Source organism: Gopherus evgoodei, chromosome 1, assembly GCF_007399415.2.
Source record: "Gopherus evgoodei ecotype Sinaloan lineage chromosome 1, rGopEvg1_v1.p, whole genome shotgun sequence".
NCBI lineage: Eukaryota > Metazoa > Chordata > Testudines > Testudinidae > Gopherus > Gopherus evgoodei.
The window spans coordinates 167623570-167864053 of record NC_044322.1 but is presented as its reverse complement, the minus strand read 5'-3'; the positions used below and the strand labels follow the sequence as shown (position 1 = coordinate 167864053).

At 40.8% G+C, this 240484-nt stretch overlaps 4 protein-coding genes across 22 annotated transcripts; all 4 read right to left on the bottom strand.

Moving 5' to 3' along the window:
* Positions 1-14066: 14066 nt before the first annotated feature.
* LOC115659233 (cilia- and flagella-associated protein 298-like) lies at positions 14067-27472 on the bottom strand. Of its 5 annotated transcripts, none has more exons than XM_030579172.1 (8): positions 27299-27472; positions 26729-26912; positions 25304-25471; positions 23879-23946; positions 18828-18986; positions 18112-18243; positions 14837-14932; positions 14067-14723 (listed from the first exon to the last, which is right to left on the bottom strand). In XM_030579172.1, exons 2-8 carry the CDS (start codon positions 26865-26867, stop codon positions 14613-14615), a joined length of 873 nt encoding a protein of 290 aa, XP_030435032.1. In that variant the 5' UTR covers positions 26868-26912; positions 27299-27472; the 3' UTR covers positions 14067-14612. The 5 variants fall into 5 exon arrangements, with proteins under 5 accessions (XP_030435032.1, XP_030435050.1, XP_030435015.1 ...); XM_030579190.1 differs by having other exon boundaries at positions 27311-27472; XM_030579155.1 differs by having other exon boundaries at positions 27354-27472.
* Positions 27473-30994: 3522 nt separating this feature from the next.
* SYNJ1 (synaptojanin 1) lies at positions 30995-149997 on the bottom strand. Of its 13 annotated transcripts, none has more exons than XM_030579098.1 (34): positions 149922-149994; positions 148231-148376; positions 119293-119379; positions 117602-117869; positions 115396-115621; positions 114039-114122; positions 113249-113310; positions 112663-112759; positions 109473-109642; positions 107606-107687; positions 104009-104161; positions 100575-100740; positions 99305-99328; positions 92270-92461; positions 92057-92141; positions 87363-87503; positions 86790-86982; positions 85389-85547; positions 83039-83195; positions 82527-82644; positions 81863-82078; positions 76765-76843; positions 74976-75135; positions 64049-64261; positions 62914-62952; positions 62653-62790; positions 62011-62049; positions 53799-53846; positions 52033-52071; positions 51864-51934; positions 46879-46987; positions 44519-44742; positions 36542-36565; positions 34048-34132 (listed from the first exon to the last, which is right to left on the bottom strand). In XM_030579098.1, the coding sequence occupies exons 2-33, from the start codon at positions 148352-148354 to the stop codon at positions 36545-36547; spliced, it is 3984 nt and encodes a 1327-aa protein (XP_030434958.1). In that variant the 5' UTR covers positions 148355-148376; positions 149922-149994; the 3' UTR covers positions 34048-34132; positions 36542-36544. The 13 variants fall into 13 exon arrangements, with proteins under 13 accessions (XP_030434886.1, XP_030434948.1, XP_030434895.1 ...); XM_030579105.1 differs by having other exon boundaries at positions 36542-36562; XM_030579026.1 differs by lacking the exon at positions 36542-36565 and having other exon boundaries at positions 30995-34132.
* A 9445-nt stretch (positions 149998-159442) lies between these two features.
* PAXBP1 (PAX3 and PAX7 binding protein 1) lies at positions 159443-196390 on the bottom strand. Of its 2 annotated transcripts, XM_030579138.1 has the most exons (18): positions 195942-196388; positions 194973-195101; positions 192340-192516; positions 190221-190442; positions 189474-189577; positions 187870-188090; positions 186732-186921; positions 177361-177484; positions 174208-174307; positions 172015-172130; positions 169620-169819; positions 168074-168218; positions 167799-167920; positions 166921-166997; positions 166534-166600; positions 163163-163309; positions 162551-162705; positions 159443-160908 (listed from the first exon to the last, which is right to left on the bottom strand). In XM_030579138.1, exons 1-18 carry the CDS (start codon positions 196330-196332, stop codon positions 160791-160793), a joined length of 2805 nt encoding a protein of 934 aa, XP_030434998.1. In that variant the 5' UTR covers positions 196333-196388; the 3' UTR covers positions 159443-160790. The 2 variants fall into 2 exon arrangements, with proteins under 2 accessions (XP_030434998.1, XP_030435007.1); XM_030579147.1 differs by lacking the exons at positions 159443-160908; positions 162551-162705; positions 166534-166600 and having other exon boundaries at positions 163221-163309; positions 195942-196390.
* A 13211-nt stretch (positions 196391-209601) lies between these two features.
* Positions 209602-239196, bottom strand: C1H21orf62 (chromosome 1 C21orf62 homolog). 2 transcript variants are annotated; one of them, XM_030579016.1, is made up of 3 exons: positions 239029-239196; positions 218753-218897; positions 209602-211564 (listed from the first exon to the last, which is right to left on the bottom strand). In XM_030579016.1, exon 3 carries the CDS (start codon positions 211520-211522, stop codon positions 210848-210850), a length of 675 nt encoding a protein of 224 aa, XP_030434876.1. In that variant the 5' UTR covers positions 211523-211564; positions 218753-218897; positions 239029-239196; the 3' UTR covers positions 209602-210847. The 2 variants fall into 2 exon arrangements, with proteins under 2 accessions (XP_030434876.1, XP_030434869.1); XM_030579009.1 differs by lacking the exon at positions 218753-218897.
* Positions 239197-240484: the final 1288 nt, after the last annotated feature.

The window sequence follows — 240484 nt, the reverse complement described above, 5'->3', positions numbered from 1 at the left end:
CATGCTTGACAAGGTAACATCCAAGGTGGCAGCAGACAAGGGGAAGCCAATGTGTTACCTGACAAAGCCCATGTGAGTCCAGCAGTGGTCATTTTGAAGTTCCAGGTTGGTTAAGCAAGATCTTAGCTTCATCATCATTGTGCTTAGTTAACCTCTTACCGGAATCAAAATTCAGAGGTGCTTTATTTCTTCCAGGCTGCCAATTCTCTGCTCTGCTAGGGTGAAAATCATCTCTATCAAAATGAAGGTTAGTAATTTCTTCTTCATTCTCCTGAGTACTTGCTCCTAATGGATTTAGCAGACCTATTTCCTCCAGAATTTCTGATAAGGAGGTTGAGTTTTCAATTCACACGTTCTTCCCAAGGAGGAATGTGAGAGTTTGGGCCCTTTCAGGTGTTACTCTCAATGTAGTTAATGGTATCAATTACTGCTCAAAAGTTTAGCCAAAACCAATCAATGTATATTGCAAGTTGCCGGGTAAGGTAAGCTACCTGTGTGACATGGACAAGTTCTTTCTCTTTGTGCCCCAGGTTACCATCAACAAAATGAGGATAATAGCACTTCCCACTCTCAGAGGGAGGTTGTGAGGTGGCTTAGCTCTGACGGTGGCAGGGGCCATATCAGATTTTTAGATCAGCTGTAAATATTTAAATTATGATAATATCCAAAAGCCCCAACTGGGTAAAAGCACTTCTATGGATCGGAAAATGGCAGCTGTTTCACAATCCACCGCTGTCTCTGTAGAGCCGCACCCTGAAAAGGTTCTTACATATAAGTATTTAAGTGTGAGTATTTAAATAAAACATTAGAGGGATACATTTGTATTGAGTCAGTGTGACAAGTGGTGATGAGAGAAGGAAAAAATCAGGCTTGCCTGGTGTAGAAGGGGAGGGGTTTTTTTTGCATAAGATTGGAAACCATGACTCACTCCTGCTTGAGGAAAGTTTCCTTTTCTTCTTTATAATTTGAGTTCAACTTGCTATTTCATTTTTATTTAAAATCTAAAGCTTCACAGCCAGTAGATTGGGTGAAGTTTCAGTGAGTCTCTCATTTGCTTCCCGGTACTGTACTGGTTGTTGTTTTGCATCACAACAGGAGAAAATTAATCAGCTTTGAGTTCATTGCTTTTTCCTGAGCACTTTTGGTAGAACTAAGATGCAGTGGGCAGATCCTTTCAGTTTCATTGATGTTATAGCTCATCCTGAAAACAAAATTTGGTGTAAGAAACTGAAAATAAATGAGGAACAAGTGTAAGAGATGCTATAACAAATTACTTACAATTTTTATAGCGAATACCAGTGTAGGATAATTAAACATAAAACGGTCTGTACTGAGAGAGCCACTTTCAGTACCATTCCTATTCTGTTCTACCACTGCAGGAGCAATGTGAAAAAGCAACCGACTTGTTAGCTTGCAGAGGGATACACAAGCTGAAACAATAAGTAGAAATATAGCCAAGATCTACTTTGTTTGCGGGCTAAAGGCAGAGACACAATTCATGTGTGTGGCATAGTCACCAGCATCACCACAGGAGGGATCGTCCAGAGTTAAAAACAAGATGAAGTCTCAGCTGTACACTCCATGCTGCTACTCAGTGGAGCTGCATAAGAAGAAAATATTACAAAGGAGAGCTTGCAAGTTAGTTGGCTGACTGTGTGTGTCTTGAAGGCATTACATATTAGGTTTATATTACATGCCTGTCTATGTGAATGACATTTGCATTTGAAAACATTCCATTCAATTACAACAAACATGAAGTATTAAGTTAGCTGGAAGGTTTTGTTCAAAGTTTGCATGGATCTGTTTTAAATTAATAATTTGCTCCTTTGAAATAACTAGGCCACCCAAAGTTAATGATCAGAAATCCCTGTGCCAGGCTTGAAAGAGGTTGAAAATGAATCCTTTTGAAACCCAGGCCTTTCATCAAAATCCACTCAGCTGGTGCATGTACAACAGTTGTCTGACACTGAAGCCTAAAGCACGAAGGCTGCGCTACAGAGGTTTTGCAAGACTCTATTGTGATCAGCCAAGCCGTGCACTGCCGCTCGAAAGGTGTCATGAAGAAGACAATACAGAAGGTGTGGTGCAGCATTAAAATAGTTTAGAGTTTTTCCTTATTCTCAAGTGAGTACCTGAAACACTTGAGAAAGCATAAAAATGTATGTGCCTGGGAAGTAGGGAATGAAAACAGGTTTAGAAACCATTCAGCTGACCTGACTTCAGTATAAACATTGTGAAGTTTAAAAATCAAACATGTAGAAACCTTGTGTAACCTCTCTCATAGCCACATGGCTGAGCACAGACAAGCGTGGAAGTGATCAGTTCAACCACACAATGAAAACAATTTTGCAACATTTGTGAAGCAGAGGTCTTGTAGCAGGGACTTTCTAGAGCTCTCACAGGCCCTCCTCCAAAGCTCACTGATGTCAGTGGGAATCAGCCCGCTGCCTATAGTGATTTTGGATTGAGCTCTAAGGTTCTTTGTAAACAGTCACATGTCTGCTGGTTTTCCACATCAAACACTGTGGGCTTCAATAGCGCAACTGCCATAACGTTGAAATTCTAACCCAGGAGCAAAGAATTTTTTTTTTTGAGGCTATGCAAATATTAGCAGCCTAAAGTTAAACCATTAAAACTCCACATAACCCTTACAAGAGCTGGAGTCAGTGTTCTTTGCCATGCACAGAACCCTAGGAGACAAGGTCTGCTACTGTCCCAGTATCCATGACCCTGTTTACAGTGACCTGTTTTGCCCTATGAGAGGGATACCCTTTATTTTAATTAGGTTTTTGGGGTATTAACTAACTATGCCAGCAACCACTGCTGACTATATTTGATTATACTGCACACACCTACCACAGGTGTGTATATCATAATGGCTGCACCTTCTGATGCACATACCTGTGGCTACAAGAAATGAATGCACATACGTTCAGTTTAACAACCACAGCTGTATGTGAATGATTGCACCTTCTGCTCTGCACACCTCTGGCTATTTGATCTTAATACCTGTACACTCATGAATATCTGAAATATTCTAGCACATGCAAAATGGTTCATTCACACTAGCTTGATTTCGCTTAAGTATGGCAGCTCATATAGTTTTGTTTTGTTTTTTTAAAGGTGTACACAACCCACCAAGAATGTGCTGATTCTGTTCTGCTCTGTTTGACTTTGTGCACTCCACCCCAGTGCTAGTTTCCCGGCATGGGCGGAAAGGGTCGGGACGGACAGTGCGTGTGAGCCAGCTTGTACAGAAGCAAATTCAGAGGAACGAAGGCTTCATAGTGGAGGAGAAAATGTGGGTTGGGGTTCATTCTAAGCAAGTCCTGATCTGGGCCAGACTCTTGGTATCAGCCACCCTCCAACCCCCCAGCATACAGCTCCTGGCAACTCCTCCTTAATCCTTAGGAAAGAAGGAATTCCCCTAAGGATAAAAAAATTGAGATAAGCGCAGAGAGAATGGCAGAATATTCAACTCCTTATAGACTACGAGCCAAATTCTGACTTGAGTTATGGCCCATGCAATCCCCGTGACTCCAGTAGGCTTGTACAGATTATGAAATAGGGTAGAAACAGATCCTAAGAATTCAAGCAGACATTCACACTACCCCACAAAGCTATGGTTTAAGATCAAATGCAATAGCAAATATCTGTAAACAATTCCTATTACAGAACAAAGGTTATACAGAATTTTTTAAAATCCCAGAGAGTAGGGAGAAACTGACAGTGTTTGTTAGTCACCACCAAAGACTTCTGTTATGTATTTTTTTTTGTCCTTGACAGTAAGTGATGGCCCCTCAAAGCTATGATACACTAATGATGAAGATAAACCTAAATCATTCACTCTCCAAGATGAAGAGATTTTAGTTAATCACCACTGCTTGAAAGCTTTAAGTTCTATCCGTTTCACTCATGTTTCTTTTTTTTCCTTTTTCTTTTTTGCAGTTACTACTGTGAGACAAGCAGAGCATTCTGGAGAAGAAAATAAAGAAAATAAACATGCCTCAGGTCAGCCGAGGTCTATAAGGAGTTCCCCTTACCCTGTGTTTTTTCCTGCCCTAACAAAATCAGCACTAACTGTATTCAGAACTGATAAATGAAGAGGTAGCAGTTCTTCTCTGAATGGAAGGCAAAGTGGTACTGAGGGAAAGACAGGAAAGCCGAGGGTTATCAAAAGCAAAAGTGATCACTTCAGTATGGAAAAACTGTTGGATTAATTCTTAAATGGTATGGGTTATGTTTCCATACCAATCCAGCATGACACACTGAGGTACCAAACCACTTATCAGAAGAGACAATGCCCTACAAAGACTCAAAACTAGTAACGAGTAGCATTTTTGTGTTGATTGAAGAAAACTCATAAACCCCACAAAAATGTTGCAACTAGAAATTTTTAAATGCATAATTATACTTGGTTTTTATTATTCACCTTCTATTGAAAATCTCTCTCACGATCCTTGGAATATATATTATATATATATATATATAAAAATAACTGCTACTGTTTTTTAAGGAAGTGCCAAATTTCCTATTTTTGCTATATACTTCCTCTAAGCCCAAAACATTTTAACTGTTGCACAGTATGTACTTATTTCACTACAACACGAGAACAAGTCAAGTCCTTGAAAGAAACAGTTAGTTTCTGGTAAAAACACAGGAACCCTCCCCACACACTAATTTTGTTTAACTTTACTGAGGAAAGGGTTTTTTTATTATGTTTTAGCCCATTTATGATGTCCTGCAGTATCCTGATGGGGACAGGAAGTGGGAGCTTTAGGAATACAAATCTTCATTTCTACTCTTGGCGATCCTAGAGAGAGACATATTTCTATTTACAGCTTCTGAAAATATTTCCCGGAGGTGCACGCTCAGAGACTGTGTGCCCAATTCTCTTCTCACTTACACTTACGTCAGAAATAGTTTCACTGAAGTCAATGGAGTTACATCACTATAAACTAGTATGAGATGAGACTCAGGCCCTTTGTTTTCCCCCACTTTCTGACTGAACTAATGGCAATTATCTGTCAGTCAATAGAGTGGCAAGTTAAACTGATCCTGAAATCCTGTGTGTAAAACAAAGCAGATAAAACTCCTGCGTTTTGATTCTTCTCGAGTCCCTCATGTCCTTGTAAGGATCCTGATGATCTGCTCATTTCTTACCAACCTTCATGGCCTAACATCATTTCCACAATCTTCTGGGCAAGTAGAACTTGTCAAAGCTCCCTTGAGAGCTTGTCAACCCCACTCAGTAAGTAGAGCCATTGCTCACTAGAAGCCATCTCCTTAGGGGCTGAATTCATCATCTTTGCATGCTTCCAGTTCCTGCTGGCTCAGGGAGCAAGAGACTGGAAATAATCAAATCCAGGTCTCCCAAATGGCAGTGCAGAATATAGTTCCGTTAAGTCACTAAGCAAACCCACAATTAAACTCAACTATTTGAGAGGGACAGTGGTTAGAGAAAGCAGCTAAACCAAAAAAATAAACCTAATTTATTTTAATGCACAATTTGGATTAGATTTATTTTTACCAAGACTGACTGCGGTGTAGCCTTCCATTGTGCCAACTGTCCATTTCCCCTGTTGTTTCTGTGGGTTTTGCACACAGCAACAGGGAAAGGTCAGACACACTAACACAACAAAAGAGAAAATGTGCTTGTAAAAGCATAAAAATGAGCAAGGGGATGCAAAGGCAAGTATATGGCCTGAAATCACTTAACTCATTTTAAAAACATCATTAGAGTGCAAGTTGACAGTAACCCTATAGCCCCACCCCCAAATCATTCACACTTTTATTCCATAAGTTCAATGACTTGGCTTTTTCTTAAAAAAAAAAAACATCATATATTGTAAACAACAGAATCAATGGAATCATTTTGAGCACTCCTAGCCTGCAATGATAATTAAATGGTCTCTGTCGGGGTTCCACTGAAGTGACAACTCTCAAGAAGACATGGAACCATAGCAGTTTCTTCGACTTCTTCGCTAAGTTTGCCAAGAGTACTGAGGAGTGTTCTTGGAAAAAAGGAACCTTACAATGCTCATGAAAAACTGCCATCATAAGCAGCCAAAGTAGTTGTACAATCTTCTCGAGTTTAAATGCAGAAATGTGTAGCGGGCAGACACCATTTTACTATACAGTTATTCACATTTTGATTTTTCTGTGATGTTGCCTCTTCCTCTGATATACTTTCATAGTATCACAGAAATTAGTGAAATGGCTATATGCCAACAATGACTTCAGTTATTTATAGGCCTGGAAACTAACAGCACAAACTATTCAAAAGAACGTTAATCTAAGATGAAAGTCCTATTTGTAAAGAATGGAGGCATTTGGCTATTTTCAGGCATCCATTAAGACTGATCCAAAACATTTGTGAAACATCTCGCCAGGGACACTGATCTCAATGCAGTTTTAACAATAAAACTAAAAAAAAGTTCCTTTTAAACTATGAAGCACAGCCAATCCCTTTGAGGAATTATTTTCGAGTAGAGCCGTACTCCCTGGCATTGCCTTTGGGTTATAACATTCTTTGGGATACATGGTACATTGTGCTTAAAACTTTATAGAACTCTCCAATTACAAAATACTTTAAAAACAGCAGCTGTAATGGGACTGCAATTCATGTGTTTTCTGACTCAAAAACAGAAACAAAGTTCATTTCAATCCCACCCCCAGTACTTTGCATATATCTAAAATATTGTTAGAAAAATAGATCTATTTGCAATGATGGTGAATTATTCATTTACAAATTCAATTATCTGAATGTTTAGAAAACGTACTTCAGGTTAAAACTAACAAAACAAGGAAAACGACAATCTCATGGAATAACTGATGCTATGGAACATGAATATTCCCAAACCATTGTGGTTTGTGATCCTATTGGCACTAAGGAATCAAATATGGCTACAACTTTTGAACTTCTGGCTTTCCCGGACTATACCCTTGCAAGTAACACCAAGTATGTATTTTATGTTTATAGTATAAAGACTTTTTATGATCTATGTGAATGAGTTATCAAAGATCACAGATGTTCACCTGAAGAAATGAGATTAGCAACTCTTTTATAACTGACTGCATTAGTAGAATAATTCCAAAATTAGTTTTTCTTAAGCAATTAAAAGACAATATATTTTTAATTCTGAGACTTAAAGCCCATAGGGTATATATAGTGTCTCTTTGAGACAAACAACTTCCATCAATTGAACTTTATATGTGAGTCTGAAGAACTACTTTTAAAAATACAACTATTGATTGATGGTCAAAGTAGAAAGATCATTAACAATCTATTAAGTAGCACAAGCACTATGTTGTGTTCCAGCTACATGAGCTCAATCAGCATTTTGATGTAGCCTGATAATTATATATTATCATTGGGGAAAACACTTAAACTCCTTCGTTTTCAGCTTAAACTGTTTCTTACCGAAAAATTCCTGAGTTTTATAAAAAGTATTATTCAGTTTTTTCCAATTTTCACCCTGCTTTTGTATAATTCAAATATATGAAAAATAACTTATTTCATTAGGAAAATACAATACATTGCTGAAGGTGCAATCCATCCCATCATCCAGATCTTTAATGAAGATGTTGAACAAAACCGGCCCCAGGACTGACCCCTGGGGCACTCCGCTTGATACTGACTACCAACTAGACATAGAGCCATTGATCACTACTCATTGAGCCTGACCATCTAGCCAGCTTTCTAGCCACCCTATACTCCAATTAATCCAATCCATACTTTTTTAACTTGTTGGCAAGAAAACTGTCGGAGACCGTATCAAAAGGTTTGTTAAAGTCAAGATACATCACGTCCACCACTTTCCCCATGTTCACAGAGCCAATTATCTCATCATAGAAGGTAATCAGGTTGGTCTGGCATGACTTGCCCTTGGTGAATCCATGTTGATTGTTCCTGATCACCTTTCTCTCTTCCAAGTGCTTCAAAATGGATTCCTTGAGGACCTGCTCCATGATTTTTCCAGGGACTGAGGTGAAGCTGACTGGTCTGTAGTTCCCCGGATTCTCCTTCCCTTTTTTAAAGAGGGACACTATATTTGCCGTTTTCCAATCATCCAGGACCTCCCCTGATCACGAGTTTTCAAAGATAATGGCCAATGGCTCTGCAATCACATCAGCCAACTCCCTCAGATGCATTAGATCCGGACCCATGGATTTGTGCATGTCCAGCTTTTCTAAATAGTCCTTAACCTGTTCTTTCACCACTGACAGCTGCTCACCTCCTCCCCATACTGCGCTGCCCACGGCAGCAGTCTGGGAGCTGACCTTGTCTGTGAAGACTGAGGCAAAAAAAGCATTGAGTACTTCAGCTTTTCCCACATTATCTCCCCCCTTCACTAACCGTCTCACACTTTCCTTGACCTTCTTCTTGTTGCTAACATACCTGTAGAAGCCCTTCTTGTTACCCTTCACATCCCTTGCTAGCTGCAACTCCAACTGTACTTTGGCCTTCCTGATTACACCCCTGCATGCTCAGCAATATTTTTATACTCCTCCCGTGTCATCTGTCCAAGTTTCCACTTGTAAGCTTCCTTTTTGTGTTTAAGCTCACCGAAGATTTCTCTGTTAAGCCAAGCTGGTCGGCTGCCATATTTGCTATTCTTTCTGCACATTGGGATGATTTGTTCCTGACCCCTCAATAAGGCTTCTTTAAAATACAGCCAACTCTCCTGGACTCCTCTCCCGCTCATAGTAGCCTCCCAGGGGATCCTGCCCTTCAGTTCCAGGGTCCATATTCTGGTGCTCTCCTTTCCACTTCTGTTTCCCCTACCAATTCTTCCTTGTCTGTAAGCAGCAGGTTAAGAGGAGCACAGCCTATCAGGGTTCCCTCCCTACTCTGAATTCTGAAGTACAGATGTGGGGACTCGCATGAAAGACTCTCTCAGCTTATTTCTACCAGCTTAGGTTAAAAACTTCCCCAAGACACAAATCCTTCCTTGTCCTTGGACGGTATCGCTGCCACCACCGAGTTAGACAAAGATTCAGGAAAAGGACCACTTGGAATTCCTGTTTCCCTAAAATATTCCCCCAAGTCCCTTCATCCCCTTTCCTGGGGAGGCTTGAGAATAATATACCAACCAAATAGGTTAACAAGGTGAGCACATACCAGACCCTTGGCTTTTTAGGACACTAAAACTCAGAGTCTTAAAAACATAACTTTATAATAAAGAAAAAAAAGAAAAGAAGAACCTCTGTAAAATCAGGATGGAAGGTAATTTTACAGGGTAATAAGATTTAAAACACAGAGATTCTCCTCTAGGCAAAACTTCAAAGTTACAAAAAACAGGAATAAACCTCCCTCTTAGCATAGGGAAAATTTGGAAACTAAAACAAAATATAAGCTAACATTTCCTTGCTATTACTTACAATTTTTATAATCTTGGATGCTTATTTCAGGCAGGGTTTTAGGAGATGGGTTTACCTGCCCTTGTCCTTCTCTGTCACGGAGAGAACAATGAGAGCACAAACAAAACCTCCCCCCACAGATTTGAAAATATCTTCTTCCCTTATTGGTCCTTTTGATCAGGTGCCAACCAGGTTATTTGAGCTTCTTAACACCTGACAGGTAAAGGAGGGATTTTATGCTACCCTTAAGCTGTATGTTTATGACACAGCCCCTAGTTGGTTCCTCCAGCACCTGCACCAGGAAGTTGTCCCCAACACTCTTCAAAAACTTCCTGGATTGTCTGTGCACTGCTGTATTGCTTTCCCAGCAGATGTCAAGGTGATTGAAGTCCCCCATGAGAACCAGGGCCTGTGATCTGGAAACTTCTGTTTGTTGTCTGAAGAAAACCTTCATCCTCCTGGTCTGGTGGTCTACTGCAGACAGACAGCCACCATGATATTGTCCTTGTTGCTCTCACCTCTAAATTTAACCCAAAGACTCTCAAAAGGCTTTTCTCCAGTTTCATACTGGAGCTCTGAGAAATCATACTGCTCTTACATGCAGTGCAATTCCTCCACCTTTTCTCCTCTGCCTGTCCTTCCTGAACAATTTATACCCATCCATGACAGTGCTCCAGTCATGTGAGTTACTCCACCAAGTCTCTGTTATTTCAATCACATCATAGTTCCTTGACTGTGCCAGGACTTCCAATTCTTCCTGTTTATTTCCCAGGCTTCTTGTGTTCATGCCCAGATACCTAAGGTAACTAGCTGATTGCCTACTTTCTTGGTATGAATCCCTCCTCCTTGTGTTTCTGCCCAGTATCCCACTTCCCCACTCATCTCAGGGCTTAGGTCACCATTTCCCAGTTAACCTAGTGATGAGGGCTTATAAGTAGGTTTGCAAGCCTGCTGAGAAGATGCTCTTCCTTCTCTTCGTTAGGTGGATCCCATCTCTTCCTGGAACAACATCCCATGGTTGAAGAATCCAAAGCCCTCTCTCTGACACCACCTGTGTAACCATGCATTTACCTCCACAATTTGATGATCCCAACTTGGGCCTTTTCCTTCAGCAGGGAGGATGGATGAGAACTCAAACTCCTTTATCCTTCTTCCCAGAGCCATGTAGTCTGCAGTGACCCACTCAAGGTCATTCTTAGCAGTATCACTGGTGCCCACGTGGAGAAGTAGGAAGGGGTAGCAGTCTAAGAGCTTGATCAGCCTTGGCAGACACTCCGCCACATCCTGATTCTAGCTCCAGGCAAGCAGCATGCTTCTCGAGTTTCCCAGTCTGGACGGCAGGATGACTCCTTCCCCCTTAGGAGGGAGTCCCCAACCACCACTACCCATCTCTTCCTCTTGGGAGTGGTGGTCATGGAACTCCCATCCCTAGTACAATGCATCCCATGCCTTCCAGTCGATGGGGTCTCCCTCTGATCCCAGATAACTCTTCCAAACTATTCTCTGCCGTAGAACCTGTGCAGAGAGCCTGAAAATGGTTTCTTACCTCTATCTGCACTGGGGTTACATGGGTTCTCCTCTTTCTTCTTCTTCTGGAGGTCACATGCTGCCAATTTTCTTCCCTGTTCTGCACTGCCCTCTCTGATTCTTCAGCATGCTGTGCCTGCAGTACCAAACACTGACTTCTATCCAGAAAATCTTCCTTTCCTCTGATGCAATGCAGGATTCTTAGCTCTCTGGTCCTTTAACCTTCTCTTCCAGTATGGAGACCAGCTTGCACTTCACACAGATGAAGTTGTTTCTATCCTCTGGGAGAAAGGCAAACATGGCATAGCCTGTGCAGGTCACAACAGCTGGTCGCTCCCTATCCATAATGTCTTCCTTCTGTGAGCAGTAAATACAACATTCCAAGAGGCTCTTAGAAGCCTGAAAGGCAAAACAACTCTGTGGGAATTCCCCGCAGGCAAACTCCCCGTTTGCCTGTCTGTTCGTTGCTCCATGTCCATGTTCCTAAACCAGTGACATGCACATCATATCATCTGGGGGAGGAGGGAATGTAGAATTTGACAGTGGTAACATATGTTGACTGTGGCCCAATACATCAAACCTGGGAACACAGACACCTAAATAAAATTGGCCTGATTTTCAAAAGTTGCTGATCAACATTGGCTCCACTTTAAGTCAATACTGTATACACACCAGGCTTAAAAGTGGTAACAGCTTAAAAGTGCGATTTTATACCAATTAATTAAAAACTAGTACAACTGTGTGTGTGGACACTCCTGTCTTTTTCAACCGGGTTTGCAGCAGTTTAGCATGCCTGAGTGAATGTACAGATGCAAGCTAAACTGATATAAGGGCCCATGCACAAGAAGCACAGTGTAACTAACCTCATTTTACTTAATTTGGTGCAACTTTTGTGTGAAGACTCTCCCTTAGGAGGTGCACAAGAGTGGGGGCTCCCTTTCTGGGGACTTTGATGTCTGCAAAATGGCATGCATTGTCCTGCTTTCCTATGGATATATTGACATGCATGAGGGGAAACCTACTCCTTGAGACCTTAGGTTGTGCATACTGAAACAGAGCTCCACCCAAGTAAGTTCAGCAGCCATTTGACAAGTGAGTAGTCTTTTCTGTCTTTGTAATCTGTAAGTTATTAACTAGAAGATGCATGACTCCACAACCTCGCAGATTTGGGGATAATTCTTGGAGGGACGCAGCCCCCAACTACTGCAAGTCTTAGGAAACCAGTTAGCCTCTAACAAGCTAAAATGGACACATGAGCATATGCAATCTTGTCAGTCTTCCAGTGCCCCTGTTTAGGCTTGTAAGGGGATTTCTGGGCCTAATAAAGCTCCCAAGCATGTTGAGTGATGAAGAGGAATTTAATTTCCTCAAGTCTGAAATAGGCTGAACAACATAAAGATCAGCACATGCTGCAAAGTTCATCCTTTTTCCCAGGCATTTGAAATGAATGGAAAATGGTAAGTATGGGGAATTGATAGAGTTGGGAGGGTAAGCTTTTGTGTTGGTTTGCTGGTACTGGATTATATTTAATTGTACTGCTGCAGTTTAGTTACACCTGAATAATAATTTTGTTGTATTTCTTAAAATATGTCAAGGGCACCTATAGTATATGGAGAGGCCCATTTTTAGTATGCATAAGTCTAAATAAATATTAAAACTTGTGGTTTGTATGGGGAGAAGGAAATAGGATCTGATGGGGTTGTAAGGATCGTGAAGATGGGGGAACCTCCTGAAGTTTGCAAGAATGATGGAATGTCCCCTATTCTTCTGCCCCCATGTCCCTTTTTATATTCCCTCTGCTCTGCTGGAATCCTTTGTGCCTCCAAGCCCTTCCCAGCTGCTCTCCTCCTCTACACACCTCATACAAAACCATTCAGAGCCAGGGGAAATGAACATTTTAGGAAGCTGTGCAACAGAAGAATACTAAGGCTAGCAGGGAACTGGAGAGGGGGAAGACACCATAAAAGGGAGTCATACTTTACCAATTTCCCATTGAGTGGAGTAATCCAATTAACCTGATTTTGTGTGTCATTTTGTTCTAAAGCTAGAAAGTTATGCAATTTTTATTCTGATAGAGTGTGCCTACCAGTAACATGGACTCCATCACTCAAGAATTAAACATTCTAGTTTCATCGCTATATTATTTTGTTTTACAAAAAAAGAACAAGGAATTGAGAATCTATGATAGGATTTTTATTACTCCTGTAAAGGAGTACTCTATTCTTTTTGCTGACATATTTAAATACATACATAAGATTTCTCAATAAAAATTGGTTACTGTGGAGACTACTTTCCTTTAAAGTGGGTTAATTTACAAACAGGTTGTCTTAACTTCAGTCTTGGTGAAAAAAATTCTCCTCCCATTGGTAACCCTCCCTAAATGACTAGAGTTATATACTGAAAGTTAAGAAGGGCTATACTTCCTTTTAAATTTTAGTTAACAAATGAAAGAACAGCTCTCCAGCCATCATTTGACATCCTAAATTTGTCAGAGCCAATGACCCACAGCAATTTTCCTACTGAAAATTTATTACATTTTCAAATGTGACTGTAATCAAATAATCTTTGGCACTGTGCATTGGATTTCAGCTAGCAGAATCCAATAACTGGGTTTTATCTTCCTTTTCTTCTACCACTTGACAACAAGTAAACTCTCGTGAACATCCCTATTTGAAGGGTGCCGTAATTCAGAAGCCCCATGTCCAGTTCACTTTAAATCTGATAAAAAACAACTACAACCGTGTATCTTGACCCAGACTTACTGCTATGAACTTTGAGAGTGATATAACTACTTTTGGGGATTTCAGAGAGGGGCTAAAATCAAGCTTATAGTGGAAACTCAATTATAACTGGCCACTTTTATAATAAATGTTAAAATAAAAAAGTATCTGTTTGAAAGAAAATGTGATATTGATAACCACTGTAACTTTTTCCAAAGCAGAGCTTACTTACAATTCTAAATATTTCACCTTCACATAGACACAACTATTGCATTGTCTCATTCCTATTCAGAGTGATGCTTACCATTTACTATTGGATTTCCTTCAGTCTATACATGAAAATGATGATATATGAAAACAAGATAATATTAACTGGGCTCAGTTCCTTGTTCGCCATTTTAAAAGAAAAATAAGTATCAGTGAAAAAAGAGGAAAATGTGGACTGAAACTGAAGCATACAAAAAAGTTTCATTTTATCAGTGTTCAAACAAAACTACTTTGTTTAAAGAATTGCTAACAAAAATCCATTCATTTAAAAACTGACAGCTTAAAATTAACCTTGTTAAGATACAAATAAATAATTACCACCACTGAATTTGCATTGATTCAAGATGGTATACATGAAAACTGATGTTCAAAATAAAGAAGAAAACTTTAAGGCTACCAGCACAACCATCTAGTTATTTTTTATTAGCTATGAATGCTATCTGCAAAATAATTTAAGAATTATTCCAGTTACAAACATTTGTAAAAATAGAATTATGAAAATTTATAATGTGTAATCTACATAACTACAGAAGAGTCCTGCTATAGACAGTAAATAGAAATGTGAAGTTTTCATTAAAAAACTCAAGCTTAAAATGAACCTCTACTATGAAACTAGAAATTTCAACATTTGTCACAAATACTAACTGAGGCCTACTAATATGCTTGTCATATACATAATAAGGGTGGGTCAATTTTTTATTTATTTCTAAAGGGGCAAAGTCTGTTTGGAGAGCTTCATCTCGGTCCCCACTTAATATCTTTTACACCATGAAACTGTCTTTTCAAAGCATGACTGTCTGCCCATTCTGAATTTAAATAGGAGTCGTCGTCATTTTCTTCTAATTTCTGCAAATAAAATTAACAAAGAAGCTTTTATGAAATAATTGAAAAAAAAGACTTAGTAATATTTGCTGCACTCTATTTGTTGCGTCATGTAACACGGTAGAATCATTTGTTACCTTGAGTTCCTCCTGCTTCCTGTGATAATACAGCATCATCTGTTTTTGCTCTTCATTACTTATCACAGGTTCACGTGATGGGGCACCTTGTCCTTTCTGGAAGTAAATTGATAAAATTTATTCATGATGGTATCTTCAGTACAAAAAAAAAGTACACAAGAGTCTTAAGGCGCTAAACAAATATTTCCTCAAAACAGTAAGTCTTCTCAAGTTTCATGGTTTTATATAAGGCAGAAGAATCAATGTTAAGGTTTAATTTAACTGAGAAATATTCCTCTACTTCTGGGCCCAGTCAGTTACATTAAACTCAAGGGAGTTGTGAGCTTGATGATTAGGTCTGTTTATTTTATTTATAAACTGAAAAATATTGAAATTTCTATAATAGTAATTAACAAAATATTTCAGAAAGCTTTGGCCTATACTCACTGACATCAATGGCAAAGTTGTCATTAGATTTAATAGTGTAGGATGAGGGTGGCAATTCTTAAGGTTACAAACCAAACTCAATAATAAAACATTTTTTTAAATGTCTTGTTTCAATTCTATTTTTCCACAATTTAAAATTCTTAAAGATGTCTCACTATTGTCCTCATACGCATAAGAATCTTAGTATCTAAACTTGTGAAGCACATGATGTGCTTTCCCCCAATATGTTGAATTTTAAATTCAAAGGCTAGTTTTATCCATGTTCAACCAGTTTGTCTATGCACACTGTACTCATGACACTGAAATAGTTTAATCCATGAGAAGCAATTAAAATTTACATTTTAATGTAAGTATACTTAGATTTCATCTTTAATCATAGATACAAAGGATGGTACAAATGCTAGTGTAACATTTATGTATGAAATTAAATAGTATTGATAAATATCTCTGCATATCCCAGAAACAGGCCTACATAACAAATGATAAAATAGGCTATTTCAATGACAGCAGATGACTACTCAGCACAAAAGGCAGGTTGCTTACTAAAGTGCCTAAATATGGTTTTATGTGCCTAAATTTAGGTACTCATTTTTGAAAATCTTGGCCCAGGATGTTAATGTGTAGAATACTTAAGGTATAATATCCACACATATGACCAGGAATCTGGGTTTGTTCCTCATTGGAATGAAACCAAATTGCCAACATTTCTTGGTGAATCAAAAATTTCATTTAGGAAACCAAAACATGGTGTTTCCAAAACCAAATATATGAAATTGACATTCTAGTCAGTTTCATTGTGCTGCAGCTCTGGGGCAGGCAGCTCCACTATGCAGACTGTCCCAGGGCCAGGAACGTGACTGCTGTATGCACACTGAACAGATCATAGTCTTCAAAAGGGAGATTCTTTATCTTCATTTGGACCTCTATTGGTAGTCCTGAAGACTGGAGCCATGAAGTCTTGGCAATGGACGCAACTACTGAGAGTGCAGCCAGATCCTAAGCACTTAATGCAACCTATACTGATGTTCAAGCTACGAACAGTCCTTATGACAATAAATTTCAGTTCCTCCCTATGTTCTTGAGGGAGTTTCTCTATAAATCATGTTAACTTGTCCAAATTAAGGTAATCAGATTTTGACAGAAGCTCCAGGTAATTTGAGATACACATCTACAGACTTGATAATGAATGCATCTTTTTGCCAAATAAATCCAGCTTTTTGGGGTCTTTGTTTTGCAGTATCATCTTTGTGAGCCTCTGCTGTCTGCTGACGTCACTAACAGTGACCAGGATCTGGGTATATGTAAAAAATCATTTAGATCTCTCAGAGGGGACTTGAGCTACCGTATCTGGTGATCTTGAGTTCCCCCCACCACTGGAGCTGAAGAGCTGACTAGTACTGTAGCAGTACTACTAAACAATGAAGCAAAACATGTTCTATTGGCTGAGAAGAGCAATGGTGATTCATGTTCTGTAGTCACTGCAAGATCACTTGGTACTGAGAAGAATGTCAGTATCAAGGAAGCTGGTGCCAGAAGCGTATGCACTACAGGGGTCAGATCCTCAGTCATGGTACCAGGACCCCATGTGCTAACAGTAATACAGTTTAGTACTGAGAAGTTGGTACCAAGTGAACTGTGGACTGCTATATCAGAGGGTACCATGTGTACTTGGTGACCAGATTTTGCTAAAATAGCTGAGGACCCAGTCTGGGCTGTAAACTGCCTTTTCGGTGAGTGACCTGAAAAGATCTTTGCCTCATTTTACTAGGCCGAGAAAGGTGACCTAGGCCTCTGCTCACTGTGGGAACAATGTTCCTGCCTGTGACTGGGTGGTGGTGGAGGACTTAGCTGACAGTCTTGGGCACTGAAGGGTTTGATCTCTTTGAAGCGAGGTTGGAGTTGAGCCACAGCTCATAAGAGCATTATCTGAGGAAGAATGTTCAAGCCCCTTTTTGTCTGTTTCCAAGGACGCTCTCACTGAGTACTCTGGAAGAGTTTAAGACAGACCTCTCTCACCTTGTGTGTCCTCTTGGTGAAGGAGCAACACACTGAGCATCTATTAGGGATGATGTGCCCCTCGCCAAGACAAAAAAGGCCGCTTGAGTGACTGTCATTGAACAGAAAAGCCTCATCAAAGACGAGGTAAGTTTTGAACCCTCTGGGCTTTGTTTCAGCCATAATCCTAGATACATCCTGGTACTGGGGAAGTCCCTAGCACAAATAAAGTGGGGTTGGTTTTTTTTTGTCTGTTTTGTTTTTAAAGTGAGAGGGCCAATGGGTATAAAAAGAGGAAAAATTACCTATCTTCTCTCACACACACACACACCCACCCACCCACCCACCAGGGGTTCTGTCTAGCAGCCAGTCAGTAAGAAGGAATGGAGGGATGGTTGGGCACACTCAGTCCTTTATGACTTCAGGTGTGAGGGGATGCGGCGAGAGCATCCAAGGTGCAGATGCAACCCTAATGGACACTGGTGGCCAAAATAATCTGATATTGCACATGGGATGCACATGTATCAGAAAGAGAATCCAGGAGGACAATCTCAACTTCCATCAAATGACATTTTTATTTCATTTTTAGTCTAATGCAAACCTTAATATCTGCAATTTTTGGTTGTTCTTTCAAAAGTGTATTCTGTGGTATGGGCAGGATTTCACTGCTCACTAAAGGAATTAATAAAAACAGAAGACATATGGTATTTGAAGCCTTTAAGTCAGTTTTGGTTTTATAACCTTAAGAGACCCAAGCTGAAATTAACCAGATCCATTTTCTAAATCTATTAGAAATTCTCTTTTGTAAAAAAGTCAGTGCTGAATCATAAGTAGAGACTGACAGTAATACTCACTTTCTGTATCTTGACAATGATTTTAGTTTTTTCATTTTTGCCCACAAAGTCTGAAAGTCTGTTTGTTCTTTTTAACTCCTTTGCTGCCCACCACAATTGTGCTTCAGACTCTTCAATAACCTCAAGTCCAGCCTGTGACAATTATAATTTGAAAGAAAAAATGACACTAGTAATTTTTGCATAAACAGAGACTCTTGCAGCAACCTTCCAGAGTCAGTTTATAAAATGATCCCTCTGGGATTAACAACAAAAAGTTCAGTTAATATTTAAAATTCTCTTGGTTTTACACTCTATCATTATTAAAAAAAAAGGTTACTGCTGTATCTTTCTTCCTCTGATCTCAATCTGTAGTGTCTTGGTCCCTCCAATACAGTACTGTCCTCCTCAAGTCTGACTCCAGTTTTATCACTCAAAATGTTTAATTCTCACAGGTGGTGTTATAAAGATACCAGCTATTTAAAATGGACAACCAAACAAAACCACACGAACTCACGTTAGTATGGGGAGTTTTAACTGAATATATGTTCATCTTATTTTTAATTAATTTATTGACATTTCATGTACTTTTAAAAACCATTAGAGACAAAAATATTTAGAAACCAACAAGAAATCAAATAATCACTGTCACATAAAAATGAAAAATTTCTCTCTCTTTTCTTTGGAGAGCATAAATTAAACCCAGACACTGTATATAACCCAAAAATGTTACTACATACATGAGTTCCCGACAAGTCTTCTTTATCTTCAAACTCCATTCTAATTGGATCATGTGGAGGCAATCCCATCGGATAAACAATCATTACAGCTCCTCGGAGCTGGTCCAGTGCATCTTTCACCATCTCCATATTAACACATATGTTAGCTTGAACTTGTTTCTGAGATACAGACAGGAGCCATTGTTAAAATGTAAACAAACTAATTAAGCTAGGAGGAAAGCATCTGTTTTGCAGTCAGTTCATAATGATAAACAGTGTGATATTTAAATGAAGCCAACTGGCTAAACAGAAACTTATGTCAGAGCAAATCACTCTTCGTTCTCTTTATCCTGAGTCATAAAACAATTGCACATAGCAGTAAACTTTTGTCTTGTTATTCTATTTGCTTTAATTGGCAAATAAATGAAATCTCAAATATCCATTAAATGCCTGCTATGCAACTTAATAACAAAGTTTCTGCTGTAGGTAGGTGTCTATTGAACAGAGGCATTCCAATAAGCGTGCCAATGACTGTAGAAACTGGAGGGGGAAATCTCTTATTTTGACTATTTGTGATTCAAAAGATAAAAAGTAGTAAAAGTCAAGTGAGGACTAGAAAGGGAGTCCTACAGACCTGATACTTCAGGTAAAAGAGCACCTGCAAATGAAAGACACGAATGAGCAAAACACAAATGGGATCTGCTCTCAAGGCAATGCTTAGCACTCTGTGCAGCTCATACAGATATTTGTAGCAGCATAGACACTTAATTGCCATATGATTGGAAGAGAGACAAGGTAGATGAGGTAGTATCTTTTATTGGACCAACTTCTGTTGGTGACCTGAAGAAGAGCTCTGTGTAAGCGTGTCTCTCTCATCAACAAAAGTTGGTTCAGTAAAAGATATTACTTCACTCACCTTGTCTGTCTAATATCCTGGGACTGACGCAGCTCCAACACTGCACACAACATATGATTGGAATAATCATTGCACAGATGAGAAGAAACAGGAAGCAGCTGAAAGAAACTTTTATAGTTCACTAATGAATTTTGCCTCACCAAAGTTTTCCAATACAGAGAGTTATAAAAAGGAGACTAAAAGAATGATGCCTCCTTGTGGATGTTACCAGCGTCATTTGCTGGTAAGTACAATATATTGCTCCCCAATCTGTAAGACCAAACTTGGCAAGAAAAGTACTGTATGTGTTCATTTTCATCATTATGGACTGATAATTTGAAAACAAATTAATCTCCAAACCCAAGTAAATTGACCATATTTTTAGGCACTTAGCTATAAATAATGTATATGCAAATAAAAAAAACATGTTTTCACCTTTCATCCAAAAGCAACCCAAAACACTTCACAAAAATACAATATATAAACCATTTCAACCCAGTACTTACATGCAGATCCAGGGTGAAACACAGCAATGCTATGTAATAGTTATGGTCAGGAAATGAAAATACAGTATCTAGCTGCAAATTTCATGCAGGCTTTCCTCTAGAGCAGAGACCAAATTTGCAGGATTCAATTTAGCAAGGGACACAAAATTGCATCTCAGCACTATTCTAATAATCTACCTCATATTTAGAAATGATATTGCCAAGAGGCCTCATATATATGAGCTGCTGAGATGTCCAGCGTGACCAGAATGGCCAAATGGCAGTACTCTAAAACCAGACCATCATTCAAGGCTCTCGTAAGCAAGGTCACTACAAGGGGATTGCTGAACCCAAACTGGAATGCATGTAAGATGTCACTAGTGCCTAAACCTTAAATGGAATGGTCACTGTTTTTCAAATCACATCACAGAAAATAGGGAGGTAGGAGACTGGACAACAATTGAAAACAATCTATAATCAAGTAGCAACTTCTTGAGGACAAGCACTGCATGTTTACAAAATGGTCAACATCCTTGCTAAGTGGAACACTGATAAATCCCTATCAGCGATGATATTATAGATACAGCACCTGTTTTAAACAACCAAGATGGATCAGAGTCAAGTGATGCAGGCGGGAAACCCAAAACACCAGACACATCAAAATAAGAAACCAAACTGAACGTGACAGGAATTTAGGAACTCCTGACACTCTTAGTCATAGACTCAGAGACCAATTCTGAGTTCTAGTTTAATACTACTAATTAAAAAAAAAAAATCACATCAACTAGCTGAAGGAACAAACATGGAGAGGGATGGGTGAAGAGTCAATCATGATTAATCAAATGGCTCACTATCAAATATTTCAGCTGGAAGGTTCTTTGCAATGTCCATGGACAAGGACAAGTTATATCTCCACCTCAGTCAGTGCAATAGCGTGCCTTCATAAAATCATTGCACAGAAGACAATCAGGTTACAGACGGCTCTCCAGCCATCTTCTCTCCAATCTGTGCCCCAAATCCTATAGGTTCCTGAGAAATCATTATGACATCTGGGAACACGATGCAAAGAGTATACAGTAAGGAAGAAGCAAGCATTCCCCAGCAGTGGTAACTAAACAGTTGATCCTAGAGGCTTTCCTGGTCGATCGCGGTCTCTGATGGCATAGCGTGGCTACCGCTAAGGTAGGGTCCCTGCCTACCCGGCCCCACGCCGCTCCTGGAAGCCACCAGTGATCTTCCTCTGTGTGCTGCTCCTGCCTGCAAGCACTGCCCCCACAGCTCTCATTGGCCTGGAGAGCTCGGCAAGCACTGCCCCCACAGCTCTCATTGGCCTGGAGAGCTGTGGGGGCAGTGCTTGCAGAGAAGGGCAGCGTGCACAGCCATGTGCCCCCGAACCGGGAGCTGCCAGAGTGAAGGTAAGTGCTGCCCAATGGGAGGCCGCACTCCAACCTCCAGCCCTGAGCTCCCTCCCGGAGCCTGCACCCCATACCTCCTCCTGCACCCTGAACGCTAGCCCTGACCCCCCTCCCAGAGACAGCACCCCTGTACGCCCTCCTGTTTCCCAACACTCTGCTGCAGCCCAGAGCCTCGTCTTGCACTTAAACTCCCTCCCAGAGCTTGCAGCCCTCACCCCCTCCTGCACCCTAACCCCCTGTCCCAGGCTCAGCCCAGAGCCCCCTCCCACACTGCGAACCCCTTGGCCCCAGGCCAGGGCCGCCCGGGGGGGGGCAAGAGGGGCAATTTGCCCCAGGCCCCGGGCTCCCCAGGGGCCCCCACAAGAGTTTTTCGGGGCCCCTGGAGCGGGGTCCTTCACTTGCTCCAGGGGGCCCGGAAAACTCTTGCGGGGCCAGGCCCCAGAGCTGCTTTTGCTCCCGGTCTTTGCTGGCGGGGGGGACCTTCCGCTCCGGGGGGAAGGACCCCCCGCCAGCGAATTACCACCGAAGCGGGACCTGCCGCTGAAGTGCAACCCGGTCTTTGGCGGTAATTCAGCGGTGGGGGGCCCTTCCGTTCCGGGACCCGCCACCAAAGTGCCCCAAAGACCTGCAGCAGGGGTCCCCTGCCACCGAATTACTGCCGAAGAGCGGGCTGCACTTCGGCGGCGGGTCCCGCTTCGCAGATAATTCGCCGGCGGAGGTCCCCCGCCATGGGTCTTCGGGGCACTTCGGCGGCGGGTCCCAGAACGGATAGGCCTCCCACCGCCGAACAGGGCCAGCTCTAGAATTTCGCCGCACGGAGGGCGCCCTGCCGCTTGCCGGTCCCACGGCTCCGGTGGACCTCCCACAGGCATGCCTGCGGATGTTCCACCGGAGCCACGGGACCTGCAGACCCTCCGCAGGCACGACTGCAGGAGGTCCACCGGAGCCGCCTGCCGCCGATGGCCCCAGGCCCCCGGAATCCTCTGGGCGGCCCTGCCCCACCCCAGAGCCTGCACCCCCTCCTGAACCCCAATTCTCTACCCCAGGCCGGTGGAAGTGAGTGAGGGTTGGGGAGAGCGAGCGACGGAGAGGGGGGGGGGATGGAGTGAGCAGGGCATGGCTTTGGGGAAGGGGCTTTGGGTTGCCCTTAGATTCAAACAGTGATCTTGGGCATAAAAAGGTTGGAGACCACTGCTCTAGCAGCAGTTGGTAAGCTGATCAATACCTTTGGCTACCAAGGGGCTGCTATCAGATACAACTTTGCACCAGAGACAAAAAAATCCACAGGATTCATTGACACTTAGGTCTGAAGAAATAATGCAGCACTAATGCCACTGTAGATGTAAAATAGCCCCCAACCTAAAAAAGTATCAATTGGCATGTTCATTTTAAACCTAAGGGGACTAAAAACCAGTAATATAGATCCCCATTGTTTGCAACATTTCTGTCAGCTTACGTATTTTAGAAGAATTTCAAAGAGCCATGGTTTACAAGGAAAAGTACATGAATAAAAAGTCATTATTGCATTTGTGCTTCTATGTCACAAACAAGTAGTGTGTCAACATAAAACATACAGCTATTCTTAAAGTGGAATTGAATAATTTAGGCTTCAATCCTGCAAAGACATAGGCGCACGCCTAGTTCCATTGAACTCAATGTGACTACACGATTAAATTTAAGCATGTGGATAAGCTTTGGAAGGATTGGAGTTTAACTCTTCTATAGTATGAAAAAGTGATAACATAGGACTGGAAGGAACCCCTAGGTTGTCGAGTCCAATCCCCTGTTATTGCAGACCACCTCATTTCAATTACTTTAATATTTACTCAATTATATGTAAAACTGCAGCACACTACATTAAAATATATTGTTGCTCATTTAATCTACAAATTTCTGAATGTAGTTAATTTTTCACTAGAAAACCTGACAAGCATTCACTCAGAGAACGGATCAACAACAAATAAAAAATGAAGAGCATGTGGGTGGAATGAAATGTGGTTTAATCATTTAATGCAAAATTTGTGATGCCAGCATTCACTCAGAGTTTAATATCTGATCCTGTAACTCACTGAAAAAATCTTGCCACAAGTCATTAAGAAAATGATTAATAGGAGTTCCACAGTTTTTATCAGACTATTCAAATTATTTCACATTGCAACTGGAAATTACTGTCCTTTGCACTCAAATGAAAAATCAATCAGTTATTTTTGAAAAATAGAAGAGCTATGTAGCATCCGTAACATTTTTGAAAGATTCAGTGTCACTTTAAAATCTTACCTTAGATATTTGTGCTTTAGCTTCCTCTACTGTCTTTTTTAAAACTTCTTTCATTTTTTCATTTGGAGCTTAAAAACAATAGATGCTTCTTTAATACAATACATGAACATTTCTTGCTATAAAAATCTAAATATGCCATATATATCTACTGTAAGCAAGTTAATTTAAAAAACTACTAAATCACAAACCCAGAAGGCATCCTACTGAGTTTCACTCTACAAATTCATAATCAAGTTTCTTGACTGTACTCTAAACAAGGAACAAAAACATTATTTTACAACGGAGGGTAAGATTTATGACCAGAAGGTCACTTTGATAGGGCTTTGCCTTTTAAATGGTCTTGTTATACTGAAACATTATGTAAAGCTTGACTCTCCTGTATCAGCTCTGGCTCATATTGTATGTATTATTTTCTGTCATTCTATACTACGTAAAATTCTGAGCTACACTTTTATGGGAACTAGAGCTTTGAATTTCTTGACTTTTAATGTTAAATGTAGTTACATGAATGTAACTTTAAAAAAAAATAGAAAAAGAAACAAATAAAAATAAAAACAAAAGGGCCATTGCTCCTTCCTTCTGTTAAAGGCCATTATGGTATTGGGCACAGAAACTGAGAACAAGGAAACTGTCTCTTCTGTGATCTGAATGATTACACTGCTGGCACATTGGCAGTGAGAACAAGGAGGAAGCTGCCTGATTTTAATTAAAGTAGATGTGGGAAAAGGAGAGAAAAGAAAGGGAGGGGAAATCTTCATTAAATAAGGCCTAAGGCCATCGAATGAATGAGGAGAAAAAGAAATCTTAAATAACTATCCATTCACTAAATGAGGCTGGGGTCCTGTGGAAAAAATAGTATGCGATCATGTTATTAATAACTGTATCTAGGGGCTGAATAATGGCTCCACAGGTGACCTTAATTCTGAAATTTCCTAATTTTTGAGTACTTGACTTTGCAATCTTATTGTTCTTTTAACAATTTTTTTGTGGATGTTATCTAAAATATATGTTGAGGAAAAGCAGTATAGTGTTATTTATCCTTGATTAATATCAGCATTAAGTCAAGTCTAAATCTAAGACTTGATGTGGCAAGTCCCATTTCTTGTGAGATTTCAGCCAAACAAGTAATTTCTATGGGTTTAATTGCTGTCCAATACTACTTGAACTGCCTTTATAAATAAACTTTATAATTATGTACTTTACAGGAAATGGACTGGCTGACAGATATTCCAATTGGTATAATTTTAACTATACACTAACATCTACTTGTTTTTCTCCCATTTAAGAGTTTTGAGATTAAATTAGAGGTTCACTGTTATGAAATTCAACAGTATGTAGTCAAAATATCAAATAATTTTAAGTTCCTCATGAAACTATGTCTTAGTTATGCTCATATAGAGATATGCATGTTTAAGATGAATTTACCATGTCCATTCCTTCGTCCAATTTCATCCTTTTTAAAGACACTTCCACCACTTGGTAAACATTTATCTGCCCATTCATCCTTTAATTTCAAATCTTCAATCTGTTCATCCGTCAGTCCTTGCATATTAGGAGGCAAGAAGACACCATGTTCTGCCAGTTCCTCCATTTCTTAAAAAACAAGGTCAGAATTTAGAAGAAAACAATGTTACAAAGGCACTTATTTGAACGAAAGGCTGAGTTTCAGCTTTTAAAGAGCTGCAAAGAGGAACTTTTGTAAGCACATATACAGTAGTGCCACCTGCTGTTTTGCTGCCACCACCTTTTTCTAATTACAATTCCTAAATCTCCTTTGCTTAATTTCACATTTTTTTGAGTAGCTGAAGGAACGAATTTGAAAAATGGCACAACTATACTTTATTATGATATACAATTTAATAATATTTTTTTAAAATCTGATGTGGAAAGAGAACCTAAAACACCAAAGTATTGAAATTTGGTTTTGACAACTTTTAGACTTTATGGTTCTAGAAAATGTAGTTGCATTATGATAGCCTGATTTTTATACTGAAATGCTGTCTCTATGTTAAGTAAGGCCTGAGAAATGTTGAGAACTCTTCTCTTGACTGTAAAGTAATGAGGCATTAAAATAGTATACATTGAAATAAAGAAATATCAAAAAGCAACACAGAACCTATGACTGACAAGAGAATTACGTCAGCTAAGAGAAACGCATACAAATGGGTACAAGCACTGATCCAGAAGCTAGAAGTGAGGACAGCACATGGCTGCTGTTCCCTACTCATTCAGGAGCATGGATAGCAAAGATAAAAGAGAGCTGCTTGTTCCTCTGGCCTGGCCAAAGTATGATCATCAGCAACTACCATGAGTGTCCCTTTCTGTGGTTAATTAAAAAAACAAAACAAAAACTGCTCTGAATCAGGATGAAACATCAAAAATACAAAAAAATGTCCAGGATGGGTTGACAAAAATTTCATTTCAGGAGAGCCAAGGGGTTCAGGCCTCCCCATATGCTCTGGAGTCAAAGAAGTTGCTTCTCCAGCTCCCAAAGCTGGGGAGGGGGAAGAGAAACAGAGCCTCTCATTTTGATTTTCAGCAAAACCAACATTTTTCTGCCAAAAATTTCAGTTTTACAAAAGCATATTTTTTTGTTTGAAAATCATTCCAATGAAAATTTTTGATCAGCTCTACTCTGTTCCCAGTTCTGCCACTGGCTTCCTGTATGACCTTTGCCAGCTTAGTTATTCTCTCTGTGCCTCAGTTCCCCAACTGTGACATGAGGATAGCAGTACTTGCCTACTGCACATTAATAGCTATGAGGCTTTTAGATACTGTGGTAATGGGACCACATAAGTACAAGAGATAGAATTAGTGGTTTCTTGTGTGATGTATGAATTTGGCTAGTACCTGAGCAAATACGCTGCACTTTGAGCCTGCTATTGTAGATCCTGGTGACTTGTTGCGTTAAGTCTTCCATGGAGATGCTGCATGTTGTTTCCAGCAGGAATTGGCTCTCGTCACCACGCTTCACATGGAGCTGAACCATTTCTGCAGGGACAGGAAGGAGAAAGGAGTTCTTGGCTCCAATTTCCTGTCAGATCAAACAGAGAGAGAGAGAGATTAGGGCAAAAGCACTGAGAACCAGGCAATGGTGTGCTACCAATATTTTAACAAGGGACAAGCAACTTCCCTGTCAGCTACAGCCAGGAGCGGGAACCACAGAATACCAGGGTTGGAAGAGACTTCAGGAGGTCATCTAGTCCAACCCCCTGCTCAAAGCAGGACCAGTCCCAGACAGATTTTTGCCCCAGATCCCTAAATGGCCCCCTCAAGGACCGAACTCACAACCTGGGTTTAGCAGCTCAAGCAGCGCTATATGCGCGCGAGGAGGGGCACTGTGTGTGTAGTATTTGGGGCTCTGGGGGGCCCGTGCGAGCAGCCGGGGGCCCATAGGGGGCGGGGGGGAGGGGTGCGCACTTCACGGCCCACCAGAGGCGGGTTGCCCCGGCCTGGCTCCTCCCCCGCCTCTCACCCGACCCGGGGCCCGGGATTCGCTCCGCAGCGGCACGAGCCGACCGCGTGTGCGACCCGCCGCTCCCCGGAAGGGCCGGAGCCTCCTCCCAGCAGCAGCAACCGCCGCGTCCCTAGAAACCACCCGCCGGGAAGGAGGAGGGGGCGGGGCGGGGCGGTGCTTTGACCCGGGGGTGGGAGGCGGCGCAGCTCGGGAGCCTCCGCGAATGGTCAGGCCAGGCCGGCTCCGCACCTCAGCGCATGCGCCAGGGGAGCGCGCCCGCCCGCCCCGGAATCACTGGGTCAAGAGGCGGGGCCGCGTCGCGAGACCGAGCAGAGTCGGTTCTTAAAGGGCCAGTGCCGGCCTGGCAGAAGTCGGCCGCAGCTGGAACCAGCCCCGCCCGCCGGGGCGAAGCGGAGGCCCGGCCTAGGACAGGCCCTTCGGGCCCCCGAAATACTCCGGGCCAGATCCCCCAGGCCTGGCACAGCGACCCCACGCGGGGGGATCTGCTCCCCGCTGTGCCCTGCAGCCCCTCCTGCCCTGGGGGCTCCCCAAGCTCCGCTACCCTCGCTGCAGGGGACTAGCCCCGCGCAGCCGGGGACGCTGCCCTAAAGGCGCCGCCCGCCGAGCCCGGCTCTCCGCTGTACCCCAAAGGGAGCAGGCCGCCTCCGGCAACTGCGCTGCCTTTATTGCAGCACTGAACTGCGCCGCGCCCGCCCGCCCGCCGCTGCCTTGCCTTGCGTGCAGCAGCCGAGCTCTTGCCCCAGGCCCTGGGGGAAGTGGGTCTCATCCTTTCTAGCCGGCTGCACTGTGCCCCTTTCAGAGTGATTGCTGTTGCCTACCCCCAAGTTTCACCTCACTTAACTACTGGCTTACAAAAATCAGACAAACATACAAAAGTCACAGCTCCCTTACTGAAAAACTGCTCACTTCTTCATTTTTAACCATATAAATTATAAAATACATTAACTGGAATAAAAATATGGTACTTCCATTTCAGTGTGATACTTGAGCTTGTTTTTCACTTGTGAGCCTGGTCGTTCTGGGAGGCAGTGAAGCAAGAGCAACAAAGTTTTTCTCCACATTGAGTCTATTCCTGTAGCCCAGCAGTTCTCAGACGGGAGTCATGAGCTGTCAGTCTCAGCCCCCAAGCCCCAATTCACCTCTAACATTTATAATAGTGTTAAATATTAAAGTGTTTTTAATTTAGAAAGGGGGTTGTACTCACAGGCTTGCTGTGTGAAAGGGGTCACCAACACAAAAGTTTGAGAACCACTGCATTTAGCCTGTTGTAAAACAAGGCAAATACTGTATCTAAATCAGTTTCTGTATCCCCGGCAGACCTCTGCATACCCCCAGGTTACACACCCCGGTTCAGAACCACTGCCCTGTGGCACCTGTGCAGATTTGCCTAAGAGGTAGCCAAGCCATGGTGATTGTCAGTGGGGCTTGGGGTGCTGCATTCATGGCCACTGCTCAAGCCACAGCCTGGGCAGGTATTACAGGGGCAGTAGAGGAGGCACCACCCTACTGCTAAATACCACCCAAAAGCAGCACAGCAAATCCCCATGGAGCTACTGTGTTCACGATTGGTATTTAGTGTGTGTAGATATATATGTATGTTCTTGCATACTTTGAGGGGTGTGATGCCCCAAACACCCCAACCACAAACTGCCCCAACAGGACAGGGGTCCCAGCAGCCCAAGCTAGAACAGACACATTGTCCGGAAGTTGCCTCTGTTGGTAACCTTGGCTGCATTACCAACTCTCAGGATTTTATCATGGGTCTTGGGATAGCTGGTGTTTAGCTTAAAGGCTCAGGGACCACAGCAAAGGTTGAAGCAGCAATGGAGTTGACGAGACTTTGGCTGCACCTACTACCCTGGGAATTGTCAGCATTTTGGCCGCTGCTAGTTTAATAAAAGCAGCAAAGAATCCTATGGCACCCTATAGACTAACAGACGTTTTGGAGCATGAGCTTTCGTGGGTGAATGCATCTGACGAAGTGGGTATTCATCCACGAAAGCTCATGCTCCAAAACATCTGTTAGTCTATAAGGTGCCACAGGATTCTTTGCTGCTTTTACAGATCCAGACTCACACGGCTACCCCTCTGATACTTGCTAGTTTAATAGCACCACTACCAATAGTGGAATGACTGATGTAGACCAGATCACTGACATTTTATTTTTCCGTGCAGCATGTGATGGCATGGTGGTGAAGAAACACTAGAGTCTTGGCTACAGTAGCACTTTTACTAGTATAAGACAAGTGTGAATATAAAGCCTTGTGATATTTTTTCTTGACTTTTAATAAAAGTTGTCAATACATTTTTAAATGGCAGAAGGAAGCCCAGACAACATGGTACTGGTAATAGTCAAGAGCCTAATTTCAGGGGTTTCTCTTTTTCCAGGCATGTATTATAAGGTGAGTTACCCTGCCTATAATAGGTGGGCAGGGATGGGGAGTTGCCTCAAAACATAGAAAGGAATATAACTCTAAAGAAATAGCACATCTCCTAGTGCCCTCAACATATCAGTCATGGCTGCAGCCATCCAAAGTGATTGCACGGCAGCTAGTCTCAGTCCAGCTACGACAGGGATCAATGCCCATTCAGTGTGAATAGACAGCGGATCCTGGTGGGAAAAATATCTACTTCTAATACACTCCACACTAAAATAGCTGCACCTCTAACATAATTTACAAAACCTGAGAGAGGGGTGCCTATCTGATCCAAAATCATTGCAAATTTGGGTACTTATTTTATACTTCCAGATCTGTTAATATGCGTAATGTCAAGCAGTTCCACCACGTTACTGTGAAAATTAATAATCCATGGGTAAAAAGTCTTGTGACTAAGATTCTCAGAAAGTTACTATATGTTTTAAAAGGACCCTACTAGTTCAGAAAAGTAGATTTTAAAGTTATATATTCAAGCTGAATAGAAAATGTAAGAGAATGGAAGAATGATTTGATGGTGAAGGGGTCATTTAGTGAGGGCAGTGGCAGTTCCTCCTCATTCAGAAGTAGAGGCAACAGCAGTAATGGAAGCTGCTTTTCCTCTGGCCCAGCTAAAAAGCAGCAGCAGGATGGATTGCTGTGTGGGTCTCTATTTGTGGTCGACATTATCCTTTAATTTAGGAGAGGAAGGACAGTCCTGCGGTTAGGGTTTTAACCCGGGACTTTGGAGACTGGTCTTAATGTACAGCACTACCGCAGTACAGCTGCGCCACAATAGTGCTTTAGTGAAGATGCTACTATGCCAATGGGAGAGCTTCTCCCACTGGGGTAGTTAATCCACCTTCCTGAGAGATGGTAGTTATGTCGACAGGAGAAGGTGTCTTGTCAACATACTGCTGTCTACACAGAGGGTTAGGTTGAGATAACGACGATGCTCGGGGTGTGAAGTGTTCGCACCTTTGAGAACTGTAGTTATAAGTCAGTGTAGACCTGGTCTGAAATCCAACTCTCTCCTTTGCCTGTGATCTTGGTTCAGTCACTTACTCTCTGTGCCTCTGTTCTCCAGTTGTGAAATGGAGATAATGGTCCTTTCCTACCTCACAGGACTATTGTGAGAATAAATGCATTACAGATCATGAGGCACTCACATATCATGATAATAGGGGCCATGTAAGTACCTAAAATAAAAGAATAAAGAAACTTCTTAAAGACAAGTGTATTTACTTCAATAATACATCACTGCATTTCACAAGATAGATACGGAATGTTGTATGCCACTGAGTTTTAATACTGCAGTTTTGTAAAGTATACAGTCATAAATATTGTGTGCCACAAGCAGTAAAATTGTTACACATTAACAGAGCAATTTACTAAAGGGAACACAATTCATGAAAATACATTTAACATTTCTAATTTTACTTCTCAGTATTTTAGTCCTTTTGGTAGTAATTATTTCCATTAATACACATTATAGTGGTTAGCTATTTGTACTATATACTTTAGCATCTTTTTGTGCAGTATTTTGTCAAACTCCTTAATCCCATACAAGTGTTGTGGTGCTGCATATTAAGTACATTCTAGACAGCAGTTTGTAAGCATTGTAATTAAATATTCATCAAGGAACATATTCATCACAAAACTGCAATTTGCACAAGCAAAGTTTCCAAAATAAAATTGTTTCGCTAATGTAAGCCTGTATACCAAAACCACCAATCACATAGATGTTAATAGCCACAGTTAATTCACATATTGAAGCACAAAGTTTATCACAGGTACTGCGTTTAAAATTTACAAGAACTTTTTAATGACTGAACAGAAGAAAAGCACAATATAAAACTCACAACTGTAACTTCTATCCAACAGCATCTCCTAATTTTACTGTTAAAGGAAGAGTGGATTATTTCTGAATGGAATTTTGATTGTATTGGAGAATTTAGAAGTAGTATTGTCATATTCTTTTGCTGCTATAAATGTAATGCTAGTAAACTATGATTCACTAACAAATGTTGCAAAAAATAGCATGATTTGTTTGCTAATAAGCCAGTAAGTGCAGGTGTGTATCGTGGCTCACCCCTTGATACATCTCAATCAAATTTTGATGCATTCCATTTTTGATTAATGTACACAACCTTTGTATATAAAAGTCATGTTATAAAAGATACTGTGAATGGTAAGGAACATTACCATTTCTTTAGCATACATAAGTGTTGCTAAAGAAATCTGTTATTTTAAATTTCTTCAAGATACCAAAATACCCACATTTTATGTAAATACTGTGAACTTCAGACAACCATAGAAACAGGACCAGTTGCATGTTTACAGTATCCTATGCAAAAAGATGTAGCCTCCACTGACTTCAAAGCAGCACAACAAATGTAGTGTTTACAACCTCTGGGGGAGGGAAGAATGCTGATTTAGCACACGCAGAAGGCAGATAGCACAGTTCCCTTCAGCTCAGAGGGTTGCTGCTCTTCTGCTTTCTCTGTTGAAGGCAAGGTATTGAAAATATAGCAGTTAGTAGAGAGGGAAGAAACTGGACAAAATGGTGCTCAACACACACCCTGAAGTCACAGCATAATTGCTTATTTCCTCACCCAGCTCTTAACAGAGAGGAGAAACTCTTCTGGAATGACTGGGACACAAAAATGAGATAGCCGAAGATAAACTAATTGAAATACACCACTCTCTGTTGAGGGAGCCTGTTTTTAACAATCAAAGCAAAAGATGAAAAATGTGATTTATTTTTTAAGGGTGAAGGGAAAGACTTTCGTAATATCAGTAGTTTCCAATTTCTGGGGGAAAAAAGCCTTTAAGAGAGTGATGAATAAATGAATGAAATTGAATACTAAATAGCTACTCTAAGTTTACATCAACAAATGGTGGAAATTACTAGACACAAAAGTCAATAAATTTAATATTTATTATATTAGTATGAGGTCTTGTTTGTATTCTGAAAGTAACTATTTTAATTTGTGCCTCAAACTTAAATATAATTAAGCCTTACTAATCTCCATAACCTCTGTTATAAGTTACTTTCTAAATAGTACCTGTCCACATTCAATATTTTGATTAAACTTTGGCTGGTCTTTGGTAAATATTTATAATATCAGTTACCAAATAGTAAAAAGGGACTGGAGGGGTCTAACAGCTGGAAGTCTCTCGAGCATTTTGAAATTCCTTTGAGGAGAACAGAAATGAAAGTGCTCCATAAACAAAAACTAATTTCCAAGAGCGTTATACATTCTATTAGGATTAAGTAATCCTTTCAATATGACTACATCTAAATTTATAGTAATTGTGGACAATTCTTTTGTGCACTACCATATACACATATTCAAAATTTGTACACGAACAGTGGTTGCTATGAATAGAGTTAAAGTTCAGTGCATTTGACAATGAATATTGCACACAGAATAACCTCAATGCCCAATTATTCTTTTGGATACACCTAGCAATAAACTTAAAATCTCTTGTATTTTAGAATGTCTATCTTTCTGTAAAATCTTGTGTAGGTGACACTTTAGGTGCCAACAAAGCAAAAGGATCTGCAAGGGATATGGTCTGGGTTATTCTTGATGGTACAGGAGGTGCAGGTGGTCTTCTGGCTGGCAGCGTATAGAAGGAATCAGTAGAATTCCAGTCATTATCAAAGGTAAAGTCTGAGCCAGGAAATATATTTGGTTCAGTGCCCACTAAATCTGGAAAACCAGTAGGTTTCCTGGAACTGACTCTCTTGAATTCTGTAACACATTCAGACGACGTCTTTAGTTTTACCCTGGAATCCTCCTCTTCCTCAAATGTTACCCATCCTTTTGGTTTTGCACTTTTCACTATAGAAGATTTACTTTGCAAACAAAACTTGTCTTCAAGAGCACTGACAGAGAACATAGGCTTGCATTTACTAGGATTTGGAGGGTTTAGAGAGGGGAAAGGGTTATAAGCAGCAGGTCCTTCTATTAAAAGCTGTGAAGTTACGTCAGGTTCTTGGGTTTCAGTTCTAAATGGGTTTCCAGCATTAACAGTTCTTTCAGTGAAAGGATTTGTGCTGTTCAGTCTGGTAGCCAATGAATTTGGAGAGCTGCGTACATGTTCCTGGGATCTGCTATAGGCTGGATTAGGAGGCATTGCTGGCATGCAATTTACAGTATCCAAAGTCTTAACATTGCTTTGTGTTGCAGAAGGCAACCAAGTCAACTCCTTTTGGTTTAAAGTCGGAACAGGTGATATTCGAACAGATGTATGAACCTTTGAAGCAGCAAGCAGATTAAATGACAGATCTTCAAAAGGGTCATTGTTTAACTTTGTTTCAAGTTTAATGCCACAGACTCCATTTGCGTTAATCTGTAAAGAAAACAAGGTGTTCAGAAGTAGCATTTCAGTTTGCTTTTAAAATCCTTACTATCTCCCATTTCTCTTTGTTCCTATGGCAAGAGCAGAAGCTTTGGGGCTTAAACAGAAGCTTCAATGCAGTTTAGTTATAATATATGCAATGTACACATAGTAATGATTATTTGTTTTCTAGGCAACGTTCTTTTAAAAATCCCGTTTGCTAAGTGCACAAAGACAAATATCTCCTTAGTTCTTGTAAATATAAAACTTTTACTCTGATTTCCTGATGCAACTTGAATACATCTCATGCAACCATCTGAATCTGACAAAGCACTACTGTACACCACATTTAATAAAGTATAAAAATTACACTTTACCATTTGAAGAACTGGGGCAAATATGGTATATTCTAAACAACTGATAACACAGCACAGAAAAAGTTTTTAAGTGCTGTGGGGTCATTGTTTAGTCACAATTTATAAAAAGGGTGATGTTATTAATATTTAAGTATCATAATGAATGGAAAATTAGTGTTAGTAGTATATATTTTACTTTTAAAAAGCCTAAATTAAGGCACTCGTTTCTCCGCACATGAAGTGATGATCACCCAGGCTTTTTAAAAAAAACAGAAAATGTATTTTAAATACCACGTTATCATTGTTTAGAATATGACCAAACGAGAATAATAAAAATTTTCTCCATGCAACTTCCTCATCTTTTAAAAACTTATGAAAAAACATTCCTGCTTTTATAATTTCCTTGGGTGACCAAGTGTGTACAGTAGAACCTTCACATTCTCTCTAACAATATCTTAAAAAAAGCTCAAATCTGAGATTTGTTAAATTAATCATATTGCTTATAATGGATAGTTTTATGCTCCATAATTAACTAAAGTGAAGGAATTATGTTCAAGGTAAAATATTCGTTGAGATTCTCAAATTCATAAGCAACTCAAACTTTTAACATAGCTATGTCAGCCTTAATTTGGAATTTTCAACCTGAACATTTTTTTGTTAGTGAAAGTTTTGTTGAACTAGGACACTAACTGCAACCATCAACTAAAATTTAGCTTACAAAGAATCTACATTTGTTTATCTCACAATCGGAGTGTTATTTATTTATTATAATTACTTTCAGGCTGTTCTGACTCCTGATAATTGTTTTATAAAACAACATACTCAGTAGGTAGCAATGCACAATTATGGGATCATGTGCTTTATAAGTCTAAGGCTTACTCTACTATTAAAACTTTTACCAGCACCAGCAGCTTCTGCCAGGATAGCTTATCCCATTTAGACAAGCAAAAGGAGCTATATCAGCAAAAGCACTTTTAGACTAGAACTTTTGCCAGCACACAAATTTTGCAGACAAATCACACCTCAGCTGACACTGCTCCGCCTGCAAATGTTTCTAGGGTAGATCTGGCCTAATACAGATATTGATCTGTAATTAAAAAATAATGCATCTTTAACTACACTACATAAATTGCAGGAGTAATTTGGGAAAAAATAGCATTTGACTATATACATTTAATAATTTTCATGGAGAATGTAGAAAAAAGGTAAAGCTAACTATAAGATGAATGTAAGTAGTTAGCTACAGTTCAACATAGTCTGCTTGAATCTCATGCTGATCAAGCAAGTAATTTAATTTTATGATGTCCAAAATCAACTACAACACAGTTACTCTTTAATTTTAACGAGACATATTCAAGTAATGTTGGTCAGAGGTCTTCAAAACAAATTCTTGTCTTTCATGGATTCACATATAAGGACTGAATTTTTTATATTGAGGCAAGGAGTACACCGCTACCTCGATATAATGCCACCTGATATAACGCAAATTTGGATATAACGCGTAAAGCAGTGCTCCGGGGGGTGGGGCTGCACACTCCGGTGGATCAAAGCAAGTTCAATATAACATGGTTTCACCGATAATGCGGTAAGATTTTTTGGCTCTCAAGGACAGCATTATATCGAGGTAGAGGTGTATATTTTACTTCCCAGGATAGCAGCTATTCTGCTGTTTAGACTTTGAAAAGGTAAAATCTGTTTCTCATGAAAAAACACTTTCTTAAAGCTTCATCAAGACTAAATTTGAGGTAATGGTACATTACTTCAAAGATATATTTTGCTCTACAAAATAAACAAGCTGTGTAAGACTTTAATTAGTTCATAAAAGATGATGAAGTCAAATTTTCACTATAGTGCTAGCAAATACAGCTAAGAGACTCCTTCTGTCAATATTCATCTATTAAGAAAGGAAAAAGCAAACTTTATGGGATGACAGTTGTTTTAGTATGTGGACAAGTGGTTTTTAATGTGGATGAGACTGCAGATGTATGAAGCAAAAAAAGACTCATACATCTTTTCTGCTAGAAGAGATGGAGATCACATACAAGATTGGTAAGTAGTCAGGTACCTGTTACCCTGATGGTTGCTCCTGCTTGTGAAAGAAAAAAAAGACATCAAAGGAAAAAATTAGAGGAAAAATCCAAGGTACCTCACCAACCTCAATAATCCTTATTATCCAAAATGTTTTAAATACTACAGTTACATGTGAAGAAAAATATCTCTGATGTTAGGTATACAACAGATACAAGATGAGTGTATCAGTGGACTTAATACTCTGTATATTGAATTTTAAAATTTTGTTGAAGTAGAACTGCAACTGGAGCATAAGATTTTATAAATTTGATCATGAAGACTCAACAACATACTTTCTGGTTAATTTAAGTCAGATATTACTTTGACATTAATCACATGCTATGGAGCAGTCTAGGATTATTTTAAAAAAGACTTTTTCCAAGCACTTAGTCCACGTAGTTCATTTTGCAAGAGAGGGCCTATAGCATTTCAATCTCACATTCTATCAGAAAATGTCACTTTACGTTTAAAACGATCAGTTTTACCTTAGTTTGAAAGGTACTTTTTTATATTGCAATATTTTGATTACCCTTATAGTTATAGAACCCATGCAATTCATACAGTAGTTTATTTTATAAAGACAGCAGGAGTTTCAAGGTTTTCAAATGCACAAAAGTTCAATAATCTTTAATCAGAGAGTGGGATCTGGACCCATAAACTTTCAAGACTTGAACTTCAACTTAATATTTTCAATCCAAAACTCCTTTCAGAAGTCTATATGTTGATAAATACTAAATAAATGGGATAGCCATGGTTTCCATTCTATAATTAAATTCTACAAAGAGAAGAAAAATGAAAGATGATAACAATAACTTAAGACATCTGAATTTTTCTTTGTGATTAATACAGATAACTTCAGAATAAGATTCGGTAAGGACATTCCCTGCACATATTTCACAAAGAATTTCAAGTTTTAAACTACATCAGAAAGGTTAAAAATAAGGCTTTTGAAAATGACATTTCAGAATCAATATTTAAAATCAGAACATTTAATACATTCTGCAGTACTTCTTGTGGCAGCTCAGGTGCCTCTATCACAATTTCACATTTACTTCTGAATACAGAATTGCAGAAGCTCTGATTTCTGATACATTTGTTTAACCATTTAAGTATATTTGTAGAGTCTATACATGTTGTGAAAATGGAGATAAACTGTCATAACTACTATGTTTAAAAAAACCCTCCAAAGTGTGCTAATCAAGTTTTGGTTATTTTTAAAACTTTTTTTTTGTTATAAGTTTCCATCAGAAGAAAAAAAATTAGCAGCCAAAGGTGCACAATGCAGAGAGTGATTCAGAGGCAGTGAGAAGGAAGAAGAAAGATGGTATTTATAGGCTTTCAACTAGAATTTAAAATCTTTAACTCATCAAAGACCCATTCAGCCCTCGTCTTAACCATGAATAGGGATCAATTTAAGCACATGCTTAAATGCTTTTAAGGCTGACACATTCTTTGATGTGAAAAAATAACTAGCATGTTAGCATAAACGTAAAGCATCAATTTCTTGTTCCATAGAAAATGTCTTCTAAAAAATGTTTCAATGCCTACTTGTTGATTTTCAATCCAAGTAAGCAGTCCAGCAGCTGAGAAGTACTGTACACCAAATTCACTGCTGGTGTAAGTGGGCACAAGTACACTGATACTTTAAGGCAGTGGAGAATTTGGTTCAATATCTGGTTACCTGGAAGCAAAGTCCCTAATTGCTAACATTGATCTTTAGTATATTATAGCTTAGGGAAGAATTTCAGCTTTTGTGCATCCATAACATACTGCAAATGTGCTTTTAATTTTTTTTTTTTAAAGAAATATCTAAAGAGAAGGTTACTCACCTTGTGCAATAAACTGAGGTTCTTCGAGATGGTTGTCCCTCTGGGTGCTCAACTTTAGGTGTCTTAGGACCCTGCGTTTCTAGTCAGAGACTTTGGGTAGCAGTGCCCCGGTTGGCTGTGCTCATGCTGCTCCGAGCGGCTACCCCAGGTGTGCAGCCAACTGCCACCCAGTTCCTCTTCTACCCCCAGAGGATCAAGTCGAAACTCCGAAGCAGAGGGGAGGAGGGTGCGTAATGGAGTACCCACAGGGACAACCATCTCGAAGAACCCCAGTTACTGCACAAGATGAGTAACCTTCTCTTCTTCTTCGAAGAGTGTCCTTGTGGGTGCTCCACTTTAGGTGACTGAAGAGCAGTGCCCCTCAGTGGAGAAGAGGGGCTTCAGAGTTGATTTATGTATGGTGGAGAGCACTGATAGACTGAAGTCAGCGTCTGCAGCTGACTGCTGTTCCAAGGCATAATGTTTGGTTAAAGTATGGGGCGATGCCCAGGTAGCTGCTTTACAAATATCAATGATGGATATATGTTTGAGAAAGGCTATGAATGTGGACATAGCTCTAGTGGAGTGTGTGCGAAGTCCAGAAGAAGCTTGCAAATTATAATATTGGTAACATAGCTTGATACAATTAGAAATCCATTTAGAAAGTCTTTGTTTGGAAATGGTTTGGCCTCTTGATTGTTATGCTGTGGATATGAATATAGCCTGGATGATTTTCTGAATGTTTTTGTTCTCGCTACATATAGCACAAGCGCTCTGTGGATGTCTACCATGTGAAAGGATGCCTCTCTGTTGTCGGTGTGTGGCTTGGGGAAGAATACAGGTAAGTAAATGGGTTCATTGAGCTGGAAGAGGAAGGCACATAGGGGTCGTGTCCCTTAATGTGGGATAAGTGTTCTCAATACCCTTGAGAAAATGCTTAAGTCAGTAGATGGGTGAAGACCATGAGTCTGTCCACCTTGTCGTGAAAGGCGGTGATGGCTGGTAAGTGCACTATGAGTGAGCTAGTCAAGAGGCCTGATTTTTTGAGTGTCAATATGTACTCAAGGACAGTGGGCAACGGGGCCAATTGTGGAATGATCTGTTTGTCTCAGCACCAAATGGAGAATCTTTGCCACTTGTGTGTGTATGTTTTTCATGTGAAGAGACATAGGCTGTTAAGTAGAATGTCTTGGACCTCCTTGGAGCAGCATGTTTCGAGTTCTGTCATCCCTGGATTAGCCATGTTTTGAGACAAAGTGTTGGAATGTTGGGGTGATGGAGGCATCCTTCATCAGTAGGTGAGGCAGGAAGGGAAGGGTTCATGCTCTGACAGACATCTGGGTCAGGTATGAGAACCATGTTTTTCTGGGCCATGTTGGTGTAATCAAGATAACCCTGGCTTTGTCTTGTCTGATCTTGTGTAGGACATTACCCAATGGGGGGATCGGGGAGAAGGCATACAGGAGTGGGGCCTCTCATTTGATGAGGAAGACATCTCCAAGAGATTTGTGTCCTGGTCCCGCTTGGGAGCAGTATTGTGTGCATTTGGCATTGTGGGTCATGGCGAAGAGGTCGATTGAGGGGAATCCCCATTACCAGAATATAGTTCGCAGAATTTGTCGGTCCAGTTCCCACTCATGCATCTGCGAGAAGTTCCTGCTGAGGTTGTCTGCTGTGGCATTCTGGTTTCCAGGTAGTTAGGATGCCATGATGTCTATGTTGTTGAAAATGAACCATTGCCAGAGGTGGACTGCTTCTGTGCAGAGCAGGTAAGACAGGTCCCCTCCTTGATGACATATATAAGACAGTCACCAAGTTGTCCATGAAAATCTGGACAGTTTTGTTGTAGATCAGGGGAGAAAGTGATGTCAGGTGTTTCAAACTTCTTGGAGCTCCTGTAGGGACCAGTGGCCCTGCATGGTGTTGTCAGCCAAGCGTGCCCCCTATCCTACCAGAGAGGTATCCGTGGTGATAGTGACTGATGGGGTTTCCCTTTAGAAGGGAACGCCTGAGTGGACATTTGTTTCTTTTGTCCACCATATGAGCGAGTCTTTCACTCTGCTGGGAATTGTAAGCCCTCTGTTGATCGAGCGTCTGTGACAAATATATACAGTGCATAGCCAGGTTGTAGACATCTCATATGCAGCCTGGCATGTTGTAGCCGACATGGGTCCTAGAAGTTATAGGCAGGTTCTGGCAGACTTTTGTGGACTGTGTCTTAATGTTGTGATTAGCTTTGTTAAGGCAAGAAACCGTTGTTGGGATAGCCATGCTGATGCCGTGACACAGCTGAGGCGTGCCCCTATGAAGTCCAGTTGTTGTGTTGGGGTCAGGGTGGATTTCTGTAGGTTGATTTGTAACCCTAGGTTTGTAAATAGGATTAGAGTGGAGTGAACTGCCTTGTCGTATGTTGGTGCTTTTAACAGACAGTTGTCTAGATAGGAGAATATGGTCACACCCGGATTGCCAAGATGTGCAGCTGCCACAGTCAGTACTTTGGAAAAAACCTTTGGAGCCCCAGAGAGGACAAAGGGAAGTACTTTATATTGATAGTGTAGGTTGCCAAGAGTAAATCATAAGAATCTCCTGTGCACCAGGTGTATATTGACGTGAAAGTAAGCATCCTGTAGGTCGAGGGCTGAAAGCCAATTTCCTTTCTCCAGTGCCAGAATTATGGTTGCTCAGGTTACCATCTTGAAGCGCTGTGTTCTCACACACTTGTTCAGTTTGCGTAGGTCTAGAATGGGCCTCCGTCCACCTGTTTTTTTTGGAGTGAGAAAGTAATGCGAGAAGAACCCCCAACCCCTGTGCTGAACCAGTACTGGTTCCACAGCACCTAATTGCAGGAGATGGTGTATTTCCTGCTGTAGCAGGTGCTTGTGAGATGGGTCCCTGAAGAGGGACGGGAAAGGGGGGTGGGTAGGTAGAATTGAAAGAAAGGGGATGGAAAAGCCCTTCTGCATAATCTCCAGAACCCATTTGTCTGCGGTGTTGGTTCTTCAAACTGGGTAAAAGGGTCCCCAAATGGGCTGGAAATTAGAGGTGACTCTAGAGGGAGAATGTGGGGCTCTCGTGTCCTCAACCAACACTTCAAAACGTTTGCCTAGAAGTGGATGGCTGAGATGTAGACGACTGGTCCTGCGTCTGACAGCGTGTTGTCTGGCACTGCTTGCGGAGTTGATCATAACGTTGTTGAAGCTGAGTGTATGATGGGGGCAGGACGGAATCATTGGTTGTAGAATCTGCCCCGTTTCTTTTTGTTTGCAGGGATATAGACATCAAGCATCTTTAATGTTGCACGGGAGTCCTTCAGGGTGTGTAAGGAGATGTCTGTGTTCTCTGCAAACAATTTTTGCCTCTTAAAAGGTAAGTCCTCTACTGTCGCCTGGACCTCTCCAGGGAAGCCAGAGAGATGGAGCCATGAAGCCCTCCACATGACAACGGATGTGGCGATGGAGTGAGCCGCCGTGTCAGCAGAATCCAGAGAAGCCTGCAGAGCAGTTCTGGCGATGAGGAAGCCTTCTGCTATATCGGCTTTATATTGTTCTTTTCTGTCAGCTGGGATGTGTTCAATAAAAGTTGACACCTGAGGGGAAAAAAAATGTTGCGTGTGTACTTGGTCAGTAATGCAGAGTAGCTTACCATGCGAAACTGGAAGGTCGCTGATGAATAGGCTTTCTTGCCAAAGAGGTCTAGGCCTTTCCAATCTTTATCATAGGGAGTGGTTTTGGGTGGCTGTTGCTTCCCCCTGGGATTAACTGTCTCTACTACCAATGAATTTGGAGTAGGGTGGGTAAAGAAGAACTCAGCTCCTCTAGCCGGCATGTAGCAATTATTGTCAGATCATTTACAAGAAGGTGGGGCTGGAGTCTGGCCTATGGTTTTTGCTGCGTCGATGATGGTAGCATTAATGGGCAGTGCTATCTTGGCTGACTGAGAAGCTTACAATATATCTGTCACCTTGTGTTGTGTCTCTGGTAACTCAGTCAGTGGGATGTCTAATGAATCCGCTACTTTTTTTTAACAAATCATTAAAGGATTTAAAGTCATCTCCCAATGTGGGGGGAAGTGGCATTACTGTGTCATCCGGAGACGAAGTCAGGATGTGAGCAGGTGAGAAGGTGTCATCCTCTGGCCTGTCTGCAGATTCTTCAGCTTCCTCCTCCAGCAGTTCTGGGGAAGCCAGAGCAGATGGTGGAAGCAACTGCTGTGTCCTGAATCTGGATGGATTGGATGGCTGGGTTTTCTGGGCTCTGTTTAATGCTCAGAGGTCCCAGTATGCCCACTGCAGCAGGAAGGTCATGGGAGGGGACACCCATTGTGAGGGTTGCCAATGCACGCTCTGTTGCTGAGTGGGTTTAGGAATGGGGTGGTGAGATGTACCCACTCCTGTCTCCACATCCTCCTCTTCATCACTGGAGAGAGGAGGGGCCAAGCCACCAGGTGTATTGATAACACTTGGCCCTGACATGGCTGGGGTGCCATCGGTGCCAAAGAGTGGAGTTCCTAGGGTGGAAGCAATGAGGAGGTCTGCATGGCTGACAAACTGCTGCAGTACAGGGATACTCGGTGTCGCAGTGCAGGCAAGCTCAGGCTGGGAGGAACCAGTGTTGTTGGTGCCGCAGACCTGTCACACTGTATTGGTGCAGTAGGTGGCATCTTAGCGCTGCTCTGTGGCTGAGGTTTCTGTTCCCTCGGTACCAAGCTATAAGGTTTAGTTTTGCTGCTGTGAGAGTGAGACTGCACAGGATCTTTTGCTTCTCGGTACCGGACAGTCCCGCTGCCTCGTGGCCCGGTGCTCTGGGTGCATTCGGGGATGGCTTTCTTTTTAGGTAAATCCCGGTCTGGTGAGGAGTGAGACCGCTTGTTTGTGGCTTTGCTAGGACCATGGTCCTTAGCAGCCATTTTTGAAGAGGACCCCATATCTAAGGCAGCTGCAGGTGAGGCCTGGTAAGATGTCCTGGACTCAGGGTCGGAGGCCGGTCACAGGGATCTCTACATCATTCAAAGTTTTAATTGGAGGTCCTTGGCCTTTCTTGTCCGGGCTATGAGTTTCCTGCAGTGGGGACACTTATGAGTAACGTGTTCCCCCCTAGGCAACGGCCACGCTGTGAGTGGCTGTCTGTCACTGGTACCGAGCATCTGCAGGTCAGACAGTGCTTGAAACCTGGCAAGCCAGGCATGTCCAAACCTAGTTGAATAAAGAATAGGAATAGTCCCAGTCTAATGCCTCTTCAGGGACTATCCGCCTGATGGGGGGGGGGGGGGAGAAAAAAAGGACAGTTTTTTTTTTTAAAATGGGAAATGAAAGAAAAATGAAGGGAGATTAGCAATAAGGGAAATTAAACTGAGAAAGGGGCAGAGAATAAAGGAATATGAAAGTAGATAAGGGCGCTGCTGTCATTCCAACCGAAATCAAGGGTGGTAGAAAAGGAACTAGGTGGCAGTTGCCTGTGTGCCTGGGGTAGCCTATGGAGCGGTGCAAGACGGTGGCTGTGCGTGCACAGCCAATCAGCACACTGCTACCAAAAGTCTCCGACAAGAAGCGCAGGGTGCCAAACCACCTAAAGTGGAGCACCCACGGGGACACTCCCCGAAGAACTATTGCTTTTCTTAAACAAAAGGCTTGTTTTTAAACAAACACTTTAGCTAGTACACAGAACAGAGCATTCAGTGTTAATGAATTAAAATGTCAAATTATTTTAGAGCATTGTATATTTTAATGAACACCAGGAAATAAACAGAATAAATGTACGTTAGTTAAAATTAGGACTCAGCATTCCAACCTTGAAATGAATTAGCTCCAGTACGAAGCTCCAAGTATTTCTGTGCAAGATTTAAATAGACACTTTTTCTTAAGAGATCTCTCTCAAGTTGCTCAGTCTATAACTTATGGATTTGTGCTATTGTGAAATGCATTCAATTTTAGAAAACACATTTTTCATATAAGGTACAAGATTATAATTCTATTGTTACATGACACGATGTAAGAACATGTAATTTATATTTTAGGTAACTATCAAAATTAAAAATTCTCAAGAAATATATCCTAAGTTTAATCATTAATGGTACTTTTTTTTGTTCTGGGGCTTTCCTGTGATCTGTGATAACTCAAGGTAGGCTGTGTTAAGGCACAAACTAAAAATATTCAGTTGTACACTTACTTGCTGTTGTGAAGGAACCGATTCTGAAGGCAAGCTGTGGGATGACCTGCTCCGGGGAGGTGGTTGCGGTGGCGCTTCCAGAGTCTGTGGAGGAGTTGTCTGAGATGTATGCATCATCATAGGTATAAGAGGCTCTTGCATTTTTTGAACAGATGGTGGCTGGATGGTGGGTTGAAGAGGAACTACGGCCTGAGGTTTTAGTGGTTCAGGAAGCAAAGGCGACCCTACAAATACATTTACAATGCATTTTATTAGAAATATATTCTGGATATTTTCTCCATAAAAATGATTATTAAAATAGGCATCTAGATAACTCAGGTCAAACATAAAATATATTTTGAAAATCACTGTTGTACAGATGCATACGCTGAACAATACGTATTTAAGACAGTTTTATCAGTCAGTTTAGGATGGAAGCTGAAGGTGGTCCCTTTGAAAGTCAATTGGTTGTGTTCTCCTAAATCACTTCGGTGCTTTTGAAAATCCCAAGATAACACCAGCGGTGCAGCCATCATGAGTACCAGGCCACCACAACACACAATTTGTTACATATTCCTCTTGGCACATTAAAAGTTACTTCTGAAATACAACTACGAGGCAGCCCACTCCTGTATTTTCTACTCCATGCATCTGATGAAGTGGGTTCTAGCTCACGAAAGCTTATGCCCAAATAACTTTGTAAGTCTCTATGGTGCCACAAGGACTCCTCGTTGTTTTGCTGATACAAACTAACACGGCTACCACTCTGAAACCTGTTACTTCTTAAGTACAGTCACTCCTCACTTAAAGTTGTCCCGGTTAATGTTGTTTTGTTGCTGATCAATTAGGGAACATGCTCGTTTAAAGTTGTGCAATGCTCCCTTCTAACGTCATTTGGCAGCCGCCTTCTTTGTCCACTGCTTGCAGGAAGAGCAGCCTGTTGCAGCTAGCTTGTGGGGGCTTGGAACCAGGGTGGACTGGCAGCCCCCCCATTAGCTCCCCACTTCCCTAAGTTCCCTGTGCAGCAGCTGCCCAGCAGGCTAACAGTTGCAGCTATCCCTCTCCCCACTGCCATATGCCGCTCCTACCCTCTGCCTTGGAGCTGCTCCCTGAGACTCCTGCTCGCTGGGGGGCAGAGGGAGGAGAGGAAGAGGAGGGCTAATGTCAGTGTGTTCCCCCCCCACACCCCACTTACCCCATCTTCCATAGAGCAGGGGGGACACATGACAGGGCTTAGGATGGAGGGAGCTTCTGGCAGCAGCTGCAGTCTCAGTAAGCTGATCTAATTAACAAGGCAGTGGTGGAAATGCGCATCTCTCTCTCTCTCTCTCTCACAGGGTGTGTCTCTCTGTCTCTGCAATGCTGTCTCCCCTCCCTCCATTCCTGTGCCTTGTAGAGTATGAGAGTTAACTCTTGCGGGCTCAGCCAACTGCTAGCTCATCATTTAGCAGTCTGGCATTCCCTGGGAAATATCCCACCCTCTGATTCCTCCACCTCAACCAAGCTTCACAAAGATCATCACTGCATACCAGTATTAAATTGCTTGTTTAAAACGCGTGTGTGTGTGGAAATTCGATTCCCTTAATATCATTTCGTCTACAGTTGCATTTTTCAGGAACATAAGTACAAGGTTAAGTGAGGAGTTACTGTAGTTTCCCTCTAAAAGCACATTACTCAAGGCTCTACACTGGCTGCTAGTTTATTTCTAAGTGCAGTTTAAGGCATTATCTGCTGACTTAGATTATTCCACGCATTATGGAATAATTAATAAGTCTAAGTTTTAGTCACAGATATTTTTAGTAAATGGCATGGCTGTAGGCACCGCCCCCGCCGCTCCCATTGGCCGCAGTTCCCGGCCAATGGGAGCTGCGAAGCCAGTGCTCTGGGCGGAGGCCTGGCCATGCCTCCACCTAGGATGGAGTTGAGTGAGGGGAATGTCATCACTTGCAGGGAGACCCCCAGGTAAGCGATGCCCAGAGCCCACCTCATCCCATCCTGTGCCCCACCCCCAACTCTTCTGCTGGGGGCGAGGGGAGCACAGTGGCCCAAGACTGCTCCAGCAGCAGCCAGTGTGACTGGCGCAGGGGCTGCCTGAGCTGCCTCTGAGCCAGGTGCACCAGCAGCTGCAGAAATCTCAGAAGTCATGGAATCTGTGACTTTCGTGACCTTCATGACAAACTTGCAGCCTTAATTATGAGGAATGGCCATACATTATTACATGCAAGAATCTTCATTTTCAAAAGGAAATGGATGACTTTTTCAGTTGGAAGCAAGTCAAAGGTAAGAGTGGGGTAGGTTTGGATAGGGTAATAAGGCAGCCAACCTAGATTTGCCATTTAACAATACATTACATTTCTTTTTCTTCTAAAGTATAGTATTACCTCTTGGTGGTTCAGCTGGCTTGGTTTGGGTTTCAGGTGTTGGCCTCCCCACAGATGGTCGGACATGGCTTTGTGGTGCACTAATAACTCCAGCTCGGGGTGGAACAGTCTGAAATAATAATTGGTAAAAATAAAATTTAAGCTATTTGAAGTGATCGCCTTCTGAATGACTGATTTTTTTTTTTTTTTGGTATTGCAGCAGTGCCAAGGGCCCCCAGTCATAGACTAGAAGCCCTACTGTTCTCAGAACTGTACAAACACATAACAAAAAGACAGTCATTTACCCAGAGAAGTAGGAGTCACATAGGTGGCTTCAAACTTTTGTTCTGTGGTCTCAAGAAATATAGGTTCTGTGATGTGCAGTACAGAAAATGTTATGCATGACATGGGACTTATTCTTTAGAACCCATGTTTGCAAATCTTTCATGTGGGTACACTGTCTCCAGGCAGGATGGAGACATTCTGCCCAACCAAAGAGAGCCAGTAAATATGTTGGCTATTGGATATCCTTTTTTGATGAACTTATAGAGCAGAGCATTAAAGGAGAAATATGAAACTATTACAAAGAGGAATATAATTTGAAAGAACACACATGCCTATAAACGGCGTGTGGTGTGTCATGCTGCCAAGAATGGATATCAGAAGAAAACGAATGATCACATAAAGCAAATGTTTTCTGTCCCCAGTTTATCCGTTGTTGCCGATCCTACTGTGAGATTTAACAGCAGTGAGAACGTCCCAGGGATTTTTTGGAACAAAAAATATACACAATTCCTCATACAAACTGTGTCTTAGAAGCAGAAGCAGAAGCAGAAGCAGAAGAAATCACCCTTGAGGTGGGCTAAGACATTTACTAGATTTAGAAGACAACGTTTAGAAGACAATGGCCGTGGTCCAGTATACTTGGGTTAAATCCATCTAGTGACTTCTAAATGCTTTAAGGTATCAAGCATCAAAAAAAAATGTATAGCTTTCTTCCTTTTGACTGCCAAGTGGCAAAAACAACAACAAACACCACCACTACAAACAAAAAAAACCAACCAACCAAGGTAGTTTTTAAGAAACAAGTTTTGTTAGAATAAAATCCATCCCAAGAAACAAGCCCACTTCTGTTCCTTTGGATGTTTAGGAAATGAGTATTTAGGATGATAGATTATATTCCAAGATCTATAAAAGAAGCTGTTTTCTTTAGGAAACCTATACAGGCTCCTCCTAATCAGAACAGAATAGAAATAAAGGCTGAAGCAGTCCTTAAAACCACTCAGTGTTCATGGAATAAACAATAATAGGACACCGTGGCTGTCTGTAATTCTTAAAGTCTTCTAGCAGAAATAACTGCTGCCAGAAAGGCTGTGTAAGGCAAAGAAAATAAGGAAATTGAGCTCTGAGATTTGAATGAGTAGTGGGTTAGGGCTTTAAGAAATCCTTTTACATACAGATAGGAAGGGATGAGATTTGGTTTGTTTTACTGAATTATGCCAGCAATTGCCAAGATGTGGACCTTCCAGGAATTGGCTTTTAGCCTCAAATTTAATTATTTTTGAAAAAAGTGGTACAAAATGTTGATTTTGATCTCATTTATTCATCTAAACAGCAATGGCTGAATTAAAGCCATTTCCTGGAATAGGAACTATTGGTGGAATCTTTGCTGGATGCCAGCCCGTTTTAACAACTTCTTTGGAGTATCCCTTTTTGGTTAGTAATGGCAACAGTTTCATGTCAGCTCCAGAAAAGGGACAGGAAAAGATTTCTCCCATGGCTCAAACTGTGTCTGTTTCCTCAGAAATGAAAACAGCCAGTTTAACACTTCTGGTGCAACAGTGAAGGCCAGATTGTTGAAAATTACCTCAAGATCCTTGCATTAGTCAGGTCTGAGGCAGCAGGAAAGTTGATTCAGTAGTAGTTGTCCAGGAACAACAAATGAACATTGAAAATAACCTCTGCTTTCTCTTGGCAAGATCTTTGCTCTCTCATTAGGTAAGGTGGTATGAAGTGCGTCCACAATGAGGTATCTACATTTCTGGTTTTGTGGAGGATAGAGGACTCAGATTCAACTTTATGGCTAGCAAGGACTTTTTCTCAATGGTTTCTTTCCAACACATCTTCCTCCTGGTCAGCAGCTACGTCATCAAGCCATGTGGATTGAAAAGATCTCGGAACTGATTATCTCCTGCCTAGAACTTGGTGATCTAACCTAAGTGCTGACTTGGTGGTAGCCTATTGAGTTCCTGTGTTGTATTGATAATGGAAGAAAACTTTGGAGCTATTTGCAGGAGAGGCAAAAATTCCCTTCAGAACCTCCTAAGAGGAGATCTATGCAGGCAAAGGTCATGTCTACACAGTACAGTAATGCGCACTACAGGGGTGTGATCTCTAAAGGGCACTAACATATTGAACCTTAATTGGTCCATGTAAACTCTGCAGATATGCACTAATAGTTCTCCAGCGCTCTTTAACATAGTGCTGTTTAAAACAATACTATCTAAAAATTCCCTGGTGCACACCAGCAGAGTCTTGGTGGACCAATTAATGCACAACATATGAGAGTGGTTTAGAAGAAGTCACACTCCCACAGTGTGCATTGTCCTACCATGCAGACATGCCCTAAGCAGTCTCTCAGGACTGTTAGCCTTGGCCTCTGTCTTGTCAGTCATTTTGCGAGCCTATCCAAAGAGGAGCACTGCTGAGGTGCCTTAGAGAAGGGAGACAACATTCTCTAATAGCCAGTGAAAACCCAAGGAGTCAATTTAGAAATTTAAGTAAATTATCTAAACAAAACAAAAAGCAGCAAACTTGAAAAAAAGTGCTATAAATATCCAAGAAACTAAGGCGACAGAGCTTAACTCCAAAGCCAAAAAGTGATTGGTCTGGATCTGCCTCTCTCCTGTCAGTTCACTAGGAAACAATGTATCGGCAGACACCAATACAAAAAAGACAACACCACCTTAACCCCGTATAGCTCCAAGCATTTTGTAAATGTCTCTTTTGATGGAATTCCCTACAACTTCCTTTAGAAGACCAAAATACAGCCTACGTGATTTTTATTTTCAAAAATATTTCCTTATATTTAGCCTAAGTTCCCTTTAACAAGTTTATTCCATAGCTGCTTTCTTTCATAAATTGATGGGCACTTAATGCCTCAAATGCACACAAAAATATTCTATCTAGAATATGCTACTGCAGGTTCTTTTCCTCTGAAATGGCTATTGTGATTGCAGTGAGGAACAAACAGAAGGAGCTCCTGTTCTTCATGCAAATGTCCTAATAAATACAAGCCTTTCGCAACCCAGTAAATACTTTAAACAATTATCTCCGATATCTGTAGACAGTTATCACATCTTAGTAGTCTTTTTAACAAAATGTATATGTTGTGACAAGGCACCTCCTTTGCCGTCTTGGGCTCAGCATTTTCCCCCTTTGTCAGGGTGGGGAGGTTGTGGTAGAAGGATCTGGAGTAAATCAGTTCCACTAAGGAAGGCTTTATTCTTCATTTGGGTATTTCCCACCCACCTCCCTCCCCGATATTTACAAGGCCCAGGGAGTAGTACTCTTTAGCCAAACCAAAGAAACAAATTCACAACAGAACAAACGAATACCTTTCCCTGTCCCCTCTCTGGGATGTTGCCTTGTGATGCTGGGTGCCACAGTTCTTCCCCAAACAGACAATTAGCTTGGTTGCTGGGAGGAAAGAAGCTTTCCACCCAGGAGAAGTCTTTTCTCCCTGCTGCAGGTTCTCTCTCATCTCTCCACCTCTCTCTCACCAGAAGAGGGGTTTTTAAAGGTCACAGGAAGCCCTTAATTTGACTCAGGCATCGCTAGTTGACCTGAGGTAGCCTCTTTTCAGCTCATGGAGAAAAGGGTCTTTACTATTTTACTATGGATTCCACCACTCTCTTACAGCTGTGCAGTCTGAGTTTGCCACAATATCTAACACCTTTTAATTTTTCCCCATAGGCAACTCTTGGAAAAAAATATTTACCAACTCACTGCTGGTGAATGAGACAGAGCAGTCAAGTCCCTCTCACAATTAGGCGGCTTCTGGGGCAGGTGGGAAGAAATCAAGAGTTTGCAAGTGTTCATTTTCCCTTCTAGGAGCCAGAGATGTGGGTGGCTTCAAATTTATCTGAAACCTACTACCCAGTGATATAAATAGTGGAGCCCTGACGACCACCAGCTATGTGCTGAGCTTCACCCCTGAATGTCAGTTGTTGCTCCAACAACAATTTTTCATGTCAGTCTTTGGTTAGCAAGTTTAGTCTTTTGACCAGTAGCTGTCAAGCTTGCCTGCTCATAGGTCATTCCATCCAATTTTGATAATATGAGTTGCTCTTTTCTTGACCCTCTCTCTATTTTTTGATTTTTTACTTGTAGAGAAGTACCCAAACTACTGATAACTGTACACAGTATTTCAATTTGGTCACACTAACACTGCACAAAGAGGAACTAAAGGCTACTGTACATTCAAATGAGTCCTTCACTGTTATACAAAGATCCCAGGCAATGTGTAAAGGTTGATTAAAATCAAGGTACAACCACCATTATATATCAATTAATTGTAAACTTCAGAATGCACATAAGCACTGATAAATCCTATCCTTCCAAATCATCTCATTTTAAACAAGATTATAAAACATACAAAATAACTATAAAAGTGTCTGATTCTGCTTCACACATTGTGTCATTACTTAAAAGTAGCCATAAAGCACAATCACTCTGATTTGATAAAGTTTTATATATACTATGCATGTGTAAATTACTATATAAAGGTCCAAAGCAATACAGAGTCAGCTCAAAATCTTTATTGGTGTATTTACGGTCTGAACGCAGCAGGAATGTGATTTAAAATTGTGTCTCCTCACACAACTTGTAAGATATCCACTCAATTTTACATGTCTCTCGTCCATAACATCATTCCTAAGAAAAACTCTCAATTAACTAATACAGTGTAAAATCTTTAAAAGAAAATTTAAAGTTTGAATGCCTACCGGTCTGGCTGCACTATATCCAGCAGTTCCTGTGCTTGTGAATCCAGCTGGAGGTGGAGGCTGACTACGAACTGTAACAAAGCCATTAGAGACCATTGATTTAGGACATATTTGTAAGTTGAAATTTTCTCTAATATAATTAATACAAAACAAACATTATCTGTATTACCTAAGTTATCTTTTCTTTGTGTTCCGGGGCTTTTTTGAACTTTGAAGCATGAAGAAAAATCAGTCACAAATGAGATTTTCATTGACAGATCGGGTGCAAACTGATATTACGCAATAATGGTATGTTATCACTAACAGAAATGGGAACAATAGGATTGCATTAGTGATGAAAAAACCTATGTGTGAGATCTTTCTGCAGATATTGCCTATGTTATTGATATTATGGTTAAGACTGCCTCTGTCAGAGGAAAGTTGCTGTACTGTATAGCATATTCTGCAGCAGCTCTGGCAGTTATGTCTTCAAAAAGAGTAAGTTTCAGGAAGAGGAGCTGATTCAAAAACAGTCTCAATAAAGTCTGTCTAACTGTATATTGTTCAGTGAGTTAAAGAATTTATGTACAGATTCCTGGCTCTAACTTCCTCCTGTTATTGAGCACAACATTTTGACAATGAGGTCAACATTTGAATGATGATTCTGATGATCAGCCTTGAATGCAACATTCGAATTATGAAGTGCAAAATATGTAAAATCATAATTATTATTATTTCCAGCTGACACAAACACAACTCTGAATGCCTCAGGAAAGGAGAGAGGCTCATTAGTGACAGCTCTACTGCCTATTAATCATGAAGGTCCCAGGTAGAATGTCAGATATGGTAACTTGAAGGAGGCCGAAAAATGGGTGTGTCTAATCTCAAGACAGGCAGCTCTTAATTGATTAAATTTGCTCCAATTGGCAGATAATTCTGCTCTCAAAGGCTATGTCTACACTAGCACTTTTGTTGGCAAAACTTATGCTGCTCAGGGGGTTCGAAACCCCCCCTTCTGAACAACATAAGTGAAACCAACGGAGGAGCTAGTGTAGACAGCACTATGTTGGTGGGAGACATGCTACCACCACTCGTTGGGGGTGCGTTGAATTATGTGGACAGGAAGCTCTCTCCCATGGGCACGGAGTGGCTATACGGGAGATCTGACAGCAGCACAGCTTTAGCGGTACAGCTATGAGGCTGTAAGCTCTCTAACATAGACATGGCCTTAGGGTATGTCTACATTAGAGCTAGAAGGTGTAATTTCCAGTTGGAGTAGACATACCCATGCTAACTCCAATTAAGCTAGCATGCTAAAGATTGAGCATAGCCATGGCGGTAGAGGGGAGGGTCTAGCTGTCCCGAGTATGATCCCGTTCGAAACAGGCATGTATGCGGGGTAGCTAGCTCCTCCCACTGTGGCAATACTTTATTTTCAGTGTGCTAAATTATTTTAATGAAAATTACTCCCTTGAAAGTACACGACATTCAGTTCTTTGTTTAAGAGAAAAAAAGAACTTGCTAGAGCCCTGCTTTAGTCACAGATAAAATATTCTTTATTCCTAAGTCTTCTGCCTAGAACAGACACCTATAAGCACTTATTTAAAAGATTTCACCTTAACCCACCCCTGCACACATACACACACCCTTCTGAATTATTTTAAACAATTCTGAGATTAAATCTTGAAAGTTTTCATTACCATGGTTTAATTTTTTCACTTAATCTTTCATGAGTGAATTTTGACTCAACACAAAGTTGCAAGCAACCAATAAATGCAAGTAATTCAATAGAAAACAGTCTGGAAAAAATATACTATAGAAGGATAAAAGTTTAGGAGTTACACAACAAATTGTTGGATTTAAACAGCAAGAATGTCTTTAAGCAGCGAGGACATTAATGTCATTCAGATATTAATTTAAAGATTCACTTCTACCATGCAAAAATCATTATGTTACCTTCTATTTCTCTCCTAGCTACCCCAGGACTGGGAGGAGCTCCAAGACCTTTTCAGAGAAAGAAGAGAAGCTGTATATTGCATAAGGAAAGCAGCAGACTGAAAAGAGGCAGAAACATACAGGACATAACATATAAAAGAGTTTTCATATTTAAGGTATTTTTAAATGGCCTAACCATATTGCACTCTTACCAACTGCAGCAGCACAAGAAAGTCACACTAATTGGAAATAACTCAACAATTCAGTTAATGTTCAGAAATATTACATGGTTTCAGTTTTACATTTTTGTTAAAGAGAATTTAAATGTCTGCTATATTCACTGTCTAAAAATTTTGTTAAGGCAAAATTAAAGTTGACTGGTAGAGCCTTGCACTCTTCCAAAATATCTTAATTATATTATACTGCTGTAGTTATGTGGGAGTAATTATACCATAATAAAGTCACTTTTACTCTGGAATAAAGTGTCCACATAGGGGTTTAGTTCTGCCCATCAATTTCTCTATGTAGATGAGCCCAATGTTTCAGCCTGGGCTGCCCTATACTAAGCAAACATGAGAAATGACTAAGTACATGTGATATTTTACCAGGTATATGGTGTTCTTCAAAACTGTATTCTTTCATTTATTTGTATGCACACCAACTGCCCTTCACTGTATTAGCGGCAGCTATATCTTGCAGTAGGTTCCCACAGCTCACACTAAAATATGAGGAGAGGTGTGGCTGTGCCCAAAGGCATGAGGGACTCTTGTTTCTGTTCTGAGTTACTTGGATTGTGAAAATAGTAGTCTGGTGGCACACAACACTGCACTACAAGACAGACCCAAGTGCAGGGGATGTTCCAGAGGCAATCCTTAGGATATTGATAAAGGGACAGTAACATCTGGGACCTATAGAGTGATTTGTGCAGAGTAAATATTATATTATTATTACCTCCCTCTTATATAGTCCTTTTCATTAGCAGATCTCGGTGGTCAAGTAGAGGCCAGGCAGAGTCAGCTAGTCTTCACTAAGACCGCCTTAAATGCAACTTTTGCCGTAGTGAAGCCACACATTGATGATTTCTCCTCCATACCCGTATGCTGTATTCCCAGAATGTTCCATAGCATGTGGAAGGACAGACTGCTACAAAAATTTGCCAGGAACAGGATGGAGACTCACTCAAAGTGGGCATTGTTAATGTTGTGGGTAGGACTGGTGTGTAACTTAATCCTGTATTTCCTGGTTTTCAGAGGTTTAAGTATTGGTGCACTTAATATTTTGGAAGGGGACAGGGCACTGCTACCAACCATAACTCTGTGTTAAAGAAGTGAATTTCCTTTATTTTTTTAAGGAAGGTGTGGTTGAGAGGAGGGCATTATTGAGGAGCAAAAGAAGGCTTCCTGGGAACATCTCACTGCCACTCAGCTACCAGTTCTGTTCTTCCTGTATCCCTTCCACGCCTTCAGCAAGGAAGTGAAGAAGGCAGTAACTGATGGGCTCTGAATACATCTACCAGTTGGAGGGAAGCCCAGACTCCATACTCTAACTCAGGGGCTAGTGTAGGAGGAAGGGACTCTGCACAATCTTCTTCACTGCAGACGTGTGAACTGACTCGAGTGTTCTCCTCCCCCCTCTCCCAATGTTTACCTCAGCTCCCAGTGTGGAATACAAGTTTTCAAAAAACTCTTGCTGTGCATGCGAGTTTTAGAGCAATTTGAATTAAAATCAGCTCCCTGTGGGAGATCTTATTTGAGAAATTTTGGACTAAATGACACTAAATTTACAGCAAGTATACCCCTGACTCTGTTGTGGCATACCAATAGACACATGGATTTTAAAACCCTGAAAATTAAAAGATCATAATGTGGGGAACCATATATTGGGAACCCCTGGATCAAATTATCCCAATGTCCAACACTAATACTACTCTTGATGTTAATAGTTAAGGTTACACCAGGATTTCTATTTTAACAGTAGTGAAAAAGCTCTACAAAAATTCTGTCTTTTGGGTTACAGTATCACTTTTCACTTTTATTGTAGTTTGTGCATCTCTTGATTTTTTTTTTAAAATAGCAGGGTGTGGAGGAAAATACCATATGACATTTGCTTTGTCTGTCTTAAAAAGAGCCTTGTGACTGAAATTCTTCTAGTGTCTCACATTTCCTTCACAACTATGTTTCCAAGGAACAATCCTTTAAGGAGTGAAACTGATAGGTGTAATCCATTGTTCATGTATACTGGATGAATTATTACTCATAGAATGTTGAGATTTGTTTTGTGTTTATTTTTCACAAACAAACATAAATTACTGTTTTGATTAATTACAGTATTCTGGTGCCACGTTAGTCAATGTCCACTTTCCACTAGTCCTTAGAAGAGGGGTATTTTGGGTTTCTTTAAGCTTGTTTAAGTTTGTTTCCTAACATTTTAAAAATTTATTTTGTCCAGTGTGAAGATTACTCTCCCCATCTTTCTGTCTTCCAGTTACCAGACTGGCTGCCTCCACAATTCCTTCATTATATACTTACCCCCAGTGTAAACCTACTAGCACAGTAGCAGTCCCAACACTCTGGAAATAACACTAAAGAGCACTACTATCCTAGCACAGTAACAGCAGATACAGCCAAAATTATGGAAGCGCCAGTCCCTATTCTATAGTTAAGGCTGAACTGAGTTTTACACTTAAATTACAGCACTTACTCTTGAGTACTGAATGAATTTTCTGAAACTTAACAAGTAAATCTGTTAATTAGAGTGAAAAATTTTTAAAAAGTGTTCCTTTCAGAAATTTAGAACCCTACGTTAAAAAACCTAAAAAAAAAAAAATTAATGGTCTTTTTTTGCCATTTTTCTTCATTACTGAAATTTCTTCAGTAAAGGATGCAGAACTTTGTTTTTTGTTTTAAACAGAATTCCACAAAGAATTAAAAATGGTTGCCAGGTCCTAATGCATCCAGACAACCTTAACTCTGCCCCATAGACATACCAGAAAAAAAAAAGGGGGGGAGGGGGAATGGAATAGGTCTTTGAAATCGATTTAACCTAATCTGGGAGTACAAAAACATTATGCACTGATCCTTAACTGTCTGGTTATTTTATGACATCACCACAAGGTGGCGTAAAGGTTGTGTGGGTATATAAATTGCATATCTCCATACCTTAATGTGTTTGTATTTCTTTTAAGGTAAACCTTAACTATGAATTTCCTGGTTTTAGAATATTTGTTTTTGGGATAATGACAATGTCCCTGTAATGTATTCACGTGTTTGTATTTCTTTTAAGGTAAACCTTAACTATGAATTTCCTGGTTTTAGAATATTTGTTTTTGGGATAATGACAATGTCCCTGTAATGTATTCCCTCTACATTACTAGTACATACCCTCAAACTTAACTCCATCTTAACAATAGTTTTTAAGCTGACAGACAAATTTTAGCCCTTTGTACAGTTAAACAGAAATATTCTCTGTACAGAACGTGGTATTATTGAAGGAAAAAAATATTATATAAGGGTGACAAGTCACAATCATTAACTTTCTTCATATTCTGTAAGAAATTACTTAACGTGTTTCTAAATCATAAATATGTAAGGCACTACAAAATAAGCTAACTGAATCCCCAACTCCAAACAACTGAAAGCTAATCTTATTTATTACATTATTATTATAAGGTGCCCAATGACAATCATAGCTTGAATGATCAGGCAAAAGCATTATTCATTTGCAAATATCTAAAAGCTGAAGACAAAAAAAAACCCCTTGAGTTCTAGCCTACTCCTAATACAGATGCAAGACATAATTACACTGTGGGAAAGCTTAGAGTCCCACTAGGAGTCTTCAAAGCATACAGCAGCACAAGGAGACCCTGAAGACGTAAAGTGCCCGCGATAAAAGGTGAAAAAAAAATTATGGGCAAAACTATCACATAAGGTGTCTATGTTTAAAATGATGTGAATGGTTCAACTTACATGCATACCAGTATATCAATTTATAATTAAAGAGGACATGAAAGCTATCCTTAACTCGTGCCAGTGTATATGTTGCATGGGTCTATAAACAGCATTTGATATTTATTGTATACCACGTGCTGCAACATTTTTTACAGTATGCAGTACCACCTACACCATGCATTATAAATACAGATCAGATCCAAACAGCTTACACTCTGAACAAGACAAAAGAAACAAAATGAAGCACAGGACAACAGTTCAAGGAGAGGTGTCACAGGCTTAATGGAAGAAAGGAGGAATTGCTCAAAGAGATGGCTTTATGAAGGATTGGAAAGAAGATACAGAGAATGCCTATTCCAAGTATATGGAGCAGCAAGGCAGAAGGCATGAAGCTGCATGTGGGAAGTAGAGAAGGAATGAGTAAGGTAGAAAGAATGGGATGAATGTACGGCCAGGACAGGAAATGAAAGATAGCGTAACAAATTTTATTTACTAGTTATATAAGAATGAAATAATAATTTGCAATGCTCATTGAGTGACACACTAGTTTTTTCACAGCTTAGGCTGAAGGCAGGATAGACAGGATTCTGTCATTGTACAGAAAAATACTAGGCAAGGACATATGATGCAAACTAACCATATAATAATATGCAGAAAATGCAACATGTATTAGCTGCTTTCTAAAATTGTAATTATTTTAACCAAAACCAGAATGGTTCATCTTAAACTACGGATTACTAAATGCTGGCAAAACTGAATTTTGACAGTTTGACTGATGCACAATAAACACACTTTCTTATACCTATCTAAACTTGAGAAATTGAGTGAAAGGGTTTGTGTTCTACAATGTTCTAACTTAAAATATACATTTAGAGATAATTGTGAATAATAGATGTGTAAACACACACAGAAGTAATTGTGTGCATATATAAATTATAGCCATGTGATGAATTGCACAGCCACATGCAATTTTAATATGCCTTTAGCCACCTCCATCTGTTCAATAATCCATTGCCTCATTATTTATTCTAACATTCCAAACCCATGAAAAGTTTCAAACAGCTGCCATTTAAAAAAAAATAAAATAAATCAGACTGCCACAGAAATGGTTCCTCGTCCTCCTCACTCAAATGTATTTAACTGCTACGTACATCTATGGCTCAATACAACAAAAATACGAGTTGTTAACTTAGGTACTGTGTACAACATTTATCCTGTTTTGTAAGACTCACCAAAAGTCTTCAGTTTTATTTTTCTGGAATGTGCTTTCTTGCAAGCAGGTACATGTCAATTTTAACTCTCACTCAAGAATCTCTTGTGGAAGTAACGGGAAATTTGAAAACTAGTGACACACATAGTATGTTCACGCATATATGAATACCCAGAATTATCTTCCAATTCATCTATTTTATACTTGAAGTTCTGAAATCAAGTTTATGTATACACAGCTATCTTCATAAGAACGTAAGAATGGTCATAATGTTTCAGACCAATAGTCCATCTAGCCCAGTATCTTGTCTTCCAACAGTGGCCAGTGTCAGATGCTTCAGAGGGAATTAACAGAACAGAGCATTTATCAAGTGATCCGTCCCTGTCGCTGATTCTCAACTTCTGGTAGTCAGAGGCTAGCGACACGCAGAGCACGGGGTTGCGTCCCTGACCCATCCTGCCTATAAGTTCATGGGGGATAGATCCATCACAGCTAATTCTTTTCTGAAACCAGTTATATTTTTGGCCTTCACAACATTCCCTTGCAATGAGTTCCACAGGTTGAATGTACATTTTGTGAAGAAGTACCTCCTTTTGTTTTAAACCTGCTGCCTATTCATTTCATTGGGTGACCCCTGGTTCTTGTGTTATGTGAAGGGGTAAATAACACTTCCTTATTTGCTTTCTCCACACCATGATCTTATAGACCACTATCATATCCCCTCTTCGTTGTCCCTTTTCTGAGTTGAACTGTTCCAGTCTTAATCTCCTCACATGGATCCCTCTCTGTACCTTTTGCAACTCTAATATATCTTTTTTTTTAGATGGAGTGACCAAAACTACACACAGTATTCAAGGTTGTGGGTGTACCATGGATTTATGTAGTGGCATTATGATATTTGCTGTTTTATGACCTCTTTCCTAATGATTCCCAGCATTGTCAGCTTTTTTGACTGCTGCTGCACATTGAGCAAATGTTCTCAGAGAACTATCCAAAATGATTCCAAGATCTCTTTTTTTAGTGGTAACAGGTAATTTAGACCTCATCATTTTATATGTATAGTTGGGATTATGTTTTCCAATGTGCATTACTTTGCATTTATCAATAGTGAATTTCATCTACCATTTTGTTGGCCCAGTCATGCTGGTTAGTGAGAACCCTTCGTAATTTTTCACTGTCTGCTTTAGACATAACTATCTTGAGTAATTTTGCATCATCTGCAAACTTTGCTACCTCAATGTTTACCCATTTTTCCAGATAATTTATAATATATTGAACAGCATTTGTCCCAGTACAGAGGGGGACCCCGCTATTTACCTCTCTGCACTGTGAAAGTTGACCATTTATTCCTGCTCTTTGTTTCCTATCTTTTAACCAGTTACAGATCCATGAGAGGACTTCACTTTTTATCCCAGGATTGCTTACTTTGCTTAAGAGCCTTAGATGAGGGACCTTGTCAGAGAGATTCAGAAAGTTCAAGTATACTAAATCCACTGGCTCATCCTTATCCACACGCTTTTTGACACCCTCAGAGAATTTTAATAGATTGGTGAGGCATGATTTCCATTTACAAAAGCCATATTGACCTCCTCCCCCCAAACACATCGTGTTCATTTAGGTGTCTGATATTTCTGTTCTTTACCACAGTTTCCACCAATTTACTTGGTACTGAAGTTAGGCTTATTGACATGTAACTGCCAGGATTAACTCTGGAGCCTTTTTTAAAAATTGGCATTACATAAGCTATTCTCCAGTCATCTGGTACAGAGATGGATTTAAGCAACAGGTTACATACCACAGTTAGTAGCACTGCAATTTCATATTTTAGTTCCTTCAGAACTCTTGGGTGAATACCATCTGGTCCTGGTGACTTATTACTGTTTAATTTATCAATTTGTACCAAAACCTCCTCTATTGACACCTCAATCTGGGACAGTTCCCTTCTTGTTACCAAAAAAGAATGGCTCAGGTGTAGGAATCTCCCTCAATTCCTCTGCAGTGAAGACCGATGCAAAGAATTCATATAGCTTCTCCGCGAAGGCTTTGCTACCTTAAGTGCTCCTTTAGCACCTTGATCATCCAGTGACTCCACTGATTGCTTGGCAGGCTTCCTGTGTCTGATGTATTTAAAAATATTTTGCTGTTAGTTTTTGTGTCTTTTGCTAGTTGCTCTTCAAATTCTTTTTTGGCCTGCCTAATTATCCTTTTTTTACACTTGGTTTGCAAGAGTTTATACCTCCTTCTATTTTCCTCAGTAAGATCTGACTTCCAATTTTTAAAAGATTTTTTTTTCTCTCTCTGCCTCTTTCAGTCTGTTATTTAGCCATGGTGCCTTTTGTTGGCCCTTGTACTTTTTTTTTCCTTTTATAGTTTGAGCCTTTATAAGTTTTTTAAAAAAAGTTTTCATGCAATATGCATGCATTTCACTCTTGTGACTGTTCCTTTTAATTTCCATTTTACTTTGTTTATGGTAACATTTTAAAAAATAATAAAAAACCAAATAGTTTTCGCTACTGATTTTTCTACTTTAAAACCGCAAGAGAAGGTATTGTGGATGAACTAGTCTTAATCTGTGAAATGTTGCTACCTACTTGCATGACTACCAGTTAACCACAATCCTCCTTTTTATAATGCTCTTCATGGAGAAACACAGCTAGTCTGAAGTTAAGATAGCTTTATATTTTTAAGAACTGTGTTGTGCATATTGACTAAGTTTAAATTATGAAGGACAGGACCAGTTTTAACTGACATGTCTATAGCATGTAAATAACTGTTGAAAAAATATTGTCATGCTCTTTATTTACTCATCAAGTAGTAGTAGCTGCTGTCCAGAACTTACTGACCCCTAAGATTAAACTATAATTCTAGAGAGAGGATAGAGTTTAAGAAAAAAAGATATTGCTTTTTAAAGGAATGATTTTTTTAAAGTAACTGAATATATGCCACAACACATATCAACTTCTGCCTTTGGAAAGCATCAGATTAAATATTCTCAGGATAAATATATGGTTATATTAATAGCCATAGAAGTTTTGCTATTTATTAGTCATGTTTGAAAACACAATTAAATTATTACCTCCAAATTCTTTTCTAGCAGGTGCAGGGCTCCTACCCCCTTATAGTATATAAGAAATGTATGCAGCATTAAAGAAAACAGAATGAGAAAGTTACAAACATCAAGAGTCACTTTGGTTAGCTGTTACATGGCTCATATATACTCTCTCAACATCCAGTTTCTCTTACCACTGCTCCACTGCTTACCACTTACAATTTATCTAAATATACTTTTCCCTAAAGTGATTAACTTTACTATATTAAACATACATATGAAATCTATACTTACTCAAAAGTTAACAGGAATATCATTAACATTTGAATTAAATTAGTGAAATCAAAAGATTAAGAATTAGTTTTTAAGAAACATTAAAATGCAGTAGATTAAAATGTTAAATACAAACATCCATAGGAAGCCAATATTCCTAACTCAAAAAAATTAGCATAATTGTGTATTAAAAAGTAATCATAAAAAGCTGTGATATGTAAAATCTAGCTGAAAAATTCCATTTTTTAAAAATTAGTTAAATGGATCTAATACATTTTGTAAAGAAAAGATCAGTAAGTCAACTGGATGAATCGATGGATAAATAAAATCACACAGACTTAAATAAAACTGTACATCAAAAGGTTGCCCGTTGTGTGGTATACATCACTGCATTACCTGATGGCGGGGGTGGTCTCTGTGGTGGAGCAGGCCGCGTAGGTGGAGCCACAGGGCGAGGGGGAGGAAGACGTTTAGGCTCTAAACCCTGAGGAGACTCTTTCTGTTGTGTAACTGGTTGAAAATCAACTGGAGAACCTGATCAAGAAAATCAGCACATATTTAATGACCTTGTTTAAAAAAAAAAAATCAAGTAAAGATTTTCTACTGAAAAGTTTTTTGTAAAGGTTTCTGTCAATACCACCAAATGTGGATACGCACACTGTGGTTGTGTTGCACTGTCATGTGGCATCGAAGTCTCTGGGAAGTAAGAATAAGAGAAATGGACTTTGATAAGAGTGTGAATTAATTCACAGGTTGATTAGGAATGATATCTGCCAAAAAGTTTGACCATTAAGTATTTTCTGGGTACCTTAAGGATTCTTATAAACCATATTTCATCAAATACATTTTCATTTTATTTCAACCCAGGCTCTCTTTATTTGCTTATTTCCTTAGAGAAAGGGAAATTTTAAAGGCAATTTGGAGGGTGTTCTGTCAGATAAGTATAATCACTGTAAAAAAAACTACTTCCCATTACAGTGACACAAACTGTTTAAAAATGAATTTGTGTGGCAATGTTTTTTAAAGTGCCAAAATATCATTACAGTTCCCTATTCCCATTCTTATCACTAAGATAAAGCTGTTTAACCTGAAAGTCATACACATAAAGCTCCTTTCTCCTAGCAGTTGAAGTTAGTCATGCAACAACCTTGCCTTATATCATAATGGTACAAATTCACTTTTCACTGAACATATCTTTTGGTGGCCTCAGAGTGCTACCACCAACTCTTGCTGGTGGCCCTCTGAGAATTTTTCCTAAAATACTTAAATTAACTTTAGGAAAAACAAATAAATATGCACGTATACATGTCCAGATCATTGTAATTTATGTTTTTTTGCAGACTCAATAATAAAAATAATGTACAGTTGTCTCTATTCTTTACTGGACGAGACAGCGGGGGTTGAGGTGATGGCAGGGGGTGAGTCCAGTGATGGACTCTAAAACCCTATGGCTGGGTGACTCATGCAGGCAGCCCCGGGGGAGGAGCTGCTGCTTTGCTGTCCCCCTCAATCACAGCTAGGAGGCTGTGGCCACATTTGAGAAATGCTTATCTAATCACTGTGGTTAAAATAAATGAGGATTATATTGATACACCATGTCACAGGGTTCTTCACTGGAGGTATAAAACAGATTACTTCACTTATTCTAGTTATCTACAACTTGACCTTGAATAATATGTAAGCCTGATAAAATACCTACTAACCAGTTTAATATTTACTATATTCTTCAAGGTCAAATTGTAGGTAACTAGAATGAGATGTAGTTGTCTGACTTATGTAATATGATACATACTCTGTGAGGATATAGGTGGTCCAGGAGTTCTTGTAGGTGCTCGACTTGGTCTAACTGGAAGGGTGGGTAGCGGTCCATCTGACAATGTGGGTGATTGGCAGGGACTAGAACGAGGTGAAGAGCCTGGTGAGGTTCCAAGACCAGAACTTGTACCTGGCTGTAGATGTTGAGGAAAAATTTCTTCCACTTCAGTACTATAGTCATCAATATCACCTAGAAAAACAGAAAAAAAAACATATAAAGTAAAGGGATCTACAAATGTTCGTCCCATTCACACTGACTCCAGGCATGGAAGTTATTTATTGTGAGGTCTACTTTTCATAATGAAATCATCAAAATCCTACGTTTCAAAGAATTAACTAACCACTGAAAGATCCTTTCTGCATGATTCTTATATGATACAACTGTTCCTATGAAGAGTGTAGGCATACCCAGAGCAGCTGGAAATACTCAAATTCTGCGCATACTGAAAATGCCAAGTACAAAAGGAAAATCACAGTATCTAAAAATCTTGACTTTGTACAAAGCCTATCCTTTCAGATGGCCACCAGAGAAGACCAAGTTTTGCTCATATAACGCAAATACAGATTTCTTCAATAGACATTTTAATTAGGTATGTACTTAAAGGACTCAGAAGCTAATTGTGAAACATATATCTAACTGGGGAATAAGTAATTCTATAGCCCAAAGGTTACTAAAAATAGGAGCCCATGTCCCAAAACAAATGAATAATTCCTACTCAGAAAAATATATCAAATGAGCTGGGAATGAGAAAAATCCAAACTGGGAATGAGAAAAGCTTGCTAAGTTCTGGGAAATATTTTCACCAGGTCTATTAGTCATACCTCAAAGATAAGTAAAATAACTATATAGCTACGATTTTTCCTTTCTGAAGATACTGCTAGATAACCGAGATCCCTGCAATCCTTCTATTATTTAGGAGAGATTTTGGAGTGCCTTCATGTCCCTGTGGGACATTGCAACAGGTATCTGAGGTCTTATTAATTTTTTTTTAAGTGCATGAATCTTTTCAATAGTACGTTCTACATAGAACTTTACAATAATTAGGAAACTTAAATAGTGTAGAACACAGCTGTCTACTTACAAAGCAGTGCTTCATGCAGAGAACTCATACCAGTACTAGGAGATCTGCACTTGCTCTTCATTAATTTCCAGGTGGAATTTAAGATGGCATTTTTAATCAATAAAAGCTGTAAATGGTTTGGGCACAGTACCATGTGTGATGATACAGCAACCGCAATCTGCCAAGTTGCTTAAATCAACAGTTAACTAGTTTTAAAGGAGGAAACACCAGACAGAGCATTCTCAGTTAGAAGTCCTTGACCCCATTACGTCCTTGGTTTGACAAGACCTGGATTTTTAAAAAATCTTTATAAACTTGCTTTAAGGCTCATCTATCTTTTTAGACGTTTCATAGAAGGGTGAGTGAGGGATTCTGAGGTAGTTGTGGGGCATTATTATTTATGGTGTTTTTCCTGTTAAAGGGACTATGTGATGTTAAATGAAGTGTAATTTGATATGACCTTGGAAAGTACAATCTTCTGTATTGAGGATTCGTAAATCTTTTACCTGATCATTTTCTTTCTGCTAGCAGCACCTTGCACAATTCTGATACGTATGGATTATTCCCCTCCTGTTTTCAGAGGCAGTTCCAAATTGCAGCACAAACTGTGCTGGCCACACCCCCTTCTCCATGAAGTCACCACAGATCTTGTGGAGTGTGCTTTGATTCCATCTGGAACAAGAGCACTTGATCCATCTGGCCAGGGATAGTTTGAATATACTTTGAGTCCTTAGCATTTTGGATGAAAACAGACTAACAAGGAGCCTAATATTCTTGTCAATTCTGTGTACTTGATATACATCTTCAGTGCTCTTCGAACAGCCAAAGTGTGCCACAGCTCTTCTGTGAGGATCTTTGGCTCTGGATATAACAATGGGATGATGATCTCCTGTGAGGCAGGCTGTATTAACATAGATGTAATAAATAGGCCCAGAGGAGTCAACGGTGTTTACATAACCCAATCACCGTCCACCATTAAACAGTTTTAAACAAAATTAATCCTAACATTTTATCAAAGCTACAGGAAAGGAGGAAAACCAGTTAAAGCATTTAACTGAATTGGAACCAGTATGTGATGTTGCATTTGTTCCAGTGAATGGTTCCATACTTTCAAGAGAAAGGCCTGGAGACACTTGACATGAGACCTTGCCCATGTTGTGAATCTTACACATGAGACCAGAAGGCCCATTAATTGGAGAGACTCAGCTATGGCTAGCCTTGTGCACTTTACTAATATGGATATCAGGTTCCAATTTTCCTGGAATCTGTCGAGTGATCTCAAAAGGTCTATTTTCAATCCCAGTGAAGTATCAGGGGGTAGCCATGTTAGTCTGTATTCACAAAAACAACAAGGAGACCGGTGGCACCTTAAAGACTAACAGATTTATTTGGGCATAAGCTTTCAATGGTAAAATTCCCACTTCTTCAGATGCATGGAGATTATCTTTGTGGAAAGAAACAAGGACTTTTCCCAGGGTGTATTGTGAAACAATGTATATGAAGCAGATCTGGTGTTGTGGCTGCGGCATTGTGTGCTGCTGCTTGGGTTTGAGCTCTGATCAAGATATCGTCCAGAAGGAACATAGGTTGAGTGCCCTAAGACCTGAATCTAGCTATTATCACCACTAGCATCTGGTGAAGACCCTGAGGGCTGATGACAGGCTGAATGGTAGGTGTTTGGTACTGGTAATGGGCTGTGCAAATCTCAATAGTCTAAGGTCGCATGGCCCTACGGGGAATGTGCAGCTAGGCATCTACTAGTTCCACAGAAGCAAGGAAGTCTCCTTGATACAAAGATACTACTGCTGAAGCTAGGGTCTCCATTTGGAATCTTGTTTTCTTCATCCATTGTTGTGATCCAGGATGGCTCTGACCTCTATTTCCCACTACCCCGGTACATTTCTGAATAATGAAAATTTGGAGGATAGACCTAGGAACCTCTCTTTTGATGGAACAATTTCTATTGCTTTTATGTCCAGAAGATGCAAGACTTGACATAATACTAATTCAGGTTTGATGGGGTCATTCAAGATGGATTGGATAAAACAGGGATGGGGTAGGGCTTTAGTTCAAGGGAGTACCCGCAACTCACTACTTCTCTCACCTACTGATCCGTGGCAGTAAATTCTGCCTCCTAGATTTAGACCTGGATGGAGAGATATCTGCTCATCACAATGGACTCTTTGGGTACGTCTACACTACGGGATTATTCCGATTGTACATAAACCGGTTTTGTAAAACAGACTGTATAAAGTCGAGTGCACGCGGCCGCACTAAGCACATTAATTCGGCAGTGTGCGTCCATGGTCCGAGGCTAGCGTCGATTTCTGGAGCGTTGCACTGTGGGTAGCTATTCTGTAGCTATCCCATAGTTCCCGCAGTCTCCCCCGCCCCTTAGAATTCTGGGTTGAGAGCCCAGTGCCTGAGGGCAAAAATCATTTATCATAAACGGATAGTTAAGAGTTAATGGAACAGAAGTACTTCATATCTCTTTTGCCTGTAAAGAGTTAACAAGATCAGTGAACCAGGCTGTCACCTGACCAGAGGACCAATCAGGGGACAGGATACTTTCAAATCTTGAGGGAGAGAAGTGTGTGTGTGTGCTGTTAGTTTTTGGTTGTTGTTCTCTCTGGGTTCTGAGAGTGACCAGACGTGCAACCAGGTTTCTCTCCAATCTCCCTTATACAGGTTCTTATAGATTCAAAATAGTAAGTGCTAGGTGATAAGGCGAGTTAGGCTTATGTTTGTTTTCTTTATTTGCAAATGTGTATTTGGCTGGGAGGAATTCAAATTTGTATTTTGCTGAAAAGATTTTTAATTTGTACTTGTATACTTAGGCTGGGAGGGTATTCCCAGTGTCTATAGCTGAAAGACCCTGTACCTATTCCATTTTAAATTTACAAAGATAATTTTTACTGTTTTTTCTTTCTTTAATTAAAAGCTTTTCTTGTTTAAGAACCTGATTTTTTTTTTTCTGGTGTGAGACCCCAGGGGTCGGGGTCTGGATTCACCAGGGAATTGGTGGGGAGAAAGGAGGGAAGGGGGAGAGAAAGGTTAATTTTCTCTCTCTGTTAGGATTACCTTCTCTCTCAGGGAGAGTCTGGGAGGGGGATTGAGAAGGAGGGGGGAAGGTGAATTTTCCTCTCTGTTTAAGATTTAAGGAGTTTGAATCACAGTGATCTTCCAGGGTAACCCAGGGAGGGGAAGCCTGGGAGAGGCAACGGTGGGGGAAAGGGTTTACTTTCCTTGAGTTAAGATCCAGAGGGTCTGGGTCTTGGGGGTCCCTGGGCAAGGTTTTGGGGGGACTAAAGTGTACCAGGCACTGGAATTCCTGGTTGGTGGCAGTGCTACAGGTTCTAAGCTGGTAATTAAGCTTAGAGGAATTCATGCTGGTACCCCATCTTTTGGACGCTAAGGTTCAGAGTGGGGAATTATACCATGACATCATTGATGTGGGTGGCTCTGGGTAAATGTCGTCACTCATTCCTTCCTCTGGGAAAACAACGGCAGACAATCATTTCGCGCCCTTTTTCCCTGAATTGCCCTGGCAGACGCCATAGCACGGCAACCATGGAGCCTGTTCAGCTTTTTTTTTTTAATTTTTTTTTTTTTTTTTACTGTCACCATATGTGTACTGGACGCCGCTAACAGAGGCGTTACTGCAGCGCTACACAGCAGCATTTGTTTGCTTTTGTGTGATAGAGACGGTTATCAGTCGTTCTGTACCATCTGCTTCCGTTGTAAATTGGCAGTAAGATGACGGTTATCTGACATTCTGTACTGTCTGCTGCTATCATGGGTGCCCCTGGCTGAGGTCGGCCGGGGGCGCAAAGGCAAAACTGGGAATGACTCCCTGAGTCATTTCCTCCTTTATGGTTTCTAAAAAGAGAGTCAGTCCTGCCTAGAATATGGGGCAAGTGTACTACAGAACCAGTGTATCAGAGAGCACAGCTGCTCCGTGTCAGATCCCGCAAAAATGATGAGCTGCATGCCATTCACGGGGGGCACCCTTGCAACAACCCCACCCGTTGCTTCCCTCCTCCCCAAACCTTCCTGGGCTACTGGGGCAGTGTCCCCCCCATTTGTGTCATGAAGTTATAAAGAATGCAGGAATAAGTAACAGTGACTTGTTAGTGAGATAGCAGCGGGAGGCTGCCTCCCCCTCATTTTATGACAGTCCAGGCAGGACATTAAGCAGTCTGGGGGAGAGGAGCCCAGCATCCTGCTGCTATGATAGTCCAGGCAGTACAGAATCTTTTGTTTACACAGGAAAGGGAGGGGGCTGATGGAGCTCAGCCCCCAGTTGCTATGATGAGGATGGTTACCAGCCGTTCTGTACCATCTACTGGGAATGACCAGGAATCATTCCTATTTTTACCCAGGCGCCCCCGGCCAGCCTCACCTGAGGCCAGCCAGGAGCACTCGCAGACTGATGCTGACGACAGATAGCAGTTATATTGTACCGTCTGCCACCGGGAAGGGGAGAGGAGCGGATACTGCTCTTCACTGCTGCAGCATTGAGTCTACCACCAGCATTCAGTAGACATAGGGTGACATTGAAAAAAGTCAAGAAACGATTTCTTTCCCTTTTCTTTCATGTGGTGGGGGGAGGGAGTAAATTGACGAGCTATACCCTGAACCACGTTGGACAATGTGTTTGAACCTACAGGCACTGGGAGCTCAGCCAAGAATGCAAATAGTTTTCGGAGACTGCTGTGGACTGTGGGATAGCTGGAGTCCTCAGTACCCCCTCCCTCCCTCCATGAGCATCCATTTGATTCTTTGGCTTTCCGTTACGCTTGCCACGCCGCACTGTGTCGCCTGGAGATTTTTTCAAACGCTTTGGTATTTCGTCGTCTGTAACGGAGCTCTGATAGAACAGATTTGTCTCCCCATACAGCAATCAGATCCAGTATCTCCCATACGGTCCATTTGGAGCTCTTTTTGGATTTGGGACTGCATCGCCACCCATGCTGATCAGAGCTCCACGCTGGGCAAACAGGAAATATAATTCAAAAGTTTGTGGGGCTTTTTCTGTTTACCTGTCCACTGTATCCGAGTTCAGATTGCTGTCCAGAGCGGTCACAATGGTGCACTGTGGGATACCGCCCGGAGGCCAATACTGTCGATTTGCGGCCACACTAACCGTAATCCGATATGGTAATATTGATTTTAGCGCTACTCCTCTCGTTGGGGAGGAGTACAGAAACCGATTTAAAGAGCCCTTTATATCAATATAAAGGGCCTCGTAGTGTGGACGGGTGCGCAGTTAAATCGGTTTAATGCTGCTAAAATCGGTTTAAACGCGTAGCGTAGACCAGGCCTCTGAGGTGATGAAACCACCTCTGGATTTGCCACGTGATCCCTGGTTCCAAGGTTCTCTCAATGGCCTGTTGTCTTTCCTCTGGTACTTTTGTGAGCACTGTTTGGGGAAGAGAAGGACTGTTCATCTGGCAATGCTTTCTGCCACCATCTTATCTAATTTTTCTCCAAAGAGGAGAGAACCTGTGAATTTAGATGACCACAGAATTTCTTTGGAGTGTACTTCAACCTTCCAGAGGTGATGCCAGGTCTGGTGTGTGGATGCTGACCTGGATGCCGTGGCTCACTGAATCCATTTTGGTCTGTGGCACAAAGGCTTTTGCTAGATACGTTTTTTAAACGTAGACTGGAAGTCAAGATGGTCTCTGCCCTTCATGGCCTTATCATGCAGCCAGGAGATTATGGCTCTTGCAAAGCACGTAGCACACTCTAAGGGTGGCCAACGAAGCTCAAAGTCCCTTCCAAGGATAGCTTTCATCTTTCTATCAGTGGGTCTTTGGGAAAGAAATCTCCTTCAGATGGGATTACTTTTTTTGGCGGGGGGGCTATGGATCCCATTGAAACATCAACCTTTGGTATGTCTGAGACACTTTTTGTTCTTGCAACTTATAATTATGCTTGTCAGGGTTTTCCCATTCCTCTCTGATCACATCCTCAAAGGATCGGTGCTGTGAGATTCCCCACTCAGGCAAAGATTTGGAAGGCAAGTCTGTTATTAGGCTTGTTCTCTATCACCTGCACCAGCTGGGTATGTATTGCTGATGCACCTTTTTGCAGATGGTTTCAAACATCTCAGGGGAAAAAGCAAAACAAAACATTTGCTGCATTTTTTCCAGACCTGGCTCAGAACATAAATCTCAGAACTTCCTTTCCTCTGTAGAGGTGGGAGTGTCTGAGGACAAAAGCTTCTCAGGTTTCTTACACATTTTCATTCTCTCTTTTTGGATTTTTTGGCCCACTTTGTAAGTGTTGCCCCCTAGCTGTGACCAAGGCATGGTCTTTTGTGGCTCACTTTATGCAGCACCCTGAGCCCTCTGGATATGGCCCCCTCAATGCCCCAGGACTTACCAGTTGGTTTGGCTGGCTAAAGTCCACCTTGTTCTTGGAGTCTCTCCTTTCTCTGTTCTACATTTCTGGATCAGACTTTTCTGTGGTGAAGTCATGGCTTCTTGGGGTAGGGGTGAGACCCAACATGCCTGTCTAACTCAGCGTAGGGTGACCAGACAGCAAGTGTGAAAAAATGGGATGGGGGCTGGTGGGGGCGGGAGGGGGAATAGGATCCTATATAAGAAAGACCCAAAAATTGGGACTGCCTCTATAAAATCAGGACAACTGGTCACCCTAACTCAGCGCCCCAAACTCGAGCAAAGAGAGGACTGGCTGGCTTAGAATAGGCGGGGCTTAATTCGCCCTCCAAAGAACCTGTAAAAGCTGCCTTCTATATAGAACACTATGATTTAGCCTGGTGTTTGCAAGATAGCCCTGTCACACAGAGTGGGGGTAGGATTCTGGCAGGGGGGGCACTGCAGTGCTGGATTCTGGTAGCTCAGGCAACCCCACTGCTCTATACCCGATCCAAGAGAGAAAAGAAAAAAAGAGAAAAGTTGCTCATTCTGCTCCAAAAAACAAAAACCAAATAAAAAACAATGCTGTCAAAGAAAAAAGTCAAGAGCAAAGTGAACTGCCACTTAATGGCTGCCATGGAGGCAGTGTATCTGGCAGCAAGCCAGAGAAGGGAGCATGGCCAGCACAAGCTGTGCTGCAGCTCTGAACTATCTCTAGAAACAGCCAACGAAGGCAACAGCCCATATTTATCAGAACTGCTGGAGACACTGGGCTGCAGAAATGTATTCTTCTTTGTATTAATACTTAAATAATACCCCCTCACACACGCCTATTTCTCCAGTGTCTAAACTCTGTGGGCCAACCAAGCAGACCTGTGTTCAGGAAACCAGTAATGAGATAAATCCACAAAGACAGTAGAATCTATTAAACTACTTCAAAGGTCTGGAAAGAAAAAATATTGTATTGAAATTGAGAGTCTAAAAAATGAACAGATCAATGAATGAAAGAAAAATGGAGATCAACTCAATTCTACTGTTCAAAACTCATCCAATTCTCTGGTAAAATCTCTTCATTGACCATCATAAACAAAAAGCTGAACACTTCTACCCTGATATAACGCTGTCCTTGGGAGTCAAAAAACCTTACTGTGATATAGGTGAAACAGTGTTATATCGAACTTGCTTTGATCCGTTAGAGTGCGTAGCCCCACCCCCCAGAGCGCTGCTTTACTACATTATAGCCGAATTCGTGTTCTATCGGGTCGCGTTATATCAGGGTAGAGGTTTAACAACAACTTTGAGTTGTCAAATAAACAAACTGCAGCCAGAGTATACAACTCACAGTCAGTTAGGGAATATGACTACAGATAATGAAATCATGTGTTTGGCTCTTTTTGACATACTCAACTTCTTCAGACAGTATAGGGAAGGGCTGGTATGATCTAGCACATTAAAAAATTGCCAATCCTGCTTGACCAATTCTCTTTCGTAGCTTGAGTGAAACCTCATGAAGTCTTCCTCTCCAGTACAGTACCTTCTTAGCCATAACAAATCTTTTCCTCAGCTACCACAATGTGCTCACTGCAACTTAATGCAATGGATCGTGGTCTGGACAGCAGGAAAGCGAGCCTGGGGTTCCTTTAAATGTCCCTACTGCATTTGGGTTATGAGGGAGGGGAACGTGAACAGACTAACCTGAGCAGCATCAAGGGGAGAACTGGAAATGGCCGAACCTGATGGGGGCACTGACTCACCATATGGACTGGGGGAAGGGAGAGGTATTTATACTTCATGTATTCTGGAAGGAATTCACGGTCTTTCTCCTCAGACACTGATCTGCACCACTCACCCTCCCATCCATGTGACAGAGCAGGACCTGGTTTCAAGACTGGCTGTGGGCTTGTGCTAGTTCACCGTTTTCCTTTTTGGGGCTAGAAAGGAATTGCCCCCCTCCTCCCCCCCGAACACTAGATTGGTGAATTTGTGGTGGGTTTTTGACTTTCCAGGGAGCCAGGTCAAGGACCTGGTGAAGTAGGTAAAGAGATTAAGTCAAGATGTCACAATTTCATAGGCTGTAGGTGTGGCAGGTAGCCAGTGCAGGTGCTTATTATTTGCAGACATGTTAAGTGAATAAAGTTGTGGCTTAATTATACCACATCCACTGCATCTTGTCTTTCTTCCAGAGACAATATGAAGATTAGCAATAATGTACCTATTTTCAAATATATCTACTCTCTGAGTCAGATAACCAGAGGAGGAATCCTATTTTATCAGTAACACATACGTCTATATTCTTCATTTGGCTGGTTATTAGATCTCTTTCTTCCTCCAATTAAAAAAAAGACCATTCTGTAAACTATCAAACCTCTTATGGAGGACGCTGATAATGGGGGTAACTGCTAATTTAAAATCAAAAGGAACCTAATTTCCTTCCACAAGTAAGAGCCAACATTTTTTCCTCTTTTGACCCAGGTATAAAATTAGCCCTTTACATACCTAAATTCCTCTGGTCATTTTATCTGGTATTTTCAAAGTGGATTAAGAGAGTTAGGTGCCCCACTAATTGCCTTTCAATGGGAGTTGGAAGCCTAATTTAATTAAAACTAGGGCAGCCAAGCAATTACAAAAATTAATTGTGATTAATTGCATTGTTAAACAATAACAGAATATGAAGATTTAGCATATCTGGCACATAAATACCTTGCAACGCCAGCTACAAAAAAGTGTCATGTGAATGCCTGTTCTCACTTTCAGGTGACATTGTAAGTAAGAAGCAGGCAGCAGTATTTCTCATAAATGTAAACAAGTTTGTTTGTCTTAGCGATTGGCTGAACAAGAAGTAGGACTGAGTGGACTTGTAGGCTCTAAAGTTTTACATTGTTTTGTTTTTGAGTGCAGTTATGTAACAAAAAAATCTTTAGTACTTCTATGAGGTGAATTGAAAAATACTATTTTTTTTTTTTATCATTTTTACGGTGCAAATATTTGTAATAAAAATAAAATAAAGTGAGCACTCTGCACTTTGCATTGTGTTTTGTAATAGAAATCAATATATTTGAAAAATGTAGAAAAGACATCCAAAAATATTTAATAAATTTCAGTGGGTATTCTATTGTTTAACACTGCGATTAATCATGAGTAATTGTTTAATCTCAATTAATTTTTTGGCGTTAATCATGTGAGTTAACAGCCCTAATTAAAACCCTTTGAAAACCTCACATTTTATTCCCAGTGCCTCCTATGCCTCTGAACAATACCCAGCAAATCTACAAAAAAAATGGTGGCAAATTAGAGTGCAAACTGAAACCAAAACTAACATTGCTCTGCAAGCCATGCATATGTTGCTGGAGAGCCTCTGATTTTTGGACTGTTTGGCATGAAGTTAAAATAAATCTATACATCTCAAACAATGTAAGTAATATCTAGGATGGAAAGAAGTTAATTTGATCCAACAGACCTTCCATATCATAGTCTGCAGAAATTTCAGCATCTTCACAAAGCAAAGTGGAGCTGGTTGATGAAGGCAATCCAACTATCTTCTCTAGATTCATCTCCTCTTCCAAACTTCTGATCCAGTCTGAGTTTTTCAAGTTAATGTTTATGATCCTTCCTAAAAGCTGAATTTCCACATGATAAAGAAGACATACTCCAAGTACAAAAATTAACAACTAAGCACTAAAAATCAGGGATCTAAAGATATACAAAAAGCACATTCTGCTATACAGAATATTATGAACAAGGCTCTATGTTTTTCAGGATTTCTGTGGCAAAACAATGATTTTTGGGATCTTTTTATGAAAAGCCATGATCTTTTTCATTCTAATCTTCCTACTATACAGCAAGCGTGTTCCAAAAGTTTTGAGCCATTTGTTTCTTTGATATTTTGACATCTTCACTTGCTTTTTAACTATTAATTACAATTATTTAATACCTTTGTAATAAAAAAATTAAAATATGACTTTTGCATTCTTTACTCTCACAAAAGCATTATTTCCCCTTTTTTGTCAAGACAGTCAGCCTTAATTATGAGCTAAGCAAATCGTGACAATTCTGTAATATGGACTAATACAATGCAATCTGACCCATGAATTGAACTCCTACTCCCTGTGTAGAGCCTCAGTGACTTCAAACTTGTAAGAGTCTACCTGTGAAGATCAGATTACAAGATCAAAGTCTGATTAGGGATCTAGCCAATTCCAAACCTGAAAAGAAGTTACTACATACCACAGGTGAAATCCTTGTCCCAGTGAAATCAATGGCAAAATTCCCCAACAACTTTAATAGGGTCAGGATTGCACCACAGGAGCAGGGATGCTGGAAAAATTTGTATAGTGGGGGTGCTGACAGCCATTGAACCAAACTGTAAACCTTGTATATAATGGAAACCACTTCAAGCCCGGGGGCGTTGCAGCACCCCCCAAACTCCTAGTTCTAGCACCTATGCACAGGAGTGCTAAATTTTGGATTAATAATATACTCTACCATAAAAATTAGAACCGTGTCACACTATAGTCTCAGGATACTTACATTTGTTTTTTAAGCAAATAAAAGAAAAGTATCATAAACCAGTAAAAAAGAAAACAAAAAAACCCTCTTTTTTTCCATCCTTAGAACTATAAAAAACTGATGTGCAAAAAAAAATATTAATAGACGTGAAGATATCATAGATTTTAAGACCAGAGGGATAATTATGATCATCTAGTCTGATCTCCTCCGTAACACAAGCCAAAGAACCTCATCCATTTGGCCTAGGATCTACTTAGATATAGACACTTTTACAATTGGTATAGCAGCTTAAATTACTAAACACGGGTGACAACGACTTCAAATGAGTTCTGCCTGCTTCTGCTAGGACTAAATATGACCCCATATTTACACTAAGGTTCCAGTTCCGAAGAAGAACCTACAGCGGGGCTGAAGTTCATATCTATTAAGCAAAGCATAATGTATGTACTTGAATCCCATAAAAGTAAATGGGATTGAAGTGCATCAATGCTTGGCAGAAGTTGCAGATTAACAAATTGTTCTCCTGCTAATGCTGCTTATTTGCAAAATGCAGTTTACCATACTTAAATTGCTGAGTGATAATGAAATAAAATTCAAAAGAAGAGAGTATATGTTACAAATCTACATGCCGAGTGTTAATCTGCTGAGAAACATTTATCTAGAAAACCTGAAAACCATACAGTGCTTAAAGAATTACGAATTTAGCATACTACAGATAATTTCAGTAATTTGTACTTTACCTCAGTACCATTCAGATTCAGAGCACTCAAAGCAGAGCTTCCTTCCAAAAATGTTACCCACATTTTGTCTTCTACAAACCTTCAAAGTACATTGACAAATAACGATGAAATGACAAAATATGATTGAACTACTTTGTTATCATCTATTGACTATCTTATCTTAACTTTGTAAATGAAGCAATGAAAAAAAAAGACAAAAATAAATTAAAATTTTCCATTTTAAAAATAAGCCTATTTATTTGGTTCATAATTTCCATAATCTGTCATTACTTTAAACCAGAAGACAAAAGACAGTAAAATGAAAATCATACAGTACAATTGTTATTTCCCTCTTAGGAAACACTGCAGAGGCACATTATTAGGTATCTGCCTAAAGTACTCAAAGTTAAATCATATTGTGGCATATGTCAAATCTTATTATCTGTCTGTATGAGTACAGTATATTACATGCAATTTTCTTTGCTTTATTTTTATATATAAAGTTTGGTTTTACTATGTACTCATCATCAAAGCCTTTTTCTTACATATATCTTGGGCTTTATGCCATATAAGAACAAATAAGACCCTATAAGAAAGGAAGGGCATAAGTGCTTGAACCTGCAAGGTGCTGAATTCCTTCCACTCCTCTTACTGGATTAATGGAAGGGCTCTTAGCACCTTGCAGTATCTGGCTATAGCTCTGGTCCTACAAGCTACTCCACATGATTTCAACGGGGACTAGGGTGACCAGCTGTCTGGTTTTCGATCGGAACACCCAGTCTCAAAGGGATCCTGGTGACTTCCGTCAGCACTGCTGACCAGGCCGTTGACTGTCTGGTTGATGGCGCTGCGCAGTGGGGCTGGCAGGCTCCCTCATAGCTTTCGCGCCATGCTGCTCCCAGGAAGGAGCTGCCATGTCCACCCTCTGCCTCCTAACCGTAGGGGCAGCCAGGGGGGCTACGCACGCTGTCCCTACCCCAAACTGCCCCTGCATCGCCCACTGGCCAATGGGAGCTGCGGAGGCAGCGCCTGTGGACAGGGCAGTGTGCAAAGCCGCCTGGCCACACCTCCCAATAGATCCTAGAGGGGAGACATGGCGGTTGCTTCCCAGGAGCCGTGCAGTGAGGAGGCTGCTTCTGGGAGCTGCTTGAGGTGAGCGCTGCCCAAAGCCTGCACCCTGACCCCTTCCCAGGCCCAGTCCTGATCCCCCTCCCACCCTTCGAACCCCTCGGTCCCTGTCCAGAGCACCCTCCTACACATCCCAAACCTTTCATCCCCAGCCCCATCCCAGAGTCTGCATGCCCAGCCAGGATCCTCACACTCTAACTCCGTGCCCCAGCCTAGAGCCCCCTCCTGCACCCAAAACCCCTCATCCCCTTGGCCCCACCCCAGAGTCTGCACCCTCAGCTGAAGACCTCACCCCCTCTCACATCCCAATCCACTGCCTGGAGCCCCCTTCCTCAGTCTGGGCTCCTCATTTCTGGCCCCACTCCGGAGCCCGCACCCTAGCCCCAAGCCGCCTGGTAAAAATGAGTGAGTGAGGGAGGGTGGGGAGAGCGAGTGATGGGGGGGGATGGAGTGAGCGGGCGGTGGGACCTTAGAGGAGGGGCAGGACACAAGGAGGGTCAGGGTGTTCGGTTTTGTGAGTAGAAATGTGGCAACCCTAATGGGGACACCATCCTAGCCCTAGGACTCAGCTCACTCTGCTGAATCCTTTTAACATCCTTGTCCCACCTCACCCTTTAAGGAGAACAGAGGTGTCAAAGCAGGTGCTGGCATTTGAAGGCCACAAGGTCTTCCCCTATCCCCTGGGCACAAGGCCCGTCAGCAAAATCCCAAAAGTAAAAAAAAGTTGGAATGATTCCTTTTAGCCTTGAATTACACTGGAATCCAGCTGAAAAGCTGTGATGAACTGACATCCCTACCACGTATTACTAAAATAATGTAACTGTGCTTCCACGATGCTGCAAGGAAGGTGAATAAACTCACAAGGCCTCTGCCGCTCTGGCCCCAATGAGAAGAAAAAATTCCTTCTGAACCCCCAAATGGGAAGACCCACAGCACTTGCAGAACACAGTTCCAAAACTACAGTTACGGGGAGTGGAGGTGGGGCTGCTAAAACAGCAAGAAGAGGCTCCACATGGCCTAGGGCTATGGTTTTAATTAATGAAAGTGAAAAGAGGTGTCACCCCTGCATTTTCCCATAGCCCCCACCAACTTATGTTCTCTTCCCCCCACCCTTCTGTTGGGGCTCTCTCAATCACCATCATTCCCATCAAGTTTTCCACCTGTTGAGGCAGGTGGGTGGTAAGTAGGGCTGCTGATTCTGATAAGATCAAGCTTGGGGGGAAAAGAAAAGTGTACCTTTTTCACCTTGTACTTTTGATAGTGCATTAGGTTACTATTGGTCAACCCTTATAACTAAGCCAGAAAATGTGTGTAGGGTCTGGGGGGTGGTGTGTGTGTACTATATTAAATATTAATTGGGGAATCTCCTCAACACATTTCAATATACTTTCTTCAATATTTCCATGTACCATTATTGTACGAGTGAGATTTACCCCCACCCTTTCCTAAGAACTAAGCAGAACAAACAAACAATCCTGGCCCTAGTGAGGTTAAGGACAAAACTCACTGGGGCCAGAATTTTGCCCCAGATTTTCACTATATAAAGCCCTGATCCAGGTTCATCTGTGCAAGCAGAATATTACACCTGGCTGCAGGGTGGATTGATTTAAATCAAAGCAATTTAAATCACTTTTAATCATGATTTCAATTAGCAAGCAGGAGATTGATTTAAATAATTAGTTTTAATCATGCTTTGCGTTGGTACTTTATATCTTTCTTTAGGAAATTAACTATTCTCATTGGTTGGCAATCATTAAAACAAGTTGTTTTGCAACTAAATATTGCCTTTACACTAAGTTTGGTGTACATATATTAATTTAAGGAGTTGTATAGTTTAACAATTCACATTCTTAATTTTTACTTTTTTATATTTTTAGAAAATGGTAAATTGTGGATTTCTTTAATAGATTATTAATTTTTACTTGATTTGTTATAAGCTGTTTGGATGTATATTAGAATTTAATTAAAAATTCATAAAAATGGCCTTTTAAACTATTTTTTAACTAGTTAAATAAAATTGTCGTAAATGTGGTGGAAGAAAAAAGAAGTTCTGCATTTTTGTATTTAAAATTTAACTGATTTATTAAACAAAGGAATCTGTAGGTAGTGAATTGAACTGATTGCTTCTAGTCACCTTCAAGATTTTAATACTAATAGATCTCATTCTCATGCCTGTTTTTTATTCATAGATTAGAAAAAGAAAATAAGCTTTCCTGCTTTTTCAACTCCCAATTTTCAGTGAACTAGACATTGAACTGGACTAACTGAATAAACTGAAATGAAAACACTCTTTGTACTTGCAGAAGAGGCTACTGGTGTCAAAAATAGATCTAAGCTCTTGGTTCCAGATGCTTATCCAGTGACTTCACCTGTTCAGTGGCTTGACTTACTTTAAAACTCGGGCAACAAACACATTCTGCTTAATAATATTTTAAATTAATTTAAATTATTTTAATAGATTATAGTAAATTGGTCTTAACATCGGTTTTCATAATTTCAGATTTATTTAAAGGTTTATTTTGAAAAAGAAAAATGTATGTAAATAAAATATCTATTAAAATTAAAACAATCATGTATTTTTATCCACCCTGGGGTAGGCCGAAGAGTTTATTCTGAGTTACGGGTTATATGGTAGGTGCTGCTCTAGACCACTTAAATTTTCTGGTATGTGAAAGTGTGGGTGACAGGGTGGGTAGCAACTCTTCCCAGAGCTGAGATTAATAAAGTTGCAGCCTCCTGCTTAAAATCCATCCGTGTCTGTCCTCATTCACTGATGTATTCAGATCAATATATACATGGTAAGGCTACAAAAGGAAATGACCATAAGACTAGGTTATGTGAGCCTCATGAATTTCCCTTTTCAGCTGTCTCCATTGATAAAGCATTACTACTAAGATAGACAGCTTCTTTGGCTACTGATAAATTGGTTGCCACTAAAGATGCATCCAGGTTGCCAACAGAGAACTGAGCAGGGAACATGACAAATCCACCCTCCACCAGCGGGTAGTGGATGGAAGTGAAAAAGAGGAAGCAAAACAAAAGACAAGAGAAGAGTCAGAAATAGGGACTCCTCTAGATCTTTTAAGTCTCACTTCCCTGCCAACAACCATGATTTTAGTTTCCTTCTTCACTTCAGGTTTGTGTCAAGGTTTGTGCCACTTGAAGTCAAACCACCCTGTTTGAGTACTCATTATTTAACAAGATTAAAATTGCAAATTGACTTTTTTCTACTCTGTATCTTCTATTTCCCCTTATATTCAGTTTCGTTAGAATTGATGTTTTTATCATCTGCCACCTATCCCAGACACTACAGATGAACTTCGTTGCTTATCAGTTTTCACCACATTTGTCCCCAGTGTCAAATTAGTGACTTTTGCTAGATCCTATTTTAAAATTGGATCTTTTCAACCCTTTGAACACTGAAGATGAATGGAACGGTTCTTAGTATAATGCAATAAAATCATCACAAATCTGTACTCTTTCTTCCATGCCACTCAGCACGAGCTCTTTCTCCTTTCTTGGGTCATTCTATGCAAACCAATGTCCCCATCTATTTTCCTGCGCAGAACCTATCTAGGTGCATATTTAAATTCCACTCCCAAGTCATGATATGGCCCACCCTCCACTGGCCAGATACCAAATAAGTTTCCATGGGAAATGCAACTGGGAATTAGTTTCCAAAAGGTTACTATTTTGAAATTAAGCTTAAGTGAGGGGTAGAAATAGAACCCACCACCAATTTTTTGCTTTACAATTTTTTTCATCTCTTTTGGATGGAGAATGGAATAAGGCCCTTTATTAATGTGGTCCCTCCTCCCCCAATATTGATTGCTCTTATCACTGGCCACAATTTTAACAGACTGAACTTAGACATTTTTTCATTTCTAACAATGAAGTAAATAAGAACACAAATGCATCCTAAGAAAGTCAGTTCAGAAAGTTGATAAATAATAAAGAGTATTGTTTAAATAGTAAATAGAGGTGTTCTAACCTTATAAGTATAACTTCACCATAGACTGCAAACTTCTGAAGAAGTTCATCAATCAAGTTATCATCAAAATAGTTTTCTTCTGGTGAAGAGCTTTGGATGGAGACCATTACAGTACCATCAGGTGGTCCCTGCACAGCAATCACCTCCTTATAAATTTTCTGTCTCTCTTCTGCCTCAACTTCAAATATATCTATGTCAATCAATGCAACAACAGGCCTTAAAGAAACATACATACATATATATGAGAAGTTAGAAAACATCAGAGTGTCTGAGGAACACAATAATAAAGCAAAAGCATTACATTTTAGATCAGCGGCCAGCAACCTTTCACAAGGGGTGTGCTGAGTCTTCATTTATTCACTCTAATTTAAAGGTTTTGCATGCCAATAACACATTTTAATGTTTTTAGAAGGTCTCTTTCTATAAGTCTATAACATATAACTAAACTACTGTTGTATGTAAAGTAAATAAGGTTTTTAAAATGTTTAAGAAGCTTCATTTAAAATTAAATTAAAATGCAGAGCCCCCCAGACTGGTGGCCAGGACCCGGGCAGTGTGAGTGCCACGGAAAATCAGCTTGCGAGCTGCCTTCAGCACACGTGCCATAGGTTGCCTACCCCTGTTTTAGATGGTTAAAGAGTGAAACAGAAAGTAAAGTTTAAACCTATGATCAGATGTTTTCAGCTCTGCTCTTCCATAGTGCAACAAAGTACCAGGATTCCATGTGTAAAGGACATTACTCTCATCCTGAAAACTTGCATTCAGAAGATCCAGGTCTTCAGCTATATTAAGCATAAAAGAAAACAAAAAACCCAAGAATGACTGCATAGACAGGCTGAAAAAAAATAAAAATCTAGATATTAAACCAAACTGAAAACAGGATGGGGAAATTGTAGGCTCTTTTACTTTACAGAAATGCCAGTAACTGATACTGAACTCTGGCTACTGCCATGCAACATTACAACATTGCACACAAAAACCAAAGGCAGCATACAAAGAAGAACAAGCGCTATATATACTTTCTTGTTGAAATGATCTAACAAAATGAGCAATTACTTTTTTCTGGTATGAATTCAGTAGTAATCCTGAAACATTTTAGGAATTATGAATACTGCCAGAAAGCTACAACAAGTAATTTAAATTGATACTGAATTAAACTTCTGTAAACTCTCAAACCTGATCGGTCAAATGGCCATTTTCTTCTTCTCCAAAGAATACGATCTGTCCATGCTGGCGTGCGACATTTTTCACTGGTGTCATAGTCATCAGAAAACAAGTCATATTTGTATGTAGGTGCAAAAGTTATCTTCCCCTCTAAAAATCCCCTAAAGATCTGCATAAACAAAGACATTTTGAGTTATACTAAAAGACAAAGAGGAAATCATTGTGGAAAACTTCCTGAAGCTAATCAAAAATTCTGTCTTCCTTCAGTGGTAGGAAAAGACTGAGCCCAAGCCATCTCTCAAAAGAATGTGACTCCATCTTCATATTCTAACTTTTGATTACATCCTGCATCAGCCATCGTCTAAGAACTTGTCTATATGGCACAGCAAAGCATACCATAGCGGTGTGATTCGTAAAGCCGCTAATGTGCTGCGCTCTGACCATGTAGACTCTGCTGGCACTGTCTAAAAAGGTACGCAGTTCACACTAATGTGGTCCTGTATGAAACAGAACTACCTCAGTGTGGACTAGGTACCTTTTAGAGTGCGCCAGCAGGGTTGATATGGGACAATTAGAACGCAACATGCTAGCACATTCTACAAATCACATTCTTGTGGTGCACTTTGCCGGTGCTGTGTGAACATATACTAGGACTAGATACTCAGCTACATAGATTGGTCTATCCCACCCTAGCAACACCTATATTTCTAAGCAGAAATGTTTACACTAGAGGGGCTTGCCTGGACAGAAGATGCTTCCCATCAATGTCTCCCAACAAGTTACTAAAAACAAAAAGTGTCTTAAGGGAAGAGAGACGGAAGAGCGGAAGTATAGTAAGTGCAAAAGATGATAAAACTGTTGTATTATTGATCAATGCACAAAAATATGAGAAAAGGAAAATTCTCAGAATTCTGTGAAATCTGTCAAGAATGCCTACAGAATTTAGGAGCATAGGTCCTATTAAACATCATTAAATCCCTTAGGCACTTTTGAAATTCTCCCCAATAACAAGAAAGACCAATTAGTCTGCTTCCCTAAAAGGCAGAGATGCTTTCTCACTGGTGAAATGTATGCTACATAAGCAAGAACTGAGTCAACTGCTACTGTGAACTTGGTTTTGAATTTGGCAGTCTCAATAAAATTAAAGGAACCCTGAGATATGAGTCTAACTTTGATCCCCTAGCCAAAGGCTGACCTCATAAATACAGTATTTGCCTGCTTTTCTTCTTTTGAAGGGACACAATCAGGGCCACCGAGAGCGGGTTCGGGCCCTGGTGAAAAAAATTTCAGCCCCCTCCAGCAAGTGCAGACTGGCTAAACAGGGCTGACGAAGCCGGGGAAGCCAGGCCCCGGGCCCCCTTCCGGACTTCCGGGCCCCAGTAATTTGTACCAGCTTTCCCCTCCCGGCCCCCCGTCAGCCCTGGACACAATCAACTTGAAATCTAGTTAATTAAAAAAACCAACAACCTAATTTAAAAGTTTCTGCTACTTTGCTCACCTCTGAAATTCCCTGACAATTTTTGTTTTTATAATATTTCTTTATAAAATGTTTCTCTCTCCACTGTTGCTGTGTGAAAGACCTACACACATAAGGGAAAGCTAACTCTGGTAAAGGAGACACTACCTATAAATAAAGTGTTGCCAAGTGCACAAAATAAGCTAAAAAAAAATAGAAAAAATATTTGTCTCTATTGTTTCAACTACAGTATTTGTTGATACTTTAACAACTGGGATAAAATACTTTCACACAGGGATATGATTTTTACATTGCCAGTGTCCCTTTTACTATGGCATGCTAAAAAAAGTTGAAGTCAGAAGCCTTGCTACAATAAGCCCCCTAAAATCTTTTTGTTCCTAAATAAAGCCATAATTTGTTTGAAGCTGCTATCAGTTGTCTATTTGCTCACTACTAAGCAGGTGATAGCAAATATATTCATTCTATTAACATAATTTGAATGCAACAAGTGGTATTACCAAAAAAAGACCAAAAAAAATAAATCCAGTGCTGTGACAACTGCATTTGATAACCTTTACTGTTTTCTCTTTAATATGCTCCAAACGCTATTCACAGGATGACAATGCAATTTCTCTTTTTTAAGGGACATCAAAAAATCTCATTCTCAAAGCTAGTCACTGTAGTTGCACTATTAACAATTTCTTCAGAGCAACTGATACAAGCATCCTACTGACTGTTTTTCCACTCCACCCTATTCCAGACTGGTGATTAGACAAAAGTGACAAGCTAACAATGCAATGCAGAAACAATCTTGCACAAGCACCCACCTCATGAAGTGGCTTTAATAAGAGTTCCAGTACGAAAAATAAAGGTCTCTTAAATGCAACATTTTCTAAAGAGAGTTACCTGTCCAGCATTTTTCTGGTTGACAAGTTGATCTCCTGCAATAAGGGGATCCCAATTCTGCTGGCGAATTAACTCCTTCACTTCCTCATTAGGAAGATCTATACGATAATTAAAATCACCGCACCAAAATATATAGTCATGGGAAAACAGGAGCCTTCCCTGAAAAATAAATACACATGTTGAAATTAAAAACAACCTTGTGACAGAAATCTACATCTAGATGCATGAGTTATACTTTATGAGCCTTTTCAATCTTAAAAATCAATGTAATTTCTATCTGCATATGTGTTTTCTGGTGGGATGGTGAAATACATATTTGTGGATACTGATCATCTAGATGGAGCCATATGATAACCAAAGTCTCAAGGGCAGTACATTAATGAGAGAAAAACAAATTTCATGAGATGACAGTCTCATATTTATGCAAGAGTTATGTGAACTGGATTTTGACAGATTTTATCATTCTGTTCTGGTTTCAGAAGGCGTTGTAATGAGAAACCTGAACTCTGCCTCACAAAAGGGTTTTTAGATTAGGGGTTTGTTATAGAAGTGGATGGGTAGGGTTCTGTGGCCTGCTTTGTGCAGAAGGTCAGACTAGATGATCACATTGGTCCCTTCTGATCCTAAAGTCTATGAGTAAAGAGCCACTTCCCTGGGATCATTTGGCATACTAAGATGATATGCTGAGAGAAAAGTAGCTTTGCTGTTCAGGTTAGATTGTAGACATTTCAGCTATGAAAGATCTTTAGGTGTTGAACAACATTTTGTAACAAAGCCAGGGGCATATCTAGCAAATAATTAAATAGGTGAATCTTTTGTACCTCTCTTTTTGGAGTTTGATTTTCCCACTCTCTCTCTATAATTTGCCAATCTAGTCTGCTTTCAATTTAATAGTCTGATTTAGGTCTTGGAAATTGTCAGTGGAGACAATACAATACATGTTTGAGCATCTTACAGAGAAAATGAAATATGACCATCTCATATGGCTGAAATATGAGAAAGCTGAAGGGGAAGGAACCCTCTCTTCAAACAATGCCACAGAAAACTAGCGAAGGCTAATTTGGGCATGATACTAATACTAAAGGTAGTAGGCACAGCTATAAATCTAAACTAAAATTAGTGATCACAGCTTTGATTTTTTTTTAACAGCTTAGAATTCAACAAAACATTTTTCAGTTTGTTAAAATCTCCAAATATTTACTTTATGTTTAAAATTTCTGTAGGATGCAAGGCAGAGTACATCATGTTAAAGTTTTAGGAGTAATGCTCTTGACTGTTAACAGATTATCTTTGTTAGACTCATTTTAAAAATTAAAGTATCACACACTCAGCAGCTGCCCTAATGGCCTTAAGGATTTAATTTTTCTTTTATTATGGAATCTGAACAGCACTGTTGCTTACCATTGGGAAACTGAGTTTTCGGGCTATTTCTATGTAGTCTTCATTTCTCTCTTTGACTTGTGATTGCCCTGCAGCAAAGTGACTACAGACAAAGCAAAGACTGGACGTATGAAACAACATTCGAATTGCTACTGCACCTTTATTACCAGTAGCTCCTCCCATACCAGTCTTTACAGTATCAACAGCAACATCCCTAAAAAATAATAACGGTCACTGAATGAAACTGGGAGAAGTACAAAATAATGACAGAGTGTTGGATGTTTATATCATTTCATTATCAGTAATATGATTACCACATTGCAATACAATGTTTTAAAGACATCAAGTGTTTTTGAGCAGATAAGACATGGATATATGGATGCTTTCCAAGTCTTGCAGGCAAGGTACAAGATTTCCAAATTTAAGATTACAGAATTTAAGCAACTACTTTTAACAGGAAATGCAACAGCTTTTCTTAAGTGATGGTGTCAAGCCATACACACACTTTGCAAACCACTTGTGTTGGGTTTTATTTTGCAGCATAAAGCAGTCTGGTAAGCATACCAATTTTAGTACAGCTGTCTGTTCACTGACCTGATAAAAGGAGCATGCTGCGGTCTGATGAATACAAAGAGACAGACGCCCACCAATTGCTCAGAAGCCAGCAGCACATATTTGTAATCTCTTGAGATGGTCTTTTGCAGTTCAGCAGCCCACAGTTTCTGATTGGTTGTGCTACCAGTGTGATACAGCAGTTACGAAAAAAAAAGAAAGTGTGTTGCATTTAAATATATATATTTTCAAGGATATTGTATAAAACAATGAAGTAGACAAAAGTGAAATTGTCAATGATCTTGAAGGGCAGGACAAGAAATTTAACTTGATGTGGGAAATAATGAAGGTATTTGAAGACTGATTAGACATTGTTAGAGTGGTGAATGAAGTGGATGACATTTGCAGCTACATTTTGTACAGAATGAGGGGGAGGCAAAGTGCAAGTCCAGTAGGCCAAAGGAGGTTGCAGTTGTCAGCATGAGAAATAAGCATGGCCTGAACAAGAGCTTTCATAGTGGGAACGGAGTAGAATCAACAGATTTTACAGAAGAAAAAAAAAATAAGCAAGGTCTAGTGCCTGCCTCCACGGTGAGGGCCAGTCTTATTAATTTGGGGAAGAGATAATAGCAGTCAGCATCACAATACGAAAATTCAACATTCATATGTTCATTCAGATTTCTCCAGTCTGAAGTATTTGAAGACATCCCTCCCCTCACTTTTTTTTTTTTAAAATAAGGAAGAGATAAAATTATCAAAATAAAATCCCTTTCCCCAGGCAATACTGAGGGATCTCTTTTATTACTCCAAATTCGATGAGAGAAGCAACATCATCTCCATCTCTTTGAAAGCGATCCCTGAAAAAGGAAGGGAGAAAGGAGGTAGCTTGATGTGGAACTGAATCATGTAGTCTCTTCACTGGTCTCGCCGCAGGAAGAGTCTGAAACATGAAACTGTTTGGGAGGAGCTTTTGGACAGCCTTTTTAATGAGATGGAAACTGTGTAAGTGGAAGTTGCCTTTGGGTGAAGGAAGTTGATCTTTCATTAAAATAGCTAGGAGAAGCCCTAGGATTGGGCAGTTGATTTAGTCTCACTAAAGTTTCTCTTTAGCAGGAAGACCACTGAGATGTTAGAATCACAACTTTTGAAGGGCAGGTCTGTTCTGAACTTCTTGGGGGAGACCAGAGGCTTTAGGGTCAAAGTGTAACAGAGATTGTCACTGATCAGTCTTGTACAGTAACTCCTCGCTTAACGTTGTAGTTATGTTCCTGAAAAATGCGACTTTAAGCGAAACAGGACTCAATGTAAGGGGTGGGAGGGAGGTTCCAGGGAAATTTTTGTCACCAGACAAAATACTATCTATACACACACACACACTATAAGTTTTAAACAAACAATTTAATACTGTACACAACAATAATGATTGCGAAGCTTTGGTTGTGGTGGTGAAGTCAGAAGGTGGGATATTTCCCAGGGTATGCCTTACTGCTAAATGATGAACCAGTACTTGGCTGAGCCCTCAAGGGTTAACACATTGTTACTGTAGCCTCACACTCTACAAAGCAGCACAAATGGAGGGAGGGGAGACAGCATGGCAGACACAGAGACAGACAGACAGACAGACATTGCTCCTTTGAGTATGCTGACCCCACTCTTAAGTACATTGCCTTTTTACATAGATCAGCAAGTTGAGACAGCAGTTGCTGTCAGCAAGCTTCCTGTGTCCTGAGCCCTGTTCTTTCCCCATTCTATAGAGACAGGGTAATCAGGGGGCAGGAGACACCCTGACATTAGCCCTCCTCTTCCCACTCCCCCGCTCAGCAAGCAGGAGTCTCCAGAGCCGCTCCAAGGCAGAGGACAGGGGCAGCACATGGCAGTGGGGGGAGGGACAACTGAACTCCTGGCAACTGATAGCCTGCTGGGCAGCTGCCGTACAGAGAACTTAGGGGAGCAGGGAGCTGATGGGGGGCTGGTTCCAAGCCCCCACCAGCTAGTTCCAACAGGCTGCTCTTTCTGCAAGCAGTGGACAGAGCAGGCAGCTGCCAAATAACACTGTAAGGGAGCATTGCACATCTTTAAACGAGCATATTCTTTAATTGATCAGCAGTGTAACAACGAAACAACATTAACCGGGACAACGGAGTTACTGCATCAGATACACCTCACGATGCCTAAACAGAATGGTAAGGCACATTCTGGACCTGCATAATGATGTCGCTCTCTTTTTATTTGTCAGCAACCAAATGGTCCAAGAAAGGATCAAACAAATCCCAGACACAGAAATTGTACTGGGTAATCACTGCCTAACAATTTGCAACAGTGAGTACAGAGCACCATGTCCAATTCTGAACTCAGCTACACCAGTGTAAATGTGTGGTTACTCCATTTACTTCAGTTAAACTGCTTTCCCCCTCGAGGCAATGACTGGAAAGCTTTTTCTTTATGCAACCAAAAACTTTGGCTCTCATTCCAGATCTAACAAAACCAATGCTGTAGTAGCCAACTGAACAGAAATAGAGATTATAATGCTTCTAGATGAGATCATGCAGAATCCTCTTTTAAAGCCATGTCCATTGAGGAGGGCGCAATCAGTCACTCTTGCATGGTATCTTACATCAGATACCCTAGTCTCACACACCTCATCCCCAAACTGCCTCAGTTCCTTCTCCTGAACCACAAGCAGTGATGACTTGTAGAACTCCAAGCTAGAGGTGAAGATGGGCAGGAAATGTGAATACAAAGAGGCAGCTCTCAAAGAGCAGCAGTTACTGGTAACTGGTAAATAACTTTTTTAAACTTCTAGGCTGTGCACTCTCTCATGAACAGCGGGCAAGGAGTTCTTAATGAAATATGGACTGTAGCACCACTATCCCAAAATGGGCACTGGAGTGTGATATCAAGTCTGTGGAATAATACATGTTAAACTCCAAGTTGCTGCCCTACCAACCTCCAATGTTGGAAGATGTCTAAAAAAGCCCTGGAGGCAGCAGTGGCCATATGCAGTGGACCCTTAATCCTGCAGGCACTGGCACTCTAGTTCTATCGTAAAGGAGCTTATGTGCTTCTTAATTCACTAAAATATTTTCTCGATTGATGTAAATTCACTCTAGCATCTTTCCTCATTTGCTAAAAGTAACCTCTTTGACTTTCCAAAGGATTTTGTGTTCTCAGGATAAAAGCTGTGAATGGAGTCTAAGGAAGAACACAGGATGGGAAGGACTTTGATAAAGGTGAAGGGTAGATACCACTTCATCTTTGTAGACTACTACATACAGTAGACTGGCCATCAGAGCTCTCAACTCACTAACTCTCCTTGCTGAGGTAATGGCACAAAATGAAAGCTGTCTTTAAGGAAAGTTGTTCTTGGAAGGCTCCATCGCCTCGTTAGTAGATTCTAGTCCCAGGAAGTGGAATGTTTCTTTGTAGGAGGAAAAGCAATTAACAAATTCCTTTAAGAATCTGACAGCTGTAAGGTGAGAAACTCAATCTTCCTTTTAACATGCTGGTGGCATGCAGATATAGTTGTTTGATGGACTTTCAAAGAACAGGCAGAGGGTCCTTCAAACTTTATCTGCTTCACCTAATCTAGAATCACAGGTGGAAAAAGGAAGACAATCCTCAGAGAATACTGTTCCTGGACTCCCACCAGTTCAACTGCAAGAAAACTTGCATCAAGACAGTGAGCCTCCTTTCCAGCCTGTCTCCATTTGGGGCATGGAACTGAGTTACCCAATGCTGAAGTCTCACATGCGGATGGTGATAGAAATGACACGTGTCAATGCCACAAGCTCCAGGAGTCTCTGAAAGAAGCAAGTGGTCTGCTTTGGAAACCTTTTTAGAATGACACGGGCCTGCTGGATGCAGAGGAATCCGTTTCCAGAAGGAATGCTCTGGCTTGTGATAAGGCCAGGATTGCACTAAGAAACATCATCCTCAGAGTGAGTCAAAGGAATTTCTTCCAGTTCACTGGAAGACCTAGAGAAGAGAACGGGCTGTTGTCGAGGGTGGTGATAGCTGCTTCAAATCCCAGTTCTGACTTTACTCATCAACCTATCATGCAATAGAGTGTGACTTGCCCAGGCATCCAAGGCAGTGAATATGTGCAGCTGATTCTGGGATCGAAGGAAAACTATATACAAGAAATAAAATAGCTAAACGCAAACTAGGAATAGCCCAGGACACGACCAAGAGTCCCTTCTGCTCTCTGCCGAGGTGAAGAAACAGCTAGGCTGGAGGAATGTGCTTTCTTATATAAAATAGGGCACCTGACATACGTCCTGCCTAGTGTCCTCGCACCCTCTCTGACAGCGCTTTGAAAGAGGGTTCCACATGCTCACATTAGGGGCTGCTGTCCCAGAAGTGGGAAATGTACAAAGACTCTGAAAGAAGAATAATTTTTCTGGGATAAAACTGCCTCAACAGCACTACAGGAAGAAACAAAGTCTTAGGGCTGGTGAGGGTACAATTCTAGATATGTACTTGTATTGACTATTTGGATCTGTGAGAGCATATTGGATTTAGCCCTAGTGGTCAATGCTTTCCATTTTTTTTTCCTGGGGAAAAGTACATGTCTTTTGGAAGATTGTCACTGTACCAGTTACCTCCGCCAAAGTTATTTAAATTAATCACAAGTGTTATAAAATGCTGTCATTTTCCTAAAATGTAATATTTACTAAACCTTGAAACTTTATACTTGTACCAGATGAACAGTATTTGTATATAATGATACCGCTTACCTTGCATTCACAATGTTTCCTGCATTTAACTCAACCATTTCTTCAAATCCAATAGCAAATATGTCAATAGGTTTGCTTCTTTGATCTGCATTTAAGAATAAAAAAATGTTATTTGTTTCTTCACAATTATCTTTATAACTAAGACCTTGTATCCCAATTTTTATTTCTAATGATCAAAAGGTTTCAAGTAAATCAAGAGAATATATATCCTACCTTGGAATTCATGGATACCAGCTAACTTTGGTGCATCTAGAAGCCAGTCAGTGAGTGTTTGATTTTTAAAAGCAATGCTTCGAAATTGCTTCCCACCATTGACATTCCATGTTCCAACACATACTCGGATTTTTTTTGGCTTTGAATACTTATAAAAATTTTCACACATACCCTTTAGTATTTTTACAGATGCTGTTAAAAAAAAAATTAGTTGGCATAAGACAACTTTCACACAATTCAACAGAACAAGATCCTAGAAGACACATTTCTCTTCTTAAACAAAATGCAACTAATCCATGCACATGCATGCAGAAAATTATCAGCTTTGAAAGCAAACTGCAGTGTATTGAAAAAGAGTGGTGTACTTCACAATGGAAAATAAGAATGTTTCTTGTCCGGGCAGGAGGCCAACAAAGAAAACTGGAGTAATTTGTAACGTTTTAGAGTTAAATTCTTAACTTTTCTAAGAAAGAAAATACATTAAGATAAATATTTCTAAAACTGTTCAGAAAAATATCACTGTTGTACTGTCTCTAATCTGAATGATTTGTCTCAGTGGAAAACAACATTTTTAATGATTCATCCCAACATGAAGTCCTCTCTGATTATGTTGATTAATAAATGAAATTCAGTTCCTGTTTAAATGCACACAAAAGACGACTTTCAGGTTTGTTAATTTATATCACTGAAAAACTACCATGATTAAATGTGGAGAGTTTAAATAAATAAATCTACACAAATAATTTATCTTACTTATAATTTTAATAGATTTATTTTGGTTAGACACTTATAAATTAATCATACACCATAATAAAAATTTACTAATCTAATTTTCTGTGTGTGAGAAATGGGAGATGAATTCCCAAAGTCCAACTCTTTATCAGCCGAGGAAAGACTCACTAATAGTTAGGGCACTAGCCTAGGACTTGGAGAAACTGGGATCTTCACGCTGTCTGGACTCTGAGGGGCAAAGATTCCTATACATAAATCAAGAGACCCCCATAGTGTTTGGCACGGGTCAACCGTAAAGGACATATAAAACTGATTACTACAGAAGCTCATATTATCTTTTAAAATCTAAGACTAACATATTTGTGTGTATGTTTCCTGTTTTAACCTTGTAAATAACTTATTTCTTTTCCTAGTTAATAAACCTTTACTTAATTTATAACAGGACTGCTACAGACATTGTCTTTGGGAAGAGATCTGAGAACAAAAATCCTGGGGTAAGCAACTGGTCCTTTGGGACTGGGAGTAACTACAACACTACTATGATTTTTGGTGTAAAGTGACCATCTATAACAGCCCAGCTTGCCTAGGTGGCAAGATATACTCAAATGCCCATGGGGACTGTCTGTGACTCGTTGGTAAGACTGTTTAGGAGTTCATACTTGTTACTAGGTTGGAGGAAATCTAATTATAGAACAGCAGAGCCAGTTTGAGGTGTCTACTCTATTTTTTGACAGTCTCCCTGAGATTGGCACTCATGGTCATGAGCCACTCCTGACAGCGTGACAGTGAGATGCTCTGATACCACGGTATTGGGAGACTAAGTTTCTTACATACACTTTTAGAGTGAACAAATACATCTCCCTAATTAGATTAAAGAGCCAAATATTTTTATATTAACATTGCAGTTTTCCTTTAACCACAGTGAGGAAAAAATGCAATAGATTAACAGCAAGTCTTATGTGCATTACGCTTTACCAATTAATAGTTATTTTACATATTTGTAACACCATTATCCTGGTGCATATGTGCTATCAAAATTACAAAAAGCAAACGGTCTGATTGTATTTTTCCCTTAGCCTTATACTCCACTGAGAAACAGTGGGCAACCGATCACAATATATTTAGAGATCGGACTGGGTCAGCTCATGGCAGTTTGGCGAGCTAGTATGTTTTTTTTTACTTTTTAAGCTACTATCTTTGTTCCAGAATCTCAGCTTTCAAATTGGGAGAGGAAAAAACTCCCTCAGTAAATTTCTAGCCCTTACAGTTTGGACGAAAAATCTTCAAAAGGTCAACGGAGTGTAAACCAATATAGTTTATCAAGTTGAACTATTTCATTGCTGATTAAAACATTAAGAAAGGAGAGGGATGATCACCATTATGCAAGATGTGCTCAATGTACTTAATGACATCTTCTCTGGGTACCACAGATGGGTGGTATTTGGGAGAATACAACAGATTTCCTTCCCACAACCTGGGCTGTGGGGGCCAACAAACCAGAGGGAGGAATGGAGCCTGAGGTATCTGAGCTCACCTAGGGGGAGCCAAACAGACACTAGTGGAACATTCACACCCCATCAAGGGAAAGCCAAGTCAAGGAGCCCAACAGATGCCAGAGAAGTATCCAAATCCCACTGAAAGGGAAGCCAAGGAAAGCATCTGAGACTTTCTGAAGGGAAACCAAGCCCAAGAAGCTTAGCAGAGCCAATGAGAGTATCCAAACCCCAAAGAAGATGAGACAAAAACAAAAAGGAACCCATCAATGTATGTACGGTCATATTCTGAACATCTGCACAACCTACTGCAAGTGGCAACAAGTGGCCATATTTTGGAAAAGTACCACAATTCTCTCATCTATTCAACTCAAATTTGCATCCTTATTTACAGTGGCTATTTTAGATTTAAAAAAAAAGCAGTGCTCTGATTGCACATAGCTTTTTAAAAGTGTCACAAAATTAAATATTTGATCACTTAGCCCTTGATTTTGCAAGGAGCCCCTTTTGGCATATCTTCTTACAGGACTGGGGTTTAATTTTTCAGGAGATTGCTAGCAGCATGTTTAATACAGGCATAAAATCAACAATGTTTTAAACCAGAAAGATTTCTGAACCACATGACTGTTGTCCTAAATTGAAATATATGAAAAGGAAAACAAATAAAAAATTTGAGATTGTGCCTCTCCTTCCCAAAAAAATTAATGAACCCATTTTCTTTCATAGTTCCCTATCAACATTATCTCCTTTCATTTTTCTCCTTTCAATAAAAATGTCTTATTCCATCACTCCAAAAACCCAGTAGCTATCTTTCAAATTATATTTCAGAACAGAAAAAGTAATTTAACTGCAGTGTACGTTCTGGAGACATTTTAGACTTTTTTTTTTTAAACACAATTTAAAAAAAAATATTTAAGATATACTTCAAATATCTTGCTACACAGTAAAATTACTGTGCATGTTTATTTTCAATATGCATATTTAAGAGATTATATATACTTATATACAAGGCTAGTGAACTGTTAAGTCAATAGTTTAAAGAGTAACTGACATTTATGTCACCCCCAATGAATTAGGGAAGTCAGACTGCTGTTGTTCAAGTGGGTGAGATCACAAATACAATCACTAACATTTAATGTAATAAAAATATTTAAAATGCTTTTAAAACTGCAAAATGATAGCCTATCCATTAATTTGAATAATACATTACCAATGACTCTTTAGACTTCATATTTTAAAAGGTCAGTAAAAAAAGAGTTTTAGTGGTCTCATTTAGACATACTAAATAAAAAGTTAAGTGGCTGCAATGAACACTAATAAAAAACCTCCCAAAGCTAATAGGAAGTCTGAGGGTGGGACACAGGGGGAAACCTACATGTTTAAAGCTCCAATTGTAGTCTATTTACATGCTTAACTATAAGTTACCAGCAAAAAGCTTTTAACATTTAAGTACTGTTTAAATAATTTACTCTATAGAGCAATAAATTCTTGATTAAGTTCTCTTTAGGGTTATCCTGGGTTCCTTCCAAAAATCCTATTCCTGTAATCCTCATTATTTTAAAGCCTCAGGCAACAGCCACCATCCTCTAGGCAAAGTATTCAATAGGATGTCTTGCAGAATCTGACAAGAGATCTATGTGAATAACAAATCTTTTTGGTTTGCTGGCAATTACGAAAAATAAAAAAATAATTTTTGGTCAAACTAAACTTTCACTTGGACAAAATTGAAAAACCATTTTAAAACCGACTTTAAAAAAGTCCCAATAGTAAAAACATTTTGTGTTTACTTTTTGTAAATAAAATGTTTCAGTTGTTTGGTTAAAAATGACTTTTTAATTAGCTAAAATAAAATTAAAGGCTTTTTTGAAATTCTCCTCACCCCCCAACCAAAATAATTTGACAAAACCAACTGGAACCTTCAAAATGTTTTGGTATCAACCAAATCTACATTTTTTACACATTTGATAAAAAAAATTTGCCCAGCTCTACCTATCAATGCCCCCCAGGTGGCCAAAGGGTCTCTGCTGAATAATACTAAGGACTCTCCCACTGGTTAAGTCTACAATCTCTCCTCACCCATGGACTAAGAGCATGTGGAGCTGGATACTCCACTGAAGCCACTGACTTCAACTGGTGTTGAATCAAGCCCTGTAAGATTAAGGTCCAGAAATTGTTATACAAAATAAATGTCCAAAAAAAGTTTAACACCTCTGTGGGTGAGTAATTTATTTTAAAGAAGAGTTTCTGGAAGAGGGAGATTGTGCACTGCACAAGAGGCAGATAACAAGTGGTCTGAATTGGCTCATAATATATACAACAGATTAAGAATGGCACAACTTGATTATATTTATATTGCTTGCACAACAATAGAAAGTGGCTTTCAGATAAAAATGAGTATACTAGCAAATCATTCAAAACAACTACAACCTAAGGATTTAAAGAAAAATTGAAGAATCCAACCTTTTTATTCCCTGCACCTACCCAATCAAATATACTATTATTCATTCCCTCTTCCTTCTCCTCAGAATGCTGCAAAAGTGTCTTATTTTCACAATCCACAAGGACATTTTTAAAATATTATGATATGTTAATTTACAGGCCAATCATCACACTCATGAGTCAAGGTATTTTGGTGATTTAAATTATAAGACATGGGCTTGATTATGTAGTTCTCTCTCAGGCCAAGTCAGTGGGAGTTTTGACAATATAACGGCTGAAAGTATGAGGTCTTTATTCAGTACTTTACATATAGTAGCATTTTGCATTACTGTCCATTAATTCTTGCATTTCCTAAATGCTGAGTGCTTGATTTTGCAACCTTAGCATTCTTTTAATGTGGATTTTTTAAATTTAATTTCTGAGTTCTTAAAAAAAGAGAAACAAATTCATGTGCAACTGTAATGACCCTTGCCATGCATTATCAGTGCAAATGAGCTACAGGATGGGATAGCTCAGTGGTTTGAGCACTGGCCTCCCAAACCCAGGATTGTGTGTTCAGTCCTTGAGGGGGCCGCTTAGGGATCTGGGGCAAAATCAGTACTTGGCCCTGCTAGTGAAGGCACAGGGCTGGACTCAATGACCTTTGAGGGTCCCTTCCAACTCTATGAGATAGGTAGATCACCATATATTAGGAGTAGCTAGATTAGCTCTGGAACAGTAGTAGGCCATATTCTGTGTATCAGTACTGACTGCTACTAAACATTAAGGGTATGTCTACACTGCAATAAAATACCCATAGCTGGCCAGTGTCAGGTAACTTGGGCTCACGGGGTTCAGGCTGCAGGGCTACAAAATTGCAGAGTGGACAATTGGGCTTGGGCTGGAACCTTACCATCTTATAGTGTCCCAGAGCCCAGGCTCCAACCCAAGCCTGAACATTTACACTGCAATTTTATAGCCCAAGTCTCATGAGCTAGAGTCAGCTGACACGGGCCAGCCACAGGTGTTTTACTGAAGTACAGACTTCATCTGTTTACATATTCATGAGTAGCCCATTTCAGAGGCTGCATACCCAAGTGAATTCACAATATTTCTTCCATGCAGAAACAGTACTGTGATACAAATAAGTAAGCACTTTATATGATAATCTTACCAGTCAACAACATGTCTTGTACAACATACTAATATGATGACTGCATTTAGATAGTTAATGAACAAGATGACTGCACGTACACTTCCACCTCCAGGGTCAGGTTCTTGAGGCTGGGAAGAGTTACAAGACCCATTGGAACCTTCAGTTCCCATAACATATTTTCTGCCTCTCTCTTATATTCTGCAAATGATTCACTGTGTAAAACTATGTAAGTCACATAGGGCTCGTCCACACGAGACTCAGTGTAAAGCCAGCTAGGGTATGAAGTTACATCGCACTAGCCTGCTGCGCATTACTGGCCACGTGAACCCTAATACTCTGCACTAAAAGTTCCATAGGGTGCTTTGACCTATAGTTGCTTCATCAATAAGTCAAATTGCACCGGGGAACTTTTAGTGCATGATAGCAAGGTCCACATGGCAACAGGATCCACAGCACGCTAGCGTGCTCTAGGTTTACCTCCCAGCTTTCTGTACACTAAGTCTCTGTATGGACATGCTGAATGTCTCTGTGCCTCTGATTTCCCATCTGTAAAACAAGAATACTACTTTAGGGAGTTGTGAGACTTAATGTTTGTAAAATGTGTTGTGTTTTATCCTCAGATAAAAACACATCATATATCTAAGTACAATATATTATTGTTAAAACAGTAGGGTTCTAAGCTTTAGTGTAATGTATAACTGAAAGTTGTGCCTGACATAGTAGAGAGACTGGGTAACCAATTAGATCTTTACCTATGACATATTCCGAATTTAAGTTAATTGTGTGCAAGAACACAAAACCAGTAAGAAGAGAGATTCTCTAAAATCAAGTTAGCCTAAGTTACAGTACTTAAAACTGTGACTGGTCTAAAGATATTGCTATTGTACATTACTCGTTATCCTAGCTGAAATATAGGTTTTGACTAAAAACAAAAAATATTTCCTCTGCGACTTGAAAGAAACAGTCTTTGAAAAAATATCCATTACATTTGTCATCATACTCCCAAACAAATTAAATATGTTTTATTTCCCCTCTCCCCATATTACGCAACCACCCCCAACTTTGCGGTAGGTACAGAAGTGCAGAGTCCAAAAAATCTGAAGGCAAAGCAGACTTGGTCTCTTGCTTAAATTATGCAAACAGAAAATAAATGATTTCTTAAGCAGAAACCCAAAAGAAAGCTAGGGAAGAACAATAATTACTCAGATGTTTCTGGCTTAATTTACTATACTATACCTGATTGCAATGACTGCTCTGAAACTATGGATGCAGCAAGAAGAAAACAAGAAGAAATTAGTAAACAATTATGCTTTAAAAACTGTAGTGCTATGAGAATATGTACTGAAATATAACTTTTGTTACATCATTTTTTGGCTTTTTCAGTTCAAGCATATCTTTATGTGTGCTACAAAATCCTGACACTTGCATCTAGATGTTTAAAAAACTCCAAGATGGTCATAAACTAAGGTTCCTATTCCTGGTGAACTCTAATTTAAAATGATTTGCATGATGGCCACATAATCCTATTATTACTAGGCCACATGATCATGCAAAAAAATCCACATTTAATGAACAGGGTCTCTCCTGTTTCTTGGGCTAATAGCATCTGTATGCACTGAACAAACAGTTTGCATTCAGCAATGGGATTGAGAAGAAAAGAGCAGAGTCAATCCAGAACAACATTCAGTCAGTTTCAGAGTGACACGGAATTGCTCTATGAGACTCATCTGACGCTCCTCAGCTGCATGGAAGATTGCAATGATACGGAGTCTTGTGTGTCAACCAGGGCAAAAACGAGGGGGCTGAGGGATGAAGACTTGCAGGGCTTCAAGCAGTAAATAAACCATCCAGAGTTATAACTTTAATTTTCCCCTAATGACTGCACTATTTTAATTGTTCAATGAAATGCCTTAGAAAACTGACATTGCGATAAACACTAGTATTCTGAAATAAAACTTGACTGTAAAAAGAGGCGTTTTCCAAACCCTTTAACAAAATTTATTGGGAATATATTTTCATACTGGGAATTCCCTCCACTATGAATATGACATGACAGATGACGACATCCAGCTTCCAACCGGGGGGGAGGGGGGGAAGGGTAGAAAGTTTTACTAAACCAGGAATTTTGGTTTCTCAAATTAGATATGTAATTACTTGGGTTTCTAATTGCTATAAAACACAGTTTGAGGAAAAAACATTACATCTATAAGCTGTCTATTAAAAGTACAGTACTTCTCTGACAAAGCTAGTTATTTTCTAAAAATGTAGTTTATAAATATTTATCCCTTGTACCATCCGACCTCTTCAACTAGCCACACCATATAAATAGCAAGAAACCATCACAACAGGGTAGCCTGGCAATATTAGTAAAGCATAAGAATCTATATTTTTAAATAAGCAGATTATCTGACATTTATACTTTAAAATAATGCTTAGAAAAAGAATCTGCGTAATTTTATTAGCATCAAGAGTTATCAGATAGAGTAAAATCCTGAAATACACATACCGCGTAAACTGCTGCTGGTTAAGAGAGCCCGTGCTTTATCTGCTAAATCACTATTTAGGGTATTCCCCAACAACAAAACATCAATGGCCTCCTGCTTGGAACTATCAAAAAAGTTATTCTGAATTGTTCTGGTCACAGAACGAGCACCATCCTTCAGCTTTCCAGCCTGTTAGAGAGGAAGATTATAAAATATTTTACATTGGAAATAACTCACAAAACACTGGCAACACTCATTCACATATTTTGAAATTTCAATTTCTAATTTTTACAATCAATGACTGATTTACTTTAAATGCTAAAATAACTCCAACTTCTGAGTTTACTGTAATAGGTCTGTATTATGTCATATTTTTCCTTCCGCAAAAGTCACAAGACAATTCTGAGATGTCAAGGTACATTTAAAAACCAAATTATTACAGTAAAAGAGGGGAGAAGAACATTAGTCTTACCTAAGTTCTTGGTCTTAAAAAAAAATTCACACAGTGCAATGTTTAGACCATGCTATGGAATATATTTACACATGAATATATGCATTCATAATTAACATTATGAAATATCTATATTTAACTATGGGGCTGTTTAATTGCAGCAGAGACATTTGGGCTTAGCCTGGAGCCTGAGCCTGAACATCTACATCACAATTAAACAGCCCAAGCCTGAGTTAGCTGACATGAGAGGATGATATAAATCACACCATGCATGCTTGACATTTCATTCAGTGGTATATGCACAGTCAGTACTGCATGTAGACTATATTCCTTCATGGATGTTGCACGGGATTATATTCTCTACAGACTTGTAAATTTATGGCTTGAATTGTTTGCAAAGGACACTTCGGTGCATACTATCGTTAAAAACAAAGCTTTAAGAAAGCTCAAAATCATCCCACTATTTAGGTCTGTTGAGCATAATACAAAATAGTAGAAGAAGTTACTCTGTTGTCAAGGTTAGAAGGAAGTTAACCAGAATCATGGTTTTTAAAACTTATAGATGAAGTGTTCTTGTGGTAAAGTTGTTTCACTATTTTACCGTAATTTTTTTTTTTTAAATAAGAGGTTGTTTCCTTTCTATCAGACAATGTACAGAATGTACGACATGATCTAAAAACACACACTCACCGTTTATATTTCAGGCAATTAATTGAAAGGAACCCAGAGAAAGCAAAAGAAAGAGTAGTTAAGGTGTTAGATGTAAATGAATATAATAGTCCTTAAAGCTAGATTGTTCTATATATAAATACACTGCTATTTATATATTTCAATTTAAAGGCAGAATCTTTTCATATCTTAAATGTGATTTTAAAAAAAAATAAATAAAACTTAAGCACTCTTGGATCTTGAAGAATCAAAATTACATATAAATGACAATTATACAGATTACAAACAAACTTTGAGAAATTAGGATAGAAACCTACCAGCAATATTTTTAGGTATATTAACAACACACCCCTGAAGCAGATGATAGTTCATGCGGGATCTAGATGTGTTACCAAAAAGAATGTCATATATTGCAGAGCTTTGTGAGTATTACTGATTCTTTTAGAACAGATGGACTTTTTCCAGGTAGAATGAGTTGTACCTGACCAAACAGTGCTTTTGAACTAGCAAAGAAGGTTAACAGGTGTACAAAGAATATTTACAGCTTGCAAACAGGAACAAGATATAGTGTGCCTAAATAGAAACCAGTAAAGTGAATGAAATGCTAAATAATCAGAAGCATGACAGGGAAGCATTAATGTAATTGAACAAACATACATATAAGGCCTAAGGAGAAACCCTTAAGTTTCCAGGTTCCGGGTCACACTGTTAGCACAGAAAATAGAATTAAAAATATTGGGCCAAATTCTACCTTCAGAGGAACACAAACAATTCCCAAACCAATGGGACTTGTATGTACTAATCTAAAGGCAGAATCTGATCCATCAGTTAACTAATTTTTATGGAGCCTATCACCATTGACAGCTACATGTGCACAGGATTTCTGACATTATGGATTAACTGAAGTATGGTGGAAAAACAAAATAGTTAAATAAGGTCTAAATATTAATGACACAATGAAGATGAAAATGGAGATTTGAAAGACTGCAAAGAAGAGTATTCTTGTACATGAGGAATTGCATGAGAGTGAAAAAGGACACACTGGAGGAATTAAGAGAGGGATATAATTTTTATGGTGCAACATCTGCTATACATCACCTGATAAGAAAAAGATAGCATTAAGTGATTTGAACAACTTGTGTATTAACTGGGACAAAATAGGCTGAAGAAATAAACTGAACAATACGCTGGGAAACAGCACAGAATTGCATATTACAAGACATAGGAAACTAGAAAAGGAGTTGTTTGGTTGGTTTTTTCCTCCCAGTAATCAGAAAACTAGAAAGGTACAGCTGAAGGAACATGAACTATGATCTAGCCCAGGGAACTGAAACTCAGATCACCACTAGGGCCACATGAGGACTAGCACAGTGACCCAAGGGCCACATCACTGCCACCTTTTCGTATAAAAGTACAAAAGCCCTCCCCTACCCTACCGCCAACTCCATCCCTTTCATGAGGCCCCGCCCTCATCCCAATCCCTTCCCCAAAGTCCCCACCCCAACTCCACCCACTCCCTTCCCCTATTCCAGCCGCTTCCCCAAATCCTCGCCCCTGCCCAGCCTCTTCTACGTCTCCTCCCCTGAGCGCACAGCTCCCCGCTCCTCCCCACCCCCTCCTGGAAAGCGCTAAGCGCTGCCAAACACTTGTTTGGTGGCAGGAAGTGCCTGGAGGTAGGCAAAGGAGCGGTGGACATGGCGCACTGGGGGGTAAAGGGGTTAGTGGAGGAGGGGAGCTTGGCAGCTGCAGGAAATAACTCCAGGGAGGTAAGGGGGGCAGAGAGCTTGGCAGACCGCAGCAAACACCTCTGCAGGCAGCCACGTGTTTGAGACCCCTGATCTAGCCAAATTAACATGGTAAATAGAAGAGATAAGACGAGACCAACCAGAGTAAACAAGAATTATTACTTTCTTTCACAATACGTTCAACCGAAGGTTGATATGTTAGATGAAATTAATGCAATTGAAGGAAAGGGCCCGGAGAGGAAAACTATGCAAAGAAACTAGTGTGGTTTGAACATAGATCTTCTGATGTTGCAGTGTGAATTGACCAGTGGGTCTTCTCTGAGCCTCTCCACACTCTGAAGAGGGTACTAACTAGGAATAGGGGGGAAATTCAAATTGGGAAAGATGTTACTGAAATACTGTTTGTTAATTAGGACTTCTTTTTTATTTTAATTCAATTTTATCTTTTTTTGATTACACCATTACTTTTTACGAAAGTACATTTCATAAAAGGAAAACCCTCACAGTAATTGCATTTATGGTAAAATGAAACACTATGGTAAAATGAAACTTCAAATACTGCTAAATGTTTATTATTAAAAAGTGCTTTTACCTTAGCCTTTCCTTCAAGAGCTCCTGTTCCTGCATATATTTTACTGACAGAATCACCATTCAATGACCACATGGACCGGAAAACTTCCTGGAAGCGAGTAACCAACTGAGGCTTCTCAGCTAAACCTAAAACCTCCAGTTGCCTTGTTAGCATCTGCAACAGTTCAAGAGAAGGCTCATGAAGTGAATACAGTAAAATATATATAGTCAAATTCTCCCTTCCAAAAAAAAGAAAAAAAAAAGAATTTACTTTAACTCTGCATTCTGGAGAAAATGACACTATCACGTTAAACTCTTTTTCACAGCAGCATAACATTAAAACATTGAAAGACCACCTATATCAAATTAGCTATTTCTGGTTTGACTTTTTTAAATATCTAACCTTATTTTTTATTTCCAGGTCTTTAATTCTGCATTAGTATTCAAATAGAGTTTACTCTACATTCTTCCTACCAGAGCCTCAGCTATGTCTCAGAATATCACTGACCTTTCCCAACAGAATGCAGTGGATGTAGAGCTCTGTGATACTCAAATGAGTCAGACAGCAATGTCTTTTGTGGTTCACTTTATCTTCCCTCAAAATTCTACTGATAGAGTCAAGAAACAATTTTCAAATCACTATTCTTATAGTCACTGTAGGCAGGATGTTAATTTATCAAGTAAGCGTTTTAAGTTACAGTTGCACGAGTTTAAAACTGGAGGTGTCAAACATATATGTCCCACAGGCAGATCTAGCTCCTAGGATCTTTCCTTCCAGACAGCCTTCTCAGAAGCATCTATCTGCCAAGTGTAGCTGAAAAGGTCTTGAAAGGAGCTGGAGATAAAGTGGGAGCAGATCTGCCTGACTTGGCCCTCGCAGCAATTTTTATAGTCACCATTGCCGCCTTCACAATGCCACACATAAAAGGCTCAGTGGAACAGAGATTTCCCTTGCTCTCCAGTCCCTGATGTAGTCACTGCACCTTACTGCAACAGATTCAGCTGGACATCTACTTCCTCTTGTACCAGTTGCTGTTACCCAAACCCAGGCTTGGGAAATCAGCTCCTTTTATGTTCTCTCTCCTCATTCACTGCCCATTCCAAAAAGGAGGAGGGGGGAAATTTTACAAATTGTGGGGGAGAAAGAACTCCTGGAGATAACAAAAGAGTGTGGGGGAAAGGAGGTTGAGAAAGAGAAAAATTCCCGAAGAAGCAGGGAGAGCAACAAATGGGGTAGGACAAATCCCCAGGACAAGGGAGAGGAAGAATCTTCAAAGGAACAGAATTATGCCAACTCTTGCAATTTTATCATGAGTCCCACGACATCTGGTATTTTTTTAAAAGTCCAAGTATCTGGAGTCATACAATCACATGGGAATTTCTTTTTTTTTTAAATGATTCTAACCCTTATGGTTATGGATATAAGCTTGAAAACAAACATTAAATGGTCAAAAAACAGAAGGCAAATAAGATTTATTTATTTTTTAATTTCATGATTTTGGGGCCTTACTTGTGATTTTTTAACACCTAGTGTTGGCAATGCTATGAAGGATACAAGGAGAAAAAGAGATTTGGGGAAGAATCCTAAAGTATGGTTAGGCTGAAGGGAGAAGAGAAATGTCCAAACTGGGGCAGGGGTTGGAGAAAAGGGAGGGGGAAAAAAAAAACAAAAAAAAACCTACAATGCGGCTATAGAAACAGAGGGAACTAGAGATAAGCTAACTGGAAGAGAAAAAATAGGCTTCCTACATGCATTATTTTTTTTTTTTTAAGTATTTCATTTAAATACAATTAAAAGGGGCTCATTCAACAGTTGGAGACTACTGAAAAAATTGCCTCTTGCTGGTGAGCTTTATATTCACAACTCATTAATTTTAACTGAAATGGTAATGTGGCCCTCACCACAGAATGAGTTGGACATTCCTGCTGTAATGAAATTAGTTACTTTACTCCAGATTTACACTGGTGTAAGAGAACAAAATATAGACCTGTAAATGGAAAATTGCTATATATTTTGATTCATGTGAGCATCAAGTGTCTGCTTGCTACAAAACAACTGAAATGCACATAAAACGCGAGAAATGATTATTCAATACAGGTCATCCTAGCTCACTCAACTGGACTACTTCAGAACCTGAGTATCAGTCTACCATGAACTGTCAAGCTCAAACTATAATGGACACAGATTTAGGATCAAAAGGATCTTCCTTAAGGTTACAATCTCTGTATCTTTTTCATGACAAGATCAATATGGGATAGATATATGGATGAACGAATACTTAAATTCTTTTTTACAGTATACTCAGTGCATTAAGTCATACAGAAAGAGGAAGAATACCTAAACCAACCAAGACCCTAGCTGGCATGTTTTTCCCTTTATTTCTCTGAGTTCTACAAGATGAAAATTATAATTCCCTGCAGTACAGGCAGCTGAAACACTACAAAACTTTAGATCTTTCAAGCTTTGGTTAGATCCACCATTTACCTATGGATGAGACAGGTTAACAGTGAAGAAAACAAAAAATCAGATAAAGTTTCAATTCAGTGATTATTTGACTACAAGATCATTGTACAGGCAAACTATTATAATCAAAGCTCTATGTATTTGGCAGATAATTTGACATAAATTTTGCTTCAAAGTCACTGGATTCTACAGCTTTCCATTGAAAAGTCTGCAGAATTTTTATACAAATGTTAAAATTGGAGGGTTTTATTGAATTAGAAGAAAAATAAACATCTTAAGTAAAGTAGTCTTGTTTATTTTTCTATTAATTTAGTTTTAGTGTCCATCCATTTCTATTTTTAAATATGTTGCAGGCTTTCATGTTTAGGTTTCAGAATTAATAATTTATTAAGGTGAGTGGAGCATGCCAAATCTCTCAAAGATATTGTTTCAGGCTCACAGACATCATTACATCAGTTTACATTCAGTTCATCTTTTCAAGCTTTGCTTTATAATCTTGAGTACTAGAAACTTTTTTTTTTTTTAATATTAAAGCTGATATCCTGGAGCACAATTTTACAGAAAAGACTGAATTCTAGAGTGAATTCATAGCCACAGATTTGGGGCATAGCTGGGGGCTCAACTGTAACATTCTCTATGCAATCCAAAACTCATGGACTAATGAGGTTTCCTAGACAGCAATACTGGTAACCATTTAGGACAGTAGCATGTGCACCAAAGACCTTTATCCACAGTGCTTACTGTAAGTTCAATTTGAGGAATCTTAGTTGAACTCGCAGCAAGTGCTATGGGTAAAGTGCTTTTGTGCGGGACTGTTACACTACTCCTCCTTTGGAATTGCGAGCCTGAAACTGAAAGGAAAAACAGATGGACATACAAAGAAATGGAAATACATCAGTAGTAGTGCTTCAAAATATACTTTCCTTAAAACTGGTGTACCACAATTTTTGTACTAAGAATTGTGACCTACCAAGATATGTTAGCTCACTGAATTACAGGGCCATGCTACAAATCAGATTCTAATTCATAACTTGAGCATATTGTAATTAATCTTGCCTATTGACAATTATGGTAATGTCATTCAAGTATTACAGAAGCACCAGAATCAATCAGTGGTTGTAAGTTCTACATCAAGAATCTACATTATTTTCCTACCTCTAAGCCAAAGAAAGCCTGCACACTGTTTGTTCTATCCAGACAGTCCAAGCAGTTTGTCCTGATAGTACCACTTTGATATCTGTGCCAAGTACAACAAAATAAAGAGAACCACTGAAATAACTCAGTAAGACAAAGATCATCAACAAAAGACACCAAGATCTTAAAGAGACTAGTAAATCAAGGCACTGTAATTGCAATGTTATTGTTATAAAAATATATTTATAATGTTGGCAGCTATAGATCCACCAATAGCAACAAGACTGGCATCTCTTTACACAAGAGCAATTTATCTCCAGCAAATAAAACAAAGTGTTCCTTCAATTTTTTGGTGTGGTCCTTGTTTTCTGAAGTGTAATGCTGGAATGAACTCTCTTTCTAGACAACCCAGGAAATACAACATGCATTTTCTAAGTATTTCAGGGGTACTCACACTTCTAGTTAAAACAAACTATTTATGAAACAAAACAAATGTTAGAAAACAAAGCATTAGGAAAGTGCCCTGATACGTTGAAATTAAAGTAAGACTGTAGTAAACTGTAAATGTAATAAAACTGCATCCAGTACATTATTTCAACACTATCTTTGGGAAAAAACAACTATAGGTTGATACAATAAAAGAATAAAGAAAAATGAAATGACTAGATTAACAATTTACCTATGGAGAAGAGAGAAAACAAATAGGATGAACAGATTTTAAAAAGTTAGCAAAACTTAAAAAAAAATGTATACCTACTGCAAGTTATAACTTAATATGTCTTATCTCTGTTGTACTCCCTTATCTTCTATATTTGTCAGCTTCTTAATAGTTATTGAAAAAAATAATTTGTCCTGTCAATTTTGTTTATCTTTAATAAAAGTTAAAATTAAAACAATATTTGGGTAAAACTGGAAAAATGTATCTTAGGAGCCAATTGAATACCTATAATCCTCCAAGAACAAACATCTCTAAATTGTGTTTTATTTTATTTTCCATCTCCTAATTATGATAGAATGGACGTTTATTGTGACAATACATATTTACTTCTAGTGCAGTAAACAAAAAAGATTGCACTGGTCAAAATAAAGAGGGTATTAGTAAATCTAATTTGCCAAGACAGAGGGGGGACAAGGGATGGGACAAAAGAGCTGTTTGTTTTTCCAAGAGGACAACCTAATAAAACCATTTTTACCCACACATCAAAATTAAGACAGATGTCTAATTCTAGTTCTCTCAATGGCAAAAATTATAGTTTTTAAAAAAGAAACTCTCAAACTGATATGGCTAATAAGATATTAAAATATGATCATGTGTTGGAGTAGATTTTAGGATATTTTATTGTTGAGTAAAAAAAAAAAAAAAAGTCAATTTTTGTGGACAGCCCTCTACCACCACATGGGAAACTCAGGCTCAGAAATAATTCAAGGGAATCAGACCCATTGGCTGACAGCTGTTTGCCATTCAGTCCAAGCACTAAATAAGATAATTTAGACAGTGTTAGTAACAGCAACAGGGAAAACAAGTTCTGCTTTCCCTGTCAAAAGTTACTTCCTTATTCTAATAAGGTACAAGGAAGATTGCATTAAATATGATGAAACGGTGAGTTCAAAACAAAGACTTGAATCTAATACCAGTATGAATTTAGTATCACCCTAGACTTTTAGAGACTATTCAGAAACAAGAGAACATGGCATACATTTATATATAAACACAAAATAATTGGTTCGTATTTCAGTCTCAGGTCACCATCCTAGATAAATGAAAAACAGTGTCTTCACACACACAACCAGAAATATTTTTCTTCTATATTTATGGCTAAAAGAGTGAAAAAATAAATTATGATCATATTCTGATTGTAGGAAAGTTACAGAAGTTATATAGTCAAACCTTTGAACTTCCTTTCCATCGAAATAAAAAAATCCACATTCTAAGAATTTTTGGACTTGAGGTTTAAGCACGCTGTGTAGTTTTTCTGCCTTTCCGCCTTTAACCATTTGATGATAGTCAAAGTTCACCATTTTGATATCAATAGCATGTTCAGAGGCTTTCAAGTGGCTCTGATATCAGGAAAGAGAGAGGAAAAAGTATAAATATACCAAGCAACAAACAGGGTGTTAGATTAGTATAAGCCAAATATGCCACCAATGTTAAGAAAGTTATTAACTCCATTTGTTCAGTATCTTTATCATTATCACTTTTTCTACTAAAATGAGACATACTTTTATTATATACTAATCCAAATCATTGTAATAAAATATAAACCAAGGCTCTAAATTATTAGAACTGAATTTTTGTTTTTTAATTGCCAAAACCAGAAGTAGATTTATATTCTACCTTAACATCATTAAAGCAATGTAAGTATTACAATTTTCTTCCACAGTTTAAGGAGTTAGTAAGCTCATCAACCACGGCAGGAAAAAAAACGTATGGCCCATGGACCAGTGATGGTCTGTGGGGAGCTGATTGGTCACATGGTGCCTACTCTCCTTGTTTTCAGCTGTTAAATTACATTTTAAAAATCCAGCTAAAGTACATTAACTGATTTCCTAATATTATTTTTGCATGTAAACAGTTGCTGTAGTTCCTACATGTTATGTGATCACAAAAAGATGGGGAGGAAGCCTGTAGGATTGCAAACGTGAGAGTATGAGTCCAAGAGATGCACTCTACTAAGATGTGACCCATACTGAAGTTTGAGATCCCCTGCCACAGACTGTTTATTTGCAGCTTAATTCTATACATAGAATATTTGTCATCTTAAATGGCCAATCTGCTCTGAAAAGTGACTTTGTATAAGTGGCACTGAGGGGGAATTGCATGTTTTTAATCTCAATGCCTTCTGAGCAAATTTGCTCTCTTTACAAGTAAAACAATGTTGTTGTTTTTTTTGTTTTTTTTAAATGTACCAGCCTGAAAATTCATTGTAAACTCTGAAAGTGTCATCCTGGGTTCTTTCCTGCCCACACATCACCACTAAAGAATAAAGAATCTGCAAACCAAATTGTGATCTCAGTTATATTAGGACAACTTTACTGTTCTAATGGAGTTTAGAAGCTTAACCAAGGCAAAGTTAAATTTTGCTCATTGGAACTTAGTTAATAATATTAGCCAAGAACATGCAGTGGCAGTCAAAAAAGAAAATAGAATGTTAGGAACCATTAGGAAAGGGATAGATAATAAGACAGAAAACATCATAATGCTACTCTATAAATCCAGAGCAGACCCACCCCTTGTATACTGTGTGTAGTTCTGGTCACCCCATCTCAAAAATGATATATTAGAATTGGAACAAGTACAGAGAGGGGCAACAAAAATCATTAGGAGTAAGGAACAGCTTCTATATGAGGAGAAAGTAAAGGGACTGGGATTGTTCAGCCTGGAAGAGAGACTACTAAATTATCTGTGTGAAGTTGTTCAGAAGTTTGGAATGTTAAAAGTCGTGCTCATAAAGCAGTCAAAAGATAAAAGCAATTTTTTCAGAAGTGAAAATATACTTGGTATAATTTTAATTTAAAATGTCCATTTTGAGATCACAGCTGGTGACAGTATACCAATTAAATCATTTCCAGCAGTGTTAATATGCAAGTCCAGTGGTAGAAGTAGTGAATGAATACTAGAGTTGCCATCTTACGTAAATGATGGCTTTTATCAGAAGAAAATTTGTTTCTCCTTTTTAAACTTATTCAAAATTCAGTGCCCAGGACTCTTAAATCAATATAAACATATTCTGGTAATACTGGGGAAAAAAAAAAAAAAAAAAAAAAAAAGGAAACAATAGACATTTAAATGAAGAGCATCTGTAGCCAGGAGAAACCTAAGTAGAATAAAAACAGAGACTAGCAAAATTCTTCTTATGTAAGGTGTCTACAGAACACCAATACAGTACAAGAACATTGCCCCACAGCACACTACTGAGGTAGATTTCACAGTTTTATGCTGCTTCCTGAAACATGGAATTGATACTGTTAAATATCAGACTAGACTGATCATTTGTCTGTTCCACCAAGGCAGCTCCTACATTTCTTACAATTCTCTCTAAAAGTACTATGTAAAAAAGAATGACGAAAATAAACTTTATACTGCGTTACAGCATCTTATATTAAAATTAGATTAAAAAAATAACTCAAGTGACATTTACAATGAAATAAAATTTTCTGTACCCCAGACACACAATATTGTCATCTTCAGCTTAGTCTTCTTTTTACTGGAATTTCTATGTTGGTATTATTTTAAGGTTAGATATATTTTATAAGTATAACTGAGCATATTACAGGTGATTTCACAGTCTAAATTGGTAATATAAAATAATTTATTTACAAATTAATTGTAAGTAATTAGAAAATGATCTTGGCTGTGAAGAAAAGATAATATGAGAGACAGACTGATATTACAGGCTATTCTCTAATTACAACCCAGGAGAATCTTTATTCAACTATATAACTCGGTAGCAAGAAATCTTGAGACTGGTCAGTTACAATCAAAATGCTGGTCTTCTGAATAAGTTTTAAAAGTTTAAATTTCAATTAAACTATTAAATTATTTTAAACCTCAAGTGATGTATGCATTTGAAGTTCAAGAAGTCCTTTTCTCTACAGTCTAAAAATACACCCAGGAATTCCTAGAGCAGTATTTTGGAGAAAAAAAATAGTTTACCTGAAACACACTCAGTATTAAATACCAAAACATCTGTTGCCTATATACTAACATTAGAATGCAGAAGATATTTCCTTTAGACATAAACAAGTATTAAGGGAATATAATTTACAATTTATTATCAACAGCCTGCCATATTGCAGTTATAATTTTTAAAAAGAATGCTTATTTTGGCTAACATACTCAGACATATTGATTGTCATTAAAAATATTTAAAATCCATTTCATTGTACATATCCTAAGAAATGCCTCTGTGATCTTTAAGGATCCTATATTGAGCAAAATGGGTACAGATTTATTTTAACAACAATCAGTTACTCTAGTGTATAACATATGTTTCATTCTCTAATGACTATTTAACACCCACCTAACGCATAAGCCAATTCTGAAAACATACAGGGCATGAGATAATCATAATACTTACCTGGAAGGCTTTGCTAAGCATGTGCTCCCCTTCTTTTGCCCCAAGTAAATTTACAATAATTTGCTTGCCATATACATTTTTAAGTGTTCGGAAATGCCTGTTAACAGACGAAAAAAGCCTCACTCACCTTTTGATTAGTAACAAGGAAATATAGTCAGCATCTTCTCTTAATCAACCCCATCTGAATGAAGTACTAGAGTACAGTGTACATTTATTATGGCATCCATTTTTATTGGAATGCATCCCAAGGAAGTGATCTAGCCCAGTGACATCAAGTGACAATTGACTTATTTATTTGGGTCAATGGTAGCAAAAGTTCTACTTAAGAGGAAACATTTGGCTAATTACCAAGAAGTTACATGGAGTTTAACCAAGCATTGTTATATACAGTATGAAATGAAATTCTGAACTCCAAATTTAATAAAGAAGTTGCCAAATAAATATTACAAGATGAAATATTAAGCACAGGAGTAGCCCACTGAATTTCAAAAGGACTATTCACATGGTTTGCTGAATTAGAGCTTTAAATAAGTAAAACTACTTCATCGGAACATCATATTAAGAAAAATGCAAGCCACTATTTCACCTGTCAAAAGCTGGTGCATTTGCTTCAAATCCTCTTGACATTCTGACACGATGGGATCCTACCTTTGACAAGAAGAGTACATTTAGGTATATACTTGAATTTTTTGTTTGTTTGTGTGTTTGGTTAATCTGCTCTCCAAAATCCGTTTAAATCCTATTTCTGTCATACATTATTCCTTCCATAATATGTGCTTCTTTCTATTGGTTTAATTAATGCTAGTTTTCTGAAGAACATCTTTTTGACACAACCTCTTGAATCTCGTCATATAACTGCACTTTTAGCTTTTTTGTTTATGGATACATGAGCCTTCTGTGACTCTTATGGTATGCTTATACAGCTGCCACGCTACATCGAAGAATTTTTAAAATGTCCTCATTTTTTATTTTAGTGTCATAGTACTAAATTTTCATACAATTCCTCTCCCAAGGATGTTGAACTCAATTATACTGTAGTAACTATTACTTAGTGTCTCATGCAAGTTACTCCTCACATAGACTTCTTTGTATTATTTATGACTAAATCAAGAGTAGCGCCTCTCCGCTTGTGTGCTCCAGAACAACCTGTTTCAAGAAGCAATCATTAAAAGTCAAATAATTCTAAACTTCTAGGCCAAAAGAAACTAAGCATCAGAGATAGTGTACTCAGGTCCCATAGGAAGTAGTGTCTTCAACAGCAATACCTCCAGTCTGTTAAGAAGCAAAAGTCTCTCTCTCAAACAAGAATTTCATCCAGAGCTCAGCCAAAAAGATAACAGTGCAACAGGGTCTCAACCTTTATCTTAACTACTTACCTGCAGACCAGGTTGCTCCCAAAATAATGGAACAGATCCACGAATTTGTATGAAGGAAGACACACAGTCATCTAGGAATATCACCTGTTGAGAAAAAGCAGTACTGTAATTTTACTGGGGAATTGTAGAAACAAAGCAGTCTTTTTTGCATTACCTAACACAGTGAATAAAATACAACTATGTCATAGTATAAGCAGGAATAATATATCTGTTATTTTAAAAAATTCATATTAAATGACCTGTGTGTCTCATGCCTCAGAATGTACAACTTGAATAAATAAGTATTCAATAGTAAGAAGATACAATATACCACAGGGACAAGTTATTGTGGTTTTAGAAAGAGAGTATTTTTCTTTTTAAATTAAGTCCTGCTCCAAATTCTCATAAAAAGTGTTTCCCTAAAAAGATTTCTTTAAGACGGCAAGGCAGAGTATATTTACAACTTTCTAATTTCACATCCACTTTTTAATATATATTTTGGTAACATTTAGACAAAAAGCATAGAGAATACTTAAGTTTTCCATTTTATTTCTCTCACACAAAATCCCATATAAGAATCCTGTAAAACAGACAAAAATATATAACCTGATTCTCTTAATTTAGTTTCTAGGAACCCTTTCATGTTTATCTTTAAAACTTTCCATAAGGCTCTTTCAAAGTTTGCGTAGAAGCTTTGATTTCTCTTTCAGTATTTAATATTCACTCTTCTTACATAACTGAATGTTTTTTTCCTTCTTAGCTCACAAGAGTTAAATTTGGGACTTATAATGGAAATAAAGTAACTAAACCATTCTGAGATGCATGTTTTAAAAATATATTAACTCATTACTTGACAATGTCAACTCCAAGATTTCCTCAAAGTGCTAATATTTAGCCTTAGGTTAAAAATAATAAATTTCAAATGTTATAAAAATAAACTGCAATTTATCATCTAATAAGTAGCTTACTGGAAAAATATGGTTCAAGAACCTTGACGGCATGCTGACGCCAATCCTGCATCTGGGTGAAACTATAAAACTTAATGGGACTCTGAACAAGTGCAGAGATTCACCCAGATATGACCTACCCACATGTATACAACTGCAGGATCAGGCTCTTCATAATAATGCAATCAAAAGTACCTACCACAGAATAATCTATAATTTCATGCATTACAGCATAGTAATAGTTCCAAATATAGGACAAAATCCTCAGTGTAAATTGACTTAGCTTCACTGACTTCAAAAGAAGAACACCAACCTACATTAGCTATGGATCTGGCCCACAATCTTTTGACCTGGAGCAAAAAGCCATAAATTGTTTACTATCATTATACTGAATACAGACAGATGGGTAATATAGTTATAATACAGCATACCTGTTCTGTTTCAACAAAATTTGCAACATGACCATCATCATTCGTTCCCCGTACGTTAAACCTGGTTCCAGCTCGTTCACAGCTTAGTCGTGAAATGAGGCAAGCCTTTGCTTGTTTGTGAGCTGCATAAATTGTTCTAATCTCTACTCCTCCACACATGAGACGCAATAACCAGTCATCACAGTTCACACCATAGTGTTTAAGATGCAAATGCAGTGATTGGTTCCTATCAGAAAGAGAAGGGACTCAAATTAATGACAATGAGAGAGAAATAAAATGGCTCATTTTGTTTAGGCAACTGCTGTCTGAAACTCCACACTCAATATAAGGAATGTCAAGAGGAAAGCTTTCCATAACATGCCTAGTTTCATCCACAACTCCTATTTAAACAAACCTGACATAACAAAACCTTCCAGATAGTAGCTTAGATGTCTGTAGGACAAAAATTGTCTGTAGTGAATTTTAATGGACATAAAAACTGACAACCTAGAATCTTCTGTTAATACTGCAGATACCCCTATCCTTTCCTACTAATGTGAAAACCATGGATTAGAACAGTGGTTCCCAAACTTTTTCTGCTCCATGTGCACGGAAAGCCCCTGGCAGGCTGGGCAGGTTTGTTTACCTGCCGCGTCCGCAGGTTCGGCCAATCACGGCTCCCAGTGGCTGCGGTTCACTGCTCCAGGCCAATGGTAGCTGCTGGAAATGGTACTGAGGGACATATTGACTGCTGCTTCCAGTGGCTCCTATTGGCCTGGAGCAGCGAACCATGGCCAATTGGAGCCGCAATCAGCCGAACCTGTGGATGTGGCAGGTAAACAAACCAGCCCGGCCCACCAGGGGCTTTCCCTGCACAAGCGGCGGAACAAGTTTGAGAACCACTGGATTAGAGAGTAGAAGTTTTCACGGTCTGTCAGCCTCAGAGAAAATAAAACCAGAATGCCAATGGTGGGGCTATTTTGTGTGTCATGTGTGACCTACTAACTCATTTCATATAGGCCACCCAGTAATCAATTGGAACACTGCTAACCAGGACAGAATTTGGACTGGCTACAAACTGAAAAAAATCTGTGTACACACATTTAATAATTTCCCAGGACAGTTTCCCTCCCCTCAAAAGCTTATTTTAAAACCACAGAACATGTTACCATGCCAGAGATCCTGTAGTGCAAGAATAATTCAACAGGCTTCTAGGACTGTCATCAGTATTTGGGGCATCTCAGTTTTGTTCAAAAGATGTTTGCTTAAGCTAACAGTGCTTGTTTTCTTTGAAGCACTCCATGACCATTGTGAGTTTACTGCGAATTAGTCAACACTAAAGCCTAATGATGAAACTCGTTGATCCAAACAATGGGATTAGGTGATTAGGAAGTGTAATCCACCTTGTTAAACTACTGGTTATGGGATTTTGTAATAGGTATACAAGTCAAAAATTATAACTTTGGTGTTATTACTGTGTAATGTATGAAGTATAAAACTAAGTGAATACAGTTTTTGTTACTCCTTTAGCATACTTCAGGTAATGTTTAGTGTTAACTACAGGTAACAAAAACAATGTAATTACAGCCCCGGCAGTGCTTTAACATGGCTTGTGTGGTCGCGCTGCTGGGAAAGAGCACGCTCAGCACTCAAAAACCCCCACCTCCATGAGGAGCATAGTGCCCAGCGCTGGTGCACGGTCTACAGTGACACACTACAGTGCTGAAACTTGCTGCACTCAGTGGGTGTTTTTTCACACCCCTGAGAAAGAAAGTTGCAGCGCTTTAAAGTACCAGTGTAGACAAGCTCTTAGAAAGAACAGTGCTCAGAAGTAAGAAATGCCCTTTGGAATCTCCCATCCAATACCAGTTTTCTATAGAAAAGCAATGATATATTTTACAGAGGTTCAATCAGTTTCTTCAGGCAACATAAAAAGCAGAATGTTACATTGTTGTGACAAGCATTTTGATCAAAGTACAGTATTGTCTGTTTTCACAACTTGATCTTTTAGTGAAGACGATACTCCGAACTATGTCTGATTGTTGTTATAGAAAATGTTCAAACTCACTTTTATAGGAGTCTGAAATAAAACAACATGGAATTATATATGAGTGCAATTTTAACAATCAAGATTTGCAGGACAGAGTCAATGATCAAAACTTGCCATAGATCAATATGTACACACATTACATTATGTCAGGCCTGGCAAAATGTATTATCAACTCACCAGAAAAATCTGTTGTCAGTGGTGTGTTCTTGCATGCTACGGTGAGCATTAAGACTAAGATCTAAACTGACCCCAGTAGCAGACCATGCAAAATAAAAATTTCCTGAATTCAAAACTTTGCGCACTTCTGAAATACGATCTTCATCTGAAGGGTCACTTCGTAATGATATGAATTCAGTGGAAGTAACACGAAAAACTTCAGATTCTTGAATCTTTCCCACAGACATACATCCTGTGACTAGAACCAGATAATGTAACAAAGTGTCTCCTGTAAAACCAGAAATATAGTTGAGTGATGAATTCTAATTACACAAATATTTTAAAAACAACAAGCAAGATCAGTGATTTTCAGCCTTCCCCCCCTGTCCTAAACCCAGTTTGCCATTTCATCAAAGCCAATGGTTACATCCACCAAGCTTAGTTCTACAGCTCTGGAAAATGTACTGACCATATATACTCGTTCATAAGCCAAATTTTTTTAGTAAAAAAGGGAAGCACCAGAGAAGGGGGTTGGCTTATGAACGGGTATAGAGAGGGAGAGGTGGGACACAGCCCCTCTCTGCAACAGAGGGAGCAAGAAGAGGCAGCAGAGCCAGAAGGGAAGAGGTGGGACCAGAGTCTGTCCCTCTTCTGGCCACGCTGTTTTCCCCACAGCCTCCAAAGCAGCTGCAGCTCCAGGACTGGCAAGCTGTGGCCGTGCTGCCCGGCCCAGCCCGCCGGAACATGCTGTGGCCATGCTGCCCAGCCTGCTAGGGAGGCTCCGGCCAAGTCAGAGACTTTCTCCCCTGACCATCCCTAGATAAGGTAGGGTGGGATGGGGAGCATGTAGTGGTCCCAGGCTAGGGGTGGGGTAATGTGGGGGCTGGTCACAGGGGTTACTCCCCTGACTCCTAGCTTCTCCCCTGCAAAAAAAATTCCCCCACCAGTTGCTGTCCCAGCCTGTCAGGGTAAGCAGCTGGCGCGCCAGGATACTTTGTTTACTTAGGTTTACCTCCATGCCTGTGGATGCTCGAGGTAAACAAACCATCTCAGCCCGCCAGCGGCTTATCCTGATGGCCTGGGAGCCAAAGTCTGCTGACCCCTGAATTAGAGGGTCGGCTTACGAACAGGTTATAAAAATTTTCCATTTTTTCTTATCCATCTTGGGGAGGGGTCAGTTTATAAATGAACCAGCTTATGATCGAGTATATACGGTACTCTTAATTTTTAACCAAGGCAATTCCTTTTGGTATTCTATTTTGCATGAATATTTTGACATAGCAATACAATAATTTTACAAGTCATAAAACAACTATATGTTAGATCTAGTTTTGGGTTAAGCATTAACTTTGTTCATTAAACAGTGAAAATCGAATTCAGAGGCAGTACAGTGAACCTTGCTTGGTGGGTGATCTTAGAAGATATTGGTGTTCTCTTCTTGAAGAAGTACACACATACACCCCTAATTTGTGAGCTTTCAACTTCTCCTAAGGGATTGGAAACACAGGAAGTATATTATTGAAAGCAAGAGGGGTTGTGAAAGTGGAAGTTGTTTGTGTTTACTCTTTGTTTCTGGTAATACTCACAACATGCTAGGCATAGTACAAACACTTGCCCTGAAGATGTTAGACTGAGGTTTCTTACAAGGACAGAGAGGCTTTCTCCAATTAATAAAAAGTCATCTTTTTTCATTTTTTTTTTTTTAAACTCACCCAGATTTAACCTTAATACACCTAAAAGTCCATATGCATCCATTACTTTGGAGTATGTGCTCTTGATTGCCTCTTTCTCTGCAGATGCTATAAAAAAAGAAGATAAAGTCACTATTCTAAAAAAACCAAAACCCTTTTGACTTAACAGTGTAGCTCTGAAAATAGTTTCAGTCTGAACTAGAAATTTAAGAAAATACAACAATAATGCTTAAGGTATCTGAAGCTCTTAGAAAGTTACAACATTAATTCAATTATGTCACTATTCCTAAGGACTCCTAGCAGCATTAGTGACATTTTAAAATAGTAGCCACTCTGTATTCTGGGGACTACAATAGATTTTACTTGTGTTGCTATGTGAAGATGAACAACATGCCTCCTATCTTTGCTAAGCTTTAGCAAGTCAGTGCTTAAAATAGTGAACACTGCCAAATGTTAAGACTTACTTATAGAAAAGTCAACCTTGAACCAAGATATAAAAGGGGGATAAAAATAGAATTAGTGAAGTACTACAGTCTTCCAGTTACTGCTGTTACTCAAGCACCAGACCAAAGCACCCTTTCCCATCCTATCACCTAGACAAATTGCTTCTGTTTTCTGATGACCTACAATAGAAAAAGCGGGAAGAAACAGAACTAGCACCAGTGGCAGAAAAAACAGGCCAGTAGACTCAAGACAACAAATTTTCTTGAAAAATACACCACCGACACTTCGCTGCCATCGAAGCAGCAGTCACACCCTTAAGAAGTTTCAAACTCAACTGCATAATCATAGACTCACAGAAACGAAGGGATGGAAGGGACCTTTCCCTGCTCTCCCCCCACCCCAAGACAGGACAAAGTATACCTACACCATCTCTGACAGATGTCTAACCTGTTCTTTAAAGATCTCCAATGACAGGGATTCCACAACCTCCTTTGATAAACTATTCCGGTACTTAACTGTAGTTAAAAAATTTTCCTAATTGTAGCCTGATTTAGGGCGTACTAATAATATTAATTTGGATAATATGGGAATTTAATTTATTAATTTTATTTTATTAATAGTAATAATTAATTGTTAATATTAATAGTATGAGTTTTAGGCTTGTTAATTTGTTTGATTAGAAGACAAACGTTTTCATTCCAAATTAGGCTTACAGAATTTACAAAGGACCCTTGTGGGTATGACAGGAAGCTTCCACTGACACAGATATATCCTTAAAGACTTTTTATTAAAATTAATAGTAAGTAAATGGTAAAATATTTAGAGTTACAAAGTTACAACTGCATTACTGCTATTTAAAAGATACGTATGCTAATATAGTATTATATGCAACAAAGCTTTGGTTAATATATTTACACCCTTTTTTGATAACCTGGTGGTAAGAGACAGGATCAGCCTTGCAGTTTAGGTTTTTAATTTTTGAGTGAGGGATGCAGTGCTTAGAAAAATTTAACGGTAAGAGCCATTGAAACTTAATTAGGGTTTACTTGACTAACTTAAAACTTAAAATTAAAACCTAATAAACTAAGAATAAATCTTAGGGAACCCAAGCTTAGCCTAGTTTTTTTTAAACAAAGTTTAAGAAGAACAAGTGTAGCCTACTAATACTAGTAATTATTGTAAATAGATACAATAGATAGAGAGAGAGAGTAGAAATAGAATGTAAGTGAGAATGATAGAGCAGAGTGCTTTTGCGAGATGTGTTACCTTTTTTATAGGGCACAAGTGACTAAACATTTTTTTTATGCCCAAATTTTATTTCTTACCCACAAAATGTTAGGGTACACTTACTATATAGGTTCGTATGTATATGTGTATTGATGACATGTACATATGCACATCAAGTTTTTTGTGATGTACCTGTTAAGTTTGTGGATACAACATTGAAAAAACCCCAATGCCATACTTTATTGTTTATTGGTTTAGACAAAAGGTTATAGACATAGGCATAAGTACTTATTTATTTAGGTAACAAGCTACAGGTTAACTTTGCTTTTTGAGTAAAAGTTTTTAATATAGATATGCTAACTTTGCCTTAGCTTAACATACAGGATATAGCCCAGGGATTGGCAACCTATGGCACGCGTGCCAAAGATGGCACGTGGCTGCCTGCTTGGACTCCACGTGCCATTAAAAGTCCTGCGACGCGGTAAGCCGCAGGGTCCGCACTTCCGGGCCAGAGAGTCCGGCTGAGCACAGCAAGCCACTGGCCCCTCCTCCGCCTTCCCCTGGAGTCCTGCCGCCGCGTGCGCAGCGCTCTGGAGACCGGGGTTGCGCACTCCTGCGGGGCAGCGTTTGGCTCCATGAGGAGGGAAAGATGCTCCGCGCTCATCCGGAGCCCTGCCACCTCACGTGCAGTGCTCTGAGGGGAGGGGCGGGGTGGCAACAGGGTTCCAGATAAGCAGGAAGCCTCATAGTAAGGGGTTCGGGGCCAGGGGTTGGGGCAGTCAAGGGACAGGGAGCAGGGTGGGTGGAATTCCGGGGGGGTGGTTAGGGCAGGGGTCTCTGGAGGGGGCAGTCAGGGAGCAGGGAAGGTTGGATGGGGCATGGGAGTCCCAGGGTCTGTTAGGGGGTGGATAGGCGTCAGGGCAGTCAGGGAACAGGGAGCAAGGAGGGTCCTGGGGAGGCAGTTAGGGTGGGGGGTTTCTGAAGGGGGTGGTCAGGAGATAAGGAGCTCGGGGGGTTGGATGAGTTGGGAGTTTGGAGAGGTTGTCAGGAGGCAGGGGTATGGAGAGGGGTTGGGGCAGGCAGGGAGAGGTTGTATGGGTCCAGAGTTCTGGGGGTCCTGTCAGGGGACGGGGAGCAGTTAGATAGGCATGGGAGTCCAGGGCGTTCTGTCTGGGTGCAGGGGTGTGGATAAGGGTTGGGCCAGTCAGAGGACAGGTAGGGGGTAGGGTGCTAGGGGGGCAGTCAGGGGTCAAGGGGCAGGTAGGCTTAGATAGAAGGTGGGGTCCCAGGAGGGGGTAGTCAGGACAAAGTTTGGGGTTCGGGGGAGCAGTCACCCAGCCCTCTGCCCTGAGCCCTGCACCCCCCCACACACACCCCAGGCCCCTGCCCTGAGCCCTGTACCTCCCAGCCCTCTGTTGACTCCTTCACACACCCCCCATGACCCCAACCCTGGCACCCCTCCACATCCCCACTTCCACCCTGAGCACCAAACAGGAGCTCCTGCACCCCCACTCACATTCCCACCTGCACCCCTCACACCAAATGGGAGCTGCCCAGGTAAGTGCCCCCCATACCCAAACCTCCTGCCTCAACCCTGCGCCCCCTCCTTCATTTTAGCTTCTGGCCAGGCCCTTCACCCCCCCAGCTCTGTGCTCGGTTCTCTCCCAACCTCAGCTCAGTGCAGAGAGAAGAAAAGAATGGGCCAGAACCAGGGAGACGGTAGGTACTCACTGTATGTGGGCAGGGCTGGGACCCCAGACAGGCAGAGGGCTGAGTGGGTCCGGCAGCCGAGATCCCGGCTGCCAGTAGCCAGCAGATGGAAGCCCTGAGCAGCACCTCAGACCAGTAGCGGGCTGAGAGGGCCAGTGGTGTAAGATCAACAATTTAATTTTAAATGAAGCTTCTTAAACATTTTGAAAACCTTGTTTATTTTACAATACAATACTAGGTTAGCTATATAGCATATAGACTTATAGAGAGAGACCTTCTAAAAAACATTAAAACGTATGACCAGCACGCGAAACCTTAAATTAGAGTGAATAAATGAAGACTCGGCACACCACTTCTGAAAGGTTGCTGACCCCTGATATAGCCTGTGGGTCTTTTGCATTACAGCCAAACTTACTTTAATATAAATTTATAAGCCTATTACAATAAACCAAATACTTAAACAATAAGAAAAGATTATATATATACACACACACATACACACACATATAGACACACACACATACATATACACACACACACAAGCAAGGAGGTTAGTTCGATAGGCTACATGCTCCCCTTTGACGGAGCGGTTTGCACCAATGAACCCTGTCACACAGGGTAGGATGTAGGTGGTTAAGTATTTATGGGGATTGTTTTAACCTCATTTTTAATAAAGATGATAGGCAGGGTTAGACTAAATAATAGTAATGTTTTTAAAAGTGGGAATAGGTGAAATAACTTAATCTTTTATTAAAGTAGGTTGCTTTGGAGTAAAACAAAAATTTGGTTTTGTAACAGGAGTTTAAGGGACTATATTGGTACCTTTTTGGTTGGTAACAACTGGTTATTTTTAGCATAGGTTACCCTTTTAATTGGAGTTTTTTATTTGGTTAGCCTTATCAGGCATGAGAACGACTTTTGTACCTTTTTTTTTTTTTGGTAGTTTACACAGAAGAGTGTTTGTTTTAAACACATTACACCTACAGATGTACTGAGGCTTTTTTTTTTTAATTAAAAAGAGCAACATTTGTGGCACTTTTTAAGTTTGAGTTGGAATGTGACAGACCACCGGGGAGGTGCATTAATGCGTTTTTTTATAGACGACGATGTTTTTGAGGTGACCTATAGATTGGACAGCATCCAATTGCCTGTACACATTTTTGTTTGAGGTATTACAGATTTTATTTTTTTTATAGCACCCGCTGCCAAATGCTGGCATGAATTTAAACATGTGGATTAGGGTTTTTTTTAGCTTTTGAAAACACGTGGGGATAGTACCAACTTAATAGTTGCTTATTTTTAATTAAGTTAGGAACCTTTGTTAATTTTAAGGGTTGTAATACATTAGTGATTGCATTTATGACATTTTTCATATGCAGAACATATCTTTTTTTAAAATGAATTTTGTGCTGATTATTTAAAATGATTAGCTGATTAATTTTACATTGGGTTTTATTAAACAGTTGGGTTATGTTATGCATATTATAAACAGTAAATTGCTTTTTTTTGTGTAGGTTTGTTTTATTTTACGTGCTCTGGCAATTGAGCACGACCATGTTGTTTGGTTTTATGGGGCCGTAACAGTTTAGTTTTAAATTTGTGATTTTGGCTTAGTTTTACCCTTAGAGCAACGATAATGTAGTAAAATTAGAAATATTAATGTTTATTTTATGGTTGCAATTTGCTGGGCTTTAGTTTTTGCGATTTTGTTGGATGCTGTTTACTTATGTTTTGAGCAGGAAACTGCTGATTAGTATAATAGATTGTGTTTTTATTACACTTGCCTTTTGTTATTTTAATTTTATACACTGCTGAACTGAGTTTATCGATGATTCGTAAGGATTCAATTTATTGGTTACACAGCCCATGTTTTGGTGATTTATACAATAACAACGCTAGTTTTTTAACTTAAGATTTTTTTTTGTTTTTTGTTTTGGTTTTTGTTAAAGTAAGCCTTTGCCTTTTGTTTGGATTTTTCAATTTGGCTGCTACCTGCAAGTGGATTTAATTTAAATGTTTTTGCAGATTTTGCAAGTAGGTAATTATTATTATTTTTTTTAATTGTGTGCCACTGGTGCGCCAATTAAATGTTTTGGTAATTGCATTGGTTGGCCTGTTATTATTTTAAAGAGAGTTTTATTAGTAGATGCAGCCAGTGTTGTTTTTAATGCCATTAAAATTAGAGGTATGAAAGTGTTTTAGTTACATTAACCAGCTTTTTTAACATTACTTTTATTATTTGATTGGTTGATTTTAACCATTTTAAATGACTGTGGTTTGTATGGGATGGGTAGTTTTTGCGGGACTTATTAATTTATAGTTCCTAAAGAACTCTTCAATTAAATGTGATTTTTGGTTTGATTTTACCTTTGCAGGATTTATTTTATTGAGAGAAAACTTGCTTTATTAGCACCTTGGCAGTGGCTTTTGCAGTACTGGCCTTAAGAGGAAATGCCTTTACCCACTTTGAAAAAGGATTGATCACTAGATATTGATTACCTCTGAGTTCTTGGCAAAGGACCTACAAAATTAATCTGCAAAGCCATTTAAGGACCTTTATACATGTGAGATTTTAATGGTGCATATTTTTTGTACAAAGGATTTACTGTTAGTGACCCTTTTTTTTGTTGTTTTGGAAATCTTTAGGATTACTTTTACTACGTTTTTATTTGATTTTTGCATTTATTAAATTTGGTATGAGGTTTACCTTGATGGCAATAACTAGAACCATTAACAAAGAAATGATACTTATTAACAGAAACTGTTTTTTGGATTAATGGTTGGAGGCGTTTTTTTTGGTTTTTTTTAGATTTAATTGATTAAGATTGGAACACATACGTGGCTTCCCTTGATATAGTAGAGCAGTTAGTAACAAAGATGGTGTTTTAATAGGTTTACTGCAATATATATATATTTTGGGAGCAGTAATGCCCAGTGGACTAGGCAAGCATTTGAGACTTGCCCATTTTTTACCCTACTGGACAGTAAGAACTGAAGGAGAGTGTGCAATGAGTGTAATATGATTGGGCTGAGACCAATTAGAAAAGAAAGGTGTTGTATGGTCCAACTGGTTGCCAACATGTACTTTATAAAATTCTTATAGGTAAGTTTAATTGATTACATTAAACTTGAGGCATAAGACACAGATTTGATTTTTCTGCGCCTTTTTTGGTGAAGCCGCAGCTGCTAACACATTAATGCTTACCGCTAACTTTGGATAATAGGGTATTTTAGGATTTGGAGTGATTAACACTGGAGCCTTGACAATGGCCTGTTTTAGCTGGGATACTGCTTTTGTGTGTTCCTTAGTAAATTTTATTGGATAATTTTTTTCTTTCTTTTTTTTTTTTTTTTTGAATAGTTGGTTTAAGGGACCTTCAATGGAAGCAAAATTGGGAATGAAATTTTTGTGGTATCCAGTTAAACTCAAAAAGGATCTTAAAGGATTTTGTGGTAAAGGCAATGTTTGGATTGCATTTACTTTTTGTTGTGCTGGGGTTCTACCTCATTTTGTTAGGATGAGACCCCAGAAAGAGGCACAGTTGGCCATTAGCTGTGACTTGGCCAGATTGCACTTTAACCCTGCTTTTTTTAGGATTTGTAGGAGCTTAAGCTTTTTTAGATTTTTTTTTGTCTGTGTTGCTAAACACAGGTTATTTACATATTGAAATGAAACAGTTGGTCTGGAAAATTACAACAGTACCTGCCTTATTTGCACATGGAATAAAGCTGGAGAATTTTTATACCCCTGGCGTAAATGTGTTTGGGAATATTGGACTTTTAGAAACTAAATGCAAAACGGTACTGTGAAAGGTGTGCCAATGATAATGTTTAAAAGCTGTTTACTGATGTTAAGGACAGTAAACCACACAGCCTTTGGATTAAAGGACTTGATTAGATTTGGCATTTTGGCCACTGTAGGGGCACAAGTGGGTATGACCTGATTTAGATGTTTATAATTAATCGAGAGACGCCAAGAACAATTTGGTTTTTTTACGGGTCAAATAGGTGAATTGGCAGTGGAAGTACATTTACAAGTCTTTATTCCTATGTTAATAAAGATTTGATAGGGTTTTTTTTATGTATGGGTTTGCCTGTTTTGGGTAAGGATATCGTTTTTGGGCTGATTATTGTTGTTTAAAAAAACAGTGACTGCCATACATTTACAATTGTTTGTGTTTAGCAAAGGCATTTACATGCTTGCAAAGCAACGCCCATAACTTAGTTGCTAATCATGCAAACCAACCTATTTTGTTTAAATTACACTCCTTAGGTTGAGAGTTCTTTACTGGAGATACTATGCCACACTTAGGTATGATTATTGTTGAGTAATTTTTTCCTATTTTACAGTAAGACACAACAATTGGTTACCCAAATTAAGAACACATTTTTGTTTGTACAGGAAATTAGTTTTTAAACAGTCAATTTTCTGGGTTTGCTAATTTTATTAACACAAAGGTATAAACATTTTTTAGGTGACCTATTTGTACTTTAATGGGTATAAGAAGTGTGGTAACAACCTGATAACTTGCAAAAGTTGCAAGTGTTTTTGTATACTCTGATGACAGAGAGGAGGATTTAGGATTTTTGACAGAGATAATACTAATTGCTCCCACACTATTTATAACAAATTTTTTGTGGTGGCCCCCTATCACTGCAGATGCTGTGGGTTTTTTGCTTGCATTTTTGCCTAAAGCGGCTATGACTCTACTTCGGGCCTATTGGTGTTATGCCGAGTAATTTGCAGAGTATGCAGACAAATGTACAGGGTTCGGTTTTTTTGGAGGCTGTTTATCAGAAAAAGAAAATGGGTTAATGGAGGCCACCGGATGGTTTGAGGGTGCCAGGCCCTTAGCCTTTTATTATTAGTTTATTTACATGGGCTTGGAGTTTTTGAATATTTTATTGTTGAGACTTAAGCATTTGCTTAAACATTATTACAACTGAGTTTTTATTATTGACTTGGGTTTTTGCAGGAGTGAATTGTTTTGTGCAGCACTTGAAAAGAAAGGAACATGGTTTTGGGCCCCCATATGGGGATTTAAACGCATAACCCTGTCGAGGGGCATCCCCACTCCACGGTACAGGGTTACTATGTGGGTTAGGGATATTTTGCCAGTGCTGGTACCTAGGGAATTTAGGAACACCTTGGCCTAACCCTGGAGGTTTCTTAATTTTTACAGTGGTATTAGTTTGTAGGTTTTGAAGTATTGCACTGGAGATAGTTTTGGATGAGCAGGGTTACTTTTTATAAAACCTTTACGTTTTACACTTAAGGCAGTTTTACACTGACACGGGACATTTTTTGTTTGTTAAGATCTGGTGTAGTGGGGTGTTTTACCGGTACACCAGATGATACCAGCATACACCAAGGGGGCTTAAAGGGTATACGAAATTTTAGAGACCTAGGTAATGTGGATGATTGCCCAAATGCCAGTAAGTGTTAACACAAAAGGGGCTGGTTTTTTTTTATTTATATGCCAATGCATTTTTTGGTTGTAGTATTTTTTTTGTTGTATCCTACATTACAGGCACTAGCTATCCATATCACTTGTGACATCACATTTTTTAGTTTTTGAACAATTACATTTTTTAAAGGCACTTTGTTTTTACTATTGGGGTAGATGCTAACAGAGGAGAGGATTTTTTCCCCCCTTTGTTTATTTTTTTACATTACTAGTTAATTTTACCTTTTGTGGTGCCACCCTGAGACTTTTTTATTATTATTATTATTTGCAGACTGCTGGTAGCTTTTGCACTGCAAACTTTTTTTTTGTGGTTTTTAGACTTAATTTTTTAATTTTGCTTTTAAAGATACTGTTTTAGCCTGAACTAATTTTTTTTTGCCCTACTTTCAGTAACTGGCCCTGCAGATTTTTTTTTTTATTATTATTATTATTATTTTTTTTTTTTTGGTGTGTGTCAGTTCCACCATGCCAATAGGGATGGGAACAATTTTTTTTTTAACTTTTTTATTTTTTTTAAAAGCCGACCACAGTTTGAGTTATAGCCATCCAGCAATTTTAAGCTGGCATTTAAAGTTTGCTGGGCTTTTTTGAGTTACTTCAATTTTTTTATTTAATTTATTTAAGCGAACTACAAGCTATGAGCAGACATTTAACAGCTTTTTTTTTAAACCAGTTTAGCCTTTTTTTGGGCTTTGTTTTTACATTAAATACATTTCTTACAAAACCCCATGGGTTACAATGCTTAGAGATTATTATTATCATCATCAACAGCTATTTTTAGCTATTCTAAACCTTTATGTTTTTTAATTTTTTTGGCAAAGTTTTTTAAAGCCATACTGCTGGTAACTTTAACAGACTTTACTTTTGCCCTTACTGTACTTACCTTAACATATAACATAGAACTTATTTGAATTTTAACACTTTACTAGCTTATGTAATAAATTATAATGAACCCTTTGCTGTTTTACTTTGTAACTGAAGGCGTTTCTTTACAGAAACAAGAAGAAACAATACCATAACCTAGTTTTACAGTTTAATACGTTTTAAGTAAATGATGAAGGGGTGGTGGTGTGTTTCCCTTTTTTTGATCCCTCAATGACCTGTAGCTGATTGAGAGGGGTTTTTTTTGGTTGGGACCTGCCAAACAGTTGGCGAACTGAGGCAGACGGATTAGAGGTGTAGCCTGGGAGAGTCTTGGGGACTGAAGAACTGTACAAGTTCTGAGTTATTGCAATCTTTTGGCAGCAATTAATACATAGATTTATTAACTTCCCCACCACCACATAGTGTGGGTTATTGGGCCCGATGTTACTGCTTATATTTTATTGGTACCATTCGTTACAACTTCAACCTTCAAAGCTCCTTAAATGTGTATATAACATTAAATAAACACTATTACTTTTTATTTTGCAAGATTAAATTTTAGACCTTAAAGTAAAAAACTTTAAGTTAAACCACTATACAGAACAGGAAATACTGGGCTTTCTGCCAAACCGCAGCCACCGGAAATTAGGTTTTTGCATTCTTAAGAGTGAGTAAGACACACAATCTTGCTCTTCAACTCTCTGTAGCTTTAACTTTTTACTTACGTTTTAGGTAAGATTCTCAGGGGTTTAAGGATGCCTGGAATCCCTAAAAATTTCTGTCACACACTTTTTGAGACTCCTGGCTGACTCATCAGTCTGTAGCCTGATTTAGGGTGTACTAATAATATTAATGTGGATAATATGGGAATTTAATTTATTAAGTTATTATTATTATTAATTAAATAAATAAAATAAAATAAATTAATTATAATATTAATAGTATGGGTTTTAGGATCGCCAATTTGTTTGATTAGAAGATAAGTTTTTGTCCCAAATTTGGCTTCACAAAATTTACAAATATAAATTTATAAACCTATTACAATAAACCAAATACAGTACTTAAACTATATATATATACACATACACGCGCACACACACGCGCGCGCGCGCACACACAAGCAAGCAAACAAGCAAGCAAGCAGGTTAGTTCTATAGGCTACGTAATAGGTAACCTAAATCTCCCATGCTGCAGATTAATCTGATTACTTCTTGTCCTGCCTTCAGTGGATATGGAGAACAATTCATCACTGTCCTCTTTATAACGTATTTGAAGAATTACCGCACCCCCTCGTTGTTCTTTTTACAAGACTAAACACTCAGTTTTTTTAATCTTTCCTCATAGGTCAGATTTTCTAAATCTTTTATTTCTGTTGCTCTCCTCTGGACTCTCTCCAATTTGACCACATCTTTCTTAAAGGGTGGTGCCCAAAATTGGACAATACTCCAGCTGAGGCCTCACCAGCACCAAGTAGTGCGGAACAATTACCTCCCATGTCTCCTGTTAATACACCCCAGAATATTACCTTTTTTGCAACTGCTTCAAATTGCTGACTTGGTCAATTTGTGATCCACTATCACCCTCAGATTCTTTTCAGCTAGACTGCTGCCTAACCAGTTATTCCTGATTTTGTATTTGTGCATTTGATTTTTCCTTCCCAAGGGTAATAACTAGCACTTGTCTTTACTGAATTTCATCTTGTTGATTTCAGATTTGTCAAGGTTGTTTTGAATTTTAATCTTGTGCTCCAAAGTGTTTGCAATCCCCTCCCAGCGTTGTGTCATTTGCAGGTTACACAAGCATACTTTCTACACCACTATCCACGTTATTAACAAAAAAATTGACTCATACCAGATCCAGGACATGCTCCTGTGGGACCCCATTAGACATTTCCTCTCAGTTTGACAGCAAGCCATTGATAACTACACTTTGAGTATGGTCTTTCACCCAGTTATGCATGCACTTTATATTAATTTAATCTAGACCACATTTTCCTAGATTATTTATGAGAATGTCATGTGGGACTGTGTCAAATTCAAATCTTACAAAATCAAGATATATCATATCTACTGCTTCCCCTCATCCACTAGGAAAGTAACCCTGTCAGACAAGAAAATTAAGTTGGTTTGGCATTATTTGTTCTTGACAAATCCATGCTGGTTATTACTTATTACCCTATTATCCTCTAGTTACTTACAAATTGATTGTTTAATAATTTGTTCCAGTACCATTCCAGATACCAACCAGGTCTGAATGGTCTGTTATTCCCCAGGTCCTCATTGTTCTGCTTTTTAAAGCTAGGTACTAGGCTCACCCTTTATCCTGCCATGAGTTCTCTAACATACCTGCTAACAGTTCCAAGATTGCTTCAGCAAGTTCCTTACGTACTAGGGTGAATGCTACAGGGCCCTAATGACCTGAATTCATATAACTTTAACCTATTCTTTCCCTGTGCTGGTTTGTGTTCCTTCCCCCTTGTTAATATTAATTGTGTTAAGCATCTGGTCACAATTAACCTTTTTAGTGAAGACTGAAGCAAAAAAGGACATTAAACACCTCCGCCTTTTTGACATTTTTTTGTTAGCGCTCCTTTTCTCATTAAGTAGTGGACTACACGTTCATTATTTTTTCCTCTTGCTCCTAATGTGTTTACAGAACCTCTTTTTGCCTTTTTATGTCCCTTTCTGGATGCAACTCATTCTCTGTTAGCTTTTCTGATTTTGTCCCTACATGCTTGCGCTATTCTTTTGTACTTTTCCTTAACAATTTGTCTATGTTTCCAATTTTTGTGGGATTCCCTTTTGATTTTCCCACCATTAAAGAGCTTCAGATGGAGCCATATTGGCCTGTTACTATTCCTCTGATCTTTCCTATGAATCAGGAGTTTGCTGCTGTACCTTTAATATTGTCTTTTTGAGAAACTGCTAGCTGTCCTAAACTCCTCTTTGCCCTAGATTTTCTCCCATTGAATCTTACCTACCAGTTCTCTGAGCTTCTTAAAATCTGCCTTAAAAAAAAAAAAAGTTTATTGTCCTTATTTTGCTGCTCTCACATTTTCCTTTCCTTAGAATCATGAAATCCATCATTTTCATCCAAACTGCATCCTACGTTCAGTTCTGCAATCAATTCCTCTCTGTTAGCCAGAATCAAGTATAAAATGACTGGCCTTGAGTTATTCTTCTACCTTCTGACACAAGTTTCAGAGTGGTAGCCGTGTTAGTCTATCTCAGCAAAAGCAACAAGGAGTCCTTGTGGCACACCTTAGAGACTAACGGATTTATTTGGGCATAAGCTTTATCGCAAGGACGCCTCACTGTTTCTTCTGACACAAAAAGTTGTCTGGAGACTTTGCGTTTTGCGGTATTACCTAACAAACTAGGGCAGTGGTCCACAACCTTTTCTGTGGGGTGGGCACTTCACGACTAGCCGCCGAGGACCGTGGCTGCCAAACAGCCGCCAAAATGCTACCATGAAGCAGCAACATCAAGAGGCGTCGCCGCTGAAATCCCACCGTGAAGCAGCATCAAGAGGCGTTGCCACCGAAATGCTGCCGAAATTTGGCAGGATTTCAGTGGTAGCACTTCTTGATGTTGCCGCTTCTTGGTGGCATTTAAGCAGCTGCTTGTCCGGAGGCAGTAGGCAGGTGCACATGGCACCTGTGGCCACTGCGTTGGGGACCCTGGAACTAGCGTGACCAGATGGCGGGTGTAAAAAAAAATTGGGACGGGGTAGAGGATAATAGGTGTCTATATAAGAAATGCCCCCAAAATTGGGACTGTCCCTGTAAAATCGGGACATCTGGTCACCCTATGACCAACAGATTTCTGGGTTGTTAGAGTCACCCATCGCTACCAGGTCTCTTATTTGGGATATTTCTATTTGTTTTAGAAATGCCTCATCCACCTCCTTCTCCTGATCTGGTGGGTTGTAGCAGACCCTCACCATCATGCCACCTCTGTTTCCAACCCTCATCTGCCTTTCATCTTCACCCAGAGACTTTCAACTGGTTTGCCTCACCTCCTTCTAGACCTCAAAACAAGTTTATATAATTCTACAGACTGTATGGACTACCCCAAACTGAAGGGACATAAGTAGGAAATAGTCGGGGCAGTAAACTTCGACTGTGCTGGAAGGACCTTGCCGTAGTTGCTTCACACAGGGTATTGGGCTGGAACACACTAGAGAGTGAGGGCCAGGGTCCCCTTACCACTTCCCCTTAAGAGCTGAAGCCCAGATACAAGTGGGTGCTAGAAGATTCCTGGCCAAAGATCAGGAACCAAGAACCACAAATACCTGGTCAGGGAACCAAGGGGCTGGATATCATGTGTGCTAAGCGATAGGCACCTGGGCCCACAGAGCAGCCTACGGTAACTCCTCACTTAAAGTCATCCCGGATAACGTTGTTTCGTTGCTGATCAATTAGGGAACATGCTTAAAGTTGTGCAATGCTCCCACATAATGTTGTTTGGCAGCCACTTGTTTTGTCCACTGCTTGCAGAAAGAGCAGCTCGTTGGAGCTAGTGGTGGGGGCTTAGAATCAGGGTGGACCAGCAGCCCCCTAATCAGCTTCCTGTTCCCTTAAGTTCCCTGTGCAGCAGCTGCACATCAGGCAATCAATTGCCAGCAGTTCAGCTGTCCCTCCCACCCACTGCCATGTGCTGCTCCTGCCCTCTGCCTTGGAGCTACTCCCGGGAGCCTCCTGCTTGCTGGGAGGGGGAGAGTGAGGGGAAAAAAGGAGGAAAAGAGGGGGGCTAATAGCAGGGTGTCCACCTCCCCCTTGCTTACCCCATTTCCACATAACGGGGGCGGGATGACAAACGACAGGGCTCTGGATGGAGGGAGCATGCTGGCAGCAGGGGCTCTCTCATCTTGCTGATCTACTTAGAGTGGAGTTAGCATACTTAAAGGGGCAATGCGCAACTCTCTCTCTCTCTCTCACACACACACACACACACACACACACACACACACACACACACACACAGCGCGTGTGTCTGTCTGCCATGCTGTCTCCCCTCCCTCCCTCCATTTGTGCTGCCTTGTAGATTGTGAGGCTATATTAACAATGTGTTAACCCTTGAGGGCTGAGCTGTTCTAGTTCATCGTTTAGCTGTAAGACATTTCCTGGGAAATATCCCACTCTCTGACTTTACCACCTCAACCAAGCTTCACAATCATTGTTGTGTACAGTATTAAACTGTTAAAAACTTATACCGTGTGTTTAGTATATATACATAAAATACAGCTTTTGTCTCGTGAAAAAAATTTCCCTGGAACCTAACTCTTCCCCCCCTCCCCCATTTACATTAATGTTAGGGGGAAATTGGATTCGATTAACATCATTTTGCTTAAAGTCACATTTTTCAGGAACATAACTACAACGTTAAGTGAGGAGTTACTGTATTACAGTTTACAAATATAAAACTTATTTCCATGCAATTTGTTGGATGTGAAGAGTGCGACGCTGCACTTTATATGATTTAATGAAAATATGCTAGAGTGTGAATATAATGTAACTGGAATATGCTTCATGCAAAAGGTCTTTTGTAAGTGATTATTACAAAGTTTATAATCTACTGAGTGTGTTCATCCTATTTGTATGTATGTATCAGAAACTAGAAATATGAAATAACTCTGAGGGCCTATTGTATTTATGCAAAGTGTGGGCCATTAATGGTGGTTTGGAATTCTGATGACTTCCATTAACCAGGACAATTGACTGTAGATGGCTCTGTTTACTTGTAAGTCTCCCTGTATAGGAGTGTGCTCACAAGTGGGTAATGAAATCTTACAGTGACGTGATCATGTCACCTGAACTGGAATCCATCTTCAACCTGGTGCTTTTCCATTTAGAAGAAGGGACGGGAACCCAGAGAGGGACAAAGGATTCCCACCTTGTACAAAAGATATATAAGGGGGTGGAACAGAACAAAGGAGGCTGTGGTCACGAGAAATCCCCTAGCTACCAGCTGAGCTGGAACAAGGACTGTACCAGGGGATAGGATTGTGCCCAGACTAGGAAGGCGTCCTGTCTGTGATAGAAGCTTATTGAAATATCTGAAGGTGAGATTTTATCTGTATTCAGTTTTCTTACTGTATTAGGCTTAGACTTGCATGTTTTATTTTATTTTGCTTGGTAATTCACTTTGTTCTGTCTGTTATTACTTGGAACCACTTCAATCCTACTTTTTGTATTTAATAAAAATCACCCTTTACTTCTTAATTAACCCAGAGTATGTATTAACATCTGGGGGGCAGGGTGTGCAAACAGCTGTGCATACCTCTCTATCAGTGTTATAGAGGGCAAACGATTTTTGATTTTACCCTGTATAAATCTTAAACAGGGTAAAACTGATTTACTTTGGGTTTGGAGCCCATTGGGAGTTGGGTATCTGAGTGTTGGAGACAGGAACACTTCTTAAGCTGTTTTCGGTTAAGCCTGAAGCTTTTGGGAGACGTGGTTCAGACCTGGGTCTGTGTTTGTAGCAGGCTAGCATGTCTAGCCCAACCAGGCAGGGCACTGGAGCCCCAAGCTGCCAGGGAAAATGGGCTTAGAGGTAGTCTCGGCACATCAGGTGGCAGTTCCCAAGGGGGTTTCTGTGATCCAACCTGTCACAAAGAAGATGAAAGAGATCTATAGTAAATCAGGTAAGCAGTATTATATTTATGTAGCAAGAGGCTACCACTTTCTGAAGACAGACACTTTGGGAGCCTTAAAAAGTGTAACTCTGACCCTTGCATCTAGTTTATTTAGGACCAAGTACTGTTACTGTTTAAAATCAATGGCAAAATTCATAGTATTACCACCTCAAAAGGTTCAAAAAATTGTGTGTTGGACTATCAAAAAAAAACCCCACCTTGAGAGCTTTAATAATTTTAGGGTTCATTTTGTGCATCTTCAGGTTTTTGAGCCTTTAGGATTTATGTTTTCAAGTTTGTCTTTGTAATTACGAGGACTGAAAACACTTTTGTTTTTGAATTACAGCTGAGGTTCTTACATAATTAAGTAACTCAAGGAGCTGAGGCCTTAGGAAAAAATGTCACTAGAGTTGGCAACACTGCTCCTCTTCAATGGGAGCAGGATGGGTTTAATTAAGGAATACAACTGAAGATTATCTTTATGCTTTGCTTAAAAGAGTGAAATAAACAGATTGAGCAATTTTGAGCATAGCCTGTATCTTCAGGCGTGATTTTTAGTTTCACTTTCACAGTTCAGTACATTGTGGTGATATAATTATTCGTTGCTGAGACATTTAAAGGATAGAACAGCCCACACACATTTCAAGATTTTGGGGAGGAGGAGTGAATCAAAAAGCAAAGATCTCAATGAAGTAATAAAATAAAACAAAAACAAAAACAGATTTTTCAAATCCTAGCCATTACATTTTAATACTGAAAACCAGTAAAAACATTGAGTTCTGAATAAAGATACATCAGAGATAAGTGCATAAAAAGATACCTGTCTGAATAATACCACTTCAAGTTTAAGTTCATTAATCTGGAAAATTTAAATTCTTTCAACTACTGCCACTTTAGTGGAAACAAAACCACAATCAGACAAGTGAATATTTAGATCAACCACATGATTTTTACATTATATTATCACAATCAACAATCTCTTCAACAATTTTGATTTTTTGGTCTAATTGTCAGATTACATGATGAAACATACAGACCACCAAAATTACTTTTATTGTTAAATGCCTTATCCTCTGCATTGTACCAAAGCAAATTTGAATGGCTGGTTGAAAAGTGTATATTACATGGATGCTTATGAAGTCAGAACACATACCTTGAATAAAAAGGAATTTACATCAAATATTTAAGATAAATACAGACACACTGAAACATTATGACGAATATAATCCAAGTAGAAAAACCATAAGAAAATATTAAAAGATGACGCACATTTGTATCTAAGGAATTATAACAATACAAAAGTTTATTTCAAACCTAACACAGGCTCATGTGATACTGCACCATAATCAGGTTTGGAAGGGATTAGATTTTAATTGGTAAGTGTCAGTTTCACGGTACACATACAAACCAATGAAAAACTATTTCCACCAATGATAATCAAAATTTACAGATAGGCAAAGTAAGAAAAATGCTGTTTGAGAATTCAGAGTTTGATTTAATGTTGTTTATTTTGTATATTCTGACATGACAATTCATGTTTCAGTTATAAAGTTTTAACTTTAACATCTACGATCATTAGTCTGACCCCCACATAGTTTTGCACACCTGTGAAAATTTAAATTGATAATTGAAAAAAAATGCTTAAAAACAAACATTGATATCTATCAAAATTATGAAAAAAAATTCAATTCTGCCAAACCTAACCATAATGAATCCACACAAGGGGCAAGATTGAAGTTCAGTATACAACCTTAACTATCATTTTCTGACTGGGAGTTTAGCCATAACTCTTAATATATTTTCCATCCCTCTGTATTTTAGCGTCTTTCATACAGCCTGTATTTAAAATGCTTTGTACAAGTAAAAAGGCAGACTGTGTATATGGTATAAAGTTAGAGAAAACAGTGGTGCAGAGACATCATACAGTGAAGAACAGAAAAGCATTCACAAAAAATAAAAGTTTTAAAGGAGATACGAGGATAGATTGTGCACAAGCTACAATCAGATATTTACAATTTTTTCCTCTTATAATTACCATAATATATGTAAGGAATACCTTAAGACAAATAACTGGAAAGAGTAATTACAACTACATATTAGCATTTTATTTAATTAAAAAATACATTTGCGAAAGCTACATATTGTTCTACACTTACTACTGATTTGTTTTTTTTGTTTTTAAGCAGTGTTTCTCAAACTGGGGTCGCCACTTGTCCAGGGAAAGCCCCTGGTGGGCCGGGCCAGTTTGTTTACCTGACCTGTCCGCAAGTCTAGCTGATCGCGGCTCCCACTGGCCGCAGTTCGCTGATCCAGACCAATGGGAACTGCTGGAAGCAGCGCAGGCCGAGGGACTTACTGGCCACTGCTTCCAGCAGCTCCCATTGGCCTGCAGCTGTGAACCACAGCCAGTGGGAGCCACGATTGGCCCGACCTGCGAATGGGGCAGGTAAACAAACCGGCCCAGCCCACCAGGGGCTTTCCCTATACAAGCAGCGACCCCAGCTTGAGAAACACTGTTTTTAAGATCTTCTCATTAGACAAAGACACCAGGGAAAACAGGAGCAAAGACTAAATGGACCAAAGGATCTAACTCAAGCAAATATTCCAAAATTTTGTATTAAACTTATATAAAATGAGCAAGAGATTCTAACTTTAAGCAACAATCTCAAGGAGACCAACATCAGAATCCATTAACTGATTTATGAGCTCTTTAAAATGAGCTATCAAAATCAAAGGAAAAAATATGTTTATGTCATCCATAACTTCGCAGTGCATAGACTCTTTGCCTGTATTACTTAATTCAACCCTTAAAGAAGCTTTTTTCTTCTTTCTTGAGTTATCACTGTTTCATTAGGTCACTTGTCCTGATTAAATAATTTTACTAGTTTTGTTTGAGTCCTAATCATTTGAAATTATGTCTCAATTTAAGAACTAACTCTATCTTTCCTCCTCATGTTTTGTACAACATACAACACAGATCTGAGCCCTTCCCTCCAAAAATAAAACTGCATGATTAGTTACTTAGCAGACCTATTGGACTTTTCTACTCTTCTTCCCTTCCTGATTAACAGAACATCTATTGGGAAAATAAGATTTCTAGAAGTCATCTATAATTATTATCCTGGTTATGGTGCAAATGCTTTGTCAAAAAGAAGCATCTTGCAGCATAATATGAAGAGTATCATTAGTCTGATCTTCCAGATAATCATTCTACAGTTGAACCCCCTTGACTAAGAATGTTTTCTTTTCAATCTCTTTGTCCTGGGCTTTGCAAGCAGCTCTGTCCAAGGAAAGTGTAGCTGTCACGGCTAGTCATTAATAGAGATGGTCACTAAAGTTGCTGGATCAAAATCTTTTGAAGCTTTGGAGGTGAGGATCTGGCCTTCAACTGAAAACAGAAGAGAACTAGAATCCAATTCCAGACCTAACCCTTCATTTTTTATTCTCTTTTTTGAAGCCTTCTTCTTATCCACATGTCAGCAGTTCCTCAAAATGTAGAAATAGCAGCAACTGTGCTCTCTTTATCTTTGAGGGAAGTTATGCAATGCACTACTGCTCCAAATCTCCAATCACAAGGAAGGAATAAGCAAAAGCTCTCCATTCCAATCCAGAAGCCTCCAGACGTTCCACATACAGTGCAAGCAAGGGAAACAGAAGAAAGAACAGTCTCTTTCATTGTAAGTGTGCCTGCAGAAAAGCTGCCTAAATAGCTGCAAAGTGTAACCTAAACCACTAGCAGGTGTAGCCAAATCAAAAGCACATTCCCATTTAAATCCAGCACAGCATCATCTCAAAACTACAGAAAGCACACACTATACTTTTGCTGGATGCTGCAGACAAAGTAATTTTTTGCAGAATTCATAGCATGCAGAACTGCAGAATAAATTGTAAGAAAAGTATTTTTCCCTCATAATTCCAATTTATGATACATTAAACATGAATACATGGTTGTGGCTTGGATGCACAGAAGTAGGAAATGCAGTTTTATGTTCTCCACAACTCCATTAACAACCATAACCCTTGGGTATATGTACTGTCAATGATATACTACACATTCAAATGAAATGTACTGAGTCTTAGAAGACATTTACCAGCTTCAGTACTGCCAGCCTCACAGTACATTGCACCTTCCAGAACATGCACCTTCCAGAACACACAGGTTTTGGAATTTGAACTTGACCAGAAGAAAGGTGTGCAAACCTACGGGATCCCCTTAAATGTCATCTTAGCAGAAACCCATCCCCCTCCCATTTGGAAAGGAAGGGATAAAAGTATTAACCTTAAAAAGCTCAGAGGCTTTTCAGTTGGGTGCTCTGTACTAGCATTAAAATTTCATACACTGACCACGTAGTGTTCAGTGCAAGTTGTATCTGCACTGAATGTGTGATTTAAGACAACACATTCAAACAAACAGTCGAGGGGAAAATGTAAAAGGGGAAACGGGTAATGGGAATGGTTCGGAACAGTTATTGAACAACGAAAGGAATGCAGTTCAAGACTCATATGTCTAAAGTGTTTAACTTTATGTATTACTTGTAACAAGGAAGTTATCATTGAAAGGTTAGAGGAAACATATTTCCTTTGTCTATTCAAAGGTACTGTGTGTCTAGTCAGTTTCACTTTCTAGTCATTTATTACTATGAAGCTATCACACTCTCTTATACTGCTCTGCAGGAAGCCCACAAACATGCTTTCTCTAAGGTTTCCCAAGATAGGGGTTCTCAACCTTTTTATCTGAGACACCCCCTCCCCAACATACTATTAAAACTCCAGAGCCCAGCAGGGTGAGCACTGTCTTAGAGCAGCGGCTCTCAACCAGGAGTCCACAGGACTCCTGGTTGAGAGCCGCTGCTCTAAGACAGTGCGCTTTCAAGCTTTTTTCATTTGGGAACCCCTAAAAAATTTCAAATGGAGGTGCAGACCCTTTGGAAATCCTAGATAGTCTGCAGACCCCCAGAGGTCTGTGAACCACAGCTTGAAAACCACTGGTCTCAGAGCTTTAGCAGTAAATGTCAGCGTATCTACAGCTCCTGTGTTTAGAGTTTTGTTGGAGGCTGCTATACAATTATATCCCATTTAGTAAACAAAAGTACTTATACATTTTAATATTTTAAAAATAAGAGTTGTCATGAAATATTTATGCACTATAGAGAGAGCAGCAGTTATCTGGTCAGGAAAATGACTTCCCTCCCAGCACTTCTACAGTGAATTAACAAGGGGAGTGAGTGGGATGCTCTCTCCACTCTTTAGTTGCCTGCAATGAGCAAAAGAGGAGTTTCTACCATGGTAGGGCTCTATGAAATCCACAACAACAAGAACACGGATGGAATCGCAGAATCAAAAACAACAACATGAAATCCAGGCTCTCTCCAGCACTAGGATTGCAGTGGCGGGTGGGCAGGACAGGCTGCATGACAGGGTATGTCTACACTATGAGATTATTCCAATTTTACATAAACTGGTTTTGTAAAACAGATTGTATAATGTGCACTTGGCCACACTAAGCACATTAATTTGGCGGTGTGCATCCATGTACCGAGGCTAGTGTCGATATCTGGAGCATTGCAGTGTGGGTAGCTATCCCGTAGCTACCCCATAGTTCCCGCAGTCTCCCCGGCCCATTGGAATTCTGGGTTGAGATCCCAATGCATGATGGTGCAAAAATAGTGTCGCAGGTGATTCTGGGTAAATGCCGTCATTCAATCCTTCCTCCGTGAAAGCAACGGCAGACAATCATTTTGCACCCTTTTTCCCTGGATTGCCCTGGCAGACGCCATAGCATGGCAACCATGGAGCCCGTTTTGCCTTTTGTCACTGTCACCGTATGTGTACTGGATGCCGCCGACAGAGGCGGTACTGCAGCGCTACACAGCAGCATTCATTTGTCTTTGCAAGATAGCAGAGACGGTTGTCAGTCGTTCTGTACCGTCTGCTGCTGTCATGGGTGCTCCTGGCTGGCCTTCGCTGAGGTCAGCCAGGGGCGCAAAGACAAAAATGGGAATGACTCCCCAGGTCATTCCCTCCTTTATGTTGTATCTAAAAATAGAGTCAGTCCTGCCTAGAATATGGGGAAAGTGTACTAGAGAACCAGTGTACCAGAGAGCACAGCCGCTCCATGTCAAATCCCACAGAAATGATGAACTGCATGCCATTCTAGGGGGTGCCCCTGCAACAACCCCACTCATTGATTCCCTCCTCCCCCAACCCTCCCTCCTGGGCTACCGTTGCAGTGTCCCCCAATTTGTGTGATGAAGTAATAAAGAATGCAGGAATAAAGAAACACTGATTTTTTAGTGAGACAAAATGAGGGGGAAGCAGCCTCCAGCTGCTATGATAGTCCAGGCAGGACATTAAATGGTGGGGGGGGAGAGAAGCCCAGCATCCCGCTGCTATGATAGTCCAGGCAGTACAGAATCTTTTCTTTACACAGGAAAGGGGGGCGGGGCTGATGGAGCTCAGCCCCCAGTTGCTATGATGAAAACGGTTACCAGCCGTTCTGTACCATCTGCCAGGAATGACCGGGGGTCATTCCTATTTTTACCCAGGTGCCCTCGGCCGACCTCACCTGAGGCCAGCCAGGAGCAGTCACAGGATGACGATGAGGACGGCTACCAGTTCTTCTGCACTGTACCATCTGCCACCGGGGAAGGGAGGGGAGAGGATGCTGCTGTTCAGTGCCGCAGCACCACGTCTACCAGCAGCATGCAGTAGACATATTGAAAAAAAAAGTCAAGGAACGATTTTTTTCCCCTTTTCTTTCATGGGGGAGTGTGTGGGGGGGTTAAATTGACGAGATATACCCTGAACCACCCCGGACAATGTGTTTGACCCCACAGGCACTGGGAGCTCAGCCAAGAATGCAAATGCTTTTCGGAGACTGCGGGGACTGTGGGATAGCTGGAGACCTCGGTACCCCCTCCCCTCCAGGAGCATCCATTTGATTCTTTGTCTTTCCGTCCGTTACGCTTGTCACACAGCACTGTGCTGTGGACTCTGTCATAGCCTGGAGATTTTTTTCAAATGCTTTGGCATTTCATCCTCTGTAACGGAGCTCTGATAGAACAGATTTGTCTCCCCATACAGCGATCAGATCCAGTATCTCCCGTACAGTCCATGCTGGAGCTCTTTTTGGATTTGGCACTGCATCGCCACCCGTGACGATCAGAGCTCCACGCTGGCCAAACAGGAAATGAAATTCAAAAGTTCACAAGGCTTTTCCTGTCTACCTGGCCAGTGCATCCGAGTTCAGATTGCTTTCCAGAGCTGTCACAGTGATGCACTATGGGATACCGCCCGGAGGCCAATACCGTCAATTTGCAGCCACACTAACCCTAATCCGACACGGCAATACCGATTTCAGCGCTACTCCTCTCGTCGGGGAGGAGTATAGAAACCGGTTTAAAGAGCCCTTTATATCAATATAAAGGGCCTCGTATGGATGGGTGCAGGGTTAAATCGGTTTAACGCTGCTAAATTAGGTTTAAACGCGTAGTGTAGACCAGGCCTGAGCTACATGCAGCTGCTGGAGGTAAGAGACCAACAGTCATGGGGAGGAGTTTTCAGGGGGCTAGGGCCACGAGGGAACGCAGGCGTTCAGGGAGAAGTGTCAACATCTGTGATTTAAGGGCAGCTTCCGAGAACTCAGTTCTTTGTGGTGTCAGTTTCACGCCAGGAGTTGCAGGTCCCAGGCAGACTCCAGACACACAACAAAACACTGATCAGCACAGCAAGCGACCACCTCTCATCCCTCACCAGATCTGTGTGAACAATGGTTGGTGTTTCTGCGCAGCGCTCAACATGAGCCCACTGGATCTTTACGCTTACTGGAATGTTATGAGGGGACGAGTGCCTAAAGTGGCAGAGCTTGCCCTATATGTTATGTCTTCTCAGTGTCTACCGAGCTGACAGGGAAGAAGCTCAGTAAATATAAAACAACTACTTACAAACAAGACGGAATCACTTGCTGAGAACTGCACTAAAAGGTTAACCACATTGTACCACAATGGAGATGTCTGCCAAAAATGGCAAAAATAATGACATTTTAAGTTTGCGAATTTGTAATACTACTCAGCATTAAACTACTGATTTGATAGTTTAATTTCAGATTTGATTAAATTTGAATTTAAGCATTTCTTCAGAATATCAGAAGCTTGAAAGTACTGAGTTTAATTTAAAAAGGCAACAAGGACTGCTGCAAGGGTGAATTATTTTATGTTTAGTGCATTTTTTTTAATTATTCAAATATGAACACAGTTAAATTAGACACTGTAAGAGGTTGGTGCACAGTGGCCTCAACCACCTCTGCAGAATGCACCAAACCCTGCTGTGGTTATGGGCAATTTTAATAGTCACCACACGCAATGGGGCTATGCAGCAAAGAGCATGGCAAGTGAAGAACTGACACACTAGACATCGGCAAATGATATGCACCTCCTTTTTTATGCAAAACAGTGCGTCACTTTCCCCTCTGCAAGATGGGGTAGACAATATTGCCCTGACCTGTCATTCACCTCTGAAGATGATACAGGCACACCAATACCTGCATCGCAGATGGTCTTCAGTGAATTCCAGAACAGCCAGCCCAGACCAATACTGAATCATATTGGCATTCAAATCCCAGTTCTCTACTCAAATCCAGCACTGCGCTGGAACATCAAAGAAGAGGACTGGACCACTTTTACTGTGACCGTGGACAACACAATCTCCGACAGTTCCCCAACGCCAAAGACTTTTGACCATTTCATTGCACTCTTACTCTCCACCACAAAGAAGAACATCCCCCAGGGACTCAAATCATCGCACACTCCTTGCTGGACTGCAGGGAGCCAAGAGCTATGTGACGTTCCCCTGGTGTTATCTGGATCAGTGATCTGCTAGGTCACCCCAATCCTCGACTCTGGGAGCCAGTCTTACCCTGCTCTGCTGTGAACACCCACTCCCAGACTGTTCACACACAACCTCTAGCATGTAAGCTGCTCCCAGCTACATGAGTGGGCACTCTTGGCCAGCTGCTGCTTGGATTGTGCAACCGAATGATATTAGCCATTATCTCCGGTCCCAGACACAACCCTAGGAACTGCTGTCTTGCAGCGTTCAGTTATGCCCACTGGACCCTGCAAGCTTATATGAGTTTGTCAAATTAACAAAGAAATTGATATGTACCAAGCTTGTTATCCCAAGGGGAGTCTGACAGCTTCAAACCAAATGCACTGCTTCAGGCAGAACAAGCAAGCAAAGTTATTAACTACAAAGATAGATTTTAAGTGATTATAAGTCAAAACGCACTAAGTCAGATTTCGTCAAATGAAATAAAAGCAAAACGCATTCTAAGCTGATCTTAACAGTTTCAGTGCCCTTAAACTTAGATGCTTCTCACACAGGCTAGCTGGGCTCAGCTAGGCTCTCTCCTTTGATCAGTGCTTCAGTCACTTGGTGGTAGTGTCTGTAGACGGACGTGAGAGAGAGTAAGCGCACATGGCAAACATCTCTCCCTTTTATCATGTCCTTCCTTCCCTCTTGGCTTTGCCTCTAAACCCCCTTGCAGAGTCAGGTGAGCATTACCTTGTTGTAGCCCCAAACTAACTAAGGGAAAGGGGGTGACTGTGAGGCTGGGCTGGGCTTGTCCCATACATGGCCCTGATGAGGCATGAACTGCCCCTCTGCTCCTGGAGAGTTTTTGCCTGGGCATGTTTTAAGCAATGAGGACATATTTTCAGTCTCATAACTATATATATAAAATCACAACCTATAACATTACTATAACAACAGGACTCAGTGCATCATGAGCCTTCCAAAGACACCCAACATGACAAACTTTGCATTGGATACCACACAACCATATAGGGATGAACATGGGGGTACAGGGTGTTCCCCGGAGGTACAGAGCAACACAAGCTCCTCCACAAATATGATGATTCTAGAGATCTAGAAGCTGGAAAGGTACTCCTGGCATCACTGGATCCAGCAAGGCAGAAACAGTGGCTTGAAAGTGTAGGTCTAAACTTCATACGCTTGAGCAGACGTGCCTAGAACTTGCTGTGACACCTGGGGGCTGCAAATCCTCACATGCCACTAGGCTGCAGATGAATGTCAATGCTCTCACTGCTAAAGTTTTGTGGACATCAAAACAGCCAGTGAACAAAAACAGTATCGCAAACAAGTCCAGCACTGACTTTGGCAGGTGACATCCACATGCCCTCCAGCATTCCAATGGTCTGGACCATTCACAGGTAAGGAGATTGATGCAAGAAATTGGGAAAAGCAGCAGGAAAAGATGGTGTCCATCCTGAGTTCACTGGCATGGAAATAGATGATGCAACTTTTCACCAACATCCTGAAGACCAGTGAAATCCCCATGTGTGAAGAAAAGCCAAGGTTATTGCACTCCTAAAGCCTGGAAGACCTGCAGATCACCCTTTTAGTTACAGGTTAATCTCTTTCTTGAGGACCACCTACATGGTGATGGAGCATATGATTCTAAACCAAATAAGGCCCAAGCAGTTGCACACCAACCCAAGCAGCAAGCTGGAATGCACAGAAGTTGCTGTGACCAGGTCCTGGCCCTCAATATAAACATCAAAGCTATATTCCAATGAAAACTCAAGAACAGTACTGCTTTCATCAATCTGTTAGGATATGACAGTCTGGAAGGTCTGTCTGCAACTGAAGCTGGCCAAAGAGATCCTCTGTGCGCAGATTTTCAGACTCCTGAACACCATGAGCATATACTGTACCTCAAAGTCAAACCAGCAAGATGCTCACTTTGAATAATGGGTTACCACAAGGCTCTGTACTTGCTCCAACACTCTTCAATGTATACATGAGCGATATGCCTGAAATGATAGCGCAGAAGTTTGTGTATTCTGATGACCTGGCACTCGCAATTCAGGCCCATAGCTTTAAAGAATTTGAAGTGACCTTTACATCTGACCTTAAGATCATGGAGGCAAGTTGCAGCTGAGACCAAATAGGTAGTCTCTACTTTCCATCTTGACAACAGCATCACACAAAACACTAATTGTTGAGTTTTGTGGTGAAACTGTGCATTATGACGCAAAGCAAACATATCTCAATGTCATTCTTGACCACACACTCACCTTTCATGACTAACTTTAAAAAGTAGCCTCTAAAGCAAAGATTCACGTCAACATTATTCAGAAGTTAGTGGGAACAAGCTGGGGATCAACTGCCTTGGTGCTACAAAAACTGGCTTTGGTCCTGGCATACTAAGTTGCAGAGTACCGCGCACCGGCGTGGACAAAAAGCTTCCATGCCTAACTTGTGGATGGGCAGCTGAATCATCACAGGAACTCTACACCTCTACCATGGCTTTCTATTTAGCAAACATCAAATCTCCAGGTATCCACAGAGATACAGCCACAGCACAAGAACTTAAATGCACCAAAAACTACCCAGACCATCCATCTCACAGATTATGGATAACATACCCCAACAATGCCTGAAATCATGAAAACTCATGACCACCTCATGTCTATGAATGCAGCCTGGGAATGGCAAAGCATCTGGACCCCATCTATCATTCCAGCCAAGACTCAACAAGCCGCCCTCCCAATTTCAACCTGCCATGCAGACTTTCGACCACATTGAGCTGCATCTGAACAAACCATGGAAGATACAACTACTTGATGCACAAGTGTAAACTCAAGACTCATTTTCAGGCAACTGCGGTGATAACATCCAAACCATCAAACACATCATAATTCAGTACTCCAAACATGGATTCAAAGGTGAATTGGATGGTATCCACCACACCACAGAAGAGGCCTTGAAATGGCTTATAGACCTACAACTGCATCTATCGAATGTCACTCTGCAGATGCCAAATGCTTGTGAGCAATTAAGTGAATCAAAAACAGTAAATATTTTCATGTGAAAATTACACTGATCATTTTATATAGTCTTCACTGAATATTTATAAAAAAGTGACTGCTATGTAAAAATACCTTTCTTCAAAAAAATTTTACTTACTAGTAATCTAAGATGTACTGCATATATGCACATTTGTGATTTCTTAACAGGCCTCAGGAATAGAAACGGACAATATATTGTTATAGAAAGTAACAAGACAAAGCAATAATACAAACAAAACTGAAGATTAAGAAATGAAAGCCTTCCGAGATCAGAGAGAACAAACAATTTTAGATAATAAACAGAAATGAGAAATATGGAATTTTTGTGAGGAAATAGTTGACTAGTTGGAAAAATAACTGCATGGCACATACAGAGGAGGAGGAGTTTATATTATGATGAACAAAATATAATTAGGAGTAACAGAATTAAATAAATACAGAAAAAATGTAGGATAAACGTCAACATAAACTTTGACAGTAAAGTCATTTAAACTGTAGAATTCTCTCTTAAGCAGGTAGAAAAGCCTTGCCATTTTACTCATTTTAAAGCAGACTGAACACTAGTTACTGTATAAAGGCGAATAATGTAACACTGGGAAAAGAACAGACTAAGTGACGTAACAAGTCATCTTCATCTTCTGTAAGTTAAGTAAATATAAATAAAAATATAGTTGATAGAATGCATTTTCATGTCAGTCAACTTTTCACATTGTACTAAATAAAACATATTGACTTACAGAGGACAGCCACAGCTCCAGACTCAAACAGGAGGCACTCTTCCTTATTTCTGGTTTCCACTATCACACTGAATGGAGGTGGATCCAGTTTGTGGTAGACCCGATATCCTTTGCTGAAAGCCATTTCTCCTTTATCAGAGGCAGCCCTGTCCAATACAAGACCACGTTAGTGAAAGCTTGTTTACCTTCAGGGTTCTCACTGCAAAGCAGTCCCAATTCTTATCCTCACTCAGGTATTTTAAGAGAGTATTAATTGGGAGTGGGGTGGAGAAGAAGGGTGAAGACATGAAATATGAAGAACACAGACAGAACTCACACAAGGGCTGAATGATTTAGGACAAAGCTCAGTTTGCTCAGAAAAATGTATTGAAGGGATATTTATAGACAAGCATTACAATGAATTGTTTTTTAGAACATAAGCACCTAAATAAGCAACTTTTAAAAGAGCTCATTTGCAAATTTCACCAAGTTAACAAAACCATTTCACAAACATTATTTAACAGACTATGATTTCTTGGATGAGAGGAGCAAAGAGTCCTGTGACACCTTATAGACTAACAGACGTTTTGGAGCATGAGCTTTCCTGGATGAATACCCACTTCCTTGGATGTGGATGAGAGGGAGTCCATGACAAGACGAGCAAAGAGTGACAACTACCTAATGATGAAAAGTAGGTGACTGGGAGCCCAGATAGAGCTAAAAGTGGAACCTATTAGTGACTCTGAGGAAAGGGACACTGTCAATAGTTTAAGCCCCAAAGCAGTTTATTTTTACAAAACCTAGTGGTGACAGAAGAGTTTTTGGTACTACTGTCATTTTAATGGATGCAGAATGTTGTTGTTTGTTTGGATTTAAACCTTCCTCTATAGTATTTACTATGACTCAGTCATTAGCACACTGGGCTAGTGAAATTGTCTAGAAACCAGAAGATAAACTTGCTAAAAAGAGAGACTATAAATAAAAGGGAACTCAGTCATTAGGCTAATTTTAATCACACAAAACAAAAAGGAAAGGGGGAAACTACAAAAGGGGAAAAGTAAACTAAAGAACACTATTCTAGCAAACTAACGTGCCTTTTTAAAACATCTGGGTTACCTTTTATCCTAGCAGTACCGCCTGAGCCTCTCCATGTCTCAATTCCCTTCTCTAGAGAGGGCCCGATATTTACCTGCCTCCTCAGGGGGGCGGGGGCGCAGCGGGCACAGAGCCCTCTGCCGTGCTCGGATTAGCCCCCCCGCCAGGGCCAGAGGCGTCGCGGAGGACTAACGGCAGCGGCGGGGAGGGGAAGGGACGAGACACGGCAGAGGTCACCCTGAGCGCGGCCCCCTCGGGGCGCCCTGGGATAATGCCCAGGGGCCGTGCGCGGTGAACAGCTCGCGCGGGAGGAGAATGCAGAGCCGCCCCCCCCCCCCCCCGGGCAGAGACAGGCAAACCCGCGAGCTGAGAGACAAGCGGCCCGGCCCGGCCCCGCCACTCCCCGGGGATGGACGGACAGACCAAACACCTCCCCCACCAGACAGACAGACAGACCGGCCGTGCGGCCTGAGGCTCAAGGATCCACCATCTTGTGCAGCTGCTGCAGCGCCGCTTCTCTCAGCCCCGCGCCGGCCGCACCCGGGGCTGAGCCGCGCAGCCCCCCCCCTGCCCCGGGCCCCAGTGACAGCGCAGCGTCCAACGCCCCGGCCCCTCACCGGCTTCGCCGCCACTTCCAGGGCCGCCTCCTGCCGCCGCTGCTGCTGCTGCCGGCAACAGCGCTGACCTCACTTCCGCTCTGGTCCGACCGCTTCTTCCGCATTGCGCCGCCCGGGACCGGAAGTTGGAGGGGCCGAAGCGGGAGAGCTGAACTGCGCGTGGGGCTGGGTGCGCGAGGCAGTAAGACGGGGCCGTTCCTGTCACCTGTATAAGTGCTCACGAGCCTCCAAGCGGAGGGGCGCGCGAGATCCCCCCCCGCCTCAGCCTGCTGGCCTGGCTGGGGGTGGTGTCGGCTCCGCCCCATGCCTCGCGCTGGGGCAGTCGGGGCCAGGGTGGTCGCCCCGGGCGGATACGGGGAGGGGAATATGAGTTAAATGTGTGTCTAAAATGAGCGGCCGGGCCGGGAACCCGGCTGAGCCCGGGGTGAGTGGGAGCGGGCAGGGCTGGGCTGGGCTGGGCGGTATTTCGCCCAGCCTCGGGTTGAGGCCTGGGAAACCAGCCTGACCAAGGGGAGCCTGCTGCAGGCTTGACAGCGCTTCGGGTTTTAAAACCTCATCGCCTGGAGGCCCGGGATCGGGGAGAATCGGCTTTTCTTTAAAAGAAACATCAGCTACATGGCTCTGTGTAGGATGTGTTTGGGGGTACTTGCTGCCTGCTGCGCTTGTTTGTGAGTGTCTGTGTGTGTTTGTTTGAAGGACCCTGTGCTGGCAGCTGGAGGTCTCTGTTCATTGGCTGAGCCTCAGTCGGGGGGTGGGGCTGTCAGAATGGCCAGGGCTTTATAAAGCCATGAGTAAGTGACCAGGGGCTGCTACCAGGGAGTTTTGAGAGGGAGCTTGGAAGGGTTGAGGTACACTTGACATTCTTTAAACCAAACTATAATCAAAACTTCTTGATTTAAACAAAAACTCTTTCATTAACCTAGGTAGCTGTGGGACAGAATGCAGGTAAAAGCTCAAGCGGCAAAGTGGAGGCTATCCTGTTCTTGTGCTCAGTGTAACATGTATAATTGCCTACCCTATGGGTGGGTGGCATATGTGTGAATTCAGTGCAATGTGTTCCTGGCCCTCAGAGACCACATATGGGCTTTGGAGGCCAGGGTGGTGGAACTGGAGGAGCTAAGGGAGGCAAAGAGGTATATTGATGAGGCTTTCTGGGACACTGTAGATTTGTCCCACCTCTGGTCAGACAGACCCTGTGCTGTTAAGGAGGGTGAAAGGCCCAGGGGAGGGGAGTAGTCAATGGGAGTAGAGGGAAACCTTCCCATAGTTGGGACCCTCCTTCCAGATGACGTTGGGGTATCCTCTCACACTGAGGTTACCTCTCTGTGGGAGAGAACTCCAGTCATTAGGAAAAAGCAGGTGCTAAGGAGCACTTAAAGATGATAGTCATTGCAGAGAAACTAAATGAATTCTTTGCTTCAGTCTTCATGGCCGAGGATGTTAGGAAAATTCCCAAACCTGAGCTGTCCTTTCTAAGTGACAAATCTGAGTAATTGAAGTGTCACTAGAGGAGGTTTTGGACTTAAGTTTATCAATTAACAGTAACGAGTCACTGGGACCAGATGGTATTCACCCAACAAATGTGAAATTGCAGAACTATTAACTGTGGTTTGTAACCTGTCCTTTAAATCAGCTTCTGTACCCAATGACCAATATTTAAAAAGGACTCTAGAGGTGATCTCAGCAATTACAGACTGGCAAGTCTAATGTCAGTACCAGGCAAATTAGTTGAAACAATGGTAAAGAATAAAATTGTCAGACATGTAGAACAATATAAATTGTTTGGCAAGTAAATGTGGCTTCTGTAAAGGGAAATTGTGTCTTACTAATCTATTAGAGTTCTGTGAAGAGGTCATTAAGCATGTGGACAAGGGGGATCCAGTGGACATAGTGTATTTAGCTTTCCAGAAAGCCTTTGACAAGGTTCCCTTGCTAAAGGCTCTTATGTAAATTAAGTTGTCATGGAATAAGAGGGAAGATCCTTTCATAGAATATCAGAGTTGGAAGGGGCCTCAGGAGGTCATCTAGTCCAACCACCTGCTCAAAGCAGGACCACTTCCCAGACAGATTTATGCCCCAGATCCTTAAATGGCCCCCTCAAGGATTGAACTCACAAGCCTGGATTTAGCAGGCCAATGCTCAAACCACTGAGCTATCCTTCCCCACATTTCATGGACTGAGAACTGGTTAAAAGACAGGGGACAAAGGATAGGCATAAATGGTAAATTTTCAGAATGGAGAGGGGTTATTAGTCGTGTTCCCCAAGGGTCAGTCCTAGGACCAATCCTTTTCAGCTTATTCAGAAATGATCTGGAGAAAGGGGTAAAAAATGAGGTGGCAAAGTTTGCAGATGCTACTAAACTGTTCAAGATAGTTGAGACCAAAGCAAACTGTGAAGACTTCAAAAAGAGCTCACAAAACTAAGTGATTGGGCAACAACATGGCAAATGAAATTTAATGTGGATAAATGTAAAGTAATGCACATTGGAAAAAAAACCCAACTATACATACAATATGATGGGGGTTAATTTAGCTACAGCTAATCAGGAAAGAGATCTTGGAGTCATCGTGGATAGTTCTCTAAAGATGTCCACGCAGTGTGCAGCAGCAGTCAAAAAAGCAAATAGGATGTTAGGAATCATTAAAAAAGGGATAGTCTCCATCTTATCCTCTATCTTATTGCCCTTATATAAATCCATGGTATGCTCACATCTTGAATACTGCAGACAGATGTGGTCTCATCTCTAAAAAGATATACTGGCATTAGAAAAGGTTCAGCAAAGGGCAACTAAAATGATTAGGGGTTTGGAATGGGTTCCATATGAGAAGAGATTAAGGAGGCTAGGACTTTTCAGCTTAGAAAAAAGGAGACTTGGGGGGGATATGATAGAGGTATATAAAATCATGAGTGGTGTGAAGAAAGTGAATAAGGAAAAGTTATTTACTTGTTCCCATAATATCAGAACTAGATGCCACCAAACGAAATTAATGGGCAGGAGGTCTAAAACAAATAAAAGGAAGTTCTTCAAATGGCGCATAGTCAACCTGTGAAACTCCTTGCCTGAGGAGGTTATGAAGGCTAGGACTATATCTAGTTCTCTTTTAAACTGTTAAATTCATGGAGGTTAAGTCCATTAATGGCTATTAGCCAGGATGGGTAAGGAATGGTGTCCCTAGCCTCTGTTTGTCAGAGGGTGGAGATGGATGGCAGGAGAGAGATCGCTTGATCATTACCTGTTAGGTTCACTCCATCTGGGGCACCTGGCATTGGCCACTGTTGGGGGACAGGATACTGGGCTGGATAGACCTTTGGTCTGACCCAGTATGGCCATTCTTGTGTTCTTAACTGACTGGCAGGGTGGTTGCTGAGAAAACTTGCATGGTAATTTTTTAGTAAAAGTCAAGGACAGGATGGGTTGTGGGCAATAAAACAAGAATTCTGGGAAGCCCATGACCTGTCCATGATGTTTGCTAAAAATAACTGTGGCAAAATGGAGATGCAGGCTGAGGGTTCCTCAGCTGCAAACTCTTCAGGGCAGGGACCATATCTGCATTTTGTGTTTGAACTGCCATTGAGCTGGCTGGTGCATCTCTGTGCAGCTCTGGTAATACATCAAACACTAGTCAAAATGGAGAGTGCCCTACCAGATTTCACAGGCCAGGATCCAGCAAAGCACCTAAGCACATATTTGTAAGAAGATGTGTAGTCCTACTGAAGTCAGAGTATATTCTATGTGATTTGTTGGATTGGGTTTTTAATTTGTCAAACTTTTTATTATTATTCACTTTGCCTCTCTTATTCTACTTTGATTAGTGTATTTTGTACATTTTTACTCTAAATGAAAGGTTAAAAATTATAAATACAGAAATGTTTAAATGCCATTAAACAATCTAATGGAAACACACTAATGTGACTAACACAGCTAATGCCACTGCAGAATTTATTTCTGAGGTATGCTGGATTCAGAAAGATGTTCAACTCTCGTAACAAAACATCCTTTTTACTAGACTAGCATGAGGTTCAGTTTCAGGTAAAACATGACTATCCCTCTATCTGCAGCTACAAATTTATGGAGCTTCCTAGTTATAGTTCCAATTTCTCTCAAGCTCATATCTCTCAACTATTAACTCTAAAATAGAATAATTAATTTGTGCACTTAAATTTAAAACCAGATTATCATCTTAGACACTGGATTTAGTCCCCATTTTTTAGAAACATGATCATGGGATATTTAATTTCCACTTGGGTAACTATCAAATGAACAGATAGGATTGTCACATTTGTTTGCCTTTCAAGAAAAAAAAATAACTTCATAATTTGTATCATGCAGTAATGGTGCCCTGCAACATTAGGTAGCTAAATGAGGTTAAAGACTTCATATAAAAGCATTGTGACATCATAGCCGCATGTTTCCATGCAGGTTCCCCAAAAATAATTTTGAGGCTCTAACATTCTGAAAGATTCAGTGGAATAAGTTTTGAGGTAAATAAGAGAGAAATCTCAGATTAAGAATTCATGCAAAGATTGGTACCTGAAGGAGAGAAAAGATCAGATGCTAAATTCTCTCTCCCTCCCACCCCCAACTTTTCAATGTCCAATAAAGGGAAGTGAAATGTTATTTGGGTGCTAGGTCCTTTTCTTATTGCTAATGATTTTGCTCTTATCTTACAAAAAGTCTCCTTTTCAGAATCAGTAATCACTCAAGTGTTGCCAATGGAGGAGATTAGTAATTAATTTAGTAAAACATTGTCTGCCCCAAATCATTATTGATTTAATAGCCCAGTAACCCTGACGTTTCTCCAGTGAATTTAAAATTGAGGGTCTAATGACCTATGGCCACTAGAGACCCCATAAAACTTACTGGAAAATTTAGGGAGTGCAGGTTTTTCTGGCCAAATGCCAATTTGGTATTTATTTACTAGGGACCTTCTTAACTCCAGCTAGCAATTTTAATTGACAACTGTCCTAAATTATGGTGCTGTGCAATTATATCCCACTCTGGAGATAGCTGTATAGCAGGCCTGCACAACTCGTAAAGCAGCAAGGGCCACATTACTCCAAAGAAAACAGCTGAGGGCCGAAACAACCCCCCCCCCCCGGCCCCGTGGAAACACCCCTGGCCCAGCAGAAACACTCCACCCCAGCACCGCCCAGCCCTGCAGAAACAAACCCTCCTTACCCAGTGCTGCCCCACCAAAACAGCTGTGGGCCAAAAAGGAAGGTTGGGGGTGGGGAGGTGATACTTGATTTTAAATCAACCAGAGGCTCCCAGCTAGAGAGCTGGCTGGGAGCCCTCAGGGTCAAATTAAAGGGCCCAGGGCTCCGGGGGCTGTGGGAAGCTGGAGCTTTGTGGGGCTGGGGCAGGGATTTAAAGGGCCCAGAGCTCCTGCTGCTGAGGGGAGCCCGAGCCCTTTAAATCCCAGCCCCAGCGTATCCGCTGTAGCCGCCGCCGGGATTCAAAGGGCTCTGGGCTGCCCGTGGTGGCAGGGAGCCCTGAGCCCTTTAAATCTCAGCCGCGGCAGCTCAGAGCCGTTTGAATCCCGGCCGTGGCTGAGATTTAAAGGGCTCTGGGCTCCCCACAGCTGTGGGGAGCCCAGAGCCTTTGAATCCCATCCGCAGCTGGCAGGGCCGGCTTTAGGAAGTGCAGGGCCCAATTCGAACATTTTTGGCGGGGCCCCGGCAGGGATGACTAAAAAAAAAAAAAAAAAAATGTAAAAAAAAAGCCTTTCATTTCTTAGCAACCGGTTCCCTATAAAAAGTTCTGCCACAGTATGTATTTTTTGTACCAGTAGGGTTACCATATGTCAGTATTTTCCTCCTGGATGGTGATTTAAGATCCAAAAAGCCTGACGTGTCCGGGAAAGTACAGATGTATGTTAACCCTACCTAAAGTTCTTTTTTAAAAAGATGTGTCTGAACTAGAAATGAGCTCCGCCACTCCCTGAGGATGTGCTAGGGTGCACATGTGGGTCCCAGCTGCTCCCTGCCCACCTCATTGAAGCAGGTGTGCAGGGTTACTTCCCTGGGAACTACAGGGCACCAGTGCACAGGGCTGGCTAGATGGGGGGAGGTGGCTGGAGGTAGGGTCTGGCTGCAAGCTAGGCAAGGGGTGTGGGGCAGGCTGGAGATGGTGTGTGGGATGGGCTGGCTGGCTTCAGGCAGGGCCACATGGGCGGGTGCAGCATGGGTTGGCAGGGCTGGAGACAAAGGAGTGCAGGACTGGCTGGCTTCAGGCAGGGAGGTGCGGCAGGGGTTGGCTGGAGACAGAGAAGGGGGTGCAGGGCTGAAGGCAAGGTAGGGGGAGATGAGCTGGCTGCAGACAGGAACTGGTGCAGGCAGGACAGGAGGTGCGGCAGGGGTTGGCTAAGGCATCTGGAGACACACACACCCCTGCTACCCCAGGGCTCTGGGAGCTATTTAAAGAGCCCACAGCTCCCCTGCTTCTACCACCCCAGCCCTGGGGAAGTGGTGTGGCTTCAGCGGCTATTTAAGGACCGGGGCAGCAGGGACAGCTGGAGCCCCGGCCCTTTAAATAGCCCCCAGAGCCCCCCGCTACCCCAGGGCTCTGGGGGTATTTAAAGGACCCAGGGCTCCCCTTCTTCTACTGCCCCAGCCCTTTAAATAGCCACGGGAACCCTGGGGAAGTGGTGGGGCTCCGGTGGCTATTTAAAGGGCCGGGGCAGTAGAAGCGACAGGAATCCCAGACTTTTTAAATAGCCCCCAGAGCCCCACAGCTCTATCCCAGGGCTCCAGCAGTGGTGCTCTGGTGGCAATTTAAAGGGCCTGGGAGCCACAGCCCTTTTAAATTGCCCCCTGGGGAAGCTGGGCCACCCTGCTACAGCGCACTGGCTTTTGCCGGTACACGGTACTGGGGCTTGGGCATGTGGCCCTCTTAGGGGCGGGCTGATTCAGGGGAATTGGATGAATTGGCCTAAAGCTGGCCTTGGCGGCTGAGATTTAAAGGGCTCTGAGCTTGCAGGTGCCTGCAGCTCAGAGCCTTTTGAATCCCGGCCACAGCTGAGATTTAAATGGCTCTGGGCTCCCCGCCGCTGCGGGCAGCTCAGAGCCTTTTGAATCCCGACCGCACAGTGAGCCTCTGTGGGCCGCATGTTGTGCAGGCCTGCTGTATAGCATTGCTGCGTGAATGATTCTTGCATATATAGTTTATAAAAAGTGCTTTGCAATAAATGCTACATTAATGTAATTGTCACTAGAGATGCAACACTTTCAAACAAATAAGGTTCTCTCTAGCTGAATTGTGTGTTCAAGTATTTATAAAGCTCAAAATTTCTTGTAGTTCTGTAAAGGTGACTGCAGTACAAAATTTAAATTCCTTATTTGTCAACAGAAAATCAGCACTATAGGAGCTTCTGCACTTATCCTCTAGATACAGCAACTTTAATCTCAAAAGGTCCTCCAAGATACAGAAAACTTCCATCTCCATCTGCATTCACTCCTTGCTCTCTCTGCTGCAACAATAAAGATGGCAAGTATAATATGGGTAACAGGAAACTGGAATGAAACCCTAGAATTCATTTCCTATAGGTCGTTAGCTGGCAGTGAAAACCATCAGAATGTAGCAACTTGATCACTACCAACATGGGGCAGATGGATAATCCTGTTATCAAGTAGCCCCTTAAATGATAAATAGCTGGATTTCAGTGTTTTGCATTTGGCAATAAATTCTATGATTTTCTTTAAACGGCCACAAATTATGGAAAAAAGTATAGTTATTTCACTGTATCCTCCAGCAACAGAAATTGAACATAGTACTTGTTTCTACACCTTTCACTAACTAAACTTAAAAGTTTTGCATAGTTTTAAATATTTCATTCCTACATGCATCTTAAGAAATTAGGTTAGAATTACCTTTACTCCTTTTGTTTTGCCTTTTTAGCATGCCACCACACACTGGTGTTCATTAAAAATGTAAATTAGCTATAGTTAACTATATTGTTAAACATTTTCTTTGAGAAAAATAAATACATATTGATAAACTGCAATTTTATAATCTAACAATCTATTAAGAAAAATCATTCTACTGTAATGAAAAAGCAGGGGTGTGCGTGTTGTACTCAACAGGCCTGTAAATATGACTTGTTTGACAACACAAATTGATGTAAGATGCCATAACTTGAAGCTTTGTAAGTGCCAGCAGCTTTCTAGTAACATGGTCTTGAAAATGTCCAGCCTAATATAGTACACAGATTTAATCACTGAAATAATGTGGTCAACTGCAAGCTGGCATTTTTATTTTTTAAGGGGCATGACACCTCCTACTGCTACTTGGTACAGAGGAGAGCAAGTCGGTGGAAAGAAGGGGCCACTCCCTCCATAGAAACTTAGCTCCAGGGACAGTAAAGACAACCAGGTGGTTAGAGTTTGGGAGAATAGTTGCTCTGTGAAGTATGTGCCCTCTCAGGGAAAGTTAAGTGCAAAGAGCATAGTGAGATACTTGCTACCCTTATGAGTCAAAATTCCCTTCTGCATGGAGTGGACACAATTGGACAACAGAGCAAGGCCAAAATAGTGTTCAGCTTCATAGGGCATAATAGAATCAGCTGTTCCTACAGATCTGGTCTTCCATTAGAAGTACCAGTCAGAGACACTGGTGGGGTTCTAATCTGCTTCTCAGTGCCTCTTCCACAAGATACTATGGAAGTGCATCAGCCATGGCTCATACAGCAATTTGGGTTTGTGGGTTTTTTTATTATATGCATGGAAGCCATATCAAATGATTGTTTACATTTCCCCACACTTACCCCTGCCATAGTACATTCTAGCCCACAGTGGAGGTGTTTGAATTTGCCAGAATTCCTTTCCCAGATAAGGTATTAGATTGCAGCCATTGTTCAGGCTACAGAAAATTGAACATTTATATAATGCCTGTTAAACCCCACAATTCAATTATCGAGGAAGTCTTGCTCCAGGGGATAAGGGCTCTACCTCAACTGGAGCTGACTGAGTACTTAACAGTTTTATCCTAATATATTATATATTATAAAAACAATATACACTTACACTGGTACAGTCTTTAAACCCCTTTGATTAAAACTGCATTTGAAGGCACTCAATTTTGCAAGATTTTGAAAGGAGTCAAGTATGTTTTCTGCAGTTGCAGTAATGAAAAATGTTAACTATTTACACTCAATAACAAATAAAGTACCATTGAATATTCAGGGCTGTTGCTTTTAGCTAGCAACCACTGTAGTCATAAAAAACTCTGAATTTAGGAACTGCAGGACCAGGGTTCTTGCTGCAGCTCTGCAGGTATGTGTAATTAAGAGGTATAGCCTCTCCATAACTAAGATTGCAACCAAAATTCCACTATAAAAGGAGGATTTTGATCCTAATAACGTAATGAGATCTCATCCGAAGACAATATTGCTTCGGTATATTTCAAAATCCTCCTTCCAATTCCAGTTTTTCCTTCATTATTTGTTTAAAAAATTAGTCAACAAGCATGCAGATTTCTTCCTTTACCTCTCCCCCAAGGAACAAGCAAAATAAGCTTCACAGGTTTCACTGAGACAGCTCCGTGACAGACAAGTTTATTGGAAGGATTCTTAAAAGCAGATACTCTGAATGTGCTCCAACAGCCCAAGTTCAGAAAACAATTGTTTGGTTTCCAAATGATGTGTGCATGTTACAAATTGTACATTTTGAATATCCTAATTTATACCACATGACATGAGCATAAAATACAATGATTTTAATGTTACTCAGTATGCCAATTTATTGCTACAATTCCCAACTAACATAGGGCACACCTGGAAATAGCTTGTCCAAGACAGTGACTGCAAATTAGTGTTCCTGGGACTCCAAGATATCACTAGTGTTGTGACAAAGAACAGCTCTTATACCTAAACGGCCATTTTGTTTTGTAAGCTAGTCCATTTTTTAAAATGGTCTTGACAGGAAGTGTTAAATTTAAAGTTGTTTGACTATTCACTGTGTGATATTTATATTGACTCACATATTTGTTTCCTTTGTTTGGTTTTTACACCTCTAGAAATACCCATGTTTGAGCAAATATATTTCCCATCTAAATCAAAGATATAAGTTGTGCATCAGAACACAAATAGTAGATTTAGAGGAGCTGTTCAAAGGATGAGGGTCCAGGATCCATGAGTGAAATGCTGCCCCCTTCAAGATGAGTAATTGAGTGGAGGGAGGGGCACACAGCATCACACAGTGTTGCCATTTAACTTAAACATGTAGTAACTTACGCTTTAAGTCATCAGACTACTGTTTGCATCAAAAAAACAATGCTAATGATGATTTTAAAAACAGTCTGAAGAAAGAGCCATATTAACTCTGAATAGAAGATGTAAAAGTTAGGCTATTTCAGTCTGAGTGAAGCACAGCGGCTTTGTAATGTTAGGTGCTATGTGAAAGCTTCTTTGATTCTCATATATTTTGCCAGCCCTTTTGACCAATAATGCAGTCAGTTTATTGAAGTAAATTTCAGCAACTGAAACACTTATTTCAACAGCAGAAGACCACTATATCCAGTGTGAAAGTAACAGGGTGGTATAAATATAAGCATACTGTATATTACACATTATATATTACACATACTCCAGTTAATCATGGGACAATTAACTGAGTAGATGACTAGTTATGGGGTACAAAATATTTTTGTAAACAATATGTTGAGAGATTTTAAGGGAAGTCTGACTGCTGGAAAGATGGTCTTCCTGGATTCCTTTATTCTTTTTAAAGAAATCAATGCTTATTAAGGATGATGTATGTAACAATGCACTTTGTATTAAAACAAGGATATTTTACAGTTTAAGAAACTTTACATATGTACATAAATTACACATCAGGAATGGTTTTAAAGCTCAAAATGAGTCACCTAAAAGTTATTTCCCTTCAATTAAAACCTTTAACTCTTTCACATTATGTTCATTTGCAACTGTCACAGCATGGTCCAGCGCTCGAATACTTGCTAGAAGCTTTACTGTCTGTTTTATGTGTTCCCTAAATGATGGGGAAAAAATAAGTTAATACAACTAGAAATCAAAATCTTGCACAAGTCAAATAGTATTTTAGAAATGTTTCACTGCTTATTCTTTTTTCTCACAGCAAGTGAGCCAGCTTCTGGATTTTTTATATATATTTTAAATACGGCTCATTGAAATTAGCGTGTTTCTGGATATGAAAACAAAAAAAGTCTTTTGGGGACAGCAATCCTAGAAACAAAGGGAAGACAAGCTGCATATGTATGGCTTATTTGGACATTGCATAGTCTCAGCATAAATTATTGGGTCACATGCGATGTTAGAAAGTCAGTCACAGCTCCATTTAAACACACACACTGCTTGAACCAAAAAATGTAAAAGAATGAGCAGTTTTTGTGCATGCCACAAGAGAAAAAAATGGTTACACATTTGTAATAGATTGACCTGGATTGGGCAGTAATAACAGATTCACAGTAAACAAACTCCTAGCAATCTAGGACATACAAACCTGGTAGGAAAATTTTTAAAAGTCCCACAAAAGGAACAAGATTCAGACATGAAATTTAACTATCTAAAGAAATTTTCATGAATACATCAATTCAAAATCTACTATAAACGGGACTGTCAAATTGAACTATGAAGTGCTGTCCAGCACTCAGAGAAACAAACAGATGCAAACATGGGTTATGATGTTTTGTTTCCCTTTTGAAACAAGTAATTGATGATTGTTTTTGCTTTGAAATAGAATGTAGTAGAGTAATATTTCCCCAGTTACTATGGGACGAAGGAGCCTAGATGAATAGCTGTGTTGCAAAGGGAAATAAGGACATTTATGTAATTTTGTAAGATGAAGTCAATATAGATCAGTGGCCAATTGCACAATTGTTACCAGGAAAGTTTGGGATTTATTGTATATTTCCATATACTTAATAAAAAGTTATCAGCACATAGCAAAGATGACTAAATTAATTGGAACTAGAATATCAGAAAAATCTTTTTGGCTCAATATCCATCTACCCTTTCAGTATTAATCCACAGTTCCAGTGTGAGTTTGCCAGACAAACAGCTAGCGTAGAAAGAAAATACCAGTTTATAAACTAAGACGACTATCGAAAGACTTTCATTTTCTACTAGAATCTCTCTCCTCACCTTCTCCAGTTCACCTCTAGTAGTCACATATGGGCATTTAATTCCATTTATGCTTTTAGGTATGGTGATTCTCATGAGCAGGGTTAAAACAACGTTATTTGAGAATGTCCAGGTGTGTTTAAGAACAGAACGCAATTTGGATTACAGAAATCTGTATTGCTGACAGTGGCGGGAATTTGCTTGGCAAACAGTTAGCTCCAACATCAGCAAATTTGTAAAGAAACCATCAAAACCAATCCCAAAATGCTACTTTTCAAGTAATTTTTTAAAGCAGAACTACACAATGGGAGCAGATTAAACATAAACCGTTATACAATACACTAGCCATTCCCAAAAGCGATTGATACTATATTAAGGATCCTATTTAAAAACTTAAAAAAAAAAAAAAAAAAAAAAAAGGGAGGGGAACTCCTCCCAAAGGGGAAAAATATATATGATGGCACATGTGCTTTTGTGTTGTGTATATCAGAAGCATGAGATGCCATTGCATTAAATGATTCAAAATAAATTACCTTGCATTTCTTTTCTCCACATCAGAGCATCCAATACTGTTTCTGTAAATTGTATCAGCCAGATGAACAAGGTATCTACACAAATTTTCTAACTGGGAAATAGTCTTGTCCCCTTTTAGGTTAGTGAACCACTGTTTAGGAAAGCGAGCAATTACCTAGAGATGAGGGAAGAAGAAAATGTGTTAACAGCAAAAAGGCAAGAAAGATGACTAATACCTATGGTCTGATAACCAGTATTGGCACTGGTAAGGCCTAAAACAATAAGGTTAACATATTAAAGACCAATGTGAGAAATAAGATGCTAGCAACACATACTAATCAATCTCTTAAAAATATCACCAACAATACTGAGGACAGCAATAAACAGAATTCTAATTTCATATAATGTATCTTCTATTAAAAACAGTTGTCTGCTATGAAAACATAGTAACTGTTTTATTTGTAAAAAGAGATTTGGGCAACAACATTGGAAATCTTAAGCTAAACACACAAAACTGAATAGTCTCCCACTAGGGCTCCAAATATACATTTTATTTGACTGGAAATTCAAGGAGTTAGAAAATACTAAACATAAAAACATTTTCTAAGTATATTTTGTTGCATTTTACTTACACTTTGAGCTTTTTTAATGCTGTCATCTCCATACTCAGAATTCTGAAAAGCCATAAGGATATATCTATTTAGCAGGCCATCTATCGATAACTCCTGTAGAGTTTTGTTTGAAAGGATTCCATACCACTGGAGAAAGTTTCCTAGCAACTAAAGACACCAGAGACAATGGAAGTGTTGAATATTTGAAGGCAAAACACGAGCAACTATTGATAAACTAAAAAAAATAAAATAAATTTAAGCAGGTAAAAAGTCATGTTTAAATGTACTGATCAGGGTGAGGTAAAGAAAAACTTCTTAGTCAGTTTCATGACTAAATAGAACCAGTGAGATGTCAGTCTTCCCAATGTTATAACACTGGATTTGTACAAAAATGATTACAGAGCATTCTATGGAAAATATATACAAAGAAACTACAAGAGCAAATCAAGGTTTTTACAGCCAAACTTTGTTCTATAAAGTCTATTAAGTGTAGTCTAGTGCAGTGACATCCAAACTTTTCAGCCTGAGGCTGAAAAAATGTAAACAAAACAAAAACACAATCAGTGCTTTGGGACAGACTCTGCCCTGTTCTTGCTTCCTCTGTACCACCTGCAAACAACTCTGGCACAGGAAAAATCCCATTATCGTGCAGACAGCATGGGTAGTGCCTATACTTGACTCCCAACAGCCATTTGTACAGAAGGCATGTTGTATAGGGGAGATTGGCCAAGTGTTTTATCTCCAACTGGAATATGGACCATAGGGAACCAATGCCAGCTGGTACAAATTAAAGCATCTTGCAGACCAGTGCAGAGGCAGACAAAAAGGGAGCTGTTGGTTCTCAGCTTCAACTTCATCTTCATTCTCCTGTGCTGCAGTCAGTGGCTATGTGGGATTTAAGAGACTTTTTTGATAGGTGCTCCCCTAAGCAAAATCAGAACTAGTGGAACTCCAGATCCTTTTTTCTGGAGCTTCCATAGTCTGGCAAGAAAGCAGTCACCCTACCCTGCAAAGTGAAAGCAGCAGTTCAGAGCACTCCCAATTCACACAAAAGCTCCAGCTGGGTCTTCAAAGAAAGTAGTGGAAGGCAGTTTGGAAGGATGTGCCTGCTCCTACTTCCTCCCTGGAGCAGCAGGGATGATGCAAAATATTTCATTAAAAAGTTATAGGGAGCAACGTTTTAAATGAAATAAATACCAGTTTTCTTAACAGCATAGCTGTCGAATTGCACTGCTCAGTGTGAAACATTTTACACAGATTTAATAGGCTATTTTGCATGTTTGCAGACCTGAACATAACCAGACACTTCAGCTTACAGTCAATACAATGTCCCAAACAGTGAAAGGGGAGGACATGCAGCTGCACTAAACATGATTGCTGTTGCTGTGGGGAGATATGTTAGAGCGTGTTTGGGAGCATGGGATGGTTTCAGTGGTAGATGACTTGGGGCTGTCTGGGTGGAAAGGTCTGCAGGAGTACCTGGGGGAACGCTGGTACAGATAGCTGTTAGAGCTTGGGATTAGTACTAGGCCCCTCACCTTCTCTCTGTTGCCTCAGTGTGCTACCATTGCTGCCACTGCTATGCTCCTTCCCTACTCTGATCCAGCAGGGGTGGCAGTGAGGCCTTGCTGCCTGCTCAGCAGGTGCCACAGCAACTCCTGGCAAATTGCTAAGATGTCTCACAGGTTGTAAAGAATAAGTAACAGTGCTGTCAAATGGAAGTGTCATGCAAGATGTGTGACACTTTGCAGTCCTGACTGACAATCTTGACAATGTAGAGCCTCAGAGCCCCATAACCAGTGTTTTTCAAAGTTCAGGTTGTGATCCAGTACTGGGTCGCAGCATGTAAGACACTCTGTTGCCTTGCTCAGCACCCAGGGACCTGAGCGGCTCTGGTCAGCACCGCTGACCAGGACATTAGAAGTCCAGTAGGCGGTGCTGCCCAGCTAAGGCAGGCTAGTGCCTATTTGTTCCGACACTTGTGCTGTGCCCCAGAAGCAGCCAGCAATGGGTCCAGTTTCTAGGCAGGGGGGCCACGAGGCACTATGTACTGCCTCTGCCCCAAGCACCAGCTCCATGATCCCATTGGCCAGGAACCAGCCAACGAGGGAAGGGTGGAAGAGGTGCCTGCATGCGAGAGCCACACCTGCTGCTGGCTCTCTTCTGGGGCGCAGCGTGGTCTGTGATGCCAGGACAGGCAGGAAGCCTGTCTCCGCACCCCACCTGCACTGCTGAGCGGGAGCTGCCAGAGGTAAGTCTGTGCCCCAATCTCCTGCCCCAGCCATGAGCCCCCCCAAACCCCTCATCCCTAGCCCCACCCCAGAGCCTGTACCCCCAGCACAGGGCCCTGATCCCCTTCTGGACTCCAACCCGCTGCTCCAGCCCTGAGCCCCCCCACACCCCAAACCCCTCATCCCCAGATCCGTTGGGTCACGGGCATCAATAATTTTCTTCAACTGGGTCCCCAGAAAAAAAAGTTTGAAAACCACTGCCCTAGACCACAGGTTGGACACAACTGGTCTCATGGTTTAGCACAGAACTGGAAAGGCCAGGAACTTAATACTAATCCTGCCTCTCGCAGACTTCTATGGCTTTGTCAAGTCACAATTATTCTGTGCCACTTTCCCCATCTATAAAATGACATTTTGCTACCACATCATAGTAAAATGAGGGGGTTATTGATGAAAACTGCTTTCAAGATGTGGCTAAATTTACTTTAAAAAAAGGCAGCAAGATCATGAACATGTGACCAATTTTGGTCTTCTACAAATCACTTTCATTTTAGTGTTTGAGAACTGAGACCCATGCCCAGTTTTTCCTTTAGAACACACACTCACTCAGACCCATGAAAAAAAGTAAAAAAGAAAGAAAAGTTTAAAGGTGACAAACTCTACACTTTTAAATTGAAATGTTTGTTGCCAAAATGTTACAAGTATTGTTATGTATCTGAACAGATTTTCAAACATATCTAGAAGTTGGAGAAACAATCCCATTTCTTCCCAATTCAGTCCCTACACCCACCACTGGAAAATCCAAGCTCTACACTGTTTGCAGAAATCTGTGGAGTTTAAGACAAAACTTAAATCTACGCATCCACTCCTTTGGTTCATTTGTTGAGTTCATATACTTTATTTCAAATGAAAGTGCAAGCAACCATTGTCTCAAACTTCAACAGTCGCGGGGGGGGGGGGGGGGGGGGAGGAGAAGGAGAAGGGGCCCATCTTCTGACTATGCATTTGTGAAGACAGGGTGTTTTCTTCATCTTCTCTCTATCCCGCTGCCACCTCCCTTCCACCATATGCATTTTTAAGTAATTCTCTAAAATATGTAAGTGTATTTTAATGGTAGCAGTACCTGGCCTGAGGCCTCATCAGATATTTTTGTTGGCTTACCTTCACTGAGGACCAAAACTGGCGTTGGAAAAACAAATAAGGACCAGAGTTCTTGTTTTCTAAGATGCTGGAAAATAAAAGATTTCTCTAAACTTGTTTAATAAGTAACCATAAAAATTTCAGTCTGAAGGTTGTGGACTACTCTTATTTTCAAGAATGGAAGGCAGACTATAGTAAAAATTCCAAAGCTTCAGATAATTTTCTCATCATTTTCACCTTACATTCTTACAGTATGTTATTAAACCTGAAAAAAATCATTATAACCCAAAACTAAGAATCAGCCCAGGGCTATGAAAAAGCCTCAGCTACCATATGCAAGACAAAAGGCAACTGGTATTGCCAATCAAAATATTTATGGCTGTTTTGCGCATTAAACAAGCAACTTACTTTTTAGGGTACAATGGCATGAATACATCGTCATCTAGCGTTCTTCTCATTCTAAGTAACAGGGCCTTCAAAAGTGTCTGAAAAAGTTGAGATGAAAATGCTAAAAATGTTTGCACTCCTGCTTTGATTGTCAGCTAAATTAAAGACCTCTTTAGAAGTTAATAAAGCAAAGTGCTTTAATCCCCAATTCAGCAAAATACATAAACATGCTTAACTTCAAGTATGCAAGTAGTCCTATTGAAGTCAAATACTGGAAATATCTACAATTAACTAGACTTCAATTTAAAGGGAACATAAGTCAATGTGGCTACTCCTGTGCTTAACTTTAAACAAATTCTTAGTTTGCAGGATTAGGGTTTTACACAATCTTAATCTATCAACTCTGCTGGGAGTTCTCTTATTATTCTAAGGTTTGCATTCACACTCCGTTAACTCCTATACTGTAAGCATACAGCTATGACACTGCAAAATATCACTAAGTTGTCAAACTTCTTTTATCACATAAGATAAGCAAATGTGGCACTCAATCTAGAGAAGGTTCTATCAATACAATATGCTATGAAAACAGAGGCAATGGTGTTTCCAACTGAACCTTAAAGTGAAATTATAGCCCCATAACTAAGTTTGGTACATTTTGAATCACCCTGTTCAAATCCTATTGTACATTTTGTACAGACTCAAATGGCTTAGCTCCCTTCCTTGTTTACTGCCCTCAGCTACTGTACTGGATCTTTAGTGCTATGGAATTGGGCACTGACACATCCATTAGTTGTAAGACTCTGCTCCTTGCTTCAGTGTGTGTAATGTGTCTCATTATGCTGCATAAATCCTATAACAGATTCCCAAACAAGTGTGACTGAGAAAAAAAAAAATGTTACCTGTGTATTTTTGTTTTCTGCGTTTACCACTGAAGGGTATCCATTTACTAGTTTCTGTGTAACCGCTACCATCCTAGATGTCTGTGTTGTAGAAAAAGGGTCCCATATACTTTCAGCAAGTACTAGTAAAAATAATTAAGAATTACTACACAGTTTTCTTTGCAGCTGCTCAAAAAGTAGGTATTAAGACAGTTAAATCATACAAAAGTTGTTTTCTCCTGAATTTAATATGGTTTAATATTTGTAGAAGTTACAAAATAGCATTTAAGTTATACCTGTTAGTTTAGGGAGAACAACTCTTTCCACAATGGTAGGTAGTAACGAAATATCAACATCATCCTTCTCTTGCTCCTGTTCTTCACAGCCATAAAATAGCAACGATTCAAACCACAACATACTCTCAAAATCTTGACTCTTGCCCTATTAAAATTAATTAGGCAGACGTTAATTTCATACGTTTAAACATTTGAGGCCAACAGTAGTTTTAAAGAGCCTGAACAACTTACTTAGCCATCCTAAAACATCAGCATAATACACCTGAAGACCTACGTTTTTTTTCTCCTTTTAAAAAGAAAAAAATAGCTTTGGAATTATGTGCCAAGTATCCTAGATATCCTAAAAGTATTAAGCACATTAGACAAAGGGCCAGATCTTTAAGAGGTGTTTAGGCGCCTAATGGGATATTCAAAGGCACCTAACTCACATGGAATTCAATGCAGACTTCTGTCTGCATTTTTATCTGGCCCAAAATACCTTAGTTAAGCACGAAACACTTAGGTTCTATTAATTTCTGCAACTGGTTCTGCGTGACTGAGAGTAAGCCACTCCGCCTTAATTTCCCCATTAACAAAATGGGGAAGGTATTCACTTACTTCAGAGAGATGTGAAGTATTTTGTTTTCTTATGTTCGTTGCATACAAATCATTGGTTACCACTCTGTACAAAACCCCAGTATGGAACATGCTAGTGATACCACACTAACTACAGAATCCTGAAGAAAAAGGCCTATCTTATATTAAAAAACACATTTGTGTGTTCATTTTGTAGCCTATGGAACATAAATGGTTAAACCTGCAAGCACCAAAATGTCTCCTGTATCCACACACTATTAGATTTGTGATTCTACTCCACATGGACAGATACTGGGGTACATCTATTAACATTATTTATAACCTCCTATCCCCTTCCTAGTATCAGCCCTGTTTCTATATTCCCACATAAGTGAAATGAATAGCCAAATTATTAAAAGTCATAAGTGGAAAGCCATCTGGCATGTTTTCAACATACCTTTATATCTTACCTGGGAAATAAAATAGCTCATTTTGTTCAGAAGGTACACTCAACAGTAAACAAGTTTAAAATGTTTTAAGATCTGTTTTCTCTTGAGTGCTTTTGTTCTAAATAAATACTTTGCTTTAAGAAGGCTATTTGGTTACTGGATACCACTGTCATTGCTCCCAAAGGAAAAATAACTGCAGGTGTTGAACTTAGGTCAGACCTGCTGTGGTAACCACAGGGGACAACAGCCTGAGGCCTGGTCTGAGCATGGAAAAATCATATGATTCCATTAAAAAAAAAAAAGAAGGTTATTAATTATATTTCAATACCTCTTGGGAGACCTAACCATGGACTAGGACCACACTGTGATAGATACAGAACAAAAACAAGGTCCCTGCCCTAAAGAGCTTATACCCTTATAAACTTGAGGCCCAAGACCTGAGAGTGGCATAGTAGAAAAGACCTGGAGGGTAGTACACCTTGTTTTGAAAAAGTGACACTTACTGCACAACAGTTCACTTAATTTGAATAACAATATCTTACCTCCAAAGGAGTCCAGGTAAGGAGCTGAAGTCTTATTAAAGGATTAAACAGCTTTGGTAAACAGAGGCCAATATAAGCATCCTTGTAAGAAGAGAAATACTTGGAACGCCAGGCTTCAAACTGTAATTTAATGCAGTCAATTGAGTAGAAACTTTCTAGTACATCTTCAAAAACTTTGCTGGACTCCTTCAAAATGCGATCTAGGGGAAAGAAGCGTAGAGAACTAGGTAACAAACTGATGTTCTATTGTCTGCAAGAGCTCCCATAAGGTAGTTTACTCAAGCAAATTAAAGGAGATTCAGCTTAGAAACTGACAAAAGCACAAAAAAAAATCAGTTTTCTAGTTTCTGCTTCTCTATTCTTCCCACACACTGCAACACAAACAGTGCCCGAGAGCTGTAAGTGTCTATATGTTTTATATTAAGATCTAGGAAGCTTTTGTAGCACCGCCAGTTTTGTTTCAATAGTAGCCAGAAGTGGGACTGTATCAATAATGATAAATAAGGGTGAAAATGAAGAACTGTGTGCCACATTCTAAGTGATGGGATATCCTTAACACTAGACAGTCAAATGAGGGTTCCAGAAAGCGTGGATTCAGATATGTGGATCTTGGAGTGTATTGAACTGTTGATAATGTTAATATACATGTATCACATTTAGTGAACATTATAATTCCCAGGAACTTTTGTATCTTTACTGTACTAATAGTTTGCTAGCCTAGCAGTTGCCCAAGTTCCTGCTTTATCCTTTTACTCTCTCTCATCCCTTGTCTTACACTATTACATTCTCTTCATTTTAGTCATTCCTTCTTCCTGCAGCTCTAGTTCTCTTTGTTGCCAACAATGTTTAGAGTTAGAGCATCAAGAATATAAAGGAGAAAAACTTCAAAGGGCCCTTCCTGTAGCTCTTCAGTTCCAAAAGGGAAACCAATGAGAGGTGTTACACATTGCAGCACCGTATAGCTATATCTTTTACACTGGGCTCCCACAACAGTGACACCTAAACTAAGAACCTATTAAGTTGTCCCAGAGATCTTTAACTGCCCTTATGTCCCAGTTATATGTGCGCCATTTGTGCATTTTGCAGTCCAAAATGAATCTATGGTGTGTGTCATATGAATATACTAAAAGTCTTTAATAGATACTGAGCAGGCATAGTATCTGTTTCTGAGGGTATGGCTACATTTGGAATTTCAAAGCGCTGCCGTGGCAGCGCTTTGAAGTGTGAGTGTAGTCAGAGCAGCAGTGCTGGCAGAGAGCTCTCCCAGCGCTGCATGTAAACCACATCCCTTATGGGTGTAGCGTGCAGCGCTGGGAGCGCAGCCCTGATTACACTGACACTTTACAGCGCTGTATCTTGCAGCGCTCAGGGGGGTGTTTTTTCACACCCCAGTTGCAGCGCTGTAAAGTGTGAGTGTAGCCAAGCCCTGAATCTCATATATATGCACAAGAAGCCAAGTTAAAACAGCAGTTCAGACACGAAGTTTTTAACTAGATAGTTAAGATTAAAATTGTTTTTAATGAAGTTTTATTGTACCTGCAAAAAACCTAAACAGACACTCCACTTTACAAAACTCAAACAGATTACTCTTCTGCACCGATAACAGTTTTCGTGAAAACACAGCCAATTAAAGCAATGGAAATTTTAGGGTTATAGGCTTACAGGGCTTAGTTACTACACAGCCCATTTAGTTACATGTATGCAAGGAAAAAAATATTAAAATTTCAACTTGTGCAACACAGCTCCATAAAAATTGTGAATAAGCTTATAGATGCTTAAGCAGAACTTCAGAAAAGACATTGTCCTTCACCTACCAAGGTCCACAATTTCAGAATTTTAAGGGATAATACAATAGCATGCCAAAAATCACCCAAAAAGTTTTTTTAGAAGATAGAGTTCAAGTGTACCCTATTGAACAACGAATTGCCAAAACCCACACAAATGTAAACGTTTAACTCTGTCATTAGAGGGAGCATATGTTTCGTAACACAATAGAAACCACTCAGACTTGCAAAGAAATAGTGCACTGAATTTGTGCAAAACTATATGGTGGTGTGGGGAAGGAGGCATGTTACCCTTTACTATGCAAGCTTGTTCAGCAAGAAGGGAGAAAGAGCAATTCTTCTATTTTAGCTAGAATATCTCCATAGAATAAATTGAGTTTGTAGATGATTTTACAACAGGTCTGTTAAACTTGGTTTTAAGAGTTGATATTGTCCCCATCAAGTTCCATATTCTTATTAAATGCTTTTTTTAAATACAACAACAAGTCACTGTTGTGATTCTGTTATCCTGCCAATCTGAGTCTAGAAAAAATCCATATTGTGTAACATTCTTTTATTTTTTTTTTTTTAGGATTTCCATGTTCAATTAATAAGTGAGTGGCTTTTCTAACCTCGTTCCATGTTGAAATTAGTAATATCTGTTGAAGTTTCTTCATCATCGCTAGAAAGGCCTTCAAAGTGATCTGCCATCTTCCCAGTTTGTTCTCTTGCTTGCCTACGACGGGCTCTATAAGGCAGCAATACAATTACAGTATAAACAAATCATTAAGATCTTTGTACAAATGAACAACAGTTTTAACCATGCAGGTCCTGCTCCCGACCCCAGGAGAGCCAAAATAAATACAGTCTCTCCATCCTTCACCATAGGAGCTAGGGAAAAGCAGTAAGGACTGCAGCAAGACTGGAGTGGCTTATAGGCATTTTCGGTAACTTTAGCAAGCACCCTCTGATTGGCTGCTTCCACATACTAAGCCTGAGTATTTCTTTGAGGATATCCTTGGCAAGCACATGGGCTGAGGTATGAGGCGCCTGGACAGAGGGATTAGGATGAAAGGGGAACTGTAACTAACCAGATATGTACTTTTGTCATTTAACTGAAATGTTCTCTCTGGGCTTGTCTACATCAGAAAGTTGCAGCGCTGGTGAGGGAGTTACAGCGCTGCAACTTTGAAGGTGTACACATCTGCAGGGCATCACCAGCGCTGCAACTCCCTGTTTGCAGCGCTGGCCGTACTCCCGTTTTGTCTCGGGTGTAGAGGATCCAGCGCTGGTGATCCAGCGCTGGTAATCCAATGTAAACACTTACCAGCGCTTTTCTTGACCTCCGTGGAAGGAGGAAGCCTCTGGTAATCAAGCTGGTCTCCTTCCCCAGCTTGCTCTCGCGTTCCCGGAACCCCGAGCAAGCAGGTCTCCTTCCCTGCGGTTTGCAGGGGGGTTCGGGAACACGAGAGCAAACCGGGAAAGGAGACCCGCTTCGCCGCGGTTTGCTCTCGCGTTCCCGGAGCCACCCTGCAAACCGCAGGGAAGGAGACCTGCTTGCTCGGGGAACGGGAGAGCAAACCGCGGCGAAGCGGGTCTCCTTTCCCGGTTTGCTCTCTAGTTCCCGGAGCCCCGAGCAAGCAGGTCTCCTTCCCTGCGGTTTGCAGGGTGGCTTCGGGAACGCGAGAGCAAACCGCGGCGAAGCGGGTCTCCTTTCCCGGTTTGCTCTCTAGTTCCCGGAGCCCCGAGCAAGCAGGTCTCCTTCCCTGCGGTTTGCAGGGTGGCTCCGGGAACGCGAGAGCAAACCGCGGCGAAGCGGGTCTCCTTTCCCGGTTTGCTCTCTAGTTCCCGGAGCCCCGAGCAAGCAGGTCTCCTTCCCTGCGGTTTGCAGGGTGGCTCCGGGAACGCGAGAGCAAACCGGGAAAGGAGACCCGCTTCGCCGCGGTTTGCTCTCGCGTTCCCGGAGCCACCCTGCAAACCGCAGGGAAGGAGACCAGCTTGCTCGGGGCTCCGGGAACTAGAGAGCAAACCGGGAAAGGAGACCCGCTTCGCCGCGGTTTGCTCTCCCGTTCCCCGAGCAAGCAGGTCTCCTTCCCTGCGGTTTGCAGGGTGGCTCCGGGAACGCGAGAGCAAACCGCGGCGAAGCGGGTCTCCTTTCCCGGTTTGCTCTCGTGTTCCCGGAGCCCCGAGCAAGCAGGTCTCCTTCCCTGCGGTTTGCAAGGTGGCTCCGGGAACGCGAGAGCAAACCGGGAAAGGAGACCAGCTTCGCCGCGGTTTGCTCTCCCGTTCCCCGAGCAAGCAGGTCTCCTTCCCTGCGGTTTGCAGGGGGGTTCGGGAACGCGAGAGCAAACCGCGGCGAAGCGGGTCTCCTTTCCCGGTTTGCTCTCTCGTTTCCGGAACCCCGAGCAAGCAGGTCTCCTTCCCTGCGGTTTGCAGAGGGGTTCGGGGAACGCGAGAGCAAACCGCGGCGAAGCTGGTTCCTTTCCCAGTTTGCTCTCCCGTTCCCCGAACCCCCCCTTGAAGCCGCCCAACAGCGCTGCAGTGTGGCCACATCTAACACCACTTGCAGCGCTGGTTGCTGTAAGTGTGGCCACTCTGCAGCGCTGGCCCTATACAGCTGTACTAATACAGCTGTAACTACCAGCGCTGCAAAATTTTAGATGTAGACATGGCCTCTATTACTACACAAAGCAAATAGTCTCTAAGTTGTCCAGGGTGGGGACAGTGCTTTCTTACGTGTTATTACATCATGCAGGGACTTCCATGATACTGCATGGAGCCTTTGGGTGCAACCCCAATAGAGTCAGGAAATCTCACTATTGTACCTTCTAGCCTCCCTTTCTGCAGTCCGCCGTTTTACGTGCTCTTGAATGAGTGCTCTGTCTCGTCCAAAAGAATCAAGATTTGGTGCCATCAGTGCTTTACCTGCAAGATTACATTGATTGAAATTAAAACACTCACCTACAGTAACAGGGAAAAATGTGTTGTCCAGCTATATTTTGAAGCAGCTGAAAACAGACAGACAAACCCAAAATGTTTGAATCTGTAGCTACTAGAGGTTGAGAGAAGTAGTGATGGAATCTGGAATCTCAAATTGAAGATACTCCAAATTTATTCAAATACAAATCTGGCTTCATCACACTTAGTCTTCCCCTCTAATACTGGTGCTCACAAGTTATCAACACTCTGTGGCCTAAAGCAGCAAATACTTAAACTGCTTGACACGACAAAAATGGAAAAACTGTACTGCTGCTATAAATATAGCATTCAGCATGCAACATTTTAAAAACACTGAGTGAGAAGAGAAGAGGGGGAGGGAAGAGAAAGGCAGCCCTGTAACAAAGATTCAGTATCTCAGACTCCTATTAATCTAGTCTTTCTCCCTGAAATAAAATCAAGTTCACTAAGTTACGTGTAGGTTTTGATATACACCTCTACCTTGATAAAACGCGACCCGATATAACACAAATTTGGATATAACACAGTAAAGCAGTGCTGGGGGGTGGGGGGTGGCGCTGCACACTCTGGTGGATCAAAGCAAGTTTGATATAACACGATTTCACCTATAACATGGTAAGATTTTTTTGGCTCCCAAGGACAGCATTATATCGAGGTAAAGGTGTATATCTGAAACTAGGAAATAAAGCTTAAATTTTTTCCATTTTTTTTTTAAAAACAATTCAATGATAGATCATTTGAGTAGCTACATTAAATTCTGCTCTTCATCAGTGAAGCCAGTGATAAGCCATTGACTGAAATTAACACGAGAGTCTCCAGCTTGTCTAACCTTTGAGATAAATTCTCACAAGTATTACTTGATACCAGATCCACCCTCTAGAATATAAACATCACAGGATTTCAACAATAGCCTCAAACCACACAAATGAAGTTATGCATTCTTACCAAACCAGGTTATCAAAGAATTCATCATTTAAGAATGTTAATGATGATTTGTCTTAGTGTTCCTATTTAAGAAAGGGTAAATCCTTTCAGAAAACAAGAGATTTAGAGCAAGGGTTCTTAAACTTCATTTCACTGCAACCCCCTTTTGACAATAAAAATTACTTCATGACTGCAGAAGCAGGGACAAAGCCCAAGCTCCACTGCCCCGGGAGGTGGGGGGGGGTTCAAAGTGGAAGCACAAGGGCTTCAGCCCCAGGCAAGGGGCCTGTAACCTAAGCCCCACCACCCAGGACTGGAGTCCTCAGGCTTCAGCCCCAGTGCTGAGGTTAGGGCTTTGGCCCTGGGCCCCAGAAAGTCCAAGCCAGCCCTGGAGACTCCCGTAAGACAGGGTTGCAACCCACTCTGGGGTCCTGACCCACAGTTTGAGAACAGCTGCTTTAGAGCATGGGTGCAGTTGTAATTTGTTCAATACGTTACATCTGTCAAGATTATGTTACCGATTGTAACAAGACAGAGTAAAATAACCATTTGGGGAACCTGTTTAAGTCTATTCCAAAGGTAACAACGTTTTGGTTTAAGAAGTAAAGTGAGCTGGTTGTCAAGTTGGTGTGTTTGTGCACCTCTGATTGAGAAACTGACTGACACTTGTTACCAGTCCTGGTGGAGAGGACAGGACTGAAACATTTCAGGAATATATCCATGTATATCTATTTACCAAAATATATCCTCGGGGCTCCCATGCTTCAGACAAGGCTTCCCCTTTATGATAGTATCCAAACTCCCGCCATTCCCCAAAAAATCACATTCTAATCCAACATGCCCCACGGTAGGCTCCCTAAGTAATTTGCTCAGAGCATACTTGGCATATCACAGGCCTCAAAGCAATGCACCCAGGGTAAATGGGAGAGCCAGCACGAGGCCCATGTTCAACTGAGCTCTCAAAAGAGGGCGAGTGATTTTAACTTTCCAGTTAAAAAGGCTTTGTGCACATGCTGAATATTATTTCAAAAGGGACTTGCAGTGGGCATGAGAATGTAGTTTTGTAACGAGGTAAAAAACCCATTTTCTATTGTTCTTAAATAGATGGATGGGTAATAGGTATAGATGTGGATACCAGAAAGTGGGGACCGAGGTGAATTTTGATTGCTCAGAGGACATGTTTTCTACGTATATTAAAAAAAACCCTCCACACAACTGAGGACAAGAACAATTTTTAAACGGAAATCTCCTTAAAAGCAGGAAACCTGATCTACCAATTTCAGGGAAAGTTTTCAAAAGCACCTGAGTGAAATTTTACTTGATATCGTTAGTATGTAGAATAAAATATTCTCAATGAAATGGTAGACAAAATGAGCATTTGGTTTTTGCAGAACTTATTTTACGCATTTAACAGTCATCACCAGAACGGAGATACTGACCAATTTTTTAAAAATTGATATCCACTTCTGGAGCAATGGTCTCAGAAGGAGGCTTTCTATTGTGTAGAAAGTATTTGTAATATTACAAAGTTAGTATCTGAATACAACAACTTAAATTTAGCCAAGAGAAGAAAGGAACTATCCTCCAGCCTCCTTAGCTCTGAAGTGCTTTTTCTTTTCTTTTTAAGAGTCTGAAACTTACACTGTTGAACCATAAACCTTATTGCTAACAGAATAAACTGTATTTTTTTAAAGTCTTCGGATTATTAACATTTAAAAAAAAATCCTGTTTGGACATCAATGGTAGATATATCATGAATTTTGTATCTACATTAATTTAAGTAGGTCAAAAAAGAGCCTGACATAAGGAAAAAGTTTCATTCCAAACATCACTACTCTCAAATATCCTGAATGCTAGGAAAGAGAAAAAAAATATATAGTTAAGACTAGCAGATAGGAGAGAAAGTCTCAAGAGTAAGAATGATTCAGTATTTAAACAAAACTGATCCCAATACTTTAAAATCTAAATTTGCTTCTAGTCGTCACAAAAGATAAGTTTTAAGTCAATCATGCTCTACAGTATTTATTTTTACATTCAACCATACTAAGTAAACAAGGTTGTTTAATGAATAATAAAAACCTTCAAGATGGACTGACTTGAATGGCTTGAAAACTCCGAAGATTCATCTTTAATATCATCTTGTCGTCTTTGGACAAGGCGGGAAGCTCGCTGTTTGTACAGCTGATGCATTGCTGACTCGAGTTCATTAATCAGAGGCACCTGTAAAAATATAACACACTACGTAATATCAAACTCTTCAGGTGCCTAATTGTTTGGGGTACCATACTATTCCAAGATGCAATGTAGGCTGTTGCAGTTTTTAGATACATCAGTTGTTTTCTTTTATCAGCTGATATCTTTGGAGCCAATACATGCATTTGACAGAGTTTATAATGGCTTTCAGTTATAATACAAAAGTTGTACAAGTAGTTTTCATTGACTGAGCAGCAGTGCGAAAAGCCTCAACAGTAAGTTAATGGCTGATTTAAAGAGATGCAGAACTAGAGTATAAATGCCACAAATGTATTCCGTGGGATTGTCTTCACTGTATGTACTTGTAAACAGTGTTTTGTGCTAATGTTTACAATTAGCAGAACTCATTTTTACAACAGCAGATACTAAATACTGATTCAAAATTAGTTTACTGAGAAAGTACGCTATTGACAATAAGCGGTACAGAACTAAAATACACACCAAACTTACTAAATGAATGCCAATGATTGATATGAGCGCATTTACTATTACTGAATTTTATCACTGAAACATCAGCCACATGCTATTGTGTATGACAACGGATGCTCCAAACCTGAAAAAATTTACTCGAGAGCATAATTTTCACTTCAATGGTACCAGTCATGTAAGGAAAGCTATTCATTTGTGTAAATCTTTGCAGAACTAGAGTCTAAGTCAGTGATGATCTGCTACTCACTTTTGAATACAACTAAGGTATTTCAGTTGTACTTTTACTTCTAAAGTAATTGTATATTACAGCAATTAGAATTTACTGTGTTGAACAGCAGCCTCATCGCTTATGTTGGGTGATCCCAGTTCCTGGCACCAAGGAATTAAAACTGGCCATATTTCTATTTAAATACAATAAACAGTAATTCTCAGTTTATTTGGCAAGATACCTCCTGTAATGTATTCATATCTGGCATTAAACACTTATGGTATGGCCTCCTTACCTCTGAGATATGTCTAGTTCAAAATCTTTTAGCTCTTTAGATCAAGCATTGTACTGCTACTTAAAATCCTTTCTTTGTTAAGAAAAAAAAAAAAGTTGGCTTCAGAAAAAAGGTTTCTGAACAGACCTAGAACTGGAGTCAGAATTTGGAAAACTCTCCAACAAAGCTTAACACTAAAAGGTACTGTAGCTGAAACGGCCACTGCAGGTACCCAAAGGAACTACAAGTCAGGTTTTCCTTGATAGCAAAGGAAAAAAGAAAAAGTGTCAGCTCCTCACATTAGCATTCTTGGACTGAGATCATCAGCACAAACAGGTCAGAACAGCTTCTTGAACTAATTGCAAATGGATACAAAGAAGTTTAAAAATTTTCTAGAGTTAAATAAAATCTGAACTCAGATTTACAAGACTTTTCAAAAACGGATGCAACCAAACAGTAATGTTAACTGAAGGGTGAAGTACATATACTAGCTTGATTGTGGTTTGTGTTCATAAAGAAAATAGCTTCTTCCTGTGAGCAGTTTATTCTATAAATTTTAACTGAACAGTTGAAAGAATGTTTAAAAATGTCCCCAGAGGTTTCCTCCAATCAGTGTCTGAACTTCAAAAGACAAACTGAACTTATGCATGAGTGTTTGAATACATTCAAAACAGATTCCTTCTGGGGGATCAAATAAATTGAGTCAGTACTCTTCACATCCACATTATTGCAGCTGATGATCAACCCTGATAGCTCACACTACTTATTACACTGTTACAGTTTTAAAATTCATATGTATTTAATCCTCTAATCCATTAATAGTTGGTTGTTACCTTCTTTTCTCAAAAAAATAAAACAGGGAAAAAAATCAATGTGCAGAGATTTGTGCAAAGTATCATTCCATTTGCATCAGTTTTTATTTACAATTATTTCTGAAGTGTGCTTTGGAGATATCTCAATACTGTGATTATTAAGATTACAATACAATTTAACTAACTATACAGTTGGACGTCCACAAATAGTCTCACCCTCCCACATCTTTTCCATATCTATACAATAAAAGCAAGGGCCAATATCTTTACCTTCTAAGAGAGCCAAAAACAGTGTTGTGTTAATTGTGGTGGTAGGATGGCTGAAAGCCATTCCTTGTTTTGTGACCCTCTAACATCTCACAAACTAAGCAGCATGAAGGCAAAAGTCTTGGAATAAGAGACCACCTAGCTCCTGCAAGAAGTGATTGCACCATATCAGCAGGTGGCACTCTTCAACCCAACTTAAGTCAGTTAAATTCCAATGACAGCATGGCGTTGTGGGGCACTCTGCTGTGGGAGTTGCCACCACTTGGATGAGATGCAGTCAGGATTCTGATCATCTGTGATCATTCTAGATCTTATAGCACTGCAGGTAATGCAAGAAGTGTTAACCTGAACTGAACTTTAGCCAGGACAAGGGATTGTTACATTCTGCCTAAAATTCTCCCTGCGCTTTAAACTAAAATAGTATTAAGGCATGATTCTGCAAACTTTTAGTTGTGTGAGCACTAGTCATGCAAGTAGTTTCAGCAAAATTAATGGAATTATCCATGGAAGATAATGCAGGATTTGGCCCTTAACATTGACTTAACCAGGAGATCTTCAATGATCAGAAATTTTAAAAAGTCCAACAAAAAGTAGAAACGAGGTCAAATTACAAAGGATTAATATAAACAAACAACACAAGTATGTAGGGACAAAATTAGAAAGGACAAGGCACAAAACTGAGATTAAACTAGCTAGAGACATAGAGGGTAACAAGAAAACAGTCTACATATACATTAGAAGCAAGAGAATGATCAAGGACAGAGTAGGCCAATCGGGGGGAAGGAGGGGGAGGGGGGGAGACAACAGAAAATGTGGAAATGGCAGAGGTGCTAAATGACTTGTTTCAGTTTTCATCGAAAAGGGTATTAAGCAATTGGACATCTAACATACTGAATGCTAGGGGAAATGAAGCAGAAGGAGAGGCTAAAATAGGGAACAAGTTAAACATTACTTAGACAAACTAGATGTCTTCAAGACAACAAGGCCTGATTAAGTACAACCTAGAATGCTCAAGGAGCTGTCTGAGGAGATATCTGAACCATTAGCGATTATCTTTGAAAAATTATGGAAGACAGGAGAGATTCCAGAGGACTGGAAAAAAGCAAATATAGCTCCAATCTATAAAAAAGAAATAAGGACAACCTGGGAATTACAGATCAGTCAGTTTAACTTCAGCACCCGGAAAGATAATGGAGCAAATAATTAAGCAATCAATTTGCAAACACCTAGACTATAATAAGGTGATAAGTAACAGTCAGCATGGATTTGTCCAGAACAAATCATGTCAAACCAACCTAACAGCTATCTTTGACAGGGTAACAAGCCTGGTGGATAAGGAGGAAGCAGTAGATGTGGTATAGGTTGAATTCAGTAAGGCTTTTGATACAGTCTTGCATGACCTTTTCATAAACAAACTTGGTAAATACAACCTAGATGAAGCTCCTATAAGATGTGTGCATAACCGGTTGGAAAACTGTCAAGAGTCGTTTTCAGTGGTTCACAGTCAAGCTGGAAGGGCATATTGAGTGGGTCCCACGAGGATCAGTTCTGGATCCGGTTCTGATCAATATCTTTATCAATGATTTAGATAACGGCAGAGTACACTTACAAAGTTTGCGAACAATACCAAGCTGGGAAGGGTTGCAAGTGCTCTGGAGGATAGGATTAAAATTCAAAATGATCTGGACAAACTGGAGAAATGGTGTGAAGTAAACAGGATTAAACTCGATAAGTACCAATGTAAAATACTCCACTTAGGAAGGAACAATACAAAATGGGAAATGACTGCCTAGGAAGGAGAACAGCAGAAAGGGATCTAGGGGTCATAGTAGATCACAATCCAAATATGAGTCAGTGTAACACTCTTGCAAAAAAAGGCAAATATAATTCTGGAGTGTATTAGCAGGAGTGCTGTAAGCAAGACATGAGAAATAATTCTTCTGCTTTATTCTGCACTGATAAGGCCTCAACTGGAATACTGTGTACAGTTCTGGGTGCTACATTTCAGGAAATATGTGGACAAACAGGAGAGAGGCCAGAGAAAAGCTACTAAAATTATTTAAGATCTAGAAAACATGACCTATTGGGGAAGATTGAAAAAACTGGGTTTATTTAGTCTGGAGAAGAGAAGATAGAGGGGCCATGATAACAGTTTTCAAGTACATAAAAGACTTACTAGGGAAAGGGAGAAAAATTGTTCTCCTTAACCTCTGAGGATAGGACAAGAAGCAATGGGCTTAAATTGCAGCAAGTGTGATTTAGGTTGGACATCAGGAAAAAAACTTCCTGTCAGAGAGGTTAAGCCAGTGGTTCTCAAACTTCTGTACTGGTGACCCCTTTCACACAGCAAGCCTCTGAGTGCGAACCCCCAAGAAATTAAAAAACAAACACCTTTTTATATTTTAACACCATTATAAATGCTGGAGGCAAAGCAGAGTTTAGGGTGGAGGCTGACCGCTTGTGACCCCCCCCAGTAATAACCTCACGACCCCCTTAGGGGTCCCGACCCCCAGTTTGAGAACCCTGGGTTTAAGTGCCAGAATAAACTGCCTCGGGAGGCTGTGGAATCTCCATTGAGATTTTTAAGAACAGGTTAGATCAGGGGTTGGCAACCTTTCAGAAACGGTGTGCCGAGTCTTCATTTATTCACTCTAAATTCATGGTTTTGCATGTCAGTAATACAGTTTAATGTTTTTTAGAAGGTGTCTCTCTATAAGGCTATATATTATATATCTCTATAAGGCTATATATTATTATATATTATATAACTAAACTAGTGTTGTATTGTAAAAGAAACAAGATTTTCAAAATGTTTAAGAAGCTTCATTTAAAATGAAATAAAAAAGTTGATCTTATGCTGCCGGCCCGCTCAGACCCACTGCTGGTCTGGGGTTCTGTTCACCTAGGCTGGCAGAGGGCTGAGCGAGGCCTGCAGCTGGGACCCCACCTGGCAAGCGTCCATCAGCCAGACCCCAGGCTGCTGCAGAGCTCCAGTTGAGCAGGGAGCGTGTCTGCCTCCCCACGGAGCCAAACGCTGCCCCGCGAGAGCGTGAAGCCCCAACCCCCAGAGCACTGCACATGGTGCCAGGGCTCCGGGGAGGGAAAAGGCTGGGGAGGGGCCAGCAGCTTGCTGCGCTCAGCCAGTGCTCCAGCCCCAGAGCGCGGACCCCACAGCTTGCCGTGCTGGGACAGTGGGGCCATTTGCCCACCTTGTGCACACGACTATACTTCTGCTCCCTGCCCCCGCAGGAGGAGCAGAGGGCAGAGGAGAGCGGGCCGGGCTGGGCAGGATTTTTAATGGCATGCTAGAGTTCGGGCAGGCTCCAGCATGCCACTAAAAATTGGCTCGTGTGCCCTCTTTGGCACGCATGCCATAGGTTGTCGACCCCTGCGTTAGATAAACACCTGTCATGGACAGTCCAGGTCAGGGGTTAGCAACCTTTCAGAAGTGGTGTGCCAAGTCTTCATTTATTCACTCTAATTTAAGGTTTCACATGCCAGTCATACATTTGAAAGTTTTTAGAAGGTCTCTTTCTAGAATTCTATAATATATAACTAAACTATTGCTGTATGTAAAGTAAATAAGGTTTTTAAAATGTTTAAGAAGCTTCATTTAAAATTAAACTAAAATGCAAAGCCCCCCCTCGACCGGTGGCCAGGACCCGGGCAGGGTAAGTGCTACTGAAAATCAGCTCGTGTGCTGCTTCGGCACACATGCCATAGGTTGCCTACCCCTGGTCTAGGTAATACTTAGTCCTGCCATGAGTGCCAGGGACTGGACTAGATCTTTCAAGGTCCCTTTGAGTCCTATGATTCTACTTTATCCTAACACTTATGTAACAGTTACTACAGTATAGGTTTCACCTCAGTATTGTGTGAAATGCAATTCTTTCATATCTAAAACTGCTTGATACTTGACATATTTAAGTAAAAAAATTAATAATTCATAAAGATTTCTGGCCCTTCCCCCCACCCGGGGGGGGGGGGGTAGAGGGATAGCAGGGAGACAAGATCAATTTTACAGAACTAAAATGTTCTCATTATTGTAGGAGTAAGTCTATACACCACTAGAACTTCCACATCTCTGTTCAATCTCTTTGTGAAGAAAAAATGTATTATCATGAACCCATTTGTGCTCATTCATGCAAAAAGTTTCCCTGTAGTGCCAGCACTAATGTGAAAATGACTAACCACAATCCGCACCAGTTTCAATGTTCTAGAACAAGATACTTCAATAGTAAACATACCCTACAATTCTCAATTACTATAAGACAATCTTCACTCATTGATATATTTTACTTTCCACAACCATCTCTCTGTAAAACTTTTCATGAGTGATGTACCTGAGTTTTCGGATTCTAATATCTGAACTGTATTGTTAAATTTATTCACCTAAATTTGGGTGATTGCTGATTATGCATTATATGTATCTTACGACTCTTAAAACAAATTTTGTATTTGTGGATATCTAAGCACTATGCCCAGATGTACAGACACTATTTTCTTAACCTGCATATTAAATTTTTTTTTAACATTAGCTTTAATAAAAAAATTTATTCTGTGAAGTTTTCTACAGTGGTAAATGAACAGCATTATTACAAAATTTAAAACAAATTAAAGCCAACATGAGATACCCAAGGCCCAGAGCAACCTGAATCTAAAATTCTGCATCTCTAAATTCAGACTGGAAATTCTACTGCTGCAGTTTTATTTAAATAAAATGAAAGACGTTTTAACGACCTAATATGAAAATTCTGCAGTGTGGCTGCCTCCATGTTATTTTATGCTGCCTCACAGTTTTACCTTTTCATGGGTTACACATCTTTGTAATAACACATTACAGATTCATGAAAGACGGGCGGTGGATTTCAGTGCAAATTCTGTGGCCACAGAATTAGGGAATACATAGAACTTTGAGCATACTTAATACCAATTGGTATTTCACGCTATATTTAAATATTAGTCAAATTGTCTGCATTAGGCCCCAATTTTACAGCTCACTTTGTGTATGTATCTCTGTGGACTTCAGCTGAAGCCAAAATTGCTCTGTATGGATGCAGGAGTATGCTTGGGTGCAGTCAATTGTAGAATCAAGGACTTAGTTTACATGTGATTTTTTTGGCAATTTATAGAAAATATTGCTTTATATAGGCACAAGGTTTAGCAAATATTAAAGTTAAGGCCTTTTTTTACCCTAACAAGTCATCTATAGAATATCCAGAGAGAGATGAGAACAGACAATGGCATACTAAAGAAAGGTAGATTTAACAAATTCAAGTCTCAAATACCTCCATCTATAGTAGGAAATTGACCAGTTTTTGCACATGTTTGTCAGCAACAGATCCCGTGAACCAATGTTGAAAATAACTGAACCGTTAATATTAGAACTGGTTTTGGTCCATTACTGGTCAGTTAGTTTTTTAGTGCAGACCAATGTCTTGTACATATTCGGAACTGCACCAATGTAAAGGTGTGATTTTTAAGACTGATTTAAACTGCAAACTGGTGTGGACACCGTTTTTTTTTTTTTTAAATAAACCTAGTTTAAAACAAATTAAATGTCCATACTGTTTTGCAGTTGTTTAAAAAAGTGACATCTTTAAACTGGTGCAATTTTGAATAAATACAAGGTCTGAGAAGAGAAGCCAAGTCCATAGTTTATCTAGATTGTACTTTAGACACACAAAAACAAAATGAGGCAGTAATAAGTTGTCAACGTCATTACCTATAGTCAGCTAACAATGCTACAGGTTCAAAAATTTTGCTTCTTCAGTTAAGCAGCATATAACATGGCTAGTGAATCAACTGAAATAAACACAGTCCATCTTCCACACAGCTCAGTTTTGAGGACCAAGGTAGTTACTTATTCCCAATTTTTTTCCCCTAAATGGTTGATCACAGGTTTAACTGTTAACATTAAAAAGATTAGATGAAGTCTCAACTGGCATTGTTCTGTTCAGAGAAAAAGTTAGAGAGTAATGTGTTTCAAGCGCTTACAAAGCGGTTGTTCAGAGGCATTCTGCTTGATACGTAGTGGTGAAGATTCAGAGTACAGATGGGAGATTTTCTGAAGAGCTCCACCAGCAACAGACAGCGGCTAATCTCACTATAGCAAGAATCAATTACTTTATCAACCTGAATGTTTAGTAGGTGTGAAGGGAAGCCTACAGACAGAAAAGTAAAAGCTGCCACTTTTCCCATCTTAAACACTCAGTTCTGTTAGCTTATGTAATTTATGTAATAAACAGCTTCCTATTGCATAACAGAAATCATTTTCAGGAAAAGAGGAGTGAGCGCATATATCTATGCTCTCTCCTCTGTATTGCAATTCACCTGTGTAACGTATACATGACCCATAAGATCATTAGCATGTAATCTTTTCACCAAATTTAACTACAGTAAATTAGATTAGATTTCCATAAAATTAACTAAACTAATGTTTACAGAATTTAAATATAATGGATATTTCCATTATCTTACATGGGAGATTAATTTGGAAGAATTAATTTTCAAGTATACAACAGAATAGCCTTTTAAAAAAAAAAAAGCTAAAAAATTCTGAAATCTTCAGCGAGGTATGCTGATTCTAAAACTTTTCCAGCCAAACAGACTGTCGAATATTTTAAGCTGTCTACTAGCAGAACATTTACAGTAAAAAGCAGAAATGTGTTATATGGCACTCATTAATGCTTCCAGAAAGTGTCAGTGTTGCACCTCAACTCCATTTTACCTCAATACAATCTAACAATTCACCAATAATGGATACTAACTTTATCCGTTAACACGGCGTCCAAGCTGTGTATATGGAAGTGTTTGAGTAAATAAAAAAAATAGAATGTTTAAGAAATTGATTTTAACAAAACCACATTTCAGTCAAGTCGGCACTTACATTCCAACTGGAAGTACCCTACAGATCTGTTATACTGTAAAAGTGAGACTTCTCTTTACAAGCTTAGTGTGATGAAAAAGTGACTTTTCATCACCTCTAAACCCAAACCTTCCGTTGAGTATGCTCAGATTTTTTTATTTGGGGTGTGTGTGTGTGTGTGTGTGTGTGTGTGTGTGTGTGTGTGTGTGTGTGTGTGTGTGTGTGTGTGTGTGTGTGTGTGTGTGTGTGTGTGTGTGTGTGTGTGTGTGTAAGTACAAGGAGGCATGTGTTTGGCCTGTAGTAAGCTTCCCTACTTCTGTTTTATTGAAAAGAGATTAATGTTTTTGCATCCTTACCTTTTCACTGAAACACTCAAGCAAGTCTTGGACATACCCTCGCATTTCTTGCAAAAATTTATACCGTTCACCAATACCCCCAGAAGACCCTTCTAATCGTTCAATTGCCTTGGTAGAGTCCTCTCGGCTTTGTTGATGTTTCTCATGTTGCTGCTGATTGGCTTTGTTCAATTCTTTCATTGAGTCCAACCTGAGGGACAATGGATAGATAAATTTACATCGAAAAGTCTAGATAACGCAAACTGTTGAGATAGTAATCTGTTTCAGAGTAAGAGAGCACAAGTACCAAATTTCTACAAGGATAATATTTTCAAGACACATTCACTGCCTGTGATTTGTCAATGCTTTCTCCCTTCTCCAGTTCTTACCAGCAAGGAGAGTAGTTTAAGTTACAATGGGCGAGACTCCGTGAGGTACTGAGTACAGTCAACTCTTGTTAATCTCAACAGGAGTTGAAGGCGCTAAGAACCTTGCAAGACTGAGCCTTAAGAAATTAAATTAGAAGCAAAGGCATTATGTTATATCTAGCATGAAACATCATCTATAACACAGCCTTTATTATACTACACTGACTAGACTCACTTCAGCTAATGGAAAGTTTTTAAGACAAGGGGCATACAAACCAGTTTTGAAGATATTAGAAAAAGCGTGGGCTGTTCATTCTAAAATATTTCTCATTGCAATTGGATTGTTCATGCAGTAGGATCTTTGATACCTAACAAGGAGATTACAATGTTTAAGCCCTAAAAAACCCTCAAATTTTAGCCTAAAATGTAAAATTGATATGTATTCAGGAAAAAAAATCTGATTTACACACTTTATAAAAATGTTACTTCATAAGCTAAATATCTCACTGTCCTTTCAATTCTTGACAAGATTTTTCAGTGTCCAGAAGATGCAACTCAGATCTGTCTTCAAAAAGATCAAATTGCCACATTTTAAAAGAGTCGCTTCCACAGAAGAAATCCAAGCAGACTTCTGAACAAAGTTTCAATGTCATCTTCATTTTTTTTAAATGTGCCACGTCAGCGGTTTTCCAGCGATGAAATTCTGCATTTGCTCAAGATTAAAGGGTGCCTGAGGGAATAGAAAGCTAGAGGACAAGTCTTTTAAGTCTAAAAAAGATGGTCTGCCCTACCTGTCTTTAAGCTGTTTCTTTACCAAATCAATAGTAACAGGAGTCATCTCATTACTGGGTGTTTTGAAAGGAAGTGTATTATCTGTTTTTTGAGACTTGGTCTCTGATGATCCATAAGCAGCATAAGTGTAAGGAATGCCATACGATGAACCATAAGACACTGTCTGATAAGAGTTGTGGTAGTACAGATTATTCATTTCAGTAGGCTGACTTGCTTGAACCTATAGAAACAAGACATGTAATACTCAAAATGCTTATGTTACTCATTTAAAAACATTTTGTAATTTAGATTTGACATTTTATATGCGGAGGTACAAGTTATTCAAATCACAATGGTTAAAATTTTTCATAAGCTCCTAACGAAAAAGACAGATGGGAACAAAGAGCCAAGATGGTCACAGAATTATGGTGTACAGTAATTAACAGGTGCAATCTCTTCCATGGAGAATTTCTTAGCATGGTTATCATTATTTGTAGTAATAGCTCATGGCATACTACTGAATGAGTTCTACTTTCAGCAAGCTTGCAACACCCAATTACTAAATATCCTAGGCTGTACTAATCTCTGCTGTTAATACAGCATAACAACCCTTACAAACCAAAAAGCCCTTACAAACAATTTCAGAAAACAGCTTTCAAGGCCAGCTATGTGCCCTTCCAGCTCTGGGCCAGCTACTTCACCATTTCTGCAAAGCCACGAATCACAGCTAGCACAAGGCATAATCCTACACAGGTACTGAGTCTTCCCAAGAGGTCATAGGTAGAGCTGTACAAATGAGTTTTCAGTTTGCTGACCATACTACTAAAAAAAAAAATTAATTCTGAGTCAAAGTTTTTGCTGAATCCAAAATGAAATGTCATAAAAATAAAAGTAGTAAATTTTGAAACAAAATGTTGATTTGAATATACAAAAATCAAAATGTTTTGTTTTTAAAAAAAGTGTCAAAATTGAACATTTTGAGGTTTCTGGGAGATTTTTTTTTTATTTAAACAACAAGTTTTTCACATTCCCCTCCCCCCACTCCCACCAAACCAGTTTGGTAAATCCAACATGAATTCACAAATTTTTTCATTCCACCCAAATCTGCATTTTTCGGCCAAAATATTTCTCCTAGCTCGAGTCAAAATTAGGCTCAGGCACTGGTACATCTGGGTTGAACATGTACGTTTATTAAGGCTTTAGAGTTTATTATAATATCTTGCCAGCGTGACTTGATATTGCTCCCACTGAAATCAGTGCCAGAACTCCCATTGACTTTAGTTGCAGCAGTATCGGGCCATGCATTCCTAACATTCTGGACAAGAAGAATAGAAACAAAACCCACTTCAAAGCTTCGTTACTTACTGGCCCTAGTGAGCTAGTACTTGCTGGTCAATGCTACAACAATGCTCATTACTCTTCCATAATGAATAGAAAGCAGGAGCAAGACATCTCCTACTTCCATATGAGAGGACTTTAATTTATAAAGTTACACCACTAATCTCATCAGATCAAATTATACCAGCCAGCCCAATACTGGTTTGAGTTTGGGGAAGTTTTAGTCAATATATGCACTGAAATGTTCAACATCCTTTTCCAAAAAATATACCATCTGAATACATGCCTGAGGTATGTTAATTCCTTTTCGTATCTGTTCCTGTTCCCATCGACTGAGTTCTTCATCCTGTTCCCCAGTTACGAGAGCTTCGTCATCACTTCCCTCAATACCTGAGCACACAGGGGAAACGAACAGACAAGATAAAAATGGAGATAATGGATTTATACCAAGAATATTTCATTCCAAATTCCAATAGTTAAATTTATGTAAACAGAGTAAGAAAAAACATCTAACGTTTATTACAAGCCTATGCAGTAGAACCTTGCTTATCTTTCATGACCAGATCTGCCATAAATTCATTTTACACATTAGCTAGTAAATAATCAAAAGAATAATATGGCACGATACATTTTGTTCATTTGATAGGTATAAACTAATTAAAGCTATGCTTAAGAGTTCACCACAAATATTTTGTATAATTTAAGTTTTCATGAAGCTTCAGAAAAGCACTGTGCTATCAAAGCTTTGCTCAAAAGCAAAAAGGGGCCATTTTCGTGTGCAAATTGAGGGTGTTTATTAGCTAGATTCTACTTTACCATAATTCTTTAAAATGGATTATTAAAGTTTTATGATACTGAGTTCAAATAAAATATTCTATACCGAAGTACAATGTGGATTATGGGATACAAGAACTGCTATTAGCTATGAAGAACATTTTGTTTAAGGGCTTGTAAAGGTCAGGGTGAGTAACATACAATGAAAATAGTTTCTATATTTATTAGATATGTTCCCTTCCTTCAGAAAACATTTTACCTATTTCCTCTGCAATCTTTTGCCTTTGGGATTTTTCCTTCACTGAGAATACTATTCTTCTCTTCTCATCATCATCTTCATCATCACTGGCATCATTTTCATCTTCTCGAACAAGGCGGCCTTTGCCCGGCTCATTGTCAATAGGCGTAAAGTCCCCAAGTTCCCGAGCCATTTGACGCTTTTTTCTAGCGGCATGAATAAAAGCAGCATCTGGGATTTCTCCTGGAAACATACGTTTACAAGGTTAAACAGCCAATCACTGCTCCAAACTCACAGTGAGACTCTTTGCTACTTGTCTACTGCCACACCAGCTGAGAAAAATGGTACTGCAGACACATCAACTCATCAGTATTTGTTATCAGTAAGGAAAACAGATGAATCCAAGCAGAGAAGATTTGTAATGGGTAAAGCACTCTCACCCCTTTCCACTGAGGCCTAAGAAAGCTCTCTCTTCTGCTCTTAAGAGTCGTCCAGCAAAGACAGGGAAGACAAGATATTTAACAAGAAAAACAGGAGACAATTTTAAAATATGTATGTTTTAGGCCTTCTTTAATACATTCCAAGGGCAAGAAGGGCAAACATTTTCTCTCCCTGTTCAGGAAACCAGAGAAAAAATCCAAAAGAAACTATTCTGATAGGCAAGCCCTGAAAGATATTTCACAGGCTTTCAGAAAATGCAGCAGTATATACAAGCTGCATACGTACAGCATGTCACCTGTTGCACATAGTTGCTACAGCCAAGTGAATAGTTTTCCAGATTCAATTCTTTCTTGAAATTTTCTAAGTTTAGACACAAACTATTGTTGGTGGCAGCTCTTTTCCCTTGCTCATGTGTTCCTGATGACTAGGGGAGCCAAAACAGTACTAACCTTCCAATAAATCACCAAACCAAGGTTCATCAGTCTAGAATTCCTGTTGTTAGTATTACAGTAGTGCTAAACAAGATTGGGCTTCTGGAGGCTAGACCCACTCCAATAGGAAGTTCTGTTCTGCTTCCATCAGCCTCTGTGGTAAGCACTTGGGAGTTTCCTCCTGGAGTCACTGGCATGGATTAGGAAGTCCTGGTTGGGCATTTCTCTCCCAGTAACAGCCAGATGCAGCAGTGGAACAAAGTCCCTGCTCTGCTTCCCTCAGCCCATTAGGTGGGGAGGGAGGGTGATTCCCCTATGAAGATGCTCCCAGAGAAAGGGTAGCTTCTTAATAAAAGTCTGGAGCTGTGTGAGGAGGTAAAAACAGAGAGCAGCTCTCCTCTCATTTTGCTCAAGGTTTAGTCCTTTCAGAAAGAGATTACCATAGAAAGAGTAGTTCTCAAACTTTTGTACTGGTGACCCCTTTCAAATAGCAAGCCTCTGAGTATGACCCCCCTTATAAATTAAACACACTTGTTATATTTAACTTGTTATATTTAAGAAAATGTTTCTTATTCTATTTAATCAAGTTAACAGCAGTCAACACACTCAAATACGGGGTCAAAAGTGTAACAACATTATCTGGTGCCTAAATTAAGGATAATGCCAACCTGCGCCACAAGATAATTCTCAAACCAACCTATTAGAAAATCAAAAATAGAGGTGGATTTTGAGGATGTTCAATATTTCAAAGTTTTAGAAAAACCAAATGCTGTAACTAGTAGGGGTGTTTATTTAGTTTTTTAAAGACCAGAGACTCCAGTTTGAGCTATGCTTCATTTTGATTTATTTTGAAATATTACCCCACGAGCTTGGCACCTGAAGGAATTCTTATAAATACCTAACAAAACAAAAAAAACCACAAAACATTGATACAGCCTTTGTTTTCAATACATTAAACTCGCTATTTGATACTGTGGAAATTAAATGATCCTATTTTAGTTCTTAAATCAATCAGTTCAGTTTTCATAATTCTTCAAAAACAGTGGGCAATTATATTCTTCCACAGGACCAGCAGAATACTGATGAATGTTGGAAAGTGGACACTTCCATTTACCTTTAAATTTTCACTTCTAGTATCTGTTCGAGGGTGTGTAGATATTGAGCTTAGGAAGAGTGCATACAGCTGACTGGATATCAGTCATTACATTCCAAGTGTTAGAGACAGTATTTCCAAACCCACTAAACTAGATTTACTATAAAGTACAAACCTGGACGGAGAACATTCAGAGATGATAAAGCACTTGAAAAAGCTCCCCCAGTTTTAGGCTTTTCTTCCTCCTTCTCACTTTCAACTTCCATCTCTTCTTCACCTTGTTCACTGTTTGCAGTCCCATCTTCTTGGTTTGCATCCTTAACCTGTCCTGTTCTCTCTATGGCCTGTTCAGCTATAAAAGAGAAAAGCCTATAGCTCAGTTTCTTTCTGTGAAGATTTTTTAAAAGCACTTTTAAAGAATACCACCAGATATGCTAACTTTTAAGCCAGCAATCTAAAGCAAGATACAGACAATCACATTAATTTTTAACTACTGAACTTACAAGGGGAAGAACACACATTGTGGCTTCAATAAAAAACAATGACATCTTCTCAAGTTCACACTATACAGTCTGACCAGTCTCAGATAGGAAGACACCCAAGAAAACATTAAGTATTAAGTTCACATAGTCAAGCATTTGAGAGCTAGGAAGTGTCAGAATTAAGGATGCCTGTGCATACATATGCATTATCACAGTCTTCAATTACTGAACACACTTTTTTTGCACAGGAACCCTGCCTCACTCACTGCACAAGATGGACAGTACCCACTGAATGCGCAGCAGTCCAATATTTTATTTTATTCTCATTAATCAGTGTGTGACCCCAGACCTGATTTACTGCACACCATTCAAATACTGCTTTGAAGACATAATTATTCATTTCAACAGAGGCTTTTCTATGACACACTCCATTTTAAAATCCGAGTGCTTCACAAACATACATTCATCTTCACAACACCCCATGAGGTAAGGCAACATTATTTTCATTCTACAAAAGGGGAACAGGCACAGAAGCATTGTCAAAAATGCACACTAATTTTGGGTTCCCAATGTGAGATGCCTATGGCCTGAATTTTCAGAGAATTTAACATTTCATAGCTCTTTATTTGTTCAGAGCACAGATCTCATTGACTTCAGTTGCAGTTGAACGCACTCAGCATTTCTGCAAATCCAACCCCAACTGCCACAAGATAGGCACCAAAAACTAATAATAATAATAATGAGAAACACACAGTAGCCATCTGTAAAAAGTTTGGTTTAGATGACTTGCCCAACATCACATAGGTACTCTATGGCAGAGGTAGGGATAGAATCCAGCTCTTCAGTTCCATTCAACTGAGTAAACTACAAAACCATCCCTTTACTTTCTGCAGCCCTCTGCCTCATTCTCTACATGCCATCCCTAGGCAGGCCTAGATTTTCTGCCACAAGTGATGCAGAGGTCCTAAAGACAACAGGCTTATTAACTACACAACCATGATTGACTCCCTGAGCAACATACATTTTGTGCACTGACTGAGGCAGGGATCCCAGGGGGCAAAGTTAGTCTTTAATTACATGATCATAAACTATCATAACAACATACACACAGTGGCAAATGAAGGTTGCAAATGCAATCTTCATTCTGGCATTTTCTCACTTTTGAGTGCTTGACTTTATAATTAACATTCCCTTAATGGAATTTTTTATATAATTTCCTAAGGTTTTTTTAAAAATAGCAAACTGAAAAATAAAAATTCCATCATTTGAAACCATGCTGAGTTTCACATAATTCATCAGCAGGCCATGAACCTTCACAGCACAGACTCTCCACCTAAGCTAACAGTAACTGATAGCAGTAGTAGGTTGCCATCCTCCGTGTGGGCCAGTTGTTAGAGGGAGGTGAAGCACACACTTTGCCAGTAAGCTTTGGTTATTAGCTGACAGCAGGAATGGTGAAACTTAGGAACCCTACATTCTATTCCAGGTTCTAAGGGTGTTACTCTAATGGTTAGAGAGCTTTGTGCCCAACCACTCCTCCAGCCTGTTCTCATAGAATCACAGAATATCAGGATTGGAAGGGACCCTAGGAGGTCATCTAGTCCAACCTCCTGCTCAAAGCAGGACCAATCCCCAGACAGATTTTTGCCCCAGATCCCTACATGTCCCCCTCAAGGATTGAACTCACAACCTTGGGTTTAGTAGGCCAATGCTCAAACCACTGAGCTATCCCTCCCCCCGTCTCAGTCTCTGCCTCCCCTCGCCATGCTCACTGTTCCAGTTCTTAGTTTGGAATACACAGACACAGGTCACTACTTCTAACATAGGATCTCAACATAAGAAATTCCACTCTGCCAACCTCTCAATTTTCTACTTCACTTTAATGCTCTCCTTTTAGCATCTGTGTTGAGAGGACACATCCTGGCAGAGGAGTGTGCTAGGTGCAGCTCCAAATTCTAGCTGTTAGAAAATAGAAATAGAGTGATTTAAAGAAATCAGCATAGGCTTGAGAGTCAAGAACTACCCGGTTTTAATCCCAGCTCTAATGAGGATTCACTGTGCAGCTTTCTAGTAAGAACCCTCACCTCTTAACATCTATTTCCACATCAACAAAATGGGGATAAAATTCATCTATGCCAAAAGGGTGCTTAGGAGAATTAATTTAATGTTTATACAGACTGCTCTGAATATGCAGAGCACTCTAGGTATTAAAATGCTCAGTTCCCCTACAGAATTGACACTGCATCTTTAACACAACTCATTTTTAGGAACAGTATTTAATCTTTCAGCTAATAAAAGTTACTACTAGTAGTAATTTTGCAATTACCATCTGCTGGAGAATTGACTTCTGGTTTAACCTTTGATTTTTCAAGATCTTCTTTGTATTCTTTCTTCAGCAGTTTTACTATCTTTTTGCTGTAACTTGATTTTTTCACTTTAAAAACTTCTTCAGCTTCTTTAACAAAGAAAATCAGAAAACATTAAGTGACCTGGGAACAGATTGGTCAGCTACAACTCACAAAAATATTTACCATCTGTCAAGTCTTTTCACGTGGTGCACAGCACAACCTCATAGTAGAGTTACTAACAAAAGTATCTCACAAATCTAAATTCAAAGTTTAAATACAGGAACTATGAAAGTTTTGACGTGCAGGCCCTGCAACTACATATATTTTCAGTGCTATAAACTCTCATGATTTCATCACAAGCCTTGTGATAACAGGTGTTGTTCTTGAAGCCAAAACTCCTGGAATCACATCAATACATGAGAATCTCATTAAAAACATTCCTAACTATGTCAGTTGCAGATTAACACATAAAAATAAGCCCCCCATTGCATCTTAAAGACTCAAAAACAGAAGGCAAACGAAAAAACCCACGTGCACTTTTTATATCAAAAACTGAAGACATCTTATCACTGTTATTAGCCAAACAACAGACTGTGAATCACTATGATGCGCCCCCCGCCCCCCCTTTAAGTGCTAGTTTTCCTTTCCACTTAGTCCTTAGAGGGGGAACCACATGTTCAACATTTTGCCTTAATATAAAACCGCAGTAGGTAAATTCAGAGTCACACGTGGCCCCGGGAAGGAAGAACTAGGGCCTATACCGGCGGGGGGCGGGATTGGCCTGAAGGACCGACAGGCCGTTTCCCCTCCCCCGTAGCACCGCGGGGGCACAAGCCATCATGCGGACGCCAGGTTGGTAGCTTCGAGCCCCCGACGGGACACGGCCTCCCCGGGCTGGCTACGTGCAGCCGGGGCGACCCGCCCGCCCGCGGCCGGGCCCCACTCACCCTCCTCCTCGTCCTGGAAGCTGAGCAGACTGGCCCGCGGCGCCACCTCTTTGTTCTCCCGCAGCCGCTTCCGCTCCTTGGCCCGCCCGGCCCCCGGCAGCCCGTTCCCCTGCTGTGGCGGCGGCGGCGGCAGCAGCGCGGCCAGGCCGGGGCCGAAGCCCGGGCCTAGGCCGCTTCCCGCCCCGTAGCCCGTAGTCAGGCCGGGGACGGCGAGCGGGACGCAGCCGGTGGGAAGCGGCAGGAGCGGGGCCGCCTGGGCCAGGGCGGCTTCGCCGGGCCCGTCCACCCCCAGCGGCTCCTGCGGCTCCTCGTCCCGCTCTCGCTCCTCGTCCTCCTCCTCCTCCGAGTCGTTCCGCTTCCGCACGTTCACCCGCCGCGCCTTGCGGAACATCCCGCCGGGCCCGGCACCGCGCAGCCCAGACACTCGCCCCGCAGCAGCGCGCCGCGGCCCAGCCCCGGCTCCCCCTCCCCGCAGCATGATAACCGGCCAGTCACAGCGCCCCCTGCCGGCCCGCCCAGCCAGCCCCAGCGGTTGCAAGGGGAGCGACTGCGCGCCGCACCATAGAGTGCCGCACCGGGCTAGCGTGCCTCGCGCAACCATAGAGTACAGGGGACTAGAGCGCCTACCCTCACCCGCACAGCCGCCGCCATCTTGTGTGAGCGGGGAAAGAAGGGCGGGGGAGCGGTCACGTGACTGCAGTGGCGGCCTTCGGAGGGAGGGCGGAGCCAAGGAAGCGCTATTGAGGACGGTGGAAACTTGACTCCCATTGGCTGCAGCGACGGTCGGCGCGGCCCACGGCTCGCCTAGAGCGCCAGGGGTGGGGGAGGGGACTTAGCTCTGCGGGTGTGTGTCGCTGCCGGGCCGGCGAGCCTCGCACCGCTGCCCCGTGACTGGTTACCGCTGGCTTCTATCTTATTAGAAAAAATGGAAGTTGGGAGCCATCTTTATTAGGGGTAGTAGTCAGTAAATGGTTTAATCAGAACTGAGGGCAGCCCGGTCAGTCCCTCCCACTGGAAGTAATAAGAGATGGCAGTCATTTTAACTAAGCAAAATTCATGAGTTTGCTGGCAGAAATCAGAAAATAATACAGTTTGAAACAAAGCATCTAAAATTGGAAGAGTTAGCAACTCACATGACATTGTTTAACAGCTCCCAAGGCATCCCTGCAACCCTCCTAGGATATCAGGTATCTAGCAAGATTTCAGGAACTCCCCAACTGATCCTCTTTCCAACCAAAGTTGGCTTCTATAGTAGAGAAATTGCAGGCGGACTACCTCCATCTCCCTTTGCTCTCACAGCCCCCTCTTTTGGATCCAAGTAAACCTAGGGTAGCTGGGAGGAGGCAGAGGTACCTCTGGCTGGCTGCCCTGGTGTGTTCTGCTGGCAAGGGAGGTGAGAATACTAGAAAAGGAGGGCAGAAACTTTGGGCAGTTGTGGTGGAGAGAGAATGGGTACAGGGAATGGCAGAAGTAGGGAACAAAATCAGTGGGAGAGATTGAAAGATGATGGACAGCATGGAGAGCTAAAGGGGCTGAAATGGGAAGCAGAAGCAGACAAGATCACTCAGAAGAGCAGGTTCCTCCAGAGTCCCCTTGCTTACACAGTCAGTGTATTGCCAGCATCTAACTCATCACTTTGTAAACCCTGTTGAATAGGAAAGGTGCTATATAACTAATTTCTGTGCTGTTCTAAATTTATAGATTATATCTGAACTACTGAGTGACAGAAAACCATTCCATAGCCCTTGCACTAGTGTCCATTTTTTTATATATTTAATTCATTGATGTTCCCACTAATGAGAGGCACACATTAATTTGAAAGACTTTATGGCAGCCACTTTCCTTACATGCTGCAAACTGAGCCAGATAGAGAATCATATCTAAACATTAACCTTTTCAGAAAATACACTGTTAAACACTACAGGTCTTCATCGAATTGTTCAACCAGTATTAAAGCATGGAAAGTCGTTTACAATTTCTTAGGCATCTTTCCTGGACCCCGATACTTGTTGCACAAAGATATATTATTTGCTTCAAGACAAAGCCAGAAACAGTGGTGCTTATGCATAGTCCAAATCCTCCCTTTCACCTGCAGATGAGAAGGGTCCTAAACAGTGGCAGTTTGCAGCTCCCATGATGTCTACAGTAAATCCTCACTTAAAGTCATCCCGGTTAACATTGTTTCATTGTTACGTTGCTGATCAATTAGGGAACATGCTCATATAAAGTTGCACAATGCTCCCTTATAACACTGTTTGGCAGCCACCTGCTTTGTCCACTGATTCCAGAAAGAGCAGCCTGCTGGAGCTAGCTGGTGGGGGATTGGAACCAGGGTGGACCAGCAGCCCCCCATCAGCTCCCTTAAGTTCCCTGTGCGGCAGCCACCCAGCACGCTATCAATTGCCGGCCAGTTCAGCTGTCCCTCCCCCCACTGCCATGTGCTGCTCCTGCCCTCTGCCTTGGAGCTGCTCCCGGGAGCTTCCTGCTTGCTGTGCAAGGGGAGAGGGGTGCTAATGTCAGGGTGTCCCACTCCCCAGTGCTCCTTTACCCCTTTGGGCCAGCTCCACAGAGCGGGGGGGGCATGACAGGGCTCAGGATGGAGGGAATTTGCTGGCAGTAGCTGCTGTCTCAACTTGCTGATCTAAAAAGGCAATGTACTTAAAGTGCAGTCAGTGTACTTAAAGAGGCAATGCATGTATCTCTCACACACACAGGGTGTGTGTCTCTGTCTCTGCCGTGTTGTCTCCCCTCCCTCCATTCGTGCTGCCTTGTAGAGTGTGAGGCTACATTAACAACGTGTTAACCCTTGAGGGCTCAGCTGAGTGCTAGTTCATCATTTAGCAGTAAGGCATTCCCTGGGAAATATCCCACCCTCTAACTCCACCACCTCAACCAAGCTTCACAATCATCGCTGTGTACAGTATTAAATGGTTTAAAACTTATATTGTGTATATATATATATAATATAGTCTTTTGTCTTGCAAAAAAAATTTCCGTGGACCCTAACCCCCCCATCACCCCTATTTACATTAATTCTTATGGGGAATTTGGATTCGCTTAACATTGTTTTGCTTAAAGTTGGATTTTTGAGGAACATAACTACAACGTTAAGTGAGGAGTTACTGTACATGTGCAACATTGGAGGCCAGCTATGTGGCATCTCCTAAGGCAGCAGCCTTTTTAGAGCACAGCAGAAACAGGGTAGGGTAAGGAGCTGGTTGATTGACCACTGCACAGACTTTCAAGTCTTTGGAGTCTGCAGAAGAGGGGCATGAGGACTCCAGAGGGTACCCCAGCAATTAAGCTGAAATAGTAGCCACTTTGCAACTCCTTTCCCCCTCATAGGCTGGAGGAAGGATTCCTCCCTACTTCCCGATCAGAGTTCTTTTGTGCTCAGCTGGGCATAGGGTTGAAGATTATATTCTGAGACCTTTATTCAGAACATTATTCTGAGCAAAACTACGTGCAGTTTTCTTTTAAGTTACAGTATCTGGAAGACTTATGCGCTTTCCTATTTCCATACTAGCCTTCCCATCAAAGCCAAAGTACTGCATGCTTCCATTTTAAAAGATGTTGTAATGGTAATACTTAATTACTTTGCTGTTCAATGCCTTTTTACTAGAGGGCAGCAGATCCTCACAGTATAGTCACTAATAATCTATTAGACTTTCTTGATTATATCAGTTTTTATATATGGCCACAAATTAGTTAATTTATATAAACCAGTTCTGAGAATTTTTAAGACAGGAGTGTCCTGCCTCAGGATTATTAATCAGCCAAAAACAATTTGTGCTTTCAAGCTTAATAAGCTTGCTTAGAGAGGTGGTGGCTGGAGTTCCTAGAAAACCAATCTGAATTAGTCTCTCTTGCTTGCTCATGAAGAACTATGTCTCTCTCAGCTCAGCCACAGTTCAGAACTGAGCCCTTAGCACTTATGAAGCAACACCAAAGGCTCCATATCATGAGTAAGACCTCAGCATCATGAAACTGGGTGAAAATAAATGAGATGAAAATTAATAATATGTTTTAGGTTCTTTTTATTTATTTGCTTTCTGGTTTGTGAGCCTTTAAAATACACTGGGGACATTTTTCCATGCTGTTTTCAGTAATCAGGACAGCTAGAAATTTGTTTTTGTTTATAAAAGCTGGAATTCTCATGTAGACATATGACTCTAGGATCTGCAGTTTTAAGAAAAACATCAATTATTTCAAGACTCATGATAAAATCATGAGAGTTGGCAAAATCAACAAAAAAGCTGTTTGTAACTGGTTCACTGTCTGGCTGAGTTGAGTTAGGTTCCAATCCATTAAACACACACATTCTTAACTTTACTACCATGAGTAGTACGATTGAAATCAATGGGATTTCATGGTAGTAAAGTTAAGCACGGTTGTAAGTGTTTGCAGGATTGGGTGCTTCCTTTTTTCCTCTTGAATCTTTGTTTTTTGAATGCTGCTGGATATTATAGAAACTGTGAAACAGGCATCCACTGGAACTGCCGGCATAAAACCCAAACTTATCAGGTGTGCCATAGAGCCCATAAGCGTAGCATTATACCAACCTTTTGTCCAGGCTTGAACTACTGTAAAGGTAACAGGTCAATAACTCTGCTTAATGTTCCTGGAAAAGTTTTTACATGTGTCCTACTTGCCCAGCTCCAGCCTTTCCTTGTAAAACATCATTGCTCAGAGCAATCAGGCTTCGCTGCTGGGTGATCTACAATGGACGCTATACTTCCTCTTCACCTTTTATCTGACATCAGTTACGAATTCAGTTGTCCTTTGGCAGCAGCATACATAGACCTAAAGGCAGCCTTCAGTTCTGTCAATAGATCTGACCTGTGGAAGGCCCTGTGAGGCAATGGTGTTCCCAACATCTTCCTGAGATTAATTCAAGATCTACATAATGACTCACGGGCACGGATGCAATGAGGGACCCATAGGTCTGACAGGTTTTACATTAGATCTGGAGTGAAGCAGGGATATGTCCAGTGGTGCAAGTAGAAATCATTTCTTGCCAGTACGCTGCACTCATGGGAGGGAGACGTGGGGGTGGGGGCACGTGACCTCCCCACATGACTCTGCCCCACCTCCAGCCTGGGGCCCCTGTGCTCTCCCTGTCCTCCCTCCATGATCCACATCTATCCCATGTTACCTGTCGGGGGGTGGGGGTTTCTGTCCTCCTACCGCTGTGCCAGAGACTTCTGCTGTACAGACCCCAGGCAGGAGGACTCAAGAAACGCAGCTGTGTGGAAGGGCTGGGGGTGGTACAGCCGCACCAGAGGAGCTGCCGGCGTGGGGCCACCTGGCGGCCCCACGTTCTGCTCCTTTCACTATTGCGGTTCCTCGGAGATCAGGGCTCTCTGGAACTGCAGTGGCGAAAGGAGCAGAAGAACACGGGGCTGCCAGGCTGCCCCACGCCTGCAGCTCCTCCAGCATGGCTGCTGTACGACTCCCAGCACCCCAAGCCCCAGCCCAGGCAGGGTAGACCCCAAGCGGAGGACTCAGGAGATGCAGCTGCGTGGAAGGACTGGGGGTGGGCTCCTCTTGTGTCTTTCCGGTATACCATACCAACTATAAATATCTTACTGGTTTGGCATACTGGACCATATCACTGTACTTGTACCACTCGATATGTCCTGCCCCCAGCCCTGTTCTGCCATCCAATGGATTGGCTCCTTGAATATGTCTTCACAAATACTGGTATAACTTGGATCAACTTCTTTTACCAAACTGGATTATGCAGGTGATATCATCCTCTTCAGCCAGGGCACAAATGACCTTAAAGACACACTAGAGAGCTTCCTGCATGTGGCAGCTGCCCTGGGACTAAGGATTTCTTGGGCAAAAACAAAAATCCAGAATGTCAGTGCAAAAGTTGTAATACAAAATAGCTGTGCTGCTAGACAAACTGTGGAAATAATGAACGATTTCATCTGTCCAGACAGTAAGTTGTCATGAAATGGTTGTAGACAGCCGGACATCCTAAGGAGAATCAGTTTAGTAGCCTCAACGAAGGACCTGCACACGCCCTGGAGCCAAAAGAAGGTGAAACTATATACAAAAGTATGGATTTATCAAACCTGTGTACTTCTGAGCCTCTTATATGGATCTGATTCTGAAACATAGATGTTGCTTAAACAAGACATCAGGAGGCTGGAGGCATTTCATATGCATTGTCAGTGGTGACTACTGGGTATAAGATGGTTTGATTTAATCAATAATAGGGATGCATTATTGAGAACTGTCCATGAGAGTACTGAAGTCACCCTCACTGATGGCTGGCACTTTTTGGTCATATAGTCTGCAGTTGAGAAAAAGTCCTTGCACATAGCGCCCTGAAGATTGGACTTGAGGTCAGGAGGGGACATTGCCCAGCCAAGAACTGCCAGTAGCCATGCAATCGTCTGCAATTAACCTTGTTTCTCCAGATCAGTAATAATTAGGGCTGTCAAATGATTAAAAAATTCAATGCAGTTTTAATCAAACTCTTAATAATAGAATCATAGGCATGCGCAGCACATTTCATTAGAGTGTGCACCCAGGGAGTATAATTTTTAATTTTTTTTTAAAGGCAAACATTTATTGAATACTCAGTCATAAAGGACAATATTTTTATTCATCAAACAAACTAAAGAAACTAAAACTTAACTAAACTTAATTTTTTTTAAATTAACAACTAAACTTTACTTAAAAAATACAAATTTAAAAAGGAGACACAAAATACCAAATCTTTGCTGTAGTGATAACCAGGTATATACAAAGATACAGTAAATTTTCATGATCTTTATCTTTAACCAGATAATGAGCTAACCCAAATTGACCAAAACAGATTAAGGTTTCTTCATCTTCCTGTCCTAGAGAATGAGAAGTCGCTCATCAGGTGTTACGGACTTAAATTCCTCAATCACATCACTATAATTAACTGACGAAGCCAATTCTTGTTCAATGTACAAAATCATGAGTATGTCGAGGCGCTGTTGGGACATTGTACTTCTTAGAGTTTGGCTACACTTGCAGGTGTGCAGCGCTGGGAGTTAAAGCTGTCTTCATACAGCTGTGTAGGGAAAACGCTTCAATGTGGCCACACTGACAGCTACCAGCGCTGCAGTGTGGCCACATTTGCAGCATTTGCAGTGGTGTTGGGAGTGGTGCATTATTGGCAGCTATCCCACAGAGCACCTCTTCCCATTCTGGCACCATGGGTTGTGAGAAGGGGGTGGAGGGGGCAGGTCATTCTGCTTCCTGTCCCAACGCCCCGTGATGCATCGCTTCACATCCCTGCAATCCCTGTTTTTCCATCCACGTTTGGCGCCATCTTGACTTTCTCAAAAGTTTCTGTGCAGCGCGATTTCTTTGGAAAATGGAGCCCAAACTGCTGAGGAATATGCTGACAAGTCTCGCCAGCACATCACGTTTGGCAGTTGAGCTATTCCTTAAGATCCAAAGTGATGAGGAGTCCAACGATGATAGCAAGTCACGTGACGCGTACGACACGAAATTGCTTGTGGCATTCACGGAAAGGCTCAGCACCGTGGAACGCCACTTTTTGGCTTGGGAAACAAGCACTGAGTGGTGGGATCACATCGTCGTGGAAGTCTGGGATGAAGAGCAGTGGCTGCAGAACTTTCAGATGAGAAAAGCCACTTTCATGGGACTGTGTGCTGAGCTTGCCCCCACCCTGCAGCGCAAGGACACAAGAATGAGAGCTGCCCTGCCGGTGGAGAAGCAGGTGGCTATTGCAATCTGGAAGCTGGCAACTCCAGACAGCTACCTATCGGTCGGGAACCAGTTTGGAGTGGCTCTGTTGATCTGTTTCGGTGCAAATAAGTGATGGTCACATTAACACCACCCTATACAAAAAACCTACCGACCGCTATGCCTACCTTCATGCCTCCAGCTTCCATCCCGGGCACATCACATGATCCATTGTCTACAGCCAAGCACTGAGGTACAATCACATCTGCTCTTACCCCTCAGACAGAGACCAATACCTACAAAATCTCCACCAAGCATTCTCAAAACTACAATACCCGCATGAGGAAATAAGGAAACAGATCAACAGAGCCAGACGTGTACCCGGAAGCCTCCTACTGCAAGACAAACCCAAGAAAGAAACCAACAGGACTCCACTGGCCATCACATACAGTCCCCAGCTAAAACCCCTCCAACGCATCATCAGGGATCTACAACCCATCCTGGACAATGATCTCACACTTTCACAGGCCTTGGGTGGCAGGCCAGTCCTCGCCCACAGACAACCTGACAACCTGAAACATATTCTCAACAGTAACTGCACACCGCACCATAGTAACTCTAGCTCAGGAACCAATCCATGCAACAAACCTCAATACCAACTCTGCCCACATATCTACACCAGCGACAACATCACAGGACCTAACCAGATCAGCCACACCATCACCGGTTCATTCATCTGCACGTCCACCAATGTAATATACGCCATCATATGCCAGCAATGCCCCTCTGCTATGTACATCGGCCAAACTGGACAGTCTCTACGGAAAAGGATAAATGGACACAAATCAGATATTAGGAATGGCAATATACAAAAACCTGTAGGAGTGCACTTCAGCCTCCCTGGCCACACTATCGCAGACCTTAAGGTGGCCATCCTGCAGCAAAAAAACTTCAGGACCAGACTTCAAAGAGAAACTGCTGAGCTTCAGTTTATCTGTAAATTTGACACCATCAGCTCAGGATTAAACACAGACTGTGAATGGCTTGCCAACTACAAAACCAGTTTCTCCTCCCTTGGTTTTCATACCCCAACTGCTAGAACAGGGCCTCATCCTCGCTGATTGAACTAACCTCATTATCTCTAGCTTGCTTGCATATATATACCTACCCCTGGAAATTTCCACTACATGCATCTGACAAAGTGGGTATTCACCCACGAAAGCTCATGCTCCAAAACGTCTGTTAGTCTATAAGGTGCCACAAGATTCTTTGCTAATTTTTGGATTGGCATCTTTTTCCTTAGTCCCTAAAAATAAATAAAGGAAAGGCCCTATATGCAAATGAAATTGAAGAATGCATAAGAAGAGTTGTTTCTTCTCTGTGGGCCAACTCTGAGGTTCTTACTCAGTTTTCACTCACATTTTATACTCTATCCTTACTCGCTGTTTGCAATGGGAATTTGCCTGCATAATGACTGAGTTAAAAATTGAGTAAGTACTCGTGGTCTAGTGAATGGGAGAAGGGTGAAAGGAGCTTCAGATCCAAGTGGTTTGTGCTTTGATGGAGTCTGTTTTTAAAAAAGAGACAATGTGTCTTTACTTTTCAGACTTAAAAATAAAATAATGCTGTATCTCACTATCAGTAGGGTTACCAGATGTCCTGTTTTCATAGACTCATAGACTCTAGGACTGGAAGGGACCTCGAGAGGTCATCGAGTCCAGTCCCCTGCCCTCATGGCAGGACCAAATACTGTCTAGACCATCCCTAATAGATATTTATCTAACCTACTCTTAAATATCTCCAGAGATGGAGATTCCACAACTTCCCTAGGCAATCTATTCCAGTGTTTAACTACCCTGACAGTTAGGAACTTTTTCCTAATGTCCAACCTAAATCTCCCTTGCTGCAGTTTAAGCCCATTGCTTCTTGTTCTATCATTGCAGACTAAGGTGAACAAGTTTTTATAGGGACGGTCCCATTTTTGGGGACTTTTTCTTATATAGGCACCTATTACCCCCCACCCTCATCCCATTTTTTCCACAGTTGCTATCTGGTCACCCTAACCATCAGAAACAAAGCCCTAAAGAAAATAAAAGGGTAAAGAGAAAAAAGTAGGTAAAATTATGTTAGTAGTTACTTATGACATCAGGGTATTTACAACTATTCATGGATATAAATAAATATTGCATTTGGAAGGCCTAACTCAATTTAAAATATCTTAATTTAAAATAGAAGCTCCTTGTTAAAGATATCATGATGGTGAGTGTGATTGGTTGGGTCACAGAAACCCCCCTGGGAACTGCCAAGTGATGTGCCAAGACTACTTCTGTCCCTGCTTTCCCTGCCAGCTTGGGACCCCAGCACCCTGTCTTGTTGAGCCAGATACATCCATCTGCTCCAAAACCAACTCAGGGTCTGAATTACTTGCCCCAAAGCTGCAGACTTAACTGAAAGCAGCCTACAGAAGTGTTCTTTTCTTTAACACTCAGATGCCCAACCCCCAATGGGATCTAAACCCAAATAAATCTGTTTTACCCTGCATAAAGCTTATGCAAGGTAAACTTATAAATTGTTCGCCCTCTATAACACTGACAGAGAGGTATGCACAGCTGTCTCCCCCCCTCCCCCTGGGTATTAATACATACTCTGGGTTAATTAATAAGTAAAAAGTGATTTTATTAAATACAGAAAGTAGGATTTAAGTGGTTCCAAGTAGTAACACACAGAACAAAGTGAATTACCAATAAAATAAAACACACAAATCTTAGCCTAATACAGTAATACAATTGAGTACAGATAAAATCTCACCCTGAGGGCTTGTCTACATCAGAAAGTTGCAGCGCTGGTGAGGGAGTTACAGCGCTGCAACTTTGAAGGTGTACACATCTGCAGGGCATCACCAGCGCTGCAACTCCCTGTTTGCAGCGCTGGCCGTACTCCCGTTTTGTCTCGGGTGTAGAGGATCCAGCGCTGGTGATCCAGCGCTGGTAATCCAATGTAAACACTTACCAGCGCTTTTCTTGACCTCCGTGGAAGGAGGAAGCCTCTGGTAATCAAGCTGATCTCCTTTCCCGGTTTGCTCTCTCGTTCCCGGAACCCCGAGCAAGCAGGTAAGGAGAACCGCTTGCTCGGCGGTTCGGGGAACGAGAGAGCAAACCGGGAAAGGAGACCAGCTTCGCCGCGGTTTGCTCTCTCGTTCCCGGAACCCCGAGCAAGCAGGTCTCCTTCCCTGCGGTTTGCAGGGTGGCTCCGGGAACGCGAGAGCAAACCGCGGCGAAGCTGGTCTCCTTTCCCGGTTTTCTCTCTCGTTCCCCGAACCGCCGAGCAAGCGGTTCTCCTTCCCTGCGGTTTGCAGGGTGGCTCCGGGAACGAGAGAGCAAACCGCGGCAAAGCTGGTCTCCTTTCCCGGTTTGCTCTCTCGTTCCCCGAACCGCCGAGCAAGCGGTTCTCCTTACCTGCTTGCTCGGGGTTCCGGGAACTAGAGAGCAAACCGGGGAAGGAGACCAGCTTTGCCGCGGTTTGCTCTCGCGTTCCCGGAGCCACCCAGCAAACCGCAGGGAAGGAGACCTGCTTGCTCGGGGTTCCGGGAACGAGAGAGCAAGCCGGGGAAGGAGACCAGCTTCGCCGCGGTTTGCTCTCTCGTTCCCGGAACCCCAAGCAAGCAGGTCTCCTTCCCTGCGGTTTGCAGGGTGGCTCCGGGAACGCGAGAGCAAACCGCGGCGAAGCTGGTCTCCTTTCCCGGTTTGCTCTCTCGTTCCCCGAACCCCGAGCAAGCAGGTCTCCTTCCCTGCGGTTTGCAGGGTGGCTCCGGGAACGCGAGAGCAAACCGCGGCGAAGCTGGTCTCCTTCCCCGGTTTGCTCTCGCATTCCCGGAACCCCCCTTGAAGCCGCCCAACAGCGCTGCAGTGTGGCCAATTCTAACACCACTTGCAGCGCTGGTTGCTGTAAGTGTGGCCACTCTGCAGTGCTGGCCCTATACAGCTGTACTAATACAGCTGTAACAACCAGCGCTGCAAAATTTTAGATGTAGACATGGCCTGAGAGATGTTTCAATAAGTTTCTTTCACAGACTGGACACCTTCCTAGTCTAGGCACAGTCCTTTCCCCTGGTACAGCCCTTGTTCCAGCTCAGATGGTAGCTAGGGGATTCCTCATGATGGCTGCCTCTTCTTGTTCTCTTCCACCCACTTATCTCTCTTTTGCATAAGGCCGGAATCCTTTGTCCCTCTCTGGGTTCTCACCCCCTCCTTCTCAGTGGAAAAGCACCAGGTTGAAGATGGATTTCAGTTCAGGTGACATGATCACATGTCACTGTAAGACTTCATTACACCCTTGCCAGCACACACATACTGTATACAGGGAGACTTACAAGTAAAACGGAGCCTTCTGCAGACAATTGTCCTGGTTAATTGGAGTCATCAAGATTCCAAACCACCATTAATGACCCACACTTTGCATAATTACGATAGGCCCTCAGAGTTATTTTTAATGTTTCTAGTTTCAGATAAAAGAGTGGTACATTTGTGTTAGGTAAATAAAGCAAATCCTCACTCACCTCTCCAGCACCCGAGTTCGTGCGGAGTTGGTATGGGGCACACAATTCTGTCAGAGACCAGACACCAATGCGTTGATCAACGGGCTCACACTATCCTTAGCTCTAAAAGCTTTAGATTAAGTGTGGCCCCTTTATTAGGGGTGAGCATCAATATTTATACACAGAAGTAAACAAAGTGATTAACAAAAGATAATGGTCATGCATAATCAATCAAGATTTTACAGGAAAAGCAAGTTAACAAGTAAATGCATAGAGATAAAGGCTAATGGCTACTAGAGAAAGGGGGTGTCATGAGTAGTTTGCAGGTCAGTGTTTTGTTCAAAAGGGTTCAGGAAGGATTATGCAGAGACAGCCAGTCTGGGTGTGTTTTGGCTCCCCAAAGTTCACCAAAAGTTTAGACCCAACATTTGTACAAATAGGATGATCCCACTCCGTAGATTATAAGTTTTGTAATGATACCTTACAAGAGACCTTTTGCATGAAGCATATTCCAGTTACATTAGCATATTTTCATAAAATTATATAGAGTGCAATATCACAGTGAGTATGGTCTGACAACCTATACAGGTCAGAAAGATAGAAATTAGAGGTCAGAGTGAGTTTACACTCTCTTAGGAAACTGCTAAATCATGCCCGCCAGAGATATCAGCTACTGGTATTAGAAGTTAACAAATACTTCTAGAGAGCATTTCCCCCCACACCTTTGGAATGTACCAGACTGCGCCAAGTTTTGAGTATTTTTGAAATCTCAGGGAAAGATTTCCTTATTTTCTGACTATTTACAACACTATCACCCCCGTTCCCTTTTCAAATTACACAAGCTGAATACTGTTCTTTGTCCAGGAGCCTGTTAAGATAAGTTCCTGTCTGCATCCTAAAAACTTGCCCATACCGGTATTGCCCTGGCCTCTTCTTTTGTCATTCAGTGTTAAACGCATTCTAAACTATATGCATTTCCTTACCTTTTGGGGGCAAAGCCAGACTTTTAGGCACCTGCTCCCCTACTTGGTGTAAACTTTGCTTGTACCAATCAGAAATGAACACACACAGTTTTTGGGCGCCGTCCCCTATGACACTTCTGTGATGTCATAGTGGGTACTTTAGGCTGGTCTGCCATGTGCAGGCAGAAGAGGAGAAAGAAAAACGAATCCTATGTACCTTGTGCACACCCGTAACCGAGCCTGATCACCTCGAAGCCTCTCTCAGCTCACGTGTTTTAAGCAGAGTTTCTACGTTTGCCGGTCGTTATGAGTTGGTTTGTATTCCTACTTACTGGTTATTACTAAATGCTGCATCTGTGTTTATAAATATTGTTTACTGCATCTCTGTTTATAAATATTGTTTGATGGTAAATACTTTAGCCATTGTATGTTTTAAGTTCCATTAACCCTATTAGCTAATCATACGCTGCTCCCCTACCCCTTGTAACTATCCCCAATAAAACTTTAAATTAATTAATTTTAGTTGTGTGCGTGCTTGCAGTTTGCATTGTGACCCATACTCTCCTTGCATCCCTTACCTATACAGTCTATTGCCACTTGCAGCCTGGTAAATAACAGGTCTGCATTTTTCTTTCGCCCCTAAAAGTACGTGGCAATCTACAGGGTCCTGCCATCTTTCTTGGTTATATTTATGAGAAAGGATTTCTCTTAAATGAGAAAACAAATTAATAGATTCCCCAGTTCCTTAACACCATCACTCCCCCAGGTATTATCACAAGCTAAGGGGGAAAGATTTGTTAGATATCCCTTATTGGCAGTACAAGACTGTAAAGATCTGCTGTTCTCGATACTTATTATTCTTTATATATGTGATATAATTAACCTAGCCTTCTTGTGAAAACAGAATGACACTGGCAATTCATCTTTGGTAACCTATATAAAAGGGTCTGCTGGAGCTAGTGCCAAAGGTTCTGTCAGATTTCTGCATTTGTGCAGCCAACAGTACTACTTTAATTAATATGATGCCTGTCTATCTCCAAGTTTTGTGTTAATGGAGAACCAAATTAAGACAACACTGGAGTAATTAAACAGCCTTCATAAGGAGATATAATTGCTCATCATACACTATCCTAATGGTTTTCCAAGGCAAATAATGGTGTGAGCTTTCAAACTATAACTGAAAAAGGTCCATGTACTCTTATGTAAAAAGATAAGAGATTCAGTACGTATAACTAGATATACTCACTACTATTCATACTACTTATATATTTTCCACATATTTACTTTATCTAGCAGAATGTGTAAAAAGACATTACAGATGGGTTGTTATTATTATTAGGTAGTTCTATACCCAAAAGATACATTGTCATGTTTTCATATGCCCAATTAATGCACATTCATAACAAAATTAATCAACATATTTCAATCTTTACCATACAATAATTAAGTCATTTTGAAAACTTTGTTACATCACTTTTAAAATTGATCGTTACACATTTTCTCTGTTCTCTAAGAAACAGGTTACAGAATTAATTCTCTGTGTTCAAACTATTTTGAACCCCACACAGTGGCATTTTGAGTGCAGTAAGAACTGACCCACACTTCCTCTCCTTTCTGGGTCAAACACAACAGACTTGCAAAAGTTCCATATCTTGTTCTATTGACAGTTTAATGTGCCCCCTTACTGTACTGCTGAAGTTGCTGAACATGGCTCAATAAATGAATGTTACAACGTAGCTTTTGTTATTAATAGTTGAAAATATATCAGAATATGGGAGACTTGGAAAGTGGTCTGTAATGCTGGAGACATTTTCCACACTGTAGGACTTCAGTAAAGAATACCTGTTGAAAAGAGATGTATCCAAGACAGAAATATACAAAAACATTTGCCTGTCTTTGTGTAGCACCTTCAGTATGTCTTTCATCTCATTGTCACCACTATTGTAGATTGTTAAATTTTGCTCCAGAAACTGGCCCTCAACCTCACTGTTTATTTGCAGCTTTCGCAATCCCAAAATGGCCAGGTATTCTCTTGGTAGAGGAGTGGGGCCACAGAGCGAAAGCTTCAGGTAGTGCACCACTGTAAAGTTCAACAGCATTCCAAGCACAGTTGTATCTGTGAACCAAATTGTTAGGTCACTGTGGTAGCTGGCTCTCTCAATTGTATAAGGCAAGATGGTTTTGCAACTGCACATGAGGTTTGCCAAGCTGTAGTCACAGTCATGGATATCAGCAGAACAGCTGCAGTTGCGAATTGTATTTTCCTTGGTGAAAATCAGAGTGTTGTTCTTCTGACCTCTCACAAAACTGTTAAGACAGAAACCAAGAACGCCAACCAAAAGGAAATGGTGCTTATGGCAGGATACTGACATCACACTTCCCGGCATCTTGTCTTCTTTTACTCAGTGATTCTTATCACTTGCCATTACCTAATGAGAATAAGAGTAGCTTTATTATGCTAGGGTTCACTTAATTGTTAATACTTTCTCCCACTCATTGTCTGACTTGTCTATTCAGGGCTACATTGCCACTTTACAATCTACCCTAAGTTAGGGGACAAGATGGGTGAGATGATATCTTTTATTAGACTAATTTCTGTTGGTGAGAGAGACAAGCTTTCAAGCCACACAGAGCACTTCATCAGATCAGGAGCGGCACATAGCTGCACTGATCCCAATGTAGGTCAGAGAACAAACTGTGACTCAGTTGGATTTCTTGCCAGCCGTTCCCTTCCACTGGAGGAGGAATAAATTGTTTTACTCACTTTTATAGATCAGCTTGCTTCCCCCTGTGCACTTCGCCAGTTACTCTGGCTGACAAAGTGAGGGCAAAGATATAGGGCTCCTCCTACTCCTTGCTCCTATCCATCTCCTCCCAGTGCACTTGCTTGCTGCCAGGAATATTGAGTGAGTACTAATAACCCCCGCAAGACTAGCTGCAGTGGAGGGCAATCCGAGCAGGGAAGTAAAAGGTGGGGTCTTACTGCCTCTCTTACTCCCCTGCATGGCTGAGTAAGGGCTGTGACAATCTAGCCCTTAGATTGTGAACTCTTTGGGGGCAGGGACTGTCTATTACTCTGTGTTTGTGCAGTGCCTAGCACAATAATGTCCCTACATTCATTGGAGCCTCTGTAATAGAAATAATAAAGGCATGGAGGTTTATAAAGAACAAATTGTATCTCAGTCATTTAATCTTTACTGTTTTATAGCTCTCATCAGAGCTATGGTTGAGTACCAAACCAATATGAACATTCTTCTCTCAGGCCATAGCCTACACGTATGGCGGCGTGTAGACTATACACACTGCATGCCCCTCAGCATGGGTATAAACAGCAGTGAGGCACTGCTTAAATGAGTAAGGACATGACAGAACCTTAGGGTACATACCCTACACAGCTCTCTACCCTCCCCCCCGCATATCGTCTCTCCCATCCGTACTGCTATTTTTAGCAGTGTAGTGTCCCAACCCACCAGCAGCAGGAAAAGGCTCTGTCGGGGGGAGGCGGCAGGGAAATGCTCTAGCAGTGTGAAAGACTCGGGCAGCAGGGCAAGGCTCCAGCAGCGGGAGGCAGGGGAATAATGCACTGCTGAGAATAGCAATGTAGATCAGGGAGGCACTGATTAGGCAAGTTAGAGAGCTGTGGTGAGTACATTTCTAAGGTTCTGGTGTGTCTTTACTCTACTCACCTGAGCAGTGCCTCACTGTCTACACTGCTATTTATACCCATACTGGGAGGGGCATGGAGTGTCTGTACTGTGAAGACATCAGATACAGACAGCATCTTACAATCAGACTGTTGTGATTTGCCCTCATCCTGAAAAAAACCCACTTTTTCTTCTGAGTAAAACTAGAACAAGCCATGAAGCTTTTATGAAGTAAAACACAAAACATATACATCATATACATTTGCTTCATATGCATAATTATTCCTCAGACATAAAAAGGCGTTCATTGTCCAAAATGAAGAGCTTGCAATTTTCTAAGTAAAACACAAGAACACAATGATCGACTGCTCTGGTCTGCTAACTGGCGAGGCCCATCAGTCTTTTGTATTTGTTCTTAGATACTTTTACCAGCTTATTTGCTTTTTCAGAATCTAACCTGTTGCACAATTTAGATTTAACCAATCCAAATATGCTAAAAACACACTTGGTTGATACTGGGCTGCGTAAACAAGGCAGGGAGTGGGTCTTTTAAAATTTGCCATAAATCTGAATTCAACTAACTTTACTTCCATAATTTTTCACCATTATGATGCAACCGAGTATGCAACAACTCCTTTCCTGAGCATAACTTTTAAGCAGAAGATGAACGGAGATTGCTCGTGAAAGAACCCGATGCTGAAGAGTTGCTAAAGAGCCTGATACTGAGACTTAAATTATCATCACATCTATGTTTTCATGACGACAATGGCATGGAAAATGTCTCACTTTCAGGATCATTAAGTTAATGTTCTGCTCTTCCATTTCAAATAGACAGAGTTTCAGTGACTCCTTTAATCTTGAAAATCTGAAAAACTGACTTTCTGCACCTTTTGAGATGGATATGACTCCTGTCTTACTACTTATCAAGGTTTACATTTTATTTCAAAAGAATTATCTTTTTTCATTACTTGAGAGCATACTATAACTTATTTCTTACACTCCCTTCAACTTTAGACAGGTAGAGTAAGATAAGTTTATACAATGATGTTTGATAATCACTAAACACTAATCATATGTTCGCAGCATTGATCTGCAGCTTTCACATTTATTACTGGTAAAACCACTATAGTGAATTCAACACTGAAGACTCAAGACAGAAAACTAAGGTGAGCTAATCAGTTTGGGTATGTCTACACTACGGGATTATTCCGATTTTACAGAAACCAGTATTTGGAAACAGATTATATAAAGTCGAGTGCACGCGGCCACACTAAGCACATTAATTCGTCAGTGTGCGTCCGTGTACCAAGGCTAGCATTGATTTCCGGAGCATTGCACTGTGGGTAGCTATCCCATAGTTCCCGCAGTCTCCCCTGCCCATTGGAATTCTGGGTTGAGATCCCAATGCATGATGGTGCAAAAACAGTGTCGCGGGTGATTCTGGGTAAATGTCGTCACTCAATCCTTCCTCCGTGAAAGCAACAGCAGACAATCATTTTGCGCCCTTTTTCCCTGGATTGCCCTGGCAGATGCCATAGCATGGCAACCATGGAGCCTGTTTAGCCTTTTTTCACCGTCACCGTATGTGTACTGGATGCTGCTGACAGACGTGGTACTGCAGTGCTACACAGCAGCATTAATTTGCCTTTGCAAGGTTGCAGAGACAGTTACCATCCCTATTGCACCATCTGCTGCTTTGGAAATTGGCGATGATGGTTACTAGTCCTATTGTACTGTCTGCTGCTGCCATGGGTGCTTCTGGCTGGCCTCGCTGAGGTTGGCCAGGGGCGCATGGACAAAAATGGGAATGACTCCCCAGGTCATTCCTTTCTTTATGTTTTGTCTAAAAATAGTCAGTCCTGCCTAGAATATGGGGCAAATCTACTAGAGAACCAAGGAGCACAGCCGCTCCGGGTCAGAGCCCGAGATATCCCGCAGAAATGATGAGCTGCATGCCTTTCCAAGGGGGTGCCCTTGCAACAACCCCACCTGTTGCTTCCCTCCTCTCACACCCCTCCTGGGCTACCATGGCAGTTATCCCCCTATTTGTATGATGAAGTAATAAAGAATGCATGAATAAGAAACACTGACTTTTTAGTGAGATAAAATGAGGGGGAGGCAGCCTCCAGCTGCTATGATAGTCCAGGCAGGACAGAATCTCCATTAAACAGGAAAGGGGAGTGGGAGAGGAGCTCAGTCTCCAGCTGCTATGGTATTCCAGCCAGGACTGAATCTCCAGGAGACAAAGCTTATTTTTGCGCAGGTGCCCCCAGCCGACCTCACCGAGGCCAGCCAGCAACACTCACGGGATGATGATGAGGTTGGCTATCAGTCATATTGAACTGTCTACCATCGGGGAGGGGAGGAGAGGAGAGGGGATACTGCTGTTTAGCGCTGCAGCACCCCGTCTACCAGCAGCATCCAGTACACATATGGTGACATTGAAAAGAGGTGAGAAACAATTTTTTTCCGTTTTCTTTCATGGGATGGGGGTGTAAATTGACGACATATACCCTGAACCACTGGCGACAATTTTTTTGATCCTTCATGCATTGAGAGCTCAGCCAAGAATGCAAGCGCTTTTTGGAGACTGCAGGAACTGTGGGATAGCTCGAGTCCTCAGTCCCCCCTCCCTCCCTCCATGAGCGTCCATTTGATTCTTAGGCTTTACGTACGCTTGTCACGCAGCACTGTGTTGAGTCCCTGCTGTGACCTTTGTCTATCATAGCCTGGAGATTTTTTCTAATGCTTTGGCATTTCGTGTTCTGGAACGGAGCTCTGATAGAACAGATTTGTCTCCCCATACAGTGATCAGATCCAGTATCTCCCGTACGGTCCATGCTGGAGCTCTTTTTGGATTTGGGACTGCATGGCCACCCGTGCTGATCAGCGCTCCACACTCGGAAAACAAGAAATGAAGTTCGCGGGGCTTTTCCTGTCTACCTGGCCAGTGCATCCAAGTTCAGATTGCTGTCCAGAGCGGTCACAATGGTGCACTGTGGGATAGCGCCCGGAGGCCAATACCGTCAAATTGCGGCCACACTAACCCTAATCCGAAATGGCAATACCAATTTCAGCGCTCCTCCCCTCGTCGGGGAGGAGTACAGATATCGGTATTAAGAGCCCTTTATATCGATATAAAGGGCTTCGTTGTGTGGATGGGTACAGGGTTAATTTGGTTTAATGCTGCTAAATTCGGTATAAACGCGTAGTGTAGACCAGGCCTTTGATTTAGAATCTCATTTTATATGGTCCACTGGCCTTCCAAAAGTATTGTTGTAAACCAACAATTCACAGCTCCATCTTCTCCTCTCTCTTCTGTGTCCAAAGACAGCTGATTCCACTTCTAATTTATGACCCTCTATGCAGTCGCCATTGACTTCACCCATTCTCTTTCTCCTCCTAGCTTCTAGACAGTTCTATAATTTTATTACTGTCTTATAATAGGCGTAATAACAAAAATCTTTATTTTCTCATCACTTTCCTTTTTATTTTTTTGGCCAGATTCAATGATATGTTCTGCCTCCTTTATAGTACTTCATCAAAGCAAAGTAGCAAAGCAAAGCAGTTTAACAACCTTCATGTGTGCTACAGACAATATAATAGATTCTTCATCCTGCCCAAGCTCCACTTGGGTGCACTGGATGGAGGGGCCACAAGAGCTAAGAGGGACACCCTGATCTTCAGCCACCCAGCCTCATGTTTTTAGAGTATGTAGTACAATGGTACCAGATCTTGACTGGGACCTTTGGTTCCTACCACAGTGAGTATAAATAATAAATACCACGGGCAGCGTGTGACTCCTGCATTTGGGGAGGCTGGGCACTGGAACTCCCTAACAGTGAGGGAGGCCACTGGTGCCTGGACTATGGCCCCATCCCCTGCTCCACCTTGAGGCCCGCCCCAGCTCGGCCTCGTCCCCCGAGGCCTCACCCACACTCCACTCCAGGCCCTGCTCCTGGTTGGTCCCGTCCCCTCTCCACCCCCTCCCCTGAGGCTCCTCTATCTGCCGCTACCTCCTTTCTGCCCCTGAGGCCCGCTTGCTCGCTTCTTGTGCCTCTTCATCCCCTCCCCTGAGGCCACCACCGCTCATGCCTCTTTGACCCCTCCCTCAAAACCCCCCTACCCACTGCTTGCACCTTACCACTCCCTCCCTCAAGATGTCCCCCACCCACCATTCTTTGGAGGGGGTGGAGAGGTGTGAACAGGGTTAGAGTCCTCAGGGGGAAAGAGGCAAAGTGTGGGCAGGGCCATGGGGGAAGAGGACAAGCGAGAGCAGGGCCTTGGAGTGAAGCACGGGCGGGGCTATGGCCCACATGTCCTTTTGATGGCAGCACTCTGAAGGCGGTGGGCCAGCAGTAGCGCCTTTAGAGAGAGGTGCACCGCATCTTGTTTGGGGAGGCTTAGTCTCCCTGGTCTCTTATACCTTCCGCACATGATAAATATTACAGTACTACTAATGGTAAATACTACTATTACTACATAATATCCTGCCTCAAGGTAAGAGATAAGATACATGGGTGGGAATATTGTTTTCCTATTAATTTGAAATCCTATACAGTAGAACCAATTAGGACAAAATTCTGCCCAGGGGTGTGGTTCCCACTGAAGACAGCCAGAATCTTCTTTGAATCCGAGGGAAGAATTTAGCCCTTAGAATGTTTAAATGTTCTCTCACCGCTAGAGCACATATCCAGTGCATCAACCAGTATAGTACAATAAAAGCTGATTATTTTAAAAAATGGGGCCTGCAAGAAACTAATAGTAATAATATATAATTAATGAATATTCACGGTACGAATCCAATCCTAATTTAATTAAACAATGGAGTCTTTTAACATACAAAAGTTTGTGTAGCACCCTATTAACAGAATATTTCAAAATGCATTTAGTAGCTCATTAGACTACCTTTGTATTAATAATCTGTGGCTGATCCTCAGAGCTCCCTGCTAATGGGTTTTGTTCACATAGTAGAAGTCTATGCTTTGGATCTAGATATTCTGGATTCAGTCCCTCCTGACAACCCAACAAAGAGCATGTTTAAAATTATAAACATCATTGCATCTTGATAGAATGGCTTCATTGTCCTCTCAATTACATTCCAAATTTATAGTTTACAAAGAGGTACATTTCAGTCCACTTATTTCTTTGCTGTTTAGTCACACACCAGTATATTTACAGAAATTATGCCCCAGGATTTACACATCCATGAAAAGAGGAAGATGAGTGTTCTAGAGCAATCTCTAAGGAGCTCACTCCAAGGGGATTTAATTTCATACTCACCTCATGTCTAGCAACTATTTTAAAAATTAGAAAAACATGTTTCATTTGAACTCAGGATACAGACAGCTTCTTGTTGAAATTAAATATTTAATCCAAATTCCACAGCATTATCTCTCACAACATACCATAAATGCCACCTGAACATTTAGTTAATGTTAAACTTCAAAGGTCAAGTACAACCATGCTGTAACTCCCCTGATATTATGCAGTTACACAAGCAATGAAGTTGGCCTCAAACATCTAAGAATCCAAGCATGCATTACAATGATAATTCTACTACCATACCTTCACATTTTGTTTATTTTTCCTTGTCTTAAGGCTATGATAAAATAAATCAGAATATTTACAGTATCACTATTGTGTCATAAATACAGTAATATTCCCCTCACACATTGCCAGGAATGATCTGCATCTATCTGTTTTAAAGATAGCATTTTGTGAACAAAATTCATAGATAAGGTTAGCAGCAATATGAATTTATATAAAAGAGGTTTTAATTGAAGTGCTGTATGAGCCTGCGACACACCATTTCTCCTGAATTGCAAACTCCAAACAAAATCAATAGGAGTTTAGTAATTTTTCCAAGTTCTGAAAACTTATAGACATGACAGAAAACAAAAGCAAAACATTTTTTTGATAAATTCTAATCAGATCTAACTAGTTATTCCTCTGCTAATTTTTTGCACTCACCTGAGCTTTGCTATCCTTTGTTACTCTCATGCAGCCAACACAGGAAAATTCTGTTTCACAGTTAGTTTAGTCACAAGCTGTGTTCTATATCTTGGTATTGAATGAAGCATTATCTCCAAAACTACTTGCTATCCTCTTTTGTTCCCTGCAACTCAGAAACAATCATAGCAATAAGTACTGCATGCTAACTTTTGGTGTGTTTTTGGCAAGCAGTATGCAGGCAGTGAAATATCTGTTGTAGGTTATAGTGTGTCCACAAAATATTAAAATCACCTGCACTGCACTGCTATTTGAGCCTCCAATTATCTCCAAAGACATGTGCATTACATAACTCCTATTCAAACTACTCTGCTGTCTGCACACTTTGGGGGGTTTGAGAAAGGTTTTGGCAGATTTTTTTAACAAGCTTTTCTGGAAAAAAAAAAGAAAGAAAAAATAGGAAATTAGTTAGAAAACAGTGATAACAGCTGAACACAGCAGCTTAATTGCTCCTACCCTTAGATACATCTTTTGAATCAGTATTAGTGCTGTGGAGGGGCTGTTAGAAGAGTAAGGGTCATAACTCAACAGGCAGGGGAGACCCCCTTGGGAAAGTCTGGAGGAGCTGAAAACCTGGTGTATGATCATGAGGCATCAGGGAGGCCCAAAAGGCACTGGGAGTCTAGGGAAGAAAAAGTGGAGGGGGTTGCAAAGGGGAAGGCAATAGAGTTTAAAAGACTGGAGAAGGAGAAGTGAAGTGAGGAAAAAGAGCCTGAGAGAAAGGGATACAGGACACAAGGGGTCTGAAGAGTATTCATGGATGGGAATCTTTTGGGTTCAACAAGGTAGACAAACCTTTTCCTGCTTAATCAAACCAAATCTCTGAACTATTTGGTTTAGTCATCACAAGTGTAGCTATGTAGAGCTGGCCAACAATTTCAGGGTTGGATTTTTGTTTTGTTTTTGTTTTTACAAGATTCTTCATTGAAATTTCAAATTTAAATTTAAAAAAGGGGGGAAACATTTTAACACAATTTTTATAATCTCCCACGACTCATGGTGGGTTATACCTTCCTGAAACATAAGTCTTACTGCTTTGCAGGGAGACTCTCTTAGTTTGGATTAATGTTTAAAGAGTTTTTAAAAGCCAGGAGGTGCTGGAAAGGGCTCACAGGGACACTCAGAAGCTCCTTATTAAAATTCCACCACTAAACTAAAGGTAAGATTAGGGTGATTTCCTGTCCTCTAATGGGACTGGATTCTCCATTGTGTCCAAGGTTACATCATGGCACAAAGTGGCTTTAGGTCTAGAGAATCTGGGCTATGGAATCTACCCCTCCTCCTCACACTTTCTCACTCTCTAGATGTTGCTTAATTACCTTAATAGAGACAATTTATCCCTGGGGCTCTTTAAAATACTTCTAGAGAGTAGTCTGTGGAATTCAGAAGATTGCATTAAATGTCAGATACTTTAATAAAATTTTCCAGAGAAGGAACTTGAGTCCCCGCCCTGAAAGGCCTGTCATACACAACACCCCATTTCAAATCACACTTCGTTGAACACTCCACTGTACTATCAATATACTCCCTATATTTTCAGAAACAAAGTATAAACATTTCCAGTGAAATGTGTTTCATATACATTTGTTGCCCTCCTTCCTTGGCTATGGTTAAGAGACACTGCTTTGGACATAAAAAAATGAATAGACTGTCCATTCCTCTTTGTAGCCCAGGCACATTTGGAAGAAGGGTTTATCACAGGTTAACAGGGACATTTTCTTGTGGGAACTCCTCAGTAAAATATTAATGATACATGACTATTTAAAAGTCTCTGCCACTAAACAATTTGTTTCCATTAGAGGTGATATTTCCTTCAGAGAATCAGCAACTGCCATAAAAGTGAGAAATTGTGCGCATTCCACATACAGGTTTTTTTCAGCTTTTCAGTTTGTACATTGAAAGACTGTAGAGCTCAAAGAACCATTACTTCTTGAATTTCAAACTGGTGCTTGGCAAGTGGACTGAACACTATCCTTCCACGACAAGTCAGTAAACAGAAATTGTCCACTCTCACATGCTCATTCTGGAGCCAAGTATGTCCACATTATCTGAGGAACGTGGGTGTATTCCTGAGCTAAGAAAGACTCTGGTATGGATTTCGTTTTTAAACAACTGTTCGATCCAGTAGTTTCAGACAGTAAAACTTGTCCAAACTTATGCATGATATTTAGTCTTTAAAATTGTTTGGAGTGGTGAAAATCAGTACATTTTCATATCAGATATGTAGAATTAGTTCAATCATTTATTTTAATTAATTGTTTGCCCGATAAATACTTTCTGATCGGAACATGTAGAGGTTCTGTACTCCAAGTGTCTGTAGGATTCTTTTGCTTCCAGTGAGAATCTGTTTTAGTCTTAGGATTGGAAAATTCTAAGCCGTGTCAGGATGCAGGATGGCCTTCTGCAGAACCAGAATTTATCCCACCCAGCAAAGAAATAGACTGTCCAAAAGATGAACCAGCAGCTATGTCATTTCAGAAAGAAAGAAAGAAAGAAAGAAAGAAAGAAAGAAAGAAAGAAAGAAAGAAAAAGAGACCTTGGTGAAGAGATGGGCTGAATGTGTGAGCAAACCCTTTACCCAATTGCACTGACAGTGTCTCTAAACTGTTCTAGTTTAATTAGTTAAGTTTTCTACAGTGCTTTGAAAATCTAATGCTCTATTTAAGTAAGGCTATGTCTACACATCCACCTATGTCAGCAAAACTTATGTCCCTCAGGCATGTGAATATTCCATCCCTCTGAGCAACATAAGTTACACTGATATAGGCGCTCATGTGCACAGTGCTATGTTGGTGAGAGAGCTTCTCCTGCCGACATAGCTTATGCTGCTTGCGCGGGTGGTTTTTTATGCCTATGGGAGACCAGCATAGAGCATCTTCACCACAGTGCTGTACATGTAGACATGGCCTAAGACTCTTTTCATTTACAAGTCAGACTATTGCCAGCTCCATCCCCCAATGTATAAATAATATAGACTGAGGTCTGCTTTCTCCCATCCTTCCCATCCCATCCTTCCCCATGGAATCTTTTTTAAATGGTGCCTTGTGGAAATAAATTCAGTGGACAGAACAAAAGGAGAGGAACAGAAGACAGCTATAAACAGCTTCTGAGTTATGCCACTCAGAACTACCATTGCAATGGGAAATTAATCAAGTTTACAAATTTCTGAAATAAGCCAAGGCCTGAAATAATAATTAGGTTCCACCAACAGGAAGTGCTCTTCTTATCACCGCTCTTTCATGATATTATTACCCCTTTCCTTTTAGCATTCATTCAACCATCCTATCCGGCGATAGAATCCACCATCCCTACAAAATAAAATCACTTCCCTCTCCCAGTTTCCTGTGACTAGTTGGATTGCCCTTATTGTTCTCCAGAGCTCTGGAGCCCATTTGCTTACAGCTAGCTGCATGCTTACCAGTCACAGAACTGATAAACCACAGAAGCAGTGGTGGGCAACCTGTGGCCCGCAGGGTAATCTGCTGGTGAGCCGCTAGATAGTTTGTTTACATTTGCATGGCCACCTGCAGTTCCCAGTGGCTGCGGTTTGCCATTCCCGGCTAATTGAAGCTGCAGGAAACGGCACGGGCCTCAGGGATGTGCTGACCGCCACTTCCTGCAGCTCTCATTGGCCAGGAATGGTGAACTGTGGCCACTGGGAGCTGTGGGAAGCCATGCAAATGTGAACAAACTGTCTGGCGGCTCGCCAGCAGATTACCCTGATGGGCCGTGTGCAGCCCACAGGCTGCAGATTGCCCATCACTGCACAGAAGACATCAAGCTGTAATTTAAACAACGCTCACCTTCCAGTGAGTGAAAAGGAATCATCAGATGGAAACCAAAAGAGGTTCAGGAGCTCTGGGGAAATTAGTAGTGCCATAGTCTGGCATGCGGCAGGAAAAAGAAAGTTTGCTTATTTAAAGTTTCCTCTGAGATGCCAAACTCAAATGTGGCGAAAGGATATGGAGACCCTGCAAATGACACCTATGCCAATCTGTTTACTTATTTCAAGAGTTCAGTAAGACTTGGGGCAATGAGAACTATGTGAAGACATTACAGCACAGCTTGTCTATTACAGTCTGTAAAATGTAAGTGCTAAGGCGGTATTTAGTTATCTTTCTCAAAAGTTATCCTACATTCATACATCTTTGCTACTTTTGACACTGTCAGTCAGCTTTGCTATCTTATTCTCACTGGGATTTTGAGATACTGTCCTCTCCTGGTTCTCCTATTTCTCTGATGGCTCTTTCAGCATCTCTTTCAATAGGTTCTCCTTCTCCCCTCTCCTACTGCCTGTAGGGATACCCAGGGCTCTTCTCAATTCTCACGCTGTCTCTAGGCAGTTTCATCAGATAGCACTCTCATCTCTAGGACAATGACTTGCAAATCTCTTTCTTCTCCTTCCATTCAATCCCACATTTTAGCCTCTCTCTCCACTGTGATGTCTTGTCATCAGCTGAAGCTTAACAAGACCAAAATGAAACTCCTTATGTTTCCTCCCAAACCTTCCCTAATGTGCCCCTTTTCTATCCCTGCTGACAGCACCACCATCTTTCCCATTACCTGTGATTTGGGGTACTTTTGACTCCTCCCTTTCCCAGTCATATACATCAAGCCATATCCAAATCCTGCTATTTCTACCTCCTCAACAGCCATCCTTTTCTTTTCACTCCCAGATCTTCTTTTCCCAGCCAAATCTTTAATTTGGGCCCTCATTATAGTCCACTTTGATTACTGGAATATCCTCTTATTTAGCCTCCTAAGTATCCTCATTGTCCTTTTACCAGAGCACAATATGTCCCTGCTGTTCTGGGCTCCTGCACTAGGAAAGCACGGCAGGCAGGGTAGTCTCTAGAGCTGGTCTAGTTTATGCCTCTGGTATTCAGTGGGAACAGAATTGGGATTAAAGTCTTCTGATCCTACCTCTGAACTAGAGCTCATCCAATGATAAATACAATTTGGGTCAAGATGCCCAACTCTTGGTATACTTTAACCCTCCCCCATACATTATGAAGTATAAATTCCTAAAGAATTCAGCTGTTTTCTTCTGGGCACAGGTAATTCTCTATTTGTAGGGCCCTGTCTAGAGGCAGAACTATGCATTATTGCTACAGCCTACTGCTAGATCCTTGGGATCACATTCTGGCAGGCTCTGCCCATGGACTCCTGAAAGGAAGTCAGTGGTCAACAGTCGGATGGGGATGTAGAAGTTGTTCACCCCTATTTTGCCTCTCTCCAAACCTATATAGAGAGTGCTCTGCATGCACTTTGTAACTAGAGTGAGTGTGATGTGGACTGGGCATGTTCATTTGCATAGAGCTCCTGTCCTACAGGCTTTACAGAAATTATTCCTAACAGGAATTCCTGCTTGAACTAATCTTTGCATGGGGGGTATGGAGAGGCCTGCTTACAGATTATATCATTAACTCTGATTTTACAGTGTATGGATTAACACTGTGCACAACACTGGAAGAACACACGTATACACAGTAGCAAGGTTTTCACAGTGTCTCGGCCTAATGCCGCAGCTATTGAATTTAATGAAAGTATCTGCATATATCTGATTGGGGTGAGGCTATCCTGCTTTGCAGTGACCAAAGGCCATATATCTTATCCCAACCATTATTTATGTATTCTCATTATTTAACTGCATTATAATAATGTCCAGAGGCCCTCAAACAAACAGAGGGCTCTATTGGATAACTGGTTGTGCAAACACATAATAAGAAACTGTCCCTCCCCCAGACAAGCTTACAGTCTAAATAGACAAGACTGACAAAGAGTGAGAGAGGGGTCCAGCTACATCACTTGCATTAGGTGTTGGAGGCAGGATTTTGGTTTTTGTGAATGTAGAACAGCCATTTCCTACCTTTCAAATATGCAACTCCAAATTCCTTCCACATACCCAACAATTTGGATCCTAGTTCTATTTATCTCCTTCACTTAATATTTTTCTCCACGACGGTAGGGAGTTGAGTGGAGAAGACTATCCTGCTCAGAAATCTGCAGCTTTCCCCTCATTCCTGAGGGGGCCCATATTATGATATGAGATTATGATGGGTGGGATTCATAAAGGTATGTAGGTGTTAACTTTCATGGGAGTTAGGCACCTAAATAACTTAGTGATCCCACTCTGTATGACTTCCCAGCCTAGTGGTATTAGATGAAATTCTGGAGCATTTCAGTATTACTTCCTTCTTGGCCAGACAGTTTTACTGAACAACAGGGGTGCATCAGTATTTGATATTGGAGCCTTCACCTTGCATTAGACTGGTACCTTGCACACTCCCCTTTCCTACCCTTCATGTTCCTATGCACCATGCCCCAGAAAAATGCTTCCATTCCTCATTTTATTTCTGCCCACTTTTTCCTTTCTCTTTACCCTGTCTTTGATCTATTTTTTTTTCTTTTCTGTGCATTTTTCCTTCTTCTATTTCTTCTTATTTTTTTCCTTTGTTGTTTGTTTTCTGTTGCCTCTTTTTCAGTGACTGTCAGAGCCTGAGCCAATCCCCCTCTCTGATTGAACTTCAGTCTGTTGTGATTGGATCTAACTACTGAATCACATGTGGTTCTAAGGTCCCTGGGTCTGGGTATTGACTGGTCACTGTTCCAAGCTCTGGGTGTCTCAGATGTACTCCCAGGTGCAGACCTCATATCTGACATCCTTTCTTGGGCTCTCGAATCCCTCAGTCTGGCCATCTATACCACAGAACAAGTGCCACCACTCTCCTGAAACCTCTTAGACACTTTCCCCTTAGAGCAGGAGTGATGGAAGCACTTAAAAGTGTGGGGGCCACAGGCACCTGATCTGTGGCCCTATCCCCCCGCCCCACACTGCCCCCTGAGGCCTGGCCCTCACACCATCCACTCCCCCAAGGTCCCACCCTCACACTGCCCCTTGTCCCTGAGCCCCCACCATCACACCGCCCCTTCTCCCCTTTATAGGACTGAGAATTTTTGAAATTCCACTTCCTGTTTGCTTGGCATGGAGAGCTCACATCACATCTTCCCAGCTGACCATGGGGGCTCCATGCAGCAAACACTCTTCTGCTTATAGTACACCTGAGTTGTTGGATCTGCTGGTGCTGTGGGGAGAAGAGGCTGTGCAGTCCCAGCTCTGCTCCAGCCATAGGACCTTAGATACCTATGGTGAAATTTCTCGTGGCATGTTGGATAAAGGTTCTGAATGGGACACACAGCAGTGCCATGTGAAGATAAAGGAGCTGACGCAGGTGTACCAGAAACAAGGGAGTCAAACCGTTGCTCTGGTGCTGTTCTGAAGACCTTCCACTTCTATAGGGAGCTGGAAACCATCCTCTGTGCATCCCCACTTCCTCCACCAAGAGCCCCGTGGATACTTCATGGAGGCTGGAGAGAGCAGTCTGTGGAAAAAACCCTGAGGGTGAAGTGGTGGACGAGAAAGTGGAATTGAGGATGAGGTGGAACAAGCCTGAGCAGTGGTTAGCAAGGACCTCTTCTCAACCCTGGAAGGTTGGAGCCAGTCCCAGAACTCTGTCTCTGGCGTTCATGATGCAGGAGAGGAAAGCTCTGGTAAGTGCTTGTTTTGAGTTGATGCTGCTTGGTTACATGAGGTAGAGCTGTCCTTTGCTTTTTTATATGCTAGAAGTGGGTTAAGGGACAGAAATGTACAAGACTAGCAGTGTTTGTGTCTGCTACACATCTATGCAGTGGGGCCCCGCAGAACAGTGTGTTAATGAACACTGAGATTTCATGGGAATCCTCTAGAAAGATCTCTAGGAAAGTTTCCTGGAGGTACTCGGCAATCCTCTTCCGGAGGTTCCTTGGCAGAGCTGCTTTGTTTCTCACTCCATTGTAGGAAACTTTCCTGTGCCAACTGGCAATCATTTGTACAGGGACCAAAGAAGCACACAGGCGAGCAGCATAAGGACCAGGTCTGAAGCCACACTCATGCAGGAGATGCATCCTTGCTTACCCTCAGGAATGAGATACCAGCTTCAATGACCCCTGCATGTGGAAAATGGTGGCAGAATTTACAATATTGTCCCTACTCACTTGCAGTGATCCCTTTAAAAAGCCACCAAGATCCTTTGCCCCATCTTGAATGCCCCCTCCCACTCCTGAGCTGAACTTACCATGTGTAGGGTGTTTGCTGAGCTCTGTGTTTCCAAGGGACAGTGAGAAACAGGTGTATTTTACTATTATCATTTGAAGCTGTGAGTGCACAAAGAATCATGCCTCTGTTTATTGTTTCTTATGCTTCTGCATGTGTGGTCTTCACGGGAACCCCCTATACATCAGCAGAGCGCCTCCACCAGATAAGGAAATGACCCAGGAGGAGCAAGGAGGACATGTTTTGGGAGATGCTCCAATCCTCTCATGCCACAGATCAAGAACACAAAGCATGGAGAGACTCAATTAATGAAAATTTAAAAATAGTTCGTCAGGAGAGGAAGCAGGGGCATGAGCAAATTGTAGTGGGCCAGGAGTGGATGATAAAAGTGATGGAGGAGGAAATAGAGATGCTCAAGTCCCTAATAGCATTGCAGGCAGAACACGCGTGCTCGCCTCCCCCTCTCTCCTGGAGCCCATACAGAACTGCTTGCCATGCCCTCCCCAAACTCCTCCCACACAGTCCTTGCATCTTCCCGGCCTGTCACAGTACCCCATTCACTCTGCCCCTTTGGACACCTTCCAAAATGACAGCTGTAGTTACACACAGCTATGAGAGCCTCTGTCGGGGAAGTGCCCTTGTCAATGTTATGTCCCTTTCCAGAAAGCGTTTTCTGTGTGTTGTTTATTGATATTTAATAAAAAAAATACTCTCTGAAAGATAATCAATCTTTATGTGTTTCCTACACATGGTGGTTGCTGCTGGAATTAATACACAGTGGCAACTGGCACATTCACAGTCTGCAAATCACGGTCAGGAAGCAATCATCAAAATTATCATGCAAGGCAGCAAGTTAACAAAGCATGGCAGAATGCTTTATAGAAAGACACATTACTGATGCTCATTGTCAAAATGGTGCCTCAAAGCCTCCCTGGTTCAAATAGTGCCCCCTTGTGCCCCTCTTATAGCCCTTGTATCAGGCTGCTCAAAATCAGCTGCTAGGCAATCCACCTCCACGCTCCACCTCTGGGGAAACTTTTCACCCTTAGCCTCGCAAATATTATGCAGCACACAGCAGGTTGCTATGACCGTGGGAATATTTTCCTAATTTAGGTTTAACCTGCCATAAAGACAGAGCCAGTGTGCTTTTAATATGCCAAATGCAGATTCAATGGACATTCTGCACCTTCTCTGCCTATTGTTGAAGCGCTCCTTGCCACTGTCCAGGTTTCCTGTGTAAGGCTTCATGAACCAGGGGAGTGGGGGCAGGGGAGTATCCCATGTAAGGCTGGCTCTCCAAGGATAACTATGGGCATTTCAACATCCCTCAGTGGAACCTTCTGGTGTGGAAAGAAAGTCCCTCTTTGCAGCTTTCTGTACAGGCCAGTGTTCCTGAAGATGCGTGTGTCATGCACCTTCCCTGACCACCCTGTGTTGATGTCAGTGAAACAACCCTGGTGATCCACAAGCACCTGCAATACCGTAGAGAAGTACTGCTTTTTGTCAATGTACTCCATCACAAGATGGTCCAGGGCCAAAATAGGGATATCCGTGCCATCAATTGCCCCACCACAGTTAGGGAATCCCATTGCCGCAAAGCCATCCACTATTTCACAAACATTTTCAAGAGTCACAGTCCTTTGTAGCAGGATGAGACTAGTGGCCCTGCACACTTGCATAAATGCAATTCCCACGGTGGACTTCCCGTCTGCAAACTGATTCGCGACTGACTGATAGCAGTCTGGAATTGTCAGCTTCCACACAGCAATCGCCACATGCTTCTCACTGAGGGGACAGCTCTCATTTTGGTGTCCCTGTGCCGCAGTGCTGGTGCGAACTTCGCACACAGTTCCAGGAAGATAGCTTTGCACATCCAAAAGTTCTGCAGCCACTGCTTGTCATTCCAGACTGTGCAGGTTGACTGTGCACTGTGTGAAAAAGTACTTATGTTTGTTTTAAACCTGTTGCCTATTGATTTCATTAGGTGAGCCCTGGTTGTTGTGTTAAGTGAAGAGGCAAATAACACTCCTTATTCACTTTATCCATGCCATTCACAATTTTATACATCTCTATCATATCCCCTCTTAGTTGTCTCTTTTCCAAGCTGAAAAGTCTCAGACTTTTTTATCTCCTCTCATATGGAAGCTGTTCCATATTCTTAATCACTTTTGTTGCCCTTCTCTGTACTTTTTCCAATTCTTATATATTTTTGAGATGGAGTGACCAGAACTGAATGCAGTATTCAAAGCATGGACATGGAATGGATTTATAAAGTGGTTTTATGATATTTTTCTGTCTTATTAGCTATCCCTTTTCTAATGGTTCCTAACATTCTGTTAGCTTTTTTGACTGCTACCGTACACTGAGCAGATGTTTTCAGAGATTGTAAAGTTTCATAAGGAACACCAGGTACAGTCATGTACTTAGATATCCAAATGATAGCAACTGACATAAAAAACTGGGGGTGCAAAGCAGATGCCAATTTTGAACATTTAGATCACTATATGCAAAGTATCTGAGCCACAGCTGTTGTGAGAACTATGGGCCAGTTCTTGAGCTAAAATCAGTATAGGTTCAATGGAGCTGTGCTAATTTGCACCAGCATAGGATCAGCACAATTACAACTTAAATGTATCCATCTTTTGTGTATATGAAATATCGTCCATAATATTGCAACAATGTAATTTTAAAAATTTCATTTCCTTGGTGTTGCATTATATTTGTATCTTAAGAGAACACTGTTAAAGTTATATTGGAGGATCTGGTAGCAAACCCTAAATTTAGGTTGCATAACATTTTCAATTATAAAAGATTCTTGTGATCTTTTCTTTGATAAATTCTCACAACTCCATTGTACGCAGAAGGCCTTTGATATTTGGCAGGGGGAATGTCTTTTTTTTTGGCTCCATGAAATTCAGTTATGATTTGGCTCAGCTATGACATGTTAAAAAACCACATTCCCATTCTCTCGCTTGTGTTCCTCAGGAATATTTGGACAGCCTGCCAAAATCACTGAACATTGTGAGGCCAGGCTCATGCTGCTGCTGGAGCGGGAGTGAGAAGAGATAGCCAGGCTGAGTGTCCCACATTAATCTCCAAACCCAGCCTATGCTCTCAGTGGCCCATTCACATGCATACACACACTCGAAAGCACCACATGGGGTAGGAACTTCCCCAACATCTAGTTGTGGAGAGGAAAGAGAGAAAGAGATGGGGCCAGGGCTCCTCTCAGCCACTCCTTGGTGCCAATAGCCAGTCTCTCCCGCTTAGAGCAACCCCTGGGGCAGGAGCTGGGTAGCTCAGGTAGTGGCAGTCTGTGCTATAGTGTTCAAAGTCTATGGATCCAACCTTTCTGATGACTCGTGAGGGGGCAGAGGGACTGTTACAGGTGCACACAGTAGAATCTGTTCCTTTTCCTTAAACAAAAAATCACACATGCCCCTCCATAATTCCTCCTTCCCCAAAACCTAGGAAATGGTGTTATAACAAATTACATTAAAATATGTTTTTAAGGTTGCAAAGCTCATGCAAACTTCATTCTGTCCTCTTGTGTGCACATTATGATACAATCATTCAGCACACAGATGGACGACAAGAGGGCAGGCCTGACATCAGGGCACTCTATTTACAAGTTATTTTTTGTATTTAGAAACCAACTACCTCTTCTGCTTCCTCCACCACAATTTAGAAGTGTAATTTTAAAATATATTTTATATTGTTTCTCATTGTTGCTTGTGAGATGTTAGTAATATCCATTTCCTCCCTAATGTTTTTGCCTCCATTCTGTTGCAAGTTATAAGAAATGACTTGCGGGTATGGTTTTGAAACCTAACCACCTCCCACCCCTCAAAAAATTAGTACACATGAATGAACTTTGCAAATTATTAAGCAAGACAAATAGTGCAGGTTACATATTTGGCCGACTAACTTAACATTTACATTTGTGTCATTTCCTTCAATTATACATTAAAACTGAAAAATGTCTAGCACAAGAGGCAGCTGAACTAGTAGAGAAGTTTGTAAATTCAGAAACTTTCAAGGTGATTATCAAGGTCAGTGCAGGAATTAGATTACTGAATGGTATGCAGGTCACCCAATAGTTTTCAGTCAAAGAAGACTGAAAAACTAGATTTTGAGAGAATGAACAAATTACATTTCTGATATAAGAAAGCTGAACAAGAAACAGAGTGTATGTTTGTCTTTCTAAGACCAGAATCATGGTCAACCATCCTGCTGAAGGATATCTAATGCTACTAGAACTTGTGATGTATTGGGTATCACATAAAAAATACAATTCTCTTTCAGATTTTATAAACCAATGTTATAATAGAGCATAGTGAAAAGTATACTCAGAACACAGAATTGGGTCTCTGGGCCAGTTTTTTCCCTGTGCCTAGACATGCCTGCTGACAGAGCATAAAAGAAGATAAGTAAGAAACATAAAGAACCAGTTACTGTGTTGGATTTAACTTGTTTCTCTTTTGAAGAGTCTTGCTCCAGATGCTGACTCACTGTTACTTCAATTCAGATCAAATCAATACATTCTCACTGCTAAGGAGTGTATTGTTCTTTCCACACAAGAACGTGAGGAAAGATGTAACTCAGCACTTTCCCCCAGAGTTCCTCAATCCTTTATGTGCCAGCTTTATAGGAGTGGGGTAGCACGTCTGCTACCTGCTCAGAGGTGAAAGTAAGCTGGACTGGACTGACTTCTCTGGTGGTGATTTAAAGGGCCCAGGGCTCCAGCTGCTGCGGGGAGCCCTGGGCCCTTTAAAGCGCCGCTCGAGCTCCGGCAGCGCTTTAAAGGGCCCAGAGCTCCCCGCAGCGGCCAGATCCTCTGGCCCTTTAAATCGCTCCGGAGCCCCAGGGCCTTTAAATCTTGAAAGGCCCTGCCTTTTCCTGTTGCGGCCATACCTCTTCCAGTTGAGCCATGCCCACTCAGGACTCTACCGTACTGCTAAGTCCTTTAAGTTACTTATGGTTTTGAAACCTAACCACCTTTCACCCCTGTACCTGCTCCAGTGATGTGGCCATTCAATTATACAAGGTAGCAAAGAAGCTGTGCCCTCAGCTGCAGAATTTTTGCTTTCAGATGGAAACAATCCAACAGGTCATATTAATCACTGCCATAAGCAGGAACAACGCCACTGACTTCAAGAGAGTTTGGCATGCATATGTTAGCAGAGGATTTGATCCTGAACAGACAATTTTAAATTATCTAAATTTGGCTTTTTTTTTAAGAAAAGAAAAGCTAGCAGAAAGTCACATTGGTCATAAACTGACCACCAGAATGATTCAGCTTTGATTGTTTCAACCAAGCATTTTTAATATTGTGCCAGTTTTTCAGTGTTTTAAAGCACGCTGTCCAAAAAGCTTTGTTGCCAGATGATTTTTTTTCTCTTTTCTTACCAGCTTCTGGTAATAAAGGGAATTTGGGGGTGGGGGTATTTTTATTTATTTATTGTTTCTTATTTTAAATGATTGAATTTGCTTTGTTCATGCCCAGTAATTTTTCAGTTAATTGCAGATCTGCTGTATATTAGGGAAACCAAAAAAGCAATAGTCTGTGGGTGTTGTGTAAGAATGCTGCTGTCTCAGGGAAGCTAATCTCATTCAGTGGAAACCTCATGACTATACAATTAACTTCTTCACAGGGTGCTTTCTTTCATTCTCTATTCAGAAGAAAAACTAATTAAAAATCTTCATTGATCGCTTGTGTTTACATCTGACTATGTGAAAGTGCTATATCAAGCGCTGAGGAGCTTAAATCCATAGAGTCTTGTGAGCCTGGCTAAAGAACACAAATTGAATTTAAAAAAACCCAAAAAACAAAAAAAAACACAAAACAAAACAAAAAAAAATCCCAACCAATCCTAGACCTATATCAAAATACTGTTAAGGGTGTTGGACAAAAACAAAGACATTTAGAATTAGAACTCTATGAAGACTGCCCATCTCTCCTCTTATTCATAGGTATTACAGGATGTCAGAACTATATGCTGTATTTCACAATTCATGTGCTGCAATAAGTAGGTAAGCACTACAGAAAGGGTGGACTAGCCGCCATCACTACATAATTTTCCTTTGATTTTGTTGGCTTAAATCGGGCCATGCTATTTAAAAAATAACTATCCCTCCCTCTCACACTAAAGATTTTGCATTCACACAGGTATTGGGTCTGACTCCACAGCAGCTTTATGCCAGATAGAGCAATACACACACATGAGGTAGACAGGGAGAATTATTAATCACAACTCCATGCTTTCTGACAGGGTTCAGACAGAGCATGCAGAGAACCCTTCAGACATGTGCACAGCAGAAGAGCCACATTTAGAACTCTGAAAAGGCTCAAAAGGCACAGGCTGAGGATCACTGTTTTGTATTGTTTAAATATATCTTCACAAGAAAAGTTATGAAGTTTCTAACCTTCTCACATAGAAATCGCAAGACGGAAGCAGAAGAAAGGGGAAAAAGCAAACTTTTTTAGCACTTGAATTAGTTAGCCTTAGTGAGCAAAGAGAGATCCAGACTTGTGTTCATCTTTGTATATTTTTATTTTTATATGCAATACTGACTGTCTCGAGAAAAGTGATTTAAAAGAACACTTGGGATTTCCTTAAGACGGTTGTGTTTATGTTCAAATTGTAACTACCTCAAAGTTTTTAATGTGCATCTTTCTGGCCTTTGAAACAAGAATGACACCCTCCTCTTCCCACTATACACAGCATAAAGATTCTCTTAATATTTACATGAAAATCTATCAAATTTTCTCAACATTACTTTAGTCCTAATCTCTAACTCTGTGAAACCACATCTCCAATGACTTATTCATGTGCTTAACATTAAGGACATGAGTAACTTCATTGAATTCAGTGGGATTACAAATTATGTTCTTAATGATAAGAACACTAAATCCAACCTGGCAGTGTCAGGAAACCTCAGAACAAGTGTAAATTATATTTCCATTGCATAATGGTGTAAAGGGGCCTTACTGTATATGAGAGTCAGGCCCTTTATAAGCTTCATATCAGATGAGATACCTGCAGGGCCAGTGCAACCATTTAGGCAAACTAGGAGGCCGCCTAGGGCGCCTAGTGGTTGAGGGCACCTAAAAGTCCCCTCAGGTGAGGAGGTGGGGTGGAGGTGAGCTGGGTGGGGGGATGCGCAGGGAGGGCTGCCCGCAGTAACGGGGGGGGGGCGCACAGGGGAACAGCTCCCCACCCCAGCTTACCTCCACTCTGCCTCCTCCGCTGAGCACACAGCCCAGCTCTAAGTCTCCTCCAATCAGCGCCGCAAGCCTGGGAGAGGAGGAGAATTAGAGCAGCACCGGCGTGTTCAGTGGAGGAGGTGGAGCCGAGGTGAGCTGGGGTGGGCTACCCAGGCAGGGTTAGCTGCCGTGGCGGGGGGGCGGGGAGGGGGGAAGTCTCCCCAGGCAGGGTTAGCTGCCATGGCAGGGGGGAGGGTGTCATAAACAGATAGCTAAGGGTTAATGTCTCTTTTACCTGAAAAAAAAGTAACCTGAAGCACCTGACCAGAGGACCAATCAGGAAACAGGATTTTTTCAACTCTGAGTGGAGGGAAGTTTGTGTGGGAGTCCTTTGTTCTTTGGTCTTCTGCTTGTATGCTCTCTCAGCTATGAGGAGTGATTTCTATTTCCTGCTTTCTAATCTTCTGTTTCCAAGTTGTGAATACAAAGATCAGATAGTGATTTATATATATATTTTTGTATTTACATAGGTATAGTTGCTGGAGTGCTTTAAATTGTATTCTTTTTGAATAAGGCTGTTTATTCAATATTATTTTAAGCAAATGACCCTGTATGTGTCACCTTAATACAGAGAGACCATTTTGATGTATTTTTTTTTATATAAAGCTTTTTTTTTAAGACCTGTTGGAGTTTTTTCTTTAGTGGGGAATTCCAGGGAAATTGAGTCTGTACTCACCAGGGAATTGGTGGGAGGAAGAAGTCAGGGGGAAATCTCTGTGTGTTAGATTTACTAGCCTGACTTTGCATACCCTCTGGGTGAAGAGGGAAGTAATTCTGTTTTCCAGGACTGTGAATGGGGAGGGTGGAGTCCCTCTGTTTAGACTCATGGAGTTTGCTTCTGTGTATCTCTCCAGGAACACCTGGAGGGGAGAGGGGAAAAGGTTTATTTCCCTTTGTTGTAAGACTCAAGGGATTTGGGTCTTGGGGTCCCCAGGGAAGGTTTTTGGGGGGACCAGAGTGCCCCAAAACACTCTAATTTTTTGGGTGGTGGCAGCTTTACCAGGTCCAAGCTGGTAACTAAGCTTGGAAGTTTTCATGCTAAGCCCCATATTTTGGACGCTAAGGTCCAAATCTGGGACTAGGTTATTGCCGTGGCGGGGGGGAGGGGAAGTCTCCCTGGGTGGAATTAGTTGCTGTGAGGGGACGGGGGGGGGAGAGGGGTTACCTACTGCAGTGGGAGGGTAGTTGCTGTGAGGGGGACTCCACGGGTCAGGGGCTGAATTAGCTGCCATGGGGAGGGTGGGGTTAGCTGTGTGGGGGGTGCAAGGTGGAAGTTTCACCTAGGGCTTGAAACTTCCTTGCACCGGCCCTGGATACCTGGCCTTACCATGAAGCCATCGTGGGATCCATGCTGCGGAGGCAGTAGAAGTCCTGGGTTTGGCCCAGAATGTCCAGTTTATTGTAAGAGAATCTGTAGTTGGTTCACTGTGGAGGATGATGGCAGAACAGGACTTATGAGGTTTTTTGTTTAGTCAGTTTATGTATGTATTTAGTTAGACAGCAGATAAATATAGAAAACCCCCAACACTAATAGCCTCTGGTTCATAACCAAATGATTAAAGCTGACGTTCTAAAGATTTTGAGGCTGCAAGTTCAAGACCACAATATGACCTGCTATTATTGTTATTAAACTGAAAATTATATTTAAAATATCTTGCATTGGGGAAGTTAAGGCTGCTATCTCTAAGCGGAGTAGCCAAACAGTTGTAGCAGGAATGCTGCTGGATATAAGGACACAGACTTGTTCATAGGTTAAATAATTTTTCTTTTGAAGACAAACTACGTAAAACTGTAACCTTATACTCAGATTCTGCAAACACTCATGCAAGCACATAACTTTACTCATGTAAGTAGCCCCATGGACTCCAATAGGACTATTCAAGCAAGTAAAAGTATGTGTGATTAAGTGTTTGCAGGATTGGGGCCTTAGATACCACAGAATGAGTATTCTTGTTCAGGCCTGGGCATGTGAAGGATGCAAATTAGCATTCTTTTGAAATAGCAAGCTAGTGAATGCCACTGGTTCAGTCACTGACACTGTTAGTGTTTTGTTTAGTCAAGCATGTGGTATCATAGCAGCCTGTCACTCCCACTAGATGTTTTTGTAGATATTGGAAGAAAACATTTTCAGAGACTTGGGGCTATGATGTTTAAAATTAAGTGAGGCAAATTAATATAAAAAAACAAACCCGGGGGAACAAGACTAATTGTAACCAGCCCTCTGTGGAGAAAGAAGTGATTCAGGACTATTTAGAAAAGCTGAACAAGCACAAGTCCATGGGGCCGGATGCGCTGCATCCGAGGGTGCTAAAGGAGTTGGCGAATGTGATTACAGAGCCATTGGCCATTATCTTTGCAAACTCATGGCAATCTGGGGAGGTCCCAGATGACTACCTTCATGCCTCCAGCTTCCATCCCGGACACACCACATGATCCATCGTCTACAGCTAAGCATTGAGGTACAACCGCATTTGCTCCAACCCCTCAGACAGAGACCAACACCTACAAGATCTTCACCAAGCATTCTCAAAACTACGATACCCACACGAGGAAATAAGGAAACAAATCAACAGAGGCAGATGTGTACCCAGAAGCCTCCTGCTGCAAGACAAGCCAAAGAAAGAAACCAACAGAACTCCACTGGCCATCACCTACAGTCCTCAGCTTAAACCTCTCCAACACATCTGCAACCCATCCTGGACAATGATCCCTCACTTTCACAAACCTTGGGAGGCAGGCCAGTCTTTGCCCACAGACAACCCACCAACATTAAGCATATTCTCACCAGCAACCACACACCGCACCATAGTAACTCTAACTCAGGAACCTATCCATGCAACAAACCTCAATGCCAACTCTGTCCACATATCTACACCAGCAACACCATCACAGGACCTAACCAGATCAGCTACAACATCACCGGTTCATTGACCTGCATGTCCACCAATGTAATATATGCCATAATATATGCCATAGCAATGCCCTTCTGCTATGTACATTGGCCAAACTGGACAGTCCCTTCGTAAAATGATAAATGGACACAAATCAGATATTAGGAATGGCAATATACAAAAACCTGCAGGAGAACATTTCAACCTTCCTGGCTACACAATAGCAGATTTTAAAGTAGCCATCCTACAGCAAAAAAAACTTCAGGACCAGACTTCAAAGAGAAACTGCTGAGCTTCAGTTCATTTGCAAATTTGACACTATCAGCTCAGGATTAAATAAAGACTGTGAATGGCTAGCCAACTACAAAAGCAGTTTCTCCTCCCTTGGTGTTCACACCTCAACTGCTAGAAGAGGGCCTCATCCTTCTTGATTGAACTAACCTCGTCTTTCCATTACATGCATCTGATGAAGTGGGTATTCACCCACGAAAGCTTATGCTCCAATACATCTGTTGGTCTATAAAGTGCCACAGGACTATCTGTTGCTTTTTACAGATCCAGACTAACACGGCTACCCCTCTGATAGTGATTTTGGGTACTTCAAGTTTTGGGTGCCCAATCTAAGACATTGTGTATCATCTTGAATATGAGACATCTTACATCATAAATGTGCATGAGTAACTTTATAGATGTAGGTAGTGTGGTTGGTGGAAAAAATAAGGGAGGATTGATGTTCGGAGGGTAAGTGCTTCAGCACTTTCTGATATAAAGGCCCTTTAAGGTGTCCCAGGCTGGGCACCTAAAAGCTGAAACTTCAAAATGACTAGTTTCTATTAGTAATTTCTTTCATTTTCACTGGGTTTCATGAAGCTCTTGACTACAGAATATATTGGGCTAATTCTAGCTTTTAAACAGCACAGTCGTTTTATTACAGCAACAAAAAATTCCATCAGTTTCCCCCCCCTCCGCCCCCCAACCACACCACTTATATGTGTATGCAGGATCAGGTCCTAGGACAAGAAGCTTGCATGCAGTTAATTTTTATTTCTTTATGCCTTTTCTAACATGTCCTGGGCAGAGGTTAAGTTAAGCAGAAAACATTTTCCAAGGCTGGAAAAACAATGGAGATTCTATTGGCCAAAGAGATATAGTAAGTGTAAAAAGTGTATTTTATTATATTATTTTCTTTGGGTCAAAGCCTATATTAAAAAAAGAAAAAGAAAAAGAAAAAGAAGATGAAAAACAGCAATGACCACTGATTAAGTTGACAGTGAAGTTAGAAAGGAGAACTATATATAGTTCACATCATGTCTTCATCTATTGAATTATCATTCCTATTTATACATTTTTGTCACTGATACTAGGATTTCAGAGCCAAATAGCAGCAGAATGTTTTTCTCATTTATTGTGTAGTATATAACTAGCATGATTCTGAATTTACAAGTTTAATCAAGGAACAAACACAGTTCATCGGTGCTGCTTTCCTGATCCTCCTATTTCACTCCTTTTCAAAAGGCAGCTTTAGTCATAGAAAATTACACACAGTGGACCCAATTCTTACTCTTCTATTCTGGCATTACTCACACTGAGTTCATCATATTGACTTTAATGGAACTACTCGTGTAAAGAAAGAGTTTGCCAGATTGGGCTAACTATTTCCATAGTAAAATCATTCCTTAGCACTGTTACTTATAGATTTATTATTTGTTTACTTTAGTATCTATAGTGAGCAAAAAATGTACAGTTAACTGTATATGCACTTAGAAGACAAGCCTCCTGTCTTAAGGCATTTGCTATCAATTCACTGTGAAAACAAAACTGCGTATTTGAAATACCAACTTTCAGTCTGAAGAGAGTTAATGGCAGGGAAATAATTGTGCTATAAGAGAAATTGCCTGTTGCAAAAAAGCAGAAGATACTAAATGCCACTCCTTTAATCACAGCAGTGCATGTTTTTAAAAAAGATGAAACAAAGACAAGTACTTACGTTTCTAGGTTTAGTCTGTGAGGCTCTTCACTGTGTGGCTGTCCACTTTACAGACCTTATCTACCTACTGATGCTTTGCTCTTGTTTGACAGGCTGGTTAATCTACAAGGCAGGGTGGAATGTGTGGTCTTGCACTTGCTGTTCTTTTATGTTTTCTAGAGGCCAACAGCTCAGGCTGTTTCTATGACAACCAGGAGAGCAGCCGAGGCCTACCAATTTAATTAATAACACAGCAGGATACGTATCTGTCTTTATTAGCTCTGTCCATACTCCTGATTGGTAGCATTATACTTATCTTGAAAGTGTGTCCCACACACAAGAAACGTGTCATACTATGGTTGTAATATGAAAGCAAACATGGAGCCCCGAATTTTTATTGCGGCAGGTTAACAAAACGGACGTTGTGCATCAGACCTGCTCTCAGTGCACAAATACTTTACTTTTAAATATTTAGGACCAAGTTAAAACTGCCCCAGAGCAGCTGCCCTGGAAGGATGGCGAGAAAGGGCTCACTGAATCCTTCCCTGCCCCATGCAATCTGCTAGTGCTGGGACAGCAGCTCTGAGGGGAGTGCAAATGAAAGCTTTAGTACAGGTTCCAACAGTGTTTCTCTAGCGCCACTGTGCTTAACCTGGGTGGAAATTCCATAAGCTCCATCAGAATCCTTCTGCTGCTCTCTGCTGGCTTGGACTAGGCTCGGTTGGTTTAAAGTGGAAAGCCAGTAGCGCTAGTACACAAAACCTGTTGCTCCTTTCCAAAACCTATTTGGCCAGCTGGAACAATCTGCAGATTTTCAAATGGAATTTCCCCTAAGGTACTCAAGCATAATGCCTCACTCAACCACTTAGACTATCAGGGCTGGAAGGGACCTCAGGAGGTCATCTAGTCCAACTCCCTGCTCAAAGTAGGGCCAATCCCCAGACAGATTTTTACCCCACTTCCCTAAATGGTCCCCTCAAGGATTGAACTCACAACCCTGGGTTTAACAGGCCAATGCTCAAACCACTGAGCTATTGCTACAGCTGTTCCTACTTCACCTGGTGTTCCAAGTAGCAATACAGACCTATGTCACATGGTCAATGTTATTGTTATCCAGACCACATGGGACCCAAACCTGCAAACATGTGTTATCAAAGCATAGTGCTCATCACCCAGAGTTGTCAATAGGACTAATAGCAAGGGTTTGAAGGACCATACACATATCAGCAGAGCTCACTGTCACAAGGATGCATAGTTAGAGGAATCCCTGTAAATCCTGGGACAACAGAGCAAGAGGCAAAAATTCTCTGTCAGGGCATTAACATGGAATAATGGCAGAGGTATTAGGATGCTAGGGAGAAGATTTAAAAATAAAGGGTCTAAACTTTCAATGCTTATTTAGGCAAACTCTTTTGTAAATTGTTTGAAGTGTTACCTGAGTAAGGTCAGTGATATCTTAGTCAGTCAGGGACAGGTA

What these genes read in the sequence shown, in the direction of transcription:
- C1H21orf62 (XM_030579016.1), bottom strand. Translation starts at nt 211,522, where the DNA reads ATGCCGGGAAGTGTGATGTCAGTATCCTGCCATAAGCACCATTTCCTT.
- PAXBP1 (XM_030579138.1), bottom strand. Translation starts at nt 196,332, where the DNA reads ATGTTCCGCAAGGCGCGGCGGGTGAACGTGCGGAAGCGGAACGACTCG. An exon ending in AGTCAATTCTCCAGCAGATG is followed by an intron (nt 192,517 to 194,972) that starts GTAATTGCAAAA and finishes TCTCTTTTATAG; the next exon opens with CTGAACAGGCCATAGAGAGA. An exon ending in AAGGAATTAACATACCTCAG is followed by an intron (nt 188,091 to 189,473) that starts GCATGTATTCAG and finishes TTGTTTCTATAG; the next exon opens with GTTCAAGCAAGTCAGCCTAC.
- LOC115659233 (XM_030579172.1), bottom strand. Translation starts at nt 26,867, where the DNA reads ATGGTTCAGCTCCATGTGAAGCGTGGTGACGAGAGCCAATTCCTGCTG. An exon ending in AGTGCAGCGTATTTGCTCAG is followed by an intron (nt 25,472 to 26,728) that starts GTACTAGCCAAA and finishes TTGTTTTTTAAG; the next exon opens with AAATGGAGGAACTGGCAGAA. An exon ending in CTAAAGCACAAATATCTAAG is followed by an intron (nt 18,987 to 23,878) that starts GTAAGATTTTAA and finishes TCTGTATCTCAG; the next exon opens with AAACAAGTTCAAGCTAACAT.
- SYNJ1 (XM_030579026.1), bottom strand. Translation starts at nt 148,354, where the DNA reads ATGGCTTTCAGCAAAGGATATCGGGTCTACCACAAACTGGATCCACCT. An exon ending in ATGGCCATTTGACCGATCAG is followed by an intron (nt 82,645 to 83,038) that starts GTTTGAGAGTTT and finishes TGCTTAATATAG; the next exon opens with CTGAAGACCTGGATCTTCTG. An exon ending in TGCTAGAAAAGAATTTGGAG is followed by an intron (nt 53,847 to 62,010) that starts GTAATAATTTAA and finishes TTCTCTGAAAAG; the next exon opens with GTCTTGGAGCTCCTCCCAGT.